Here is a 239,552-nt window from a genome sequence, read left to right as displayed (position 1 = left end):
AGCTATCTGATCACGGCAGTAACAAAAGTGTGAAGGATGACGAAAATATCTGAGCTTTGCAAAGTGCTTCATTGTTTATTTACTTATTGATGTATTGCAAAGGGCTATTTATTTATTTATTTATTTATTGCAGTAGCCTCAGTTTTTTTTTAATAACCTTGCTTATAAAAGAACAAACTATAAAACCCTAGCATTTCATGAGTCAAATGGCAATGATTTGAAACGCTGGCTAAATGGTCACATAAAAAAACTAAGAAATACTGAATGCTTATGTTTTTCTATTAGGTTAAAGAACACTGTCATGGCTGCTTCCAGCAGGCCTCACATGATAAAGGATTGCTTGGTACGATCTTTACTACAGGTCAATTGTACGGCTTTTTAGCGGGAGAAGACGAGTCATGTCACATAAATCATGATGGCGGAGAGAGTGGCGACTTTCTAAGCTCCGTGGAAACCTCGCCATTGGCATCCCTATCCCAAAATCAAAAATATACGAATCATTTTTGCACTTCCAGAGGTTTTGTACAGAGACAATTCCCCTCCTGGAGTCTTGTTAAGCAAACAGATCTGCAAATGACATATAAATGACATCACCTGTATATACTGGAAGTCCCTATGCCTGAGAATTCAGCAAGCTACTTATCTTTTACAATGTCATCCATCTCTGCAATTATGTTTGCTAGTGTAATTTCCTATTAAAACACAATCATCCTAACCTACAGAAGCTGTTTTTTGTGGCATATGGATATACAGTAGTTAACTTGAAACCTGAATTAATCAATTACCAATGGGACTGAACATTTGTAACTGGATAAGAGAGTTAGCTACTTATTATATTTACTCTGTTATTCACATACTAATAACAAGGGCAGAAACAATGACACAAGCTATTGGTAGGGCATTACCACAGTGGAACCATATTTTGTTATAATTCAATGTTTATCAATTGCAGTACCATATCAGGACATGTGTGCTATTGTAAAAAATACATTGGGTTGTGATGTTTGGTAATGATGTGGTCGCTAATCATTCTGAGTTCCTTCAGGGTAATACAATATATTGCTGGTATACCAAAAGTTTTTTTTTTTTTTTTACAGTACTTGCCATCATCCTTCCTAAAAAATATATATAAACAATCTTGTAAAAATAGCTGATTAAAAGAGAACAGATATAGCACCACTTTTGCATAGTAATTTTGCAGTTTTTACCAGACTTTTATGATAAATGTATCACACTGTCACAAAGACGGCCGGAGTGGTGGACGTCAAACCAGAAACAGGAACCAGGAAATAAACGACAGAGGGGTGGTGGAGCTGAGTGAATGACTTCGCTCAGCATTTAATGAATGAACAGAACAGACAGAAAATAAACGGTAGTAACAAACAAAAAACACAGGACACGGCACAGGTAGCCAAAATAAACAGACAAACAAAACGGACTAACACTAAACAAAACACGGTGAGCTTCTATTTTACTTAATACTATTACAATTACCTCTGTCTCCTATCCCGTTCTCCACTCACCGAACACACAATCCCGAGTGGGTGAAAACATGCAGCTTTTATGCAGCTGTACTGAGACTCGATTGCTAATCAATGTGCAATTCCTCATGCTCACATGTTATTAGTTTTACTTGCACATGAAGTGCTGTGCAATCCTCGTACCTAAATACAAATATACATTTTAAACACTTGTGTTACACAGACCCGTTTATATCCCGTGTACCAATGACTATACACCAGCATTAACACACAACACAAAATGCACACAGGGGCAGGCACTTTAACGCATGTTAAGACACTTAACATGGTTTGCCATGTTCTTTAACCATATCCCTCTGTGCTTTACGATTCTTACTTATGTTTTGCCGTGTAACTGTATTAAGCTTTAATATACTTTGCTTTGCTTTTAATATGGTACAATTATATAAGGGACTCTCCCTTAAAACTATGCAAAGGCACTCTAGCTTTCCAAGTTGAATAATTTTTTGGGGAAATTACTTTATCTTTGTTTTTACAGATGGCTGTGCAAAAAACAGATGTCCAGAGTTGCAATTCCAGGTTAGTTTGTTGGTTCTCATAGAGCTATCAAAAGTATGGGCTGCTTGCTAGTGATGTAGTCAAGGGTTAGCTTAGAACAGGTAGTACAGTATGCCTATATTGTACTTGATAATGCAGCCAATGCTTACACTTCTCCCTAACATGAACAATTAAAAAAAAAAAAATATTTAATTCAATATACAGTCTTTGCTGCAAGTATATTACATGACTCACCACTGGAGCATTTTGCTGACGCAACTCTATTGTCTGTCTTTGGACAATTGAAGAGCACTCTATGGGTTGGTTAACAGGGATTCATGGCTCTTAAGAGGTTCTCAGTATATTTTGCTCAAGGATTGTAACAAAAAACAAATATGGGCTTATACAACAGAACTTGAAAGTGCTTTTCAGTTAAAAACAGATTTCAGCACTTGATACTTTACAGAAACGTCTGCTGATTTTTGCTTTATTTTAGGTTTACACACAGCTAATACAGTTTCAAATGAATGTACACCAGAATACAGTTACATTACAACAGATGTACTCAGTAGAAACGGTGCTCGTTTGCAGCATTTTTTTTTGTTTTTATCAATCAGCAGCAGGACTTGCAAGTACAAAAATACGCATTAATTTCTTACAGCTTATACAACTACAGCCCAGCTTACTGCAGCATTTCATACACAGATGTATACCATTTTAAATTCTTAAAAAACAAAAAAATTATAATTAAATTATATTAAACTGCAAACATCACAACATACTCATTGAAAAGCATCCAAAGTTAACATAGATTTACCATTTTAAAACTGTTCTCCTAGATTTACATTGTAAAAGGGCAGTTCATTTGTGTCAGTTACTTACAGTACATTTACAATATAGTTATTCCTTCATTTCATTTAGACATAAGACTCTTCAGCGAAAAACATTTGGTCAAAGTCTTCAAATTTTGGGTCACTGCATTGATTATTTTGCCACTTTTTTTTGCTTTGAATCACTCCATTAGTAACTTCCTGTGTTTTCTGCAAGCAGTTCTCAACATCTGTTTGGAGGAAATATTCCCTGACTGCCTTGGTGGCAGTTTGAGATAAGCAAAATTTAGGCTCCACTTTGCAACTCACAGACTCCATATCATTACAATGAGGGTCTGTATTGGATATTTTGCATTTAACATCCTGAGAGCTCTCTGCTGTTATGCTGTTGCTTTCCTGGCCCGCCAATCTCTGACGGTTCTCCAGAGAGGAGGTCCAATCACCTGCAGCAAAATAGACTTCCGGCTCTGAGCAACGGTGTGCAGCCAGGCTCTTCGGACGATCCTCTGCTAAAATAAAGGACTGCTGACCCCTCATGGGATAAACACCCAAGCAAGCGCTCTGTCCATAAAACACTGTTTGTGGGATGTGACTATTACCTGCAGGTAACCTCTTGTCAAGTTTCAGTGTTGCAGGACTTGAACTGTGCACCTGCTTCTTGCCAGCCTTGCTGCCCTCGCTCTCATGCAGCAACCTAAGTGTCTTTACAGTCAGTCCCTCTTCTTTTGGCACATCTTGATAAAAGGGATTCTGCTGCATTTGATGGATAGCTTCCTGGTAGGAGGGTGGGCAGTGCTGTTTTATATTTGTTTCATTTGCTGTTTTTTTAGGCACAGAGGCCAAACGGGCTTGTCTTTTACTTTCCTGACAAACTGTTCCTGCTGGAGGTTTTGGCTTGTCAGAAACCGGGGACCTGGCAGGGCTTTCGTTTTTTTCTCCATTTTTGCTCCTACTTTCCTTTTTACGGAAAGACCAACTTCTCATGGAAGGTGTAGTTCTCTTCATCCATCTATTAGAGTGCAGAGTGAGGGGGCTCCTCTGAGACACCAATTCGTGGCTTTCCTTTAGCGAGCCAGCTAGCTTGCTCTGTTCTGGCTTAGGAGAGGAACACATGGTCAAATCAGAATGTTGACTGGGGGACAGCTGGTGTGATAACTGTTTAATGGTAAGCGAACGAGGAGAGCAGTCCCCTTGACTCTTCAGTGTTAAAGATTCACTGCAGACACAGGGCTCTGTGGGAGCGAACACTGTGTAGTCAAGAGTATTGGGAGAAGGCGCTGTCCAAGGAACTCATGGAGGACCTAGATAGGGAGGTGCCTGGAGAAGACAAACTGGAGCTGCAGGTGGTCGAGCAGAGGTTAAGTCTCAATGGAGGAGGCTGTTTAAGATTAAGCCTAGAAGTTTTTTGCAAGTCTTTCCCATCATCACTAGGACTGGAAGGACTTGGATTCCCCAATTCGATGACCATGTTCAGGCTGCGTTTGATGAGTTCCTGGCCCTTCAGCTGTAAGGTGCGAAGCTGTTTGATATAGTCCTCTTCATTGTTTGTAAGTACTGCATCGTAGCTGGCTTTGCGTGTTATAACCTCATGTTGCTCAAAGTGCTGATCGAAGTTAGAAGGTTGGAGACCTATTGTTGGTTCAGAGCAGCGTCTGTGTCGCCTTAATCCCACTGGGCAGAGCAAGTCCATCTCCAAATATTCTCCGTGGGGCCTGTTTTGATGCGCCTCAGGAGAAAACTTCCTTGTTCTTGACAAAGGGGGCAGCTGTAGATGAATGTTTTCATTCTCTGGCTGGTCTAAGTCACAGTCGCTTAAGGTAATGACAGAGTCCCTGCTTCGGTTATCTTGCCCACGTTTATGCTGCAGATCCGAAAAAGGAGAATCTACATCATAATTCAGCTCATTTTCTAAACTATCGTATGAAGAGCCATTCATCTGGGATGACGAAACATCTAGAACAAAGATAAAATGCATTGTCATTGACAGATTTTCTTTATTGCTGACATCATATTTCCCAAATCTTTCTCATTGTGCATGTAATACCATGCAGCCTCCTTGAAGCCACTTCCCATGACCAACACTGGCAAAATACAAGAGCAATATGTTTAACTTCTGAATTTAGATCTGGTATAATACTGACCAATACTTTTACAGTACAATTATACCTAAAATAAGCAGGCTTGGCACAGCTCTACCAATATAGCACCTTATGATTCCAGTAAGACATTTATGTTTTAACAACAAATATGTTTATCCACTTGAGTATTTAAGAAGCGAATTTATAGTATTAAAAAAAAACACATCTCAGCTTCCTGTTTATAGTTGAAATTGTTAGTTACACCCAGGCAGATTTCCTTTATATGTCAAAGTTGTAATCTGTAGTTATTTAACTCATTGCACTAAGCACCCAGTTAAATAAGCTTCTTAATACAACTTTAAAATATGTCATTTTTGAAGGTTAACCTCTTGAGCTATAACAAAGCTTGAAGATTACATATATACCAAGCTTCAGCTTGGAGTAACTTTGACAAAGTTATACATTTTTTTAGAACTCATAAGTTGATAAAGTGGAAAGTACATTTTCAGGTTGGAGGAAGAGGGTGTTCCCACAAAAGCAAACTACTCACTGGAATGTTAGTGAGTGAACAGCAAATCCAATTTAATGTGCATTGTAAAAACAAAGCAAAAAGACACCTGCCCGCTGTAGTTTTTTGTGTTAGAATTGTGGTCCCTATTCACAAAACTGATCAAATAAATAAATGATGAGTGTTTACATTCTCATAGGTTAAATAGTTAAAAAGGTTTTACAAACTTTGTAAACTTTATTATAACAACCCTTACAATTTTGTAATTAGGGTTAGGGTTTGGGTTAAACATAAAAATAAATAAAATAAACATCAACATATACTTCTCATCGTGGCATCAACTGCAGAGTATACATCTCATTTAAAATGTAGAGATGGATCTGGTCCCAGCTAATTTGAATGAACCTTGACGGAAACCTCTGTCAGCTTCTTAATACAACTTAATTAATGATGCCAACAGTTCTGAAACAGAACATTTGTTTTACCTGAGCCATGATCACCGCTGATGCTTTTCCTTGGCATGCTTGCAAACACTGAATCAATGTCTTCTCTGAAAATCTTGCTGCAGTTTTCTATTATAAACTGTACAAGCATGGAAATCTGAAATCACAAAATAGTCTATTAGTTAACTTACAACATGATATTATTATTATTATTATTATTATTATTATTATTATTATTATTATTATTATTATTATTATTATTATTATTTGTTTATTTAGCAGATGCCTTTATCCAAGGCGACTTACAGAGACCGATATTAATAGCAGTTTGCTCACCTTACGGCTACTTGACAATAAACACGTTATGCTTTGCATCTGCTTCTAAGCTTATTCGTTTTTATGGCATGTTTCTGCCAGCGTCTCAATCTGGACAGTACATCCTCTTTTTTATAAGTTCCAACAAATCTTTTTTACTGATACTAACAATGGACCAGCTCGAGGATGGCTACCTTTTGATTTTGCTTAAGTATAACTGAACTGTGCACCTGCAGACCAACAGTGTTTGTACCAAAAATATAAAACTGCCACGACTCTGTCAATAGGGCCAACATGGAGAGCCAGTAACTCACATGTACTTCATTTGTTTATTATTCATTTATTCATTTTGTATTAGTTACTGTTGTCATGACTACCACTTAGTAACTACAAGGTGTTTCCGTTTACAAAACCTCTGCCACTCTATATGTAACATGTAAAGAAACATTCATATATACACAATAAATAATTTCACCCCGACCTTGTGTTGATTCTTGTCAAGTTGCCTTAATAAAGTGTTGCAGTGGAAAGGTTACGTTGCATTGTACTATACATTGGAAAACCTAAAATCAAGTGTTTTCAGCTTTTTCTTTTTAATTACTTTTATGTCCGGATACCAAATAAATTCTAAAAAACAAAAGATATATACAGTTCTGGCGTTGTTTGTGGTTGATGAATGGGAAAGTGCGGTGTTTTCTCTGCTGTATAAAAAACAAATGAAGCAATGAATGGCCTGGCTCACTGCGTGACATGCAACCCATGCCCAATGGTATATGAATATAGTTTAATCTCTATTGGTTCTGTTTACAAATTATTTACCTTCTTTGTGACTTCACTTTCAGTCTCTGGACTTGAAGTAGAAGGAGGCCAGAGCATGCTGGGAGCAATGCAAACTGCCAGGTTGAATGCGTTCATCCGGTTCTCCTCGGACTGCTGCTCAATACAGTGCAGGACTCCAAAGAGATACCGCAGCAGGAGCACGTTTGTTTTAGGGAGTTGTTCCATAAGCCTGTAAGAGAAGCACACAGAATATACTAAGATCTTCGGTTACTAAAAGTTTTTCATCCTTTTTCGGTTGTATTAAGCCGGGGTTTTTACATCAGTATTATTCATTAATAGCATTCAAACTACTATTCAATGTGGAAAATTACAGTATCTATTATACAAGTGGAAACAGAAATTGTATAGTAGGCATTAGCACTATTCAGCAGTCAGTAGTTATGATAGGGATACGCACTCTTTAGGTTAAGTAAACTTTTCATTCAGCGTTATTTGTTGCATTGTGCAATCTTGAAATGTTTGCAATATTCACCAATCCGTTGCTTTCACGAACGTTAATATTACGCATAGTGAACAATGGCTTTAAAAATGTCTTAAATTATGGATGACATATTGCGGAACCATGGGCAGGATTTTCAAAAGTTAGTAAATGATAACTCCAGTGTTAAACTCTCTTGGTGTTTGAAAATCCTGCCCCATGTCTTGTGTGACTAAAAATTACCTTTGTACGACTTGGATCTTCTCTTCATGACTCTCTTTGTCTATCACGTTGACCCACTTCTCATAGAAGTCTACACAAAGGATGCTGCCAGGAATGTTCCGGAGAAAGTCCTGTTTGACAAGGAAAACTAGAATGTGAAATGTACATTTTAAACCCATCAAATATCGACAGGTCATCAAATTAAAGCTTGATTTAAGAACACAAGACACTTAAAATAACTATTTGAAATGCGGGCAAATGTCAATTTTTCTGATGCAGATTAAACACAATTTAAAAAAAAAAAAAACTAAGCAAAACTAGAACAGACATTAAACTTTCTGCATAAAAAGTTAAAGAAGTGTGCAAAATAAATCAGAATTGGTTGACTTTTTTTCCTTTAGGGTGTTCTGGTTTACCTTGCCACACCTAAGTGGCTGATGACAGACTACTGAAATTACTCTATTATTTGTATATGTTCTAGAAGCAAAAATTACATGTATTTTCTTTACACCCTTATAAGTAGGCAGAACTAAAAACAAATGCGATTCTGAATGCAGTAACCGAATACCCTGAGTGTTTAGATCAAAGCACAAATGCTTTGCCAAGCTCTTTACAAACGTAACGTGAATTATTTTATTCCCTCATTAGCCTATTAACTTATCATTCAGCCATTCCCCCCTCCAGTACTTTCAGGTCTCTGCCACCCACAGCATGGCATTTACACAGGGGATGGTTTAAGAAAAGCTCAGTGCTAAGGCAGACCAAATGATAGATGATCAAAGAATAAGGAGTCTGCAGCCTGTCAGGAGCAAGCTTAACAAAACATCCCAGGAACACTAATGGTATTTCTATCATTAATATGTAACACTGGATGTTATTAAACTTCACTGATGTGAGCAGATGTGGAAATAATAAATACCATGGGTGTGAATGCCCTTTAATTATTTCTGATTGAGCTGCCAAAAGCCTTTGAAATACCTTGAGCACAGCAGCCGTCACGAAGACAGATTCACAGGCAACAAGCACTTCAGCTCCCAAATTCAGCTTGTCCCTTAATTCTCGGCAGGCTTTTGCGTTAGCAGACCGTCTGAAAATGCCCCTGGTAAACGGACCCTCTTGAAAAAGAAAGCCCAGCATGTCCTTAAAATCAGAGAGGGGTAAAAAAAAAAAAAAAAAAATATTTTAACCTTCACCAGTTTTAGACTAGCTATTATTTCCTCTTATTAGCAACCTTTGATATTGGCATGTAACCCAGTTCTGATAACTAAAAAAAAAATAAAGCTACAACTAGCAATTTAATCTACTGCTGCAAGGAGGTACTGTAATAATCGTTTTTGTTACAATAGCTACAGGTAAAGGGTTAACTCATCATAATTCAAAGACTTTCAATAATTTACCCTTACATTGTCTCATCCTCAGAGCTACTGCTCCACACAGGAGATTTACATATGAATTGTGCACAATATAAATGTATCAGTCAGGCTATGGGGGTCTTTGTGTATGTACACTGTCATGAACTAGAGACCACTGCTTTAGCTTGTTTTAATTAGTAGTATTATTAAAAAATAAAATACATCATTGTCTAATTACAGCTTATGTTTAAGGCATGTTTAAAGTTATGCCATAATGTATAGAATAGGTATATATTCAAGTATAAAATTACCTTGAGAAGTATTTTATTGGTTTACTGTACAAACCAGAGTATGTGAAACCTTACACTCTGTCTGCACTGTTACCTGGAAGTATGACACTAGCACAATGAGCTTCTTATTGTGACTGAACAATAACCCATGTCCAATCAGTGCTAACGCCTCTTAATATCACTGAATACAAATTATACATTTCGGTCCCTGACAACATGAACTACTGTAGAAACAGTGTGGAAAATGTGAGTCTCTTGGCTTTTGAAATGTACCTGTTATACCAGAAGCTTAACAGAGTTGGGCCCAATCAGTACTTGGTTGGTTAGATGGTTCAGATCTTCAGTGAGTATCAAGTGCGGCAACAGTGGTGCTGATGGTCCAGTAAGAGCCACTTTTCCCATTATGCCAGTAACATTAGCGGTATTAAACTGTGGTTATGTTAACCAAGGTGAATCTTGCCTTGGCTAAATCCCGCCACCCAACATGTGCAAATTCTATCCTGTTCTAATACTTTCGATTTTAAACTGATAGACAGAATTTTACATTAAGTGACATGACCTCTACTTCATAAGACATAGATGGTTATGTGCGATTACAAAATTTTAATTTTAGACATGACACGTGTAGTTGTTACACCACATCAATTATAGCGTAAATAAATCACACTAAGAGTAAATTGTCAAACGTAACTCAGTGTCACGGGGTTAGGACTAAAAGCACTGTGAAGAATTTGATAAACATCTGGCATTTCAGTGAAGTGAGGAGTCACTCTACACTCAGTGGGTTCTCCTTACCATGACTGGCTTGGGCAGCTTGTCACCCTCGCAGATGGATTGCAGTGGCAGCCCAAAGAGTCTGCCCGGCGTGGGAGGATTTGGAGAAAGAGGCATGCTGTCAAGCTGAGTCCCAGAGCCACGCCAGAAGGCCCAGTTGATAATCGACCTTTTCCTCTTAGAGGATTTTTGGCTGGGCCCTAAGGGAGATGATGGGGGGTAGTTGGGGCAATCATTTCCATTAAGACTTAAACAAACCACGATTTCAGTATTTGTTTGCCAGCAGTTGCTATGGTAGAATAAGATAAGCTCTACCTGCTTGTGGGCTACTTGTTTTGTCAAGCCACTTTATAAATGGAGAACCATGCAGACATGGCTCAGCAAGTAAATATAATAAAAGTTGTACTCTATTTTTTTTTTTTTTACGTAATGGGTACTATTGCTGGTTTATAATAAAAAAAAAGACAAATGTAAATTGACTAAACTAAACTAAGTCTGTAGGAATTTGAGAAAACAGATTGCGTTATCTTGAAATAGTTTTCTCTCCCCTGAGGTCCAGTTTAGAAATCCCAGCTTCTTAACTTCTCCTTAAAAACACAGAAATGTTTTTGAGTAACTCCCAAACGTGCCTCATGTGATTTGAATTATTTGCTGGGCCCCGCCTCCCGAACAGGCATACAATTTTCAGTGTTCTGAGTGAATGGGTCCTCTGTGAGGTACAGTAGGGCTTACCTGTTAATTGCTGGGATGCGGCCAAGCATCTGGGCTTAAGTATGAACTGGCACTGTGTCTCCAGGGGTAGCTGCTGCAGAAGGAGGGTCCTCTTGAGGTCCTGAGGGAAGGCTGTGTCCTTGATCCCTACTGGCAGCTGTGCATGCGGCCCACGCATGTGACTCATTTTGATACTGAAGGGATATTCGTGCCCTGGAAGTACAGAGGGAGGGATACAGGCCTGATTATCCTTGGCAAGTCATTCAGACAGCACAAAATCATCTTCATTTTAAGACCTGTATTGGCCCAAAAGTATTTTTCCATTGCAGCAGCATTTGTTCTGACCTGTGGAAGTTTATGGTTCCAACTTCCAACCCTTATTTAGAGTTGTTTTGTTCACCCTTAATTGGATAAGATGTTATAAGGCTAAAGAAAGAGGTTTGCTAACCATTATATATATAAGGTTTGCCTGCTCTTATCTCAAGCACTTTTAGTGGCTAAGATTATCTTTGGGTTTATTTAAAGTGTACTTACCAATAAGGGGATATGGAGCATCTTCTTTGCCTGAGCTGACCCAAAGCTGGTAGTCTTTTACACAACCCTGCAGTAGGAAATCATATATACACTACCGGTCAAAAGTTTTAGAACACCCCAGTTTTTATAGAAAGTTAAGCAGTTCAAGTCCAGTGAATAACCTGAAATGGTACAAAGGTAAGTGGTAAACTGCCAGAGGTTAAAAAAAAAAAGTTAAGGTTACCAAAAACTGAAAAATAATGTACATTTCAGAGTTATACAAAAAGGCCTTTTTCAGGGAACAAGTAATGGGTTAACAACTTACAGCTGTTCTGCAGCAATGGAAGTAAATTAAGCCTTGAAAGTTGATGCTAACAATTCCTACAGGTGTCCCAACTTTTGCTGATTACTTACAAACCTTCTGTCTGTATAAAAGCAGTGTTGGAACAGACTGTGTTACTACACCCTCTTAAGCATTATTTGGACAGTATTGTACTGCAGGAAGTAGTATATTGCTATCATAATGGTGATAAAAAGGCAATTAACAAAGGAAGACAAACAGACCATTATAACTGGTCGAAGTAAGCAAGTCTCAGTTTCAACTGTGAAGAGAAGACTTCGAGCTGCAGGTTTGACAGGTCGAGTGGCAGTAAGAAAGCCATTGCTAAGATGGCAAAATAAGAAAAAGAGGCTTGCCTGGGCCATGAAGCACCGCCAGTGGACTACTGAAGACTGGAAGAATGTCTTATGGACCGATGAATCAAAATTTGAAATCTTCGGTTCATCACGCAGGGTTTTTGTACGCCGTCGAGTAGGCGAAAGGATGGTTCTTCGGTGTGTGACACCAACTGTCAAACATGGAGGAGGAAGCGTGATGGTCTGGGGCTCTTTTTCTGGATCCAGAGTCAGCGACTTGCACAGAGTGAGTGGCACCCTGAACCAAAACGGCTACCACAGCATTTTGCAGCGCCATGCAATACCCTCTGGTATACGCCTAGTTGGTCAGGGGTTCATCCTATAGCAAGATAATGACCTAAAACATACCTCCAGGCTATGTCAGAACTACCTTAGAAGAAAAGAACAAGACGGTAGGCTTCAAATCATGGAATGGCAAGCACAGTCTCCAGACTTAAACCCCATCGAGCTGGTTTGGGATGAACTGGATAGAAGGGTGAAAGCAAAGCAACCTACAAGTGCAACACATCTGTGGGAACTTCTGCAACAGTGTTGGGAAGAACTTTTCGAACAATATTTGATTTCCATAGTAGAAAGAATGCCACGAGTGTGTTCGGCTGTTATATCTGCAAAAGGTGGCTACTTTGATGAGTCAAAAATTTAGATTAACTTTTGTTGAACAAAACGATTCCACGATTTCTTTTTTATCTCCAATTATTTATTTGTTCTATGCTTTAATTTCAGAGTACACTTGCTGGAAACTAGGTTTTTTTCATAATTGACAATGTTTTACGTCGTATATGTTTCTTTAAATACAAAACATAAGGAGTATCAAAGCAATGTTCAAGAAAATTGAAAATTGTCTCTAAATCTTGGATTCCTCAAAATAGCCACCCTTTGCCTTAATAACAGCCTCACAAACACGAGGCATTCGTCTCAGCAGGAAATCACCCGACATGTCTTCCCAGCTCTTCTGCAGCAATTCCCAGAGATGTAGGGCACTTGTGGGTAGCATTGCTTTGACTCTTCTGTCCAGTTCGTCTCATACAAGTTCTACGGGATTGAGGTCTGGAGACTGGACCGGCCAGTTCATTAGATTGAGTTGTCCTTCATTTTCCTTCTTCGCCAGATAGTTCTTGCACAACTTTGAGGTGTGTTTCAGGTCATTATCTTGCTGAAGAATGAAGGACTGCTCAACTAGCCGTAATCCTGATGGAATGGCATGCTTCTGAAGTATGCTATGATAGCCATGCTGGTTGAGCTTGCCATGAACTTGGTAAAGATCACCAACTCTGTCACCAGCAAAGCAACCCGAGACCATGACACTGCCTCCTCCATGCTTGACATTGGAAACCACACATGCAGAACTCATGTGCTCACCCTCTCTGTGTCTTACAAATACTCGGCAGTTGGACCCAAATATTTCAAATTTTGACTCATAGGTCCATAAGACCGACTTCCACTCCTCAAATGTCCAGTTTCTGTGTTTTTTGGCCCAGGCAAGTCTCTTCCTCTTATTCCGCACTCTTAACAATGGTTTCTTTGCAACAATTCTTCTAGTTAGGCCAGCTTCACGCAATCTCCTCTGAACAGTTGATGTTGAAAGATCTGTACTTCTAGTAGCATTTAGCTGAGCTTGTATTTCAGGGGCAGGTAATCGCCGGTTTCGCAGACTTGTGACTCAAATGAACTTGTTCTCTGATTCTGAGGTCATCCTTGGCCTGTCTGACCTTGTTCGGTCCTCATGAGTGCCAGTTTCTTCAAATCTTTTGATGGTCTTGGCCACAGCAGTTACAGACACTTGCAAAGTTAAAGATTGACCTTCATTTCTTAAAGTAATTTTCTTTGCTTAACTGAGCGTATTTTGCCATTTTTTGCTCCCTTACATTCAGGAATGACAAACTTGTGCCTATGCTACCTATATTTATAGTAATCATGGACCCTCACCTGTTAACAATAATTGGTGACAAAAGGTTAATTAGGTAACATGCTAGTTAACTCAGAGAACATCTAACAAAGACACTTTTATACTTAGGCCAGTGTTCTAACACCGTGTTATACACATTTCAGACTTTTAACTGACTTGGGCTTCAGCCTGAAATTCCCTTGCTTTGGGTGACCATTTCATTGAAATTGACAAGATTTACATTTTCATTTAAAAATTAAATTTTTGAATGCAATTCACTTATGATTATCAGCTTATATAAGTACACATATCATATAATGAAATATTAAGTGTTTATAGACAAGTTTATACAGTTAAAAGCATAGATAATCATGAAAAACCTGGTTTCAAGCAGGTGTACTCAAAATTTGACTGGTACTGTATAAAAACCATAGTCATTTCACACATGGTTGATTGGATTATTAATACAGCTGACAACTACGCACATGCACCTTCATATTAACAACAAATGTTTTACACTTTATTTATGTGTCTACTGAAACTGAACATGATTTATTTTATAAATATGCCCAGTATGTTTGTTTTTTGCAGGAAATTCCTTTGATAAACTAATCAAATGACAACCAGGTCAATACATTCTCAAGCTGTTAGCTAGCAGAGCAGGATTAAACTTACCAAAAAAAACCCTAAGGAAGTCCTAAAAATTAATATAGCAAAAAAGAGCACACTCCAGTGATGACCTCTGCATGAGAAAGAGCTGGCTGTGCATGTAACTTTCTGTGCTATATGAGTCATTAGGATTGAGAATTTTACAGTAACTTACAGTAATGCCAAACTGCTGCAGTGCCATCTTGATAGCATCAGCTGCTGTGTCTGTGTTCCCAACCGACAGAGTCTTAGACGAAACAGGAACAAAAAAAACTCAACATGAAAACAGTTCATAAAATGTGCTCCACTGCCTAATGTTAACAACAACAAGCAATGCTGTGTTTGACATGAACACTGCACAAGAAGGCCACACTGGGTTTCATCCCGCAGGTTTTTCGTATTAGACAGAAAGTTGAAATATTTCTTAAATAAAATACATTTCTGTAACATGTAAAACCCCAGAATTTTTTTTTTTCAATACACATAAATGACACTTTGAATAGACAACCATCTGTGTCTTAAGCCTGTAAAGGTCCTGGTCTGGTAGTATTGGAGAAGAAGGAGTAGCATATAGTGCTGTCTATATGAGGGAGAAGAGTGTACAGAATGATACAACAAAACCTGTGCGGATGCTATGGGGCTCAGAACAGATTAAGAAATTACCAAAAGATGTTCTACATGGGATCTGTTATGCCTGCACTTAAAACAAATGAGAGCTAAAGGCTGACTGGATCCCTAGTTATTGATCAGCCAAGCCACTGCATGATACAGCCATAGTCTGAATCAGCATGTAACACACAGAGACAGTTTAACGTGTAGTCACTTGCAAACACATCAAATAAAACCTATCACTCTAATACCTACCTACTGTCAATTATTTCTGCCCACATAGAGGGCTTGGAAAAAATGTTTTTCAACACCTGCTATATGTAACATACACAGGGGGGCTGCCCCTCTTGAGATTGATTAAAGGAAGTAGGATTTGTCTTCAGTGGCCAGCAAACTTTGTTCTACATGGAAGAGTTTAGAGGAATAGTCAAGTTCTCTCCAGGGCACTCTAATAACTAGTCATCTGAATCATGGTTGCCATGGGTCTACACAGCGGTGAAATTCTGGGACTTCATTTAATGCCAGTACTGGGTACTTGGACTTATTGTATCTGCTTTTCATCCAGCACACATGCATTCTGTCCACTCTTACACAATGCCACCAGCTGCTGAGCAGTGCGGTATAGTATGGGAGATGTTTCTAATTTTGTGTTAAACCTCTGTAAATGTAATTTATCGCACCTTTCCCCCCTATATGAAGGGCTTCACCTACAAACAACCACAGGTTACAATGACTAAATACCATGGCGCCCATGCTAAGATAGCTTTGTGAATGGCTTGAGAGAGCTGTGTGTTTTTGAACATTTTTAAAAAGGTTGTAAGGAATTTAAACACTGCAGTGTCTAACGATCAATAAAGTGCTATTGAATAAGTGTATAAAGTGAATGAGTGTACATACAAATGCATGTATCATCAAACTGTCTCATTTACATCTAATATCTACATTTATTGTTATTTCACTAAATACAAACACACTGTGTTTGAGAAATGCAAAGCTATGTTTGAATTCAGTATTGTTTGTTTGTATCAGTAACAGAACAGAATCTAACGGGTTGGAACTAGGCCTCAGTAAGGATTGCTGTCTGGCCAGTATCGGTCTCTCTAATGCTGACAGGTAGTGCTTGTGGAAAACTCAATCCCTGAGGTGGGATCTGACATTAACATTTCTTTGGGCTCTGTCAAATCACAGGATTAATTTAGCTACAGAAAATAGAAGAATTATCTTCATAAAGTACTTACATATGCACCATGTCCAACATCTCTTGCCAACAATTTTAAAGGAATGCTTTTAGGGTCATCTTTTTCTTTTTCTTCTGTGATTCGGCTATGCAAAAATTAACAAATAAATAATTTACAAATTACACTTTATAACAATCCTAACACTGAAAATGTCATAAGAACTGTTGGAAAGATAAAGCCTTGAATGGAGCAGCACCTAGCTATTTGCAGGAGCTAATGACCGCGTCTCTCCCAAATCACACTCTTAGATCACAGGAAGCGGGGCTGCTCGTTGTTCCCAGGGTCAATAAAATCAATACGGGAGGGAGGGCTTTTTCTTTTAGAGCCCTAAACTATGGAATGCACTACCTCCACGTGTTAGGGAAGCAGGGTCTGTGGATATTTTTAAGTCTAAACTTAAAACACATTTTTATAAAATGGCATTTTTATCTTAGTGGTATTAATCCAACATCATTTCTAGCTTTTAATGATTATTATTATTATTATTATTATTATTAGTAGTAGTAGTAGTAGTACTAGTAGTAGTAGTGGTAGTATATTTTGTATTTTATTGTATTTTTATGTATTTATGTACAGTGCCTTGTGATATTTCGGTATGAAAGTCACTATATAAATGAAATAAATAAATAAAATAAAATAAAACACATTCAAAAAGCAGGTCTAATGTTACACATATTAAAATGTCATTACCTCTTAATAAATGACAGCCATTTTTCTTTCTGTTCCACCGAACTGAAAACAACAACATTCACAGTCTATTATACACTCAAGTAATACAAGAAATCTAAAGAAATATAGCATGCATATACAGCGCAGTACAGTATACAGAATTACTGCTGAACTGCTGTCACTTGCCATTGGACAGGGTAAGCGGTCAGCAATATTCACTGAATGCCTACCTGAAGGTAGCAACACAGTTGGTGGTAGGCCAGCCCATGACAAAGGACTGGTTGTGGTTAGTGCTGCCCTCACACACCTCGTCTGTGCAGGACGCGGTCCACATCTCACAAATCCGGACATGGTTCTTTAGTTTGAATTGTGAAGTTGATCTGAAAACAATAACAATGCTGCTAGTTAATCTTTGGTCACATACGAAAGGGCCACCCTGACTGCAAGGTGTTGCCTGGTGGATAACTGCTAGCAGCTGAGACACTCAGAAGGTGGATTGAGTTTCAGAACTGAGGTGGTGAGTTCCAGCTGGCTGCTGGGAGTGAAACCCCTTAACAAATATGAATGATTAGTTCCCAGTAGAGGAAGTCGGGCAGGGGGGTTATTATAGTGTTCAAAAGAGCAACACTATAAGTAAAAGCAATACAAGTTTTGTAGACTGCAAAGCATCATGGTTTCAAATTTTATGTATACCAGAGGTAAGTAGTTGCCATTTGTATATTTCACTGTTGCCAATGATTCTTATGTCTGGATTCATAACACTGAAGACTCAAATAGACAGAGCCGAGTCAAGAGCAGTGCTGATCTTGTCATGACTTAGGCTGCATTCACACTGGGTCAGTTTCAAATGGCCTGGTTAATTTGGTATGAAGCAATGTATCAATTTGCTTGCTGTTCACACTTAACTGTGAGCAAAAGGACCAACTTTGTTTGGATGCAAGCTAAAAGTTAATTACATTTAAAATACATGGAGCACTATAAATGTATGTGTGTGTGATTTTATTGTATTTTTTTAAACCCAACACCTCCTTATGCTGGACAAACATGTCCGGTTTAGCGAGGGGCTACAGTATGATTATGAAAAGCTTTTTGGTAGAAACACATTTTTTATTTGGGGGTGAAGGTGGGGGCCCAAAAAATGTAGGCCAAACCGTAACCCTAGAGCAGCCCCCCCTCCCCCCAGGGTTACCAGGTTATATATATATATAAATGAAAGGGTGACTAACAGACACTTCGCAGGGCATGGAATACAAGTATGGAATACAAATTGAGGCTTTTAATCATTGTTTGACTGTAAACAGAATCTGTATTGGTTGTGATACATTAATTGTGCTGTGATTTTGAACCAAGACACAATTTGTATTATATACTGCACTCCAAAAAATACTGGGACAGATGGATAAATAATAAAACTGGGAGAAACATTTGTTCTTCCAAAAAATTGATTTCTGCAGCGGTAACTGTCAAGACAGGTCTAACATGCATGGCTAGTTTAAAGGTTTAGTTTTTTTATAGTCTTCTTTAGAATTTAAGATTCAATTTATGGATTTAAAACCTGTCCTAACATGTAAGGTTTCGCCAGTTTACAGACAGCTATCTACTGGATTTCTAGTGTACGTTCTAATCTATTCTATCAATTTTTTGTTAGAATAAAGACGAATGAAGTTTGACAATATAAGAGTTCTTTTGAGCTTACTTGGATTTGGCGATGACCAGAATGTCGCTGAACAGGAAAAGGTGTCGCTCTTGCGTCTGCAGGCCTGTCTTGAGCTGGACATGGCCATGCATCACGAACACTCGGTTCAGACAGATAAAAGACTGGACAAGTGGACATGCCTCCGGGTTGACTGGAGACAGACAACTTTCTCTGAAAAAATAAAAACACCCAATTAAAAGACATGCTTTTAAAAGGAAAGTTATCACAAAAATCTAAAGCTGGGTAAAAGTCACATTTTGGTATTTAATGACACACACTGACTTATCAGAGTGACTTTGAGATGGGAGGGTAATTGTCTGGCTACCATTCAAGATGAAATGTATCTATTTTTCTAAGATGGAGATCATAACATTTTAAAGAGTTCATGTTATACTCCTTAATCTTTTGAAACACAGACAAGCAGTGCTTCTCAAAACAAAGAAAACAGTTCAAGGGTTTAGGCCTTTCCTGTTTATAGCTTTGATAAAGTTGATTCACTATAGGGATAACCTTCTGCACAGTTTTTTGAGACATGCCTACCCTCTGGAGACTGGGTGGCATGGTTCAGCTGTTAGGGTATTCATCTGACACTAGTGCACTACAGGAATGTGAAATCGGATTCCATAAAGTGTCAGTAAATCTGATGGGAGGGGGACTGGGATCACATTTTCTTTGAGAAAGGTAATGTATTTTCATTGTGTGTAATATTCTCCAATTGCGTAAAAAACTTTCTCAAGTAGCCTTTCCCTCTCCCATTGGTCCAGAAACAAACCATTATCTCCATATTTTTTTAATATTTCTGACTTAATAAAAGTCAGAAATATTAAAACAAGCAGTCATGGAAACACCCAGCAGAGAAAGAGATAATTTACTGCTAGAATGCTAAATCTCTAACCCCTGGCTTATAACAGGATGACACAATATTTGTCAGCATGCATAAATAAATTTTTATATATATATATATATATATATAAAACAACACCTCATCCAGCCCTTCCATGTAACCTGTCAAATGTCTCTGTTTTCTTTCAGAATATTTATATTAAGTCACCTTTTTTTTTTACCAGATGCACATTCTTCACCACTTTGGTCCAGCTTACAGATTTCTGGACAAAGAAACCGCTTTGGAAATTTAAAGGGTGTGAGGATCGTCATGGAAAAAGCATGAAAGAAGGATGAAGTTGAGGATAAAGTCATGGGCTTCATACCTGACACACCCTGAAAATCCCTTCTATCCAGCTCAGCCTTGTCTTCTACAGATGACAGAGATATTTCTAGAATATTCACTGGTTCGTATCTATTGCAGTTTATTTTCAGTATATTCGGTTGTATTAGCTTCATCTTATTTTATTTTTGTTACTGCTATTTTATTTTAACTTTTGCATTCCTTACTATCAAACCATACCTTGTCTTCCTCACTCAGTTGATGTCTACACACAAATCAACATGCATACAGCTTGGAAACAATGGGGGACCCCTATTAAATCTTTTCACCCATAGTTTTCACCCAGTGGGAGGAGCAAATATCACACAAAAAGCTTAAAATTACACTTCAGTTTTTTAAACAAAATTACTGAAGACATTGTCGAGACATTTGTATACTTGACTTACTGTAGTTTCTCATAGTTTGAACAGGCCAGGAGCATGCAAGCCACTAACTAAGTGCTTTTCTGCCTACAGTCATGCAGCTGGTGCAGCCTCATATCATGGAAATAGCTGTCAACATTAGAATCTACACGATATACACTATAAGTTGATTATCAAAGTCTAGATTGAGAAGTGTTAACAGTGTTTCTGAACAGTGTTTAACCCTTATTTAACCCCCTGTTGTTGCCACAGTTCATCAGCATTTGACCTCACAAAAGTCAAGCAGACTAAAGGATTCCTGGCTCTTTGAAAGCCATGCTTTGCTTTCTGCATCATTATGCTGCTTATATTTTGGTTCACTGAACATTTCCTTCTCCCGTGACAGTTTCTTCTGCTACAGGGCCTATACAGCCACCTGAGTCAGACACAGACGTAACAAACCTGGAATGAATACATGCCACTGTTATTGATATCAGCACATTAAGCAGGTCAAGAATGTGGGTGCAATTACCTAGGACTATCTAGAATCCCTACCTGACTCAATACATGGAAAATGACTATTGGACTAGAATACTCACAGTGTACAAACCTAAAACCAAGGTAAAAGGGCAAGGATCCATGTAATGTTGTAGTTGTTTTTCACATTTAGTTCATTTATGTTTGAAGTCATAGATGGACTACTGTACAATTTTGCCGAATTCTCAAAACACTACTGCAAACGAAACAGACAGTTACTCCTAAATTCAACACAAAAGTGTCTCTAGATTTTATATCATACCACCGTCATTGACTTTTCTTCAAAAGATTTGTCTTATTTTTTCGAATGGACAGTTTCAAGACAAGTTATAGCTTGTTGTGCTATTTGCTCTCGAGTAACACTTTCACTTTGTTGCCATACCAATGGGAAGGCAGGGATACCTAGGGCAGCCGAAGCCCGAAATAGTTCAAAAAGGCAAACAGTGGTTGTGCCAGCGAGCATTTGTCCATTCTCTTTAGATTATTTACAGCTAAGAACAACCTGTTGAAAAGACACTTCAGTCTAATTCAAGTTGGGCCGTCAATGAGAGACAAAACCTTCAACAAACCTCCAAACCTGCTGTTTGTGCCCAGAAGGATTTCTCACAGTGCTGCAGACTGGGCATTTCAAATTCTATTTTAATCTCAGTTCTCGGTACATCTGGGTAGATTCAGTACACATGTTAAAACAAACATAAGTTAGGATTTGTATGCACTAAAAGATATATTCTGTATGGATGAAGACTATATTTGCATCCTGAGCCATTCGAAAAAAAGTGATCATTCCTCTAGAGAAAATATACTTGACTCCTCAAGACCTTCACTTTCAATTCAAACACAAAATGTCTCCTTTTCAATCACTAGACAACACCCACAGTACAGAAATGTTCATTAATGATCAACAAAATGAGAATATGTTAAAAAAATGATGTAAAGCTGGTACATTCGTATCTCAGAGAAACTGGAGAGGATCGAGAAATTAAAACAAGGTAAAGGCTATCATCCAAATAAAGCTGAAGCAGTAACGGATAACGACACAGAACGTCTGCACAGCACTGAAACCCTACGTTTAAAAAAACCCAACTGTACTTCTGAACCTCATCTTCTTTAATATTAGCATCACAAGAGTATCCATGTGTTATAAACAATAACAGATGGGTCTCTTCAGTGAGTTACAGGAAAACAATTTCATCTCGGGTTTCTGTGACAGTTTATAACTTACTTGACTTTCAGTCTCGTAATTTATGACGTCACAGAAACCCTAAATGGAATTATTTCCTTTAACTCACTGAAGCCCATCTATTATTCTCTCTCCCTCACACACATATACTGTATTTTATTATTACGTATTCCCATAGAGAACTGAAGCATAGATTTGGTTTACAAATGTGCCCCCTATCATGACTGGTTTATTTGTTAAGCAAATGGAAATCCAGACATTTACTCTGTAATTTAAAATGACTCAAAGTCAGCTTCATGAGGGCAAGACAACAGACCTGCTATAGATCGATAAGGGAAGGGGTTAGCAGCCGCTTCATTATCAGAAGTGAAGCCATTCTGGAGATCAGACCTCAAAGCACATTTTCACTGTCAATTTCCCTGAAAGAATCAGTGGTGGTAATATTGATGAACTTTCATGTATCCCTCCAGAATAATTCAAACAACTTGCAGACTAGTCACACTGAATTAGTGCTAGTCATGTTGTACATCCAATTGATAGTCTTGTTAGCACATTTTCCTGTCATTTTGCAGTATTTGACAGTAAAAGTTCTTTTTTCTGACTTGGAAAACCAGGTCAAAACCTACAAAAGAAGGTCTGATAAAGTAACTGAAATTTCTCACTGGGCTTGATTCACTGCAGCTGTGAGGAACCAGGTAGTCTGAGAGAGCAAATCTAATACAATACAGAAAAAGTCTGATCTTCCAAACTACTCCCTGCACTGTTATAAAGTCTTTTCGAAGCTTTGCTGGCTGTCCTCCTAACAATAGAGAGTTGTGTTGGAGTGTAAATTGGAGTGTGAAGGGGTTATTATTATTATTATTATTATTATTATTATTATTATTATTATTATTATTATTATTATTATTATTATTATATGTGTTCGTTAAAAGAACAATGTTTTTGTACCATTAGTAATGTGGGTTCTGTATTGGCAGGGAAGCAGACAATTATTTTCCCTGCCAAAAATAACACATGCAGAATGTGGCCATCTTCAAACTGGTTGCAATTTGAGGATGGCCACATGTATAAAAAGTGTAGCAGCAGAGTGCTGCCGGGGTTTGAGATAAAAGGAATGAGAGAGAGTGAAAGAAAGATCAATCCAAGGTAAAACAACTTTAATCCGACCGGCCGCACTCCATCGCTGTGTACTACTATTCATTATTATTTACAGTTGTCAAGTGACTTTTTGGATTATAAATAAACACCACTGCACCTGGATTATCGTTTTCTGTCTGTTATTGGTCACCGCATCACCCCTGCACCTCCACACTGCAAACCACTTTGCCACACATATGTATTGCTAATTCGTATTCTACACTATGCTGTACAGTGGCTTGCGAAAGTATTGACCCCCCTTGGCATTTTTCCTATTTTGTTGCCTTACAACCTGGAATTAAAATTGATTTTTTTGGGGGTTTGTATCATTTGATTTACACAACACGTCTACCACTTTGAAGATGCAAAATATTTTTTATTGTAAAAGAAACAAGAAATAAGACAAAAAAACAGAAAACTTGAGCGTGCAGAACTATTCACCCTCCCAAAGTCAATACTTTGTACAGCCACCTTTTGCAGCAATTACAGCTGCAAGTCTCTTGGGGTATGTATCTATAAGCTTGGCACATCTAGCCACTGGGATTTTTGCCCATTCTTCAAGGCAAAACTGCTCCAGCTCCTTCAAGTTGGATGGGTTCCGCTAGTGTACAGCAATCTTTAAGTCATACCACAGATTCTCAATTGGATTGAGGTCTGGGCTTTGACTAGGCCATTCCAAGACATTTAAATGTTTCCCCTTAAACCACTCGAGTGTTGCTTTAGCAGTATGCTTAGGGTCACTGTCCTGCTGGAAGGTGAACCTCCGTCCCAGTCTCAAATCTCTGGAAGACTGAAACAGGTTTCCCTCAAGAATTTCCCTGTATTTAGCGCCATCCATCATTCCTTCAATTCTGACCAGTTTCCCAGTCCCTGCTGATGAAAAACATCCCCACAGCATGATGCTGGGGATGGTGTTCTCGGGGTGATGAGAGGTGTTGGGTTTGCACCAGACATAGCGTTTTCCTTGATGGCCAAAAAGCTCAATTCCAGAGTACCTTCTTCCATATGTTTGGGGAGTCTCCCACATGCCTTTTGGCGAACACCAAACGTGTTTGCTTATTTTTTTCTTTAAGCAATGGCTTTTTTTCTGGCCACTCTTCCGTAAAGCCCAGCTCTGTGGAGTGTACGGCTTAAAGTGGTCTGTTGTGGTGCCATATTCTTTCCATTTTTTAATAATGGCTTTAATGGTGCTCCGTGGGATGTTCAAAGTTTCGGATATTTTTTTATAACCCAACCCTGATCTGTACTTAAGAACATAAGAACATAAGAAAGTTTACAAACGAGAGGAGGCCATTCGGCCCATCTTGCTCGTTTGGTTGTTAGTAGCTTATTGATCCCAAAATCTCATCAAGCAGCTTCTTGAAGGATCCCAGGGTGTCAGCTTCAACAACATTACAATACTTCTCCACAACTTTGTCCCTGACCTGTTTGGAGAGCTCCTTGGTCTTCATGGTGCCGCTTGCTTGGTGGTGCCCCTTGCTTAGTGGTGTTGCAGACCCTGGGGCCTTTCAGAACAGGTATATATATACTGAGATCATGTGACAGATCATGTGACACTTAGATTGCACACAGGTGGACTTTATTTAACTACTTATGTGACTTCTGAAGGTAACTGGTTGCACCAGATCTTATTTAGAGGCTTAATAGCAAAGGGGGTGAATACATATGCACGCACCACTTTTCCGTTATTTATTTTTTAGAATTTTTTTTCATTTCACTTCACCAATTTGGACTATTTTGTGTATGTCCATTACATGAAATCCAAATAAAAATCCATTTTAATTCCAGGCTGTAAGGCAACAAAACAGGAAAAATGCCAAGGGGGGTCAAAACTTTTGCAAGCCACTGTACATACTGTTGTTACGGTCATCAACTTTATCATCATATGGATAGCTCGAATTGTGAATTCCGGCATGGCAGGGGATGTGTGTTTCTGATATACTTGGTGATTGAGGCAGTACTGACATTTTCAGTTCATTATTATGGAAAAATAAAAACACTTTTAGGTACATACCACAACCAGGAGATGGTGTCAACTATTTAAAAAAAATACTATTTGCAAAACAGTACAGGCAACCAGGCCCGGATTAGGTACACTTGCAATAGGCCACCATCTTAAAAGGGGCCCCTGACCACCAATGATTAAAAAAACAAACAACAACAATAAATGACCTAAAAGTGATGAGAAATGTGTGTATATGAGAAAGTAGAACTGGCTTAAATTAACAGTACTCATAAACGTCATATTAACTTATATTATATTAAAAACACAATAATGCAAAGAGCTTCTCAGCAAAGTGCCTGAACTAAGGATCAAGTGGTAACGACACTGACCCTGCAATTTCAGGCTGTGCTGTTGAAGATGGCCATGCAGTCTGCACCAGAACAAGCTGATGTGACTTGTAATGCGAATAAAAACTATAAAGAATATATTACAGGGAGACAGTAATTGAAAGCACCACAACAAAACCAGAAGAAACTGATTCTTTCCTTACCTGGAAATTGTTCTGGATTTAAGCGCGGTGCTAATGACCAGTGAAGGTGCAGACTGTCGCCTCTGTGCCAGAGTCTTCCATTTCTACATGAAAGAAAAAAAGCATTGTCTTTATCTCAACTTACATCACCAAAATAAATACATCTAAATGTAATACAAATTAAATATATATTTTTTAATACAAACTCCAGTGCCTAACACCTCATCTCACAAAAGTAGAATTTTATAATTCAGTTCAATATTTTACCTATGTCAAGTAAAATATTAGACATTTTTATCATTCTAGCTAACTCACATTGCCTTTTTTAAATGAAAGTTTCATAAAACTCCATTATCTCCATATTTTGCTCCAGGGTGGAGCTGTAATGTGCTAAGCGTCCTGTAGGTGGCCTAGGGGTATATGTGGTATCACTATCCCAAGAGGCCACTTCAAGGTTTTTTTATTACCTCCAAATTGTTGGAAGGTTGTGAAGAAGTTGTCTAACTACCCTTTCAACAGTTACCCTTTCATAGATCCCATTTAAGAAATATTGTATTATTGTATATTCAAGTTTTAAAAAGAATCCAGAGAAATCTTTGAAATTGCTGGGTAATTTCCAGTGGTATTTGATCATTTAAGCAGTTATAGGGCAGCAGGCTCACTGTAGGTAACAGCATGTGAAATATTCAGCAGAGGATGCAGCGTTTTGTTTTCTGTGCATAAAACAATAAACAACAAACTACATTTTGACTAAAAAATATCTAAATTAGGACAAAGAAATGGTTTCAGTTTTAAGGACCCATGTCATTATAGTCAATACCAAGTAGCCTATAGTCGCGGTACTCGTAGTGTATCAGCACTAGTAATCCTTGTCGTGGTAGGGTAGCCTTAACTTAACTAAACAATAGGGAAAACACATGATTAATATACAGCTGTATCAATTACTTACTGTAGGCCATGGTATCAATCAAGTCAAATTCAAAAACATCTGCAGCTGAATAACAAATACTTGAATCAAAGTTGTAGCCTAGAGGTTATTAATACTAATGGAAACGTTGATACTATGTATAAAGAATTTCAGGAAAGCACAGTGCCCAGTGGCAAAAAAGCAAATCTAAAAAAATCAATATTCGTATAGACACAAATGAAAACCATGGCAAGCTGATACAGTCTGTTTCATTAAAGCTATATTTCAATTCCTCCTGGTACATCCAATAAACATATTTGAATTATACACCATTTAATAAATATGCATAGACAAATAATTATAACAATAATAATAATAATAATAATAATAATAATAATAATAATAATAATAATAATAATAATAATAATAAGTAACGCCAAAACAGAAAATGCCTCAGGTCAACAAAAATGTATCTCACCAACATACAAGTGCACACAAGGTTTGTGTGGAAACCAAACATACCTTTGTGTATTACAGTATATATCCTACAAGGATTGGTTTTAAAACTATTTCAATCCATTACAACAACAACAACAACAACAACAAAAAAAACATTATTTCAGAACACCATCTAAACTACTATAGTACAAATAGAATGATAATTTTGCAATAACTGTAATACTGTCCACACAAAACTGTCAAGAATGTCAAGTGACTTGCCCAATGTCATGCAGTTGGACATGCCTCGGTCAGTTTGAACCTATTAGTCCTCTTAAGTACCAGACATACAAGTTAGCTGCATGAGAAATCAACAGCAACTAGTAAAGAACAAACCCATACTAAACATAGAACTCAAATATACTTTGAATGGAGTCATTACTTATGTATTTATTTTATAAATTGATCTAGGTGCCAAGTCAGAGTGAAGGCTGAGAACTATGTTGATGACAACTGTAAATAACTTTTCTTTCTGAAGGAATTGTCCATAAATTTGCAAGAAGCAAGAATACCCAGAAGTTAAAACTATTAGCATTACTAATATTAATAGGCAGTGCACGTGTTAAATTAATGCAACAGTCTCGTCTATAATATCATACCATTTAGAATTTAAATAAACATTGTTTAATTGCGTTTTAACAAACAGTCAACTGGCAGCTAGCAAATTATACTTTACAAACTACCTTTTTTGCCTCTGCTGGTAAACCAGAGATTTTGGATTCCCCCGTTAAAGATGATGAACGATTCTGTCCAATGCTATCCTGTTGAGGTGACATTTCCATTAAGCCTGGTTGAGCGTTTAACAAATATCAATGTAATCTTAATCCCAGACCCATTCACATTTCAAAATCAAAGCAACAGAAAAGACAGTCCTGCAAATCTCAGATTCACGAAATCAGGTGGTCTTCATGATCCAAAACAACAGCACTTGAAGTTTTTGCAAAACGTGAACGCCACTTTCCTCTACAGTATGTACTTCCTAGTCATGACAGCCACAGCGAGTGTTTCATGTTTAATGTTGAGATAGCTATATTCTACTGATCAAGCTGTCTATCCCTGTTGCTAAATAAACCATAACGCCACAGCGTCACTGCTTATATTGGACCTTCCTTCAGAGACAGAGTCGCCCGCACCCAAGGTCCTAGTACCGCCTGCCACTGGTTGCGCTGAATAAGCATGCCGCTGTGTAAGCAGAACTACACTGCAGTGAATGGCCAGTTCAACTAATGCGCCAAATATCCCAAGTCAAAGTTACAACCGTGAGGGATTTTCTTTTTGTTACAGTAGGCTACTGTATCTATCCTATGTGCAATGACAATACAACAGGTTAGATACAGCGTCGTAACCAGAGGTGACGTTCTCCCGAGATTAAATTTAGCTTGCAAGCTATAGCTGGCAGTATTTACACGACTGCAGAGCAAATGGAGTTTCGGACGCGCATTTATCTTTTGACATATACTTTGTCATTTGACCAAATGACTTTAGATTTTTTGTCTGATCTGATGAAAGGTGTTTAGTCAATCTGTCACATTTTGACCATCAAAATGTAGTCGCTTGTGCAAAAGCCCGAACATTACTATATTACTGTTGTCCTTCATATCATTAATATATTTTGTGTAGGCAGCTGATTGGTCGAGTGCAGTGATGTAACATTGTCCAGTCGTCGAACGGCGGCAACTGTGGAAGGAGAGACGACGGGAACATCAGGTGTACGAGATGAGATGCCTTCTGAAGAATTAGTTATTAGTTTACATTAACGATTACTTGAATAATGACATTACAATTGAGCATTTCATGTGAATCAAAATATAAAACAAAAACACCGTGGTGTACGTGTTGGCTGCTCAAGAAACAACACGAAACTCCTACTTAATTTAAAATATATACATTATAAATGAGCCCACAGGAAATTGATTATATACATTTAATGTATTACAGTACACAAGCTACTATGTGATCTTAAATTCCGTATGACTGTTTTCTGAGGAAATAAAATCGAAATATTAAATACAGTGATATTAACACCTGTCAGTGATGTTTCTACCGCCTTCTCACTAGGAGGTGGAACGTGTTGTAGGCATATGCCCAAATATTTACAGGGAAATGAACTAATCGTTTGAAGAAAAAGAAAAACATCAATAATGTTACATTATACATATCCAGTTGCACACAAACTTGAGTGCTGCAAAGATCCAGTGGATCTGGGACGGGCTCATTCTGAGTGCTGCAAAGATCCAGTGGATCTGGGACGGGCTCATTCTGAGTGCTGCAAAGATCCAGTGGATCTGGGACGGGCTCATTCTGAGTGCTGCAAAGATCCAGTGGATCTGGGACGGGCTCATTCTGAGTGCTGTGCAGAAACACCAGCCATTGTTCACACAGCTCTGATGAGGGGTCAGCTTGCTTTACTAATCAGTGTTTTGTTGCACAGCTGGAGTCTGCCTGGGATCAAACACACAGATCAGATCAAACACAGGGATCAGATCAAACACAGGGATCAGATCAAACACTCAGATCAGATCAAACACATGAATTAGATCAAACACAGGGATCAGATCAAACACAGGGATCAGATCAACACACAGATCAGATCAAACACAGGGATCAGATCAAACACACAGATCAGATCAAACACACGAATTAGATCAAACACACGAATCAGATCAAACACAGGGATCAGATCAACACACAGATCAGATCAAACACAGGGATCAGATCAAACATACAGATCAGATCAAACACACAAATTAGATCAAACACACGAATCAGATCAAACACAGGGATCAGATCAACACACAGATCAGATCAAACACAGGGATCAGATCAAACACACAGATCAGATCAAACACACGAATTAGATCAAACACACGAATCAGATCAAACACAGGGATCAGATCAACACACAGATCAGATCAAACACAGGGATCAGATCAAACATACAGATCAGATCAAATACACGGATCAGATCAAACACAGGGATCAGATCAAACACACAGATCAGATCAAACACACGGATCAGATCAAACATGCCCAGATCAAACACACAGATCAGATCAAACACACGGATCAGATCAAACACACAGATCAGATCAAACACACAGATCAGATCAAACACGCGGATGAGATCAAACACACAAATTAGATCAAACACACGGATCACTTCAAACAGTGGGATCAGTCGATACACCAGGAAGCTCTCTGAAGATTATAAGGCATGATCTACGACCAGTGATGGGTCTTGTGATAAAGGTAGTGAACAGTATCTGTGCCAAGCATTAAACCACAGACAGTTTCAAGAACTACTGCAAGAAATTGATCATCAATATGGCGATCTGTTACTCCACAATGATGTGAGATACTGGTGACAGATCAAGATTTTTCACATGGCTGACAGCTATGCCACTGACTGACCTAGACTTAAGGGCTATGCACACTGGGAGTGAAGCAAACGCTTTTTGTGGAGACAAATAAAACAAAGAAATAGTCTGTGTACACCACACACTAAAAAAATGACATTAACAGTGAATGTTTATATGTGATCTGGTTTAACATGTAAATTATTCAAAAAGAACATATCTACACATTTCTTTGTAAATACTGAGCAAATTAGTGCAATATACTTTTTCTAAAATTGATTTTCAGTTTTAATAAAATCTTCAGTTACTGTGTGAATTTATTATTATTATTATTATTATTATTATTATTATTATTATTGGTCAACATTATTAAAACAAAGGAGTCATTTTACAGAAATACGAAAGCTGTGTGTGGCGCTCCCCGTCACTTTGACTAAAATTAAGGTGAAATAAAGAGAGCTAGACATGCCATCAATTTCCAATTGTTCTGTTATTTCTTACCATATGGCATCTTTCTTTTTATTGTCTTGCATCATAAAGAACATTATATTTTTCAACTTTAATAATTAAATTCCCATTGACGTCCATTTCTCTTTTATTTCTGTGGTAATTTGTGCATGAACGAGACAGTGACAGTCTGACAGCCTTTCCTTCGACTATCTGAGTAATGACGTGTTGTGTACAGAAACATAGAAGGCTTGCAGACAAACCGTCAGTTTGAGACAGCAAGGCAATTCTGTCTTTGGAGAAAGGGGGGAGTTTGCATAAGCTACAGGAATATAGAATGGTAATGTAGACCTCTTCATGGAGACCCTCACTACCCCAAATGAAATGATATGCTTGGGCAGTTGTATTGGTTTTACTGCTGTATCATGTATAAAGGGTTTTGCAGCCTCACAAACAATAGCAAACTTATGCACAAACATGAGAATCCATTGCGCAGCCGTGACTCTCAAAAGTGTTTCACAGATAAACCTTGAGACTTGACTTCCATGTTTGCATTTGAAGAAATTTGAGTGGCTGAGGTTTGATGACCTTGAAATGCAACTGACTGTTTCAGGAAAACCCAACTTGGACAGAAAAATGTGTAGGCTTGAATCCACGAACTTGAAAATTTGTAGAGAGAAGGCAGCTCTTTCAGAATCTGGTCAAGAGTCTTCACTAAAAAAAAAAAAAATCCAGTGCCTGATCAGTTGATTCTCCAATGCTGGAATGCCTTGTCTGCATCATTCAGTAAAATGTAACTGCTGGCTGCCGCTCTCCTTTCTTCATTTGGTTCAACATATTTCTGTGAACAAATGAATCTGATATTGTATGATAAAAGACACAGCCTCACTAATGAAAACAGTGCATCATATATCTGCATCAAGAGTAACCAGCTTCAACCCAGACTTCACAAAGCTTTCCTCATCCAAGCAACAGCAGAAGTCTCACTAAAGTTCCTGGTGGGGGCTGGCACTCGAGACACCTTAACACTCTGGTACAGTTTTGGTGCTTCAGTAATAAAAAGGTTTGCAACCCCTTGTCTAATATCTTTTTTTTTTTATTGGTTGTGACATGAATTGGTAGCTATCCAACAGCACTGGTTACATATAGTATTGTACTTAGCTTGATTTGATGGGTTTGCAGCGATCCTGAATTTCTAAGAGAGTACTCTGTCGAAACTGCCGGGTTTCATTTTCTTCTTGTATTGTTGTCTGTAGCAGAAAAACTACTAGAAAGTGTATTTTAAGAAGTGAAAGCATGTTTAGCAATCTTGCCATCTGTAAATAAATCCTGATGTTCCGTTCATGTGTCAAAACATGACACATTTTTTCCATATTAGACTCCTTCCTACGTCATCAGCTTCTCCAGTGTGCAGTGCCTGCCTGTGCTGCTTGATGTCAGCAGCCACCATATTCATCACCAAGTACAAGCACTGTAAAGTGGAGAACACTTTGAAAAAAAAACAGGTTCACACCAATAGCAGAAGAAATTAAACAAACATTTTTAAAAGAAGAAAAACATGACATAAACCTCACAAAGTCATACTTGTATTCAGTGGTAGAAGGGAGAGAAATCACCGGATACCTGGAAAAGACCTGGACAAACACCTTTTCGAATTTCATCTCGTCAGTAAAAATAAATAAATGGGGACAACTATGAACCAAGTTCTCTCCAAAGCATTCTTAGCAGTTGTGACCGTTTCCTGCACAGACGTAACTGTGAATGCAGCATTTTCCAGAGCAGCCCGTCACATTTTACACAAACAAAAGAAACAGACTCAGCCAAACAAAAACAGCGGAAGAAAGAAGGTAAAGACAACCAGGTTTAAGAAACATAGAATATATAAAATAATATTAAGGGTCAGAATATATTGCCACTCGTGCAACATGCATTGGCTCAGAAAATAATGCGACACCCTACTGGTTTATGATGCTTTTTATCCTACTCGGATTGCCTGCTTACTGAATATCTTGGTACCCCTAAATAGATAAGAATCATTTCTAATGGCAGGCTTTTCAGGAACTTATTTTTGGAGCTAAATTGAAGAATGAATATCCCAGCTGGTTATTTCCCAAAAATGAACTGCCAAGTATTTCAAGTAGACACAGAATGATCCAATACTGATACACACTATGTAACTGTTTTCACTGTTGCTGACTGTGCACTTAATCTTTTCCAGGAGCACCTTGTCTCGCCAAGTACAGTGATGGAAAGTATTACAGAGCAAAGCTGGCTAGATTTGAAAATCTTAACCCAGTTAAGCTCCTCATAATACAAGTTGACTTTGGTTCTATGGATGCTTTGACCACTGACAGGCACATTTAAATATTTCTCTTTCTTTGCATATCTATTAGTTGTGCCGTTAATCTTAAAAGTAAACCTATCTCCATGTTATCCGGAATTGTCCCCAACAGTAAATAGAATTAACTTTCAAACCATGTTATGATAGTTAAGTATAATTACAAAAGATGTAAAAGAATGAGGTTTTCCTTTTGTCAAATCTACACTGAATTGTGTGATGCAAATGTAATTAGGAGGAATGTTTAAAAGTGAAAGAATTCTGAAGCAAAAATAATACAATGTCATCAATCTGTAAACCCTATTTTTGTTCAGACAAATTGATGTCTGTCACAGTTACTCTATCGAAATTAAAAGTATTTTAAAAAAAGACCAGCTTGTGGATAAAGCAGTTTTTACACTATTAAATACGATTTTAAATCCATAGCAAGTGGGCCATAAAGTGCTTATAGTAAGTATTCACCCCCATTAGATGTTTTTAGTTTGTTGTGTAACAACCTAAAATCTTGATGCATTTAAATGGGATTTACACAACCTACTCAACACTTTGAAGAGGCAAGAGAATTTTTATTGTGAAACATCAGTTAATGAAAAATAAAAAAATGCCTCTGATCATACGCTATGGGTACAAATTGAAGTAACTTGTTTTCTGTTGTATATTGTGGTACACATCATTTGTAACAGGAATAGTAGGTTTGTAACACTTGGAAAGCAGTATCATGTTTTGTGGTTATAAATACATAACCAGATAAAAAAAAGAACTGAAAATAGAACTTCAGTTTCTGTTATACAGTGGTAGCCATGGCCAGGTATAAAAATGGCAAAGTATGGCTTGTTATGCTGCACTACAAAATTGAGATTGGTGAGTATCTAGAATCATCAGTGCTTGAAAAATTGCATGAAATTCAGTGTCTCATGTACAGTAAGATCCGGAGGCAAAACAGAATTTGCAGCTTGTCACCATTGGTACCATTTTCAGGAGACAACCCATTTTAAAGGTTCTCTCTTCATTAAGCAAAGTTAAGCTAAGTTCCAAAGAATGTGAGAGCCTTTGTTTTTGCTTTTTTAAGTCAGAGGATCCAGAGCCCATTGTATACTTATATGAAGGCAGAACACTAGTTCACGTGCCCTTTGTGGAAAGTGGTTTTGCAGAGTACTATTAGGAAAACAGGTACAGTAACTCTTATTCCTGCTAAACCTACTCAATTTGATTTATGCAGGTGAAACACACATTATTTTGAAATTATGTTTTTATCTTTCAGCAAATGAGCAGAGCGAAAAAGCAGGAAGTTGCTGTGCTGTCCAGTATATTTGCCTTTAGATTCAAATGTGAATGTTTTTTGTTTTATTATGGTTTTCTGGATGCAGAAGCAGCTACCTCCTTTGTTATGTCTGTGTTATCTCTATAGTGCATTGGGCTATGAGTTATACCCTTTTTTTTTTTTTTTTTTTTTCAGTCTCACTCTGCCATTGAAAGGTTTTCTCTGCTTTTTCAGGAGAAAAAAACCACTAGAAACCTGTGCTTTACGACTTTTTGATGATGTAGGACGGAGTCCGACATTGGACTGATAAGGGAAAATTGTAATGCCGTCCCTGATCCGACATAGGACCGCAGAGGGTTAAAACGATTAATCTATGAACTCTGCTTGAATGAAAATCCTCTGCTTAATGACCACTTCAATGTTTATTTGTGAAATTAAAGTTTTTGCATTATGCTTTGGATCTACATGTTATTTTATCTCTTAGAAGTCAATTTACTTCTGGCCACAGAAATGAGGTTGGTCACCTGTTAATTCCTTTGCTTGGTGTTTGTGTTTTACAATGTACATACAGTTGACTTGCTAATCCAAACTACCTCTAAATCAAATTTCAGCAATGGTTAACAGAATGCTTGGTTATATAATAGAGAATTGTGCAGTATAAATCAGGGGGTATGACAGAGCTGTAAAATGCCATGGTGAGACCACACTGCTTACTTCAATTTTGGTCTCCAGAATACAAAAGAGACATTGCAGCTTTGGAGACAAATTGGGGTCCTTGATGAGCCATATCGGTGTGATTCTAGGAACAATTCATGGTTAGGAACGAGACAAGCATTGGTCTCTCATTTTAATTTATTTTCTTGTCAGAAACTTTTCTCTACATTTTCCAAAAATAATAGACACTATATCAGCTAGAAGCAACATGTGTGGTTGTAGCCCAAGTCTTGGCTCATAGAACAAACTGTGCTAATGTGAAATACCATCTGTACACTGAAAATCAAGTTAATAAAAATTAACACATTTTAATATAGAATTTATGTTTCATGTAATATATATATATATATATATATATATATATATATATAATATACACACACAATGTTTCCACTCGCATTTATTGCACAAAAAACATAAAACCGTAGAAAGAAAATAAATAATTGTAAGTCAAAACCTAAGGCATCACCTAAGGCTACTGTTTTTGTTAAATATTTTTACTAGAAACTGGCGAGCACCTTGAAATTCAGATTTAAGCTCTGAACAAACTTCAGAAGGCCAGGTTGCTATGGTTTAGTGTCCATTATGATATTTCCATCTTTGTCTTTGCTCCTTACTCTGCCAGTAGGGTATTTAGTTTCTTGTTGACCATTGGAATACACAGTCTTCACAGTTCCATCCGGGTACTCTCTTCTCTTGTACTCTGGGGTATGCAGTTCTCTTTGCCCATTGTTGAATTCAATAACTTTGCTCCCATCTCTGCATTAAATACAAATATAATGATTTCATACATGACTTCTGCAATCACAAGGCAATACCAAGTTCACTGTAGACAAATATAATTATGACCAAAAACAATTTACATACTAGGGCTGTATTTTTAGCTGGGCCTAAAATCAAAAGGAATCAAAATAAATTCTTACCTGTTACAGGCAATAGCAATATTATCACTGCCTCACCCCCTCTGTTCTGTTGAAGATCTGTCATGTTTAAGCTATAGCATTGTACCAAAGATCAATTTTTTTTGTGAAATACTCACAGCTTTACTCTTATAATCGTGCCATCAGGGAATATGCTTTCTTCCTGCCCATCAGGATACAAATTCTTTATGGTCTGATCAGGAAAAGTGATTTCTTTCCTGCCATCTGGAAAATGTTTTTCTGCAATAAAAAAAATGTTGATTAAGTTGGGCAACTCAGATGCACACGGTAACTTAAAGCAGCATTATGTAATGTGTATATAAAAAGAGGGAGTAAGAAAAGTCTACTTTAAGTTGGTAAACAGGTTGGGACAATGCTTTTTTTTTTTTTTAAAACATCAATAGCCTTTAAAAAAGCATTACATTTAGAGCTACCAAGAACAGTAATGAATAGCTATGAAAACATGTTGCTTAATTAAATGACATTAGATTATACATAACTCCCGTAATAAAGTGTCCGAACTTATTTTCATCAAATAATCCACTGAATAATTAAACCAGTACATTCAAGTAACAGATGGTCATTTTCAACAACTTATTTACAAAAAACAGTCCAGTATCTTAGTGTCCATTTCTTATACTTTGTTCTCCCACAGATGGCCCAAGACTCCTCTATGCCTTTTCACTGTTGCCACTGCTTACACTGTGCTTACAGAAAATCAGGCCAGACTGGGCTCAGGTGCCTTTAGTAGCCCAGAAGGACCTGGTTCTCAGTACTGGCACAGCTCCTATGCAGTCAGCTGTGGGAGTTGCCGTCCCATAGCGACCTGCGGAGTCAGGCGCGGGGCACTCTGTGGCATAGAGATGTGCCAACAGTTCTGCAGCTCTGGGTCTGGCCTCTAAGTGGAGACATTTGAGTCACCTCTGGTTATCTGACAGGGTCATTGTCACCCTTCAGAACGCTAGGGCAGCTTCTACTCCAGGGGTTCCCAAAGTGTGGCCTGCGGGCCAAATGCGGCTTGCGATATCACTGTCTGCGGCCTCGTCAAACATTTCAAACAAGATTTTTCTATATTTTCTTGGAGTGAAAAGACTTGGGGAATTACAAGTTCATGTTCTGCTCAATATCGGTACAACAGCGCACATTGCAGTACAGCGCTACTGTAAGAACATGAAAACAGGATACATGCAGCCGTGGTGATTACTGTCCCAAATGATCGCCGAAAAAGGTCAGCTGCATAAACCCCACTCAAGCAGAAACTACGTAAATTCCTTGAAATCTAACAATACTAATTAGTCTTGGGTTTCATTAACATACACACTATAATAATTATGTTACGCCCTAAAAATAACCTGCTTAACATGCTGAAATACAAAATAAATGCTTACAAACTAGGGCTCCTGAGTGGCGCATCCGGTAAAGGCACTTTTATTTTTATTATTATTTTTAATAATATTTTTATTTTATTTATTTATTTATTTTTAAATATTCCTCCCAATAGATATCTAATTAGTATTTAAACATAATGAATAACTTCAATTTGCACATTACGAGCAGGTCACATTAAGCAGGTTAACTTTAGTGCTTAACGTTATTGCAATGAAATTAAAGGAACAAAAGCCTGACATGAGCAGCCTCTTTGTTACCTGCTAAGTTTAGTTTACAATGACAACTGAGACTTTCAAATCAAATTTTACTTTAGGCTGAAACAAGACATAAGAAATCCGATGTCTTGTTTCCGTTTTTACATATACTCCGTTTGTTACCTGACTTTGCTTGAACATTATTAATCTGTTGTTTTTTTTTTTTTTTTTTTTTTTTTTTTTTTTTTTTATAAAAGTACAGGCCTTGACCATCGATGGTGATCAAATAATACAGTGTATCAGTGATACATCACCCCAAATTAAATAATGCAAATTTTACACCAAGACTGCCTTACCGATTTGATTATTGGGGAACTGCAAGACCTCCAAACCATCTGGATAAGTAGTGTGGGTTGTCTGGGCATCAGCATAATAATAAATCTGAAAAAAGGACAGAACCTTCAGTAAACAGTATTTATAACAAAAAATGGATATATTGCCACATATTTAATTATACTTAAATTAACTTAAATTCTTACCACTCTCTGATCTGCCATCATTTGTTTAACATCGCCATTGAAGAATGTGACTTTCACAGTCTTTCCATCAGCCCACACCTCTTTACGGGTTCCATTGGGGAAAATAATGATGCGGCTGCCGCTTCTTAACACTTGTTCAATCTGCAACACACATTAGCAGCATTTCCGTTAACCGGTAGAGATGCTTTCAAAAGCTTGTTGACGGGCAGAGACTGAAGCAGCAAAAGGTCTGCGATGAGCAGCTAGAAACATTGACTATCACTAACAAGCGGGATAGAGTGTGCCTCTAGACTACGCTCCTTAACTCCTTAAGGATCATACCGTAGTGTCATTGTGGGCCCAGGATTGGGTAAACATGACAAAGGCACTTCGTTTCTTTGACATGCTGGTTCACCATACTTTGCAGTATAGTCTCTCGTACTGTATGCTTATTTTTTCCTATTTGGTCAAAGAAGCTTGCCATTAAAGGACTGCTTGGCACGGCCTTCAGTTTAGTAGAACACTGCACAGGGTTACATCACAAACTGGATTTTCACAGCTGAAGTTTTGGAACCATAAAGTACGACTAACATGCAAAAAAAACTGTACGGCTTTTTAACATGAGGTGATTTAACCACCCATTAAAGTTGTGCAATGATTTAGACGCTCACTTCCTAGAGTGTGCGTGCTAGGTGCTACTACGTCACATAAACAATGACTGTAGAGAGTTTCTAACATGCATGGAAACCCAGCCAATGGCGTTTTAAATGCCATGATAGTTCCATTCTTGTCAGCTCAGGTTACAGTATGCAAAACATTTTTTAAATTCCTTCATTTCTAACCCCGGTTACTGAGAAATACTTAAGTTCTATACTCACCATCATTAGATAAATCCAATCTAGCTAGAAATTAATTTCAGCTTCAATTCTGATACCCTTCAGCTGCACAAGAATGTCAACCACATTACATTTCAATATCAAAATTGGGGAGTCAGTGGATAAAAATGCATGAGATCAGCCCAGTCACTTATGCAGAACAAATCACATTACCAGGTTTGGGCCTCGCTCCCATCCGAGATGTGAAAAACTGGGCTTATGCAGGACCAACACATTTTTTAATAAAAAAAAAAGATTAGAGAATTCTAACCTTTCCATCTAAGTGATGTATTTCCTCTAGAAAATCTTCATCTTCCTTCACTTTTTGTTGTTTACCCACCAGTACAGTGCTCTGTTGAAAAAGGGCAAAGACACAACCTTTTTTTTATTTTTAAAGTTATGTAAACTTATCTATAGAAAATATAAATATACACATTTTAAATGAGAAAAAAAATTCTAATACGACAACCCCTGGTAACCCACTTTACACATCAAATGTACAGCAAAGCCACTCAAAATTGATTTGAATCTGAGAAATCACTCACTTTGGCCACAGCTTCCCCATAAAAAGCACTGTTTCTGGGTTCTGCCGTTGCTGCATCTTCTGCATTCCACATTTCTGCGGGTGTTGGAGTAGATCTTGTATTTTTAACTTAAAAAGGCAAACAATTACTGTAATTTAGTTAGACATAATATAAGTAGTTACAAAATGTACCGTATTCATTTGAATTCAAGACGCACTATTTAAACCAATTCTCAGAAATGGCTCGCATCTTAAATTTGGTATAGTGATGCCTGTATTTAAAAAAAAAAAAAAGGAAAACTGCAACAAAAGACGTGATTACCCCAGTACACAAACAGCAACGTGACTGGCTGCAGAGAAAAGACAAACATAGATTTTACTGTCCAGTCCCGAATCCTCCATGACATACACGCAGCCACTTTCAAAGAAGCATCATTAGCTTCTTGAGGACTTCGAAGAGAAGCTTTTACAATTTCAGTGTTTTGCTATTAGGCTTGGTTCTAGCAAACAGTACCAGCTTGGACAGATCGGAAATGCTGAGCAGAACCCTGTATTTTTCTACTTGCCAAGCAGTACCACAGTTCACAAAAAGGGAGACAAACATGTGTGAGTAATCACAACTGGAAATGAGAAGCTGAGCATAACTGTAATGCTCTGCGTGAGAGCAGATGGCTGCAAACTGTCTCCATACGTTGTTTTCTTATATGCGTAATTGAGGTTGTGTCTTTGTAAATGCATCTTCATTTGATGTTTTATTATTTCCTCCAATTGAGGGGGAAATTTTGGCTGCATCTTAAATTTGAGGGCATCTTAAATTCAGTGGGTAGAATCTAAGTCACCCCTACGAGTGCATTTTCACTGAGTAAAAGCAGGAGATCTCACTGTCCGTTGAAGTCACCTTACAACTTCAGTTATGCGGGAGTCCGTATAGTTGTGTGACTAGTCGAGTGTACTGTGATGGATACCGTACCAATTTTTCGTTCCTCGTGTATGTTGTCACATTCTTTTGAACCACCCTAGATGTTATAACTTGATTAGAAGTAACAAGTCATTATTTTGATTACAACGGCTTCTCGAACTAATACCGCCCATTTACCAGTCCCAGTCCCACCTATGTTGCCCACCTATACGCTGACTAATGACAATATATTGCATACTTAATGACTCATTATTCGTTCCTGGACAATTGAAACTTTTTTTCTGAAGAAACTAATTTTTGCTAATAAGTAACATTGCCTACTGAAATTAATACACAGTAAGCTGTACAATTCCGAGCAAACTACTGAGTTTAAATAGCAATTACAAATTAAGTAAAAATGAATGGCACACATGAGAGGGGTGAAAGTATTCACAATAACAGTGGACATTTGTTCAGTTACATATTGATTTCTACCTCATATAAACAGGATGACAGTACAGTCATTTTGGTACTACATTACCTTTTACTGGAGAGCGGTTTTCTTTATGGCTTTCTGTTGTCACGGAGGAAGCCGACAGGCTATTGCTGATTTTTACTAACTCGGGAGGACTCTGAAAGAACAGCATTTCTAGTTAGATTAACTGCAGCTGCAATTCAATCATGTATCATTGTACTGTGCCCTATAACTAGGTTCTTTTGTTACAGGGAAACTTACAATGGGCTTCGGTCTCCTGACATTAACTGCTGGGTTTTCTGCTTGCTTCTTGTTTTCAGATCCTGTTTCAATTTTCTTCCATGCCTCTACCCGCAGTCGTTCCATCACTGTGATTTCCTCGCGCAGCTCAGCGTTCTCCTTGGTCAGAGATTCCACCTGCTTTTTGAGACGGTTATGTGTATTCGACCACCTGGTTTCCTTCCTCTTAAGCTCCTCCTGCAGCTCTGCTACTTTCTGTGTCAAAACCTACAAAAGAAGGATAAAGGAGATAGGTTAGGATTGTGCTCTCTTTAGGGTTCCAGAGGTAGGTTTCTCCACAGCCATCAATGCAAGTTCATAAAATGTTAACCAAACAATCAAGATAAAACTAAATAGGTATGATGTACACTTACAGATAGGGAAGTAAATATCAAGGAACTCTTCATGGTGTGAATAATAACCAGACCCAGAAATTAAAGACCACAAGAACTAAAGATGAAGATGAGACCAGGCCTACTGGACAAATGTATAGGGTTTCCATTATTTTTCACCGGTTTAACAATATCTCTACAAAGCAACCCACTGTAAAATAGCTTCTAGCAATTATTGCCACTGCAAGTTGGCATTTCTAAGGATAGTCTCTTTGTTGTAGCACCTTTACACTGGCAAAGGGCTAAAAACATAGAGAACCTCACCTGCATTTCCTCTCGTTCCTTTTTGTCAGGGATTGCTCGAGCTGCAGCAGCATGCTTCTCAAATATTTTGCGTTCCTTTTGCAGTTTTCTCATTTCCTCTTTTTTGTATTGCTCCAGTCGTGCCAACTCTTCTGCCTTTTTCTTTTCAAAGTCAGCTATCTCCTTCCTGTAATGACAATATTTTGTTTTTGATTAGCCATGAGACAAAAATGCATGCAAAAAAATAACATCTCCTCCAAACAACTGTCAAATATACTTTGACATATAAAACTAAATTTAACACCAAAAAGTATTGATGTAAAAACAACGAACAACTTAATTTAGAATTTTAAAAAATATAATGGCATATTACTTCCTTCGGTCATGTCTAATTATCTATTATTGTAGAGATAAATGACCCTAACCACAAAGCTTGAACTATTTTAAAGAAACAACTGAAATTTGATAGTCTAGAAATGTTTCATTTATACATACAACCCATTAAACAAACCTATATATTCAAATAATGGGGTACAAGCTTTGTGAATTGGGCCCTATGTTGCGTACCTCAGGCTTTCTAAGTCTTTCTCCCTCTCTTGGCGTAGATTTGCTAGAGCTGCATTCTGCGTTCTAAATCTCTCAATTTCTATTTCCATCTCCACCAACCTTTCCCTCAGCTGTGTGGATTGTGGATTGGAGCCTGGTCCTGGAAAAGGGAAACATATGGAACTTTATTAAAATATCAGTATCTTCCTTTCAAAACAGAATTGATTTGTTCAAGCTGGTGGCTCACAGCGCTAACCTCCTGAAACACATTCTGATGCTGTCAGGATTTTTAATTAAGAACTTCACCAGAAAACATATGCTTCATGACATCCCTATATTGTTGAAAGTTACTGGTCCTGTCTTCTGGACCAATGACTAGAAATCATTTCTTGAAACCTTATAAGGTAAAGCTGATGAAGGTCTGATGAAGGTCTGGAATCAACTCCCCAGTAATGTTGTTGAAGCTGACACCATGGGATCCTTCAAGAAGCTGCTTGATGAGATTTTGGGATCAATAAGCTACTAACAACCAAACGAGAAAGATGGGCCGAATGGCCTCCTCTCGTTTGTAAACTTTCTTATGTTCTTATGTTCTTAAGACATGACAATCTTTTTCTGCTTGACTTTGTTTCGATAAAACTTGAAACTAACTCACATTGCAATGCTACAAACCTAACTGGTACTGCCATTAAGCATATTAGTCATCAGTCTGACACTCAAAGAACAGGGAATGACCTACTCTTTCACTTCATATATCATTTTATGTTTCCGTTATCACACTCTGTAGCCTCAATACACCTCTCAAACATGTTTTCTCTCTAACTTCAGCAAATGCATAAAAAGATACATTAGTAAGAAATATCACACAGAACCCACATGGTATTTCTTTCATCCACTGGGGACAGGTTAATGGTTACTCTCTGGTACACCAGCTGAACTTAGAGGGAAGATATGTTTGAGATCTAGGCACAGGGGTGTATTTTAAAAAGTCATCAGGATATCATGAATGAAGCAGAAAATGAGACTGGTTTTGTATCTGCGATACAACGAATTCTACAAAACATGATGAAACCAACTTCAGCTGTAAGGTAGGGATCTACAGTAGTTCCCTCTACTAACCTGCCAGCATAGTCTGCAAATTAAATAGCACATTTCTTGGCTAACCTGAAGTTTGTTCCGGTGCCCCATTGACGTTTTCAGTCCCTCGGGCAGAGACAGGTTTCTGTTTGGGCTTCAGTGATGGAAACAGTTTGGCCATTAGATCTGATGTCGGTGGAAGATCTGCTCTGCTATCATTTAGGCTACACCCGGATTTGGTCTCCTCTGTCTTTGCAAAGGCCACCTTCCTTTTGATTGCTTGATCCGGCAGTGAGCCGCCTTTTAACAACGAGCTATCGGTTTCCTCACTACAATAACCAGTCCTTTCTGGAATGCCATCACTATCCACACTTCCAGCCTCCTCAAAATCATGCCAGGTATCATCATCGTCAAAAGCAAAGTGATCCTGATTGATTTGCCGTTTATTATAGCCCTTCTGTTCAATAACAGTCAATTCATCACTCATGTACCCGTCCTCTAGAGTAGTGCTCTCTTTGGCACCATCTTGATAAGGTGTTTTGTCATATTGGCAATTGGAGCCATACTGACAGCCACTGGGCCCAGCTGCCTGTTGATCTTGTTTCTTCTCATCTTGCAAGGTTGCATGAAGTTCCTTGGAATCTGAATCACTTTGGCATGAATCGCTACTATTCTTATCATTTTGGTCACATTTATTATTTCTAACGGCTTGATCTTTAGTACACACAGTATCCTTCAATCCCTTTATTTCCAAGGTCATTGATTGTTTATCCATTTCCTTTACTTCTTGTCTAGCGGATTCTAAAGTATCCTGTATTGTGTGGGAGACTGTTAGGCTTTTGCCATCTCTGGTATGGGAATCACTTTGGGCTGTTGGCCGTGCTGCTGATTTGATAGGGGTAGAGGACAACCTGTGTCCTTTGAGACCCTGCTGATCCAAATGTAGGACTTTTAATACAAAAGAGGAGTTACTGGAGAAGGAGATCTCATCTGCAGCCTGTTCCAGGAGCTCAAACTCGTCTAGCTCAATGTTCTCTTCCTCTTTTTCTTTATCCCAGGTTTCCAGCTTTCTCTGAAATGAGATATCAAAAGAGTACTCCGTTGCTTTACTAGGGATATTGGTTGACAGTTTTGAAAGTACTCGTTGGCCATTCTCATCAGAGCATGCCTGCTTTGCAGTCACAGGATTTGCGACAACTGTATGGGCAGCATCAACTGTTTTGGCAGTCTCCATCTTGTTCACTTGAATACCTAATGCTGGTTCATTGGTATCTTGAGATTTTCCTACAGACCCTGGTGGTTTCGTCCCGGAAGCTTTGGAAATGTTCTGTCCGTGATGGTTGCCAAGAATCATAGTCTTCTGTACATGACTCATCTTGATTTTTGAGACAGAATCTGGTTTGGTTCGTGGCGCTGGTAATCTTTCAATGCAGTTCTCTTTGTTTAGCATGGCAGTTTTGCGTTGTACTTGGTGCTTGCTTGTCTTTGGTGCATTCTTAGGCTCTACCACGCTTTGGAACCGAGTAGGTTGTGTAATAATATCAGATTTAATGGTTTGTGTGGATGGCACAACAGGTCTTGCTTTAGTATATCTAGACAGACCTTCTCCGCGTTTAAGAAATTTTCTTTTAGGATTGGCTTTCACTCCTGTTCCAGTCTGCAATGGAAATATTTCAATTACACAATCTGCAAGTGTTCTTTAAAAGATATTTACAGTTTTTGGTTTAGCTAATTTTCTTTCAATACAAGTATTGTATTTGGCTCTTCACAGTTTGTTAAAAAACAGAATAGATAAAACAAACATTTAAGGCTGGTTCATACTGTTCGCATGTGTCTGTGACCTGAAATTTTACTGGGGTCGGATGATGTTGAACGTTGGTAACCATCATGGAGCGAGACTTCGAGGAACTTTTAATAGTTTGTAAACATCCACACTTATATAACAGCGTTGGTATGTATTATTCAGAAAAAAATTGAAAATGACTGGAGAGAATGTAAAGCCTGATGGAGAAAACTGTGATAGATTTGTGAAGAGCAAGAAAACTAAAAAAGTCAGAAGCTTGTGGACACACTTTGCTGGGAATTGCCAGTTGCCATGTGCAGTGTCTGCAAGTCTTTCTGCAGGTGTCAATGCATCGCTGTCTAGTTTTGCATTGAAGCACTGGTCCCAATCTGTTTAACAGATCATCAAATCTTTCACCTCTCGTTCTAAAGAAATGTTCTGTGTCACAAAAAAACAGTACTGTAAATGGAATGATTGTGATTGGAATAGCTGTGCATTGCGCAATACTAACTTGTTGCCGTTTCAGTCTTTGTTCTTCCAACCTCAGCTGCTCCTCCAGGAGCTCCTCAAAAGTCAGCTTTCTACTACCAGTTCCAGGATTGATAGGCCTAGGTTAATAAAACCAACAAAATGTATTAGAAACAATTTCTAAATACTAAAAAAGACATTACCACCAGACCCAGCAATGTGTTGTCATTTAAGTTACAAATTAATGGTACATGTATACTGCCCCTATTGCTCACAGATTATTTTAGTAATTACTCCCTATAAGACATTAAAAATCTAATCTTTCCAAATGTATTTAATTAATGCTTGCACTACAGTTGGAAATGGTTATAATTTTGAAGTAACCATTTAGAATTTGGAGAAGCTGAGGCAGTGTATAGAGAAAATAAATCACAACATATTGCACATTTCTATGACCAATACTTTCAGAGAAAAAGGTCATTGTCAAAAACACAACCAGTTGATAACCTTGAACTCAATAAGAACATCTGTGCTGACTGAACAAGAATAATTATTTCAAAACTCATTAAAAACCTTAAAAAATCATTAACAAAAGGTAGAAGTCTTTCTGCACTACAGTGGCCATTTTGAAAAGAGCTTTAAAAAAACGTTACACTTATAACTTCGAAGACTATTAGGATGCTAACAATGGCTAGGTTTACATGCACAAGAAAATCCACTCTAAAGTCATGACTCTGTGACGTCACGTGAATACATCATGAAACAGCAAAAGAACATCCTTTGGTCAGCGCAACTTTAAGGGCAGAGTCAATCGCTTTGTCACGATAAAAATAGCTTTAAAAACCCATGTAAACCGGAGCAGGAATCGTGCTTGTGTCTCACGAGATTTCAGCAGTCAAGATCCTGTTTAACTAGAGGAATCTCACGTTATTCCTCAGCAAAGTCGTACCAAACCACACACACACACACACACACACACAAAAGAAAGAACAAGAAAGATGCTGCAAATGTAAACCTCTCGTATAGCCTATTATTAATGTTCAAATGCATGTTGTTAAGCACAACTAACCAAACTTTTAGCCTCATATTATTATTATTAGTAGTCTTTCTATAATTATTTGAAGATGTCAGAGGAACAACAGAGCTCCACCTCTTCTTCCACTGCACGAAACTGGAATAAATTGTTAGCATCAATTGGCATATTGTGCAATAAAGTAATGGATAGGTATAGTTAACAAACAACATAAATGTACCGTATCGCTTTAAATAAAGACTTTTGTTTAAATGTATTACAAGACATTCACGTTTCATTATAATGTGTGTGTTAAGTGGATTCTGCGCCTGGCATTTCTACCACAGCTGCAGACCAGCAGTCTCTGGCTTCTCGGAGCAGAGGCAGGGTATAGGGACTGGCAGATGTGTACAGAAACATTAGGATGCTCAGCTGGTACTCCGCCTATAGAACTGCCACTGCATGAAGCTGCTCAGGAACCTTGTATGTATTTTTACATATCCCCCTGTTCTCAATCTTATATTCATATAGACCTTAATGATCATACTGCTTTTTATTGTATTGTAGTGTAGCCCCTTCCGTGTTCCCACATTTTCCACATACATTTATACTAAAAGTTTTGTTTAATTAAAGTAGATGTTATGTAGATCTATTTTTTAAGTAGTAAAACTTGTACTTAGTAGAACATTTATTTTATATGCTTTTATGTGCATGTGTGTGTGTGTTGGAAAAGTAACGAGCCACAAACAAGTAATGCGTGATAATTCAGAATGTGCGTGACAACAAGTTAATTCTTTTCTCTTGTTAATTTGTTTTAAATCTTCATGACAATACATGAAGCTCATCACGATATTCAGAGTCTTTCTTTTCCTAATTACTTGGCATCGTGAATGCTGTATTTTTTTGGAACCCGCTACTTATTCTTCAAAACACCTTAAGTTTTAGATGCAGGTAACCAATGCTAAGCTTTGGTGGGCAGGAGCATAATGTGAACTACATTAGGATTTAAAATTAACAAATAAATAGAAATTAAAAAGGACAAATTTGGGGTAACCAGAAAGGTAACTGGGGTCATCATATGACATGGAAGTGAAAATGTTTTGAGTGGTATCATTGGAAAGAGCTTCAGCATAACAAGCACGAATGTGTGCTTTAGCCCAAAACTCAGGAATTACTCTCAACACTATCTGCCCACATTTATTGTAATGATTTAAATTAGGGATTTAAAAAAAAAACATAAATAATATCGTTTTAGTTATGAGGTCTGTTAAACACAAACTTTCCAGACATTTATTTTTCTATGTTCCAATTCTGTGTAATTATACAGTATCTCATCCATTGGTTTTTTTAAACTACAATACTTAATGTCCCCTATTCTTCTGACTGGCTGTTGCAATGATGCATTAAAAGCTACACCTAGTGGCTTATTTCACAAAGGTTAATCTTGTATTATTGGTTTGGTATACTAAGCATATACTGTACATTCTGTGACTATACTTGTTAAAAAAAAAGAACTAAATAAATAAAGAAATTCACATACCTCTCCTCTAAATCGTCCTTGTGTGAAATGTCTGTTCTTTCAGGGCTCTGATGTGAAAATTCACTGACGTCTCTGTTGGTATGAGCTACATCGTGATCTTTGCCTCGATGCAGATAATCCTGATTTTGCTCTTCATACAAATTGCTTTGTTCTGTTTAGTTAATAAAAAAAGCTTCATATTATATACATATCCTAGGAAACAATATGTATACAGTTCTATCCAAAAAAGACCAGAGGACTTCCACATTTTAAAAGGCCAGCACCAAACCCAGTGTATGTACCCATTATTTTTATTTATGTATACGACTAAAAGGTTTGGTTAAGGACAATAATAAAATATTCCACAGATCTTTATAGCAAGTGTCTAGCAGCTGAACAATGTGTGTAGTTTGAGCGCAAGGTGCTGTACTCATTAGTGTGAACTGGGAGGATGCTGTAGGATAAACTGCCTAGGAGTCATTGAGCCCAGTAAGAATAGGCTGTTAGCAACTCTCACCTAATGTTTTGTCAGAATCCTCCTCTTCACCCATTTCATGCTCAACTTCAGCTGGATATGGTACATTAGGACCACCCCACAGACTGCCTCTTACTGATTGAAGGGCATTCTCTCTGTCTGGTTTCTGTAATGGGTAATTCGGCACAACACCTCGTGCCACAGAGTTACTGAATTCAGAAATCCTGGTTGAATTTTGCAGTTCTGGGTGTGGTAAATGTCCATGTGCAACTGCAAGAGCCGAAAGCTGTGGACCTTCGGCAAGCGATGATATTGCTGGACTGCCTCTATGAACTTAAAACAAGATACAAATAAGTCAATCAATTAATCAATCTTAACTGGCTACAAAGTTATTTTAATATTAATGTCGTGTGGTCGAAAGTTTGTTTACATTTAAGGGGGTTTTATTAGTTCATATTCAAACAAATACCTTAAAATAAACATTCCAAACAATACAAAACAATTCCCTAACATTCCACACAATCACTGCTGTCATTTTTGATGTAAAGTTGAACATAAGGGACAATGGAAAGGGAACGAAAATGTATTTGAGTATCTTCATTTACAATACAATGGTATTTATGGGCTATACTTTTTACAATTCTCTTACCAGGGGCTGGGAGTGTCTGCTCTGCATTAACCATCTGTAAAAGTTTCTGTTGTTCCTCCAGCAATTTATGAAGCTGATACATTTGCTGTAGCTTTAACTGTTCCTGCTTTTGGTGTTGCCATTCCTTCAGCTGTAAAAAAATACACATGTAACACAGTACAAGTAAGCACTGGGATGCAAAACAAAGTGTACCGTCAGCCCGGTGCAGTAAGCCTTACTGCTACCACATTTCGGAATGTCATGTACTAAGTATTGCCGAACACATACACATTATATATAAAATCTCTGGTAAGAAGCATCTTTGCTTTTCCAAGTTATTTGGTGATGTACATAGGGCCTTTTATTTTACTACCAACTTTATAACTAACATTCATCTGAATTTAAAAAAATATATATACAGAAATTAGAAAAATCCAGAGATACTCAGGTGTGGCTATGATAATATCCACATATACTATTTATCTGTTATCACTTATGCTTAAATTTAAATAAGCTAATACCAGTGTATGAGGGGAAACCTGAATTAAGCTAAACCTTGCAGCTGCTTGAAGGTGCTTAGAAGTTTCTAATGACCCAATACTACTGAAATGACTAAAGTTGCATTTATATCGCCTGTGAATTTCAGAAATGGTTACCTGTTCTAACTTTTGCATTAGGGGACCTGTGCTCTGCTGATTAGGACTGCCCCCTTGTTGAAAATGATGCTCCATGCTATCCTCCTTATGAACACCACCTTCCTCAGCTCCTTGTACATGATGCAGTGCAGTGGACTGGAAAGCTGTAATTGCACTACTTATGTCAAAACTAGATGGCTCCAATTCTTCATTTGTTTTTGCAAGAGACACAACCTCACCATGGAGGGAATCCACACTAATGCAGCTGCTGTTAGAGGATGAGAGAGGGGCAAACTGTGCAGAAAAAGAGTCATTTCCTTCCTGTTCTGCCCATGTAGATTTTTGGGGGTTGCCAAAGTCAAGTGGAGGATGTAGTATTACTCCAGCACGGGACGTATTTGACATCCACTGAGCCATAAAGTTCTGTTCATTTTGCAATCCAGTAGACGCAGACATTTTAGAATTTTCCTTCAATGTATATTTTCTATTCAGGCATTAACGGCATACTGTAGTTCAAGTTGCTTCAGAAGTAGGACATCGAACAACTGAAAGTATAGGGAAAAGGTGTTTCAAGTTACATTTTATAGACAACGGGGGAAATACACTAGTAGTATGATTATTTTCAAATTACAAGAAGTTAATATTTTTAAACTAATGCGACATATTTGGTCAATTGCAATGAATTTGAGAATTCAGTCCTTATTTCTGCATTAAGGTGAGCACTAGCTAGTACAGTACAATCTGTGAATTGTCCCTAGCTCCGTATTCTCTCAATACCAAATGCAAAGAAAATACAGGGAACAAAGTTGGGGATCGGTTGATTCCAAACCTTTGGTACAGACCTCAGGGTTAAACTGATAATTTCTACTTCATGTATGGGAAATTGCAGTGAGCGCGGCTGGGGCAGTATAGTGCTGCATTCTTGCACTGCATATTTCAACTATAATTTTTAATCTTTATTTTAGGCGTTTTCTTACATTTTTCTTCATTCCATCTTTGTGTATAATTATAATAGTCAGAACTCCAGATAAGCTGCTTAATGGGTGTTCTAGTGTCTTAGCAAGTTGTTGTATTTTAGCAGTTGAGCATGATAGCATTCAGAGGACAGCGTGTGCTGGTTTTCGCTGCTCCCGAGTCAGCGCCGGGGTGGTAGCGGTGAGCTGAGCCTAAAAATAATTGGATATGCCAAATTGGGAGAAAATAATACATTAATTGGCGATTACTAAATCTTGAGATGAAAAGGTTGAAAAGCACTGTCCTATAGGTTACATTTCTTACTTGGAAAAGATAAACGTTACACCTTTGGGTATTTTGTACGTTGTAATAAGTTTATCATTGTTAGTTATTGTAGTTTTTTCTTGAGGTTAATGGTTTGGATGTAAAAAAAATTAAATGGCACCCAATTATGCCGAAATGGGAAGCAACTGGCAACGTGGTAAACATTTACAGTACAGACTATTCTGGATTATTTATAATAGAAAGCGAATACGTGTGCTTCCGAAGACATGTTCAATAGGCCTACTGTACTGTCTTTTGATTCTGTGTATCCAAGGACTTGTAATTAAAAATGATCCATTACGGTTTGGTTTTCTATAATGTGCGTATTAAAATAAACATGGAGATTGAATTTGTTAATCAGATTATTCTGCATTTTATTGCAGCTGTGGTACCATTCCCATTCGAGCGTAAATTGTAAATAGGTACTTGACTTGAAAACTTCATACACAAGAGCTACAGTTTTAAAAAAAACGTTCGATTTGTTGCAATTGAAACTGTCCTGCAGACCATCAGTATCCTCTATCCTCCGTAATAACCAGCAGGGCCATCCTCAGCTGACACTACTTGTACTTTCAGTTCAATTACCCACACACTGCTATTTCTACTGGACACTGGACAGCAGTCAGTGGCGACACCAGCTTTGGCTTAATTTTCCACTGGCTATTGTACACTCTTTCAAGACGCAGCAACACTTACATTATGTATTATACATTCTTTAGGGCATTAACTACAGTCGAAAATAAAGTACAAAATAGTTTGTCACTAACTTTGCTACAGTACCTAGCTCGAGTCGGTATTCTGCAAAGTACGTTTTGTTAGTTCCTTATCCTGACAGTAACGTATACTGTACGTACGGTATTTGTTGTTATGGTCTTAAAAACATTTGATTACATTCTAATTTGGAATATATATATATTTGTGAACTCATTATTTTTAATAAATTGGACCACATTACCTACCTTTACTACAACTGACGGCAACCAATCCTTCAGAAACGTACCAAAAAAAATGAAAATCAAATCACTTTCTAAATCTACCGCCATCAAACACAATACAATAACCGCGAGAGATGGACAGTTTGTAAGGCTGGTTGTGGGATGTGTAGTCCTGTTGGAAACTGTCCTCGTTGCGTAAAAGATGCGGGCTGGGGTCTTTTAACTCAGTTTCCCATCATACACTGCGCGTGTAGTACGTTAAAGAGCCTCGCCGATGATGTCATGCAATGTTTTCTCAAGATTATCTTTGTTTGCTGTAGAAGTCAATTACATAGCCAAGGCGGCAGTGGGGCGGCAAAAAAAGTAGAAGTGCATGTGCTATAAAGTAAATGTAGCTATTGTGATACTTAACATTGTATTAAACACGGTTTAATAAACTTCCACGTGTTAATCTTGCGTTCTGTTTAGGCAGTTTAATTAAAATATTTGTTGGCGTTGCAGTTAGATTTTACAGTGTTTGTAGGGTCAGAAAGTATCTGGGTCAAAAACGGGTGCTGTTAGTACACGTTTCAAATAAATGACTACGTGTAGTAAAGCGATATACTATGCCTTCTATTTTGTTAACTACACGTACTGTTTTTACAACACGTACAAATGTGGGCCAATCAGTTCTTTACAAGTTAAATAAAAGCCAAGTAATTTAAAGGAAATAGTACGTGTACTAAATTATCCAATGAAAAGTCGCCTCGGAATCTGAGCCTTTGAATATTTTCAGAAGCCGTCTTAAAACATACTTTTTTTTTTAAATTGCCTTTTGCAATTGTTTAACTTCTGTTTGGATAGTCTTTTTTTATGGATTTTTCTGTAGTATGTTTTTTTTTTACTGGTTTTTTTTTTTTTTTTATTTCTGTAAAACTTCCAATAATCGTCGGGGCTTTTGTAAACGGCGAGTTGCGAATAATAATACAATGTGCGTTACACTGGATGTGATATTTTCAGTGGATTTTATTGTTTTTATTATTATTATTATTATTAACAGCGGTAGATGCAATTCAGTTTTTCAATGCTGATTCGTTCTTCTGCTTGTTCCTTGTCTAATGTTTTGTATATCCTTGTCTACTTTTGCTTTATACTTTGGGGCTGTACAATACAGTGACGTTGTGTTATAAAATAAAACTGTTACTTAATACCCACTAACATTACCTTTTAACAATATTACTGGAATGTTGCAGTTACGTTAATGCTATAAGGTTGTATGTTAATGACTTCTTCCATACTTGCAATATTCCTTATTTTAAATTGATGTGTCCTTGTCTAAATGATACACCTAAGGTTATTGGCCACTGTGCCAATTACGTTGCGCATAAGAAGCGATAAGAAGTGAACACGTAGTCATGTCTGTACTGTGATTGGTCCAAATAAGTAGCGAATATCTGGAACGTGTACTGTCTCCACAATACATTTTTGACCCAGATGGCCTTCCATACTGTCGAGAAGGGTATAACAAATGATGCTTGTGTGCCGCGCCTGCTCAGAACTCAGCTGGTCCGGAAAATACAAGTTTTGTAAAAACGTCAACAAAGATGGCGGCGTCGATGGCAGTAGCAGGGGGTTTAGCTGAAGCAGAGATGGGGGCTGCAGGAACCGAGAGATCAGAGCCCGGGGACAGCGAGCAGGACGAAGCAGAGGATGTGTTCGAGGTGGAACATATCATCGACATGAAAACAGAAAAGGTGAGAGAGACATAGCGGGGCGGAGTGCTGTCAAATGGATGCTGTTTATTGTGCCAGGAATACAAGACGCGTCAATGATGAAGGCCTGGAGTACTGCCGGCGGTATGTGTATAATTTAAACCCACAAAAGCTGGCCAGCACACTTTTCCTTTGGGGAAGAGGGGAGAGGGGAGAGACTGCATAACAAACGAATTGCAACAAGGGTTTTGCTGTTTTATTTGTGTCAATAAACACCCAACCAATTCAAACAACACTGAGTATTGATCGATTTAGGAAAACACACATTTTCAATTCTATATGGTACCATTACTTCCTTAAAAACCATACAACAACTTGTATCTGTTTTTTAAAATGAGACTGCCCACAAGCAGCCAAAAACGTAAACAAGGGTGTAGTCAAGTAACTAGCTTTATTGATTTGACCAATTATTTTACAGTAATGATTTGATTGACCCGCATACAGCACTTTTGTAAATGGTCAGGAAATCTGACTATCCAATCACACTTTATGTACAGTAACAGAACGTTGCGACGTTAGCGCCTCGCACAGGAGTAGCTTGGTACCTGCAATCAGCACTCTAGTCACTGGTAAGCTGCAAGCGACCCTCTGTAGCATTTACCTTGCAAGTTTGGCCGGTGTCTGGAAAGTGTGAAGCATTTTCGAGTGATGTGCACGACCTGCACCTGTAGCCTCTGATTCGAACTCGCTTGATCTTGTTTTTTATGTTAATCCCACACATCACTTGCCATTTTAAACACAGACGTTGGATCTTTGCCCTCGAATTAATGTGCAACAGTGTTTGTAAAAATATTCAGATATAATTTCTCCGCATAAAGAAAATAATATTACTCCATATAGCTGTTTTCATATCGTACTACTAAAGCCTTCTCTCATTGCTCAACCAGTGAGGCACTAACACAAAGCTAAGTGGGCGGTGATTTGTGACGCATTCCAAAATCTAATCGAATGAAAGCTCGGCTAGATAGCGGAGACCTTACAATCTTGGGTATCAGCAATTTCAGCTTTTGTAATGAAGGACCGCTGACGCTCGATGGGCCAAAAGACAGGCTCCCCCAATCCAGTCCGTGGGCTGCCAGTTGAAGAACACTGGTCTGGAAACAGTCGGAGGATCCAGTTGGTGCAGATCAATAAAACTATTGTTTGTATTTGCTGTATGGGCTGTTTTGTATTTTTTTTTTTTTTTGTGTGAAACTGAATGTGATTGCTTTAACAGCTGGTGTTTGAACATCAGCAGTGTTTGACCATAACTGCACCATTTCAAACTTGTCTTTTAAAAACTAATATTTAAAAAAAAAAAGTTCAAATGCTTTACAAATTAAAATATAGTATGAAAAATCACCTAGGTCTGATAAGCTGTAAATGACAGGATTTTCTTATTGGCTTCCTGTGCCAATATTATTTGAAAGGTTCATTACATCATTATCTCCCAATTCCAGACCAGTTAAATATTAAATATTATTCTGTATACTTTCATTCAAATTGTAAAAGGATCTTGGATGCACTAGCACTCTATAGTGTTGTGCTGTTATTTGAAGTCCCAGATATTATTCATGTCTATGCAAGCCTCTAGTCCTTGAGATTGTCTTGGACTGCCCTAGTTGGCATGACATAACTTTTTTATATATTTAAATCAAATAAAATGGTAAAGCTAAATTCAAATTGTTTGTCAAATTTAATGCTAACTGTATTGATTTGTGAAATGATGCTGAGATGGATCTCTACTGGTTTTATATTCCCACCACAAGCTTTAGAGTTGCCAGTGAATTGTACAGGCAGTTAAACCATTGGAAAATACATTTTAAAAATCCTGAAACTGTCTTCAAAGGTCAGTGTCATGTAAATGTTGGTGATCTCTGGTGGCCCTGCTCACAATATGAACAGGAACCCTAATGCATGTTTAACACAACAGTATTGTTTGGTTGCAGGGGGAAATCACATACAGAGTCCGGTGGAAGGGATACACATCGGAAGATGATACCTGGGAACCAGAGGCTCATCTGGAGAGCTGTAAGGAGGTGCTGCTTGCATACCAGCGGAAACTAGCAGAAAACAAAACGAAGGTTGCAAAGAGGGACAATCAGGTAAGCAATGACTTTTCTTGTAAACAAACTCTTCCCCCCAGTCTGCCTAATCCATCCAATCCCATTAGGAACAGAACTGAAGTGTCATATGTCAAGGAATAAAACCCTTCTAAGCTGTGTTTGTGGCCAACTCACTCTCTTTAATTCACTGAAGCTGCTTTCAGGAGACCTAACAGCTGTTCATCACTGTGAGACAGAGCACTCTCCACTGCTTTTGCCACTGCCTGACGTGAAGTTTTTGCTGCAGCAGAATAAAAAGGTGCTTTTCTTTTTAACCAGCGCTCCATTTCTTTAACTCTTTACACTCAGCTCTATTTCCACCTGTTTTTCACTGTTTTCATTTATGTATGTTTAACTACTGTATAGTTTGTACTGCATGCATGGAATATATCAAATGAAAGGCCACAATTTATTTTCATATTATGTAAGTTGCAACAGGATCAGGCATACTGTATGTGGTAGAGATAAGAAAATATGGGAAAAAAACAAGTTTTTCCAAAAAAATGTTTTGTCACTGTATATATATATATATATATATTGTATATATTTGTAATCATAGATGGCTAAAAAAAAAAAAAAAAAAAAAAAAAAAAAAAAAAAACACTGCACCATTGAACTTCAATATAAAATGAACATGGGGAGTGAGGGGGAGCTGAGCTTCTAAGCGTTCCAATGATACGCCTCTTTCAGTGTAGCTGCTTCAGTGACAGAGCAGTAGACTCAAAACGAAGCTTAAGCTGTGAACTCTGTCACATGATGAGAGGCTTAACTTCAGGCGATCGTAGTTCCGGCTAGGAGTACCGCATACACACACTGAATACGTCTTTGAAAAGCCCAGTCTGTCCTTTTAAACAAGCCATGGTAGGTGGCTATTCCAGTGCCTGAGTAATATGTGTGTAACCTTCGGTGCGCTGGCGCCCCAAAATGAATGGGGCTGAGTTTTGAGTTAAAGCGAAAGTCACCGCTTGCAAAACCACACCTAGATACTCTTAGTATCGTATTTTTTTTCAAAACTGTTTACTTATACTGCAGTGTACTGAGTTTCTATATTGCTTAAATGTAGTGGCTGAGAATCACATACGAGAGAATAAAGTCTCGTGCCACTTAAAATATCCAGCACTACTACTTTTTAATTTATTTATTTTAACTAGAGCTACTCAGAATGCGTCTCACAGTGCTTTCATCACTGACAACACTTCCTCAGAGATTGTAGCATTTCAGGCATTCTAAATTTGGTAAAAAATAAAGTAGCTTGGTTTCTATATATTTTTTAAATTTATTTATTCATTCCAGAAGCTGCCAGGAAAAAGCGATTCAGACAGCGACAGCCCAACAGATGAAAAAGAAGAACGAAGAAAGAAGAAAAAGAACAAAACAACCAAGGGGGTTGATCCTTTACCAGAGAGCCAGAAGAAGAAGAAAAACAAGAAGTCTAAGCCTGAGAAAGTAAATGATCCAGAGAGGGCCCAATCGGAGGATGCAGACAGTGCGCCCTCGACTCCTGTCTCTGTCAATGAGAAGACTTCAAAAACCAAAAAAAGAGTGTTGGAATCAGAGGAGGAACCAAAGGTAACAAAGAGGCAGAAGAAAGATGATCCAAAAGAAAGCGGAAAGCTTAAAAAGTACCCAAATCAGGGGAAAAAAAAGCAGAGGGCCTCGAAAGAGCAGGAAACCAGCCAAACAACAAAGTCACAGCTGGTCACAGATCTGTACTCTGCGGAGTCCTCTCAAGATGAGCAAGGAGAGGTTTCTACTGAGATGACTGACATGTTGGCAGATGAACCAGTCACTGATGCCTCTGTACCGGAGCTTGGTTCTCCTGAGAAAGCAGCAACAGCAGCGCTCAAGCGTGGGGATACTTTTTCTTGCTCAGGAGGGAGCCCTGCAAAGCTCAAGGCAAAACAAAAAAAAAGTAAAACCCAGCAGGCTGGTGAGCACAGACTCAAACTACAAGGTATAAAGAATCTCATTCAGGAAAAGAAAGGAGTACGGGATGAAAGCAGCCAGGGCAAGAGCATGCAGGAGAAACTCAATTTCCTAATGGAGACTAAATCGGCCGATGCAGCTGCAAAGACGCATAAGGTTTCCAAAAGTGGTACAGACGATGAGCCAGGCTTTCTGTCCTCTGACTCGAACGAGGGCGGAAGTGTGGTCAAGAGAAAAATAAAAACCAAAGCGCTTGAATCTACCCCAAAGATCAGTGCATCAAAGGGCAAGGAGGATAACCCTGCAGTAGATAAAGTCTCTTTAGTGCTAGCCAGGCATGAGGACCCTGAAAAGGAAGAAACATTTGCGGCAAGTCTATTTGAGAAATTTTTATTGAACTGTGAAGAAAATGATAGAGCCCCGAAGAGACAAAGTGTATGTCCACCATTAGCGACTGTGGAGGAGAAAGTGGAACAATCTAAAGCAACACCAAAGGTATTTTTTATTTGCTTGTATTTATTTATTTAGTTTTAGCAGTGTAGTGTCCTTGTAACAGCATGTGTGTGGTGACTCAGGGCTCATCAGTCACACTTATGTTCTTGAAAATATTGACATTCAACGCTACTAGATCTGACAGGACTAAACAGCCCTTGTATACCTGTTTTAAAATGGCCTAAGCGTGCCTCTTTTACTATGCAATTTATAAAATCATGATGCATGTTGAAAAAGTTATTGCAATACGTTACACAAGACAGTAATGTGGTGTTGAGCGAGTCTAAACAGCAGAGAAAAAAACCTGTAAGCTGTTTAAAAAGCAGTGAATCTTTGGTAATGGTCTTAAAAAAATATTTATTTTTCTTTTTTTCATTCATTGTCCAAATTTACAACCATTCTGTACGATTCCAATAGCGTGAGGCATGTCCTTCATTATTAAAATTCTACATATTGCTGGAACAATATACCTCATTTTGTTTTGTACAGACTCAAGTCAGGCCTGAGAAGATTAAAACCACAAAGGAAGTAGTACCAGTTCAGAGGCCAGAACCCGAGAGGGTGGATAAAAGCAGAAGAGAGCCTAGAACACCAGACAGTAAGTATTGTACGACCTCCTGGCAGCTGCAAAAACAAAGCACTAAGATTGCTGAATAACTTATTAACAAAAATCATATATATATAAAAAAAAGAGAATTAGAATCACATTATAAAACACTGTACTTGCTCACACAGGTTTCTTACTAAATAGTTTTTATTGCTGATGCTGCTGCTGCTGCTTTACAAATTGATTGTTCTCAAACTTGCATGCTTCGATTTGATAGGCTACGTACAATTATAAACTTAGTGGACTTGATATAAGCGACCCTTATATCGTGACTATAGTCAGCATGACTATTGTACATAAACATAAGTGGATTTCTAGCGTAATATGAAACTGAAAGTGCAATGATTTTCAATTTTTTATTTTTTGTAATCCTAATTGAAGGATTCTCCCCAGGCCTTTTCAGCCGGACTTGCCGCTCGGCGAAGTGGCTTTTGCCACCTGGCTGAAAAAACCTGATCCGCCCGTCTTGCAGATACTACTGTGCCTTTAACAACAAGGATTGATTACGCTTCTAGCAGACTAGATCACTTGCGCGTTGCTGGGTGAAAAAAATAAAAACTAAAATCTTAGAACCACATGACAGCTGTGTTACGTCTTGACGCAACATTTAACCAATCAGAGAATTCAAGGGATGGATGTTCTGTGTTAAGCACTTCAAGAGGCTAAAATGTGTGTGTGTGTGTCTATATATATATATATATATATATATATATATATATATATATATATATATATATATATATATATATCACTCCCATTGTATAGCATTGTGTGTGTATATGGTGTATATTGCCCAAATGAAAGTGCCGTTTATACTCCCAGAGTATTGAATGACAGCACATACAGACGTTCTGGCATCTGAGAACCCATCTATGGCTAATTTCTTGATCTAATAAATCATACAGATTAGTTATCTCCCTTCTTGACAATCAGTACTTGGATATTAATTTTGAGTCTGTGTACGCATCAAGGACTTTCCCTTCTGATTTCTTTGCGATATATCTATGGCGAGCTAGTAGGATAAGTGGCATGGCGTGTCCTAAAACAGGATCTGCCATGAAAATGACGACTTGTGGTTGCGGTGTGGCTGTCGCAAGTTTCAGTGAAAGTCGATGTTGATTTTTAATCTGCAAGGTGCCTATTGGGTGCCGTTCAGCGCAGATCGCTTTTATGAAACGGGCCACTGTGCCTTGGACAGAAAAGCATCCCCAGATATGAACAGTTTCCGGACACTCTGTCGTGGAACTGTACTCTGGCTTGTGTCTTTCTCCTTGGCGCCTTCAAACTCTTAATCCACCTCGGTTTCCAAAACAGCTGAAGGGGGACTCGTCAGAGAAAATGATTTTGGCCCAGTCATCTTTGGTCCAGTTGTCATGTGTGCAACAAAATTGTAGGAAATTTCAGATTTTCTTGCTCGGAAGGGACTTCTTAGCAGGCCTCGCTGACACCAGATAATTCTCTGCCTCCTAACAGCGCGTGCAGACTCATTCACTCCAGCTTCTTTCTATTGCCGCTGTAAGTGGACACTACTGGCCATCCTATCTCTCAAATTTGAATGGAGTTGGTGGCACACGTGGTGAGCAGTGCGGACCTTTGGGTGTCCAGACCTAGGGGCAGGTTTTCAGCTTCCAGTCGTCTTATATTTCTGGATGATCTTAGATACAACACTTCGGCTGACATAACCTCTGTTGGCTATTTGACGGCTGCTAAAACCTTCCTTATGAAGTGCAGTGATGGCTGAGCGTGTTTGAGAGGAGATTTCTCCCTTCCCCATGGCTTGCTCTGAAGTTACAAAATCTATGTAAAAATCATGTTGATCAAGCTTAAATCTACTCGTTGCCACTTCTAATTGTCACTTTTTGATTACTTCAAATTGAGTAACACGTGTTATGATTTCTGACGTCTTTTCGGAAATTGTTAGATTTTGAAATGTCACATTTTTGTATGGAAAACTACAAAGCTGAATGTAATTTAATATGTTAACGTAATATTATTCAACAGGTTTCTTTGTTTGAAGCAAAATTGGATCATTCTAGGGTGATGCAAAACTTTTGGCTGAAGCTGCATATGACCTAGCTAGAGTACGTTAAATTATTGGGTTACAGGAATCTATAGAGGTATATCTACAGATGTGACCGGTTTCTAAAGGAAATCTTTCTATGACAATTATTTTTCCAGATGCCAAGCCTGTGAAAGGGTGTTTTGACGTTGTGAGTCCTCCTCAGGAGGTGGATGATGTCAGAGAAAGGCGCGAGAATGCTGCTGTGATGTCTCCAGGCTCTGAACCCGCCGAGGAGCCCCTGTTCAAGTGGAGTGGAAGTGCCCAGAGAGAGAGGAGGAGGAGGAAGAGAGAAGATAGTGAACCTCGGCTCTACATTGCATATGAAGATGATCATGATACTGCCCAGGATACTGTCTGTCAGTCTGAAAAGACTTCGGGTATATTAACCTTCAGTGTTAGAAAACACCCAGCAATGTTGACACATTTTATATTTTTGAGGTTTCATATGCTGCCTGTATCACAGCTGAAATTTTTAAATATAATCCTGATTGTTTTGATATTTGTATAACCATGTTTTAAATAAGATGGATATAAATTTCCCAAACTTTTACTAGGGAGTGTTTGCTAGGAGAAAGAGATGATTTGTCTGATGAACATCATAGTGTGTCCAGTTCATGCTCCCTTCAGCAACAGTGCTGGTGCTTTGATTGAAATTAGTGGTATTGTGGGAACAGGAAATGGCGAGCAGCGTTTCAAGAGGTGATAAAGATACGGTATGAGGGTTAAGACAAATTCTCTTTCTCCTCTTGAATAGTGAGAAACCCGAGATGTGTTCCTGTAACTCAATGAAGAGGCCCATCTGTTATTGTTTATGATACATGGATACTCTTGTGGTGCTAATATTAAAGAATACGAGGTTCAGCAGTACACAGTTTTTTTTTTTTTTTAAACGTAGTGTTTGTGCTGTACAGACGTTCTATGTCGTTATCTGTTTCTCTGAGATACGATTGTACGAAAACAAGACATTTTGTGTTTGAATTGAAAGTGGTGGTCTCTGAGTCAAATGAGTCAAAGTTCAAGTATATTTTCCTCTAGAGGAATTATCACTTTTTGACGTCACTACTTATGCCTTTATTTTTTTTAGAATGGCTCAGGATGTAAATATAGCCTTAATCCATGTATTATATATTAATTACAAAATTTTGCGTTTTATCTATTGTAGATAGCAAAAAGCAAGTTCTAAGCCTGGGTGTTGATCTAAAGCTAGACTGGATGACCTTGGAGGACTTTCAGAAACATCTTAACGGAGAAGATGAAATTCTTTCTACCACAACTATATCTACCAGTAAGTAAGAAACTATTTTGGTGTAACGTAATAATGACCTTATAAAACCCATGTGTACACTGAATGCCCTTAGTAGCGGTCTACAAAGAAAGCCTATTATGAACAGGAGGACTCTGTGAAATATTGGTGGTGGCAGAGCAGTTTCTAAAGGCAGGAGCACATAGTTGTGTATTCTCTGTTTGCATTTTTTTAATGCATTTAGCTTGTGTTATTGTGTTTTTTTATTCCAAGGTGTACTTCGAGACTCTGTGAAAAATGGAGACTACTTGACTGTGAAACTTGCACTAAACTCCAAGGAGGATTATAATTTAGATCAAGAGGTATTCTTTATTTTTCTCTCTTGGATATTTCCATAGACTTTTGTTACTGCCTGTTGATAGGTAATCAGATTGCTACTTTTTATATGTAATAACTTGTGTGTTCATGTTAACTTATGTTCGTGTGCTGGCTGAGGACCTGTACGATCTGGATTAAGCCTTGTAGAGTTGAAGCTTCTTTACATATGCTGTCTGTTGATGTTATATAGAAATGTTGTCTGAATGCACTGGTACTAGTTGATTTGAATACCTAATTAGACTTAATTAGACACTTATTTGCTAAAGAATTGAATCAAAATTATTTTAGTATAGGAACAGATTGTTTAACTGCTTAATAATTAAAATTTTCACCACCCTTGCCCTTATCTGTGAGTCAGATTTTGAACTGGAGATGGGCTAGGTGATTTGATTCTTATAAGCGGTTGATTCTTAAAAGCGAACCGATATGATTACTGTGGTGAAGTGCTGCTGAATCAGTGTTTTAGTTTGAGAATCAAATCTTTGTTCCCTGCAGTGTAATGGGTTGACCACTAAATGTCATGTTAAGCATCTGTAGCTTACTTATTTTCTGTTGTGATGCAAATCTCAGTTTTTCATTAAGCGGAGGTGCAAAGCTCACCTTCACCCCCCTCCCCTCCTACTCCTCCTCACCACGCCTCGACACAATCCCACTCCCTCTACATGCATATCACACAATAACAGCACTGTACTCGGTATGTATTCAATGAACGTGTATTCACTTTATTGAAACACATTTTTACAGAGAATACAAAAAACACCTGGACTATGCAGTGGCACCCTCACTGTCTGATGATAAACAATGCAGTGTTTCCTGCATCATTGCACGATCCACGCTGCGTACGTACGTAATCACGAGATGTGATCAAATTTAAAACCTGCTTTATTGGCTGTTATCGTCATTGCACTTGATCAAGTACCATATTACATGCATGCATTTGATTTTTTATCCGTGGTTGATTCTTATATCGGTGATTCTTGTAAACGGAGTGCACTGTATCAAAGAAGAACCTTGATGTGTTAGTAGCGTATAGTTATTTGTTTTGCAGGACTCCAGTGGAATGTCTTTAGCAATGCTGGCAGCTGCAGGAGGACATGATGATGTACTGAGACTGCTGCTAAAGAAAGGGGTGACTGTTAATGCTCAGCAGAAGGCTGGCACCACCGCACTCATGCATGCTGCTGAAAAGGTATCATGATTTTTTTTCTTGAAGATTTGCTTACACTCGCTTGTTACTGTTTCCTACATGGAAAGCTGTTTTGCTAAGTATTCATTGTTAACAGTTGTGTAAATTAATAATGTGTGTTGGCTTTTTTTTTTTTTTTTATAGAATTTTTTGACTACTGTGGTTATTCTTCTTGAAGCTGGTGCTCTTGTAAATGTACAACAGATCAATGGAGAAACAGCTTTAATGAAGGTAATCAACTTCTTGTCTTTAGAAAATGTCTCCATTTACATGTTGTGTTTTTTTTTTTTTTTTTTTTTTTTTTTTTTTTTGAGGACCTTGTTTAAAATTTTGACCTTTTCGCATTGAATTTTACAAAAATTTGATAAACTGATTTCATACAAATGCATCAAATTTAATGTAGTGTTTGAGATTCTGAGGGCCCTGTAAATGTGTACATTGGTTTCAATCAATGCTGGTTATGTCTCTAACAAAACAGAGGGATAGTAATGTTTGTTTGAACATTGCTCTGTTTAGTAAATGATCCCTGTACATTAATTATATAGGAAACTGTGGTTCGTGGGGTTAGGATCAGCAATCGCTGGTAATTCTCTTGGTTTTTTCCCTTTAAAAATGACAGGTAATGTTAAACATTCCCTTTCAAGTATGAAATGTAACCATTACCTTATGGGTATTAATCCTTTAATACCGTCTAACCTGAATAGATATTCCAAAGCTGCACATAGTGCCAGCGACGCAGTCGTGCCCACCCCTGAGGGCATAAGAGAGACTGTTGACACTCAAAATGTATTCATTTTTCCTTTCACTACGAACAGATAGGTGACGTATAGTGTTATATCTGATTGTTCACTTGTGTTTATCACTTATTACGATTAGTACAAATTACTTCACGTATTGTGTACTCAGCCGTGGATGTTCGCTAATCCCTCAGTCGCCTTGTACTCTGCTGCGCCTTCCCCGGCATCGTTAAGCCAGCTACTGGTGCTTTCGTAAGCCGCTAGCTGAAGTGTAAAATAAAAAATTAGTTTTTTATTATAAAAAAATATATTAAAATAACGGTAACAGAAATACTAACACGGTTGCTGGGCTCAGCTGTCCTGCTTGAAGGAGACACGTGCGCTGGCTTAGTCTTCTTGCAGCTTTTCTCAGTGTCTCTGTACTACATTAAGATCTGCTTGCAGAGTTGGTGTGAAGACTGTCAGGGCTCTAGCAGTGGGCTTTCCTTGAGTTTCGATCTGTGGTTGGCCAAAAAGCGTTATAGGTGGGCATCCCTATATCACTCCTGTGGTAACTGTCCCAGACCTGCTCTCTTTCCTGCAGGTACTTTGTACAACGAACGAGGTTACCCTTCTGATTCGTTAGCAGTTTCTGGATTCGGCTTTGCTTCAAGTCTGATTGCTTGCAGTCCTTCCTACAGTGTTTTGTTGCCGCTCTGGTCTCTGCTTGCAGTACCATTGCGAAGGCTGACATGGCTTGACAGCAGGCTTCCTCCGTTCTTAGAGATGCGTTGTGTTAAGCCAGAAGCTATAAAGGTGGACATCCTTGTATAATGTTTTTTTGGTTACTATAAGTCAGTGATCTACCACCATCCTTGAACAAGGTTACCGAAACGGTAGTGGACTGTGTACCATATACTGTACCATGCACCTTGCCGTACCAGGGGTACTGCACACTATATACTGACTGTATATACCGTACATTGGGCATTGTACTTTATCATTAGCACCATACTGTACTACACTGTGCATACCGTGCACCGTGCACTGTACCATACTGTTGCACAGTACTGTGTTTACTGTGATTTGTGCACTGTAGACACGTTCTGTGTGTACCATACATTGTGCTATAGTAAACAGTGTAGGTGTTAAGCGTTTGATACAAGATAGTACCATCATTGATCTGATCAGCTCTGGTTAGAGTCGTTGACCACTGTTGTTGCACTGCCAGCTGCATAGTAACTTGCTGTATGTGTTGTTCAACAGTCTCCTTTGGGTATTAGTAATATATGCTATACTGTTGTAGCAATTACAGTTAAAGATCATTTGCATTGCACACTACTATAGCTATATTATGCTGGGGTTTCATTCTTGCGACATATGCAAGACGGGTCTCCGCACGGAGGACAGGCATGGCAGATGTGCTGCCTGTTTGGGTCTGGAGCGTGCTAAAGAAGCAGCACAATAGCACCAAAACTATTGTTTGAGTTTTTTGTGTCCTTGGCTAAGTGTACATTAGAGAAATGCGTGTCGTGCCGCTCTGTAGAGTGCTTGCTGTCCATTCCACCTGGACAAGGCTCCCCTCCTTCTTCAGCCCAGAAAGAGAGAGCTGTATCCCCTCATGAGAGCTCTGTGTCTAGGGAAAGTAGGAGAACATCACACAGGAGACCAGCTTCACGGTCCTCCTCATCTTTTCCTTCCCCGTCTCCTCCTCTGGTTTTCCCTGCTAAGAGGAGGAGAAAGAGCCACCGGTCTCATAGATCGGAGAGCTCTGAGCAGCTGGATAAGCTCTAGGAGGCGGTCTCCTAACAGGGAAACATTTTAGCAGAGTTGTTGCGCAACAGCACAGCTACACCTGCTCCCTCTGCACCATTACATTCACAGGTACACGTAGAATGGCAGCAAGAAGATCTGCTGTCTATCGCTGCTTCTGAGGAGGTAGTTGATCAAGAGTTTCCCTCTGAGGAGAGTGACTCCGAAGACACAACACCAGTAGTGCATGTGTTGTTATCAGCAGAGCTTTTGCCACGGATTTAAGTGGGCCACGGACATTTTGAATGTTCCATGGCCTGTAAATAACAAGCGGAAACACTTTTTTGAGGATGATCCTGCTCCCTCTCAGGTGTCTCTTCCGGTACACCTGGATTTCCTCTTTGAAGTGCATTCATCAAGTGCTATCGCATCATTGGTGCAAGCCCCTATGCTAGCACTTTTAAACAAGGACGCTACCTGCCTGAAAATAAGCAGTGCTGGGTTTCTGTGATTATACTTTAAAAGGCTTACTCAGCTGGTGCTTAATCTGCTGGGTAATTATAACAGCATCTTGGTGGCTTACCACAGCTGTTTGTTTGAAGCTTCTTTCACAGACCCACACCACAGCAGCTCAAGGAATTGTAGCTGGTGAATAAGAACTTGCTCCGTGTATCAGAATTCATGGGTTCCTCATGGTAGTGCGCAAGGTGCCCTTGGCCGAGCATTGTAGCTTTTCACTAGGTCTGCAATTTTCCTTGCAACCAGCACTGGTATGTCTACCCATGAGGTAATGGTTGCGTTTCGTACTTGAAAGGGAACGTTCGGTTGTTATCATAACCCTGGTTCCCTGAAATAGAAAAGTAACCATTAACCTTCAAGGTCGCTGCATCTTATTGCAGAAGTCTTGAGGGAAAAATTATGACGTTTGAGTGTCAGCAGTCTCAAACGTCATAAGCAGAGTACAAGGCCACTGAGGGACTAGCGAACATTCACGGCTGAGTACACAATACGTGAAGTAATTTGTACTAATCGTAATAAGTGATAAACACAAGTGAACGATCAGATATAACACTATACGTCACCTATCTGTTCGTAGATGTGTGTCTCTCTCTCTCTCTCTGGCAGTGAAAGGAAAAATGAATACATTTTGAGTGTCAACAGTCTCTCTTATGCCCTCGGGGGCGGGCACGACTGTGTCGCTGCCACTATGTGCAGCTTTGGAATATCTATTCAGGTTAGACGGTATCAAAGGGTTAATACTCATGGGGTACTGGTTACATTTCTATTTCAGGGAAGCAGGGTTATGATAATAACCTCACGTTTTTAAACCTAAAAGGGCTTTACTGGCTTGATAATGACAGGACCTGCTTGGTTGAGGCTGTCTGTGAATTTTGAAAAATAGTTTAAACTCATTTGATTGTATTTAAAATCTTCTGATCTACCGTTACAGGCATGTAAAAGAGGGAATGCTGACATTGTGAGACTCCTGTTGGAGTATGGAGCCGACTGCAACATCCTTTCCAAACACCAGAACAGTGCATTGCATTTTGCAAAGCAGAGTAACAAAGTCATTGTGGAAGATTTGATCACGTCCCACATGGAAACGTAAGTTTGTCTAATTCTATAAGCAAAAAACGTAATAATACAGACCAGCCTGCTGTGTCGGTGTACATGAGCTGGAATTCCTCTTAGGAGTGTAGTAGTTTTCACAGGGACACACAATAACTCTTAATGCGAACATCCTTCTTTTTGATTAGATATGTTGTATCCCACAGCAGCACTGCAAGGAGAGCAAGTTCCCCAATTATGCATCCCAGTGAGGGGATAGAATAATCCTATTTCAACTGTTAATATGTTACCAACCATTTCAGGTGCTGTCTTCATATTTTCAGTGTTCTGGAAACAAAATTTAATGTTGACCGTTCACTTTGACCTGTTTGTTTTGCAGATGTTAAAGGTGTTTTTAAGATATTTCATTCTCTGATTCTCTAGGTGAAATTAGATTGTTGGTGTCTAACAAGAAACGTTAACAATTGTAGATACTGTGATAGTAATTTTACAAAGCTCTGTATGAATCATGATATTTACCACATGCTTTGAGTAGGGATGGGTATTTCCATGTATTTTAATAATCAAATACGACTACACTATTATGCTTTACGTCATTGTGCCACTGGCTAAAAATAAAGCTTACATTATACCAAAATTGAAATGTGTCCAAAAAAATAACAATTAAATCTGGTGCAAAACCCCTCCATCCTGGTGTGCGTTCTGCTACATAAAGCCTTATAAGTAAGGTAGTGCAGAGTAGATATTCAGTGATTTAACGTCATGAACTAAGTCAAGCTAAAACTACGAAACCGGTTTTATTGATTTCTGTTTGTTCAACCTTGTCCTTTAACAGTGCTGATAGTCAGTGTATCGTTAGTGATCATTTTAACTGTTGGGTTCGTCACTGTAATTCTGCTGCTTGTGCAAGGCATACTCTATCTCGCAGTCAGCAGAGCCCGAGGCTTGCAGCCCAGCCTCTCTGCAGATTGGTGGATAAATGCTTCTTTATTAATGTTGTTTAATTATCTAGCAGAGGCTTTTATCCAAGGCGACCTTACAGCAAAATAGAAAAAATACTAAATAAAAAATGTAAATGTTTCTTATAAGAAGGAAAAAGAGTGGAAAAGTAAGGATACGGAGAGAAATGACAGATGAAAAGACACAGCAGACATATAAAATCAAGTGAAGATTTCTAAACATTTAAAATAGCCAATTAACTAACTAACTAATAAAATAACTCAAAACATAACACACAAACACTCCCGGAACATTATGCTTGTATAGTAGGTGGTTATTATTGTGCCTATGCTGTTCATAAAGTCTTTTTTATTGTAAAAGTGTAAATTTTACTGGTAAAATGTCCCAAACAAAACTATATATTTTATAAAATTAGCCTGGAGTTTGTGCAAAGTGTATTGGCTGCAGTCTAATTCATGTTTTGTTTGGTATCGGCTTGCTTATTCATGCTAACCACAGCTCTTTAAGTGTCAATAATGAAACCATGACCACCGACAATGCTACATTGTAGGATATTTATTTATTTATTTATTTTTGTAAAATACCTCTCTTTTGTAGTCTCTTGAATTAATTCAATATAGTTAATACATGTAACGGCAGGTTTAGCGTGGTTAATGGTCTGAACAGACGCATTTCTATTTGCTGCAATACAAGATAATTATACGATTTTAACAATTTTCTAATCGATTACTTGAATAAACGATTACATATGCCAGTCCCCTAGCTTTGAGCTTGACGTTTGGTTCTTAGGTCTTTTACTATGATTACTGATCATTGTTCTCCCATTAAAAAAAACAACAAAGTATTGTAACCACTGACAAAACAACTACCGGCTAAACTTTCTTTCCTTTAACCAGGCTGCAGAAGGTGGCAAAGCACACAATTAAGGATTACTTTGAGTCTCGTTTAGCTTTGCTGGAACCTGTGTTTCCATTAGCTTGCCACATACTCTGCGAGGGACCAGATTTTTCATTAGAATTCAACTATAAACCACCAAACAAAACAACAGAAGGTAAGAGCACAAAATGCTGCTGTCAACAATGTGCTGTCTACTGAAAATGTCTGCAACTGTTAGTCACTTTATATAAATACCTAATATTAATGTATTATTTGATGTTGGCTATCCTTCAGCTGCACTGTGTTACTTTTCAGATCAGATAAAATATCTGTTATGACTGAACTACATTCTTAAAGTCCAGCATTAGTAAACCCGGTGATGTAGTGTTCAGAGTGATTTTAGGATTTCTAGTATCTGTACATTTTTTTTTCTTAGATTTTATAGTCCCCACTGTAGAAGTGGTCTAGGCTGACATTTATCTGAAAGTTTTTTGTTTGTTCTTGCATTGTTTTCTATCCTTATAGCGTCCTTTACACCCAGCAAAATGAAACAGATACTGCATCAGCTAAACGGGGAAAGTCCACATGCTCAATTTTAATATAATTGGACTGTGTGGTCCAGTGGTTAAAGAAATGGGTTTGTAACCAGGAAGTCCCGGGTTCAAATCCCAGCTCAGCCACTGACTCGCTGTGTGACCCTGAACAAGTCACTTCACCTCCTTGTGCTCCGTCTTTCTAGTAAAACATTGTTGTAAGCTGCAGCTGATGCATAGTTCACACACCCTAGCCTCGTATCTTGTAAAGCGCTTTGTGATGGTGATCAACTATGAAAGGCGCGATATAAAAATGATATTAATATTATTAATCCAGCTCATTCTAGTCTACTAGGAGAATATTTTTTCCTTCAAAATATTGCAAAATTATTGATGGTAGCAGGACTGTGACATGAAACAGACCTCTTTCTCTAATTGATACATGTAAAAATGGACTTAATAAATGATTTAATCGATAATCAAATTTTCCCTTGTGTTTCTTATCTATTGTAGAGATAAAGAATGGCACATTAGCTTTAAAGTACCCTTTCACTATCTGAAATATTGTATCTATTACATACTGTTTTTGTTCACTCATGGACAGCATCTACAGTTATTATTTCTTTGTCAGATGCAGATGATAAAATACTGTTTCTGCGTGTGATTGTTAGTTGTTCGATCTGTTTAGAAGCGTATATAAGTAATGGTTTTCCAACATTCCTTAATGTACCAAAATAATTACCATTCAAAGCGCATTGATAGCAGTTACAAATCAAGGTGTTCGTTAAAGAAAAGGGCTTGTAACCAGGAGGTCTCCGGTTCAAATCCCAGCTCAGCCACTGACTCACTTAACCTCCTTGTACTCTCTTTCGGGTGATACGTTGTTGTAAGTGACTGCAGCTGATGCATAGTTCACACCCTCTAGTCTCTGTAAGTCGCCTTGGATAAAGGCACCTGCTAAATAAACAAATAATAATAGTTTGTAACAGATGGTTTATCCCACTTGCTGCAGGATCGGGAATTCTCCTTTTTATCTTCCATGCCAACTTTTTTGGAGGCAATGAGATCGCCGCTCGTCTCTGTGGACCCTGCAGTGTACAGGCTGTAGTTCTCAATGACAAGTTTCAGCTGCCTGTATTTTTGGTGAGTGTACATTTATTTCATATTCTCATACCTGAACATTTCTTACCCCTACCACCTACTGTATTTCTTGAATCTGCCTGCATGCTAGAAAGAGATATTTATTACATTTTTACTGTAGGTTCTGACAGATTCCTATACTGACTCAATCCCCTCTTGCTGTGACTTAGGTTGGGTTAGGTTGAATTTTCTGTATACGGCACAGTATTTAAATCATATTTGTATAAAATGGAAATGTTTGGTATACCTTGCATTAAAATAAGCACAGAGTTCTAAAAACGACAATTTTTCTAATTCAGCATCATTCACTGAAATATATATATATTCTTTTGAACTTCTATTCTATACTGCTGCCATTAATACAACCATTGTTTTCTTTTAAATACTCTAAAAGAAATCATATCAGTTCACGATCCAGATAATTTATTGTGGTCATGTCAGCATTTTCTGTTCAGCTTGTATCGGGATGTGAAAAATCTTGTATTGCTGCAACCCTAATTTTATATTTAATTAGGACAGCAAACAAGTTGTAGTCGTGTTGTTTTTAGTGAGGGAGGAAATTTATGGGTCACATTTAAATTTGCAGAAGAGGTTGAGGAGCTCAGACTGACCGACAGTGGTGGGTGAAACACAAAGTCTATAAAATCTTATTTTTAAGGCTAAGAGAAATGTGGTCAGTGCATTGTGTAGTTTTTTTCCTCCTTTCCAAACAAAAGCTTTGTAAGAAACCCATATCACTGCTCTTTCTCCCAGTGGGTAGTAGACTGAATTAAAGTAATCCCTTTCCCAAGTTAACACCGTCTGAGTCTGTTTATGGACCAAGCTAGACAAGTAGGTAGGAAAAGGGAAACAAAACTTGTTAGCCGTGGTGCTTATCCTTTTTTAGCTTCAAATCACTGTCAAAAACATTACCAGTATTTCTTTTCAATACTATAATGAAGACACCTGGCCCTTTCCCACATTGCCATGCCAGATACCCTAATGTTACCACAAAGAAATAACAGTAAAAAAAAAAAAACTTTCAAATGTAAACAACGTCAGTCTACCTAGCTATTTCTACCATGCTTCCGGAAGACGACGAAATACTGTAGCTAATTTATTAAAATAGCGATTTATTTCTGACATTGACTGAACAAAATAAACATTTTGCGATTTGAACATGACCAAATTTGAAAGGATGGAAATGAAATGTTTTTTGGTGTTTGAGTAAATTATTTTGCTCAAATTGCGCAGTGTAAAATAGACAATCGAAGCAGAAGACAAAAACATCTGCATCATTCTTTATGTACATTGATTAAACAAATTGTGAAGCGGAAAATGACACAACAACAAAGAGAATTGGAGGGGGGGGATGGATGAAAGCCGCTCTGGTCCTTTTGCCAAGCTGTTTTCACAACATAAAAGCAAAGACAGTTTCTTCAGTCTTTGTGTAGTATTGTTAATATTTGTTTATTAGGAGACTCCTTACCTTTGGATACTGAACAGTGTCAGCTGTGTTATAACAAACAGATGCTTTTTTAATCTAGTGGTTTATAAATGACAATGTTATCTTTTTTGTCTTTTAGGATACTCATTTTATTTATTCATTCAGCCCAGTACCAGGTGCAAATAAACTTTTCATAAGACTGACTGAAGCACCTACAGCCAAGGTACGTCCATCATTTCTGTGTTCTAGGTGTATTCTTTATTATGTCAGAGCTGTAACTTAGTCAGTGCCATAGCATTTTTCTGAAATAGTATTAAAAATGCACTTTCAATAATGTTATGCTAATGAGGGTTGATACCATTTCACTTTGTCTCCTGAATCCTGCCACAACACATTAAGTTTGAGGTTCTTGGTTTCTGTTTCGCCAATCATTAGGACCCTACTTTTCAGCCTTATGTTTTAAGCAAAAAAGGTTGTAATTTCAGAATAAGCTGACACATTTTTTAAAAGAAGCTTCTTTACTGAGCCCGTCCTTGCTTTTCCAGGTAAAGCTGTTGATTTCTGCATATAGAGTACAGCTGAAGTGAAGGGAACAACGTCGTTTTTAATTTCCACGGAGTACCAGAATGACACTTGCTCTTGACTTGGATGCAGTTGAGGAATCACAGATGTTCTTAAAGTCCCGAGCCAAGCGTACATCACCAAGGGATTCCCCTTAATGTTTTTGGACAGCTTCTGTTTTTAATAAAGATACATTTACCCTGTTATTCAAGGGTAAAATAAGTGCAGTCAGTAGATGTTTTTGATTCAAACATGGAACCTTTGCTTTCCATTAAGTTTAATGCTTGTACACTAGGTGTATTTAGAGCGCAGCTGTTTAGTTTTAATAGTGTTTATATTGTTAAGCGACTGTGAACCTTGGTGACGTGTAATACAGTGTGTACTGCTCTTTGCATTGAAGGTTGCTGCTACTGCACTGCAATTATTTCATGGTTTTTAATAGCCACACAGTGTAGTGTGATCTTTAACATCTCTACTGTTATCTAAAATGCTCAGTATTTTTGAACTGATTCTCTTGTCAAATTGTATTCATGTTGTTGTTTTTGAGATGGTACATTTCTTTAATCCCCTCTTTCAATGTTTGGCGTCATAACAAAGGCTTACAAATATTTATTTAATCAGTTTATGATTTTTGTGGCCATATTCAAAAAGCATGGTATGGTAAATGGTATGGTACTTTTCATGGTAAATTTTTTTTAAAGCTTTAACATCCGTATTGAATTTTCTTTTTAAAAACACAGATAACGCAGTACAGTGGTAAATGCTTTGTCAATAAGCCCCTCGGTATCCAATTTTTACACACCCCTGTTGGCTGCAACCTTAGATAATGATACTTTAAGAGAGTCCAAGATTAGAGTTTACCATTGGTGGGGCTAAACATGTTTGTTATATACATATATTAGTGTGGTGGTTAAATCAGCCTATACCAAATTAGTAAAAACATAAAAAAGCAAAGAATAAAATGATCTACTCAAAGCAAGTGATAATTCTGTTGATGCCAATATCTTGCTCCTTTTATATAAAAAATCCATTGGTTATACATTTTGATAATAGACCTTGTGATGATTTCATTCCCAGAGATGCAGATGTTTAGTAGACTTTATTATTGGACGGCTTATGCCTGATCCTGGTTGTGTGTAACTTGCCACAGTGTGTCTATACTGCAGTTTAGCAACCAAAAATGTATGAGGAGAAATTGGTACCTATTGTTCCGTTTATCTTCATGACGCCGAAAAGGAACTTGATATCTGGCATACTGTGATTTGTGACACTTTTGTAAAAGTACTTCTGTAAAAGTTTCATATTTATGAAATATAAAGCTTGAATTCTTTCACCTCCTGATGTACATGCTATAATCTTGTCTTTTTTTTTTATTCGATATCCAGAACTCTTCACCATGCAAGGTTGCCCATATCAACACTGATAGCTGAGATAAAAACAGAAACATAAGTTGGTTAATAGATTTAATTCATTGTTCTGATTATTTCAGAATTGTTACAGATTGTGGCCAGGTTTACAGTAAATTGAATTACACTTGGCTGCATAAGGTACCTTGGTTATTTTAGTTTGCAATATTGCAATTTTATGTGCGATTCAGATATCGAACACTCTTATTTGCAACTACTGCAAGCATTTAATGAGACACAGACACATTGTGGTTTCAGATTTAATCAAATAATTGAATTTACAGGATAGTACAAAATTTAAAGCAGAATTCAAAGAAATAAGGCATAATGCTAATCTATATATTGTCAAATTATTATAGTGTGTTTCAATATGTAAGTGAATAGTCAATATGTGGTACATTGTGGCAAACAAGATATATACTTGAGCTGTATAATGACATTAAGTTCAGAATATATTTTTTTATAATAAATTGTCATAAGTATTTATATTTTCACTGACACTAAAAAGCTTCTGTATTTTAACGCATTCTCCTGAAAACAATATAATACATACCATTAATCTGTTTTAAGCCTCTGACAAATGGAAATAGTATTACTTACCTGTTTCGTGTCATACTTTCAGTGGAAGATAGGTGTGGGGTGGTACAGTGAGATTAGGGCTAGCCAACTTACTCTAATGATAGATAATGTAAGCCCTTTTGTTTTTTTCAAACTGGAAACCAGTTCTCAGGAAATCCTGCCCCTTATGAAAAGAACAGAATATTACACAATTCTACATTGTAGTATGCACAGTAAAAGATTTACAGGTGTCTGTATTTTTATGACTGATTTTTAGTGATTTCAGGGTGTTCTTGCTCCTAGTTCTCAGTTCAAGATATCTTGCTACACTTCTGCCACCTGCAGACACATGTCAAGTACTACAGTTTAAATAAATGTAATGGCAGTGTGTGGTGTTATAATATGTGCAATAATGAGTAGTGCCGGGACAAAACTCTCACTAACTCAACTAGTATTTATTTATTTATTTATTTTTGTATTCAAAAAAGACAAAAATACCTTGCACTGTGTTTCTTTCTCACAGAAAGGTCAGTATAGCAACCCCAGCAGCTACTGTGGGCGTGCCTACTTTAGCAGCTCGGCGCAGTTTTAGTGCAACTATCCAAGTTCCACTATTACAAAGGCTTGTTCACAAGCAGGCTACTTCTAGTCTCATGTTTGTACTGACTAAGAAATTAGCCAGTGGCTTGTGCAGGTGGGCAGCCCTGCTACTCGCTATATAACAGTAACTAGCAACCTGTCGCCCATGATCCTAAGGGACCGAGGTTACTGTTCTGGTGCAGGCTGCTGCTAGTCTCGTGTTTGTACTGACTAGTGGTTTGGCCAGTGGCTGACTTGCAGGTGGACATCCCTGCTAACGTGCCACTAGCAGTAACTGCATTTACCACCCCTGTTCTCGCTTGCGAGTTCAAGGTTACTGCTTCTGTACCAAGGGTCAGTTCCGAGGACCCGTGTCGGTGCCGATTGCTCTGTGTCCGTTCCGATCGTTGGTACACAGGCTCTGTGCAGTTTTTATACACTGTTGTTAACACAGCACTATTAAAATGTCTAACTTCCATACATGTGTCTCTTGCAAAGTAAAACTGCCTGCAGTCTGTCTGGGCCCTGAGCATGTGCATAGCGTCTTCACTGACGTCACTTTTTGTGATTTGTGTGCTCCATTCTCCAAGCTTACGCTAGAGAACTGGGTAGCACGTCACTCATAGGAGCCGTTCCTCCACGCCTCCCCGGTATTCAGCCTCACCGATTAGTGAAGCTAGACCCTCCCCCCAAGGTTATGTGCCTGGGGGGGGGGTAGCGCTAGGAAGAGTAGAGCCGAGCTATCTACCTCGTCTTCTTCCTCTTCATCTTCATCTTCATCTCGGCAGGGCACTACCAGTAGTGGTCTTCCAGAGGCTTCTGGGCTTGAAGGCAGCACAATCAAACACCTTCCCACTGGGTCTTGCATATGCGCCCCTGCGGGTTTGGTTCAACAGTACAGCTTGTCAGCCAGTGTTGAACTACAATCTCCTATTCTCCTAGAGGCACTCTCTTAGTGGAAACTTCAGGCAGTTTTGGAGTAGGTGTGGGGGAGACCCATGCTTGTCCGTACAGACAACATGTCTGTGGCGTCCTACGTAAACCACCCACAGTCGCCCAGTCTCCATCGTGTGGCCCACAAGCGAACCTCATCTCACTTCAGGAAGTCCACCTGTCAGGAGTGACCATCTGCGCTGTGGACCTCCTTTCGAGAGGGATCACCAGCGACGCAGAGTGGAGACTCCATCCTAAGGTCATGAGCCCTATCTGGGGGAAGATTTGGGCGGGCAGAGATAGACCTCATTGCCTCTCAGGAGTCAAATGTGGTTTTCCATAGAAGGAGAAGGGGGACCTCTAGGAATACACGCACTGGCACACCCGTGGCAAGCGCATCTACTCTATGCGTTTCTGCTGCTGGCGCTACGGGTCACGGTGCTCTTAATAGCCCCATACTGGCCCAGGAGAGTTTGGTTCTCTCCTTTGGTACAGCTCCTAAAGCAGTCAGCAGTGGGAGCTGCCGATGCGCCACGACTTGCTCAGTCAGGCTCATGGTACCCTGTGGCACACAGCTCTGGGTCTGGCCCCTGAATGGCTCCATTTGAACCGTCTGGGTTATCAAAACAGGGTGATCAACACCTTACAAAATGCCAGGGCAGCCTCTACTCATTCCCAGTATGGTTACAAGTGGGGCGTGTTCAAGATGTGGTGTCTGGCTCGTGGGTTTGAACCCATGACATGTCCTATAGCAGTTAGACTGCAATTTTTACAGGGCCTTTTTGATGAGGGGAAATCTCCCTCTACATAGTTTACAGTACCGATCTAGGTCTGCCATAGAGCGCAGCAGTAGCATTGCAAAACACTTGCATTCTAGTGCCAGGGTACAATCTTGGGAATACACGAAAAGGACTTAATTTTAAAGCCCTGAATCTCCTCTTTCAAACTGTAAGCAGGGCTGTTTTTTATAGTGCCTTTTTAAAAGATTTAAGTGCCAAGTCATCGGCATGATTTTTAACATTGGGCAGACCCTACAGAGTTTATTTATTTATTTATTTATTTATTTGATTAATTCATTAATTCAAGGCATACCTCCAATATTGAAGCAGTTCTTCCAGGATGGATGCAGCAGCTTGTATCTCGTTCATCTTCAAGTGAGCAGTTTCCTATAAACACAAAAAATTTGAGGTACATTTTAATTTAAATATATACATTTTTTAAATTTAGTAGTAGCCAATTATTATTATTTTTTTTATCATTTTCTCCCCAATTTGGAATAGCCAAATATTTTTAGGCTCAGCTCATTGCTGCCACCCCCGTGCTGACTTGAATCGGCAATGTCCAGGCTATAAGGCGCATCCTGCACTCCAAGCAGAGCGCCTTTACTGGATGCGCTACTTGGGAGCTCCTGGATGGATGCTGCTGTGGCATTTTGCAAGGTGTCAAAAACCTTATTGAACAGACCCAGATGGCTCAATGCAGCTATTCAGGGGCCAGACCCAGAGCTACAGGCTCAATGGGTCAGAATGCCATAGGTCCCCCGCGCCTGACTGAGCAGGTCACGATACTTGAGCAGTCTCCACAGCTGGCCGCTCAGGAGCTGCATCAGGGTTTAAACTTCCTGGGCCAATAAGAGGCTACTAGAAGCACCTTGGCCATTCTACGTGATCGTGGTGACACTGCCCAAGGCAGTCGTGGTTCAATGCGGGCTGAAAAAGCCTTGTTGTTGAACCAGGCTTGCAGAGGGCGCATACACAGGAAACCCTAAGGTAGGGCCTGAGAAGCTGCTGCCCTCAAGCCCAGCAGTTCTGGAATGTCATTACCATGAGCGCTCTGTTGAGCTAAACAGCTCTACACAGGGGGCTATTCTGATACCTTTGAGTTTGAACAGGGCCAGTATAGCTTCCCTGCCCTTTGAAAAGGGCATGGGAAGCTAGAGGCCAAACCTCAAGACCCTGAACTCATACGCTGTTCCCCTGAAAGGCGAAGGCTGAGGTCAAGGATTGGTCTGAGGCCACCATCCTGTTTGAGCATGGAGTAGAACCCGTCCTCCAACTGGAGGGGGTGTACCATAGGAAGAGCCCATTGTTGCAGCAGAGATGCTACCTCCCAAGACACCCCAGCGGCATCCTGAAGGTCTATGACTGATGCTGCAATCATAACGATTTGATACCGATCTTGTACCTCACATAGTGATATCTGTTATTTAATAAAGACTGAATAAGCAAAACACAGCACATAAAAATAAAATAATCAGTCATATCCATTAATTCCACAATGCGAATATCATTTCCTTAATAGTGTATGTTTCAGATCGATCTTCTATGTCAATGCATGAGTAATAAAGACAATCTTACATGGAAAATATAGGTTGTTTGTTTTGTTTTTTTTAAATAAATATACAATGTCATAACTCTGCTGTATGGTTACTGACTTGGGTATATGATTGTACAGTTCGGCCTTCATCACCAACATCACTCGTAAGCTCAAAACTGATTGGTTAGTTCATGGTGTCCATGGAAACACAAGCCCAGAAACGAAATACCCTCAGAGAAGGAATGTTTTACCCGGCTTATACAAGTAATGAATTTTGGAAATTGCCGCTATTTTACTGGAACAAAATAACTATTTTTAGGGGGCTCATCTGGCAAAGTAGACGGCAATTTAGCTGGCCGCCAGCTGGAAATGAGAAGGCTGAGACAGGATGCAGTGAAACTGTATATTTTCTGGACACTACCTGTAATGGTACTTTATTGAGATCATATGTAAAACATATTAAAGATCATTCAAAAAGTGTTATGACTATGCCCTAGAAGCTTTGCCACTCATTACCTCCATGGCAGCCAAATGATGACAAAGCGTGTGTCCATGTAACCCTGCAAATATTTCAGTACAGCAGTGCCAGCTTCATAAACATTCTGCCTCAAAAGCAGCGATTTATCTTTTCTAATCTGTAAACCAAGAAATCACATGACACAGGTCACAGATAACTTTTGAAGGGAAGGGTGCTATTACATTTTGCCCATGGAGGTCCCCAACAATGAAAATACTAAAGTTGTTACCATATAACCTAAGAAAATAAACTTTGCAGTTCCAGCTCTACTTAGCTAAACATGGCTCATTGAAACACACAGGTACTTGGGTTGATTACTACAGACACAGGATGGGTGACAGCAGTCACTGCTTTAAGTCCCTGTCTACGTTAAATTCCTTCATCTTGTTGTGAGTTAATCCTGCTCCTACTGGCTGCTGATTAATACTGTGCAGCACTCTTACCAGCAAACAGAACGTTGGTTGCAGACAAGTGTGCTTCGTGATCCATAGACAGAGGCTCCTCACTGGAAATCCTAAGACTGTTACACCGTTTCATATTTTTGTGTGAATGACAAAGTACAAGTGGTCACACAGTTGTTCTGAACTTACTGTTTCAGCCTCTCCTTCCATATACCAAGACCCATCCATAAGCAGCAGAACAATGTCACTACTACCAGTTTAAGAGAGTTCTTTCTACTTAAACCCATATTGTTAAAATGAGCATGTATCATCTGTATAGTCAAGTTCCAAAGTCAGTGACTGGTATACAGAACTATGGCCATTGCAGCAATGAATGAATGAATTAAATTAATTAATTTATTAACCATCATTACATAGAAAATGCAAACATTCCTCCATATAACAATATCATAAATAAATAAATACAAAATCTTACATCAAATAAAAAACCTTTTAAATATGTAATAGTGTGACTGCAATTCTTTCTGCAGGTGTCGCTGGTATGGCGTTGACGCAACGGTCTCAATCTGTTTACCAGACTGTGTAAGCTTTCACCTGTCATTCTAAAAAATGTACTTACTGTCACATGTCTGCATCTCTCCAATTAATGTATAATATTATCCCTCTCGGATTCTCTGTTGGTTGAGATGATTGATTTCTCTCGATGCAGTATGTATATAAAGTATGAATGACAGCTATGCTGTCAAAAGGGACGTGTCCTTCGTACAGCAAATAGTGAAGCTGCACAGCTTTCCTAGCTCTGTGCCTGATGTATCGCATTCATCTGCAACACAAGTACCAACCAGCCTCACATTTAGTCCCTAAAATCCTAATGTTTGATGCAAGACTTTTTCATTATACAGTCACATTCGTCACAGGGTTGACAACCTGGCAATTTTGTTTTTACTGACCCACTATCTGAAACAATAAAATACATTATAAAATAGGCTTGTTTTGGGTACTTACTTTTCTTTAGGTCTTATTTACTTCTTATGGTCATACATGGATACATTTGTATTGCAGATTGGATCATTTGCTTAGTTTGTCTGAAGCCGGTGCCATTTAATCCAGAATGTCTGTATACAGTTGATTTCTTAAGCCTGAGAAACAAACTTGTTATAATTCTGCAGTACTGTGTGGCAAGGCCAACATATTCAAGGCAAACTTGGCAGGTGTAGGAAAACGTAGCTCTCTGTTAGGTGTAGACAAAAGCGCAATGTTGTGCCAGTTTTCATCAGCCGACAGATCCCGCTAAGTCAGTCACTTGGTATCAATACATTTCTAGACTATCCTGCATATTTCCAAGAACAATCTGTGAGAAAAGCATTGCAAGCTGGACGATGTCTCTCACGCTCGCTGTGCTTTGGCTACTTGGTTGAAGAACGCAAACTAATTTCAGCACAGTATTGTTAATTGGCACTCTTCCTTTGATACTTTTCACTGCCATCATATAAGGTGAAGGCATGTCATTTCGAGCTGATTGGGAAAGCCGCAAAGCAATATAAAAAAAATAAAATACCATCCTTTATTTCAATCCAAAATCACTGCCATTTTTTAATATGTAAAAATATTCTCTCAGAGGGAGTCGTTATGCTACCTAGTAGTTGCTTTATTAACGGTCTGGGGAGTTATAAATTAACAGTCAGGTACATCTGTGTGTTTAAAACACCACAGTACGGTACTGCACCTATACTATGCAAAGAAAACCAGAGCAAATTATTGCAAAACAAAGCACTGGAATACAGTATTTGGCAATTTACAAAATAGCATTCCAAAAATCACTCCAACAGGTTTTTTGCTATGTGTATGTTAACCTGAGTAAGTGCGCACACAAACTCCAGCTCCGTGAAAAAATCTTGTTTCAGTAATTTTATTAATTAGTTGCTCTATAGTTTTCTTTTGTTTATCTTGTTTAACTCTAAGCTTTAAACTGGGCAGTTAAGTGACATCATGTAAAAAGTGAAACAATTTCCAAATGTATCACCTTTTTTTTTTTATCTGCAACTTAATCTATTCTGTCCTGCTAAGAGCTGAATTTACTATTTTAAACCCATAATAAAACGTGCATTGATCAGTTTTCATATACCGTTAAGTTGATAACAGCATGGGCAAATCACACATTCCACAGATTCATCAGTTAAGGGTCTCTTATTTTACTGGGATGGATCTACTGGATACCCTAATCAGAGATGTAACTCACACGATGGGCATATGTCCCGCTCACTCTTTCAATGACACGGAAATGCCCCCTCAAATTGTAGTAGTACTAAAACTAGTACTTCTCAGTAATTTATTCATATAAAATCGGTATGGTCCCCCCCATCATTTACATGCATATTTTGATTAAATCTTCTTTTTAAATGTTGCCTTCACTTATCTGTACACTACTCTTTTGGAAACTATATACATTTCACATAGAGACATTTAAATACAACTCCTGCAGTTTACAGGTACAGTAATGTTCTGTTTACTAGAAACCAACACAGTGACTTTCTAATCTGTCTTATTATCACCTTATTGTAAAATTGCATGTTTGTCTCACTATAATAAATTAGACTATTCTAAACAAATTCCAAATATGCTGTACGGTACATGTGTAAATTACATTATTATCTACGGGTGCGTCAATTAGAGTTGTTAAACTTATTTTAGCAAGGTTGCTAGCTGTGTTTTTTTGCTTTTTTTAAATCCCTTTGATTAAGTTAAAGTGTAAAGTCTAGGATGAAGCCCACATGTAAGCGGCTAAAGCAGTTGAATTTCAGGAGAAGATTCGCACTGGTGGGGAAGGGAATGCTTGCTTTGAAGTAGTTGACACAGAATGAATGGAAGATCCACATCTGTTCAGTGCTGTTCTTTGATGTAGAAAACATGACGATTTAGTGGGAGAGAGGGGTTAAACAAATGTGTCTTCACTTTTCAGTGCATCAATAAGGCAAACATTTGCTGTACTTAGATTTTTGTGATAAATACAGTTCAGTTCCATTGCCCAGGTGAGGCCAACAACACGTGCATTAAATAAATGTGCAGGTTGACAGCAACTGCAGCGCACATCAGAGGTGGTGGTGGGCGCAAAACGCAAATGATCCTGTGCAGGGCCCCATGGAAAATTCCCCTCCCCACCCTCTCGATAGGCCTGTGCATTTTTAAGAAACCCATTCATTATTTCTGTTTTAATGTCCACACAGCTGCATGGTAAGTGATAAATAATGAACATGGGTTACGTGTAACTACTGTAGTTGCATTAATACACACAAATGAAACATCAGATGAGAGCAGGACATTTATTTATTTGTTCTGCTTCCTGCTGGTGTGCATACACATTTTACATTGTATCTCTGTAGTAATCTGTGACAAATCAGTTTCTAGTCAGATACCGCCCTCTGGTGTGCACAAGATGCAGGACAGGTTTACACAACTGCATTTCGCATTGACTTCAGTTTTATTGCAGAGGAGCACCACACCATATTTAGCTGTTTTTATGTCTGGTTTTGGCTACCAGTGTAGGAAGTATCTTCCAGTACTACAACATCAACAAAATAAGATGCAGCAAGTAATCTGGATCATCTCAAGTATAAACCACTTCTTCTGCAATACTCCCTGTATTAAATCAAGCACAGTATGTCAGTGACATAACCCCAGTCACAGCTGCTATGATACAACACTAGTGTATGCACATAATGAGAGTCCTCAATCTTAGTCAAATTTGTATATGAAAAAACTAATTAAACCAAAAGTGTATAAAAGTTTGAAGTGTTTCTCTTGTAAATTGAAGTGACAGAAAGACCAGTGGACAGGTTGCTGGAATTTCAGCAAGGCACACAGGACTGGGAGCAGTACTGGATTTCCATCATTCTATACTAGGATTACAGGGTTCCTACAAGTTGTTCACATACTACTGGCTTTATGGAAATAAATTTGGCCAACTCTCCAATTTTCTTGATTAGTATATCAGGTAGGGGATCTGATTTTCAGGTTTTATTTATTACCAAATGCAGTGCCTGTTGCAAAATAAACAGGTTTCATGACATTTCAATGAAATACCCAATTGAGAAAAAAAAAATAAAAAAAAAATAATAATAATAATAATAATAATAATAATAATAATAATAATCAGAATCTCAATCATAAGTGGCTAAGAAAGGAGAGATTTCATATTCTGGCCTGATTTTGATGAACACACACAGGTAAAGGGCACAGTGCTTGGAAGGAGTTTGAGCTGGGTGCTGGGGGTGTTCCATTAGCGCTGCCCAGTGACAAGAAAATAAGAGGCTAAAGTGGCTAGCAAATCAGGAGCAAGAAAAAAATAGTTCTAGCTTTTGCCTTTGCTGTAATATTGATGAAAAAATATGTTTATTGCCATAGCACTATGTTTCATTATATCATAAAACATAAATCATTTTTCTAGTACATACTCCCAGCATTTGCAGTTTAGAGTTTACTTAGGATTTATATGGGAATTGTGATTTGGAATGTGGTTTCATTAACTTTAGTGCTGCTCTGAAAAATATACATTTATATGAAAAAAAGTTAAATACATAGGCTTACAACTCATAGGTATGTATTTTTGGAAGTAATTTAGTCCAGTGTTCCAAATTTGAATATGCACCTACCTGTTGGTCTTCACAGTATGTGCATACACATCTCACACTTAACACAAAGAAAAAGTGCACTTAAAATATGAAACGATCTGGAATAAATTACTTCACAAAGGTATGACAGGATGGGCTTTATATTATTTAAGAAAACAGTTTTGTTTGTCAGAAACCAACAAGAGATCAGGGCAAGAGTTTATGAAGCCGGTAGCCATGTCACACTGCAGAGCAGGGTCTAAATCTGTATACGCTAATGGAGTCCAATCAGTCATTTAACTCATTTTACTTGTTTGGAAGAATACTCACAACATTAAAACAATGCAATTAATAGGCCTTTAAAAAGGGTACCTATGCAAAAAAATAATAATAAAGAAAACAACTTGTTGTATTTGACATAGCATGTCGGCATGTAAGTTAGGCTATACACTAGTTGATCAAATGTACAGATGAACATGTGGGGAGAAGAAATTTGCATAACTTCAAACCATTGCTATCATTTCAATTTAATGCTAACCAATTCAATTCATTTGAAAAGCTGACAATTTTTAGAAATCAACTACGTGGATATTATTTGTATGCGATAGTTTCACAAAATGACAGTAACATCTAAGCATGGTCCTTCTATTTGCCTAACTTTATAGGACTTCACACAAGGCAGTCTGTAGACAGACTGGGGGGGCAATGAATGTGTAACTTAGTAAAAAAAATAGGAAGAAAACTACAATTTTATGTCATCTTAAAGACAAAATTACACTAGAGACTCACATGTATTCTTAGAGATAGTGTGTTTTCAGTCCTCCTCTTAATTATTCAAAATGATGGCAGTAAATAAATCTGCCACTGCTCAGTTCAAATGACACTCCCATATGCTTAACTGTATGAAAGTACAATGTCACAGTGACCCATTCATGGGAATAGGTTTTGTTAATGTGTTTGACTGTTGCATTTAAGTTAACTAAAAGCAACCAGCAACAAATGTTGTCTTCATTTAGAAGGTATAATTTATGATGGTTTCTCACTGCACTTCACGGAGAATGATACGTTAAAACTTGACATGAAAGCAGAACTAGAGATACTGTAGAAATCCTGTACAATGCAATACTTCTAACATGGTGAAACTATGTATGCACAAAGAAATATATTAGTCCAAAGTTTTTATCAACCACTACTACATACTTCTATAGAAACTTAAATCACACACATTTTTCCAGTTACCTTTTATATAACTTGTTTATTTCCATTTCTTAGTTCAGGAAGTGTCCTCATGTTTATGTTTAAAGTGAGATTATTGTAATGCATTTCTAAAATATACTTTGAGGATTTCATGAGTCTATTCCAGTTTGAATTCCTAAACTGAAGATATCTATAAAATAACATGTGGTATCACAAATGTTCTATACATTTTATCAAGGGGTGGTTTCTTGATCTCAATTAAGATTAAATCTTGGACTATCTCACCTAAGGTAACAGAAGAAACCTTTATACTAGCGAGGGAGACAGCTGTGACCACGTAAACACAAAGTGTATGCGTTATAGCTATGCTATGAAAAGTACTTTGTGCTTTCTTCCCTGATTTAAATGTCAGGTTTATGCAGCTTCTGCTCCAAGTCAGTCAAATCAGTAATTCAGCTTTGCCTAGTTATCACAGGACAACACTGTTTGAAATCCAAATGACAGGAATTCCACTTCTCATGTAATAACCTGTATCAATGTTCTCTTGCTCTTACTAATAAGGTTTTTTTCCTCCCCAAATACATGTGAACAGAAGCACCATATTTCACAGGGCAGGAGCCAGGGCTGCGAGAGTTTTTAGCAATTTAGGATTGGAAGCTTGGCCTTTAGACAACATAGAAAGGACGAGCCGGACTCCAACCGAGAAATCCTTCCCTATGGAGTCAAGGCGAGACCTAACGGCCTCCGGGCCCCTGAAAAGACAGAGTCCTCTGACTTCTCGGAGAGTCGTTATAGGCTCGGCCTCGCGACTGGGTCCCAGTTAGTGACCAAGTTCGACCCTCAGAGGACGGAACGGCTCATACAAAGCCTTGACGTAAGGAAGAAAAGAGCATCTGAAAGAACACAAATAATTGTTAGTTACGGGGCTCGAGCTCGAGGGCCATGTCCCAGGAAGAAGTAAGACAGAGCCTTCATTCTTGAGGCATGATGTAGTGCATGAGCTGCGAAAGAACAGTGTGGCAGAGGGGACCGACACAGAGGCAAGCAGCATATGAAAGACGAGGAACAGGAGGAGGAGGAGGAGGGAAAAAGCACAATGCAAGAGAAAGAGCTGAGCTATGACTGGGTTTAAATAGGGAGTCAATGATGATCGACAGGTGAAATTAGTCAATAATGATAGGCAGGTGAAAGTAGGAAGGGGCGAAGCCCTGGTTCACGCCCTCTGAGCTCCATTAAAATGAACATATATCCAGCTTGGTGACCTGATTAATCCAGGTTTCAAATACTGGAAAAGGCAAAAAAACGTAATTTGGATATTATCAACTGTGACACCACTTACTGACAACTTTATTATTATTCTTTGTTTAATTTAGCAGATGCCCTTATCAAAGGTAATTTACAGAGACTAGGGAGTGTGAACTATGAATCAGCTGCAGAGTCACATACAACAACCTCTCACCCGAAAGACAGAGCACAAGAAGGTTAAGTGACTTGCTCAGGGTCACACAGCGAGTCAGTGCGTGAGCCGGGATTTGAACAGGGGACCTCCTGGTTACAAACCCTTTTCTTTAACCACTGGACCACACAGCCTCCTGTTAGTTTCCAGGGCCACAGCACGCACATGCTTGGTTGCTGTCAATGCAGCTTTTATAACACACTGAATGTCCGATGGTTGACTCTTGCATGGTCATGGCTTCCAGACTTGTGGACCAGTTTCTCTCTGATGAAGTTCAGGCTCTGGAGACCCTAAGTGAGTCATGTACTAAGCAAGTACAAGTAGCAGAAAAGTTTGGCACCTGAATCTGTTGTTTCACGCATTCTAATGAATAGCGATGACATTTTGAAGCACAAGCTGCTCGCAAATTTGAGAGGGATTTACAGCTGGAGGTGGTGAATTGTAAGAAACAGACAACATTGGACAAAAATTATGTGCTTCAACACTGATTGTACGTCTGTACTTGAACATTCTTTATTTGCTTTACTCATTGTAAGAACAATTGCAGTACATCGTACTGTATGTATATACCAGCTGAATTTTTTGTAAGTTTGGGTATTTTATGTTTTTCATGTATTTTAACACGATCAAACAAATTTAAAACAGGTGTATTTCAGTGCTATATTTCTATAACTACAGTATATATTGTTGTTCAATATACAAACACTTAAACAGGGTCTTTTTGCTTATGGGCAACTGGATAATGACAACTTATTACTGGGAACAAATAGGTTGCTACTGTATTAATATTTGTATATATATTTATTTACTATTAAATGTGCCACCCTTGATTTTTGTATATAATTATGGACTGAGCACTGATATAGATCACAATAGTTTACAGTATGAAGTGCAGGCTATAACAGTTACAATTAAAACTACACCGTATTTTTAATGTTTTACTTATTTATTAACACTTGTGTTTTAACTGCCTGCATCAGCAAGTGGGGATTAATGCAGATCCATGGTTATATCCAGATACAAACAGGGCCATTATAATATCACTAACCAGTTATACTGACCTTTTCCCAAACTGACGACAAATCACCTACGAAAACTGCTTGGATTATAAAATGTAAAGTGCCAAACATAGCATAAAAATAAATAGTAATTGTTTAAACAAATGGTTTTCTAGCTAAAAAAAAATTTTTTTTTACAGAAGAATAAAAAATTAGGAACAAATCTGGAATTTTACTTATTTTAAAAGACAAAACTACACAAGAGACATCTACTCAAAGGTTGTATATAAGAAAATAAGAAGAATATGGCATTTCACATTAAGGTAACCCGGGATCATGCATTTAATTCTAACTAGTAAGTTGAATTAATTGTATACATTGTAGAATTAAACAATTTTGGTCTGATTAAATGTTTAAGACTCTGAACAGTAGCCCCAATCTTGAACACTAAGAATATGTATTGTATCTACAGCAACACAAAAGGGTAGCAACCACTGCTTGTTTGCCATTCCTGGTGGATAGGACAGTTGTAGCCCATTTTATCCCACTGCTTGCTTATTAGAGATCTTAATGTACAAAATGGCTTGGATAAATTAAGTGCTGTGGATTGGTTGAACAAGATCACACGACTGTGCAGTAATTGTCTTACCACACGACTATGACATCATAATAACATGCTTACCGGGACTAGTATTGAATGTGTCTTTGCTTCCATTCAAATCCAGTGGTGTGCTGCTGGAATTCAGGACAGAGCTGTGTTTCGGTACTTCAAACAATACTGCCAAGCTACGTGTTTTATAACAACTTTAAACTGTCTGAAATAACTTCACATTTCTATTGTTTTTATTTGGACTCCCTATTTCCTTAAGAACGAGTTCAGTCAGAAATGCCAGTTACCGACCTGCCTGAGTCTGACTTGCTGTAGCCCCTTCATTAGCGCTGGTGACAGCAGGAAACAGATTGACAGACTGAGCGCAATGTTCTACCTAAAAAGACGTTTGCAAAGGAAATAAACAGGTTTCGAAATGAATCTGCGTCAATTGAAAATTAAAAGTAAAAATCCAGCAGGTAAAATAATCCCTAAATTAACTGATTTAATATAAATAATGTACACATTTTATTGTTAATTATTGAAATTATTGTTAATTGAATGCTGAATTACCACTCCTCAGGGCTCATAGTTTACAGGGACATCCTCCAGCGGCGAAAAAACTGTACACCACGAACGATCATTCAGTATCCCCTACACCTGAATAGATAATGGCTCTCTAGTCCAATAAATGCAAATGATTTTAATAAGCATATCTTCTCAGCGCTGTCCCAAAATGGCAACCATTCTCTGTGGGGCAGACATGCCCCACCTAAGACCCATTGTTAACTAAATATCTTGGTATTCTCTGAACAGATACCTATTCCCTCTTCTTAAACATGCAAAATGTAAAAAAAATAACAGCCCAAATGTTGCTCATCTACTAGACTATCGAAGACTAGACTATTGAACACGTCAGTCTTAAAAAGAGAGACTATGCTTTTGTGTATATGATAAAATCAGTCTCAAACTATACATTAAACCATATTAGAATGTGAAAATTATGCCCAACATGGTGTAGCATCCCCACGAGTAGGCAAAGTGTTTCAGGGCCCATTGACACACCCTTTGCTGACTAGCAAACCTGCAAAACACACAAATTCAGTTCCAAGTGACCCTTTAGCTCTGAATTGTGATGTGAAATCAAAAGAAACCAAGTTCTATTCATTCTTTTTTTTTTCTGGATACTAAATTGTTCTGGAGGGATGTGTGACAATTCCTCAACGATTGCTGCTTTCCTTCCGGTGGAAATCTGCAAAGCCTGCTTCTCCAGAATGGCCTTGCACATGGGAGATTCAGATTGTACATATTACATTCATGTCATGGCAGGAACTATTTTCATAAGAAAAATCAACCAGACTAGGGACTTTCAAAAAGGAATGATTTGCTGCTGAAATTCACAATTAATTTCCCACACAAAAGAGAGACAGCTAAAACACAATTAAATCTAAAATATTAATTCATTAAGAAGCTTACCTTGATAAACGTTCATGAAGGGTACCAGAAATTCACAAAATAAAAGTATAATGCAAACAGAAATCCACACCGATACCCATACAAATAATAGTAAGGTAGCCTGCTCACTGAATGGGTCCAATATTAAAGTCTTAAAATGTAATCTTCTTGTACAGGTATAACTGAAGCAATAGATTTGTCAGATGTGTATTGTTTGTTGTTTTTTTAATGTATTTTTAAATGGGAAAGCTTTGTATAATTGTTAACAATAAAAGTATTGTTAAATTCAGATCATTCTCATCTGGATTACGATTTCTGAATAAAAGACCCTGGTGTTTGGAGGTTGATTTAGTTTTTCTTACATTGCGTAACCTGAAGTCAATGGTAACTTAGTTCACTTTGTTGTTTTTGAATAGGTGTAACATGCAGTAACAGGGCGAGCAGCCCTGTACAGTATTTATTTTTAGAACAGGGTTTCCCCTCCGCCCCTGTGCAGTTTATTTTGTATTAGGATTTATTTATTGTTTATATATATATATATATATATATATATATATATATATATATATATATATATATATATATATATATATATATATGAGACGGCGAAGAGCCGTATGTTTTGTTTTTTAAAACCTCGTAGCAATGTGTGGCTGTCGGCTAGTGCGTTGTTAAACTAGCTTGCACTCGCACATAATTATTAAACTTGTGTAGTTATGTACAGTGTATAAGCCACAAGCATCTTTTTGAACTGCAGTACCTGTGTGTTGTTGTTCCTGCATCTGGCCTGACGTCACCACAACGCCAGCCTATCACACATGTACATTGTCTATTTACTATCACTACCCATCAACAGTAAATGCCACGAACACAAATAAAACTACAAAAATAATGACATTGTACTTGCAAACTCGCTGCCCAAGGGTTAATGGACATAACAAAAATGCCTTTTTATAACTTTTTAAACCTACTGGATTACTGTAATTGTTTTAGGTTCTGTGGACAATGTGGGGCACCACCACCAGTTTCCTCAAGAAATACCCCAAGGTGCCAAGCATGTAGCAATTATTAGATTTTTTAAAAATTTGCTTTTGGAATACAGTGGGGTTCTTATTAAAAACAGACAACAGATATTGATTCCAATTTGGTACAACATTTAGACCACAAGAAATATAATACTTTAGCAGACCGACTGAACGTACATGGTTTTCAATGTCATAAAACTATAACCAGGCAAGTTCAAACTATACCACTGCTCATAAAATGAACTAACACAAGCAGATTTAACAGCAAACAGAAACTGCCTTCATGAGGATTACTCTATACAGATTACTTTATAGCTAAACACCTTATCATAAAAAACACAACAGAAACATTTACATATTGCTATGAAAGAGCCCCTTACCTTTTCCCCCCTTGTATAAAAAGCTTTGGATAATCCAAAAAGTTCAGAACAAAATGTTACATGTCAAGTCATGCTTTAGGTATGTTATTTACTTGACTTTCACTATTTTGCCAAAAGGTAATATAAAAAAAAGTCATGATATGTAACACTTTTTATAATAGAAAAATATCCCAGGAGTAAGAATACGTTCTGTAGGCCTTACGTTATCCCCCTAAATGAATTACAAAACAAAGGATTACATACAGCAGTTCAAGTAAAAACATTTTTTATTCACAAAAAATATAGTACATAAAAGTAGATTCTTTTTTTTTACTTTTTAAAATTTGTATTCCTTGTCATTGCTGTTTTTTCATAATAAACAGTGGCCATAGACACATTTTCATAAAGTAATAACATCACTACTGATGTTTATTTATGCCTTTTTGTAACAAACAGACAAAACGTGGAACTCATCGTTTTGGTTCTCGTTTATTACATTCCACATAACAGAAAATCGCATCAATAATATTTCCAGTAAGTTGGGGCAGTTTTGGAAAGTGCGAGGCATTTCTGAGTGACGTACCTGCATTTGTAATCCCTGATTCTGCACTACTATTTTCTTTACATTTTATGCTTGATGGAATTTTCTGTCAATACTACTTTTGCTATGCCTACGTCAAACACCTAAAACAAACTATACAGAGTGAACCCTCATTAATCCTAACTTAAAAGGGACCAGCAAAAAATGGGTATTATCTGTAATTCATATTCTCAGGAGTCTAAGACAAATGCATAACGTCAGTTGTTATTGAAGTTACAATAACTGAAATACACTTAAATTACAGTACAATTAAAAGTATTATACATTTAAATGTACTGTTTTATTGAAAATACAGTTGTAAGTGTATTGAAAATTAACTGTGTATTGAAACCCGCATGCCCCATTCTGATCACGGGCAATTTTAAAACCACAAAAGCAAGCAGTCTTCAAAATCGGCCAGGGCACTGAGCAAATCGAAAACGCTGACGACTTGAATCCAGTTTGCTGTTCATAAGCTTGTATTACTGTTACCCTAGTTTTTCAAAATGGTTGTTTTCAAAAGTCTTGTTTCTGCAGCAATATCTTTCTTTTTCTTGTATAGCGGTGCATTATCCACTGCTTTCAGCACCTCCACTTTTGCTGCAAGGATAGTGCATGTTTTTGTGCTGCTTCATGGAAATGGCACTGATGCACAAGCATTTCCCACTCAGCTGTTCAAACTAGTGCAATTCACTTTATTCTTCCCTTAAATTAATTTGTATTATAAGAAGCAATTTGCAACAAGCGACTGCTAAATTTAGACAGGACCATGTAGAAAATTCAGGAAATTCGTCAATATGACTGTGTTAACGAGAATTGACTGTATATTCTTTGTTAATTTAATAAACAATAAATCCCCAAGTAAAAGTGAGAACTATTATCAAAGATTATGTGTTATGGACAGTACTCAAATGTATAGGTCCCTAATCAGTCTGTTTTGGTTAATAAATGGATGGTTGGTTTTATTAAGTAATGAACTCATTTTGCTCCATAAAGTCAAATGAAACCTGCTGAATAACATTAACATATTTAATTACATGCCTCTTTGTAGTTTTCCCATATACATAATGAAAAACTGTCAAATTGAAAAATTTGACATTTTGAAATTTAACATGAAATACTGTACTGCTATTATGGCTTCCGGTAGACTTTTGCAATATAATTTAGTAGTTTATATGATTACATGATATTAAATAAAATATCATTATAATAATAAAATAAATTATGTTCATATGGTTTCTTTTTATTTTGTCTCAATCCTAAAATTCTACAAAAATGTAATATAAAAAAATGTAAGTTTGTGGTTTCCTTCCAGAATAACTGCCAATGTTTTCACTTGCTAACTGCTGTTCACAGGCCTTACAACTTAACCCTTTGGATCTCAGTACACTGGTCATGCAGATTGCTAGAGTAGAAGTGGTCCGTGAGGCAAGTGTCAAACATAAATTTGTTTGCAAAATTCTTAATTTGCATTGTAGTGTAACAAAATAATCACCCTTACATATATTTCAATTGTACAAACAAAAAAAATGTAAGAAACTGTTGACATATCAACTTACATGAAACATTTATGCAACCAATATAATATTGTTTTCAAAGCACCTTCATCATGTATATTGTTAGGCTTTAAAAATTGTTGGTTTTCAAAAATGATTCCGATAACCAGGATTACCACTTAAGAGAATTTTACAAGCAACCACCTAGAACACAAAGGGCAACAAAAGCACTCAAACTACCTTCCATGCTGTGAAAATCAGAAACAAAAAATGACAGGGTAGTATGGTTTGAATACCAACCACATCCTAAGATGTTCCCATAATGAACAGAACCATTCTAAAATGGTTTGGAAAGTCTGATGCACCACTACAGTGAAAACATTCACAATTAAAACACATGTCATTGCGTATTGCAACAACACAAGATGTTATCTGGTTCACGAATGGGAAGCAGGTCAACAGACAATAACACCACAAAATGAAGTGCTAAAAAAAAAAAAAATACCTTTTTTCAGTATTACCATTGTAAAACTGTCAAGAGATGCAAGCATTTGGCATCAACAGCCCCTCTCTGCTGAAATACTGGCAGATGTGAAACCAGGAAATACCTGCCTTTGCACGTCTGAGGACATACCAGCTTGATAATTTTACTGGTAAATAAAAACCAATGGGAGGCAGTTACAAGAAAACACGACTACATATGTGCTAAAAATGAAGGAATCTTGAATAGTTAATGTCTGTGGCGATACATTATACAGCATCTATCTGCAACATCATAAAACGCAAGGGAATTAAGGACATTTCATTTTTGGCCAATGACTGAATGGGTACAATGACTAATTCAATTGCAGTTGTATTTTCCAGTATCAGACATGACTGTGATTAGGGATGGGTCGGTATACTGCGGTTTAGGTACGTTACTGTATTGAACTGTTCCTTTAATTCTACACAGCACTTATTACTTTATACAGTTAACGCATTCTGAACTGCAAACATACTTCTAATCAAGTGATGGTACTTGCAGCCTTAGTAAAATGTCTGATGAAGATCTTTTTGTGAACCGATATTGTATTTTGGTTTTGAAGGAAACTGTCAACATAGAGTTTGCTGCGCCAGCTGCTTTTGACTTGTGTCTTTCTGACATCACACGCAGCTTCTAGAGAAATGCCTTCTCCAAACCTTGCAGTGCAGCACACATTTTCAATGTCCTTTATTTACATTTGTCTGGATTATCAACCTATTGATAATCCAGGGCTGGCAATGGAATGTGAAACAAGCAATGTCATTGGTCGAGCAAGGTTCCAGCTGTCTGTAGACTGGACGGATACGGAGAGTTGGAGCCTTGTCACATATTCTAAATCACTGTGCTGCTCCACAGAATTGAAAGTATCAGGCGGTAGCCATCTTGCTTTTACAGTTACAGATGTACAGCTGTAACTATGAAACTGAGTGACCAATTACCTGCAAAAAAATTTCCAAAAGTAGTAAGTAGACATGCCGATTTGGATGAAGAACAATTAAATGCACTGGATGATTGCAAAAAATTACACACACACACACACACACACACACACCATATACATATATATATATATATATATATATATATATATATATATATATATATATATATGACACACACAGGAGATTCTGTAGCCATGTGGCAAAAAGTTTTGTGGTCTGAAACTAAAATGAAAACTTTTGGTCTAAATGCAGAGTTATGTTTGGTGCAAACCCAACACGGTGCAACACCCAAAGAACACCATCCCTACTATGACGCATGGTGGTGGCAGCATCTTGTTATCGGGGTGTTTCTCATCGGCAGTGGCTGGGGCACTTGTCGGGATAGAAGGGAAAATTACTGGAGCAAAGTACAGAGACGTCCTTGAGGGAAAACCTGCTGCCCTCTGCAAGAAAGCTGAAACTGGGACTGAAGTTCACCTTTCAGCATGACAACAACCCAAAGCACACAGCCAAAGCTACACTAGAGTGGCTAAGGTACAAAAAGGTAAATGTCCTTGAGTGGCCCAGTCAGTGCCCCGACCTAAATCCAATCAAAAATTTGGGGCATGACTTGAAGATTGCTGTCCATCAACACTCCCCAAGGAACTTGACAGAGCTTGAACAGTTTTGTAAAGAAGAATGGTCCAATATTGCCAAATCTAGGTGTGCAAAGTTGGTAGAGACCTATCCCAACAGACTCACAGCTGTATTTGCTGCCAAAGGTGCTTCCATCAAGGATTAACTCAGGGGGGTGGAGACTTATCCAATTATGAGCTTTCAGTTTTGTATTTATTATATACATTTTTCTCAATAACAACAGTTTTCCCCTTAACAGTGTGGAGTATGGTGTCTAGATAAGTGGAAAAAAAATCCTCATTTAAAAAGCATGGAACTCTGAAGCACTAACACAACAAAATGTGAAAAAAGTTGAAGGGGGTGTATACTTTCTATAGGCACTGTATGCTCAGAACAATTGTAGGGAAATGTACCTTTTTTCAACAGTAGTAGTATTTGGATCCCTTTGAAGAGATATTACCCAAAGTAGCTGTTGTTTTGAGGCATATGATTTAAGATAAACCAGGGTCTTATTCAGCGAACACCAGTAGACAAAGCATTTGAGCAATCTGCAGGGCTCGCTTGCTCAGCCCCAACCCCCCCCCAAAAATACAAAAATTCTTGCATGCAAAAATGACCAGCTAGATTTCCTTATACAACTGCATCACCCACTAAGAACTTCAAAACTTGACAGCAGAAATGTATGCCTTACATGGCAAGAATCAAATCTGCAGCACTTGCTCAGGTTTGATGGAGCAGAAAGCTATAGGACGGAAATTCAGGTCATCCTCTCTCCATCAACGACTTACAGCATACGGCTTGGATATCCGTTAATGGAACCGTACAGTGCTGGTGTTTTATTGAATAAGCATTGTCAAACAATTTCTTAAAACACTTCTAGAAAGTTCTTTAAAAAGTACTTATAGGAATTGTTTTTACCTTTAAGTTTTCATGCTGCCAACCCAATACTCAAAGCATAGTTTCCATTGCTTTGTTTGTTGCTATATACAACTGCACACAGCTGATATTTAAAGAGTAATTTATTACAAAACTTAAGCTTAGCCAGACATTTTTAGTAATTGTGAAAATTAATTACCATCCAAAGTTCAATGACAATTTAAACATTCTAATCTAAAACATTAACATGCATTTGCTATATTGTATATGGCAAATATAACCATTAAAATCATGAACTGCCTGGCCAGTGTTAAACTGTACTGAAGCAGGAGTGGCATCATTGTGTAATTGTACATGTAATTTCCACATAAAATAATGTTAATTTTATATAGTAAATTAATTTTTTGCAACATACTCGCACTCAATATATTTAGCTAAGCATTTCTTACGTAACTCAGTCAATGTCTTGGGTTATTGCATTTGTACATATGAATAAGAACTTCTGAACAAAATGTGTATATTTATTTAAAAAATAATATAAAATAAATAAATAATTACCCATTTTGGGTTCCCAGGCAGTAGTAATAAACCTAGCACAAGGAAGGACTGCTACACTACTGGAGTGTTTACACTTTGAAAACAAATCCATCCCCAAGTTTCCCTTATTCATATGTGGAAATGCAAGACTGAGCCAAGAACATTAATTAAGTTAAAAGGTCATGAAATATATCAGCTAGGAATACAGTTTCAAGCACACACTTTATTGACTTAAAGCAAACAAAATAGGACAGCATACTGTAAAAAAAAAAAAAAAAAAAAAAAAAAAAACATGAGAATGTATAAGGGGTTTAAAAAGTGTGTAGCTAAAGGCATGCCAGATATTACACGGCATTACAGGGAACAAGAATTTTTCAATGTCGCTTCTAGCTGACCCAGACTTAACCCTTTCAATATTGAGATTTACATTTCACACAGTTGCTACAAAAGCATTTTTTCTTAGTCTGCAGCCAATTTTATAATTCAATGAATATGTAATTAAGTAATAAATCTAAATAAACTTTCATGGTTCAGGCATACAGCAGAGACAAACTAACAGTAACTAGCAGGCTACTACTAACTTCAATAGAAATACAGAAGTCCTCAAAAAAAAAAAAAACCTTGGAAGGAATAATCAGCTATATGAAATGGACATAACAATTATACTTTGTTTTACTGTACACACAGACCACCTTGATGAAATTTTCAGCAAAGAAAGGGTTAAAGCTCAGTCAAACTTGTAGCCATCAACTTCTAAACAAAATACTGTTTTTTGTTAAATTGAGTGATATTGAACAGGATTTGTGTGTGTGTATATATTTTAGATAGATAGATAGATACACACACACACACACAATCTAACTTCACTAGAACGAACCCCCTTTAACGATCCAAGAAGCAAGAACTGCATTTTCCTTGTCAGGGTATGATTACTTTTGAATTTGCATTTTTGGGAGTTTTGCAAAAAACATTGCTGAAAAGTAATTGTAGACATCTATTTTTTGTAACTTTTTTCCTCATCCACAAAGCGAAAGTTTTGCTACAAAAGCTTTTTCCAAAATGTTTTTGTTTTTGAGAAATCTCTAAAAATTACATATTTCCATTGGGGTATGTAAACTTTTGACTAATATACACACACACAAGCATGTACCAGTCTTTTTATTATTATTATTTCAGATTCAAGACTGCACAAGTTACAGCAAAAATCAACACTTACTGACAATGCGGCTACATAACACTACTAAGCCTTCAGGAGAGTAAGCTGCAAATTATGGTCACAACAAAAGTTTAATCTAGTTGCACATATTAATGAAACAAATAAAGGAAACAGCAGGTAAAATGTAAGAAAGGGTGTCTGCATTTTTGATCTAAAAAGGAATACTCAAAAGACAGATTGAAATGCTCAGTATCTACGACGCTTATTAGGTCCTTCAAAGTTCCCCCCTTGGTTTCCTCTCCCAAAACCACCAGGTCCACCACCCACAGCCCCTGCACTAGCCATTGGTGTTTGTGGAGCTTCAACACCAGGCCTGCCAACCAAAGGGGAGCCCATCTGTGGTGGACCAGCTTGCGGGAATCTATCATTGTGCTATAAGTTTATTCAATAAAGTACAAATTTGCAGTCCGGTGATTGAGGCCACAACACCCATTAAATTATTGGATTGGAAATATTCCAAGTGTTGTTCATGGAGGTCAGCAGACAGTCCAGCGGTACCAGGATCAATTGAGGAAGAGGAAAAAAGGAGTTATTTTATTAGTTATTGTAAAAATGGATGATACTTATGTCACACTTGGTTAACTTTTCTACTGTTCCCTTTACTTTTAATTGATTGAGCAGATACTGTAAGGACAATAAAAAAAAACTTCAAAAATGCACTGCTGATTATAGATGTCTTTCTGCACATTAAATAATATTTTATCCAGATACAATCAGAATTATAAAAACAAAGCCCTGTCAAATATAGTGTTAAGTGCCCTTTTAAGAAAAAGCTAATATGTACATGTTAACCCTGTTTGATCAGGGCTGAATATCTTCTTGGCTACAAACAGGAGTTGTAACATCAGCTACACCTGCAGACGCATCCCAGATAAAAAGATAAAAAGTTTAACCTTTGATAATCCATACATTTTTGACTTTGTCAATCAGTACAACCAGTACAAGTACTTCTGTTTTATATAGTTTAAATATTATGTGTTGAAACAGGGCAGGTACATTGACTGGTCAAACACACGGAGAATGCAAAAATCTTCAGTGTTTGCAAATATATGTGATCACACATTATGCCACCAATATAAGCAGTTTGCAAGTTGTGTGCATGCTTTTGAGAAAACGATGGGAAAGCAGAAGGATCTCAGTGACTTCACAAGGGGGATGACAGTGAGTCCCCATGCAATCAGCTCACCCCTTAACACTGTGGCAGCTGCACTGAACAAGAAGGTATTCTGAGTGTTCCTTGAAACACCACCGCAAACCTGAACTCTGCTTGAAATGACTGTTTGAGCCAGCAGGTGTATGTTAGGTATTGCGACAGCAAAAGAGGTGCTACCAAAAAAAAATATCACACAAACCAGGAAAAGTGGACAAGACACCTGTTAACCATTTGAACAATGCACTAGCAGCTATAGATTGTGGATTAAGGTAATTATAACATGTTTTGGCCAGTCAATGTATAACACTACAACACAGTCATCAATATTTGTTGATCATCCAGGAATTCTGATCAATGCACTTTCACTATTTCTTTGGCAGAGATACCATCAGATTTCTTACTCTTTGACACAGCCCTAAGGGACTGTCCAAAATGATCTCCAAATACAATAAGTATAGATAGCATGTTCTTTAAGTTCAGCCCCTCAAAAGCATACAGAAAAATGCTAACATCCGAAAGCCCTATATTTTCAAAATGTAAGTACTCACCATAAGGAAAGTGAAAATAGACATTTGACTTGCTTACTGTATCCTATATTTAAGGCTTCTGTTTGTCAGGTTTTATTAATTGTATTTTTCGGTGCTAATTTTTAGCTATTTTAGAGTTATGTAAATCTTTTTTCGGGACTTTCATTTTTGATATACTGTATGAAATGAGTGTTTTTTTTCTGTCAAAATATGTATAGTAGTAACTCTACAGTACTTGCACACTTAAATTGTACCTTCTTTCATTTGCAGTCTTCCACAAAGAAATCCCTATGGTCACCGACACATTCTTCTGGGGTTTTTGTGTGTAGACATTTTTGTACATTTCGACAATCCTGTTTTAAATCCTCCATATCTTAACTGAAATACAGCTTTAAATCCTGCTAACAAGCCTCCATCCTGATTGTAATCTTGTTTTAAATCTCGCAAGCGGAGTCTCCAATAGAAATGTAGGAATGTGCTGCCACTCAGTCCTTGGGGCGGGTTTGAAGCATTCAGAACGAATCAAGTCAGGAAGGCGGGACATTGCCCAGCAGCACTGGGAAATGGATTTATTATTATTTTTGTAGGTTTTATTTTTTAATAGAAAAAGGGTAAAGTCAACGTGAATTGATTAACCATTTCCACAGTTTTTCAGGTTTTTTCCGGTGTTTATTGGCTATCCACCGATTTCATTTATTTTGTATCTGGGGTGTTTTTATTGGGTTATTTCGATTAAACCCATGAATCAGAAGCCCTATCTATATTGTACACAAACACACATAGGCATTGCAGAATTTGAGCACCGATTCAATATTTGATGGCTTTTCTCTCTATGGCTCACAAGAGGATCATAATCTGCAACTTACATGGCTCATGGATCTCCAAAATGTAAAACATTTTTCTGTGTGCATAAAATTGATATTTTTGGACAGCCCCTAATAAAAGGTCCCACATAAGATAAATCCTTAGAAAAAATCCATAAAGGCAGAATACTGAAAGAGATCATCAGTACTAATGCATGAAATTAAAACAATTATATGCCGAGACTGGTAAACATTAGTGCTATGTACAGTTCTTCATCAGCTATTTGCAGTGCACTTGTGTGCATGATCAAAAATAAAAGCTCCCATATCAATTTGTATTACACGAGTCAGAATTTACAAGTATTATTGGTTCAGCAGTCCATTATTATAATAGGTATTTAATTTGTGTCTCCTTATAAAATACCAATAGGTAATTATCAATGCTTATTAAAAAAAAAAAAAAGTCCCTTTATAAACCTGTTAGATTACATAGGAGGTTAACATATCATTATGTTCAGTATCAGCCATAAAAGCAGTCTTCAGGAGACTTTAAAGAAATATTTTATTATAATTAGATATTTCAATTGACTTAAACAAAATTAGTTTCCTACTGCAAAGTTAGAATTCTGTGGAAACTTGAAGGTTTTCATAAAAAGCTGAACATGTTTAACTACTCAATGCATGTCTAAAAAAATAGTTCACAAAATCTTTGCTACATAAAGTGACAAATGATAGGGTTTGCAATTAAGTAGCATGTCAATTTATACTTAATATGGGAAAAGTTGAAAATATCATGTTATTTATTTAGAATTAGTTTTTTTCTACTATGATCTGACCAGCTCAGATTGTTATACAAAGTATAGGTAAAATAAAAATAAGCATGTCTTATTTATAAATCAGGTAACTATGATTTTTTTTATTAAAAAAATACAATACTAAAATTTCAAATGACTTCAGGTGAACTAAGCATGCCACAGGCAACTGTCTTAGTATACAAAAATAAATAAAGCAATAACACATCCCAGTGTGAACATACCTTCAATGCAAATGTGCCTCAAATAGCAGCAAAAGAAAGATCATAGAAATGAAATGATCCTAGCAATACATTACCATTGTTCCGTTATCTGGCATCATTGGTGCTCCCATGTTTGGTGCTCCTTCTGGCCCCATGGCAGGACCAGGTCCCACAGCAGTGCCAGACATTGCTCCTCTGTTGTTCATATTCATACCCATCATTTGAGGAGGGCCTTGGTTACCAGCAGCTACTGGGCTATACGTATCTATGCAAAACAATTTTTCTTTTACTCACAGGTATCAGTCATAGAGCAAAGCAGTTTAAAATGGTGCAAAAGTCTAAAGCGTAAAAGCAGGCTGTGTGAAGCTCCTGTTACTTCCGAACACAATGAATCAGTGTTTATTCTTTGGGACTGTACATTTGCCCCAAATAAAACACAGCACCACAACCACAACCCAAAAATTACCTACAACACCACATTAACAGTTACCATATTTTCCGTTATGTATTTAGAACTACAAATTCATAATAGAAGAAAATAACTGCAATGCCACTGTAAACAAATGTGTTTTCTATGGTATATTTGCTGTGTAGTTTAGGCCTCCTACTACAACAGGGAATTTAAGACTTGATACAAGTATTTCCCCCAGAACAATGATACACTTTAATACTATTTTGATCAACCCAAATATTAGTATTTTGTGAATCAAACTTAAAGCTGTCTTTTTGACCTGGTTTAAAATGTATTTCTCAAAATAAGGTTGTTTAGTTCAACCTGGAATGCGAGTATCGAATTATAGCAACTTTAGAGCAAATCAAAAAATGCAACAGTTATCACATAGTGTGGCTATCAAATTAAGACACCATCAACCTGTCCTCAAGACAATGCACTTATATAACTGAAGTGCAGAAAATAAACATACCAAAATATTAATTGTAAACAATAAAAAGGGTTCAGGAAAACACACGTCACTCAGCTCCTAAATTAAATCTGAAAAGTTCACAAATGCTCATATACATCCAGGAAGTTCTACATTCATACTATTTCATAAAAAAAAAAAAGTATTCAGAAAATGCATAACATTTAAAAAAATTGGCACATATTACTTCATCTAAACAGGATGGTTATGTACTACATTATGTTGCCAAGGGACATTACAAGTGTGGGCACTTGCTTGAGACCTGTTTCAAACCAGAATGTCACTCAGGTACAGTTTAAACCAGAATGTCACTCAGGTACAGTTTAAACTGTGTCTGTTCCTGCAGTAATAAAATCACTTCCTGTCATTCATCTCACTCTTTAGCATATATAGTTATGGCCAAAAGTTTTGCATCACCCAATAGAAATAACACATTTTGCTTCATAAAGGTAGATGAAACCTGCTGTAATGTTACGTTACTATATTGAATTACATATCTCTTTTCCATATACATAAAAACTTACACATTTTGAAATCTGACATGAAATACTGTATTACTATTAAGGGTTCCAGAAGACACTTGCAATATAATTTTGCAGTTTCTTTGACTACATTATGTTCAAAAAAATATCTAAATTAAGTTTGTTTATATACACACACACACACACACACACACACACACACACATATATAAATGAATCTCTCAATCCTAAAATTCTTGGTGATACAAAACTTTTGGCCACAGCTCTATGTCAAACTTCTACTCATATCCAGTAGATGATGACCAGAGGTGTGGAATTAACAACAAGACTTGTCTGGGGGGCAACAAGTTTCATCATTGTACTTTGCCTGTTGGACAAATGGTTTCATTTTTATTTTTATTTACTTTTTTCTCTCTCACTATATTTATTCTGTTGCTAGAAAAACCCACTCTTGGTAGATTTCTAGGAGACAAGCAAGTTTCTGAAAACTCAGAATTGCGGAAGTCTAGCACATGCACACAAATATAAAAAAAAAAAATGTGTACCTTTAAACCTTAAACCAAACCTGTATACTTGCACATACATATGCCTTTGATTCACAAACCCTCAGTCACACATACACTAACATACGCACTGAATGCAACGACATTATTACTGATTTGCATTCCTTTTATCTACACTAGGAGCCCAGTAAAGTTTGACTGCCAGCTCTAGGAACAACAGATAACATAAAAATATTACAAAAAGCTTATAATACTTCTGATTTATCCATTTTGCACTATAAAAAAAAAACAAAGGCAGCTTGAGGATTTTCTTTTCTTCTGCGTGAGGTAAGTGTGCTGTATAAAACAGATCACTTAAATAATTCGGAAAAACTGTAGTTTTAATTACGTCTCACCGTCTTTTCAACTTTGGATTCAGAAAATAGGATAAAAGAAAAAAAAAAGCCAGGAGACAGCCATGTAAACCTAGTGCCAGTGATAATGATGCCACTGCCACTTTACATCTTAAATTTCATGAAGCAAAAATAGTTATTAATCACCATTTGATTGATTGATTGTGTTCACTGTTAAATAAAAGTAAAATTTGACAAGTTAGGTATATTCTATTTTTTTGTGTATTTTGTGGGATGTGGAGGGGGCAAGTAGATTTATTTATTTTTTTAAGGACGACAAATAGATATTTTTCAATAATTCCACACCTCTGTCGATACAAAAATGCTGGATAAATAAACACATGCAAGCACAGAAGTTCTTAAAAATTCATTACTTTGAAATAAAAAGCACAATATTTAAGAAAGTCAACAGATGTTATTCAACAATTTTAAACTTTAATGTAAATGTACTGTGTGTATATATATATATATATATATATATATATATATATATATATATATATATATATATATATATATATATATATATATATATACATATATATACACACACACACACACAGTAGATTCCGGTTATTAGCAACCCTGATAAAGGCAACTTTCGGAGAATACAACATTTTCCCAGAAACCAATCCCGTCCCGCAGACACTAATGTTAATGGAATTCTGATTTTAGCAACTGCACGCCGCTTATTGACAACTTTATTACCAGCTCTCAGTGCTACAGAGTGCACTTGCATGACTTATGAGCATACTTCATGCAGCTTTTGTTACACACAGACTTCACAACTGCATATTTCTGGTGGACTGAGGCAGAATTGTGGCTTTGAAACTGGCTACGAAGCTGCACGCAAAAGTGAGATGGGTATACAGCGGGAGGTGGTACATTGTAAAAACCTTTCTTGACTGGTGTATTGAAGCTTCACTGCTACATGCCGCCGCTGACTGACACACGCACATAGCCTGCCTCTCTTAAAAGGGGAATGCACCAAAGGCTGATTGCTATAACGCTTTCTTTTTGTTTCCATAGCGGAAGCTGCATTTCCTGCCAATGCCATTACTCTCATAGCCTACTTTTAATATTTATTTGTTTATTTAGTGAGTCGGATATGCGACGTTCCACTGTGTGTGTGTGTGTGTGTATATATATATATATATTAGTGGCAAAATACTGCCTGTAAATACTGTTGGTCAATGTGTTGGTGACAGTTGGCAGGGATGGGGTTAATTTCTATCCCTGCCAAATGAATGTGAAAATGTGGGTTTGGTGGCTGTGTTTGCACAGTCACAGGTTTAATTAATAAACTGTTTAATTCATTTAACTAGTGTCACCTGCCTGTGATAAGCAGGCAGATATAAAAACAGAATCAAAAAGGTTTGTACAGAATCAAAAGGTTTGTCTGTGTGAAGCCAAGGTATATGTGTGAAGGCCAAAATCCTGTGTGTGTTATTCAACTGGTGAACTGTGTGTAAAAGGGTTTTTGAAGCCGGTAAACTGCTTAGCCGTCCAGTTTATAGTTTATAATAAAAATGCACGAAAATGCTTAAAAAAAAAAAAAAAAAGTATCATTCTGTGTCTCCTACTTTGAAGGGCACAAATAAACACTAGCTGAAGGCTTTGTTGCTGGCTTGTTTGTTGTGAATTATTATTATTATTATTATTACACTGTGTAACAATTTTTTTTTTTTTTTTTTTTGTTCCTGGGTAGTAAGTGTTATTTCCTAATTGCTTATGCCTCAAAAGTATAGAAAATGGCTATTCCCCACAAACTTTGCTTTTGTGACCAGGACAGGTAAATTTCAAAATATCACTATTTCCAATGAGAAAACGGGTGCTTTTGTGTCTTCGTTCACATAAAGTCAGAAAAAAACAACATATGAATCCAAATTAACATGTATTTATATTAAAGTAACACAAAAATGACTACAAAAGATTTAGAAGCGAGTAGTTTTTCGAGATTTACGATTATACTGTAAATTTACAGCATAATCGTAAATCTCGAAAAACTACTCACTTCTAAATCTTTTGTAGTCATTTTTGTATTACTTTAGTATAAACACATGTGATGGGCTTCTATTGACGTCAGAAAGCATTGCAAATGTTGGTTAATGACACAGAAAACACAGAAATTGCTAAGTAGAAATCTGTCATAAATCCTGATCATAAATATCCACAGATTTCAGATAGTTACAAGATGAAGATGACATTCACTTTAAATGTCCAGCTAAAAGTGTTCTAGAAGTAATACACCATAGTAATAACAATTGTAAAGTAAATACAAATTCAATAATGTACAGTCCCAAAAAAAAAAAAAAAAAAGACAATAACAGAACGTAAGAGAAGCATACACAGCTGCTTGTGTATGTGATTAGGACCCTACCTCCCATATTAATTGTTCCTCGGGGACCCATATCACCCATTCTCATTTCCTGTTCTCTCTGGAAGTAAAAACAGTTTGCAACCTATTGTTAAAATACTTTGCCATTGATCTTGTGTTACAGAGGTTTGAGTAACATGACCATAATATAGCATCTACATAATCAACACTACTTTTTGATCTGATTGTTAAACCTGTATTTTGAAATAAGACACACATACACAACATTTTTGCAAAAAAAATGTCCAAGATTGTCATCATTCTCCACAACCGTACAATGGGGACTGTTTTTTTGCTTTGGAGGAAAGGGTTACATTACTGGTCACATAATATAAACTTGGCTTCCTGTTTATTAGTTCTTCTCTCTCCACTAAATCAAGCAAAAGGAAAATGTCATTCTTTACCCACAATTATGGCGATCTAACACAAGATGTAATGTTATGAGATATGACGAGTGCATGGCTGTTTAAAATTATAAACGTCCATTTATTGCAAGGTTAACCAGGGTCCTTATCTAATCAAAAAGACTGATACAATTACTTTACTTGGTACTGCTGTTTGTAAGTGTATAGGCTAAACTAAGAACTTCTATAGAGAAATAACATCGGAGAACTACTTTTGTTCAGAGTGCTGTGTTTTTTTTTGTTGTTTTTTTTTTTTTTTTTTTTTTTTTTTTTTAAATGGAGTCGTCGCCAATTTTTTTTCTCCCCAATGTTGTATGCCCAATTATTATCTGTATCCTCGGCTCACGGTTGCAAGCAACTCTCCTGCCGACTTGGGAAACGGTGGCTAGAACACACGTCCTCCGAAACTTGCTCCTGCCAATCTATCATTTTTTGCACTGCAGATCCATAGAGAGGCCACCAGACCTATAGTGCCAGAGGACAACACCGATCTGGCTGCTCCAGTGCAGAACCACAGGCACCCTATTGGCCACATGGGTCGCTAGTGCACAGTGAACCATGGATTCGCCTGCAAAGCTAAGCCCTCCTTACCGGGGAGACGCTCAGCCAATTGTGCGCCGCCTCCTAAGAACCCCCAGTCACGGGCAGCTGTGACACAGCCTGGATCCCAACCTGCGATCTCCAGGCTACAGGGCGCATCCTGAACTCAACATGGAGCGTTTTACTGGATGCGGAACTCGGGAGCACCCTGTGTTTCTGACATTCTAAAATTAATTCAAGTGTCTTACGTTTCTATAAAGAGGGGAAAAAACAGTATAGTTGTTTATTATAATGTCAATCTACCCCCCATCCCACAAATAACTTAAATAAATCTAGATATCCTTAAGTATTTTGTATAGGGCTCCTCCTCCTCCTCCATAACAATGTAGCAAAGAGCCACAGGGGAGACCACGCAACCAGTGTTCTGCTTACAAGGGAAAACTGTACCACTACTTGGAACAAAAATAACATACAAAACATACAACAGAAATGTATTCAGATTTAGGACACTACAAAATATCTTAGTAGGTTCTCAAAACGGTCCCCCATAATAAAGATGGATTATTCATGCATTAGTCTGAGACACTACATTCATATTTTTCGTCTACTAGTCTTTTTATTTCCATGCACACACCTTTCCGGGATGTTACCATGATGTCGTTGTATAGAAACAGAAACATTTAAGCTTTCTGGTATTACCGAATATTACTTTCTAACAGAACGGACAATAGGCCCCATAAAGTATAGAATTATAAAAGCAATAGCAACCAACATTACTGAACTCAATGCCACAAAGGACAAACCAGAGTGCTTTCCTGATCAGCAGCCAAAGCTGCACCAGAAGGCTGATCTGAAAGGATAAATAAATGAATCCAACTACTGGTGTTAAAAAAAAAAAAGGGGGGGGGGGGCTTAAGGAAACATTTCATTTTAATTTTACATTTTAAATAAAACAGTAATTTAAAAAATTGTAATCAAATGTGTAAATTTAAAGTAAAGGTATAATTGGATTGTTTTACCTGTATGGATTTTTTTGTACTGAAAATAATCCAGGACTGATGCCGTATCACACTGCAGACTTAAAAAGACAGTGAATCTCGAGCACATTCAATTATTTGCCTCTTAGACACTTTTGATTTAATAATTTACTGCTTATCCAGTACCTATGACACTGGAAATTATGTGATGCGTTTATTTTGGAATAGATTGTACACAATTTTTAAAAATCAAAGTCCTGAAAGCTCTAAATGACTGTGTGTGGTGTGGGGTGAGCAGGTCTGAAGTCTCCCATTTCCAGTTGTGTGTCCCGTCTTACATTAGTGCTAGTATGGTAGGTAGCCAACGACTGTGCGTTGCTAGGATATAAGCTTTCGGCCTCTGGATTCGTGTTGACAAGTCACATCAGTTAATTTTTATTTTCCTGATTTGAGAATTAAAGCTCAACCCTTAAATGGAAAAATCCGACACGAAGATTGTCAAGTTATCGGGTAAAGGAAAGGGAGGACGGAAATGCGATGTTTGGCAAATTACTGGATTTCGTGTAGACGGTAAATGTTGTGACATGATGGTAACAGTAATGTTAATGAACAAGTAGATTTCAGATCGAAATTACTTAAATTAAATTAATTTATTATTAATAACATCTTAGAGACACATGGTGAGGATTCAGTCACATTCAGTTGTTACCTGAACACAAGTACTATTTTTTTTTTTTTTTTTATCTAAAGTGTTCTCATTGGAATTTACTTTGTGCTTTGCTGTTTAACTTCTGTACAGCAGCGTTTTTAGTTATTGGAGCGTCTAATAAAAATCCTAATGTTTGTTCTTGATATTGAAAAATAAAAAGCTGTTGATGCATTGAGTACTGTTGATAAATGCCTATGTGATAATCAATTAAGAAATTAGGTTGCTGATTGCACCACTATACTACATACACTAAGACCACTTAAGTTTTCACTGCTTAACTGTTAAAATTGTAATTTTATGGGTACCTAACAGGTGATGAGACAGCAGATGTTCTTGTCTATATAAGTGCTGGGTCTTTGCTATTCAGCACATTTATATTACTAAATGACATATCACATATTGCCCATTTAAATTGAGAATTTCATGTGTGGAGACATTACAGGTAGGTCATGAACCTTACCTTTCAAATGCACACTCTCTTCATATTTGCCTCGCCACACAATAAAACATGCCCCCCCCCCCCCCCCCCCCCCCCCCAAAAAAAAAAAAGATTAAAATTACACTTAAAAATATTAAATCTCCTTACCCTGCAGAACCCTTACAAATTCAAATATTTTGATTAATCCTGACTGAGAAAACAAAATATAAATTTCACCTTCCTGCTGCATCCTCCAATTTACTGCAGGAACATTCCCAACAGGTTACATATATCACACTACACCTACAAACCCCATTAGGATTGAAAACATGGGTGCTTTTGTTACATAATGGCCTTTTCAGCCAAGTGGGTCACCCCACCCCCAAAACACTGTCGCCGCCCAGCTGAAAAACTCAGGGCCACCGGTCTTGCAGATGCTACTGTGCCTTTAACACAAGTGAATGATTGCACTGCCAGCAGGTTTAATCCCTCACTCCTGGCCTTCACATTAACATGAAATTTGTGCCACATTAGGCAAGTGTGCTAGATTAGAGTTACTGTAAAAAATCTAACACCAACTAAAAGGGGTAAAATGACAAAACTATTTAAACAATTTAAATACAATTATATAAATAATGTACATACCCATTAAGAAAACTTTAAAAACACAACAATGCCTAAACAAAATTACCTGTTATATGTTTAAACCACTCATAGAAAGATATTCATACAGTCAATACTCAATACTCCATTACCCAGATACACGTCAGTTGCGTTTTACAGTCCTTGTATTTAGAATAAAATCAATCCCCATATATATATATATATATATAACAAATTATTGCACTTACCTGTCATAAGTGATTTCCGATCTGTCACCAGTTTTCTGATACAAAGCCCCTCTCAATATTACAATGTACTTGTTTATCTGTCACAGACCACTTTTTTTTTCTTTTTTTAATGTGCACTTGCACAGCGCTTCCTCCAGTGTCACAACAAAAATGCAGCAAAAACAAAGTGAATGAGACAAACTATGGTAATGTAAAAGTTAATCATTAAACAGTTTTAGATACTGCTTTTTAAAAAATTTAATCTGTGCTCTTTAGTTGCTTTTGTGCGTTTTCATTTGCAAGTGGACTGTGACATTAGGGTCTTATCGAGCACTATATTCTGCAATTTTGAATAGGGACTTTGGACTTAATTCTGGAAACTTTTTTTCTTTTCATATTTTGCTAAATTGCATTGCCTTTTACGTTTTAAGCAGTTCTGTGCATGGGTAATATTTTGATTTCATTTTGCTGTTGAGTCGGTAATGGGGAATCTCACGTACTGCTACAATATGCATCGGATTTAAAAGTACATACTACATTGTCCATTGTCCACGTGTCCATAGTCACCTTTTGGCAAATTATATTTTCAGAATCATATCGTTCTGAATTAAAACATTTCTGTTGAAAATACAGTACTGTACCAACAAAACCAACTACAGTACATCTAAACAGAAGCCTACTTATTTTAAAATTCACTTCAGCTATGTATTTTTGACATTGTATCTTTTTTGTGTTCCCTGTAAAAAATGGATAAGGGTTGGAACTGGCCAAAATGAAATAATCGGATATGAGTCACACTCGTTTATCCATCACTGAAGTCAAAGTGACTGTACTGTATATGCATGCCGGATTCAGGTGCTTTCTGCTGCCGTTCAGCTTTTCTCTGTGTTACTTTTAAAGACATCTTTTCTTTTCTCAAACGGTTTGCCTTGTGATCATTCATTTTTCACTTTGCGCTTTGTGATGGTTTTGGGAAACTTTTAATAAGTGCAAATTTTATTTTGTTGTGTGGATGTTTAGTCATTTTTATTAGCTGTAACATCTTGCTTTTGTTTTGGTTTTTATGCTACGTTTCATCTTAGAAAAGAAGAATCACATGCCACAGAGTTCCATTGATTTTAGGCATCAGAGACTTAAAAATCATGCCAGATTCCAGAATAGACAGGTTCCAGATTGTACAGAATATCACACTACTCAATATGGTTCTGGTCAGGACACAAACATCATACCGAACTATAGAGAATGTTGGTATGTAGAAGGGATGGATTAGACAGATTTTAATGTATAGAAAGTGACTTTTTAAAAAAAAAAAATAGAACAACCTGAGAAATGCAAAAGCCTGTGGGACTATTTAACAATATTATATTATACATATATATATATATATATATATATATATATATATATATATATATATATATATATATATATATATATATATATATATATATATATATATTATATATATATACACACACACACACACACTTCACCAACATCGAGCTGTTCTTCAGTTCTGGTACCTCATACACAAAAGCTAATACGGTTTGTGAACAATTTGTAAAAGTACTGCTATTTTTTTATTTATTTATTTTTAATATTTGATCGCAGGTTCGTGTATTTGTGTTAGTTTCAGTATTTAAGTTATTGTTAGGTACATAAAACGTATTGGCAAAATTATTTTTATATCTATTTATGAATAAAAGATTGTCATTAAAAAGATTTGCTGATTAGATGACCGTGTATTTGGAAGTGGTTTTATACAGAACTGTAAACCCACTGAGATATACATCATGACAGGACAGACACACAGCAAAAACATTTTTTTTTTTTTTTTTTTTTTTTTTTTTTTTTTTAAAAGCTGCCCGCATTATCATTAAGGTGAAATACACCACTGCTAACCATACAACCACCCAGTTTGTTGTCTTGGAACCCAGAGTAACAACTGACCAGTTCCTTTGCAATATTTAGAGCTGTGTCGCATAAGGACAAACAAGCTCACTAACATTTTCACGTGAAATGTGGATTTCCATGTGAAAATGGGCGTAGTTTTCCTGTGTTTTTGTCTTTTCATCGGCGGCTGTGTGGTCCAGTGGTTAACGAAACCGGCTTATAACCAGGAGGACCCCCCCCGATTCAAATCCCAGCTCAGCCACTGGCTCACTGTGTGACCCTGAGCAAGTCACTTAACCTCCTTGTGCTCCGCCTTTCGGGTGAGACATTGTTGTAAGTGACTCTGCAGCCGACGCATAGTTCACACACCCTAGTCTCGTATCTTGTAAAGAGCTCTGTGATGGTGGTCCACTATGAAAGGCGCTATATAAAAATAAAAATTATTATTTACACAAGTAAATGAGCTTTACCCTATCCCTCTCTTTGGCCATTTTTTTTCCAGCAACAAACCCAATGCACGTGAGTAATTCACCCAAAAGTGCTCGCACATTGCCACTTCACATGTAAATAACCCCGCATGGAAACTGGCCCACTGACAAACAACATTCAGAGGCATGTACTACGAAAGATTTTCTTTCATCAAGCAGAAAAAAAGGTTAAATACATCGATACTGTATTTATGCATTTTCCAGTGGACTGACTTGGAACAGTGATTAAACATACATTTGAAAGATAACATTTGACCGGTTAAGGACCTCATATTGACCAATCAAGTTAAAGGAACTCTCTAACCCATTTTCTAATCTAATTATTTTAAGGTAACACCTGGTACTGTAAAACAGGAGGGCAAACAAATTTCTTTCCCCGTTGTGTTCCTGGCTACAATGCTCTGTCACCCACCTATAGAAAATTCCTGTGAAGAACCCTGAAAATGTAAATGCTTTTTAAAGAACAGGCATGGCAGTATTTAGACAAACAAACAAAAAACACAAATTATTCTGTATTTTAGAAAGATTCTGTATCAAGATGTCATAATATTTCAGAGCTCTGGACCGCCGTTTCTCAAATGCAGACACAGCAGCCCAACTCCTCTTAAATCAACCTTTACCTTACACTGGCATCGCTATCCACCTTTCATTCAGAAAGCTTGACTTGACAAAGTACTGAAATTACTAATATACTGAAAATGTAAACAGACTTGGCCTAAAATGTAAAAAAAGTGTGATCTGTTTCATTGATATGGATAGAGTTTAACGACAATGAAAGAGTTCATTTTTACTGGATAACATTTTAATGAATCTTAGTTAAGAGAATCATTGCATATAGCTGTGCACCAAATTTAAAGACATTGGTGTTTATTAATTTGATCTAAACAGTGGCAGACTGTACATCAAGGTTTTTTTTTTTTTTTTTTTTAAATCAAACAGCTCTGAAGTTAATTTCTGTTTATAAAAATATGTAAAATGACTGGAAAGGTCCTGTGATTGAAGTGATTTTAAAGTTATTTGGCTCCTCCAATTGAATATTTCCAAATGTAGCTGTGAAAACGTACATTTTTACTGCAAAATAAATTGAGACAATCATAGAATACAGCTGTGTACCAAATGTTAAAACAAGAACTAAAAAGTGCACTTTCTCTGTTCAGAAACCTTAACCCTTTAAGAACCAAGTCTTTTTTAGGGGGATGATCCCCCAGGACCTGGAGTTTTTGGCTGTATTTGACTCTCTTCCTATAAAAATCTTTAAATGTTTTACATAAAAATGTCATGGTAGACCTTAACCAAAGGAAAAAAAGTATTATAAGACCCCTTGTAATTCAAAAAAAAAAAATTATATATATATATATATATATATATATATATATATATATATATATATATATATATATATATATATATATATATATATTTTTTTTTTTTCAGCACTGTATTTAGTATATCTTACTGTTTCTGTATTCTGCTTCGTGTTTTCAAAAAGAAACTTGAGGGACCTTACAATACTTCCTGAAAGTTTTGTTGAAAAACAATGATGTTTTGGGCAAATTACAAGACATTGTTTCACCTCAGTGATTTTTTTTTTTTTTTTTTTTTTTGCTATTTTCCATTTTATCTTTTAAATTCATCAAAAAATGATATATATATATATAAAACTGTCCCTTTCCACAGCAGGACAGGTCAAATCACTACATTAAAATACAACATTTACAGTATGTACAGTACAGAAGGTTTCTACAAGAAGAGAAAGGACAAGCACCTTGCACAATAGAACACTTTGGCTTTGTCATCACATGGTTGAAAATGGGGAAAAAAATCTATTGCTGGTATTTGCTTAGAAGGAGAGTTGTACTTTTGGAATACATACTATGATTGAATTTGGCTGGTCATTCATTCAAAAGTATAACATACCTATTCAATTAGGTCAAGCATGAGAATGGTGTTGAGTAATAAAACACGTGTGCCAATGCACACAGAACGCAGTGTGAATGAAACAAGTGAAACCTATATACAGACTTAAGATTTTTGCATTATTTGCTTCGCCTGCCTTGTGCATTAATTATTTGTTTTTTCCACTCCGCTGAGGCAAGCAAGCTAACTTCACTCCAGTGAAACTAAGCAGGGAAGGTGCAAAGACTTGGGTTTATGTTGATCTTAATCATTCTGTCCTTTAGAATGATATTTTATGAAACCGTTTTCCAAACAGGTCCTCTGTCTTTATGACCTTTCGGTTATAGAATGAAAAGATAAAAAAAAAAAGGTTATGCAAAGCATTATAAATATTAGTAATAATTCAATACAATTCCTGATGTTGAACAGAACCACCCCAGTATCAACATGACTACTGTACAAACCACTGTAACTGTAGTCAGTACAGTATTTGCAGTAGTCTTTACAGCTCAGTGGTTTGTAGGTCTGATACATTCAACTGTAGAACAGTAATGCATGTACTACTGTAATAACCAAGCACTGCAGCTTTCACAGATTTAATTTGTTGTCCTGAAGGAGTAGATATTTAGTATTTATATCACAAATCACCTGAAGGTTTCCTCAAACATTGTGCCTTGTATTTTGACCATGCGGCCAGTTCATTCTACTAGACAAACAACCCTATAAAAAACAATTTAACATTAATGCGTAGGGCCGTTTAAAAAGTTTGTTGCCAACTTTTGAAAAATATTTTGCTAATGGGTTAAAGGATGCCATCCATCAAGAGGTGCTGTGTGTCCCTGTAAAAATGCAACAATTACATTTATTACTAGTACTTTGACGCAAATGATTCCCTGTTAATGCTATAACACCAATAGGCATCAACCTTTATGGCCAATGGTTCCTTCCTTACATTGCAGTAATATAGATGATGCCCCAGTTAAAATTTTTTATGCTTTGGCTTGTCGATGATAAAAGTATTTCCTAAATCACAAAACAAATACATGCATTAATCATCTGAAATTGAATCATCTGAGAGTGTCATATACTGTTTGAACAATTTAATACAGGTAGAGAATGTAAAACTACTATAAATACATTGATGTATTAGAAGTTAAGCCTTGCTGATTTACTAATACTGCTAATTTTATGTTTACAAAACAAGAGCTTCAAGTACTGTATTTGTCACAGATGATTGAGTAAGAATGAGTTTGTGAAGTGCTAGCTTTCCACAAATACATTACACACATTTACAAAAGCACACAATCTTGGAACACTAGCTTTTAAAAGCTAGTTTCAAGTTGTAAAGATGTAACTGTACAATTCACATCCTAAATGTAAAATAAAGGTTTACACAGATAATATAAATTAAAATTTGATTTTACATATACAGTTCTGTTAGTTGGAGAACATACTGATTTGAAAAAACAAGTAGAAACTTCTATAAATCACCAACTACACTACAGTGGTAGCCAAAACCAGCTATTAGCGTTGCGATACTGTATATAACGTAAAAATGTTGCAGCTTTGCCATTGTTTTTTCCGACTACAGCAGCACTACATTCGTCCTGCCACCACGTGGCAAAAGAGAGCAAAGAATGCATAAACAAAAGGACTTACGAACACTACACACCAGATGTGATGTAATTTTTTATTAGGCATAAAGATACTTTTGCAGTGACATGACCTTACACAAGAAGCGACACAAAGGCAATGCGAAAGGTTTGAAAACTGCCAGAACTATAAAAAATACAAAAGTATTTACACTTGTCATGACATACGTGCATCAACATATGAAATGAACAGAATAAGTAAGAGAAAAGCAATAGGTAAGCGTATGTAAATAAAACTATAAAGAAACTGACAAACTAAATTAACAAAGCAACCCCACATATGGTAATAAATGCAGCAGTGGCTCTAACAGTGATTATGAATACGAGAGTACTATTCAAGTTAAACATGAATTTTAACAATAGTTCTAAACACAGCACCCCTACACATGTTAAATGCAACTTTTTAATATAGATTATAGCGACTGGATAATTGAATAAACACCCATATAAAAGCACAGAAACAGGACATTCACCGGGAACTAAACATTACACGGCAATGGGTAGATTTCACGGAAATCATGAAATCCATGATAACCAGGAAAAATACAGCCTAAGCCATACTTTCTCTTTTCCTTGCTATCCTGAGCTGTTAATTTATTCTGTACCTTTTAGTGCTGTGGTTCCACTGTGAATCATCTGTGGAAAGTTCTTCTGGTTTCTAGTTGTGCCTATGGAGCCAGTGTAACTGTATTGTTGGTCCACTCCTGATACCACTCAGTTTAATGAGCAGGACTACATTTACTAAAACTCTCTCAAATCAGGAGCATAAGTTGTGATGTCACAATCACCTGTTTCTACAGCCAAAGATGTTCCTCCCCATTGTAAACAAATAGCAACTACACTATTTGCAATTGTACTTAGGTTTGCCACCCCCCTGACTTTCTTCTTCTTTAATTGACCCCTGTTAAGCCATTTGTGTATCTTATGTACAACTGAAAAACTTGTTAGTAAATTGGTTTAAATTTACGTGCAGAACCCAAAAGCGGCATGCAAAACGAGGGTGCAACATTAATAATTGACTAATGTTCATTCAAGTTTCAATTAAAAAATATTTTTTATGCTAGACACACTATTACAATCGCTATTCGTAATGTACTATTAACATTAATAAAGACTAATCACTTATTAAAAATGTTAGACGATTTAAAAGCCCGTGTACTTGTTTCACATCAAAAGCATATAAATTAAACTGTTTTTACTATTATAACTATTGTTATTACGCGATCTGGCCTCATGTATTGATAGGGCGATCAAACAGCTCCATGTTCACCTGGAAAGTGAGACATTTCTGATTTTGCAGACTCCCATCACCCCAATGTGTTTAAAAACATAGGTTAGTTACCTCAACATAGTGTGATGATGGGAGTGTAAAACCTGAACTTTCTCAGCCTGTCTGAGTGAACATGGAGCCACCTGGTCACCCTATTATTGAAACAATTAAATTGAATATCGTACTTGTAATTAGGCCAATGTATTTAATTTGTTAAGCACGGACATATACTTTTAAAAACTAGATTTGAATTTTATGAGTATCGTGGTTGGTATCCTATGGTATGGGCAATGTTTTTTCTTTTTTTTTTTGTAACCATTGTAAGCTACAGAACCAATAAGGTTCAGAAAAATCCAGCACCTATGCTTTTTACAAATGTTTCCCATATTTCCTGAAACAATTTAAATGAGGAAACCAGATGTTTTTGTGCCACCTGGATCAGTACGCTACATAAATAATTCTAGGAACAATACATTTCATACTTTAATATGGGGCAGGGTCAATGCTAGTTCTGTGTAACCAGCAAATTAATTTCATACAATAGTTAAACTAGATAAACAAAACAATACATAACAATTAATTACTGTACTCACTAGTCCTTCTAAATTAATTACTGTACATTGTCAACTTATCACCCTTGGGAAATGCATTGCTGACAAGAAACCCATTCATTTCTTCTCGGTCTTAAATGTGCACACAGCTGGCATAGTAAGTGAAAATAAATGACTGCCGTGTATTTACAAATAAATGCACACAGCCATATCAGAGGAGAGGCAGTGTATTTATTTATTTACTCTGCTTACTGTTGGTGTATGTACCACTTGTAACAACACATTTTTTCACTATTAGGCATCTCTTTAGCAAAAGCACTGCTTAACTTCTTGATCTACCGTAGACATCAGCATATTTGAGCTGTTACCGCAATCGTACAGCACGAAACTTACTTTAACTCAATGCAAGTTATGCACTTTTGGAATTCATGAGCTTCAGCGTGTGACATCCACTGGTAACACTATTTCAGTCATAATCAAGTCAGATAGTGTGCAGAAGATATAGGGCAGATCATAGTGACTTCAGTTTTATCACAGAGAGTACCGTGTCATATTTCAATATTTTTATAGCTGGTTTTGGCTACCACTGTAGATACTTATTTAGAGATAGGTAAATCAAATGGCTTACTGTATTTAATATATATATATCTCCCTAGTCATTGTAACCGCTGACACAACCAGAAACAGAAATCAGAAAACTCAATATGTATGTCTTTTGAACCACTAAGACTTTAGGAAAAACAGCTAAAAGAAAGCCAACGAGACTGTGACTGCACAACATATTACAGTAACGTACTAAGCAATCCTGTCCTAGTGTATTGCCCGCTGCAAACACAAACACCTTCAACGTGTAACGCTGAGAGAAAATTGGTCTTTTACTCACGTTCTCCATAAAATTGGACTTGAAGCCATCTCTCTGCCGCATCATTTCTTCTTCACGTCGTCTTCGTTCTTCCTCATGTCTAACAATGCAACAGACAATATTTTGCCTTTTGCAACCAAAAATGATGCACCAATTTGTCCAAATTGGACCACAACATTCTTTCAACACTGCAGACCTCTAAATTACATTGGGGCATTCCCCAGATCTGTCTGTTTTAGATGTATGTTTTTGTAAAGTTACAAAAGTTTTGTAAAAATCAACTATATTGTTATTATCATAATCCTGGTTCCCTGAAATATAAATGTAACCATTACCGTATGGGTATTTACCTCCTAAAGACCCAAAAACCTGAATAAGATATATCAAAGCTGCTCACAGCATAAAGTGACTGTGCTCACAGATCTCAGCATCATGTTTCATTCAAGCTTGCTGCAATCATGGACGCATCAACCTTAATGGTTACAATTCTAATTTCAGAGAACGAGGATATATATAAAAGCCTGTATATGTCTGAATTCTTGAAAATGGAAAGCCTGCCAATCGGCTTGTTGGACAACAGATGCTACTGCATTCTCATGCAAAAGGTAAGTAAATTATTCTCTTTATCATGTTTTATTTCTATAAAGTAAAAAGCACATTACAACTGTGACTGTAGCAATGTTCTAAAATCACGCTGCTAGGTTTGGATTAGTGTTTTGCACTAATTTAGCAAAAATAGATATAACTGTGCGGATACTTCGAAAACATCATTTTGTATTTTTCACCATTATACATGTACATGTTCTGCTATAATTTTAATTCCATATTATATATATATATATATATATATATATATATATATATATATATATATATATATATATGTTATATATATATTATTATTTACTTTTAATTGAACCTTTTTTCAAGTTCATTGCACTTATTTTGTTGATGTTTAATTGTATAAAACTATCAAAACTGTGTAAGTGCTATTAAAAAAAGATTTAACATACAAATTATTAGAATAGTCTTTGATCAAATCTGTATTTAATTTTTATTTTTATTTTTTTTAATTTAGGAGTGACCAATTATTATCCAATTATGTTTTTTCTCCTCACTGCAGCTAGTCCCCACAGTGCAGATGTTCTGAGGGCATTACGTATTTGAGGGGGAACCAACTCCTCTTAACTCTGCATACCTCATTTCAATCTGCTTGCGCTTCTGAAGTTCTTGGTTTCGCAGTTCTTCCAAACGCCTTAGCTCTTCCTGACGCCTCATAAGATCTATCAAAGACAATCAATAATATACAAACATTTCTATTTACAATATTTACTTTGTACAAAATAGCAAAACATGTAAAATCGATCTATTCCAAACAGTAAGACTGCAAATTAAAATGTTTGGGGTTTTTTTGGAAAAAATTATGCAATTTCTTGACCACCAAAAAACAAAAAGGTTGATGCTAATTTTATAAAAAAACTAATTAGCTTTGGAAAGCAGAAATAAAATATGAAAATATAGTTCCTAAAAGTGATTACTGATAGGTACGAAAATGTACTAATGTTTTGCTTATCCTTTGTTTTGTGTATGTTAACTTTTCTCAGATGTATTGTTTAGTTTCTTTTTGGCCGTTTGAACATTAAAACAATTAGACAACTCCCGAGTAAAATTTCAAAGCGGTATGTAATTTAGTATGTTAAAGTAACATTATTCAGCAAGTTGAATTAGACTTAAGCAAAATTTGTTAATTCTATAGGGTGATGCAAAACTTTTTGCCACAGCTCTTTCTCTATATATTCTTTTCTTTACTTTCATTGTCAACAGATAATGCTTCGACACAGATTAACGTCAAACTCTGTTTATGTCCATTTCTCATTAAAAAAAATGCACAAACAAAACATTAGTAAACTTTCATACCTCTCAATATTCAATTTAAATATTAATATTTGTTTACCAATTTAGCTAGTTAAACAGCCCTATCTACACTATATTTATGATATTTTAACAATTACATTTTGTAGTAAAGGACACAGCAAGTCACATCCTTACCTTGTCTCATTAGCATGAGCTGATGTTCATGACGAGCAGCTTCCATTTCAGCTTCAAGTTTCTCTTTCGCTTCTCGGATATTTCTGTCAACCTGATCACGCTGTTGCTTTTCCATGTCATCAAGGGCCTTCCATCGAGACGAATATTCAAACTCAAATGTACCAGGCTGAGCAAAACGTGGGGGCTGCTCTCTTTCCCTAAAATAAATTGTATTTATTAAAAGAAAGTAGTTTAAATGTAGTTCAGGTCCAATCAGTTTGAACAAAGCAGATGCTTCAAGTAGTAGTGGTACATGTGACTACTAACCAATTACTAGTCACATGTACTAGTAATTGGTTCTGAATATTTGATTGAAAAAATTTAAAAAATGTCCACGTTAGAAAACACACTTAATTCCATTCTGGAGCCCGCAGAAACTTTGACCATTAAGTGCTGTTTAACAACATGAAAAAAATGTATTTTTCAAATACAAGGAACTATAACATTGTGTTAAAACACTACATTTTGAAAACAATAAATCCAAAGCATTTTTGATAAGCCGGCAAGTGAGACCTATGGTGTCCATGTAGGTAAGATCAGACTCAGAAGGCAAAGCTGAACCTATACAGGAACACTAAACCACTCACTTCTCATCCAGCAATCCTAAGCAGCAGATTTTGTCAAGCTACTAAATCCAGGAAATCTTAGCCTTTCTATTTTTTCTGCCTGGTCTCACTGGATGCCTGATCAATAGGGATCATTGAAGGTGAACCAAGCCCAGCAAAACGTGAGTGCACAAAGAAAAAAATGTTGTTTGCATCATTTAGCAATAATTGCGTTATTAATTTATCATTTTCACCAGCGAATAAAGATGTCATAGTGCAGCAGGAGTGAAGACGTATACGGTCCTCTGAAAGGCGAACTATGGGTACTTCTGGTGTGCTGGTCTTCTAGGGATGTGGAAATAGGCGTCCTTCAGGTCCACCGTAGCTGAACCAATCGTCTGGTCCGATGGATTACAAAAGCAATTCCATAGTCAGCATTTTGAACTGGCTCTGACTCAGGTACAGGTTTAATTGTCTGAGGTCAAGGATTGGTCTTAGGCCTCCATCCCACTTTGGCACCAGAAAGTACTTTGAGTAGAATCCGCTGTTGGCGCCTGACAGGTCTACAATGCGATTCGCCCGCTTCTAACAGAGACGCTACCGCCTGAGCCACCACAGCAGCGGCTTGTGGGTTTGTGACAGAAGTCCTTATCACAGGCCGGAAGGGAGGAGGGGAATGTTGGAATTGAAGGGCATAGCCCTGTTTAACAGTGTTGAGCAACTAGGTGCCGTGGTGCTTGTATTCAAGTGTACCAGATGGTTCCTTGAAAAAGGGCCCTGGGCCTGAGGACGGGCCAGACCCCGTGGAGCCTGGAGCCTGGAATATGGGATGCCACTGGTGCCCAGACTGCCATTGCTGCTGTCCTTCCTTGCACACCAGAGGTGGGCATTTGGGGAGAAGACGCACCAACTCCCTGGTGGTCTCTCTTGCGCGAGGGGAGCGCTGTAGAATGTCATCCACCGCAGGACCGAACGTGTGCCCCGGGGTGACACGAGCGTCTAGCAGCGCGACAACCTCCACAACTACCTGTGTAGCTACCAGTGCCGCCAGGTTTCTGCCTACCACCTGCCTACTGAGCTCAGAAAGCCATTGGAGAGTCCTGGATATGCTCATCCAGTTATTTAATGGAGGGACCTAGGTCGGTAAAGGACTTAACCAGGTGCGCCTGGTATGCCACTAGGACACTGATGTAGTTACCCAGTCGTGCTGAAAAGGCACTAGCAGCACACGCCTTCTTTAGAATCACCTCAGTGTCCTGGCATTGCTTGTTTGGGCATACAGCATCTTTTGGACAGCAGGGACAGGTTGGCATTCTGTACCAACAAGGCAATAGAGGCCTCCACTGGTGGAAAGTGGTTCAGCCCCAGTTTCTCTGCATCAAAAACCTTATAAAGTGCATCCTCTACATGTGGGACAGCTGCGGATGTCGCTGAGTGGTCTCAGGACTGCAGCTCAAAACAGGAAGTCTGGACGAGCCACGAGGAGTGGAAGGCTGCTCATCATAGGTAAAGTGCCTCTCAGTGCTGCCAGCCATGGGACCTGCAGGGCTGCCGTCGCTCTCCGCATCAGAGGTATGAGCTCGGCTGACAGCAACGGTTGCTGCAGCGGCGCTATATCAGATTCCCCTTCCTCTTGATATGAGACTCGATCTCCTATCACTTCGGAGGCATCAATGCGTCCAGCACCTCTGGTGATGGGACAGGGGGCACTTGGAACAGAGGGACTGACTGCACTTGGGATGGCAAACGCCCTTGCATCAGCTGCATCAGGATCTCCTGGCGACGCCTTGACAAGTAGCACACTTGTCATAAAAATCTGCGTTAGGCAGCTTAGCCTTGCAAATTCTCTGCACCGACGTATTTTTCTTTTAGGTTTTGTTTAGTTCTATAAAGTTTCCCACCGACACGCACATCCAACTCTCATTACTCCCAACAGCAAACACGCCTCAGACCGGTCTCTTTATAACTCACACATGCTAGTCAATTATCACATTACTGTCTAAGTAATGATTAGGGTCCAACCTAAATTGTGAGAGGCAAGATCGAAAGGGATCGCTTTGCTGTCTGTAAACTGTGGATACCACTGTAGAACTAAAGGTGATCTATGCTTCATGGCTACAAGCAGAACACAACTCGAAAGATTTGATCGTTTTCATCAATGGTTTGGCATTCTGAACAATTAACTCAATTTCAAGTGGCAAGTACGTGTAGCTTAAAGCAAGACTGAAGTGCCCAGTAGTGTGTCAGCTGAAATCCTCATTTCACTTTCAATGAACTCGCTGTATACATTAACATGCTCAGCATGGTATAGAACTGCTTGAAACCATGAATTCCATCGCGTTGGCACTGCTTCTGGACACAGAAGCACTTGATCAGGACTTGTCTACTGTTTTTCTGCAAGAAAAGCTTTAAAAAACACAGTTTGCGAGCTGGGCAGTGTTTTTTTTATTTTTATTGCAGCAACGAATTTGTCAACTTTAGAAAAATGTTATGCCACCGATTGCTAGCTACACTTACAATGTGTGCATTGCATGTTCTAGGCACCGAATTAGGAAGTATACCACGTAGTACTTCATTATATGCCAGAGTACAGCATGTGGCATTGTCGTCACAATCCCTGACACTTTTAAACTCAATAGCAGCGCGAGATCTGACGTGTACCTTACTACTCTAGTTACGGAGGGAAGTCGGGAGTATAAAATCAGTCTATGTTGCAAATTCGCACAGATGATTGTGCATGCCATGAAGTAAAAATCAAGTCCTTAGATTTTGTAACATGCAGATATACCGGTTCTGTGTTTTGCAACGCTGCCCCGGTACACTGCTAGACATTGCAGTAGAAACCTAATATTGCATAATCCGCAATATAGCTAATCAAGTAGGGCCCTAGTAATGATGTAATTCTAATTTGCAACAGGTGTATCTGATGAGAGCTAGGATTCACTGCGCACCATCTTGCTGGAACTGCAGGCTAGCCCCCAGAAAGTTCTGTTTAAGCAAAGACTAAAGTATCTGCTGTTATCTTACCACACAACTTTCATCTTTAAAACAGACTCAGGGGAAATCTAATGTAAATATGACATTGCATAAAATAACATTTATAAAGTTTGAAATGAAGGGGAGAAGTATAAACAGGAGTCTACCTTGCTAGCTTTATTATGGAGAAAAGGTTAAGTGCAAAAAAAACAATGATAATGTATTAAATAGCTGATTTAACTGTGCTACTGAGTTAGTATATGTTTTTTTGGTTTTGTATACATCGTTTAACCAAACTAAAACAATTTTGCTCTTTTCAATAATTAGGAGTAATAATGAAAATGGGGGAATATTAGACCACAGTATTTTGGAAATGGGTACACACAAACAAACAGACATTACCAGAAGTGAGGTTGAGGATGGAGTTGCACTGTTTTAAATGCAACTAAATTATTCAAATGTGTTCTGGATTTCTTGAAAAGGTCAGTGAAAGGATCATTTACACAGGAAAGATATATATTTTTTGTGGTGCTTGTGTATTTTGCAAGTGTTTGTGAAACAGCAATACCAGCATTTTGAGTGTAGGGTTATTGAAATTACAATTGGTCTCTACTAGTATTAAGCTTGCTCAATTTTACATTGGTGATTTTTATTTTGACTAAAACAACTGGGATTTTTGTCCTAAGTATTACATGAGGTGAAAGTTTACGGTGTGCTTTGTAGGAAATATTTGCGATTTATCATTGTTTAGGAAACTAAATACTGCCCAGTTATTGAACCAACGCATATTTGATACATTTTATTGATTTACCGAAATAACGACCTTGTCCTAAGAAAGTTATAGTAAACATGACTTAATTGAGTTATACCCATTTGTATTTACTCAAAAAGAAAACTGTTTATAATGGTACTACCTAGTGCTGCATGTAACGATTATTAATGTAAATCGATTAATCTCTCTATTCTTGCTTCGATTAAATCGATTTGGATAAATACCAACACATCACTCAATAGTTGAGCAAGATGAACCATTAACAGATTTTTTTTGTATCCAGTACAATATATGTCCGAGATGATTGCAATTGCTTTGCTTTTCTATTTCAGCAACAAAAAAATCCAATTGCTAAAGCACCTAAAATAAAAGAATGCTCAGCATAGTATCCTTCTGCAAAAAACTGCCAAGGGCAAATGATGGCATCTAAACAATTCATTGAGCCCATTAAACATAACACAAATGAACTTTAGAAATTTTACAAGCAGAAACTATTTTTAAAGTTGACCACTTCAGAAGACAAAAAACAACTATGCATGTTAATTATTGCTTTGACAATGGAATGACAGAAAAAAAAAATTCTTAGCAGGATGTACTTTAAACAAATAACCAGTTTTGTTTTCAAATCTTAATAGCCCTTTTAAATAATTATTTGTTGAGGAAACTAAAGACATGAATTATATTTTGCGCCTAAGTCAGTCACATGGCAATACAAAGTTGCATTTTTGCTAGTCCACAGTATTTGAGCACAAGAACACCAGCCTATCAACATGTTCTGGGCTAGGCGTGCCCTCTTGAGACTATAGAGCCCGATACTCAAAAGAAACGCTTGAGGACAAAGATCTCGCGTCCGCCATTTCAATAGTTTAGCCGAAGTACTGTACAAAGACTTAGCTGTTGGGGCAGTGCTCCACAGCGGCCAATGTCTGCCAACACTCAAATTTCACACTGCTTTCACAGACCATTCCTGGCACCCACGGCACTCACTCTACATTAAAAGCAGGAATCCTGAGTGAATCCTGTTGCCTTAACGCTGCAAGTAATGTAGCAAAAAAAGAGTGAGAAAAGCCATATACATTGTACTGATTTTGACTTCTGTTTGGATATTGGACTCGAAGTTTTCCATAATTGTCCTGTTGTTGGTGGAATAAAAGGCTTACTCAAAGAAGAGCTAGGTTTTTGTTTTAAATTTATTTGTGTTATTGTTTGAAGAACAACAGTGTGTTCAAAAAGCAGACTAAGTCATCACATTGTTTTCTCAAGTGGACTTCCATCCTGACCTGAGAGTCCACTACCGCGCAATACCAAGTACGGCACATTCTTTGAGGGTGTACGGATGTAAGATATTAACAGAATCATCTAAACAGTTTTTTTAGGCATGTACAGTAAACTGTCAGTAACTAATACTGGAATTACTTACTTATGATACTGTTGTGTTTTCTGCATTAATTTTTCTGGAAGTCCATCTTCATCATCAAATTGCTCCATTGGCTCAACAACTGCAGGACGGGGCGATCTGGAACAATAACATTCAGTCGTACTTAAAGGTAATGTGAAACATTGTTACTGCTATAAATCTAGCACACACTTATAATTAGCAAAGAAACAAGATCACAAAGCATCTCTAGAGGGGTGTCCATCCCACAACACTAGTATTTTTATACAAAGGGTAAACAGCTTTAAATTGTTCAAACTTTTCTTGGCCATATTTTCCTCCACTCTGGTTGAAATACCCTGGGGTTATACTGTAGAGGAGTTCGGTCAAAAGTATGTCACAAGCCACATCCATTTGTCACGAAGCTTGGCATTAACATTTAGTTTAGGTGTTTGAAAATATCGGATTATAGAGATAATGCTGGGGGTGAGGCTCTCTTTCTGTATATCTATCCACCTGTGAACTTCTTATCCAATTGTCATGAAACTTGATAGTAAAATAACAACGATTTTGCTTAAGTTAAAAATATCTGATTCTGGGGAAACATGGATGTGTCCACACAGTACTTCTGTTAATTCAACCCTCTTGTATGTCACTTACATTTTTGCATAAAGCTGGAGAACTGCTTATGAAATTATTAAACTTTTCATTGCTAATTCTACTCTATTTAGCACATACTGGTAATATATCTCATGGTCATACATTTTTTCATCATACCGTTAGCTCTTATTTTGAATTTATAACCGTGGCAGGTGATATATGTTACTGACAACAGATATGTGTTTGTGTGACAACCTGCTTGTGTCTTTCCAGAAAAATTGGACTCTTACAACCTATACTTTGCCAGGACAAGCTAGTTTGTCCACAGCTTACAGCACTCAAGAAATCGCCATGGTTTGCACCAAACAAATATCTACAATTATTCATGGTTTACCCCCAAAAACGTGTGGTTGATGAAATACAGTGCGATTCCCTAGTACTGTAAAATGCCCCAAAAGAAATTCAGCTGTGTCCCAAAGAGTATAGGTTGATTAAATCAACCCTTAGCTGTAGTGCAATTTCCCAGTAAACAAACAAAAAAAAGTATTTATTTTTGTTGTGCACTTATTTGCATGCATGTTTCAATAAAATACAACAGTTCATTACAGAACAATATGGGAATGGGAATTACTCACGTTGTAAGCAAGTATGCTCCCTCTGCACATCTATCCATGGCTTTTCGAGCTGCAGGTTTAGATGCAAATTCTACAAACCCTTTCCCAGTTGGCCTTCCACGGTCATCTACCACGACAATTGCTCGCTCCACAGGACCAAACTGAGAAAAGGCCTGTTCAAGCAGCTCATTGGAAACGACTGGCGACAGATTCCGGACAGTCAAAGCAGCACCATGGGTAGCGAATCGAATACGGAGCGGTCTGTTTTTTACTACAGTTCCATCTAGTGCTGCTTTTGCAATTTCAGCCAAAGTCCTCGTTTCCTGGAAATACAAATGATAAAATGTTCTATTCCAATCCATTTTTGTAAGTAACATTTTGTGAATAGCTTAAAAAAATATTTTGTAAAGAGCATGGTAGTAAACCGTCTAAAGGTGGTAAAAATGCCAATTTTGATGACCAACGTGGCACGTGACCATCCTAGACAAATACCATTATTTTAACGCTCGTTTAAAGTGCTAACCAACAACAATATAAACATAAACATATACACACCACAACAATTTGAATATATTAGGAAAAAAGTTACAAGATCAACAGTATAATATATTCTCTCAAAACGTGATCATGACAATGTACAATAAATTTGCTATGTCTACTTTAAATAACATTCAAAATACATTACCACAGACATCAAATGCCATTATTAACACGGTTACCAAAATCATTCCCACCTTCAGTATTAATTAAAATTATTAAATCAGAGCGGCTTTTGGGATAGAGGCTACAATAGTATTATAATTAGAATTTTCTGCATTTAATTATTCTGCGTTATGTCTCTCATTTTGATATGAATAGATTTTAATTAATTGATTGTAACTGAATTAGTAACTGCTAATTGGTTAACAGTACATAAGTAAATGACCCAGTGTCATTAACATTTACGAAGTCTGTAACCTGATGAAGACACTATAGTGTCAAAATGTGTTGCTTGTTTTACGCTAAAAAATATATGGATATAAACAAAGATTCATTTTAATGGGATACCGAGTATTTCCCCTTTATTGAAAACCGGTCTAACTGTTTATTCCTTTGTGGTAAGCACCTTATCACGATAAACTTTGATTTTATATACAATAGATGGCTTCAACGAGTTAAAGGAAAATAATTCCATCTTGGGTTCCTGCGATACCTTCGGTCTCGTAATTTATAAACTTGCCATTCAAAAAGTCGCGATTTTAATTAACATTAACGTAAGAACAGCGAAAGATATGACCATGCCCAGCTTGAGTAATGAAGATTGCCTGGCTGCTATCGGCATGACTGAAGGCGGCCTGTCTGTGAGCTAAGTTGCCCCGAGAATGAGTTGTCCTGCTTCAGCAATCAGCAGACTAGTCCAGAAAAAACAGGAAACCAGCTCTGTGAGGGACAGGCCACGTCATGGATGGCAGAGAGTCAGCGCACAGGCCCAGGACCGTTATGCTGACTGTTGCGTTGTTAAACTTCTTTAACACAAGAACACCTTTGGTGCAGATTCAGGGCAATGTTAATGCTCATCGATACATTGACGAGGTCTGTGAGGCAACAGTTTTTCCGTTCCTGCAAGCCAATCCGGAAATATTGATTTTCCACAGAGTGCTACGATTACAATTGCACGACTTCAAGAGAACAACATCGAGGTCTTCCCGTGGCCATCCACAGGAGACAACCGCGACCAGTCAACGTTTGCCAGCTGGCTGCAGCTGCACAGGAAGAGTGGCGGAACATCCCACAGCAGTCTATCCACAGGCTGATCAGGTTTATGCGTCAACGCTGCCAGGACTGTGTTAAATCTCAGGGAGGTCATACCAATACTAACTTTGAAATGTTTTAATTTTGATGGTGTGTCACATTTCATACTGAAAACTTATGATTCTTTGATCTGTATTCTTGCACACATTTTCTGTGATTGTTTGATATCTATGCTTAAAATATTTGACTAAATCCATCAGACCCAAGTGTTACGTTTTTTTCTGCATCTACACTTTTTTTTTTTTTTTTATATAAAAAAAAACAGAAGGAAAATAAAAATCGTTATAATTAACAATCCATTAACCTTTACGTGGTTATAGCACACTGCCTTTTGATAGGTGGACGGCTGCACCTCTATTCCACTGCCGACCGTGGACAGGAGCTCCCAGGGGGTGGCGCACAATTCGCCGAGCACCGCTCGGGTGGGGGAGGGCTTAGGTCTGCCAGGATGTCCTCAGCTCACCTCGGCGCAACAGCGACCCCTGTAGTCTGGCCAGGCGTCTGCGGGCTTGCCTGTAAGCTGCCCAGAACTACATTGTCCTCCGACACTGTAGCTCTGAGGTGGCTGCATGGTGAGTCAGCAGTGTGAAAAGAAGAGGGGGGCTGACAGCACACGCTTCGGAGGACAGCATGTGTTCCTCTTCACCGCTCCTGAGTCAGCGTAGGGGTGGTAGCAGTGAGCTGAGCCTAAAAAATAATTAGATCATCTAAATTTGGGAGAAACTACAAAAATTGGCGACTACTAAATTAACAAAAAAGAAAGAAAAAATGGAGATTGATATTATAAAACAAATTAAATGCTTATATACAAGAACCTGTACAATAGTTTATTATTTTAAAATGAAATAGACTGTAAATCTCATGGCAATGTGTTAATATATTAATGTATGTATATGTATTTATTTTTCAGTGAGAGTAGCACACAGAAAGAATATTTCACCCTGCTGCAGCAATGCTCCAGTTAGCCATCATGGGACAATGTTAGATGAGGAAAAATAGCTCTAAAAGATTTTACTGTTTAAATAAAGTATATAATAGAAATAAACAAAAGAAAAAAATAACTAGTTTGTCTTTGCAGAATTTGATGGCGCCTACGGTAAATACTGCCTACATTGGTAAAAAATGCAGAGAAACTTGACAGGATATACAAAAAAATCCTTTAAAAATCTGGAATTCAACAAAAAACTGAAAACTTCAAGAAAAATCAGAATTCCACAAAGCAGCAGTAATAGTTGTCAATAATTAGGATTCAGCTTATATAGAAAGAGTAAAAAAAAAAAGTAAAATAAGAAACATTAGAATTAAAACTACATTTGAGAGTAAGCGATTACAGCCTCCGTCACAAAAGCAAACTGATAAATCAAATTTTGCTACAATGTATCCAGCAAACTCTGATAAAATAACCGTTACACGCACAGGGTAATTTGAGGCATAAAACCCCGGGGAAACAGGGAAAGTTGTTGGAAAATGTGGTACATGCATTATACACCGCTCAAGTACCGTACTTGAAGTGTGTATGCAATACATTTGATAGGCGCTGCGTCAACAAAGAAAAAGACAATGTCAAAAAATATAATATTACAGAAAGGTAGAATGTGCTAAATGTGTTTGAACTACAGTACTAAAAAGCGTAACATTGTGAATTTTACCAAGCTAAAGCAAAGGAACACATTATTTAACAATGCTTTTCTGAGTAACAGTAAGATGAGCTTCAAAATAGGGGGAGGGGTGGGTGTGTGTGTGTTTTTTTTTTTTTTTTTTTTTTTTTTTTTTTACATAATTACACCAATTCCTACTTTGCATAACCAAACTGGAAATGTAAATATATTTTATCTGGAGAATTAAAAAAAAACTGTGCTCACCAGCCGAATGAAGCCAAAGCCACGGTCACGATTGATAAACACCTCGTTTGCTTCACCGTATTTTGCGAATAACTTCTTGAAATCGTCCTCAGTCAGGTCATTTGGTAGGTTACCGACGTAGAGCCGGCAGCGCTGGGTGAATGTCTTCTCGCCGGGCCTCTTGAAGTTCTTCAGGTCCAGGGTTAACCCTACCTCCACGGGGTCGCCGGCGCCCGGCTCTCCCCTCGAAGCCGCGGGCATTGCCTGGTCCTGCTCATCTGGCGAATCGGACTCGCGCTTCTGACTCTTAATTCCTGGAGGCGAGGAGCTGTTGTGGATTTTGACCTGTTTGAGATTTCGGCTAGCCATTTTTTTTCAAGTTTGGAATATTATTCCCCTTTAAAACCCCAATTGGTAAACAGGAATATAATGACGGACAAGCACTACTGCTCTCAGACTGATTGTTCTTCTGGAAAGGATTTTCAAGATGGCGTAAAACAAATTCTCACTGCGGCAGCTAGTGACGTCATCACCAAGCTACACAGCTCCGTGCGATGCTTTTAGTCAACAACAATACAGTAATTTAGTAGAAATTTGGGGATCCAAAATATAATAAAATCCAATTTTTTTTTTTTTTTAGGAAAAAAAAAGCAAATGCCTATGATATGAAACAAACACTGCCAGGTTGTCCCTTGCATAGATTTGTATTCTGTATATCAAATTTGCATCTCCGTGTTATTTATTTTCATCATAAGAACATAAGAACATTTAGGGATAAGGCTGCAGTGACAGTAGGTATGTGATGCAATGTTAATACAGGTAGTATTTCAGCTCTGTCACTTCTTCCGCAAACCATCCTGGCTCTGTTTTATGGTGGTTAACAAGCTGGGATGGGGTGGTTTAGGTAAGTAGCGTGCACACTCCCTCTGTGCATTTGCTTCCTTTGTCATGTGATCCCTCTGTCATCTGACTGAACACAGGTGCCAGTTGCAATGCTTCATGTACTTGCTTCTTCATTAAAGGGAAAAATATAACCAAATACAATACAATAGGTCGTTTTATACCGCCTCTCATAACAGAGTTATCACAACGCGCCAAATCAAAAATGTATGATTTTAACCTACTTTTACAAAATCGAAAGTGCGTCAGCCGAGCGAATAGTCTCAGGGAGCGAATTCCAGTCTAGGATCATGGTTATAAAAAGCTATTCCACTTATAGAGACAAAGCGTAAAGAAGGAACAGAGAGTAGACAAGTTAGAGGAACGACGGGAACTACCCAGAGTGTACGGCTTCACCAGCTCACATATTTAATTAGGGTCAGGTTCCCTACAAGCCTTATAGGTAAGAAGTAGGGCTAAAAAAACAAATTTAAAAAATTTACTAACAGGTAGCCAATGTAAGGAAGCCAAGACAGGGTTCATGTGCTGTCTTTGTTTAATTTGTGTTAGCATACGCGCAGCAGAGTTCTGGAGAAGCTTAAATCCTGAAATGGTAAAACCAGAAAGACCTATAAAGAGAGAATTACAATGATCAATCCTGGAAGAGACAGAAGCGTGAATCAAGATCGCTGCATCTTTTTAAGACAGCATGGGTCTAATTCTATAAATAGTCCTAAACTGAAAATAGATTTTGGCAAACACATGGATGTGAGAGTCAAAAGACAGCTCAGAATCAAAGATAACTCCAAGATTCCTTGCTGCAGATATAAGTTTAAGAAAACAATGAAAGAGAAGAGGGTTTCTGAGCTGGTGTCTGGATTCAGTCAGCATAGCTTCAGTTCTGCTTGAATTTAGCTGGAGAAAGTGGTTGAGACACCGTGAGAAAGCAGAAGAGGCGTGTTTGTCAGCAGGATTAAGAGAAATTAAATCTGAGTGCCGTCAGCTTAGAAATGAAACCCCATGTTATGTTTCCTGATTATGTTTGCTGCCCAAGCAGGTAACTACTAAGAAGAAGGGGACCCAGGACCGAACCCTGAGGGACGTTACCAGTCTGTCTGCTGCAGAAGGTTGTTAGTAACCTTTAGGAGCCCTGTTTCAGCACTGTGAAAATATCAGAATCCAGATTGAAACTTTTTAAAAGATTGTTATGTTTGAGATGTTGGAGAGCCACCACTTGTTCCAGAACTTTAGCCATAAATGACAGGCTGGAGGTGAGCCTATAGTTATGAAGGATCTGAGGGTTCCTGGGGCAAGCATGACGGGACCAGAATTACATGCAGGGTGTAGTATATTATTAATTGTCTTAAACAGGAAAGCTGCATTTCTTTTGTTTCAGGTGATCAGGATAGATAAGCAGATAGTTTTGGCATGGGAGAGAGAAGCCTGTCAAGAGATTGGTGTTTCTTAATTGAGATGTATTGGCTTGGAGTCTAGACTCTCCACATTCGCTCAAGTCTCCTGCATTGAGCTTTTTGTTCTCAGAGAGCAGTCGTTTACCAAGAGTGAGCCAAGGAAAGCTGTTTCTTTCTAACCAGAGCTAAGAAGTTAGCGATGCTAGTCAAGGTGGCATTGTATACATTAACCACAGCTGCAGGGCAAGTAGATGGGATCTAGTCATGAAGGTGACAGGTGGCAATAATAAAACTAGAACGTGTTGCCTAAATATATCACACGCTATTTAAGTTCCCATTTCCATTCAGAGTTGCTGACTGGCTTACTTTGTTGTATAAGTCAAGAAGGTTGTAAAATTTACAATATTTACAATAAATTTACTTGGCAGGGTGTGAGGTGCACTCACAGTTGTGTGCCAAATGTGAAGACAACATCTCAAAGTGCGCTCCAGCAGGAAACAAATCATATGCTGTATACTCAATATATATGTAAGTCATACTGGGTCACTGTTAAGGCCACTAACACATTTTGGCTATGTCCACACTACATAACTGATCTCTACATTAGTGGACTCCATGTGACACAACCTTGGCTTTGCAACACACTCAGCTCAGTGCTAACACAAACAGCGACTTGTTTCTTCCGCTCTTGAATAGTCTACTCAAAACTGCCCCTACTGCACAGAAATGGGTACTGCACCTCACAGTCATAAAATAGAAAGCACCTAATTTAACAATGTGGTACAACATTATACATGTATACTGTATATTTAATGAAAAAATGAAGCATACACTGTTTGTATTTTTTAAATGTATTTCATATTATATTAATGTGTTTTTAAAAATTAAGTCAAAAGAATGATAAGTAAATTATCTCCTGTCCGGCAGTGTGATACATCAGAAATGTTAATCATTTAAATACAATGCTACAAAGTCTGCAATCCTGACAGTTGTCAGCGATATTTCAGTAGGTTTTGCATTCTATGGGCAACAACAAGCATGCGCGTGAGCGTGCGCATAGATTGAGAAATAATACGGGGAACAAAAACAGAACTGGTTGTCACCACCCACGCGCAAAGAACGCGGTGACGTCTTAGCGCATGCGCGAGGAGGTTTATGGCAGGGGACAAAAGTGGCGCTACATCGTTCCCAGCTCGAATCGGGTAAGAAATTTAGCGGCACATCACATTTTATGCTTAATTCGTTAAAGTTATAGCAACTGCGGATGGGGGTTGCCAGGAGCACTGTAAGGCTCTGAAGTCTGGCCGCCAGGGCCCAGAGTCCAGTTTAATCGGGGTTCTGCTGTTCGTTTTACCCCGCCTGTGATTTTTCCTCCCCCTCTCTGTTGTGGCAGGGTGCTATTGCCTGCACACACTCGCGTATTGTTTCGCTCGCTCTCTAATGGCGGACGAGAGGCAGTGCTACTGACTGACTGCAAGGGGCAAATAGAAGCCCCGGGAGCAAACAGAAGCGGGGAGGGGAAGCTGCATAAAGCATAGGGGACTGGATAAGAAAATAGTTTTTGTTTCTGCGTGGGAAATAATGTGCTTATGTTTCAAAATAATTCCCGTTTAAACGTATTCTTACATTTAAAAGCAACAGTAGCTGAATTGAATGTAAGTGGCCTGCTCCTTCTACCTCATTTCTGCGTGCAGAGAGGTTAGGGGTGGGCTAAACGCGCTTTGCGTAGTACTATAGTAAACAGAGTCCTTGCTGTAATGTAGACTGCCGAGGAACAGCAACCGGCACTGGCTGTATAATTAAGGGTGTTTTTTTTTTTAAATAAATAGAGATAACATGTAAGAGAAGTTTATTATTTTAGTTTTTTTTTAAATAAATGTGTTATACATACTTTTATTTACTGTTTCCATAGGTTTTTTTTTTTTTTTTTTTTTTTTTTTGTATAAGGTTGTGTCCGACACTACAAAGGTGTGTGTCTTCCTTGTTAAGGGTGTAGTTTGTAGTTGCTACATTCTGCTGTACAAGTGTGTGTACCTCACTTATTTAAATGTGTATTGTTCCTCTGACCGAGCGTTGGTGTATGTTTTGCTTTAAATTTGACTTTTGTCATTTCTAGCTTTCCTGGAAAGCTCACATCTGTAAGTCAAAGTGGCAATAAATAATTTGACCAATGTTGTTTGCTTTAGTAAGAATTTTATGCTGCTATTTATTCACAAATGCTCTGTATTGCTCACTAAGACTGTCCACATGCTGGGAAGACCTTGCTGCCAGATTGTAGATGGGTTCAATTGTATTTTCTTTTAAAAGGATAGGCAACAGATTACAGAATTATTAACCACCTACTATTATTAAACACAAAACATCTCCTATTCATCACATGTAAATGTATAATTATAATTGTGTTTGCAAGGCATGTTTCTGCTATAAAACCTTGTTGCCAAGAAGTCAGATTAATAACCAATGCAGGGACCTAGAACTAGATTGCAGTTCTTTATGCCCCACCCTTTTAGACATCTTTTTATCCCAGATGATGTGGATAATCTGTAGGCGCATGCCATACTTTATAGTTTTACACAAAGAATCATGTGCAGTTAAACTTGGTTTGGACATTATGACCTGGTTTCAGAATCTGGGGTTGGAGGTGTCTATAGCCCTGTTCACACTGGCATGCTCTACCCGGGTCGCGACCTGGTGTCATGCGGGTCGGTTACATGATTTCACAATGCTTTTTGAAGAAGTACAGTCAACCTGGGTGACAGAAAGAAGTGCAGTGTCACAGAAGCAGCAACAGTCACATGACCACCCTTTCATCTGTACAGCTTCTTATATTGAATCGTCAGCCCAGATGTTAGAGTACATTTTTCTTAATCCCTGCTGCAATCTGGCTCATGGTGTGTCTCTAATCAACAGAAATATGGCTAAAGAGAATAAACAGGAATGTTCCTTGCAGAATTGAACCCTTCATGCAGGGGTGGCTCTTTGTTACTTTGTCTGCTTACAAACATCCATCATGAATTTTGTCTCGCTCGACCCGGGTCAAAGCTTGTTGACCCGCATCCCGTGGTGGGTTACTGTTGACCCGGGTACGTGTTTTTACGCTATGTGGGATTGTGACCCGGATAGCCAGAGCCCCGATCGGGACCTGGGTGGGAGAGCTAGTGTGAAGAGGCTTATTTGGTTTTCTTTACATACGGATTGTATGTCGCATTATATGAATGTATGTTATTCCATGAGAATTTGATACAGGGAGGAAATGCCACCTCTTCAGAATTTCACAAAAGTCAGTGTACATGTTTATGATATTTATAAACTCCTCCATACCAAATGAGTTCCTATTGTAGAGGTCATACTTTTTTCACCAAAAATGCAACCATGAACAACATTAACATGAGCCCTCAGATCAACTGGACCTTTTTGAAGCTCATAGTTTGCCGCACAGCTATATTCTAGGATTGTCTCAAGTTCCTTTACAGGTGGTGTCCAGTAAAAATTAACTGTTTCACTGCCACATTGTTTTAATCTCTGGCCATGTGTGTCTGTGATGCAGACCAAACATGTTGATAGTGTCGTTATGTTTGTTTTTTATTAGTATTGATGTTGTACAATAAAAAGGACTGTTTTGTGGACAAATTTGTTTGATCCTCCCATAAACTGGCATAAGTCAGGAACAGTTAATGATACATAATTATTATACTTTCTCTTTACAGACATGTTTTTTCACATTATTTTATACTTGCAAACTGTTATCAGGGAAGTCTTGGATGCTTTGGAATGTGGAATTACTTTTTTAGTAGAATTGGACAAGTAAGCTCAAGTTATTATGGCTTGACAGCAGCAAGTTATGTGAATTGTGTTTGCATAATGATAAGTGTCACCTGAAGGGATACGTATTCCTAATAATTAACTACAGTGCACTCCGTTTATAAGAATTACTGATATAGGAATCAACTGCATATAGTGATCAAAACCACTGGGACAGAATCATTCCTATACTAACCCTGCTTAGGGCTCCTGATTTTCCATTCTGGGAATGGCAAATTCAGTTTTTCAAAATGACCAATTCTGTTTTTACCAATTAAGAATTAACAACATCATTTGAACATAAATAACATTTTTACATAAAAAATCTATTGAATTAATTTAAGTCCCTTAGATACTGTAATTTTCAGGAAAAAGCAGTCCACTGGTAACAATGCATTGTAGGTCAGTCAACTAATAAGTGTTTTGAAAATTGCTGGCATTACAATATACAGACTAGTCAAAAATGAGGAACATTATTACAAAAATATTTAATTTTCATAAAATTACAAATTAAAAGCAATATTCAGGACACTTCTCTCCCATCTGTAGTTTCATCTGCAACAACGCAGACTGATTTATGCTGTACTTGCTGTAAAACTGCTTGCATGTGTTTCTTGGATACTTTATACCCTGCTCCATACGCTGCAGCGGCGCCATGTGGAGATGCGACGTAACGATTTGGTAGTGGATTTTACCTTATGGCTGCAGCATAGGGGGGAAATCCCCCAGCACCCAAAAATGAAATTCAAAGCATCACTATCTCATGCTTTAAGGTAGTGACTTCATACTTGCTATATACCCTGCATGCTAAATGTGACCATGACATTGACTTCTGCTCTGTGGTTGTAGTGCTTCAGTAAAATATGTACTGAATACCTAGTGTACTAGACTGTGTAAGAGAAGTGCTATGGTAGAATATTATTGAAACATACTAAATATACGCTAAAACTAATCATTTTAATTTTAGAAAACTGAGCACTGTCCGCCCCTCCCTGCTCCAGCTCGTGTTATCCAGGGGCAAACCTTTAATTTCCTCATTTGCCATCTCGACAGCAAAGAGTTGTATAGCGTAAGCTGTATTGAAAGAACTATCTTGCAACCCTTCAGCTGTTAGTGTTTTTTTTCGTTAAATGGCCAGATGACCAAAAAAAAAAAGTTGAATGCAAACTGTGCAAGCAACGGGATCTTCACTGCTGAAGACATGTGAACACTGCTGAAGAAATGGTACAGCTTTAAAACTTGTTGCCATGAAAATAAACATTTTCGTCCATTTGAGGGACTTTTTATTGTGGAAAGACGATTTACCCACCTTTTAGCTGTACCATTTTTTTTGGCCGTGAACTTCCTATACTTAGGGGTTTACTTAACTTGTGGTAAATTTCATTGTTTTTCACGGGTAGGTTATGGAATAAAATTAGGATTTCGATGACATTTTGTGGACCTGTTTAAACATTAAATAAACATAAGTAGACAATATTTCAGAGCAGTATAAAAGCCTAAAAATAATGGTACTTGCTTCCTTCTAAAACAGAGTGCTGTCATTTGTTAAAGGCAAACATGCAACATCCCCCATCAGTTGCTGCCGATATTCTCTGTCTGGTGCGGACTTGCCCATACTTTGAGACGGCACGTTCTGCATCTACTGAATTGGAGCGTTGCCGAGTTATACAGATGTAGAAATCGATTAGAAACGGTCTCAAAACTCGGTTACCCAAGGGCATCTGGCATACTTTAATAAAGGCAATATATGCAGCACATTCGTTGTCATGTTATTTGTCCCATCCAATCATTTGTTTTATTAGTACCGAGTGAAAACAAAGAAAACGAGGTGGCTGTGCAAAATCATACCTGTAGTGCTGATTTAACTTGGTTACAGCCGACAGGAATGCTTTTTGTCTGCGCTGACTTTCCAGTTTGTTTTCTGAAAGCTGTTTTTATTTGACGTTCTGTTCAGCAGCCTCTGTCATAGTCTTTCATTTTAATGTGTGATTCTGAAGCTAAACAGTAAACGTATTTTAACTAGACACATTACAAGAGGTGCAAAACAATTGCCTCCATCTGCATGTACAGTTTCTTTGGGGAATATTTTGACACAACCATCAGCCAAAATATACTTTGCTTTGTGGTCCATTTCAGGTACTTTACTTCCAATGCTGAAAACTAGATTTTAGCAAACTAAATCAAAACAATGCAGCACTGACTTTATCCCATCCCCCTACTGTACAGTACAGATCACAAAAAAAGCCAGTACAGACGCACTGATAGGCTGATTAAAACATTGTTGCCGTTTGAACAGTAAACAAGAACATTAACTGCTTTGGAGTATTTTTATTTTTTGCCTAAGTGCAGTGCACACAGGACGGCGAAGGAATAAAAAAAAGCCTATCTGCAGAAAGAAGATACATAGTTTGTGTCGCTTGCATTGTGCAATAGTTCATTTAAACAAGGTTTCCTTGTTTTTCTCTCCGTACTTGTCCAGTATGCATTGGCCCCTAAAAGAGGTGAATTTCGCAATGACCCCTCGATTTCCTGATTTCTGCTAAATCGTGATTTAGGTAGACCGATACCTATAGTGTGAGTGTGATACGTCACATTCTCACGTTAATGGAAAGAACATTTGAAGTTCATAAAGGCATGTAAATCAAGCCAATGTTCTGTCATTATAGTAAGATTGGAATAGTGGTTTCCTGTTCCAATTAAAGACCCAAGTAAGTAGGCAGCACTTGGGTGGTTATCCAAAGACAAGGCATCTTGTTTCCAGAAGTTATTTTGGAAGCGTGTGTTACTGCAGTGTCATATTCTAAGGAAATAGACAAAACTGTTGTAGGGGATTAATTTAAAAAAAAGTATGGCTGAACATTTTGTTTACTTTTAGAAAATAATGAAGGCAAGTGTTCTTAATAGAGTTCATATTTTAACCCTCTTAACTTTTTGTGCTCTAGGTGGTTTCTTAAGTAATGGACAGAGGTTTTGTTGAGAGTTTGGAGTCAAGGTCTATATCGGAAGGCAACAGAACTACAGGAGCAGGATCTATCATGGCTACAGGCCTTTCTGGTGTGGGTAGTGCTTTTGAAGGGGAGAGTCTTAAGCTGGTTACAAACGAGTTCCCGCACACTTCTGCGGCCACTACAGATGACGACGACGATGTTGTGTTTGTTGAACTCTCTCCCTCTGCACAAAACTCCACTCCCACCCCACTTCCAACCAGCACTGCTCCCCCAGCACCCCCTGCTCCCCAAGCTCCACTTGAGGTTTTTCCTAGCGTGGAGACAACAAAAATACTTTCTCATCCAAAGGAAGCCGTGACACCTTCTGTGGACAGTCTCGCTGAGCCCATCGTAATTGATGATGAGGAGGATGCAGACTTGGAACAATCTGTCACCCATGTGTCGAGCAAAGGGACTTTCCCAGAACCTAATGGAACTTCCAAGACGGACATAGTGGGTTCTTCCTGCAACAAATTGGGGTCTCCGCAGACCCACACTGTCATGAGCACTGAGCCTGACTCAGAAATCAAGATTGCCAACGTCACAACGCTTGACATGGCTTCCATGCTTACCAGTAGTGTCCAGGGTCCTCTTGCTCCATCTGTTACCACTGAAGGACCGCTGGACATGAACTTGATGATAACCAGTGTAACCTCACTGCAAAATGCCAGCCTGCGAGAGGTGGGGAATGGTCCACAGATTGGTAGCACGTTCAGTTTAAACCCAGAAGTCCAAAATGCACCTGCCACGACCCATACTGATGTCAACAGGCCTGGGGTTCACTCTGGTGCTGGAACTTTTAACCCAGGGAGAATAGGTACAACTGGAGAGGCAGTCCAGAATGGAGAATCTGGGACCCATCAAAGGCCTGGTAAGTCCTTAACAATCTTGTACTTTTGCTTAGAAAAGTCAGTTTCTCATTAATGTACATGCAAGGTAAAGTACATACAACTTAAAAGTAGCATTTGCTCATGCCACCACCATGCAACTTTCCTGCAGCTTTCATTTGATCTTCACTGTACTTCCAAGCTAGTCTCCTGCACACCCCCCCCCCCCCCCCCCCTTCCTTGAACGCTTGTGGTCAACTAAATCAGCTGCAGCAGTACAGCACTTTTATGACTGCAACAGATACACGTTAACAAAAAATTGTTTTTAGATGTAAAATTACATGTTTACAAATTACAAATTTATATTAATCCCGAATAGGCTGTCAGGGACTTCTAGTGTACAAATGCCAAGCAGCGTTTTAAACTAGGCTAAAGCAATATGAAAAAAAAGCATTTTATATGAAAAATATTGTTCATTAAATCTATTGGACAAAGCATATAGTAACTTGTTTTATGGTACGAAAATGGACAATCAATAGTGAAATAATTGTATACCAATGTCCAAAATCTTCAGGGCACAGACTACAAACCTTCTGTACACTGGGGCGGAGAGGGCTGGGGGAGGGGTGTCTCAGAGAGAGAGCCTGTACGAGCATTATTGTGGGTTGTAAAGAGGATATCAGCACTGTGTTTAAATAAAAAAAAAAACTGTTCGTTTATTGAAAAAATGTAAAATTTGTATTTATTAATTGTTTCATTAAATATTTTTTACTAATTTAGGGAAAGTGTATTAATAAAATGTAATAATTGTATGCATTTATTTGTTTTAAATCCGCATTTGTAATGTAATTTACCAAAAAAAAAAAGATACAAACACACACACACACACACTGTTGAATTGGATACTGTAGCACATGCGTACAGAAGTGTTGGCAGGACTTGAGGTTCTGTAAAAGATGGTTCATATTTATCAAATTATTTTTGTATTTGTTTATTTAGTTACTTAAAAATGAAAAAGGTTATGCATCAAACCATAATTTCCAGACTTTCTGAAAGTAACCTATTATTTATGTAAAATTGAATCACACATGTCCGGACACAGAAATCAGCTTGAGAACATGAGCTCTCTAACAAATATTTCCACTCCACTGGATACGTTTTTAGAACACAATTCATTCTATGACGCTGACCAGTCAAGATAAGTGTATCCACTGGTTTGGTTTTCTAAATGTTGCAGGTAACCCAACCAGAATGAGATATGTCGACTCAATCTGACAAACTGTTAAAGAAAAGGGCAATGAAATCTACAGGTTTAAAACATAGAACAGAAACAAAAAGTATAGGCATTCATAAAAAGTACTTAAGTTATGTTAATTAAAAGTATATATTTCTAGCCCAACAGTTTGGGTACAAAAAAGTAGAATATAACTTGTAGGATTTTGGTTTTATTTAACAGTGAACACACATGGATCTGGCCTTGTAACTTGACAGATTCACAAAATTCTTCAAGATACACAAAAGGTTCCCTGTGACCACCTTCTCACCTCAACACATTTATAGCATACTTTAATGTGAAGTCTGGAACACATTTGCTAGTAAGTTTAAGTAAAGAGGACAACTATAATAAGCAATACTTGGGAGATATTCAGATATAAAAATAGCTTCTGCCTTTTCTTTTCCCCCACTCTTTCTCTAAGCTGAATCCAATTACTGATATACAGGTGTTTTAGTTTGTTGCTTCACAGATACAAAATCATTGCCAACTATTACTGCTGCTTTGTGGAATTTTTCTTGACTCACTTTGTTTTGTAACTGCTGAACCCCATGTTTTAAAAGGATTTGTATAACCTGTCAAGTGTCTCTGCGTTTTCTACTGTTTTTCTACCAAAGTGCGCGCAATATTTAAAAAGTAGGCGCCATCAAATTCTGCAAAGGCAATGTTTTTTCTTTTATTTTTCTATTCTATATGTATTCAAACCCTTATTTAATTTTTTGCTTTCAATCTTCAGTGTACTGCATATCTTGAGTGTGTATACATGGGTGTAGTGGGCCTTTTGTTCGCCGCTCCTCCACTTAAATATTTCTACACTTCTATTAAAATGAACGTCCTACAATCCAACACAGTAAAGTGCCGGTACCCTTCTCTTTAGTAGACACGTGAGAGAAGTAAACGCTCGTCTCGTCTGTTTTATATTTAAGGCGTGAATATTTTACTGTACACACATAAGAAAATAAAAAGCAAACCAAAGAGGGGGATATATTTATTACCGAAAGATTATGAAAAACAACCCACATATCCTTGTTGTTTTTTTTACAATACAACAATATGATACTGATATGAAGAATTGTTTTTTGTTTATCACAACTGATGGTATTGTATCCCAAAATTGTTTGTTACCCGAAACTTTCATAAATACAGGCATAATTTATTGAAAGAAAACGAAAGCCATGTTCAGGGCTGCAGAATATTCACACACACAATTTGCGGTGAAGGATTTGGTCAGGAGCCGAAGATTATCCCCCCTCTGAATTTGAGTTTGCTGAAATGTATCTGAGGGTGCCCCTACAGGTCCATAAACATGTTAAAAATGTGCATACAAAATGCAAATGTGTGTACTGTCTAACATACACATTACATGGTTAAGGGAGGCAGAATATAACTTTTATTTATTTATTTATTTTTTAATATTTAAGGAGAAAGATATTAATGTGAACTATGAGATTTTACTATCATGCCTGCTTTTGAAAAAGGTGGGGTTTTTTTGTTTTGTCTTTTTAACAGATTCATGGATATCCCAGTCAGCCTCTTTCCCACGAAATCCAAAACAGCCAGGTGACGATTCCATGTCTCCAGCGGCTTCCTTGCCCAAATCAGTCTTCCAAACACCTGCATCCCAACAACCAGCTAAACCTGTGAAAGTTACCTGCGCTAACTGTAAAAAACCGTTAAGGAAAGGGCAAACAGCCTATCAGAGGAAAGGGTCTGCCCATCTGTTCTGTTCTACTACCTGCCTGTCAGCATTTTCCCATAAGCCTGCCCCCAAGAAAAACTGCACCATGTGCAAAAAGTAAGATTTATTTTAAAGATTCGCTATTTTTATTTCTGCAGTCTGTTAAAGGTATATCAATATATAATATACAGCTAAAAAGTATAATCCAAAATTGAGCACTTCCTCCCAGAGGACAAATGGGTGTCATTTCATTTTTAGAAAGTTATTTTCATTAAGTATTAAGACGCATGAGAGGCAGTTTCGTAACTGCAGTAGGGATTGATAGCAGTGGTGTCTGATTTATGATTCTCCATTTCCTGCTTTTTAAATATTTTTTTCGTTTTTAGGGATATTACAAGCATGAAAGGAACAATTGTTGCTCAGGTAGATTCAAGTGAGTCCTTTCAGGAGTTCTGCAGTCCCACCTGTTTGTCATCATATGAAAATAAGCAGAATCCTGCCAAACCCCCTATCAAGACAAGATGCACCGTCTGTGGAAAGTTAACCGAGGTATAATATTTAGCCCTTAAACCAGTGCACAAACAAAGATGCTTTCATTTTGAAGAAGCAATACTACCAAGGACAGAGGGTTCTGATATTCCTGATGTGAAGGATAGTATTGCATTTCTATGCCATACTTAAAATAAAAAAAATAAAAAATTGTATCAATTACGTATAATAGAAGTAGTTTTTTCCATTTCCTTGTGCTTTGTCTGTCTATCTTTGGTATGAAACATGTTAAGTTACAGTCCAATTTTTAGCCAATTGGATTGAAAGTTTTCAGGTCATTAAAACATGAGACCTATGAAATTTAAAACAATTCTAATTTCACAAAACAGCACAATATGCTGGAATTATGCTATCATGTTTCATTATTTGTCAGTTTTAAGGGCAATGCAACAATGTAATATGATGACTGATCTTTAGGGGGAAAGTATGCAATATCAGCAAACTGTCTGCTTTTTTCAGGTACAAAAAAACAATAAATCAGCAAGAAGTTTTTCCCCTTTTAATTCTGGGGAAGTGTATTTATTTCTTCTCTCCATCAGACACTCTATTGCTGTTGTAGTGAAAGGATCTTGATGTTTTCTTGCTTTCCAGAAAATACACCTGAGCACAACAATACATTTTTAAATTCATGCCAATTCATATCCACCCTTTCTTTTCTGGCCTGTGTGTAGTATGTGTTTCAGTCTCTGCCCTGGATACAAGATCAAAATAAAACCAAAAATACTTTAATGTTAAGCCACAATGCAGGTATTTAATTTTATTTTTTTTAGGCGAGTAGAAATTTTATGTGATTCTAATTAAAGATACATTTAGAATCAAACATGTAAATCTTAAATATCTTGAATATCACCACTAGCATATTTTAGATATGTTTATTTTTGTTACTTGATTTGATTTATTGCTGTATCTTTCCTTTTTAAGATTCGCCATGAAGTTAGCTTCAAAAATGTGACACATAAGATCTGCAGCGATCACTGCTTTAACAGATACCGGATGGCAAATGGCCTTGTTATGAATTGCTGTGAGCAATGTGGGGAGCACCTGCAGACAAAGTCAGCAGCTAACCATTTCCTTATAATTGATGGGCAGCAGAAAAGATTTTGTTGCCAAAACTGTGTCAAAGATTATAAACAGGTAAGAACTTTTTTTTTTTTTTTTTTTTTTGTATAGCAAATTCTAGTGTCAAATTCTACATCTGATTATATGGATGATTGTGAAGTTCCTTAAAGACCTTCAGGCAGTACAGTCAAGTGGTTACTGTTGGTGAGGTTGCTCTAAACTCACTGTGACCTTGTTCAAGTCCACTGAGCCTCAGTCCCACTGGAGAAAACTATGCATTCAGTCTTCATTGGAAATAATTTTTAAATTTAATTAATTGTAAAATGTATTTCTTTTATGCACAATTTTTAGGCACATGGCAAAATAACATGCTGTACTGGATGCAGAACTCCATGTAGATTGTTTGACATTACTCATTGCATAGGACCCAATGGCAACATGGAGCCATACTGTTCAACAGCATGCATGAACTCGAACAAGTCAAAGAACTCCAGACCTGCAGGTATTGGTAATTCGAATGCAGTAGTTGCTTTGGGTGCTTTCTTTCAATGATTACATTTAGTATATTTTAACCAGTACTGCTTTCTGTTTTATATAAGATGTGCTTAATGAAATTAATATATTGTAACCAACCACCTGTGAAAGGCTGTGAATACAAACATTCCAAGGTTCTTTCTGATGAGAATACTGGCTCAGGTATAAATACATTTGTGATTTTATATGTAAAATAGCCTTTGTAAAAAATTAAAAAATAAACAAGGAAAGGCTGCTTTTGTGATTTAGTATTAATTGGGTGTACTAACAAATCTTATATTCCAGGTAGTAGTGTCCTCAGCAGCTTACAGTGTCTTTGTCTTAGGTACAGCACCGACTTGCCATTTTTGTAAAAGAAGTGCATTACCTCAATTTCAAGCCACAATGCCCGATGGGAAGCTGTATAACTTCTGCAGCTCTGAATGTGTGGCTAAATTTCAGGTAATCTGGTTTTATTTAAATGTGTTCAGATGCTTCAGTCTAAAGTGTTTGTTTGTCCAATTAAATAAAATTGCTATGACGGCTTCAGAAGGTTTGAAATGTATAAATATACATAGGGTGATTAGAAAGTAAGTTTACCACACGAGAGATGGTGCGTTGATGTGGGATATATAGAGAGCTAGATCTAGATAGAATAATAGATGGGCTTCAGAGAATTACAGGAAAATAATTCCATCTAGGGTTTCTGTGATGTCATAAACTACGAGAGGGTCAGGATCGAGGCATTTTGTGTATGAGTGGTCAAGTATAATCTTAGAATTTGCCATTTTGACGTCACTATTGCACAATGATGCCTTTTTCTTCTAATGGCTCAGGATGCAAATATAGCCTTCATCCGTGTATGTCTGTATGTGTGTGTGTGTGTGCGCGTGTGTGTGTCTATATATATATATATATATATATATATATATATATATATTATATATATAAGGCGTATATATAATATAATATATATATATATATATATATACTATATATAATATATAGATATATATATATAGACATATATATATATATATATATATATATATTATATATATATATATATATATACCCATATGTACATCATTTATTGTGTTACATCAAATTTTGTACTAAATAACACCATTTAAGGTTTTGTTTTTGTGACTAAAAAGGCAGTAGCAAAACATTTCAAAAGAGGATGTGAGCTCTATTTATTTATTTATTTATTTATTAGCAGACGCCCTTATCCAGGGCGACTGACAGTTGTCAGTTTCCTCCTTTATTCGATAATCCTTTTCCCATTGTGTTTTTTTTATGCAATTTCTTTTTCCAGTAAACCCACATTTAAATACTGATTTTATTTGATAGGCAATTGGTGTCCAGTCTTCAACAAATGGACAGACTACACCTCCCCAGAATGATATCCATTTAAAATGTAATTATTGTAAAGGATCATTCAGTATTAAACCGGAAACATTGGAATGGGAGGTAAGTTACAAAATAATTAAAATAAATGGGAAGTTAAGGTCAGAAATATATGAAGTTCTAATAAATCCTGTCCTTTTGTGTGTTTGCCTTTGGAGACCTTTCATACCATGGTTTTTTCAGGTCAAAGAATGGCCTAAGTCATGTTAATGGGGTCTAATCTGGATAGTTTTGAAAGAATAGCCGTGGTCATTTGAAATTGTTGTGTCACTCTTTTAGAATAAAGTGTACCAGTTTTGCAGTAAAACCTGTTGTGAGGACTACAAAAAGCTGCACTGTATTGTTACATACTGTGAATACTGTCAAGAAGAGAAGACTCTTCATGAAACCGTGAAATTCTCAGGAGTTAAGAAACCTTTCTGCAGTGAGGGTAAGTCGGGAAAGACCGTATGCATTGCTTTTTGCATCGGGTGCTAGCTCTGTATTTTCACAACATTTTAGTTTTATTTAAAAATATCTTGTGTTTGAACAAAAATACAGAGTGTGTGTGTGTGTGTGTGTGTGTGTGTGTATATATATATATATATATATATATATATATATATATATATATATATATATATATATATATATATATAAAAAACTCTTAAATGTATGCATACAATAAGCCTATGCCTATTTGTCTGTGTCTGTAGTATATTTGCTAGATGGAATGCTATCATCAGTGCGTGATTTATTCTGCCTGTCCTCCTAGCTTTAAAATAGAATTGCTGTTCATCAACTCTGCCAGCCCTGTGCTGTACTTTTAACTTTAACTTCCACATTTGTTTTGACCACCTTGTGTTCAGTGTGTTCAATAATTTTGCAGGGTGCAAGCTGCTCTTTAAGCAGGAATTTGCAAGACGTCTAGGCCTGAAATGTGTAAGTTGCAACTACTGCTCCCAGATGTGCAAGAGGGCTGCAACAAAAGAACTTGGGGGTGTTATAAGAGACTTTTGCAGTGAAGTCTGCTCCAAGAAGTTTACAGATTGGTATAATAAGGTTAGTATGTTTTTGTAATGTGTGCCTAAGAAATCTTGAGAACTATGTGCACCAATAAATATCTAACATTAGTTTGGGTGTTTATTTAAGCTATACCTACACAGGGCTCGAAATTAACGGCAGGCAGTAATGTATTGTATGGTATCATAATATGTCAGTGCTGAACCATGAACTATTTTGTGTTAATTGTGTAATAAGTAGGCTACGGTAAAAAATAATCATTTCAGTTTAAAATCTTATTTTCACATTGCACAGTAATGTGTACAATGCAGCAGCATGAATTATTTTATGTGTTGATAGCGTATAGGCTAAAAAAAAAAAGTGCATTAGGTATTCATTTGATGTTATTGTATAGGCCTACTGTACATATTTATGTTTTTACATAATGTAATATGCACTGATTTATCGACATCGCCAATAAGTGTTTTTGGTAATGGTTGCGCAATACTGTGATTTTAAAATGTAAAACAAAATATTGCCTTATAAAAAAAAAAAAAAAGCTGGAATCCTCAGTATTACAGTTTTTTTTTTTGCTTCCTTCACAATATAGTAATTGAAGCTTTATGAAAATCTGATGAATATCAGACATGCTCTGCAGAGTTACAGGAGGAAGAGTAATGAGTTATATAACAGGAAGAGGGATGCTGTATTGGTTAGCTCTAATGCTGGTTTAATTAATGTGTTGATAATAAATGTATATGTTGTGAGTTGTTAATTTATGCTGCTGGTCTTGCTTTCAGGCTGCTCGGTGTGACTGTTGCAAAGTCCAAGGGAACCTTACGGAGTCGGTGCAGTGGCGAGCAGAAATGAAACGCTTCTGTGATCAGCTGTGCTTGTTGCGCTTTTATTGTCAACAAAATGTACCCAACATGTCCACCCAGAGAGGCCCTGAAAACATGTGCTTTGGTATGCTTTCAGTGCTTTTTAATAGTCCTAATTTTCAGAAAGATAGCCATGTAGTGCACAGTGGTTTTCTATTTCCACAAATGTCTAACACAGTTTATGGTGTTATAAAATATACACAGTAACATTTAGGAAATGTGGATTGAGGCCCGCCTTGTGCTGTTAAATGTCCCGAGTCAAAGGGAAGGGCATTTAACATAACGAGAAGGGTCTTACCAGACAGTAAAGCCCTCTTATGAGGGTCTATTGCTATTAGAAAACTGATTTGTTAAAAAGAAAAAAAGTTTTTCTGTTTTTGTTTTTGTCGGGATTTTATGCAGCACTAGTTTTTGTTGCTACTGAATATAAATGTTTTCTTGTTATACCAGGAGTAATGCGATTTGCTTAGAATTCATGTGTGATCGCTAGCCTTCAGACTTCAATGTCCCAGCAGTGAACTATGTCACATTATGGGTATTTCCAATAGCCTAAATAATACCTCAGTGCCAAAGAATAAATCTTCTATTTAAATGGAGTTCTTCAGTTCCATTTTCTAATTTGATTTATTTTGCAGGTCAGGGAAATCAAAGCGGATCAAAGGCTACAGTAAGTATTTTGGAGTTCATGTTGACAATAATTTATCAGACTTTACAGAGAGTCAAGACTAACACTAATGGTGATCAGCTAAATTGCTATAACATTAAAAGCAGAATGTAGTTTTTAGACTGGGACATTCTACACTCCTTGAAGGATGGTTTCTTTATTGCAGGCACACCAAGTAGCAGAGTGACTTTCTGTGACTCATATTTGACAACTTTTAACTGTAAAGGGCATAATCAGAACAAAGGAAAACAATGATCGTGTTTTGAGATTAAGTAAAAGTTACAAAATGCCTCTCACAGTATGCTAAAGAAACAAATTCTGTACTGTGTTCAGTAGTAGGGTTTTATTTATTATCTCTTGCTGGGAATGAAATTCCCGACAAAGCGCATATAGTGCAGGTGATCGTAGGTCTGTGCATATGTCACACTTGGTGCTCCAGATCAGGTTTTTGGGTCATTCAGTAATTTACCCTCCAATTTAGACACTGAGTAATGTGTTTTTGGGTGAGTAAAATGCAACATTACCTTGAAGTCATAAGATCTGTCTATCAATACTGCACGTACATCAATGCTAACCTATGGGGTATGCATTAACTACAACCCTTACATTTTACTGTTACTTTGAACTATTGTACAAAAAATGACTGCTGTAAACACAAACAATTCTTTTTTGCATTATTCACTGCAAGCAATATGGTTGTTAAGCAAATAAACACAGTAACAGAATTATTCTTCAATTTTGTTCATATGTCACGCTAGATTTTTTTATATCACACGTTATTCATAATTTTGAAATGTGTAAAACACTTTATATACAGCGCACTAGTTGCACGCCATCTTTTTAAGTATATAGCGTGAAACTTGGTCTTAATGTTATTTAGCATAAGTTATTGAAATATCAGATTTTGAGGATCTATAGTATGTGGGTGCCTGTCTGTCCATCCATATGTCTGCATGTCACACTTGCATTCTAGAATATATCTGGAGTTTCGCTTATCAAATTGTAGTTTACCATTTCACTGCTAATTTGTATTCAATTTTATTCAATACATGCTGCTTTTATGTCATGGCCATAATAATGGCTCTAATGTTTGAATTTACAGCCATAACACCCCATGTGTTACTGACACTTGTTTATTTTGTATTAGATATCGCATCATACCTCGTCTGTGTCCTCTCATTCTACATCTCCTTTAAAGGATATGAAGAATAAGTCTATACTCTGCAAACCTTTGACAATGACAAAAGCCACATACTGTAAACCACACATGCAGACAAAGTCATGTCAGACAGGTAAGTTGTTTAAGCTGAGAATATTTCCATTCTTAACATTTTCCATTTTACAGTTTTATTAAAATTTGCTTTATTTCCAAATGTTTATGTTGAGGTTGTTGTATTTTGTTACAGAAGAAGAGGTAAAGACTAAATATATTCCAGTTCCCATTCCAGTACCAGTGTATATCCCAGTACCTGTTCATTTGTATAGCCAGAATACACCTGTTCCACTGACTTTACCTGTTCCGGTAAGTATTTTTAATTATTATTTTTTTGGTTAAGAAAATGTTTTAGGGTTGCAACATATAATACACTTGTTCTAATTTTTGTATTAGAACAACTAGTATGTATGTGACTAATTTCACTAAGAGATGAACGCGACAAAAAATACAGTAAATAAGTCAGTTACACAAAGTAGAAAAACTCTTCAGTAGCCTGGTAAAGCCCTAAAAAGAAATGGAGGCAGGCACGACTGTGTCACAGGCTCTAAGTTGCAGCTTTGATAGATCTTATTCAGCTTATTGGGGTCTTTAGGATAAATATCCATTTGGTAATGGTTGCATTTCACACTTGATAGGGAACTATCAACTGGTCAACTACTTGACCAGCAAAATCCACTAATTGTTGCATCCCTACTGTATTTTTATTGTACACAGGAATCCATTCCTATTGTTTTCACTACCTAAAAAGCCATTTTACCATTAATGCTTTCATTTAACAGGTTCCTGTTCCAGTGTTTCTACCGACAACACTGGATAGTGCAGAAAAGATTGTGCAGACCATAGACGAGTTAAGGGCAAAGATTCCTTCAGATCCCCTGGAAGCTGATATTTTGGCAATGGCAGAAATGATAGCTGAGGCTGATGAGAAAGAAGACTGTGCAGGTATTAGTTATCCCACAACCTTGTCTGCAGGTATGTGTGTGAACTGTTAAGAGTGGGTCATTCCAAGACAAACAAGATGTCTGAGAGTCATTTCAATACAGCGCTGACTCAGAGTGCCAAAACATATTTTCATTGTTTAATAAAACAGATCCTACAGGTCACTATAGTTTCCTTAGATGTTCATTATTGAGGGGTTAGAGATACTGGCTTTCTGATTTCACAATGTGGTGATGCCATGTTGCTTCCACATCTGCTCCAGTGTCTGCATTATATCAAATGCCTATTCTTTAGCTGATTAACCTAGTCTGTTGCAGCCCACTGTACTGAACTTCATCTTGCAGGTCAAGGAGTTAGGTAAGAATGTTATTTGCACTTTTCCTGGGCAGTTTTTGCAATACCTGATGATGCGCTGTTACGAACTGTTTTCTTGTATGATAGAAAGCAATGCTGAGTAAACCTGTAAACAATTCTGATGGTATGTTTACCCTCAACTAAATTGGTCCCATTTGGGTCCTTCCAGAAAGCCCCATGGAGGATGGAAGCAAAGAAGCCAACTGACAGATAAAAGTTTGTCATAATAAATCTGCCCACGGGTTTAACAGTTTGGGCATCTGTCAACGAGTCTTAACAAGGCTTTACCATGCTTCCATTGTACTATTTTTATGCTGCTACCACAGTCAATTGGAACTTCAGTTAATGTGAATATGATGAATTTTGCACTGATGTTTATTCAAGGTGGGGAGTGTTTTTCAGGGTCAGTGTTAAATGTCATCAATGTGGAAACTTAATTTAATATTAATATTTTCAAGAAACCTACGCCAAATCAAGTTGCAAGCTTCATTTCTGAGCCAACAATCCATTGAGCTGTATTTTGAAAATTGTATTTCTCCAATACAAAGCTCTCTCTAGGTTTTGTTAATTCCTACAGTGCTGTGTTCAGAGTGACATGAATTGTTATGGAATGGCCTAGTAAGATTCAAATGGGAAGCATGGCCTCATTAACTTAATGATGTTTATTGGGTACACATCTTGCATCTTTTAGTAAATCATTCTTAACAATAAGTTACTATGGATGCAAATCTGGAAGTAATTTGTGGTACCAAATCAAAGAACTGTAACTTCTCTTTCAATTTATAATTATTCTTTAAATGCTTCATTGATTTTTACCTCAAGACCATAACAATGGAGTGTCATTCCAAAATATCCCCCAAAAAGCTTAAATTTTGGTTTGAAGGAAAGGTGCAAAGGAAACAAAAACTGGAAAGTACCATACTAGCCTGGAGTATGTATAATTAATTCACTTTGCACTTTTTCATTTTATTTTTATAAAGATGTGAAGAGTGAAGTGGATGGCATTGGGGAGAAAGTGAAGTCAACTTCAACAGATAATTTATATGAACCTGAGTTGGACTTGGAAACTGATTTTCCAAAAGGTATTATTTTCATAGCTAAGTATCACATGTAATTTGTTTAAATCTGAGAGGTTTACTTTCAGAAATGTGGTAGATTTTTGTGTTTCTTTATAAGTTATAGTTATTATGTATAAATGCTTTGTTTCACTCAACAGATTTTCTCCGAATGACAATTTGCATATGTTCTAAAACTATTGTCCCTTTTTTCTTTGTTCTTTGATATCTTTGCTGTAGGCTAAAAAAACCCGATATCAGCAGGTGTTTTTAACTTTTGACCTCCAGTATGTAATATCTGTCACCCTTAATGCCATAGTTTTCCACCAAGAATGGGCCTCAACTCCAGTCTATTTGTATAATATATAAAAAATAAAATTGCGCAAGATTAAATACAGCTGTATTATGTTCCAATACACCTTGCATGTCTGCTCAAAGTTAAGAACAGCAGGATTCAAATTTAACATTTTAGGAAGTTAGTTCCACCATGCTTTTACCCATAAATGTTTATCACATGTAAACCATCCTGACTGGTGGTAAAATGTGTGAAATGCCAAAACAAACAGAGACAATGTGTTGAAACTAGTTGCATTAATGTTCAACTGTCTTTCTGGATGAAAACCATTGCTTTATAGTCTGTGTAATTTGACATATTTTAATAAGTCAAGGGAATACTTGTCTTTTTGCTAAATTTGTGTTTTGCATTTTATTGTTCATTCAGTTGCAGAAGAGCTTAAAACTGAAATTGCATTCATGTTGCCTCAAGTTTTGGGAGAAGAGAACGAAGAAAAGGAAGAGAAGCCTCGACCTCAAGTAAAGAAGAAGGTATCGGGGAAAACTGTTTTCTGCTATTCATTGTGATTGACCAGATTGAACAAAAAAAAAAAAATGAAATCGCTATAATATGTAGGACACACTTTTTGTCAGCTGACTGTTGAAATTTGTTTTGGAAATGTTATCCCTGACCTGTTTTGTTGCCTTGCAGGGAAGTAAAAGAGGAGCAATTTTATGTAGCAATTCCCAAGTTGGAAAACCAGACACACCAGAAAGTGGATTTGCCTTGAAGTCTACCTATGGGATTAATGCATGGAAGCGATGGATTTTAACTCAAAATGAAGCCGACGAGGACAAAAAACAAAAAGATGAAGTTAAACATAGTAAGTATGTTTGTGTGAAAGTATTACTTTGTCTTCATATTCATCAAACTGTAAAAAAATATTAACATTAATGTTAAGACATAGATACAGTGCTCACACTATAGTGGGGAGCCATAGTTACAAGACTGTGTTATTTGTGTTCTGCCTTATAACGAGTATAAATGGGCTGCTGTAATGGCATTATGGAGCAAATGGGAGCCACGGCCCTACTGTGTTATCACTGATTCCGCACTGTATCAACATCACATACCGTAATTGTCTTTGCAACTAGAACAAGTTAACACTTTCACTACCTCACAGAAATGCCCGCATTCATGTAAATTTAGCTGTCCTCCAGAAAAAAAAAAACCTGAAACAAATGTGTATTTATACTAATGTTTGAGACCTCACTTTTTCTGTTTGTTCTTACAGCAAAGCCAGTAAGGTTAAAAATGGATCTGCTCTCACATACAGCAGCCGAGTTAAACTACGGGTTATCTCACTTTGTCCGTGAGGTTCGGAGGCCGAATGGGGAGTGCTATTCACCAGATAGCATTTATTATCTTTGTCTTGGCATCCAACAGGTTGGTGACTGAAAAGGAAACTGTACTTGAACATTTGCGTGTACTTGAACATTTGCTGATTAGCCAAGTGTGTAATCATTTTTTATTTTTTTTCCATTGGTTCATGATGTCTTCTCTGCACAGCCACTCTTCAGATGTGACTGTTATCTATGATAGTCGTTCATGAATGGCTTTATGTATTTGATAGTGTGGATGAAGTTGAAATTACATTTTCCCTAATGCAAATGTGAAATGTTTTCTTACTCCTGATGGAAATTTCAAACATTGTAATTTAGATGCTATAACCCAATGATTGGTATCTATTTGTATTTTTTTTACTCAACCTTTGAGTGATAAGTGATGCCTATTTAAATTGGCTAAGGTGTGGTGGACTTTAATCTTTTGCATTGCATCGTCACACATTTCCATTTTTAACTTTAGCAAAACTTGCGTCACCCCCATTTTACCCTCTCTGATATGAAGAATGTGCCATCATTTGACAGTACACATTTTCAAATTGTTTACCTAACTCCCAATATTTTTGTAATTTTTATAATTTTTTTTTTTTTTGCAAGGAGAACATTTTTAACAAGACAATTGATTAATATAATTCAGGATCTCCTTAAACACAAGTTGTGTGTTTCTGTTTTGTAACATTAGAATTTTCGGTAGCACTTAGATTACAGTGTACAAACACCTATGTAATTGCTGTGTAATTTTATGATAATCCAGTTTTACTGGGTAAGTTCTAGTTTTCTGTTCTTTTATTGTAACTACTGTTGCAATAAGTAGGTAGTTAAATGGAAATTGTCTTGTTTCCTGCTATAGTTACAGTTTTAACAATTTGCTGTTACCTGTCATCTTAAAGTGGTATTCTCATTAATGCAGTTACTGATTGCAATGAGAAACCGGCAGTAAATAAATGAACAGTTATTCAGTTACAGTATTCCGGTCTATTCCAGCAGTAGTTACAATGAAAGAACAGAAGACAATTGGCCTTTAACAGTTCCAACACATTTGTGAAAAATGCTTGATCTGAACATGTAATGTTACTTAAGTCTTAAATAATAAGCATGATGTTACTTTAAGCAGGGGTCCCTGTCTCATCCTGTACATAAATAGCTTACTTTCTAGCACAGGGAGCTTATATTACTGGCTTTTATCACTATTATATTCTCTGGCAGCATCCTTGTTTTCCCCAAGATAATACTGAAGTGGAATTTTTAGGAAACCAATACTCCATTTCTTGGAAGAATCTCTGGAGAGGATACAATGTCAGAGAACAGTAATGGTGTCTGAATGATCTTGGTAAAGAGAATCCACTTTTCTTTGGCAGGTCAAGAGGTTTTACATGTTTCTCCTTTGTAATTAAGTTATGTTCGTATTTGTCTTAAACATACAGTTAAAGTGTCAGATGATTAAAACTTCACTGTTGTTCACATCATGATTTGCCATGATTACTGATTTTGTATTATGAGAACACAGCATGCAAATGTGGCTTTAAATAATTATAGAAATATTTCAGACCTGAAATTTGTTGAAAAAGTCACACACAATCATGTCAATCTGTATTCTATTTTTTTCACAGACAAATCTACTAACCAAGGCTTTTAAACAATGTATTGTTTGTGTGGCAGGGCTAGTATACCTCTTTGTTTTATGAAAGCTCAGTGACTGCTTCTTGGGGATATTATCACTGATTGTGGTGAATGTCTCCGTGGTCTTTGTAACTCTGTAGGGGGGGGGGGGGGTACATTTTAGAAGTAAAATAAGTTTTGTTTTGCCATACTATTTTTTTTTGTTCTGTAGCACCTGTATGTAAATGGGAGAGCTGACAACATATTCAGTGATCCTTGTTACCAGATGTTTGGACAGGAATTAAACAGAATCTTCAAGGACTGGCATCCAAGTGTGCTTCCGGATGGTATGTACTGATACAACACTTCATTCATTAAATTAATTCGGTTATTTTATATTAGTGAAATGGACTTCGAAATGGTTGTATTTAATGTGCTGTGGCTACATTTAATGTGGCAACACAACGTTATTTATGGGATACATGTGGCGTATACAAGAAGTAAAAACGTTGCATGTCACCACTGTACAACTTCTTATATTAAAAAATGTCAGTTACACTCCACACTGATTTATTGAGTTACTACAGAAAAAGAGAAGTACAGTTAAAACAGGATGAAGACATTCTATTGGTATTGAGCCATTATCATAAAATCCTTAACGGGAGATAAATTTGACACAGAGGTGAACTGTACTGTTTCCAGTACCAAATAAAAATCCTAATGCATCTTTGTTTATGCATTTTTAATTATTGCCTTTTTTTTTTTTTTTTTTTTTTTTTTTTTTTTTTAAGGTTCAATTTTCAGTAGAATTGAGGAGGAATATCTGTGGAGCTGTAAACAGTTTGGAGAACACTCCCCTATGGTTTTGCTTAGTACTCTAGTATACTTTAACACTAAGTATTTTGGTTTGAGAACAGTGGATCAGCACTTAAGACTTTCGTTTGGGAATGTGTTTCGGCAATGGAGGAAGAATCCTCATACAAAAGAGAGTACAGTGTGCATTCGAGTACACTCTGTTTCTGAAGAGCTAGGTAAGATCCATTGTCCTTATCTACAGTATAACATGTTTTTAAATCAGTTGTTTTGCATAGATTCAAAACAGTGGTGATTTGCATATTAATTGGATTTTTACTAAATGTATATGTAAATAATTTACCAGATAAAACTGCAACAAGAAAGAGAAAACATAAAGATGATGAAGATCCTGATTACGAGCCTGAAGGAAACTCTGCAAGTCTATCTTGGTGTCCTGCCAAAAAGCGTGAAAGCCACTTGTATGAGCTGTACCTCTCTAAGTGGTAAGAAACATTACCTTGCTGTGAAAAATACTGCTTATTTTTTGGTAACACAAATCTGCAGATAAGTGAAGAGTCATTATAAGTTGTATAGATAAAAAAAGATATGATCTATAACTCAACAGTTGGTTTACTAATATGCCCACATTAATTGCTACAATTACAGCATTGCAGTGAGTACTGTGTGCTAAGGAAGATGCACCACCAAGTGGCATTGTATACATTTTATTTTATATCTGCTTTCGAAAGGTTTTTATTTTAATTTTATAACTAATGCTTGGTGTTTTACTGGGTTTCATATTTACACAGAAGCTGAGCTTTATTTAATTAATTTTTTAATTTTGTTTGTATGCAGTCCTGAAAGTCTTAAGCCGAGAATGGATTTGTTTTATATGAAGCCAGAAAGCTCCAGCTCACCGGATAGTCCATTATGGTACACCACCACATCCCTGGACAGGAACACTTTGGAAAGCCTGCTTACACGCATTCTTTTAATAAGGGACATTTACGATGAAAGAGACACTTCATTAGATGAAGAAGATTAATCTTCAAGACTCTTTCAGTCATACTGGAATATACAGCATTAAATGAAATGCTGCGAACTAGGAAAAAAATGTACACAAATTGAAATGATCCTCCGCTCATACATCTGTAGCATTATGCCCAGATTGGGCTCTGTTCTGTAAATTAAATTTTTTGAGTGAAGGAGAAGGTTGATGTTATCTACGTAGTGATTTTAGCAAACTAAATACTCGCTCATGAAAGCCTTTTTTTAAAATTATTTATTGATTTATTACAGAATCTGTATGGGACTGTGCCATGTCTAATCCACCAACCCCCCTGCCCCCCATTAAGAACATTTAAATGTTGCGGCAGCTGCATTGTTTAAAAGTTTCTCTCTTGCAGGAAAATGTGGCGCTTGTTTTTCTTTTCTTTTTTTTGCTGGGTCCTTTATATCAGAAGGATAATGTAATACAGACTTTACTTTAGCACTATTAAAGAAATTTAGAACACTTTCTGTTCATGTTGTGTTCTTATGAGATAACATGTTCCTTGAGGGTGTTTTTTGGAAACATAGGGGTCAATTATTAAATCGTTTAACTGCTGTTTTTGTGTAATTTAATCATGCCCATAAGGACAGTCTGTGTGGTTTTGTAAATTCAGTGACAACTTTAACAGCTGATCTCTTAAACCATTAAAGATAAATAACTAATACTTTGTTATGGAAACACAATTGTATTCTGTATGTCAATTTTTTTACACAGATTTGGTCCACTCAAGCTAGTGAAAATACTGATCTATACTACACCAAGAAATGTGACTCTTGTACGTACTGTTGAAATGCCTTTCCTGCCTGATTCGCAGTCAGCAAATAGCAAGTGAGCAGCTTGTTATGTAAATCTGTATTCAGCTATTTCATTATACACTACCTATAGAAAGTCTACACCCCCTTTAACTTTTTTCACATTTTGTTGTGCTGGTGCCTCATCGTTGTCATGCTGAAAGGTGAACTTCCATCCCAGTTTCAGCTTTCTTGCAGAGGGCAGCAGGTTTTCCTCAAGGACTTCTCTGTACTTTGCTCCATTCATTTTCCCTTCTATCCTGACAAGTGCCCCAATCCCTGCCGATTATCTCGGAGACCATTTTGAAGCAGTGACTTCATATGTACCTAGCCAACAACGTTTTGAGTGAAATGCAAAGTAAAGCACAATATCTTTGTGTAGCTCTTTTTTTCTTCATTGGCATTGTATATTTTTAATTTAGCCAGCAAAATATTTTCTAGACAATTAAAACAAACTAGGCTTTATTGTAGTAAACAAAATAAAAAATAATACATAACATTTCACGGATCACGGACTAAGTAATTTAGTGTGGTAAATAGTTCAATTCATACAACTGCTCCCTCACTGAGTCACAGTGACCACGCTACTGTTATAATGCTGAGTACTCAATTTAGTTTATAAATTTAATAAATATTAAATTAACTTATAATATATATATATATAATATATATATATATATATATATATAATATAATATATAATATATATATATATATATTATATTAATATATCTGTATTATCATTTCACCTTGATTCTTTTTTTAAATTTTTATAAAGAACATAAAGTTGACAGACACAGAACCAACCAAGGATATTGCTGCTCTAGAAAGAGCGCAAAGAAGAGCAACCAGAATTATTTACGGGTTTAAAAGGCATGTCATAAGCAGACAGGCTAAAAGAGCTGAATCTATTCAGCCTTGAACAAAGAAGACTAAGCGGCAATCTGAGTCAAGCATTCAAAATTCTAAAAGGTATTGACAATGTTGACTCAAGGGACCTTTTCGACCTGAAAAAAGAAACAAGGACCAGGGGTCATAAATGGAGATTAGATAAAGGGGCATTCAGAACAGAAAATAGGAGGCACTTTTTTTACACAGAGTATTGTGGGAGTCTGGAACCAACTCCCCAGTAATGTTGTTGAAGCTGACACCCTGGGATCCTTCAAGAAGCAGCTTGATTAAGAGATTCTAGGACCAATAAGCTGCAACCAAATGAGCAAGATGGGCTGAATGGCCTCCTCTCATTTGTAAACTTTCTTATTTATGACAGAATAAGCATTTACATACATTGGTGCACATCGTTTTCAGTGTGGCATTATAACAGGTGTAAAAAGGGATGACTATTATTCATTCCTGTAACATGATCAGTTGTTTTTCTTCCTGTATTAAACTCTTTGAAAAAAGTGGTCCACCATTTCTACCAGCCTGCTCTCCTGGCTTTCTAAAAACTGTAGACCATGGATTTATAGAACCCCAAGCATCAATCAATCAATCAATCATGCAATAAAGTATCATATATTTCTGCAGCATGATACCATTAATAGTAGAGTAGACGTTGTTATATAAAAGACCTCCTTGAGCCTAGCTAAACAGACTTTTTTTTTAATGTGTAGTATCCTTTAATGGACAATGTCAACTCTTCCACTAGGGCTTCTAGACTGATCCATTCCAGTGCCTTAATGCTAATCAAGTTCAACTCCTAGGACACCTGATCTCCTTTCTGCTTTTTCAGCCTTTTAGGTAAAGGTACTGGGATTGCAGAAATAATTTATTTAAAGGTGTATGATGATTTTCCCTTCAACTATAAAAAAATAAAATAAAGCAATAACAATATTCGGCCACTAGGTGTTAGCTATGCTCTGTGTAAAAAACAACATTATAATTAAATGTAAACAGTAGCTCCTTAAAGGTCTGTTCAATTTAAAAGTGTGAGGTTCAAGAATTCTAAGGTAGTTTCTTAACCATTGCTTTGACATCTATTGCTTGTCTCTTATTAAATAGCAATATTATCACGAGTCCAGTTTTGCCAAATATATGTTGGTTCACTGCATTTTTTTTTTTTTTGTTTAACTTTCAAATGCTAATCTATTTTTTGCTTCCTGGTTCCAATCACTTCCTGTGCTGGACCACATAGCCTGATTGCAGGGCAACCATTGAATCAATTATTTAAATAATTAATAATATGTATTTAAAATTCTTAACTTGAAAGAAACACATTGAGATTGAGTCTCTCATTTATAATAATAACCAGAATAGAACATTCATACCCCCTTTGATTTCCCTGAAAGGATCAATAATGAGTGCTGGTGTGTACCTCAGTATTATTGCTGATTGAGTGCACTCACAGTGCCTACCCTGACAACATTTTTCAAGATGATAATGCATCCCTCCACCATGCTGATTTTGTGTCATTGGATAGAGGTGCAAGACAGACAAAAGTCCTGTCAGCCTGCACAATCATCTCAATCCATATGAGCATCTGTGGCTACTTTATTGACCCAATTGCGGGCTAAGTGAATCGAATTGGCCACAATCCTTCAAGACTTCAAGCAACTTCTGGGGTCAATGCCACTCCAATTCCAGGCCATTGTCATGTCCATGCCTGGATTAACCGATGCATAGTCGATGCACTTGCACAGGGCCTGCAGCTCAAACGGGGCCCCGGACCACCAATGAATACAAAATAATTTAATAAGAATAAGAAACAAAAAATGACCTCAGCGTGATGAGAAGTAGTTGTATATGACAGTCAGAACCAGCCCAAATTAACAGAACACATAAACATCACATTAACTTGTATTTATATTAAAAACACAACACCGCATTCTGCTCAATTCATTGCAGTCACAAAGCAATCAAGCACCTTTCCATTTGTCCCTGTCACGGCTTTGCTTTAACATAGAGGTAAGTAGCTCAAAAGAAACGTAAGCCGCTCAATCACATTAGTTACATCCATCGACTGGTTTTATTTAAAAATGTCAAGTCAATAATATATAAGCAGTTCTGACAAAAGCAAAGTAATTAAAGAAAAGTACTGGCGGAGCAAAGAGCCTCAGCAAAGAGCCTGAAAATCAAGCAGTCGTTGTGTGTTCAAAGACATTGTCAGTCAAAAGTTAATCAATGATGAAACAGTTCAGTCAAAATACCCATCTGATCTTGAAGCAACCTTTTCAGACAAGCAGAACAGTTTTATTACCTAACAATAAAAAAAATGAAAAGTGTAAATCTCCAATTAACCTTTAAAGCAACTGAAGGCTCACCACCTGGAGTCCACTTTTCCAAACGTCGATATTGCTCTTCTACCTCACTTTGCTGGTTACAAATGCTGAAGCAGAACGGTCATTCTCCGGGATGAGCAGGATTACAAATGCTGAAGCAGAACGGTCATTCTCCAGGATGAGCAGGATTACAAATACTGAAGCAGAACGGTCATTCTCTGGGATGAGCAGGATTACAAATGCTGAAGCAGAACGGTCATTCTCTGGGATGAGCAGGATTACAAATGCTGAAGCAGAACGGTCATTCTCTGGGATGAGCAGGATTACAAATGACGAAGCAGAACGGTCATTCTCCGGGATGAGCAGGATTACAAATGCTGAAGCAGAACGGTCATTCTCCGGGATGAGCAGGATTACAAATGCTGAAGCAGAACGGTCATTCTCTGGGATGAGCAGGATTACAAATGCTGAAGCAGAACGGTCATTCTCCGGGAGGAGCAGGATTACAAATGCTGAAGCAGAACGGTCATTCTCTGGGATGAGCAGGATTACAAATGCTGAAGCAGAACGGTCATTCTCTGGGATGAGCAGGAGTAAAATCTTTGACCTCTCAGCGATGGGACAGGCCAGAATGAACGCTCTCACCTTAATGTCCATTGACAGTGACTTGATAAGAAAGCTTCAGTGATATATTAGAAGACTTTGCAAGCATCATAGGGGTGGAAATTTGGCACTATGGCTCTAGATTCTAGCACCTCGGTAACCCATATAGCTCCAGCAATATAAAATTCTCTCGCCAGAGTAGATATACTTAATTTTATTTATTCCTTATCAACCATAGATGATGACAGTTTCTCATTGGGTCTGGAGTACTGACATGACCTGCCCACACTGATAAGTTAGCACCAGTATGCTCTTTGGTGCTAAACTTTCAAAACAGTTTATCATCAATTTTATTGTTATAATATTTTTTTTCCAATTGTTTGTTACAAAAAATACAACATCTATTAAACCTGCAGTAAAATCATCTAAATCCGAAAATGCACAGCCCAAATTATTTGGTTTGTAGAAAAAAAAATATGTAAAAAACTAGAACATATGCTGTAACATTTACAAAAAAAAAGTTCAAATCGTTTTCTCTATATGGTGCTTGAGTGTTTGCTGCTGAGGAAGATCTTACTAGTTGTTGTTTTTTATTATTATTATTATTATTATTACTGGGGGGCAGTTAATCCAACACTGGTCATGGCAGCAAAAAACAAGGGTGTGGGATCCTAAAAAATTAGCCAGTGTGTATATCAACAAATGTATCTCTGTTGGAACATGGGCAATCCATATAGATGTGATTACAGCAAGAACACGCGGTCTCCAATACCCACAAGGGATAAATGAGGGACAAACATCTGTCTGTGTTTTAGGGCTACTTTTTAACTCAATGAGTCCAATATGAAGTTTTTGTTTTGTGTGTGATCATGTTTTTTCTTACAGTTAAGCCTGTGAAAAAGCAACGTGTTTTTGTAAGGTTTGTGCAGGTAAACTATTTTTTTTTTATTAGTGGCAGTGTTCTATCAAGTCGTATTGGCCAATCTCCAAAAACTCCATTCATCTAAAGCTATAACAGTACTGAACACATGGCTGAGTGTGAAAACAATATTCACCCCTGCATTTTTTTGTTTCTGTTCAATCCCTTTCCTTTTCAGTCAGTATAATAAAAGTGCTGAGTAAGCAGGGTCAAGTAGGATATGCCAGTGTGAAACATGAAAACGAGACTATAGGCTGTGATTAGGGCCTCTAATGTGTGATGAATCCTTTTAAATCACATGATATGAACTAATGTCGCCATTTAATTATAAAACAACAAAGTGTCGCGCTGCAGGAAGATCAGAATGGATGACAACTGCATTTTTTTTGGTTTAAACACTTGCATTGTGACCTCAAAACAAAACAAAAAAAGAAACAAAGTTAAACCATATCAAGTTTGAATTCTTATTTTTATATTTTGGTTCTAACTTTAAATTGTGTTTTTTTTTTTTTTTTTTTTTTTAAATGCATTTAAAATGTGTCCTGCCCCTTTGCCACCAAGGAAGCCCAAATATCTGGCAACTAGGATTGTTTTAGCAGGGTCAGTGGTCACATCTCCTTATTGTGGAGTCCATTAACATTGGGAACCTGCTTTTAAAGCCAACCCTTGCTTCAGAGATAGTGAAAGGGATTAAACTAAATTTAGGACAACCTGTCCCAGTCCGTGATATAGACAGACTAATAGAACAGCGCATTGGTGGGTGTAACCAGTCTGGGTTACAGTTGCAGCTAAAGCTGATGCAAAAAATGACAGGGGTAGCATAGTACATGTACAGCAGAAAATAAAATGGATGCACTATCTTTCAGTACCCCTTGCAGTAAATTTCATAAACCTATATTACTGAGTTACACAGCTGTTAAATTTTCTTCAAGCCTGACAACATTTTATGCTTATTTTCTGGTAATAAATGATTGATAAGAATACTACAGAATCTACAGGTTCTAGAGTGTGGAATGCTTTGTAGAACCTTAATTCTGTAGCCTGGCACAAAGGTTGTCAACTTGTCAAGCTCTAAACAGAAAGCTGGTGTCCCAGGATTTCCAGGATGCTTGGAGCATGTCAGCGTGATCTGCCAACAGATTCACACTGCAAAAAAATAGAAAGACCTCCATGCAACATTCCTGAATTTAGCTCATGCATAGGGTTCAGTGACACAAGCTCCTTTGGGCTTCATTGGAGTTTTTCAGCATATCCAGCACCACAACAGAGTTAGTGAAAGCCTACTTCGGGAACTTGCTGTTCTGTTTTTAAACTCCAGAATTCACCACTGCTTGGCAGTTTCTTAAAGTAGGAATCTTGGCAGGTTGCACCATTTCTCCACTGGCCTTTACAATGGCAATGGAAGTCATTATTAGGGTCTCGAAATGGGTAGTGGGAGGGGAAGGCTGGCTTCTGGCATGCGGCTACTACCACTTAGAGCATGCATGGATGACACCAGTTGGGTACTTGGCAAACTACTAGATAACATCAGATGGGCACATACGCAGTTCAAGCCCATCAAGTCGGAAACACAGAGGCTAATAGAGTGAAATAGCTCTCAGATAGAGATGTCTGTGTGTAATTGAACTCATTCAATATTTAAATAGTAATATTCAATGCTAGAATGTGCCAAGACAGATTGTTGGTTTGACATTCACCTCTGCAGCTTCATAAAAACACTCCCCTAATGAAAAGGTGAAACAAACATAGCCCAGCGCAAGTTGATATAAAGTTGAGCATTAAGGCACCATAAACTTAGACAAACATTACGAGTCTTTGTCAGTGTCTTCCACGTCAATATGTTAACTGAATATATTACGTTATAGGTATGGGTGTACTATCTACAGCAGTGTTCTAGACCAGCGAGAGCCATTCAAGTCCGGGACTTTGTTCCAACCAAGTCTTTAATTAATTAATTGAATCTTAAAATGAGGTGAATTTAATACTTAGCGACCTGATTGGAAAAAAAAAGGAATGGCCCTCGTAGGCCATTAATGAAGACAAATGAGCCACAATAAGTGTAATATAATTCCACAGAGATTAGAAAGCAAAAGGAAACATTAATGTTAAACACACTGATACAGACTCGTTGACATGTTTGTTTAATTGTATAGTTACTAATGTTTTTACTTTTACTACTGTTTGTTATGATTGAATGCAGCTCTGGGTGAAGTGAGAAGCTTTTGTCTACCAGAATCAAATCCTAACATGCAATGTAACTCTAAAGCTCTTACACTAGCACCTTGTGTAACAGTAGAGACAATGCAGTTATCTTTCATCTTTCATCAGCAGGAAGTACTGAAACCATTTTGTGCTTCCAAAACATGTTAAGATGTCGATCATATCAGAGAAGAGAGGGAAATACTGGCTTGTATTCTTGTTACATAAAAGTAAACCTGGATTCCTCTTTACATGTGACAAAGCATGTGGATTAATGTTTAAAGCATGTCTAAAACTGATGCAGTGGATACATCATGGATGGGGAGCTGCAACAGGGAATGCAAACCAGATTGTCAGTATACTTTCCCCACTAAGTAAAATTCATTTGAAAATAACAATCATAATATGGTACAAAAAGTTTATTTAGTAACACTTTCTGTAAACATTTGAGGTAAATGAACATTTACGTCAGCTTGTTCTTACAAACTGTAACACACAAGGCACTTTTGTTAAGACAGCACTTTAAATAATTTACTGCTTTTAGCATATTGATGGTTCAAAGCTGCTGACTGCTGAGAGAATTCTTCACTTTACTTGTGAGGGTAGAAAGGAATGAAGCAATATCACTCCCCTCAATTTGTTATGAGTAACAGAGAAACTTGCAAAATGGACCTTTCTTTCTTCTAAACAATCCATCTCTGCCATTTCGATTTGAGTAGTTAAGATTCATAAAACATGAACAATTTTAAACATTTGGTATATTCTCTACATGTTTAAAAAATTCACATTTTATGTCATTTTTGTCTTTCATCTGAGGAACCGCTGTGTTTAATTAAGACTGTCTGGATGATAGAACATTGGCAGGGTTAGGTTTGTTTCAACTTCAAGAACAGCCTGTTTTGTCTAAATGTACAATTCTTCATCTGAATCCTAAAATGTAAACTTTAAGAACCAAGAATGAAAGATAGAACATTTTTTTTTTTTTTTTTTTACAATGAAACAGGTGCAAATTATACAATACATACATTTGGAAGAACTGCTTTCTCATTCGCAGTAGTAAGAGTTTTAATAAATAATATAAGCATCCGAAAAATACAAACTTCAGGCTTCAATTTGTATGAAGGAATTTTGATACAATGGTCTTGAGTAATCCCATTCAATTGTAGCCTAATTGATACAGTTGCCAATTTTCATTGTTAACATCCTGACAACTTTTTACTCAGGTAGTATTGAGGGTTATTGCTCACATTGTCACACAGCATTAATGATCCTTGATCTGGTACGGAACAGAAAAGCCAGAGCACTTTTTGTTATCACTCTTCCTGCAGTGATTTAGAGGACAGATCGCTAACACCAGTGCACTAGAGCGGACATTTTAAATACATAGAGTTTTGAAACAAACTTTAAAGCTACCAGTGTAAAAAGTTGTCAGGATGTTAACAATGAAAATTCCAGGTACTTTATTTAAACAGTTGTAGAAACACGTGGGGATGTATAATGCTATATTTAAACAGTTGTACAAACTTGTGGGGTTGTATAATGCTATATTTAATTCCTGTGTACTATGAGGTGCTCAAATTCAACGCGACACAGGATGTGACCAGAAACCACTGCAGGTAAAACATAACAAACATTGGCATAACACAAAGTAAATTTACTTTTGGTTTTGTCCTCTATTGTCAGTTATGAAATAGAACACCTGTTATGGACAGGCTTTTAAATTTCACGAAACTGCGGCAAAATTATTAAATGAAGTGTTTGCCTACTTTTAAGATATTTCATTGGTATTTAAGAACGTATTGTTCCCTACTCTCCATGTCTTTCACTATCCCTACCTTCCAACCTAAACAACATGTTTTAAAAAAAAAAAGATTATTACAAAAATGCATAATTCAGTCTCTCGTAATTCAATAAAGTGTTACTCTCAAATAAGGAGTCGTGCTTGCTTTTAAGTGATTTGTATGGACTCATTTCATAAGGATTAATATGAAATAATGAAACTTGATAAAACCAAGACGCACAAATAGGTCTGCTGTCCTGTTTGTGATTGAACTAATGTTATTTGCAATCAATGAGTTGTAGTTAAAATTGTTACCTACATTAAGTTACAAATCAACATGGTTTTCCCAGTACTAAGACATAAAATCTGTTAGTCTGAAATAAATCAAACATACGAAATGCAAAGAATGGTGCAGGGATCGAATTGGTAAAATGTTGTATGTACTGTACTGGTATATTTTTCACTAAGAGTGTGTACATATAGGCAGGAAATTAAAATATATAATAGATTTTACAAATTAAAACAACAGTCCTAACTGCTGGTGACATGATTAGCCTAATTTGATAACAAACTTTTTGTCAAGGATTTAGAAACTCTGCTATACATGTCTGTCCTATTAGTTATTTACTAGGTACTATTAGCAAAAATGAGGTAAGACCAAGTTTAATGTTAGAATTTGTTTTCTAAAAATATACCTGCAACTCTTGAATTTTCAAAAATAAAAATATAATTAAAAAACAGGCTAATTCAAATATTTGAATAAACAACTGGGGGCTATACATTTATTAGCAAATATTTTTTCTACAAGTACAATAACAAACAAGGTTATTCTTTTTTTTTTTCTTCATTTTTTTTGTAACAAGACTTCAGACAAAAACACTTTTTGTACCGCTATAAAGGCAGTTATAGAACTGTTGTTTTAAAATGTCAACCAATTTGATTTACATGTGCATTTCAAAACCTGCTTAAACCTAAGGAACAATTTTAAATTGTATTAGAAAAATCTGAACATTCACTAAAAAATGTATCTATTTAGTAAACTTTATTTTGTGTTTTGTACCTGAATTGTAGTACTGTATTTATTATTTACAAATATACATCTTTTCCAATTTTAACATTATTTTCTTTAAAGTCTCTGGTGATGCGTCAGCTCGGTTACTGATTTATATTGGCTTGTATGTATTGTTCTCAAGTACCGTAGATCAGGAACTTCAGCCAGCAAACAATGTTTAATGTAAACATATGTGCATTACCAGATATACATTATAATGCCATTTACCTGAAGCTTCTGTTGACCCATACTAGGTAATTGTACAATCATAGTTAATCCTGCTTCTTCACTGGCTTTGGAAAAGTCTACAGCAATGCTAGACATAATACTACAACTCACAGATATATTTTATCACAAACATCACAGTTCCAGTGCCCTGCCTTACATTGTTTTAATTTTTATAAAAATGTGATAACTCGAATGAAACAGCTAGATCGCTAGGTCATCCGATCTTGCTCTACCGCTGCTAAACTTACTTACTCTGCTCAATCGTCGCGTATCAGTGACAGCAAGGGGCTCATGCATTTCTACTATAGTGGTCACATGCCCCTCTTCCTGCTCTCTTTTCCCAGCGCTCAAGCTCCTGCTGCTGGCCAGTGTGTCCTCGCTGCTGAGCCCATTGCGGACGCTGCTAGTGGTGGAGGCAGAAGAGGAGGTGGGTTTCCTCTCATGAGTCTGCTGCTCTGTGACGAGGTTTGCCCAGTTCTGCTCAGTGTTCAGGTTATGGTTGCTGTTGATGTAAAAGGGAGTGGATAGGTGCTGATCCTTAGAAAGAGGTGACATCTTGAACTCTTCCAGGGGAGCTGCGGGGCAAGCATGGTGACCCCCCGCAGTGGTGTCTGTGTAATAAAGTGGGTAGCTAAGACTGGGTGGGGCAGTTCTAGGGGTGGGGATCATGGGTTCAGGCTCTGTTTTGTTGCATGGCGGTACATGACTAGGGGAGTACTCCTTGATCATTCCCTGTTTGAGCTTCTTCCATCCTAGGTGATAAATCTCAAACAAATTCAGCAAAAGAGATATGCAGGCAACCACAAGCATAAATATGATGAAAATGGTCTTTTCTGTGGGTCGAGAGATATAGCAGTCCACTGTGTTTGGGCACGGCCACCTGTCACACTTGTATAGGGGCTTCAGGTGAAAACCATAAAGAAAATATTGACCTACAATAAATCCAACTTCAAACAAGGTCTTGAAAATGATGTTGAAAACGTAGGTGCGCAGGAGAGTTCCCCTGATTCGGACTTTGCCATGTTCATCTCTGATAGGTGGTTTCTCCTTTTCCCCCCCGTCGCTGTTCTTGAAGAGCTCCTTCTCCTCTTCATGTCTGCTAGACTTCCGCAGCTCTTCCTCCTTCTCTTTCCTCTTCTCCTCCATCCGCACGATGTGCACGACGTGCCCCAGGTAGATGAGAGTGGGCGTCGACACAAAGATGATCTGAAGCACCCAGAAGCGGATGTGGGAGATTGGGAAGGTCTTGTCATAGCAGACGTTTTCACAACCAGGCTGCTGGGTGTTGCATGTGAAATCAGACTGTTCGTCTCCCCAGACTTCTTCGGCGGCTGCTCCCAGCACTAAGATCCTGAAGACAAAGAGCACTGTCAGCCAGACCTTGCCTATCACCGTGGAATGTTCTTGTGCATTTTCCAAAAGTCTCCCCAAGAAGCTCCAATCACCCATTGTTTAAGAGTTTCTAGCCTAAGGAGAGAGTACAGTCTAGAATAAATATTTAGAAGAAATATTTAAAAAAACATAACATAAAAAATGTTTAGTAAAAAGAATACAAGCAAGCTTCTGTACACATGCTGTTTATTTAGCTAACATGTAAACAAATGTACAGAACAAGCCCTGTGGATGCAGGGCCACAGTGCAGAGGACATTGTAGCTGTGTGCCCTCTATATCTGTTCAGTCAGGCTCTCTGTGTGACAATAGAGCTGCTTCTCAGTATTGAATCAATCAGGCCACCTAAACAGGTGAACACAGACAAAATGAGTACTCAGCACATGCAAGCTCACAGCTGCTTTTCTGGTCGCTGAGCTGCTGAGTTCTACTTGTTAACCTGCTTGTTTTAAAAACGTAATTTAGTCAAATTGATTAGGCACCCAAAACCAACAAAAGTTTATTTGTGGACTAGGACATTTGTTCATTTTTTGTTAGATAGTTTTACTAAAATGTTTTTGTTTGGGGTGGGGGGAATATTTGTATAACAAAAAATGAACATCACGAGAAAAGAGCTTCTCTTGGAAGAAGGCTGAGGAAGCCAGAAAATGTAAAAACACAAGAAATAAAACACACAATGCACACCTAATAAAAGACAAAAATACAAGTAAGGTTTTTATATACTCAATAAAAATACTGTTTATGAATGAATTGGTTGTCACAGATGTTTGTTTATTATTTTGTAGGACTGAATATGCTGTATTACCTTTTGAAATAAAGGCAATTAGATACTTAAACATCTGTTCACAAACAGGAAATTAAAAACGTCACCAAAGTGAAACTTACTAAAATATGAATAAATCCATCCACTAGGACTCAAAATAAATATCTGACCTGCAAATAGAAAGGCTTTACTTTAATAACAAAGTCATACTGACACTGGTGCTATAGTTTATATTGCGATAGTAATACAAAACCTTGGCACTGACACGCTTCACAGGCACGCGTGTAATAAATATATGTGCCATGTGCATTTGGGCTCCAATACGTGCTACAACATTTTTATGTCTGAAAAGATTTTAAAGAAATATTTTACATTTTTTAGGAACCTACTCATAATGATCCTGCAAAACTCTAGATTGACCATGTGTTTTAGTGTGTTTTCAAGACAATCAACGGATATTTATTTCAATTGGGGGTACTTCTGTTTTAATAACACGAAAAACAGTACACCAAACATAATCAACATATTGTAAATATGAAGTGTTTTTATTAATAGCATGTTACTTTACATGTACTTTTGTATGTATTTAATACAGTAGGAGTGTATAACACAAAATAATACAACTGCATATATGACATTTATTTCAGAAAGTAGACAGCTTTTTTAAAATGTTTAACGCATATAATAGTATATAGTAAACTCGAGCATCACTTTTAAATCAACCAGGCTTGCTACTAACAAGTTACATATTTAATAAGTCTACTGTCAACATGTTGTTCAAATACTTTATTGTACAATTAGTTGTTTTAGCTTGTCCTCTAAATTAGACTTCTATGGTATAAATATATAAATAAATAAATGCTCATAATGATTAGTATTGAGCTACGATACAATGTAATATTTATGCTCTGAATATGTAAATTTGTCCTGAATCGCACCGCCCATAACGAATGACTGTCTCGTCAAAATCCGAACTGCTGAATAAGGAACATTATTTGTCAAGTCGACTGATGCTCTGTGAACAAATCAATGACATTAATAAATAACACTGTGTAACATTTTTTTTTTTTTGTTCCTGGGTAGTAAGTGTTATTTCCTAATTGCTTATGTCTCAAAAGTTTGGAAAATGGTTATTATTCCCCACAAACTTTGCTTTTGTGACCAGGACAGTGATATTTCAAAATATCACTATTTCCAATGGGAAAACGGGCAAATGTGTGTCTTTTCGTTCACATAAAGTCAGAAAAAAACAACATATGAATCCAAATTAACATGTATTTATACTAAAGTAATACAAAAATGACTACAAAAGATTTAGAAGTGAGTAGTTTTTCGAGATTGTGTTACATAGTGTAATTAAAAGCCGCTGTAGTTTACTTTTCATACTTAATTATTAAAAAAAAAAAAAACAAAAAAAAAAAACAAAAAAAATTAAGTACCTGTAAATCATAAACTTTAATACAAATACAATAAACAAGACCTTTGCGGGTAGGTTATATTACTGTCCCATCGTTTGTGTTTTATCGTGTTGCACTCTTTATTAGAATTATTTGTTTTAACCTAAATATTTTAGTTAATCAATTAACAATATTTAACTTGAAATACCTGTTGCAAAGACATACCTTTGATTTAGTTACATCAGTAACCTTTTGAGTTTAATGAACACGAATATATTTTTCTTTCGACAATGTATTTTTTGTTACTTTTACCACATGACAATCTCCTCATGTTATAGATTTCAGACAATAGCTAACTAAACAGTATTCTTTCAAGTTATAACAAATTGAAATAATGCAAGTGTATTATAAACCCACACCATCAGGATCTGGAAAATAAAGCGAAACAGGGAAATCACAGTAAAAGGTAAAGTGTTACATATAGTGTATAAGTTACCAAACACAATTAGATATCACGTGTTGGTTGATTCTGACTGGCTGACAACATACATCAGGAGCCAGTTCTCTTTACGCATGCTGCAACAATCTATTGAAGCATGCTTACTGATGTCTGAAATGTATTGTTTAAACAATTGATTATGATGAAGTATTAACTGCATTCATATTCTATAAAACAATTGTTGGGGCTAGTGTTTAAAGTTATGAAAGAATCGCTTCTATTTAAAAAAAAAAAAGCAGCTAAATGCACAATACTGCTCTAGCTATTGGTGCCAATAAAACTATTGCAATGTACCAACTTTTAATCATACCTCAGTCTGGGGATGCCAAACAGTTAGCTATAGCAAACAGTATCCGGGTGCCATCCATGCCATATTTTGAGTGCGTTGGACAGACTTGCCTAGGTAGTAGCCCTCCCCCTTCCCCCAATCCCAATCATAGTAGCTTTGCCAGCTTACCAAACTTTTCTGAAAGCAGCCAGCCAACTTATTCAAGCACAATCTTCTTCACACAATGGATTTGAGACCAGTCTTGCGCAAAAAAGCTAGTTTTTAGAAGCGAATTTAACTTGGAGCTGGGATTCCACAAAGCTCTGCTTCTCATTCCCAGCCATCCCTGCTGTCACATTGTGTGACCGTGCATGGCTGAGTCCATCCAGTCATCAAACTACATAGGGCAACGACACGCCCCAGTCACTTCTAAAACTCATCACTGAAATCCTCACTTACTCTATCGACGCTGTTAGAACATTGGCAAAGAAAGGGCTTACTCATTTTCCAAGACACAAAGCCTATGTTTTTTTGTTTAAATACAGTACTTATGGAGACGTTTGAAGTTACATCCTCCATTACTGTATAGCACCTTTGATAATAAGTCATGTAATATGTTATGTCTTGCTTAAGTTGAACCGTCAATGGTATTTTGGCCCTGCGTAGAAGTATGGCTCACTATAACAAGCTGACTTTGTGATGCCACTCTATAGAAAAAATATTTAGCCTGAAAGCAAAACTGTTCACTTTCTAGAGCAAGTTATTTTTATTTTTTTTAAAGGCTTCAGTGTTAATTATCACGAAACGCCTTGAAGAATAAATGTTTGAACAATGCGCCACCCTCTGGTAGGGTTATGTTTTACATGATGAACACAAGAGAATAACTAACCAATTTTCCTTGCAGCATTTTGTCAAAAAGATTAAAAACGAAACATAACACAGTTAAAACACACAATACAATTGTTAGATGATGTATAACATATAAACATTTGTTCGTTAGAAATATTGGCACCGTCATTTATAACAAATTTGTTTGTCTATCAAATGTATTCTATTTACACATAATATTCATAAGTCATCAAGTAATTGATTAATTATTAATAATTACCAACAGTTATATATATATATATATATATATATATATATATATATATATATATATAATATATATATATATTTAGTATAATTCATTAAATAGAATATTATCATTAAAATATCATATTTTCATCATTTTACTGTAATGTACTTCTGCCAGTAATAACTATGTCATTACAAAGTAAATAGTTTGTAAAATAACAATTTTTGAAGAAATTTGGGGCCCCTGTTCACAAGATGTTTTAACATTTTTTTTTAAGGGAATGTTGTTGAAGACAACTTACAAACATTCTCAAAGTGCAGTGAAATATGAACAGTGTACTGGCAAATTAGAAAAACGAACACACCCTCTCTAAAGCAGTTCAACTACAAACTTGATTAAGTGATAAAAAAACAGACCTTATTTTTGTGATCGTGCCCAGATGAACTGTTTTAAGAAATGTATAGTTAAATACAGCCCATATTAATTCATTCAAGTTTGAAATTCAAAAAATCCCTTTCGACTGTTTTAAAGAAGGTCAGAATGTGTTTCTTAGTTTTCAAAGAATTGTTTTGCCAAAAAGAATGTTTTTAATCACTCATCTAAAAAGAGTCCCTGGCATTACACAGATGAAGTAGGTCATAGCTGTATGCATTGGAAATAGTAAAAATGTCACATAAAACCCAGCTAACGGAATAAGAAAAGAAGACACCTCCTCTTACCTGTCTCTGGTAAAACAGGACGCCATCCGTGTTTTAGTGAAATACAGCAAGTAACAAAGGTGCATACAGTATCACTCCTAACCTGCACCCCTGTAATTCTGTCTTTTACAAGCAAAGACTGACAAGTGTACCAATGTGGGTGGTGGTTTTGTGATATACAACAGAATAATGTCTGCTGGGGGCTAGTTTGAGATCACAAAGTAATTTCATTTACGACTCAAGCTGGATTCCAACCCAGGCCGGAAGTGAAATGGATGACGGCTGCTGTCATTGCTCAACTTCATCCACTTATTTGGTAATTGTACCATAAAAAGTTAATCTTTATCCAGTGTCTTTAAGCATAATTTTTACATACATGTCTTTAAAGTGCAAGGAACATAACTGTTGTGAAATATCTATTTTCTTTTTATCCTGCTTAAAATGAAACAGTGGTGGGTCACCCTGAAGCCCTTACTAGCATGAACAGTTTCCTTTCTTTTCTGTAGTAGCCCAACAGTTTCATGAAGCAGTGTGACACTTAAATCAAGGGACTTGCAGACTAAACCAGACAGAATTTGTTTCTAATGCACATGTCAAGTTTAAAAAAAAAAAACTATAATTCCAACTCAGTTACATTGTTTGTGTAATACTGTCTGATAACTTCATTTTAAACACAGTATGGTCACAATGGTTTGACCTCTGAGCTGTACAAATATTAAGGGTGTGCAATAAATTTATACTGGACTTTCCCTTTAGATCTTTGCCGCAATACAACATATGGCCACTGGAGGACACTGTGTGCTATGTAAAAATCATATAAGAAATAAAAGGAAAATAAAATGAATGTTAAAAGGGAAATGCCATAATTTTCTCAGCCATAATATTCAGATTTGTTCAACTTGCTTAAAAAAACACATCTCATTACATTTTGCTGCAGACTCTCAGTATCAGTCATAATTAACAAACATATCAGGAACTATAATCTACATTCATTACAGGTTGTCTGGGACACTGGACTTTTCTTGGCCTTGTCTGGCACCTCTACAATCTTAGTCTTACAGTAAATCTATTTGACACTTGCAGCTGACATGTACATCATTGTGCCAAACAGGGTGAATAACACTGTTCTATCATCCCAGTATACTACTGATAATGCAGTTCTGTGTTTAATTTACTATTCTTATTTGTAATGCATTAACAGCATTCTGTTAATGTCTGTGGAAACTCATTAATAAAACAATTATTACTAATTATGAATGAATTAAAAAAAAACAGTCATATTCTGTATGCTAATATGTGCTTGCTATAATAACTGTCATAAGGTAAAGAGGACAGCATTGCAAACACAACCTGGACACACGTTAAAGGTCTATTTTCTAAAGAACAAAACAAAACATGAGAGCCTCTGGTTACTCTAGTATCTGGCAGCATGTACGTTGAACATATGTTGAAGTGAAACACTGTAAATGTCCATTAAGGTGTTAGGCTTATTTCTATGGAGCACTAGCCTTGCTGGATTCCAGTAGCAGGATTTCATTCCTTTTATTTTGGTGGCGTTCCTTACTTTTGGAAACGTGACTAGAGTGATAGTTTTGTTTTCTGCAACACCCCAGCAAAGCCTTAATGATCAGGTAGGACAGCTCAGCCACATTGAGTACCATGCACAGGGACGAGGCAGCAATCATGAAAATGGTGAACACGGTCTTCTCGGTGGGTCGAGAAATAAAACAATCAACTGTGTTTGGGCAGGGCCAGGCGTCACATTTCACCAGGCGTGGCATATGGAAGCCATTGTAAAGATAATAAAAAACGTACATGAAGGCAGCTTCAAATAGCAACCTGAAAAACAGACTAATGGCGTAGGTCCACCACAGCGGCCCCACAATATGGAACTTCCTCTTCTTAAGCATTTCTATGTCCACATCTGCTTTGTCACCCATAGTTCTAATGAGATCCTTCTTTTCCTCTTTTATGCTGTGAGCCACGTGCATGGCTACCAGGAGAGCAGGAGTGGAAACGAAAATGAGCTGCAGGCTCCAGAGCCTGATGTGGGAGATAGGGAAGTAGTGATCGTAGCAGACATTCTTGCAGCCGGGCTGCAGGGTGTTGCAGGTGAAGTCTGATTGCTCGTCTCCCCAGACGCTCTCGACTGCCACGATGAGGATCATAATGCGGAAAATGAAGATGACGGACAGCCAGACCTTCCCAAGGCTGGTGGAGTGCTTGTTCACGCCTCCTAACAGAGAATACAGCTGGCCCCAGTTCATCTTCTTTAGTTACTGAAAACTGGAAACATGAAAATAAATAGAGATCAATGAACATACTACTACATAGGGTTACTACAATCACAACTATTTCAACATTCACACAAGGTTTGTCCAGCAACTGTGTTTAAAAAAAATGATAAAACCACTGTTAGTATTTCAGAGCTTCATTTTATGTTTCTATTTTTTGTTTTTATTTCTATACTTTTATCTATAGTTTTTTTTTTTGTTACTATAATTCCATAGCATAAAGTATTTATAAGATATGTGATCCATAAATGAGCTAGACTAGATACATGGTGAGTGAAGTTTGGGGCGTTATCTCTTCAATGGAAAACCAAATTATTTGGGGAGTTCATTACTAAAGGAAGTTCTAAAGGAAGCTATTATTCTTGAGAACCATTCTAAAAAAGGGTTGTTTAATTGTGCTTTGATATATTATATTGATGCCATATTTTTTATACTTCTTGTACATTTTAAAGTCAATTAGAAATATGTTTTTCATAGATAGATCATCTTTTGAAAGGTCCTAAGCAAAGTTCCAATCTAACAAAATATTCTAAATAATCATAGCATCATTATACAATTTAAATTGTGTTCTAGGAGTGTGTGCTTGTGGATTACTGAAAATGAACAAGCATTGAGGCGTGCCCTTTACTCAAATGAATTTGCTCAAAAGCAATTACTGACCCTGACCTTGAGGTGGAATATGAAGCCACAAGCAGCAGTGCTATTATACACAGCACAAGTAGTATTTTCACAAATTAAACAAATCATACACTGGACTGTATTGTATGCCTATATGTTGACAGATGAGATATAGACCTACTTGAATATGTTTTAACTTCTTAAACATTGGTGATGCGTTCACAATGCAATCACTGAAATTTAAACACACTTGTATAATCTACAGTACAAACATGATTTCTAGATAAGACTCCAATCACTGCCGTCTTAGACTTTCTGTCTTAGACATCGGCGTTTGTGAACTTTTTTTAATTTTTTTTTAACTCTCATTAAGCTAAGTTGTGGAGTAACGAATTAAAGCCGGAATGCTCTCTGTTATACAATGGGCAGTATTTTCCACCGATATTTTTTTTTAGAAGAACATATTTGGAGGAGTATGTTTTGTTTTTTGTTTTTTTTTTAGCACTAGGGGGCGCCAGAATACAGTATGCCTATTAGGGTTTATCTTAAGGAATAAAGTTGCAGATTTCCATCTCTGACGGACTCAGCTCTATTTCACCGTGGTATACTGAAGTTTTATAATGTTATTCTTGTGTGCCACTGGAAGCCAACCACAATTACAAGTTTCTACTCGTTTATAAATACCGATAACAAGTCGGAAAAGTTGTCTGTGTCATTAAGCTGACTTTGTTGTCGATAATTACTATTGTATCAAAAAAAAAAAAGTTTAGTAAAAATTACGATCATTAGTGTTCGTGGAGTCACCTGCTATTACAAAAGTATCTTGTTGAAAACAATTTTTGAACGCGCTCACTGCCTTTGTTAATAACACTTTGTTAATGCAGACAAGCTCTTTCTAAAGTTTCCAAGGCATTTTTTCCGTCAGCAGTTTAACACGGTTTTTTAGATCAGAAACCCGCAGATACAAATTGTACAATTTTACGTTTGTAAAAATGCAGTATCTGTCTCACAAGAACACACATTCTAGATTGTTGTTATTGATGAAAGGAGTAATGTGCATTGACTGTTATGCCTGACAATTAAACTTTAAAGAAAACAATCTTACTTCACACACACACACACGATAGTGCCTAAAATTTTCAAAGCAATAGAATATCAAAAAAGTAAAGACACAATTATATTTAATCAACTTTTTTGTATAAAAAAAAGACTACAAGCTATGCCTATGTGTGCTGTATTATTATAATGTCAACCCGATGATTGAACTACAGCATGTTATGGAATAATGGAGGTTTCAGTGTATTTTAAAGTGGAAATACGGTGTTAGGCAAGAAGGTTTTGAATGAGAACAGACACGGGCGGAATGGATTATACACATGGTCTGCACATTAATGTAGCCCACATAGCTAAATTACATCCCCTGTCAGGTGTACTGCAAAAATAATAATAATAATAATAATAATAATAATAATAATAATAATAATAAACTACACCGAAGTGTACATATTAAGCCTGTAATCGTATCGAGGGCCTCTGGTGGCAAGGTACATTTCCATGTCACCGCAGCCCGAGATAGGATTCCAGGTTTTTATTACACACTATGGAATAGTGTACTTCGTATAATTGTAGCCGTTGACAATAGCTTGAAAACGTAGCACATACAAGACGATTTCCTTCCTTTGTTTTTTTTTTAATGCTTCTGTTTTGCCATTAAACTTTATTTTGTTTTTTTTGTGAAGTCCGTTTGGGTACCGTTGTAGATTTAACATATTTGTGTCGCTTTATATACCTGTCTATGCTTCCCAATATACTAGTAGTGTGTGCGGCTCAGATTCGTCTCCGTTTGACGCCTCACTGACAGTCGAGTTCCTGTGCTGGTATTTAATTACAGTACGATTATAATACATGCATATCACTCAACGGGTTTTTTTGTTTTGTTTTGTGTTGTTTTTTTGTGGCAGCATATTCATGATTTTCAACGAACACGCATTTCTGTCTTCAACAGTAATATTTTGAAATGTGGTCGTCTTTTTTTAATGAAACTGCCAGTTTGTGTGCAGCGGTAAAGTCAGTGAAGACAATGCTCATGCGACCTGTACATAATACATTTCATAATCTTACACTACTGTGCTCTTCTAGAATGTATAGGGCTACTACTGATAATAATAATAATAATAATAATAATAATAAATAATAATAATAATAATAATAATAATACATTAAACACTGTTAAATGCACACAAAATGTAATTTAATTTTAAATAAAAAAAAAGTGCTTATCAAGATTTATAAGAGGGAGTTACAGCTCAAACAAGAAAAGACTAAACAGAACCGAACTGGCGGATCTCACAGGGGAATGACCCAAGAGCGAATCACAGCGCGCCACACCAAATCGTCCCTTCCATTCCTTACCTTGTACTTCTCTTTCATAAGACTTCCATCAGAGTTTTAATTCACTCAGTCCAATAGGTATGTGTTGTATGCAGTGGACAAAGCCCTTTTTTCTTTTACTGGCTAACGCGGAGAATGAACGGGTTATGTTTTGCTGCGAAGGATCTCCAGCTTTACTCTAGTTTGTGCAGGTCGTGCTTGACTTACTGTCCCTGGACACCTGCTCGACAATTTAGGGTCCACCTGCTTGACGTCCAGTGGAGGGAGGAGCCAAGGAGCTAGCCAATGAGATCTTTCCACTGTATATAACTATCCAGCCAAAGTGGACGGACAGGGAAGCGGGGTTACGCATTTGTTGTTTAGTTTAACCCACAACAGTTTGCTGCCAGATATGTCTCACCATCAAATCCTGAAATATAATCCGACTTTCTATTAAAGCATGCTGCACGTGTAACTTTTAGCAAAAGCAAGAGGACACATCTAGGTTTAGCCATTTAAAAAGCTGAACTTACCTGCTGGCAAGAAATCCTGACCAACTGGTGTATCAACAAGATCATACGCTACACTTTAATTTCTTATTTTATCCTAGCCGTCAGTTAACGTTTACATGAATTCACCGCTATCTTAAATAAAACGCGCTCTAGACTACAGAAGAGGATACATTTAGGATGCTTGAATGAATTGAATGAATATACTAAATTAATCTTTTACATCTTATTACCAGCCTATAGTTATTATTTAAAATGTGATATATAATGAATGAACAAAACAAAGTTAACTGTAGATAGAAATGTAACCTGCATAAAAAAAAAAAAAACCTTTTTGAATTATGTCAAACATCAACCAATCAGATTCATGCTGTCTAATAGCTTATGAACTCAAAAGAAACGCCCGCTCAGTTAAAGACCAATAGTTGTATTCACTACACATCTATTTGCTGAAGAACTAAATGTAAGTCGTTTTCAACAGATTATAGTATTTTTATACTTTAATTTTGTAACACGTGTTTTTGGCAAAACAACTTAAATAAACCCTGAAACGTGTTTACAATTTGTCCCATAAAATGTATGTTTAATTCTTAAACATTTAGTTTTACAGTACACAGTTTGATTGAAATGCATCACCCCAGATAGCATGACATTGTTTTTTTTCTTAAAAAAAAAAAAAAAACGTATTTTTTGTGTTTTGATTATTTGAATCATTTAATCAAATAACATTGCATTAATAATGCTTTAAATCTAAATTACATTCAGATAATGGATTTTCCCCACACACTACTAATTCTTAAACGTGAATAAACCGTGAAGCTATTAAACGCGGCTGTCTAGCTTTCACGTTGAAATATTTTGGATATTTAAGTTAAAACGTGGTGAAAAAGGCCTTACAGAAATGCATTTTCAAAGTTCAATTTGAGTTGAGAAACTGACAGAGAAATCACTGTTGTTTATTTAAATGTAAACCTGCACCACATATGTCATCGATATTTTAGCCACACAGGATAGTTTTGTGAATTGGGGTCGTTATTTCTTACGACATCATTCACGTGTCAATGCAGATATTTACTGCTTTATACATATTGTCTACTTTTGATACACGATTACGTCTAATATTTTATATTTAATAATACAGTATAGTAATAAAATACTGTATTATACACACTTAAAAGTATAGTTTTTTCTACTATTCAGAAAAGTATCTGAAAGAAAAACTGTAGCACAGCATCAAATATGGCTTAAATTATAATCGTTGTTTCTGTGATGATTAACACACTGCAAAGAAACAGTTCTGTTCAGGTTTTGCAATTGATAGGGTAGCTCCTTTTAAAAAATATGTTGCAGCATAAAGAAATATTGCTGTGTGTTATACCGTATTTCATTAATGGTTACCGGAGTATTACTTACCATTAATTAATCCTCAGATTCGTCTTGTGTTTATTGGCAAACTCAAGATTACTTCTGTATAAGTTTATCATGTGTATCAAAGAGTGTAAAAAGTGAACTCACCCCAATTCAAGTTGGAATGCTCCTCTTCTTTGAAAGCACTGCATGTATCACCACGTTTACATAATCAGTGACTCATTACCTCTCCTTCAGTGATTGGCTGCTGCTGCAATACTGTGTCAGTAAATCAGTGCCTCTAAAAACAGGTGCAATATATTGTTTTAATGCAAGGTAAAATATATCAAAAATAATTTTACAAATATCAATTTATTGCAGTTGTGTGCGGGTGCAAAATAACTGAGGTGTCCCTAACTCCAGATTATCATAAATCTGATATTATTACTTTTTTACAATGTTAATACCAAATTTCATGACAATTGGATAAGCAATTTTCCCAATATATGGAGAAATATGTGAAGTGTGACATACTGTAAGTACCACCAACACCTATATATTTTCATTCCGTAGCAGGGGAAAATTAGTGCCTGGGATGTAACAGTAAGCCTGGTTTGACACACACGAATTTCTACCTTGTGAAGACTTTTAAACAAAGGGAAATCAGGAACTGTAGGAATCTTTCACAGCACTCTTTAAATCTCTGAGTTCTATGAAGTATTACATTATTTTACATATTAATACATCAACTGGAGCCATCAATGACCTGAAACAGAAACTATAATAACATATTCTTTATTTCAACTATAATATCAAATGAAAACAAATATATGTGTTTACAAATATCCTTTTTGGCATACATTTACAGTTCCTTCCTCAACCTATTGGTTAAACTAATCAACGCATCATCCTCAAAACAGTTTTCCATTCAGAGTACGTTTCTAATTACCATCTTGAGCTATATGGAGATAGTGCAAATTTAGCAAATTCCTTCTTTAAAAAATGGGTCAAAATAATATCATACTGTCCTATTGAAAATCTGTGCTAAAATCTGGTTTCTGGAGGTGTGTGGTGGTTCAGTAACAGACAAATAAATAGTGTTCTCCCTTGGGGCACAAAGAAACTATAAACGTTTGTTCTGCCCAGTGAAATGAAAGCCATTCCCTACCTAGAACACACTCGGATTAATATAATATACTGACATAATAAGGATTTTGTTGTTGCTATTGGTTTTGTAGATGTTTTTATGCACAAGCATAAACAGTAATGTTGTTTTAATTAGACTGTACATTTTATTGTATTTCACTGCTGTACAGTTTCAGTTATTTAAATCTTAATTTGTAACTTCATGTATGTTATGTATGAACATGTAATTGGTTCTGTTGTAAGAGAGCTTTTAATTTTAAAGGTAGCGCCAGGAAGAATAAATCAAAGTCGTAGAAAATTGGGTGGCGTTGGAGAATGAAGTTGCTGCAAGACTGTCCTGAAATTGCATGCCTCCAGGGGCAGGGCTCTGATGATCAATTAGCTTATTGTGCCAATGCCTTGAGTTTGTTGCCAGGGTCCAGATGAAGATGATGGACGACTTCTGGGCTGGAAAGCACTGAGTCTCTGTCAGTGTTCTGTGCCTCCTGCTGAATGAGGGAGGGCAAGGCCTGGTGCACACCTTCCACCTCCAGACCCTGAGTGTGTACTGGCCTCCCTCCTGTTACACCAGTTGCACAACTTGGGCTACAACCAGCAGGTCTTTAGCAGTTCCTGGAAGAAGACTGGCAGCTCTAAGATCGATGCTGATGCTCCGAGCTGCCAGTCTTCTACCAGGAACTAGAGCATGCTTTCCGTTAGCCGAGGTGGAGGCACTCTTTCTGGAGCCCATGCTGCACAACCCCCATTTTAGTGAGCAGGTGCTGGAATCTCCTGCAGTGCAGAAACAGATGGTCTTGGCCAAAGCTACCAGTCTAAGATCTCCCGGATTACAAGTGCTTGGAATGATTAACTCCTGAGATGCTCACTGCCAGAATGTCTCAGAGAACCACCCGAGCACCCCTCTGTGTGATTCAGGAATGCAAAGCAGCCTTGACAGGCAGAATCTGACAGGCATCTTAAGGGAATTCTTAGGACTAGCGAACCAACCTCAGCTCTCTGGTTCTGCTGATCAAAACCAAAGGCACGGGATCCCCTCTCAATAATAACCTGGACAGAATCTCAGAATTCTCCTCAACCCCTTTACCATTCCACGTTGAGTAGATCTCTAGATGCGGTGATGCTCCATATTCTCCCTTTCTCAGTGTGGAGCCCATACTCCTCTTTAGTCCCAAGGGGGCCTGGGGACCTAGAATGGAGAGTGGTGTACAGAGCCATCATGCCAGAGGAGTTCCTGCATCACTTCAAAGATGCCAACTGCTCATTCTACAGTTACTTCAAATCAGTGTTCCACATTTATTTTCTGTGCCAGACTGCAGCCCTTGTTCCTTCTCACGAAAAAATTCCTTGCTGAAGTAGCATTTTCCCTCACCCCTCCTAGTGAATCTGCTCCTGGATCTTTGTAGACTGGCCATTTAAAAGACCAGGAAGCGTATGTCTGCTGGGGAGGGTCTCTTTGACTGCGGAGCCATGTCCAGGGCTCCTGTCTCGGGTCCTTACAGTCCTTTTTTTAACTGTTTATCATTTAAAATCAGTTAAATATCCATCCTTGTCTTTTTGAGGGTGTTAAATAGAATTTTTCTCTAGCTGCCACTTTGTTAAACTGGAGGTAACTTAAAGAAACAAACTGTTTTGTACAAGTGAATGGAATATTGTACCACACCATATTCCAGCAGTCAACTGGAGTGTGCACTTTAAGAGTTTAAAGGAATAATAAACTGAACATCAGAGTTGATTTTATTATTGTCGATAAAGGATATCATGTCTGGAAACACTGAACCCAGAAATTTTGTAAATGTGGTCACGTGTTTACATGCACGTTAGTTGTGTTGTATGCTGTTAATGTGTAACCTGTGTTGCAACCTTGCTTAATACCAAAGAATACATTAGCCAAAACCTTTGTTTTCTTGAGATTTGTACATGGTGTCACAAGCCATAATGCCTTCACCAGTGTATTCTGCGTTAAAAACAACAAGAAACTTCAAAAGAATGTGGTTTAGTTTCTCACTGAGCCAACTGATCCTCTTCTCCCTGGTGTAATGATGAAATCTGGCAAGATGCATTGATCTATGATGTGCACATGTGTTGGTCAGATAACTTTTTAACTGCTTTGTACTTGATTATTCTACTTTTGTCACTTAATATAATCACCAGAGATCACTTGAGTCTCCAGTGCTGCCAACCAAGTAACAAACACAGCTTATTAGAAAGAGAAACCCTGAAAGCAGAATGCAAAGTGACACTGAATGCCAGAAAGTATCTGTTCTAAGTACCCTTTTCCTTTAGAAATCTGGTTTCTGTTTTTCTTTCACCGAGTACTATCCACCTACCCTTCAGGGCACATATACAAACACTCACTTAAAGGGGGAAATGAAAAGACAGAAAAATATACAACCTTATAAAAACAAATAGCCTTTTTATTTATTGAATGCCAGCTGAACTGCAAAACACTTTAAAAGGAATATCACAAGTTAAACAGTGTTGCAGGTCTGGTCCTTCTGACGGGGCAGGCACATGTTTGGACTGCTGATAGTGGTTAAACAGGCTTTGTTTGCTTTACTTGGATTCCTGGTCCTTCAGCTTTGCCAGGCTGAGGATGAAGTGATCCCTCCATTCCCTTCTTGCAGCCAAATGCTGGGGATCATTGGGAATTAGCACACACATTTCCTGCAACATTACAATCCAATTTAAACCTACAGATAATACTTACCATGGTAAAAACAATTAACTAAATTAAATTGTGCATATTAGGCATCTGCATTACACATGCTTTTCCATTACTATCTGTGACATCTGGTCCCTGGTTTCTGAAATGTGTTATTATGTGCAGATCACATGAATTTAACGTGCTGCCATACAGTAGTCAGTGTGCAAGTACATATTTACTGAATAAAGGCAACATTGATTGTGTTGTCCTATGACCTGAACATGAAGTGGTCAGTAAGTGAGGAATGCATTACAGTTTACAGAGTAAAATGTAATTAGATAGTGTACATGTTGATCCAGTGAGGACTGGACTAGATCCAGGAGAACCTTGGCTCAGCTCCTGACTCATTCACTTTGAGACCAAGAGAACAGTCACTTGACTTCCTTTGTCTCTGTTCCACTCAAATGTGCAACTGGATAGAAACCACCCCACCCCCACCCAGCATCGAAGAGTAGAAATCCTGGTCATTTCCAAATCACATAAAATACAAATAAACTAAACAATAGGGGTTTTGTGAAAAATACAAAGCATCCCCATGGACATAATCTAATGGTTTGTTGAAAAATGAAGTAAAAATGTGATCTTTATAAGTGCTATGATCAGAGATTAACAAGAGGGCGATATTTTTACTGGACAAAATTGGTAATGGAACTTGACTGGGAAAAATCGTAGAATACAGCTGGGTACAAAAAATGTAAGGTCACAACACCTCAGTATTGGTGCCATTGGTCAAATATGAATATCCATATCTCATTTACATTTAGCATGCAGAGTTATATAAACTGCAAAGTCAGTATCTCAAATGGTTTCTGGGGCTTTTACATTGTGGCAACAGCAGATTGGTAACCCTTCTAAATAGCTGTGACAGAGTGAAGGCTAATAGAAGGAGTGGAGTGTGGAATCCCGAAAGATGGAGATGCTGTTAAGGCTAACTTCTTTGTCCTTATCGAGATGGAAGTGGCACAAGTCAGGGTCCGATCTTGATAAGGGCAGCTACACAGGTGCTCCTGGTTCCAATCCATTAACACCAGGTTTAAGCAATAGACCAATCTGCTAGAGACTGTCTGTTGCTGGATTGATGGGGTGGAATAGTATAGGGAGCTGTGTTAGCTGTGAAGGTCAGTTCCTTGTATGCAATAGAGCCCGGCTGGTAGCTTGGGAACCCTCTGACCAGGGCTGAAAAGGACAAATCTGACCATAACGTCAACAGAGCCAGATCACGACTCATCTGACTCCAGGACTGAACACCCCTTAGGACCCTGCCCTCTCTATCTCTGCAAAACCTGTCTTGCAATTGTAAGTATTGTAATTACAAACTTTGACTCTGGCTGTTTATTACTCACCACTTACAGGTACTGTTCACCCCTACCGCCTACAATAGTGTATTATTTTTCATCAACTTTAGAGATTACTGTACCCTGTTAAAAAGCAAGAACTATATTTTATATTCTCCAATTACCACAAAATTCAACAGCACATTTTTGTTGTAGATATGGAGCATATTTTTGCACTGCAATATCGCCAATAAAGTAAAAAAACTACTGAAGCAGCAGCAACCTTGGACGGTGCCTTAATATTTGGAAATTGCTGGCAAATATGGCCTAGTGTAAAAAGACATAAAAAGGAAAGCAATTTTGACTAAAAAGCTGCTTGATGTAATATAACTAACCTTATTAATCTTCTTCACATCTTCTCCTGAGAAGTCGGGTACTGGCCCAAAAGATGATAAGACTCTCTTCATTCCTTCCCCATACCGTTGCATGTACTGCTCAAGACCTGGCAGGGAACAGAAATGTAATGGGACACATATATTTAATAAAATCTTCAAAAAACTGAAGTAAAAACAAGCTAACAACTTATAATGTGTCATTTGTGATGGCAGTCAGGAACCTGTGAAATGATGATGCATTTGTATTGATCGTTTATTCAGAAAGTATTAGTATTCCAGTAAATGCATAGAACTGCAGCCCATTTACTGGCACACATATATCTTTTGAAAAGAGCACCAATTAAAATATAGATTTTTCTAAAACAAATTATACAAATTCATGTTTTATTTGTACATTGAACATTTAATCAGTAATGCATGTGACTCGCATGTGACTTAGGCTGCTTCCCCAGTCAGTGAGGCCACATTGGTGGTTTTCCAGCCAAATTTGGCTTGTTTTGAAAGCATCTAGCAGGTAAATGTTGTTTTTGGTAGTTTGGTTATTTTTTGACTATTTTTATCATGCATGTTTTTTTTCTATTCTACATAAAAATGAATCTCTAACATAAGAACTTGAGAAAATGTATGAACGAGAGGAGGCTTTCTGGCCCATCTATGCTTGCCCAGGTCCTAGTACCTAATTTATCTGAGAACTAAAGGATCTGTGCGATTCAGCCTTAACAACATGACTAGGTAACCCATTCCATAGCCTCACCACTTCTGCATGTAACACTTTACATTTGTTGACATTTAATTTGCCATTCTATCTAAAACTAAACAGTAGCGGTTTATGGCTTTAATTTATTATTCAAGTTTTCATTAACATGGCTATCCCTAACTTAACAAGTATGTCAGGGACAATCATCCCCACCACAGATATACATTCAAAAAAGTGTGCAACAGTGGACTACCAGGATTTACAAACACAGTATGCACATTTGTCGAAGAGACAGATGGAAAATTGCAAGGAATTAGCCATAAAACTTAAAAAACTAATTGTCAACCTCTGTTTTTTCTCTGTAGTCTCAGTGTGTAACATTATAACCCTGCCTGGACTTCTCCTCCAATAATCCCCAAAATGTACTGGTGTCTACAACATCGAAACCTGTATCTTACACGCAAAAGTGTTTTACGATTCTAAATGAAGGAAATGCGAGGCACAGAAGTAGGCTTACAAACAACATGGTAAACAGGAAAATGAAGTGTAGTCACAGTATGCACACCCTCCCTATACACAGATCACACTAGTTACTGGTTAACAGGATGATTCTGCTCTTTGCAGTGCAAGGTACCACCCAACTACTGGCACCACTGAGCACAAATCTAACCTGAAATACAAACATGTATCCATTGTGTGTAAACCCTTATTTTTTATCAAGAACTGCGTGTCATTGAACAACACCTTAGTACAACTGCACTGATGTCATTAAAATAGTTTTCGGAACTGTCAAGAGTTTAATTAGCAGTTAAAATGACTTTATAAGGCAGTGACCAACTTCTCACACACAAACAATAGTAGCTATGAATACAGTACAAAAAATATTATATAAGTACTCTGAGAAAGGGTGAGTAGCTTAATTTATGTGTGGTCTTTACCTTAATTTTCCAGTGAAAGTAGTTTAAATGTAAACTTGAGAAGCGGAACTTACATTTAAGTAAGGACTTGCTGCTTTACCATTAAACCATTGAAATAACAATAGCCAGTTAATAACGTTTCCAATACAATTATTCTTTGCCATAAGCCAATCAAAGTCCCACTCTAGCGGTCTTCTAACAGCAGGTAGACACCAGTGCGACTTCAGCAGATCACCTGTGATTCAAACCCATCTGTGCAAATATCATCGTTTTCAATTTTTCCCTTTCCAGCTTTTGACTGACCTCTGGTTTGTAAATCCTGGCGAAGGTGCACGGCACCGAAACGTTGATTTGACTTGTTCTTTTTTTTATCTTGCACAAATAAAAGTTAAAAATATCCTGGACAGATCTGAGCGGGTCTATTATAATGATCTAACTAGTAGTGGGATTATTTTGTTTTAACATGCCTTTTCTCAAAATTCAACATGCACTTTTCCAGGCAATGCAACTCTGTGGCCTTGCCTACTTTACAAGCTCTGACATCTGCCAGATATAACAACTCACTATAAAGATCCTGGGAATGGTTGCTTATTCCACTTAGCTTATATATATGAATGACACCAAAGGCAGCTCTGCTTGTGTTTATTTAATTCTCGACATGGAGATTCTGTTCTCGTCGGTACTTGGTTCCTGTACTCACGATTTTCCTCCTATGGGATAACAAAAAATTGCATTCCTATCCCAATATAACCAAATGTGCTACAGTTTTCAATCATCAACTTAAAAGATAGTTTTCACTGACAAATGGTCTCATATCCTTTAACAACTATAGCACCTTGCAGACTGCTGTGTAATTCATTTATAGAAATACTGGTATTCTGAACTCAAAACTCTTATTAATCATTTATCAGAGTTTACATTACACAGAGTATATAATATAATATAACAGCCAGTTTCCGCAGTGTTATATTTATAGGCTTTCTATCATTTAGGTGTTTATCTGTTTATAATCTGGAAGGAAAAGCAGGAGGTCTATTCTAAAGGCTAATATATTTTAAATGACACTCATTTGACTGAATTTTATGTCATAAAATATCATTGTGAAATACTCAGATACGCTAAGCATATTGCATATCAATTAAAACAAACTACAAACTTTTCTATTCACAAAATACCAGAAATGTTAAGATTTACAGTTTGATTTAAATTGACTTCTCTACATCCACCTCACCCAGAATTATGAGACACTCAATAGTGCTGAAATAAGAAATACTGAAATTAAATTACAAGCATTCAGACTAGAAGTCATTTCCAATGTTTTATGGTCGAAACGTGGCATTTCATGTTCTTTCTTTTAGTACTAAATCCACCTATCTGTACTGCATACTTGGTACTGCCTTGTGAAAAGTAGATTACAATAATAGATTACAATAAAGCTCAAGGGATTGTTTACAGACCAGTCCCGCCCATGAGATTGTGTGAAGGGCCTCTTACTGTTGTAAGAGGCGTCATCAGTGATTTCTGTTATAATAGAGACACTTTACACACGTCATACGCTTATTGAGAATCACAAAAACAAAAGATTGTACTATTGTTAAACATAATAAAGTGTTCTGTGCACTGGATGACATCTATACACAGGATAAGATGCGATTTCTCACAGATGTGTAATAGTTCATTTCTCATAAGTGGTTGATAATTGTTACTGCTACTACTGTTCTGCATTTCAAATGTAGTTTTGTCTGTGTTATTTCTATTTTTCTCTATGTTTTTATGGGATTTTTATCTATAAAATACCATACAACAAAGCGTCAAGACTGAACGATGCAACAGGAGAGAAGGGCCTTATGTGCACAGTCTGATTCGTAGGTTCCAAAGCACTAGCAAATCAACTTCTAGAGCAACACAGACATTTCAGAATGTGCTCTGTTAGAACACATCCATACAAGCAGCATATGAGCAGCCATGACGGTTTCAACAAATATAGCAGTCCTCGTGATTCAAAATGATATTGTACTGGAATAAAGGACAGGCGATGCTGAAAGTCCATTTTTTCTCAATACAACATATACTCTGCTCAAATAGTATTTCTTACACAAAACACTATACCTTCTGCATTGAGATGAACTGTCTCCATGGGTCCAATGAAGGCATACCGCATTCCCAGTCCTTCTGACATCACAAGATCAACATCTGCAACTGACAGAACTCCATCCTGCAGGGAACAATAATGTGCATATGCAGGGTTTTATTTTGCACTATATCATGTATGATGATATATAAATATATTCATGTGACACTACTATCTAACAAATACTGTGCCAGTACTGGGACATTTGGTATTGCATTATGGGAAAATGTGCATGCCTGTGAAAATTGACTGTTACCCCTTTTTAAAATTGGTTTACTTTTGAAAAGTCATGGTTCTTGTCTTTACCATGGTTAAGAAATTATGATTTACATGAAAACATAACTAACAGTAGTATAGGTATCTGATATTTAGTTTAGAGAAAGGGCTGAGAGGTCAGTCACAGTATTTTATTTGTCCTAGTTTTTTAGTTTACAGTAAGGGCTGCAAGAGGCAGGTTGTGCTCTCTGTCCTGCACTGACAAAGCTCTTGGTTGGGTGTGGATTTATTTTTTATTTTTTGTCAAGAAGTTTTATATAAAGAACCTGCTAACTTCTGCATCTGCTACTCCCACCGTTAGCCAGCTTTGACCACACGGCTACACTTCCACAGTATAAGTAACTATTTTACTTTAATGGATATTTATAAGGGCATGTTTATTAGATTGTCATGGGTAGTACTTACAAAGAAACAAATTAACTATTTGAATAAAACAACTACTTGAAAATTACTAATAATACATGTAATTCATGGAAATAATCTTTATTAACTTGATAATTTATAACTTTTATGAATCGATATTAATTAAATAAATTAACAAACTCTATAAAGTGTGTGTGTATATATTAGAAATCCTTCAGAATTACTAAATAATTACTGCAAAACACTCGAATAAATTAAAGAGAACGACCAATTGAAGAGAAAGAAACAAAGTCCAAATCTACTGCAGTTACTGAGTTTTCAAGGCTGACTGTTACCATGCTATTGTATAGCAATGCATATTTTCAACAGCCTGGCCCCCGTGTCTTGCATTTGCATTTCTTTGTAACCCTGGGTGCTACTTACACTTGACACATAGACTAATACATGCAAACAAGGAATGAGGTCCTTCTTTTACAGAAAACACTGTGCAGCCCATATTGTGGTAAGCATCCTATCAACATGTTTGTACACAGGAAGGATATTTCAAATTTCTATCAATAACGGTTACACAAGCTTTTTTCTGACAGACCAGGCACAGTATTTCATTAGTCCTGCAACATTTTTGTTTTTAAATGGATGTTCAGCTTTAAGTAATTTTACAGTTTTAGGTGTTTATGTTATTTATTACAAAAGTAACTTTTGAGCTTGATTGTCAATGGTGCCAAATGATGTGGCGATTCTGGAAATGAAAGCAGAGACCAGTCATTTCGAAAGCTGGAACCAACCCCAGACTCTGGCTTTTTTAACAGTTAAATGAAGAAACACAGTATAAGGCTCTTCCTTTCAGGCAGTTTTCATTGACATTTTCAGTAAGTCCCAAGGTGTTGGATTACCTAAATCGTGCAATTATACATCAACAAAATAATAGGAAGTCAGTATTCATTAGACTGCAAGAGTAATTTCCTCTCAAATTACTACAAGTTCAAATTACTCGATGGCTGTGTGGGTGAAATCAAAGCAAGCTAAATACAAATCAAGAAACAATGTTTCCTTTGTTGTTTATTTCAGGAACAACAGTCCAGTTATCTCTGGCCAGGTTTAACAGAATGACTAGGGTACACATCAAAAGGCGCTTTTCCACAGCATGGCATTCAAAAGGGAGACTGGGTCTGTTCTCAGCTGCTCTGCTTTCCAGAACTGGCCCTGATTCAAGGGCTCAAAAGACTGAAGCTGCTTCATGATCTGTGTAACAATGATCACAACTCCTGCTTCCACACACAATTCATAATTCTCTACCTCACTGTACCTTACCTGCACACTGGCTTTTCACTGATTAGAGCTAATGTTAAAGGGAAAAAAACTTCAAAATAACAAAAAATCGTGAATGTTCAATTACTGAAAATAATTAACAGTAATAATGATTACCTGGGTAATCTAAGACGGGATCCAATTATCTAAGTCCCTTATGCTAGGGTCATCACAAAGTGCTCAACCATAAGAAACAAACATTTTAAAATCTTAATCATAAGGTTTATATCCACCTCAGGTTACAGATGAGATGAGTTTGGTTTTCTTAACCTAGCACCCAGCGGTCATTAGTCCTTATTACAAAAGCATCTCACAATTCACTACAAGCGCCTGTCTTTGCTTGAGAGAGGCCCATGCCTGACTGGGATGTGCAGGTCATAACTGAAATGAGCTTGCAGAGCTATGAGAAGAAGATCTCATGCTGTCAAATGTAAGAGATTTTGTGGCAGGGACAGCAGTACAATATTTCACCTTACCGAAAGATCCTCAATGAGAAAGCAGTCGCAATACAATGCTTTAGTTGTGTAGTAAGAGTTAAAGGGCAGCTTTAGTGGTAGGAGCCATTTGTGGAAGTGTGGTTTCTACAGTGATAACAACAGTATGAACCACTGGACAGATGTAATCCATTCCAGTGCAAAAGTGACATATCAGATTTAGGTAAAGTAATATTTATTCCAAATTCAAATGACCATTGCTAGAAATGATTGAAAATGGTTCTACATTTTTCAATCAGGGTAATATAATACTTTTATAATGCTATTTCAATTATATTTCATGCCAACTTTTGGAGGGGCACCGTTTCAAGGATTAAAGGTTGCTACGTTCATTTTACTTCCGATTTATAAAGCACTTAATGGTGTGGCACCAGATTATACCAAGGGGCTCCATATGATTTAAGATCAGCTGCTGTGCCCCCCACAGGTATATGCAAAAAGGGAGAGAGAGATTTCAGTTACTGTGAAGTGCACTGCTACCTCATATTAGAAGTGCTAAGTCAGTTAATGGTATTCAGTCAAAAGCAAAAACATAACTTTATAGGCTGGCTATTTTAAATTTACTTTTAAATTGTTTTAAAATGTGTCACTTTTTTTTTTCTTTTCTATTACAGTATACCACCACACTGTCTTTATTTTTGATCTTGCTTTCTCTTCACTCTGTTTCTGTATACACATGTATTTTACTGTGAACTAAAATTGTACTTTGCTGCTATCTCTCATTAATTACCGTGAAATAGTATAGAAAGTTCATCTTAGTGTTACTATGAACTGATTAGAGTATTTCATAGCTTTATGTCACTATCATATTTAACCACAAAATACCAAACCATTTCCAGCAGCACGTGTGACCTCAAACACACAAAAACAAATTAAGAAGTACTATCAATTTTCCCCTCCTCTGGTCATTATACTTATTGCTATTACGGTATTCATTCAATTAGAAGACAAATCAATTTGCTGATTGTTTATGACTTTCCACATCAATAGGCTGCAGGACAGTAATGCAAGCCCAGCTGACATAGGACTAGATTCTCAAAGCGCATTACTCTAGGTGGTCATTATTTTGTTGAGTTCAGGAAGGAAAAACACACCCATGAGTGTTAACCAAACTAAATCACAAGCCACACACTGAAAAAAAGAAAGCGCTCCCAACGCCAAAGTCGAGTGAAGACCAACAGGTCACTTTTATTTACAAAACAGGCTAAGACAGATGACAAACTGTGCAGAATGAAATCAACTAAGGCATTCAAGGACTTTTCAGTAGTTTTAAGTTGTTTCTTGTTTGTTTTATAATTGTAATTAATTGATTATGCCCCAATTGGAGTAAATAGCTTTGAGAATTTAGCGTATTAAGATCTCCCTGCTTTGTCCTAAAAACTATCCTCACAAGACTTTTCTTTAATATAATTTGTTAACTAGTCATTTTCTTCTCTAGATCATTATGTGTATTTCAGTCATGTTTAAGAAGCATTGGCTTGCACACATACTCCGTTTGTAGATAGAAAGAGACTACATTGTTTTTATAGAACCCGTTTCTTCATTTAGGAGGAATGCCCAAATGATTAAAAAAGAATTTAGGCTTTGCAAACAGCTCTTGGCGTATCCTTGAACACAAGGATCATGCTGAATATAACTGTTTTTACCTTTAACTGTGTCTCTTGTTTTTTAACCTTTGTATTGTAACATTCCGTCAGGGATTTGTCTTTAGTTGGCTTCCTGGTGCTGTTGGTGTTATACTGAAAAGCTGATTGGAACTTTGCTGTCTGGACAAACAGGTTTGTTGATGGAATGTATTTTTGACACACGGATGGAGGCTGGGTGTGGTGGCTCCCTCATTGTCCCCAAGCAATACTTTGAGAATTAGTATTGTTATTTTTTTTGTTTGTTTATATCCCAATATGTCTTCTCAACCACAAGGGTCATAATTATCTGTACCAGCAGTGCATCACACTTACCACTGACTTTTGTGGCATAGTTTTGGCTTCCTCTTAATCGTTACAATAACACATCTTCCACTGAGCAAGCTTGTTAGTTTAATGTTACATACCATGGGATGTCACATATGTGCAAAAGGTTGCAAGTATGTCAGAAAATAAGTCATCCAGAAAGTCATCCGTCTTTTGGATGAGACGTAAAACCGAGGTCCTATTGTGAGTCTCTGTAAGTTGCTGTGGATATAAGCGTCTGCTGAATGAATGAATGAATTAATGAATGAATGAATGTGCGGCTGTATTGGTGGGAATACACAGTTCTATTGCTGTTTATTCTAAACAAGTAGGTCAAACTTATTATTTGTGTTCTACAAGGGTTTTGAACTTTCAAATGAATGGGTATTGGGTCCAGATGGAATAATTTAGGTAATTCCTAATTTTACAGTGTTTAAGAACTATGTTCAACAGAAGGTGATTTAGGGCTGGACCAAATCAATCCCCGATCGCTCTTGCATTTGGGCTTCATAATGTTTCTGTGTAGGCCAACATGTTGAAGTGCTTTACGAGAGTAACCAAATGTTAAAAACTAAAAGTTAATATCTTTAAAGTGGTTAAAACATTCATACGTTCTTTATTAGTATTCTAGTTTGTTTACATTTGCAAGTCTTGAGTTTGATCGAAGTTCAGTGTAGTGGAGCCCTGTATCTTTAAGAAATTAATAATGTGAACAGAAGCAGGTGACGTTACAGATGATGCGCGAGTATGTCCATGGACTTAAAAATAAAAATGCACTGTAGTCGTAGCTTACTACAAAGATAAGAAATAAAAGGAAATATAGCTAAAAAGCTTTACCATCACTGAAAGAGACACTGCTCCACGGCCAGCTCTCCAAGAGCAGAAAACAGTTTATTGTTTGTACGTATTAATGAAATAATACGTATTGCTTTATTAAAAAAAAAAGTAGTAGGCTAAAGAAGAGAACAGTCTTGTGCGTGTTTCGTTTAACGGTGCAACAAACACAACATATATTATGATAATATTTGATACTGTAAATTATTCATTCTAAATTATTCAGTGTTGTGTGCAAGGGTTCAATATATAAGGCATGTACTGGTTTTTGCAAATATCAGGATGTTTAGTGTTATTTTTTTTTACTATTTGCTTAATACGAGATCACTTTAGACATCGAAGTTGACTATAAAATCCAGTAATGTGAAAGTCTTGCAATGTGATTTATAACTAGAATTGAGTAGATTTTGTCAGGCGATAGCAAACCACTCCCCCTTCTCAACCCACTTGTAGTCACCAAGCGATAGCTGCTTTTTGAAGGGTGAAAGGGCTTGTTTTGGTTCCGTGAGATTTCGCTGCTAAGTGCTAACTTTGATTTGGTCCGGACCTTAGTCTGTAGATGTATAGTAGTACAGATCTTCATATTATGAGGATTTTTATTTTTTTTATATATATATATATATATATATATATATATCTATATATATATATATATATCTATATATATATATATATATATATATATATATATATATATATATATATATATATATATATATATATATATATATATATAATATAGATATATATATATAGTCACACTGTGGTTACTTGTTTAAAACTGTGTTCTCATAACACATGAAAATCTGCTTTTAGTCATTTGGGACATAATTGAAAAACAGGGTGCTAACATTACAAAAACCTATAATCTTCATTTCCTCAGCCAATAAGGTTAGTAAGTAACATGTAAAGTGTTTAATTAAGACAATTGAAGTGATCTACAAGGACAGTGGTCAAATGTAGACAGTTCCAGTGAAATCTCCTACATTAGCAATAAATGATGGTTAATGAGATTATGAGGACATCATATGGTAAAGAATCAGTACCCGAGGTTTCACCACAAGAGGATCACAAGAAAAAAAATGGTTTGTGCATACTTCAGGTTGTTTGTATAACTGAGAACCTCCACATTGAGCACACATTTAGAACTTCAAAAACTACAGCCTGAAGACACTCGAGGGAATCTAGCTACAGTCAAATTAACTCTTGATATTTCTATTTTAAAAAGGAGGAGTGCCTGCTGAGCTCAGGAATGATCTGCACTTGGCCAGAGCAAACAGTGTACCACCCTGAACAAAAATGTTCACGACTGAAAGACAAACTACTGAAGGCAAACCTACAATCAGGAACACAATTCATTTAAATGTAATTCAACCTTGGGTTGGCACTACACGTTTAATATTTAACTTTTAAACACTCATAAGAAGTTCAGTAGTAGCAAAAAGAAACATTATTTTAAACTAAAATGATATTCCCTCACCACAACAATTTCTCACAATAGCTCAGGATAACTAAAAGTCAGTGGACGCCTTCTGATCCCATAAGCAAGCCTTTTTATACCAAGGATGTCAACAAGCCTCTGGAGGACAAACGCCAGCATTGCAGGTGACTGCTTGAGCTCCCCAAGAGCGACAAGAGGAAAAACAATCCCTGCCCGTTTTGCCTACCTAACCCGCAGAAGCACCAGAGCCAATGAGATGCTCCCTTTGGAATCCCCAATGAAGACCTGCAGGTTCACTTTACATTCACCCCAAAAACACACAGGACTTACTGAACAAATAAAAATATTACAGTTTAGGCAAAGTAGATATGTGTTTTCAATCAAAGGCTTGGCTTTTCGCTAATGCACTTTTTTTTTTTTTTTTTAAATTTGAGTCGAACTCCCCAATTTCTTTTTAGTACTTTTTTTTGTTTATTTTATTATTTCTTAATGTAGCACTATTGAGTTTATAGTTTAATGTTTAATAGTTATGGATGATTCTAGTACTTCTGAAGTTATAATATTTTTAATTTTCTCTACTGTATTTTATACCTTGCTATTCTCTGTTTTGAATAGTTTTAATCACATATGTTCTGGTAAACCCATTGTCAGGCTGATGTAACAAATGCTTTAAAAGGTTTTAAAGATCAGGGTTCACATAAGCTGAACTCAAAAACATCACGTACCATTTTGAAACTTACACTCATGAGTCTTTCTTGCAAGATCAAAGTCTATCAGTGCTTAATTATTACACATATTGGAATTTAAAGAACATTTAAAGAACACCAAAACTTTTGCATTACCCTACAGAATTAACATATTTTGCTTCATAAAGTCGATTGAAACCTGCTGAATAATGCTACGTTAACATATTGAATTACACACAGTTTTGTAGTTTTCCATACACTTAACTAAAAACTGGCAAAAACTGAATATATATATATTATATAGTATATACTATATATACACAGCTCTGAAAAAAATTAAGAGACCACTGCAAAATTATCAGTTTCTCTGGTTTTACTATTTATAGGTATGTGTTTGGGTAAAATGAACATTTTTGTTTTATTCTATAAACTACTGACAACATTTCTCCAAAATTCCAAATTAAAATATTGTCATTTAGAGCATTTATTTGCAGAAAATGACATCTGGTCAAAACAACAAAAAAGATGCAGTGTTGTCAGACCTCAAATAATGCAAAGAAAATAAGTTCAGATTCATTTTTAAACAACACAATACTAAAGTTTTAACTTAGGAAGAGTTCAGAAATCAATATTTGGTGGAATAACCCTGATTTTCAAGCACAGCTTTCATGCGTCTTGGCATGCTCTCCACCAGTCTTTCACATTGATGTTGGGTGACTTTATGCCACTCCTAGCGCAAAAATTAAAGCAGCTCGGCTTTGTTTGATGGCTTGTGACCATCCATCTTCCTCTTGATCACATTCCAGAGGTTTTCAATGGGGTTTAGGTCTGGAGATTGGGCTGGCCATGACAGGGTCTTGATCTGGTGGTCCTCCATCCACACCTTGATTGACCTGGCTGTGTGGCATGGAGCACTGTCCTGCTGGAAAAACCAATCCTCAGAGTTGGGGAACATTGTCAGAGCAGAAGGAAGCAAGTTTTCTTCCAGGACAACCTTGTACTTGGCTTGATTCATGCGCCCTTCACAAAGACAAATCTGCCCGATTCCAGCCTTGCTGAAGCACCCCCAGATGAGTCCAATTTTCAGCTTTGCCCAACACCTGGTCATCTAATGGTTAGACGGAGACCTGGAGAGGCCTACAAGCCACAGTATCTCGCACCCACTGTGAAATGTGGTGGAGGATCGGTGATGATCTGGGGGTGCTTTAGCAAGGCTGGAATCGGGCAGCTTTGGCATGAATCAAGCGAAGTACAAGGTTGTATGTGTGTGTGTGTGTGTGTGTGTGTGTGTGTGTATATATATATATATATATATATATATATATATATATATATTGTAAGGTACCAGGGAGGGGGGTAAAATCCTTCCCTGTTAAAAACCTTGTGAGAATGCACATTTGGGTGTTATGGGGTTTAATTTGTAATTGTTTTAATGATTTAGTTAATCCTCTGCACCTGATCGTAATTATAAATTAGAGACAGGTGCAGGGTATTTAAAAGAGGCAGCCAGACTGATCGGGGCTGCTGAGTGAAGAGCCCGACTGCGTGTGTGTCCAGTCGTATTGAAGAGAGTGCTGAGAGAAGCCCGTTTTGGTGTTTGTCAGGTAAACGGCTTAGCCGTCCTGTGGTTTAGTGAGGAACCAGTCTATGTTTAGTCAGAGCTCCAAGAGGGAGCTAGGCATTTGTTTTGTTTTCATTTCTGTGTTTATTAAAAAGTGCGCGTCAGCGCCGTAAAAGATCAATTTTTGTGTCCTGGGTCTATCTTAAAGGGGCAACGAACTCCGTGAGTGCGAGGATCGTTTTACAATATATATATATATATATATATATAGGCACCTGAGTGTACTCCACGATGCTTTCAAATTAGACTTTACATGTAGAATCTACACAAACTAATCCACGTTGATAAAGTTAAAAAATGCATATAGAATATAAATAAGACTTACAGAGAAAAACAGATTAATCTCAGTTGCATACACCCCTTTGCTACTGCAGCCCTAAATCAGCTCGGGTCCATTTGTTTGAAAGGTCAGAAAATTAAGTTAAATGGTTTCAGCCTGTGTGTACTCAAAGTGGTTTAACTTGTATATAATTTCCCTCAGGTATAGAAAGACTTTCAAGCGGTAACTCACATAGTGATCCAACAAAGCAACCACGAAGACCAAGGAGCTTTTGAAAAACAAGTCAGGGATAAAGTGGTAGAGAGACACAGAGCAGGAGAAGGGTACAAGAAAATTTCAAAGGTGCTGATTATCCCTCTCAGCACAGTGAAGTCCATCATTAAGAAGTGGAAGATGCATTATACCACCCAGACAATACCCAGATCAGGTCGCCCTCCCAAACTGAGCAGCCGGGCAAGCAGGAAACTGTTTTGGGATGTCACTCTGAAGCCATCAATGACCTTGAGAGATCTGCAAAGTTCTGTGTCTCAGATGGGAGTCTGTGTTCACACATCAAGAATAAGCCGGTCCATACACAAAGCTGTCCTGCACGGACAAAAAGCATGTAGATGATACTGCAGACATGTGGAAAAAGGTTGCGTGATCAGACGAGACAGAAACTGAACTTTTCAACCTAAATTCTAAGCATTATGTCTGGAGCAAGCCCAACATCACCCAGTCAACACCATCCCAACTGTCAAGCATGGTGGTGGCAGCATCATGTTATGGGGATTCTGCAGGGACTGGGAAGCTTGTCAGGATAGAGAGGAGAATGGATGGTGCAAAGTACAGCCGAATCCTTGAGGAAAACCTGTCTGAGTCAGCCAAGACTGAAACTGGGAAGGAAATTCACATTTCAGCAGGACAATGACCCGAAGCAGAAAGCCAAAGCCACACTGGAGTGGCTGAACAAGATGACAATTATTATTCTTGAGTGGCCCAGTCAAAGTCCTGACTTGAACCCAATTGAAAATTTATGGCGAGACTTGAAGATTGCAGTCCATCAACAATCCCCAACAAAATTATCAGAACTGGAGCAATTTCCTGTTATACAGTATATATTAACTTAAAACACATCCTTATGCTAACACTTCCAGGCATGTCAAAGTTTGTAGATGGAGCTGTGCATCTGGTGTTTATCAGCTTACCACGTGCTGTGCACGTTAGTATAAGCGTTGGTCACAATTGGTAAATGTTTGAAACCACTGGCTTAGAGCACAAAGTACCTAATCAGGACGCATACATTTCTGAACCCATTTTATAATTCTTTATGAAGCGTTCACCAGCATCCAGTACACAGGTCAACCTTTCTGTTAATTCACCTACCTTGACAAGTCTCCAGGCCTCTGCAATGACTGCGTACTGTATGCGATTCAGGGCAAAGCCACCAATCTCCTGCCTTAACCTCACTGGGGACTGCCCGACCTCCTTCATCAATGAGTAGGTCCCATCCATCACTGCGGCATCAGTCTCTGGATGAGGCACCAGCTCAACTAGCTTCACATAGTAGGGGGGGGGTTCACCTAGGAATGGGGACACAAGCTTGCCATTTAGAAGGAGCACCATTCGAATCTTCTTGGTCTGCTGAAGACATTGAAAAATAAGTTTCTTCAGTTTTACTTAGATTTTATGATTGTGTGTTAATCTTCACCAACAGATTTTTGTTCCACAGCATAAAAAATAGCAAATGTCTGTCTATATTATTGATGAACAGTATTGGGTAAACTAAAAGAGGGTTCCACTAGGTTCCATTCCTTTTGTTTCTGTGCTACCCACTGACATTGTTTCATTCAAGACAACAGCGTGGTCATACCACTAGTCTGAGCTATCTAAATAAATAGGTGTCTGTTTTCAACTGTCAACATTGGCTGAGAAATATTTACAGCTTACAGTCAGTGTGTTTACATGGCCAGTAATATTCCACTAGTATTTGGAATACTGAATAATCCGAATATACAGTGCCTGTAGAAAGTCTACACCCCCTTGAACTTTTTTCACATTTTGTTGTGCCAGTGCCTCAGAATTCATGCATTTAAATGAGGATTGTTTTCCCCCACTTATCTACACACCATACTCCACACTGTTAAGGGGAAAACAGTTTTTATTGAGAAAAAAATTATATATTAAAAATACAAAACTGAAAGATCATAACTGGATAAGTCTCTGGATAAGTCTTCCATACTTGGTGGAAGCACCTTTGGCAGCAATTACAGCTGTGAGTATGTTGGGATTGGTCTCTAACAACCTTGCACACCTAGATTTGGCAATATTTGACCATTCTTCTTTACAAAACTGTTCAAGCTCTGTTAAGTTCCTTGGGGAGTGTTGATGGACAGCATTCTTCAAGTCATGCTACAAATTTTTGATTGGATTTAGGTCAGGGCTCTGACTGGGCCACTCAAGGACATTTACCTTTTTGTTCCTTAGCCACTCCAGTGTAGCTTTGGCTGTGTGCTTTGGGTCGTTGTCATGCTGAAAGGTGAACTTCAGTCCCAGTTTCAGCTTTCTTGCAGAGGGCAGCAGGTTTTCCTTAAGGACTTCTCTGTACTTTGCTCCATTCATTTTCCCTTCTATCCTGGCAAGTGCCCCAGTCCCTGCCGATGAGAAACATCCCCATAACATGCTGCTGCAACTACCATGCTTCACAGTAGGGATGGTGTTCTTTGGGTGATGCACTGTGTTGTGTTTGCGCCAAACATAATGCTTTGCATTTAGGCCAAAACGTTCCATTTTAGTTTCGTCAGGCCACAAAACTTTTTGCCACATGGCTACAAAATCTCCTGGCTGTTTTTTTGGATAGTGCAAATGGGATTCAAGGTGGGCTTTCTTGAGTAATGGCTTGCTTCTTGCCATCCTACCATACAGGCCAGATTTGTGGAGTGCTTGGGATATTGTTGTCATATGCACACTTTGACCAGACTTGGCCATAAAAGCCTGTAGCTCTTGCAAAGTTGCCATTGGGCTCTTGGTAGCCTCTCTGATCAGTCTCCTTCTTGCTTGGTCATCCAGTTTGGAGGGACAGCCTGATCTAAGCAGGGTCTCCACTTCTTAATAATCATCTTGACCGTGCTCCAAGGGAAATTCAAGGCCTTTGATATATTTCTACCCATCCCCTGATATGTGCCTTTCAACAAAGTTCTTTTGAAAGCGCCTTGGTGCTCATGGTTGAGTCTTTGCCTTGAAATACATTACCCAGCAGAGGGAACCTACGGGAATGGCTGAAAACTTTAAAAACAGCATTCTGCTTGTGGTTAAATACAATTTATTAGTCTGACAGCTCCGCACCGTGCTAGTCGTTTAGTAATAACAAACAAGTAGATTTTTAGACACGACAAAACAAACAAAACACTCACGGTAATTTCACAGTACTCCTTTTCGGTTTCAGCTTAACCATAACAAAGAAACAAATTACCTCGCTATGTCCCCTTAAGTCACGCCCACTTGGTTAGCAATCTGAGGTTGCCACATCGCTTCCCTTCCGGGTCGATGACTTGGTGTACCGTAGCTCTGCCCTCTTTCTAGACGGCCGACTTCCACCTAACCCTGGGAATGAATTGTCAGACCATCCAGTCAGGTGCACTCTGCTCCCTTTACACAGCGCCCTCACAGGTCGGGAGGGAGATTCATTATTTCTCTGTCACAAACTGTCTCCTTGTTACATTAATAAAGTGTGCATGACTGTGTGAACACATTGCATTGAATTAAGACCCGCAAGTATCTAAACAATCTCAAATATTAGATTCCATATCTGAAAAAACAAAAACAAATAACAAAAATGTAAACATCCACACCACCAGCTCTTTACAAAAAACAAACTATTCTACTACAATCAGCGCTCTTTTGGTTTGCAGTGGGAAGCAAGGTACGCATGCGTTAATGGCATAAAAGAAATATTCTGTTTACCATGGAAACGCAGAATATAAAGGAATAAGAGAATTCTGCTTACATGTATACAGAGCATTCGGAATAATCTAGTATTCCAAATACCTAACGTTCTGAATACTTGTGCCATGTAAACATATTGAGTGATTAGCTTGTCATAAATAAATAAGGTAGGGTGTCTATTTCCTTATGAAAAGTAGAGTTAGTGGACTGATAATGGATTGTTCCTTCTAACAGGTTTTGAACTCCTTGCATTAAACTCTGCTCCACAAACCTCTTGATCTGTTGATTTGAGAGAACATGAGCCAAAAATAAGAATCCAGCTCACACAGAACTGAGTTTTCCAGTCCATCCACATTTTTGAAAAAAAGTATTTAGTAACTAGTAAGTACTGTACTCTATGGTAAAGTAAGATAGGATTGTATGTGGAAGTGTCTGTTTGAAATGTTTCCATAAAAGTTTTTGAAATGTGTGCATTTTATGCACATGAGGTGAAGGACAATGAAACCACTCTCCAATGCACCTCAATCCTAACCCAAGCCCGTCTCACACACAAATGCCGCTACTGAGTCATCTCAGACGTTTAAAATATTCTTTACAATACCCAGTCACACAGCAGGAAACTGCACATCATAACCCATTCACACAGCACAAAACTGCGCATCATAACCCATTCACACAGCACGAAACTGCACATCATAACCCACACACAGCACGAAACTGCACATCATAACCCATTCACACAGCACGAAACTACACATCATAACCCATTCACACAGCATGAACCTGTGCATCATAACCCATTCACACAGCACGAAAGTGCACATCATAACCCATACACATAGCATGAAACTGCACATCATAACCCATTCACACAGCATGAAACTGCACATCATAACCCATTCACACAGCACGAAACTGCACATCATAACCCATTCACACAGCACGAAACTGCACATCATAACCCATTCACACAGCACGAAACTGCACATCATAACCCATTCATACAGCACGAAACTACACATCATAACCCATTCACATAGCACGAAACTGCACAATCTATGCCGGTATAATACCTTCATAATCCTTTCACAGAGCCAAAGGGATCACGTGACTACAACTTTCAAACCTGTCAGTCAACAGATCGTAAACTAATGTAAAAATCTACAATAGAATAGGTCCATTTAAAATCTTATTAAAATATGTTTTCAGTTTATGTCTAACTATAATCGTTTTCCTACACATTCATTGATGAATAAGCATTTGTAACTAAATTCTGTGTGGGGAAAAATGACTCGAAGTATAATAATCTTAGGCTTAAACAAAAAGTGATGACATAGTAGTGATGCATCATATATACAGTAGCAATAATTACAATGTAATGCAATAACACCTTAGGATCTGCAAATATAAGTACAAAACAGTACTAAAGGTCACAGAAGACCTTTTCTTACAAAGTTGCTTGTCAAGTTCTGAGGAGGAGGAGCCATTCAGGACATTTAAGAAATAATCCTGAGTGGATATTTTCAGCTTTACTGAAGGTTAGCACATTTCCTTTAATTACACAATGTTCACGTGACTGCGTAATGGAAACTTATACTGTTCTTTGTATTTCTTAACGCACCAACATATAAAAATAGGAAGACCTATTTTCAACATGAAATGCATTGTTAAGTAGTATTTAGTGAAGTATTATTGTACAATAAGACCATTCTGACCCCACAGAGGATGCCAGGCACTTCCCATCAGAATGTCACCTTTAAACTCCTATCCTGAAAATACAGTCAAACAAATTAGTCAAACAATCAAACGACTTTTCCTGTAAAATCTAAAGGAGGTTTACTGAGGGACTTCATTCTGAAATGCTAATGGGCAGAGGGAACATAGAAGCAGAATAGAGAGGAATAAGCAACATTTAAACCAAAACTTTAGTCAATATTCTGTGTACAGCTAGATTGGGCTATATTTTCAAAGTGTTTTTTAATATTTCTTGAAAGGAGAAAAATGTGTCTTAACAAAAACACAAGTTTGTAAGAGAACTTGGATTATATTATTTCATTGATTGATGATAGTTCTTAAAAATTAGCAGTCATTTGACCTCTTTCAAAAAATAGTTAATTAAAGACTGGAGTAAATTATTGACAATAAGACTGGAGTAAATGCTTTGAGTCAGATGAGCTTTAAGTAATTTCAATCTCCCTTGACTGTCACTCTCTCTCCATCTCCTTCTGCTAAAAACCTAGGTGTTATTCTTGACCCCACCCTCTCCTACAATCAACACATCTCCTCCTGGTCACGCACCTGCCACTTCTTTCTCAGCAACATCTACCAAATTTGTTTTTCTCACTACCTATTCCACCCCTCCTGGTCCAAGCTCTTGTACTTTCCAAACTGGACTACTGTAACTCTCTCCTTGCTGGTCTCCCTGCCTTGCTATCCACCCCCTTGAGCTCATTCAAAATTCTGCTGCTAGTCTTGTATTCTCCCAACCTCGCTACTCTCATGCTACCCCTCTGCTTCGCACCCTCCACTGGCTGCCTATCTCTGCTCGCATTCAATTCAAGACCCTTGTTCTTGTCTACCGCTCTCTTCACCACGCTGCCCCCTCCTTCCTCCAATAAAGGCATCTGTCAGATACATAAATACAAATAAATAAAAGAACTAAAGGCGGCATCATTTTAGCTTCTTACTAAAACCAGACTTAATATTATAAAAGAGACTGGGAACTGTAATGTGTTCTTATAGTGTCACGTGTCAACTTTAAATAATTATTTTCAGTATAAATTCTCATCGTAAGTATTTTTGTGTTGACACAGAACTAATCTTGGGTATTAGTTCTAAGAAGTCTGCATTTTTTGTGCTTACAAGGTATTTTAGTACACAGCATGCAAGGATAAGTCAAGACCATTGCAAAAAGAAGCAGTGGTTCCTTGTATATATGGTACAGTAAATATACAGAAGGAGACTGTGTCCAGAAGAAGAAAAAGTAACAGAAGACGTTAAGTAGCAACAGTTCACGCTCTCTTTGGAGAGTGAAAGCAAAGAATCCAAGGGTTCTATAAAAAAGAAGGAGAGCACTTTGATTCTGGTAATGTGGATAGACAAAAATAAGAGAGTTCATTAAAATAATTTTTAGCTCCAAAACGTAGTTGTCATACTGGGCTGTCTGCTGAGTCCACATACATATATCTCACTGGTTTGTGGTGCCTGAAATAAACATTTCTAGGGATGTTGCTTATAAAATGTGCTGTGGTATTGAGGAAAGTATACAGTATTTCTTCCACAATTGAGATAGTGTAGATTTCAGGGATCTCTATCTCAGTGGTGACCCACGCATGTTACATTTCCCCTGTTACACCTTCCAAAAGACTTCAGGAAACAACTAACCAGGGAGGTAAAGGATGGAAAGGGAATTGCAAAGCAGACATAAATATTAAGGGAGAGTAGAAAGGGTAGGGGGTTGATCCACAGGCTGGACATACACAGTTTCTGAAAATCTGGATATGGAAGGTAGGGAGCCCTTAGCAAACCTTTCAAAAAATAGATGAAGGAAAGAGATGACATGCCTAATATGCAAGGGGCCCAAAACAGTTCTCATAATCAGAACTGGTCTACACAGGAAATAAAAAAGGAAACACAAACATTCACGCATCCTGGCCTTCAAGTTAACAAAATGTAACCAGCAACATAAACCACCACGTTCTTCACACAGAGAATTTAAAGATAGGGATGTACTATACACAAAAGAAAGCAAAACAGTCAGAATACCAGTGTGTAAAGAAACACACGACACACACCTGTCTACACTACCAATACAGATTTTGGCCATGCGCTTTTAAAGATTTCAACCCAATAAGATTACTTTCATAGGGTTATTATGGTCACCGATAAGCAAATCTATTCATTATGACAGTACAGGATAGTAGCATGTTGAGACAATTTTTACTTTGTCATTGGTAGAAGACCTGGAAAGGTTACAGTTGGGAATGAAAAAGCAAAAATTCTCTGCATATCTGAGAAATCTAAAAAATTCTCTGCATATCTGATAGAAACAGACTTACAGAAGAATAAAAAAAAAAAAAAAAAAACAGTTTGTCCTAAATTTGTTCTACAAGTTTAACAGGAAACATTTTCTTCATAGTAAAGAACAGAATGAACAGTTGCGTAAGTTGTGTTTAGAATTTCAGGATCTTTTTTCAAGATTCTTACAATTGTTGTGGGGGGAGGGGGAGGGATACAAATGGAAAAATGTGGGGAATTTCTTGTATTGTTCTATTGTTGTTTGTTCCCCAAATAAAAGATTTGATGAAAAAAATGCCTCTTTTCCACTGTACAACCAAGCCCTCATGGTGCAGTTAAGGGGAGCCTGGGTTGTTTTTCCAGTGCACAGCCAAGCCATGCTACTGACGTTATAAGCAACGAAAGACAATTGTTACTAACTAACTCAGTTTGCCAAAATATGGTGTTAAAAAATTAATAGATCAACGGTACATCTGCATCTTGTATCGTGACATTTTGTAAATATATTTAGAAATGTCTTTATAATCCATACATTTTATTGAAGGTTATATGTTAGTGCTTGTTCTGATTTGTCCCGAGATCCACCAAAAATCGTGATCCATGTATTCGCCACCATTGCCCTTGATTAAAATGACCTCTAACAAAAGGAAAGAGATTTGTAGAATAAGTGATTTACCTAGGATATCAGGTTGAACCTGATGGAACAATCGAGACAAATCAATTAAACTGTTATGCCATCTATCATACTAACAGAGTTAGTGGGTTGCAATTATTCTCAACATTGTACGCAGAAATATCACAGACACGTACAATGTTGATTAAGAAAGATACACCCTGATAAGGCTATGCAGGAATTAACTGATAGGCTAAGCAAAGCCCAATGCCTTGTTTTTCACACACTGGATATGCTTCTCCCTAGACACAGGCTATATACAGACCATAGCTTTAGCGCAGTATTCTGCCAGAAATATGATGCTGATAACCAGATGGTTGCTTATGTCAGTGAGAGAATGAATTAGAAAAAAATATATTTTCACTGTGATAAAGCAGGCTAAAACTGAAATTTGTATTTAGTCCACTGAATTTTGCAGTCAGAAAATCAAAGCTGGCAATATATCTAGCAGCTGTAATAATAGTACTGTAGATACATGTACTTCAAGGGATATCAGGTCTTCTGGTAGCATATTGACTGTAGCTACAGTATACAGGTCACAGGTCAGCACAAGTCACCAAGATCTTACTGTCACTGTTACTAATGGGGTTGAACAAGAGCACAAACTGCAATGCAGCTTAACAGACCTGTATTGCTGGTCATTTTACTGTAACTGCCTCCCTACAAACATAGATCAATTTAGAGTGGACTATAAAGCTTTACTTCCGCCCAATTTCTATTTTACACTGTAGCTCCTTTTCATATTGTCTTCAAAAAAAGAGAAAAACCAAAACAATCAAACAAAATCCTCCCTTAAAACCCACCCACTCCGCAGGGAACCATACTAAAGAGTATTCAAGGTGAAGTGATATTATAGTTATTTTTATTATTTAAACAAGCTGTGTAAAAATGAGAAAAAGGAAGAACACACATACACGTGTGTGTGTGTGTGTATATACACACACACACACACACACACACACACACACACACACACACACACACACACACACACACACACACACACACACACATATACTGTGTTACTTCAAATTAAGGCCGCCCTCGAATTAAGGCCACTCAGATATCAGCTTTTTAATAGACGCCACCCTTGAATAAATGCCACTCTCAATAAACAAACTTAAATGTATTTTTTTTCTACCCCTGCTCAAAAAATAAGTTGCTTATCCTGTAAATGCCACGTGGAGCGCAAACAAGACCAAATGTGTCACTCCCATGAGAATAGCGTGCAGGAGCTTATAAGTGCATCTGCAAGGGTTAACACATTATTTTAATATGCTTCAGTTAATAAATAAGTTGACAATACAGTAGAGTTGTCTCTGTTTGCAGTTTTCATTTTCACTGGCAATGGCAGCAGTCAAAAATGGATGCCTGAGTATGTGAGGAGAATAAAACAAGGAGTTTCTAATGTTTTTTATTTGTTGGTGTTACAAGTTGTAAGGAAGTCTTATCAGGATTGGTATTAGTCAAAACTATCTATTTATTTATTGTACCTACACTTCTCAGATAATAATTCATATAACAGCGCTACACACCCGTGCTTGAAACTGGGGAAGATACTGTATATGATGTGATTTTAAATTTGCAGTGCAAGTTTTCCGATGTATATATGCTAGCTAGAGACGTTAGCATTGATGAGGGTTTGAAATGCTTCTGCTTTGATAATTTCACACAAAAAATAATTTCTAAAAAGTGATATGCCTGCACAAGTATTATGTTATTATAATGCTGCCACTGAAAAAAAAAAGTTATGAAAAAAAAATATTATGTTATGTTGTGGTCTATATTATAACGCTACAATTGTAAACACATTGTTGTTATTTTGTTATTTAATTTCTATTGAGATAATATATTTCGATTTTTCATAATAACAATACAAAAGAGTGTATTTTAAAAAATAAGGCAGAAATTGTTTTGAAAACTGTCCAAATTGCTTGTTTGAGGGCTAAGAATGAAAAAAAAAAGGATACATAACTGTCTATCTCTTCTCTGGAAAAGTACTGGCATGTTTGGGTGTTTGAAAGTAGGCGTTTTTATGAAGGCCAAATCTTTTCTGCAGCCTCTCAAAAAGGTGGCTTAGATAGGAAACAGCCTTTTCCATCCAGGAAATAAACTCAAAGAGGAGAGAGTTTACATGGGTGCAGGCCGAGCTATGTAATTTTATGAGCTCTGATTTTATTCTCTAATTGTAACAGAGATGCATCGATGAATGAAACGAGAACGTTTTTGAATCTTGCAAGTTAAATAAGCTAGGTCACTAACATGTGGTGAACCATATTCTGAATCTTCCAAATCTACTCAAGCTGTGGGAACTCTATCTTGCGGAAAAGACAAGAAGTGCTTATAAGATTCCACTGGATATTCATGCTGGCCAGGGGGTACTCCTTGAGGCATGCCAAACACAGCTTTTTTATATAGACTTGAATAAAAGGACTTGAATGTTTCATTGATTTTTGTTTGTGATCTGTAATAATGTTTTAGAGTTATGTTTTAGCTGATTAGCTAGTAAATGCTTGATTTTTCTCCAAATTCAAATAGTTTTTTTTCAAATACTCAAGCAAATAAATATCAGTTTTCAATGACACCAAGTTGTTAAGTTCAAACTTGTAAACGCCTGTGAATATCATTGGTAGAAGAGGGAAAGAGATACTGTCTAAATACTTGATATTATTTTCTAAGATTTCTCTCTTTTTCTAGCTATAATCTTTCCCCTGAGTACTACTTTGGCAGACTCCCATAGCAGAGAATGTGAGTAACCAGGGGTGTCATTAAACTCCAAAAAGCAGACCACTCCTTTGAAAAGAAAGTATTGAATTCTGATTCAAACAAAAGGGAGGTATTGCATGCATTTATGGTCTAAAGAAAAATATGAATAATCCCCTTTCATTAGGATAACATAACCGCCATGTATCTCCCAAAAAAGTTCAAATTATTACACCACAGCTTACCCAACAGACTTACACACACACACACACACACACACAGGCAGTACAGGACATGCCACACAAATGTACGAGTCAGTCAAAAACACAACTATATTCCTATGACTCGTTTGTATAAAAGCATTAACACACGGACTGATAGATACACTCCCTTATACTGTAAATATCCATTCTGGAATAGCTTTAAATTCCTTTTTTTTGTTGTTTTTGTTTGTTTAACTAGGGCAGTTTTAAACTATTGGGTAAGCTTGAAATTCAGTAGGTCAGAATCCTAAAAAATGCTATCCCTACTTACAGTAAAATGATGACTAAAGCACAATTAGTCTAACTAATTGGGTTCTAACCACACAAATGTGAAGCTCAATGACCGTTCTGTAAGACTACTGGTACCACACAAGTATGTCGTTTTACAGTTTAACAGTACAAAAAGCAAGGTCTTCTCGTGACTTTTTTGAAATGTGACAAATAAATAGCCACATAAAAGCAGCCCCATTTCCCCCCCCCAATCCTCTCATTTATACAAATGTATGCACTGTAGGGTGTTACAGCAATAATTGAGACACATTTTGGTTACATACAGTAAACAACTTATTTTAAATGTACAACTTATTTTTGTTGGCTCTTCGAGGGACATGACCTTTGGCCCCATGCTCAGGCACAACCAGATTACATAAATCCTCAGGGTTTGGGGAAACAGAGTACAGTTTACCACTTTTTTCTTTATTTTATTACACATGTATGCATTAATACCCTGTCTGTATTGTGTCTGTTCTAACCATTGTTACGACATATAAATATTCCTTGAATACAGTTCAACTTCAAAATGAAACAGTAAAGATTGATAAATTGGTCTCAGTGTTCTTAATAATTCAATTTGATGTACAATGCAGCCCTAACAGAAAAGCCCTTATCTTTGAATGGCATTGCTTAAACAGAGGTCCTAATGTCTTCCTAACAACCAGATGATATACTTATTGTTAAGTTATTCTGTGCTCTGTGGTCTCAGTTTCAGGCTTCATGGTTACAGAGGATCTGAATACTCATTTCATGACTGCTGGCCATTCTCCAGACACACACATACTGTACTGCAAATCCATTTCAATCCCTGCTAGTAACAAGCCACAGCCACATCCTTTTTACCAGCCAGGCAGTAAGTTACACTAGGTCAGTCCTAAGCAATGGCAGCAGGATTTCCTTTACACAGTATCTGCCTCCATGCGAATCAATATTTACATATTATACTATGAGAATGACGGGCTGAAGCATTCAATCAAAGTGCATATTCAGAACAATAAGCAAACACAAAACAAGGTGTGGTAATGGTTCAGGCCTCTAGCACTATTTCGTCATTTGATGTGCAAAATTGGTTTGATTCACATTGTAGGCAGAAAGCTAAATCATATAACAAAGAAGTTTCAGAAGTTGTTTTCAGGTTTTATGCTCAGGTATTTTTAAAGCAGTGTGTGTTACCAACTGACTGGTTTGAAAAAAGAGGCCTTAGATAGGAAGCATTCTGTTTGGATGCTTTCTATATTGATTCAAACTACCGTTAATCTCTTCCAGGGCTTACCTGTATGAAAGTAACTGTTCTAGCCAACCGGATCCAAAAAGTGACAGAAGAGCCTGTATTCTACTCTTCCCACATTATTATGACAATACTATTCCTTGACAGGAGCTTTAAGAACTTACACTGAGTACAAACTCCTGTTGGCAACTTCACTCAATGAAAGATAGAAGTCCAAGGGCAACAAATAGGGCGACAACAGCAGGCTTTGAAGATGATGTAGCAGATTACTTTAAATGTTGTTGCATTAACTCATTAATACAGATACCATTCCTTCATAGACAAATGTGGAGATACAGTAGCAGTTTTCAGTGGGATGCATTACACCTCTTGATGAAAGGCATTCTTTAATTTTATTTTAGAAATCGCAAGAGCAGCATAAAGTGTCCATCTATCTTTATATCCCCTTGTACTGTAGTGTTTTTAAAAGTGCTGAATGAAGAACACTCACAGGATGTGACACAATGCAACGCTTCTTGCGAGTCACTTGTAAGAACACATCTGTGGGTAGGAGACAGGAGGTTGAGCTGCTGAGGATGACATCTTCACCAACATGACTCTCCAAATTGTGGAAAATACCTTGCTTGGCAGTCAGGTCTTCATAAACACACTCCTGCAAACGACAAGACAAAAGTGTATATCATCAAAATAATAGCAAACATGTGCATATGTATGGCAGTGGTGCTTATACTGTATATATATATATATATATATATATATATATATATATATATATATATATATATATATATATATATATATATATATATAACATATTTAAACCACATATCTTATACCTACTGTATAAGTGTTTACTTAAAGTACCCCCGAAAGACTACAGAAGTTATCATGAGCTAGAGTAGAAGGGCAATTTATTCATGTGATCCTTAGGGGACAGAAGTAAAAAATATCAAAGCGAGTCAATCTGGGTAGAGCTGTTAGGTAAAAGCACTGAAGTTACAGACCCCCAGGTCAAAATAGAAATGATAGCAAATTATTATACAAAACAATTAGAAAAGCATGTAGGGGCAGGAATACTGTAATCAGGGGTAAGGCTACGATTTCGGCACAGTGATTTTTAGTACATTTCACGGGTGAGTTGCGGAAAAAACACAAAAATTCACAGAAAGGTCATCAAATAATCCAGCTTTACCTAAATCAACATACATACACAAGAGCTTTTAAATAGTACAACAAAACCAATAATATAAAGACTATTGTTTTTGACTGCTGACAAGTTTAAATGTTACTTTAGAGTACAAAACTTAGTTAACGCTAGAACCGCCACGGCAGTCATTTTGACTGTATATGACTAACAGGGGAGAATATGGCAGTCTGCTAAAACAGGTAAAAATTGATGTTAGGCACCCAAAGACTGGAATATTGCAAATGTTGTGCCATTATTATACAGACCCAGGTAATTACAGACCTATTAGTTTAACTTCCGTAACATGCAAAATGATGGAAACAATATTAAGAGGCAAGCTTGAAGACTATTTATACAGCAGCACTATTATAGGGGATAGCCAGCATGGATTCAGAAGAAGGAGGCCATGCTTGACTAACCTACCTGATTTTTTTGAGGATTTTACAACTCATGTAGATCATGACAACACGGGAGGACATGTAATTGGATACAGAACTAGTTAAAAAACAGAAAGCAGAGAGTAATTGTGAGAGGTGTACAACTGGATTGGGGGGGGGGGGGGGGGGGGGTGTATTTAGTAGTGTACCACAATGGTCTGTACTTGGACCCTTACTCATTTATATAAATAGCATCACTCCAAAGATAACTGTAAAAAAAATGTTGCAGTACACCCTGCAAATCAATGGATCGTCACATCCCTACTGATGAGTACTACTTAGTATGGTGTGATCACCACTTCTCATGAGCATCTTTGCACGCCTTCTAGCATCTTGTGAGCACTCTTGAAAAGCCCTGCAACTTTCAATTTTTTCTTGCTCTTCTGTCCTTTCAACCCTCAGTAACTTTGTTCTAAAAATCCAAAACAATTGTATTCTGACAGTTATTATCATATCCGATATAACATGTAGGCTATAATGAGGACTGTACAGTAAATTACTTGTATAAAGTGTTATGACAGTTCTTCCAGCGACAGCGTGTGAGAAGTGCAGAGCAGTTAAAGTTCTTTGAAAGCTGATTGACTGCTGAAGAAACTAAACTTACAAAAAAAAAAATAATAATAATAACATGGCCTTCAAGCGAGTAGTCTGTGACACCTGCATGATGTGGGAAATCCGAGAAAACCCAGCAGAGCTAAACCAAGTGTGTGTAAAGTGCCGCACGATCCAGGACTTGCTTAAACTAGTAAGTGTGCTAGAAATGGAGCTGGAAGAAATGAGATGGCAACAGGATCTTGAGAAGCGGGCACACCCACAATTCATGGAAGTCTGCACCCCTAACAGACTGAAAGCCACCAGGGAGATAGACGACGAGGGTCAAAACAGCTGGGTTCAGGTAGGCAGAAGCAGGGAAAAAAAAAGAAACTTAGTCAAACACAACCACCAGAAATCAAAACATCCAACAAATATGAGCCACTTCAAGATCAAGAGAACAAAAGGAACAACATCCAGGACCCTATTAACAGTGATGGCCAGACAGCAAAAATTAGGGAGGTCATGACTATTGGGGACTCCATACTGAGAAACACAGCAAGTTCAGTGTGCAGTTTGGACCCCCTTACTACAACAGTGTGCTGCCTTCCAGAAGCCTCTGTCAAGCACATCACTGAGAACTTGGACAGGCTCCTAGAACGAACAGGAGACGACCCGGTAGTAGTCATCCACATCGGTACAAACAACACTGGAAGAGACAAAGCAAAATCCCTGCAAAACAAATTCAGAGAGCTAGGAAGGAAATTAAAAGACAAGACCAAAACTGTGGTATTTGCTGGGATACTGCTGGTACCTTGCAAAGAACCATACGTACAGCTGGAAATAAATAATCTAAATGCATGGCTGAAAACGTGGTGCACGCAGGAAGGCTTCACCTACCTTGAACATTGGACCACATTCTACAACAAGGACTATCTATATAGGCAGGATGGACTGCACTTCTGTGTGTCCCAGCCTTTAGGATTGCAAAATGCTGCTATACACTGTGAACATTTTAAAAAATAATGATGACGATATTTCAGTTCTATAGCCATTCAGTTTAAAATTGAACATTCTGAAGTGTTTCACAAAAATGTAATAAATGATTTATAGGCTATTATTTTTTATTATCCATAATTCCATGATACAGACCTCACTGTATATAATTATAGGTAAATACAGTATAATGTTTGTTTTTTTCCTTATTTAACTTCTTTTCTTGAAATGGGATGGAAATTACAGGAAAAATTTAATAAAACCAAAATGAGTATATAATGTTATAGAAAATGGAAGTTTTTATTTATTTATTTATTTTTAACAAAACCAGGCCTTTCGACTTCCTTCACATTGAGGGAACTGCAATAGAGATACTTAACAGATTTTTTTTCTTTTTTTTTTTTTTTTTTTTACTGCAGCCCTCAACATAGCACAGTTGCTTCTGTTCTGCTATTCTGAGGCTGATAAGTGTGCAGACATGGATGGTTATAGCCTTGTGCTGCTCACTGCGACTGGGAACCTACAGTTTTTATGCATTTATTGACCAGAAACATTTGTTATGATTTTTACTTTTAACATAAGTGACCAGGAACAAGAAAAGCCCTAAATATGTGCTGTAAGCGACAAAGGAAAATTGTAAGCTATTGCCTGCATGGGCAAGTCCAATTCCACTAGTTTTAAGCGGAACTGGCAACCCTGATGTGAGCACAAAAAAAAAAAAGTAAGAGCAAGGATCAGACAGGATCCTAATACATGCTGTAAAATAAACAGCAAAATAATAAGGGACTTGTAGAAATGTTTTTAAAGTCATGGTTATTACTACTTTTAAAATGTTAAACAATACACAATTGGGGCTACAGTGCCGAGAAAAAGTTTGTGAACGCCTTAGGATTTTCACATACTTCACATATTTCAAACCTAAAATGTTATTAGATCTTAATCTAAGTCTTAATAATAGATAAAGATAACCTGATTAAACAAATGACACAAAAACATACTGATACTTTTTCAACATTAATTTATCCACAAATGATTCAACATTCAACATCCATGTGTGAAAAAATATGTGAACTTTTAGATTCAGTAACTGGTGACTTCCTTGCATGGACAGCTTGCTTCAGGTCCTGCCACAACATTTCGATGGTGTTTAGGTCTGGACTTTGACTAGGCCATTCTAAAACACGGAATTTCTTCTTCTGCAGCCATTCTTTTGTAGATCTGCTTGTATGTTTAGGATCATTATCTTGCTGCATGATTCAGCTCATGGACGGTTGCCCTGACATTCTCCTCTAGAATCTTCTGATACAATGCAGAAATCATGGTTGTGTCAATGATGGCAAGCAGTCCAGATCCTGAAGCAACAAAGCAGCCCCAAACCATCACACTCCCACCACCATGCTTGACCGCTGGAATGAGGTTCTTCTGTCGAACGCAGCGTTTGGTTTTCGCCAAACATAACGTTTCTCATTGAGGCAAAAAAGTTCTACCTTTGACTCATCTGTCCAGAGAACATTGTTCCAGAAGTCTTGTGGATCATCTATGTGTTCTTTGGCAAACTTCAGATGGACAGAGAGCAGTGGTTGCCTCCTGGCTATCCTTCCATGAACACCATTCTTGTTCAGTCTTTTTCTGATAGTTGAGTCATGAACACTCACATTAGCCAAGATGAGAGTGGCCTGCAGATCTTTGGATGTTACTCTGGGGTTCTTTGTGACTTCCTTGATGATTTTCCGATTTGTTCTTGGAGAGATTTTGGTAGGACAACCGCTGGGTAGAGTGACTGTGGTCTTAAACTTTCTCCATTTGTAGACTATCTGTCTGACAATGGATTGGTGGAGCCCCAAATCCTTAGAAATGGTTTTGTAACCCTTTCTAGACGGATATGCATCAATAACTGTTTTCCTGAGGTCCTCTGAAATTTATTTTGATCGTGGTATGACCTGTTTCCATACACCTGTATAGTGAAGACCAAACTTACAAAGTTTCTGATCTTTATATAGGGTGGGGCCTCCCAAACTCACTCCGGTAGATCAACCTAATTATTTAAACACCTGATTCTAATTATCCCCTTGAGTTGATAAAACCAGGGGTTCACTCACTTTTTCACAATACCTGAATCTTAATAATTCATTGTTTGTCTAATTTTGTTTCAAAAGACATGGTATTGGTTAATATAAACCCTATTGAATATTTAAGAAAATAGTTTTGATTCAAAAAGGCTATCATGGTAAAACTATGGAATTTCCAAAATTATCACTGGGGTTCACAAACTTTCTTGGCACTGTAACTTGCCTCCCAACCCCTTTTCCATTCTAAACCTACATTTGGCATCATTTTGACACAAGTATGTGAGCACATCTTCACTGAGAGCAAAAAGTTGATATATTTGTTCATTTCGACAGAACACAGAATTGTGACAAATGCATGCAGCAATGACATTCTACACCCCTGCATGAGTCAGCTTCTCTCTTAACTCTTCCCTCTTTCTCTGCAACCTCTGGCACTGCCTGGCAGCGACCTACAGTGTGCTCACTTGTGACAGTCCTCGAGTGATCATATGTCTACACATCCGGTCTGCCCTACAAAGGCTCTTTGCTATTATGTGGCTGTAAACAGCTGTCATTCCTTTTGTTGGAAGCAAATTCTAAACAGAGAATGATTTAGATACTGAACAACAGCATCAAGTTATTTAAGAGAATGATATTGTATGTCCTTTGACCTGTTTAAATATTAAAGGCACACTACTTTACCAACCTTAAAGAACATGTGTAATGCACATACATTAGTATGCTGTGGTTATGCAACAGTAACCGAAACAATGTATCCGAAGCAAGGCATCCTCTTCCATGCTGTGCTTGCCCCATGATATCACTGATATGAAGGGCAGCCTTTGCATCTTCCACAGCTTCTTTTGCCTCCCACTTTCTTCCACTTTTCAACACAGGTGCTGCCTCCCTCACACATTCGTCATGCGACTCTACCAATGTAATTTCCAATCGAACCTTGGCACACTTAAACTCCTTGGTTAAATCTGAGACTGGAGGCTGCAGTATCCCTTTACCATACAGTCCCAGTCTGCTGAGGCTGTGTGGAACTCCTAACCATTTACTGAAGTATGAACTGATTAACGCTTCCAGCTTCTCTACTGTTGTCAAGGAAACCTCATATACTGTGAGTGGCCACAGAAGTCTTGGCAGTAGACCAAACTGAAAGCACCAGAGTTTACGTTTGCCCGGTAAAGCGCTGTTGTCTGTGCTCTTCAACCCTTGCAATGCTTGCTGTCTCACTTCTCCCACACAAACTGTGTCCTTTAGGTCCCCATCATACTATCTCCCAAGACTTTTCACAGGATTCTTAGACACGGTTGGTATTGCCTCACAATTAATGTAGAACCTCTAATCCACTACTTTACTTTTAATTGTCTGAAGGAATCGACATAGGCGCCTGCCTTTTTCAATCTGTATGCGTTTCCTGAAGATATCTCTCCAGCTTAGACTTAGTTGCTTTTAGTGTGCCATTTTTCTCCCTGGTGAATAACTTCTTTGAACATTTTAATGGGTATTCATAAAACTTAGTTCTCGGACACTCCTTTTTGCTGCGTTTCCGTTGGCGCTCTGTTGTAAGCTTTTTAACCCTTTGTAATAGATTCAGTGCCTCCTTCTTACTTCATTCTACTCCTCCATTGCTTCCTCAGCTGCCTCCTTTCGCTCAATCTCCTGCTGCCGTATAGGAATAGTTTGTATTTTCTCCTTTGTTTTTTCAACTCCAAACCTCTCGCTTCCATATGCGCAGATGGTATCCCCAAATTTATCCACCTTTTTTTTTACTATTCCACCTAACTTTTCCAACGCAAAACAGAGACCAGTGTTTACCGAGTCCCATGCTGTTTTCTCAGACTCTCTTGCCCACTTAACTCCAGACTTGTGCCCGTTGAGGTTCTTTTCTCTCTTATGCTGGCTCACCTGACCGGGTTCACGAGGATCATTAGGCTCATCACTAATTGTGTTTATGCAAGTCCTCCTCTCATCTATGACAGGGGTGCTGATATCCTGCAAAATGTGGTTTGCTTCCTGTCGCTGGATTTCATTCGACTGACTTGACTGACTTTGTAAGAAGTACTGATCAATACAAGGCTCTTGTCCCTTCTCCCTCAAGCATTTCATTCTCCCTTGGTGAATCTTCAAACCCCTAACCATTGTCACTTTGCTCCAGCCACAGACACAAACCTGGAGCTCCATGTCTTTGCTAACTGCAGATCTTGAGTTAGTCCTTTGCAAAGTACTCTCTGTTCTCATATCCATTTCCTTTCTTAAGTCGTTAGCTGTTTTAATGATGTATTTTGAAAATCATAATAAAATGAAATTGTTTGATGATGTTGTTTGATGTACCTTCACCAGATCCTCAGGTGACCACTACCACCCACTCCTGTCACCAGAGCCATACCATTTATTCAGACTCTATTTTAAGGTTCTGAAAAGTTCCAACTCAAACCTAATTGATGAAACACAGTAGTTAACACATTTGAAGACAAGACAACACAAGACAATGTTACAAGACAATGCTTTTTTAAAATGATTGAGATCTACACAGCATACTGGTCAGTAATAAAGTGACATGCTTTGGAAAGAGAGAGGTGCCCCTGCTGCCTTCGCAGCCAGAAGGGGAGGACCCCCTACCGCCTTCACAGCCAGAAGGGGAGGAGCCCCTGCCGCCTTCACAGCCAGAAGGGGAGGAGCCCCTACCGCCTTCACAGCCAGAAGGGGAGGAGCCCCTGCCGCCTTCACAGCCAGAAGGGGAGGAGCCCCTGCCGCCTTCACAGCCAGAAGGGGAGGAGCCCCTGCCGCCTTCACAGCCAGAAGGGGAGGAGCCCCTGCCGCCTTCACAGCCAGAAGGGGAGGAGCCCCTGCCACCTTCGCAGCCAGAAGGGGAAGAGCCCCTGCTGCCTTCGTCATCAGGAGCAGAGCAACAGGAGCTGCCTCTGTCTCCACCACCGCCAGAAGGAGAGAAGCAGGAGCTGCCTCTTTCTTCATCACTGCCAGAGGGAAAGAAGCAGAAGCTGCCTCTATCTCCACCCATAGAAGGACCAGGACAGGATGCTGCTGCTCCACATCGCCTGGGGTTGCCTGCTGTGCCGCTTCGCCTGGGAGAGCTGTGTCTTTTATATCTCCTAGGGTTGCTGACGGTCTTGTTTCGCCTGGGGTCACTACCAGCTCTGCTTCGTCTGGGGTCGCTGAGAGCTCTGCTTTGCCTGGGGTCGCTGCCGGCTCTGCATAGCAGCAAGAAATACTGTGGCTGGAGCCCCACAGAGGGGAGCTGCTGGCCTTGAAGAAGGGGGGAGGTCAGGAGACCAGCTCCCCCTGCAGCACTTTCACTGCAGGAGATTGTTTGGCTGAAGCCGCCACCATGGACACCTTGCTTCCCCTCTTCTGGGACTTTGAGATTGAGGGGGAGGTGGCTGTTAGGGCTATGTGTGCTTTGCACAAGGGGGGGATATGTAACAGGACGAGCAGCCCTGTACATATATTTGTTTATTTTTAGAACGGGATACCCCTTCGCCCTAACCATTTATTGTTTTGTATTTGTTTGTTTATTATGACTTACTGTGTATTTAAATGATGGTGAAAGCCATTTATTTGTAATTATTTATTGTATTTAAATATGACGGCTTAGCACCGTTGTTTTGTTATTGTTTGGGAGTGTTCTGGCAGAGGCAATGTCGGCAGCTCGTCCTCTGCCAGTGGTAATTAAAAACCTTGTGCAGAATGGTTATCTGCATATAAACCTGCAGCTCTCTGTACTCTGGGGGGGGGGGGGGGGGGGGAACAAGAGAGAGAGGAGGGTAAAAATCAAAGTTTATAAGTAGATCAGTGAAGGCTACTGCCCAGCCTAATCGATTTATTTTGTGTTTGTGATTTTGTTTTGTTTACATCTTTAATTTTGTTCTGTGCTTAAATATTTTATTTATTCACACAACCGGTAACCCAACATATACGAATTTATAAATAACGGGTAAAACAACGAAGCTACTTTGCAGCCTAAGCAGCCCATGGGAAGGCGACTCGTTTTGTTCCAAAATCTTTTATCAGGGTTTCTACAGTATTTCCCATGTTGTGTGGATTAATGACTTTTATTTTATGAATTATTTGTTTATTTAAAAAAATGAACAGTCTCGACGACGTCAATCTTTGTCACGGTACCCTATAGATGTCACGGTAAACAAGTATCATCCGATTTATGGAAAATAGTCCCAAAGATGTTCATAAAGGGTAACACACATAATTAGAAATAAAATACTTTAATAAACAAATAATTTTTTTACTTGTCAGAGCTGCTTATAGTTTATCTACAGTGCCAGGTATCAGAATGGAGTAATATTACTGAACTGTCCTTGTCTCGGTTTGTTGTTGTTGAAAGATGCCATCTTACCTCCAGTCGAGCTGACAGGCTGTGAATGGCTGACTCGGCAGTTGCTGGTATGGGAATGGTTTCTTTCATCGGTGCAAAACATTGATGGGCTGGTTTTGGTAGATAATAAAATAAATGTGGACCAATTGTTCCACTGTTTAGTATGTACTGTCCAATATCCAACAGATGTGAACTAAGCTTAAAAATACAGCTGGTACTTACGTGGATTGATTTTAAATTTGATTCACAGGTCACAGGTGATGTTCCAGCGGTCATCTAATATGTATTAATGCACGCTATAGCTGGAAGCTGACTGGTTGCTGATACTGAATCATTTTCTAATGCATGGTAGTTAACCACATTGGAATTGCACGAGTTTGTTGCTTAAATACAAGGTCATCTACCAAGGTACTGCAGATAATTAAAGGGTTATGCAGACAAAGCATAAAGAGAAGGTGAACTGCAGGTTCTTCTGAAGTAAAGTCTGGGTTGCCTGCATTTCCTCATATGTGCAGTGTTACTCACTTGCTTCAGCTGGGTCAAAAACTAGCCAAAACATTAATCAGCTTAACTAACAAAACCCTGGGAATATTAATATCAATGGAATTTGGTACTTGGGGTTCATTGTAAAATCAGTATCTTTCTGTAAAATATGTGAGTAAAGTTTCTTTTAAATTATGCATGTTAGATTTTGGCTCATTCTGTTCCTATTAAAATGGTGTGTATTGTTTCTTAAAATAATTCTGCATTGTAAGCCAATAAAGAACAATGGAACTAATGTTAGATGTTTCAACCAGAAGTAGTAAAGGCAATGTAACATCTTTGTGTTGTGTAGCATGTGATAGTCAACCAGGTCAGGGTAAGTGTTCTCTATCCTACACAATTTACATATTTGAAATTTATGGAAACCTACTTCTAGCACTGACCGGGTCACCAAGCAATGAGCGCTAGTTAATGGGTGTTTTGTTATATGAAGCCTGGCTTGGTCTCACAGTCCCACCTGGGAATAGTTTGTGGAACCAAGTGAAATGGTTTCATCAATTAGGATTGAGACATTTATATTTCACAATCTTGTGATTACCTTATAATTTAGGGTTTTATTAAGGAAAGTTGCATTTTAAGCTCAGTTTCCTTAGAGGCTCTTTTACCCTTGTGCACATACACCATTTAGTTGTTTTTGCTTATTTAAGATAGTGGCTATCGTATAACCCAAGCATAATTCTTACCAATGTATTGTATTCAATAACCTATACTCATTGTGCTTTCTTACAGATTATTCTGACAACTTTACTTGTTTTCCTGTAACAGTACTTCCTGTACAAGGCTTGAAAATCCTTGAATTTTTCTTGCACTGAGGGAAGAACCAATCTGTCAATACAATACAACATAAATAAAATGTTGTATAATGCCCTTCATGCCATGGCATCGAAGAGCACTATACAAAGTTTTCAATTTAGGCTTAAAAGAATCCAATGTTTCAACCTGCCTAATGTTAACCGGAATAGAGTTCCACAACTGAGGTGCACAACAGCAGAAAGCTCTGGCTCCAGTTGATTTAGAATGACTTTTGGGAACAACTAAAAGTACTTCATTTTCCGATCTCAAAGAACAAGTAGGAATATACAGAGTTAGCAGTTCTTGGAGATAGGGTGGCCCTAATCCACACAGGACCTTTGTAAGTTATTACAGCAACTTCAAAATCAATTTGGTAGCTCACTGGTAACCAATGTAATGACCTAAGCACTGTAGTAATGTGTTGAGAACGACGAGTATAACAAAGCAGTCTGGCAGCTGTGTTCTGAACAAGCTGAAGCCTTCTTTTAGTGGCATGTATAACAGCAAACAAAGAATTGCAGTAATCAAGACGCAAAGTTATAAATGCATATATCAACATCCCTGCATCCCTCATATCTAACCCAGACTTTAATTTGGCAACACTTCTCAAATAATAAAAAGCTATTCATATAACAGAATTAATACGGAAATCAAAAGAGAGCTCAGGTTCCAAGATAACACCCAGATTCTTCACTCTAGTGAAAGGTAAAACGGAATTGCCTTCAAAAATAATATTAATTGGATTACATTTCATTAAACCCAGTTTAGAGACAATTAACAAAACCTCAGTTTTATCTGGGTTTATTTTCAACCAGTCTGTAGCCATCCATGATCAGATCTCAATTAAACACTCTAAGTGTACTTATTACCATATCTGCCTGTTCCCAAAACAGAGCCCTGAGGAATGGCAAACTATACAGCACCTATTTCAGAAGTGCTGCGGCCAGTGAGATAAACTGGCGATGGTGAGAGAAATAGTAAACAAACCCATCTAAAACTTTACCAGAAAGACCAACATGAGACTGTACACATTTTTACAGAATCTCATGATCAACGATATCAAATGCTACAGAGAGCTGTAGCCATATGAAGATCATTGCAAACTCTCAATAAAGCAGTCTTAGTAATAGTACCAGAACAAAAAACAAGTTTGAATTTCTCCACCAAATCATTACTGCTGCGATGGTCATAAAGTTGGTGAGCAACACCTGTTTCAATTATTTTGGCTAAAAATGGTATGTTGGAAATACGACGGTAATATCCTAACACCTCAGGAGAGAGATCTTGTTTTTTTAAGAGGTCTCAAATCTGCGGGAACCACACCTCAAATTAAAGAGGAATTCAATATGTTAGTTAACACGGGACCAAGGAGTTGGGGCAGCAATGTGTTGTGTTGTGTAAGCTCTTAGTAACAGTATTACAGCAATTATCCATATGAATGTTAAAGTCCCCCAGAACCAAAAGCCTGGAACAGGTGAAAACAAAAATAGACAAAAGTTCAGACACCTCCCCAGTAAACAAGACACTTGATACCAGAGCGTGTCGCCACGAGAGTCACGCATACCGATGAGCCAACTATACAGTTGCTGAGTGCGTAGGAATATAACGTTACAAAGTGAAAGCAAATGCAAAGCGAACCCATTCATTAATGCCTACATTTTTATACTGTGTATCTGTGTTTGCACCGTGCCTTTTAGAACCCTAAAGGGCCTGGACACACCTGGGATTCAATTCGGTGAAGCAGGCAGGAACCCAGGGAACAGACACCACAGATATTCTGTCTCTTTATTCACCAAAACCCTTTCTTTTTTTTCTGACTCTTAAAAAGAGGTACTGATGAGACGTACCTGGAGCTGAGTCATCCTTTGAATACTGTAACATTTCCTTGTTGTGTGTATTACTGGGAATGGTCACCTAATCACTGCTCTTCAAGATAACACCACTTACATCTATTAGCAAACACTTCCTGACAAGGTCATTTACTTTATATTCACTGTTATTTACACTACCAGGCTTAATAACTAATGCCCTTTTTCAACCAGGGGTCTGCTTCTTAATAATTGCTGAAATTAGGTAGTTTGAAAAGTTACCACTAGGATTGTGCAGCAAAAATGTTCCCCTTTGAAACTGATTTTCCATTTACTAACTCCCAGTTATCACAGTTGCACTGGGGGGAGAAATTACAGTTGCACACTACTAGTGATCATTTTTCAAACTGTCTCGCTTCAGAAAATCAGCTTCTAGAAGCAGACACAGTAGTTGAAAAATGTAATTAGTATGCCTGGTAAATAATGATCTAAACAAAAACAGCATCAGAGAGAAATCTAGCTCAAGCATACAAACCTTGTAATATCTCAGCAATGGAAACAGATTCCACTTCTTCACGTGCTGCAATACCACTACTTATTGATGTAAAACTTATAGTGATATAACCCCCTAGGGCTACAACCCTCAAAACTTGATCCAGGTGTTACAGAACCAAACCCACATTCAACTGGGCATTTAATTTCATCATCTCATGAACGCGTTCTCGTGTGTCAAAAAAGTGTAAGATGGAGAAGGCCGACATGGACAGACAAATACAAAATATCTATAATATGTTTTGTTGGAGGATGAAACGTGTCTAGACTGGTGTTAAAGAAACCAACAACAGACAAGAACAGTTTCATCATTTAACCTGTCCAATAGACTAATAATAACAACAAGATAAAGCTTTGTGAATTCACAATGGAAATTCAAAGTAATCAGAGAAGCAGCAGTTACTTTTACTGGAAACCACAGACAACAGTGCTGAAGTAATAGAAGTATACGGACTGTATCGGCATTATTCCAAGCAGTGGAATGCAGACATCATTTCCTCTGTATGCTTCCTAGAAGGCTTCAGGCATGCTCTTTAAATTAGTTTGTTATTGATTCCGGTCCTATAATTAAAACACATTCATAGATAAACCAGGTAACTGTTGTTGTGTGAAAAAATATCAAGGAAAGAAAAAAAAACAAGTAATTAGAAACATCCTAAAACTACTTACAAGCCTGTTAACCAGTTATTTATGCCTGGGTTATATAAACCAGAGTTGTTTATGCCTTGAGTGAATTTGTACCCTTCTGAAAAAGTGCTATTAAAATTCAGAAGCAAATACTGTACTTTTAAAAATGTAGCTGCATTTTTCTACTGTACTGAGTGTGTGGTTTTATTTACAAATACATCAGCCAGTCAAAAAATGTGTACTGCATTGTACAATTTTACAGAGCTAGAAGAAGCAAACTGTCTGTCAATATCAAAATCCAACCTGAACGAAGAACGCTCCCTCTAGTGTCAGTCCGAGGTCCTCCTGGGAGCTGATGAGTGACGTCTGCTCTTGAGCACTCAAGGAACCTCACAGCATTCCAGCCTCTTGCAGCTCCTTCAGCTGTTTGCTAAACAATACATACAGAAACATCATATATCCAACTGTATTTTTTAAATTATTTGAGACTGGTTCCCAAAGAGCAAGGTATTGCAAGACACAACATCACAGGGATGCAGAAAAGTAACTCTTACAAACTGACAGGCCTAATTTAAATGCTTATTTACTGATTTAAGTCAGCATGCTTTCTGATGGCAACATTATAGGCTTTCTTTATCACTTTCAAATATCACTAAAACCATTTATTAAAAAGGAGTATATTTTTAGGCCATAAATCTTCCACTTCGAATAAAGAGACCGGTTTCAGCTACTCACAACAAAGGATCGGATAGTGGGCTCAGTTCACACAGTTTTGTTTTGTATATGTCTGTTTTAATTAACTGAATGAGGTTTGTGAAACTTTCTAGAATTATGGTTTCTTCTTCGCCACGATGTGCTGACCTATAATTTAATCATACTTGAAATGCTCCCTTGTTAGTTGATTAAAAAAAAAAGCTAAGTCACTATTTTAATCCATGTACATGTGTTTCCTTGAATCCCAACTGCGTTCAGTTTGAGAATTAATCTTTTGTGCGGGACTTTGTCAAAAGCTTTCTGGAAATCTAAATAAACCATGTCATATGCTTTGCAATTATCCATTATCGATGTTGCATCCTCAAAAAAATCAAGCAAGTTAGTTAGGCACGATCTCCCTTTCCTAAAACCATGTTGACTGTCTCCCAGTACCCTGTTACCATATAGGTAATTTTCCATTTTGGATCTTATTATAGTTTCCATAAGTTTGCATATAATAGAAGTCAGGCTTACTGGTCTGTAGTTACCTGGTTCAGTTTTGTTTCCCTTTTTGTGGATCGGTATTACGTTTGCAATTTTCCAGTCTGTCGGTACCACCCCTGTGTCAAGAGACTGCTGCATGATCTTGGTTAGCGGTTTGTAAATTACTTCTTTCATTTCTTTGAGTACTACTGGGAGGATCTCATCCGGCCCAGGGGATTTGTTTATTTTAAGAGCTCCTAGTCCCTTTAACACTTCTGCCTCAGTTATGCTAAAGTTATTTAAAACTGGATAGGAACTGGATGACATGTGGGGCATGTTGTCAGTATCTTCCTTTGTAAAAACTTGTGAAAAGTAATCATTTAACATATTTGCTATTTTTTTTTCTTCCTCTACGATTTTGCCATTTATATCTCTTAAACATTTAATCTCCTCTTTGAATGTTCTCTTGCTGTTGTAATATTGGAAAAACATTTTGGAATTGGTTTTAGCTCCCTTAGCAATGTTCATTTCTATTTCTCTCTTGGCCTTTCTAACTTCCTTTTTGACTTGCATTTGCAGTTCTGTGTACTCTTTCTGTGTACTTTCTTTTTGGTCCTTTTTTAATGCTCTGTAAAGTGCCTTTTTTCGCTGAATATTTTTTTTAATTGATCTATTAAACCATTTTGGCAATTTAGTTTTACATTTAGATTTGTCTACTTTAGGGATATAATTGTTTTGCGCCTCTAGTACTACGTTTTTGAAGAACAACCATCCTTCTTCTGTGGGTGTTTTCTCTATTTTACTCCAATCTACTTCTGTTAGTCTCTGTTTCATGCCTTCATAGTTTGCTTTTCTAAAATTGTAAACCTTAGCTTTAGTCTTTACTTTTGAGGATTTAAAAAACACTTCAAATGAGACCATGTTGTGGTCTGAGTTTGCCAGTGGTTCTCTGACCTCTGTTTTAGTTATTCTATCTTCGTTATTTGAAAAGACTAAATCAAGGCATGCCTCCCCTCTAGTGGGTGCCTTCACAAATTGTGTTAGGAAGCAGTCATTTGTCATTTCCACCATTTCTATTTCATCCTTCGCGCTACCCACCGGGTTTTCCCATTTTATTTGGGGGAAGTTGAAATCCCCCATTAGTATGGCTTCTCCTTTGCTACACACATTTCTAATGTCATTGTATAACAGATTATTGTGCTCACCGTCTGAATCTGGCGGTCTATAGCATGCTCCTATTATTATGCCTTTTGAATTTTTGTCTGTTATTCTGACCCATATTGATTCAGTTTTATTTTCTTTGTCCAGGTTTAACACCTGGGCTTCAAGACTGTTTCTTATGTATAGCGCTACCCCTCCTCCTCTTCTGTCCTGCCTGTCTTTCCTATACAGTGTATACCCACAAATATTATATTCGTCCCCATCACTCTCAGACAACCACGTTTCTGTAACACCTATCACATCATAGTTACCTGTTAGTGCAGTAGCTTCAAGTTCTAGAATTTTGTTTCTGATACTTCTAGCATTTAGATAAATACATTTAATGGTTGTCTTACCTGAGTTGTTGTTCTTGTTTTGATGCGGTCTCCCTTCTGTTTTTTTGTTGATTTCTCCCCCCTTCCTTTCTAGTTTAAATGCTTCTGAACCTGCTCGAGGATCTTTTCTCCAAGTAGACTGGTTCCCTTTTTATTTAAATGCAGTCCATCCCGTCTATACAGATAGTCCTCGTTGTAGAAAGTGGTCCAATGATCAAGATAGGTGAAGCCTTCCCGTGTGCACCACGTCTTCAGCCATGCGTTTTGATTAATTATTTCCAGCTGTCCATATGGTCCTTTGCAAGGTGCGGGTAGTATACCAGAAAATACCACAGTTTTGGTTTTCTCTTTTAATTTCCTTCCTAGCTCTCTGAATTTGTTTTGCAGGGATTTTGGTCTGTCTCTTCCAATGTTGTTTGTACCGATGTGGACGACTACTACCGGGTCGTCTCCTGTTCGTTCTAGGAGCCTGTCCACGTTCTCAGTGATGTGCTTGACCGAGGCTCCCGGAAGGCAGCACACTGTTGTAGTAAGGGGGTCCAAACTGCGAACTGAACTTGCTGTGTTTCTCAATATGGAGTCCCCAACAATCATGACCTCCCTTCTTTTTACTGTCTTGTCACCACTGTCAATAGGGTCCTGGATGTTGTTCCTTTCATTCTCTTGTTGTTGGTTCTGCTCATCAAAATTCTGAAGTGACTCAAATCTGTTGGTTGTTTTGATTTCTGGTGGTTGTGTTTGACGAAGTTTCTTTTTTTCCCTGCTTCTGCCTACCTGAACCCAGCTGTTCTGACCTTCTATCTCCCTGGTGGCTTTCAGTCTGTTAGGGGTGATGCAGACTTCCATGAATTGTGGGTGTGCCAGTTCCTCAAGATCTTGTTGCTGTCTCACTTCTTCCAGCTCCATTTCTAGCATACTTACTAGTTTATGCAAATCCTGGATCGCGCGGCACTTTACGCACACTTGGTTTAGCTCTGCTGGGTTTTCTCGGATTTCCCACATCAAGCAGGTGTCACAGATTACTGGCTTGAAGACCATGTTGAGGGTTTTTTTTTTTTTGAAGTTTAGTTTCTTCTGCAGCTGTCAACCTGCTTTCAAACTGCTTCGAAACTGCTCTGTACTTTTCCACGCCTGTACTTCTCCCACTCGCTGTCGCTTCCACTCGCTGTCGCTGGGAAGACTGCCTCGTTTAACTGCGTTGTTCTGCTGTGCTGTCGGCTCCTCCCCTCGCCCGTGTCTCAAAACGGCGCTGAATTTGAATCAGCTGCTCCGAGTTTCAGCTTGTTTGTTATCAGAAAAACACACGCGGCTGTGTTTCCCCAATGTCCTCTGTTTTCTGATTAAAGCAATTCAAGATGCAATTTCTCCTTTCTGCTTCGAAACTGCTCTGTACTTTTCCACGCTGTTTCTACCACGTGAAGGTGGTCGCTTCCACTCCTGTCCCGCTGGGAAGGCTGCACGTTTACTGGCCTATGTATGCAGGGGTGCACATTTCTTCCTGACTGCCTATTTTATTGGGCTTTGAGGAGTATTCATATCCATGGGCAGGTATTAGCCAGTATCCAAATAGGCACTGAAATGCATCACTAGTGTAAATTGTTGAGCATAAATGCTAGCAACCCTGTCGAAAGCATCAGAGAGGATCTGTCTCGCTGGCAATTTTTCTAGAGCTCTGTGATGTAACTGATGTAGTTTTTTGCATCATTCTAAGATGGCATTGTCCTCTGACAGACTTCTTTTTTTAAGGTGAACAGATAATCTAAATAACTTGTGCTTATGGATTGTCCTTTTCGAGTTTCATCCTAAATGGCAAATTAGTATGACATACAGACAGATGGTCATATAGGCAAAAAGACTGCTTCCATGCACCCCAAGATCATCAAACTAATAGCTTCTGCTAAAGAATGCATTAGCTAGCTTCATTATAATTGGACAAACGAATAGAAATGCAGTCGAACAGACAGACAAAAAGCCTCCATATACAGAAGATCTAGATAGTCAAGCAGTTCTCTACATATATGCAAAAGCGTGATATGTTTGTAAGTGTTACTCCAGTGTGCACCCGCTTCAACTATCAATCCCTGCTGGGGGATCACAAAACAAACAGCCTCTCACCTCTCAGGTGGAGTGATGTAAGCCACTGGTGTTTTTCCATTTATTGAGCAACACAAATTCCTAGTTAAACACCACTGAGAACTAACTTTCACCCCTTGAAGAGCTGATTAAGATAAAGCCATATTTCTAAAAGTGCCATTGTTGTTAGTAGCTGGTGACAAAAAAAACAAGCCTCCCCATAACAAAAGCAGACATTAGCCAGCATCTGATGCGTGCTCCCACCAGCATAGTATGTGTGAAATAACTCAGCTGCATCAAAAGGTCAGGGCACTATGAGAACAGCACAGTAGTCATGTTCACTGAAGCACTACTAGTAGAATGACCTCAGGGAGCTACTTTACCAGTCGTTCTGCATTCTAACGGGGAATGAGAATGAGAGAATGGGGACAGTGCAGTACATTAGGAGATGTGTTTTTTTTTTTTAAATATTGTTTACAGCAGTCTTGTTTTCACACTTTACAGTACTTAAAAAGGCAAGTAACCTGTTAATGAGAAACCTGGTCCCTACCAGGATAGTATATCGTCACTATGTCCAGTGATACAGTAAGACACATACAGTTGAAACATTTGTAGAAGTAACATTGTATGACATTACATGGTCTCCGAGCCTGGTTTCGACCAATACCATGTTTAGTACAAATCAGTCTTTACAGAATGTCGGGACGAACAGCCCTATAAAGGAACACCACATACAGCCACCCCTAACTACCCCTGGTTTAACTCCCTCCATGTGCCCTTGCAGTTAATTATAGGCATCAAAACAGCCACTGATTAATCTTTAGACACAGCTCCTTAGACCAAAGTTTGGCCTTAGGTGACTGCAGAACAAATCATTTTCTAAAAAAGTTTTAGTAACATCCAGCCTACCAGGAGCATCCAGCAAAAAGGTTAATTTCACAGGTAGACAATCAAATAATAATCACATCAAAATGTAAGATTCCAGCATTCCATGGTAGGATTTTAAAAAGCTGTTGAATGGCAATAATTTACAACCCCGATAATTTTGTGATCATTGTGGAGAAGTATAACTAATAATTTATTTTAGAAGAAAGTCTCTGTATAGTCTTACACTGAATATAAAAGTGCATTTTCAGTAGGATTTAATTAATAGTGAGCAGTGAATTGTATACCTAGCATCAAAATAAGCTTATCACTATTATAACACACTTTTATAACACATTTATTTTCGAAAAAAATCTAAGGTATATAAAATGATGGACATTCGTTCTTGACTGTGACACACTTGAGTGACTATGACTGAAGCATATGCACTTAATTACCTAATTAGTGAGACAGTTGATTGGACACTGGATATGGAGTGATTTCAGCTGTTGAATTGCAAGCTTGAATAAAAGCAATTAAAGAAATCACAGGAAAAAAAAAACAATATGCCAAGAGAGAATATTTCAAGAGAGCAGTGCCTTCATGCAACTGGAGGCTGGACTAGGGCAGTGCACTGTGGCTCGCTGTCTTGTGTGCTCACAGCCAGCAATTTCAAACCTGGTGAGACTGTATAACCACACACACTCTGTCAATGACAGGCCACGAACTGGGAGACCAAGAGTATCATCACCTGACCAAGATCGGCAGATCATTTTGCAGCATCTTCATGATGTCAATTGTTAATCAGCACAATAAAAAGTCACTGCACCTGCTCTAAAACAGAGTTTGTCATTTTTTGATCAGATCTAGTGAATTTTATCCAAATATAAGTGATAAGTTTCTTTTGATGCTCAGTATAGGATTGCTTAAGTACAATGCTTAAAACCCTTGTCTTAAATTCATAATGCAAGGGGAAATATGAAGTAGAAGTTTCTACAAACCTTATTTCTTCAATTGCATGTGCGGCTTGACCAGTCTGTACATCATAAATCTTAACTCTGTATCCTGCACTGATAAACACCATGGTCCAGCTTCGACCGATGAGGCCACTATATGGGAGGAGAGAAATTCAAATGTTTTGTTTATTTTGTAACAAAAAAGACATTACACCAGGAAATATGGTTGAGTTTTAGAATTACACGTTATCAGTAAAGCAAAAATACAAAATGTATTTCATTTGAAATGTTGTGTTAGGTCAAGGATATAAAACATGTCCAAAGACTAGACAGATGATACATCTTACGATTTGCAGTAGTGTTAAGTGGAGCTGACAATTTAAACAATAACATTAAGTTTAGACTTTTTCATTTTATTATGTAAATTCATTCAAATTAATTCATAATTGCAGTGACCAATCACTAGTGCTCACAATACTAATGTGTCTGAAGGCTGACTTGAAGTTGCAGGGGTTGTATCTGACAGGCTAACCTCACAAGGTGCCTTTAACGATGAGGATTCAAGGTACAGAGGAAGGAAAATGCTCCTTTTTATGTTATTCTTACACCATCAGCATGGAGAAAGCAAAGATTCCTAAGATTTCCCAAATAGACTGGCACATGTTCTAACAGTACTATGATTATATAAAACCAGTTTTACAAAGATGAACCCCAGACTAATAAGAAGAAAACATGAAAAACACTGGGCACAACTGTAAATGCTTCAAGTATCATTAACTACAGCAATTTCTATGCAGGTGATTTCGAAAGCATCAAGTCACAAAATTAAAGCAGTGAAAAGTATTAAGCTTGTAAAACATGTAAAAGTGAATACACAGGTGTGGCAAAGGCATAGTGACATGCAATACAGTAAGATACTGCAGTGAGCATGTACTTTTTTGAAGGCAGCTATACTGTATTTGTAGCATACGTTTGTCCCCAGATTAGAGCCAAGCAGATTTCTCTTTGTACAGTAGTAAGCCTTATAAAGTACATGGCAGAAATGGTCCTTGCCACATTCAATGGACTCATTTTGACTAGCTATTGAAATAACAGCTTACAGAATGTGTTTTTATAGTGATGTGTAAACAGTTGAATACAGGGCAGGGATTGGTTACAGGCAGAGTGACAGGGAAAGTAGAGGGTCAGAGGTCAGTGGAGTGAATATAGGGACTAAGCTGCTTTTACAAATACAAGTATGTCAGTAGCATGCACCCTGTGCTATGGCTGTAAATTCAGAATTGATGAAAAAACTGACGAGAATGAGATATATCTCAACAGTGTGTACAGAATAGTACAGAGCAGGGGTGTCAACCATACGGCTCCCGGAGCGATGTCATCCAGCCCATGGAATATTGCGCAATATTGTATTTTTTTTTTTTTTTATTCAATTGGACATAAATTCCATTTTTTATTGCTACTGCTGCTTCCTGACACCTGGGACCTTTGTTTGAACCAGCGCATCAACATCTGGAGGAAATGACTGGGCTGAGGATGTCTTGAGTATCGAGTTAAGGTGTGTGTCAGTTAGTAGAGAATGACATTTTGATTTGTTGATATTCATGATGGAGAAAGCTTTCCGCTTCTCAGGATACACTATTTCAGAAGCATTTCTTCAAAAACTCTCCATCAGAAACTGGTTTTGAAGAAACAGCCATTTACATAGATCGCCTTAACAGCAGCATCACTTCTGCTACAAGCATTAGTAAACATGAATTGCTGCTTTTTCAATGACGCTAACACAGAGTAATTATCTTCACATAACTTTCCTATATATTTGCCATGGTTTGCTTCATAGTGTCTTTTAATGTTGTATTCTTTCACAACAGTCACATGTTGCTTACAAATTAAGCATGTTGGCTTTCCATTCATGTTCACAAAGAAATACAAAATTCCCCATTTCTCTTGAAACACACAGCACTCTTGTTCCACCTTTCTCTTCATGGATATAGACATGATGACACCTGTCACAACAGAACTTACAAATCAGAACTGAAAACCTTTCTCTGCTATCACTGACGCACTGCCCTCTCACCCACGTGGTCTGTGACTGACAGCAATCACAGCAACATGACAGTGTGTGTTGCTCATGTGAAGGAACTCGCTGGAGGCATAGTTGCACACGTGTTCTAAGAGGTGACAGTGAGTGAAATAATCAAAATATGTGCTATTTAGGGGAATGTAAATATGCTATGTATGATCATTTTTGTTAAATACAATAACTTTGAGGTTTTGGGTTCGTCTTCGTATTTTTTTAACTGTCACTCTGCCCGTGCCAAGTGCCAGTGTATGAAGCAAGTTAGACACCCCTGGTATATTTATTTATTATTATTGTTATTTGTTTATTTAGCAGACACCTTTATTCAAAGTGAGTTAGAGACTAGGTGGTCCACTATGAAAGGTGCTACATAAAATAAAGATTAATTGATTGATGGAACTATACATCACTTACAACAACATCTCACCCGAATGAAGGAGCACAAGGAGGTTAAGTGACTTGCTCAGGGTCACACAGTGAGTCAGTGAGTGAGCCGGGATTTGAACCGGGCACCTCTTGGTTAAAAAGACATTTTCTTTAACCACTGGACCACAGTGAAATATTTAATCACACCCTGATAAGCAATTTTCCAGGTATAAGCAATAAGGTACAGTAATTATGACATACAAATGAACAGATGTACATACAGACAGAAACCCCCCTATATCTCCAGAATCTAACACGGTCAATAAATTAAACTAACCTTTGGCCCCATGCTCAGGCACAACCAGATTACATAAATCCTCAGGGTTTGGGGAAACAGAGTACAGTTTACCACTTTTTTCTTTATTTTATTACACATGTATGCATTAATACCCTGTCTGTATTGTGTCTGTTCTAACCATTGTTACGACATATAAATATTCCTTGAATACAGTTCAACTTCAAAATGAAACAGTAAAGATTGATAAATTGGTCTCAGTGTTCTTAATAATTCAATTTGATGTACAATGCAGCCCTAACAGAAAAGCCCTTATCTTTGAATGGCATTGCTTAAACAGAGGTCCTAATGTCTTCCTAACAACCAGATGATATACTTATTGTTAAGTTATTCTGTGCTCTGTGGTCTCAGTTTCAGGCTTCATGGTTACAGAGGATCTGAATACTCATTTCATGACTGCTGGCCATTCTCCAGACACACACATACTGTACTGCAAATCCATTTCAATCCCTGCTAGTAACAAGCCACAGCCACATCCTTTTTACCAGCCAGGCAGTAAGTTACACTAGGTCAGTCCTAAGCAATGGCAGCAGGATTTCCTTTACACAGTATCTGCCTCCATGCGAATCAATATTTACATATTATACTATGAGAATGACGGGCTGAAGCATTCAATCAAAGTGCATATTCAGAACAATAAGCAAACACAAAACAAGGTGTGGTAATGGTTCAGGCCTCTAGCACTATTTCGTCATTTGATGTGCAAAATTGGTTTGATTCACATTGTAGGCAGAAAGCTAAATCATATAACAAAGAAGTTTCAGAAGTTGTTTTCAGGTTTTATGCTCAGGTATTTTTAAAGCAGTGTGTGTTACCAACTGACTGGTTTGAAAAAAGAGGCCTTAGATAGGAAGCATTCTGTTTGGATGCTTTCTATATTGATTCAAACTACCGTTAATCTCTTCCAGGGCTTACCTGTATGAAAGTAACTGTTCTAGCCAACCGGATCCAAAAAGTGACAGAAGAGCCTGTATTCTACTCTTCCCACATTATTATGACAATACTATTCCTTGACAGGAGCTTTAAGAACTTACACTGAGTACAAACTCCTGTTGGCAACTTCACTCAATGAAAGATAGAAGTCCAAGGGCAACAAATAGGGCGACAACAGCAGGCTTTG

General features: G+C 37.4%; 8 protein-coding genes across 24 annotated transcripts; 2 read left to right on the top strand and 6 right to left on the bottom strand.

Moving 5' to 3' along the window:
* Positions 1–1,724: 1,724 nt before the first annotated feature.
* Positions 1,725–28,029, bottom strand: LOC121327627 (rho GTPase-activating protein 20-like). The gene is given in 16 exon segments (XM_041271741.1): positions 1,725–4,105; positions 4,107–4,801; positions 5,920–6,034; positions 7,012–7,201; positions 7,694–7,803; positions 8,651–8,812; positions 10,110–10,288; positions 10,821–11,012; positions 11,334–11,400; positions 14,717–14,788; positions 16,389–16,473; positions 17,079–17,120; positions 17,288–17,437; positions 18,754–18,924; positions 25,669–25,751; positions 27,736–28,029. Coding segments are annotated over 16 exon segments (3,582 nt in total). The 5' UTR covers positions 27,835–28,029; the 3' UTR covers positions 1,725–2,935.
* Positions 28,030–35,562: 7,533 nt separating this feature from the next.
* cenpj (centromere protein J) lies at positions 35,563–52,332 on the bottom strand. Its single transcript, XM_041271791.1, has 17 exons — positions 52,255–52,332; positions 50,039–50,562; positions 49,404–49,533; positions 48,797–49,087; positions 48,301–48,451; positions 45,792–45,888; positions 43,585–45,154; positions 42,442–42,580; positions 41,896–42,061; positions 41,222–41,467; positions 41,027–41,117; positions 39,610–39,716; positions 39,336–39,416; positions 38,211–38,351; positions 38,028–38,112; positions 36,208–36,328; positions 35,563–35,927 (listed from the first exon to the last, which is right to left on the bottom strand). Exons 2-17 carry the CDS (start codon positions 50,471–50,473, stop codon positions 35,735–35,737), a joined length of 4,044 nt encoding a protein of 1,347 aa, XP_041127725.1. The 5' UTR covers positions 50,474–50,562; positions 52,255–52,332; the 3' UTR covers positions 35,563–35,734.
* Positions 52,333–53,678: 1,346 nt separating this feature from the next.
* Positions 53,679–81,178, top strand: LOC121327774 (M-phase phosphoprotein 8-like). Of its 5 annotated transcripts, none has more exons than XM_041271969.1 (15): positions 53,679–53,963; positions 55,910–56,065; positions 56,220–56,324; positions 57,359–58,486; positions 58,973–59,081; positions 61,269–61,529; positions 62,315–62,437; positions 62,669–62,757; positions 63,822–63,962; positions 64,104–64,190; positions 67,878–68,032; positions 69,853–70,007; positions 71,378–71,508; positions 73,071–73,154; positions 80,733–81,178. In XM_041271969.1, the coding sequence occupies exons 1-15, from the start codon at positions 53,814–53,816 to the stop codon at positions 80,751–80,753; spliced, it is 2,895 nt and encodes a 964-aa protein (XP_041127903.1). In that variant the 5' UTR covers positions 53,679–53,813; the 3' UTR covers positions 80,754–81,178. The 5 variants fall into 5 exon arrangements, with proteins under 5 accessions (XP_041127903.1, XP_041127902.1, XP_041127901.1 ...); XM_041271968.1 differs by lacking the exon at positions 80,733–81,178 and adding an exon at positions 73,477–74,833 and having other exon boundaries at positions 57,362–58,486; XM_041271967.1 differs by lacking the exon at positions 80,733–81,178 and adding an exon at positions 73,477–74,833 and having other exon boundaries at positions 53,680–53,963.
* On the bottom strand, positions 74,837–132,495 carry LOC121327775 (paraspeckle component 1-like). 6 transcript variants are annotated; one of them, XM_041271975.1, is made up of 11 exons: positions 131,958–132,495; positions 128,326–128,627; positions 127,136–127,231; positions 121,384–121,580; positions 120,533–120,617; positions 119,356–119,434; positions 106,848–106,905; positions 102,266–102,435; positions 78,061–78,134; positions 76,784–76,911; positions 74,837–74,918 (listed from the first exon to the last, which is right to left on the bottom strand). In XM_041271975.1, exons 1-10 carry the CDS (start codon positions 132,303–132,305, stop codon positions 76,812–76,814), a joined length of 1,509 nt encoding a protein of 502 aa, XP_041127909.1. In that variant the 5' UTR covers positions 132,306–132,495; the 3' UTR covers positions 74,837–74,918; positions 76,784–76,811. The 6 variants fall into 6 exon arrangements, with proteins under 6 accessions (XP_041127909.1, XP_041127908.1, XP_041127910.1 ...); XM_041271974.1 differs by lacking the exon at positions 74,837–74,918 and having other exon boundaries at positions 75,145–76,911; positions 131,958–132,494; XM_041271973.1 differs by lacking the exons at positions 74,837–74,918; positions 76,784–76,911; positions 78,061–78,134 and adding an exon at positions 98,565–99,044 and having other exon boundaries at positions 131,958–132,491.
* Positions 132,496–135,313: 2,818 nt separating this feature from the next.
* LOC121327859 (zinc finger MYM-type protein 2-like) lies at positions 135,314–160,200 on the top strand. Of its 6 annotated transcripts, none has more exons than XM_041272135.1 (23): positions 135,318–135,429; positions 140,971–141,886; positions 144,625–144,910; positions 145,180–145,342; positions 146,264–146,476; positions 146,753–146,909; positions 147,261–147,376; positions 148,268–148,387; positions 148,604–148,754; positions 149,193–149,365; positions 150,106–150,271; positions 150,822–150,853; positions 151,998–152,142; positions 152,260–152,372; positions 152,846–153,038; positions 154,340–154,441; positions 155,136–155,239; positions 155,400–155,571; positions 155,983–156,134; positions 157,923–158,037; positions 158,482–158,721; positions 158,850–158,988; positions 159,341–160,200. In XM_041272135.1, exons 2-23 carry the CDS (start codon positions 140,986–140,988, stop codon positions 159,528–159,530), a joined length of 4,143 nt encoding a protein of 1,380 aa, XP_041128069.1. In that variant the 5' UTR covers positions 135,318–135,429; positions 140,971–140,985; the 3' UTR covers positions 159,531–160,200. The 6 variants fall into 6 exon arrangements, with proteins under 6 accessions (XP_041128073.1, XP_041128072.1, XP_041128069.1 ...); XM_041272134.1 differs by having other exon boundaries at positions 135,319–135,429; positions 152,257–152,372; XM_041272136.1 differs by having other exon boundaries at positions 135,320–135,429; positions 146,753–146,903; positions 152,257–152,372.
* A 10,326-nt stretch (positions 160,201–170,526) lies between these two features.
* On the bottom strand, positions 170,527–171,774 carry LOC121328000 (gap junction alpha-3 protein-like). The gene has a single exon (XM_041272416.1). The coding sequence runs from the start codon at positions 171,772–171,774 to the stop codon at positions 170,527–170,529; it is 1,248 nt and encodes a 415-aa protein (XP_041128350.1).
* A 4,099-nt stretch (positions 171,775–175,873) lies between these two features.
* LOC121328106 (gap junction beta-2 protein-like) lies at positions 175,874–183,779 on the bottom strand. 3 transcript variants are annotated; one of them, XM_041272600.1, is made up of 2 exons: positions 183,725–183,779; positions 175,874–178,704 (listed from the first exon to the last, which is right to left on the bottom strand). In XM_041272600.1, the coding sequence occupies exon 2, from the start codon at positions 178,683–178,685 to the stop codon at positions 177,912–177,914; it is 774 nt and encodes a 257-aa protein (XP_041128534.1). In that variant the 5' UTR covers positions 178,686–178,704; positions 183,725–183,779; the 3' UTR covers positions 175,874–177,911. The 3 variants fall into 3 exon arrangements, with proteins under 3 accessions (XP_041128534.1, XP_041128533.1, XP_041128532.1); XM_041272599.1 differs by lacking the exon at positions 183,725–183,779 and adding an exon at positions 183,623–183,718; XM_041272598.1 differs by lacking the exon at positions 183,725–183,779 and adding an exon at positions 181,743–181,928.
* Positions 183,780–187,098: 3,319 nt separating this feature from the next.
* LOC121327669 (lambda-crystallin homolog) lies at positions 187,099–235,801 on the bottom strand (the record flags this gene model as incomplete). The annotated part of the gene is given in 7 exon segments (XM_041271807.1): positions 187,099–187,366; positions 189,076–189,182; positions 192,799–192,904; positions 203,438–203,634; positions 215,640–215,805; positions 229,334–229,460; positions 235,680–235,801. Coding segments are annotated over 7 exon segments (936 nt in total), but the record flags the coding sequence as incomplete, so codon positions are not given.
* Between the last annotated feature and the right edge of the window lie 3,751 nt (positions 235,802–239,552).

The sequence above is a fragment of the Polyodon spathula genome, chromosome 15 (genome assembly GCF_017654505.1).
Source record: "Polyodon spathula isolate WHYD16114869_AA chromosome 15, ASM1765450v1, whole genome shotgun sequence".
In the NCBI taxonomy this organism is placed as follows: domain Eukaryota; kingdom Metazoa; phylum Chordata; class Actinopteri; order Acipenseriformes; family Polyodontidae; genus Polyodon; species Polyodon spathula.
Note: the sequence above shows the minus strand (reverse complement) of the source record. Positions and strands in the feature narration are given on the sequence as shown.

What these genes read in the sequence shown, in the direction of transcription:
- cenpj (XM_041271791.1), bottom strand. Translation starts at nt 50,473, where the DNA reads ATGTCTGCGTCTACTGGATTGCAAAATGAACAGAACTTTATGGCTCAG. An exon ending in AAAGACTTAGAAAGCCTGAG is followed by an intron (nt 42,062 to 42,441) that starts GTACGCAACATA and finishes TTGTCATTACAG; the next exon opens with GAAGGAGATAGCTGACTTTG. An exon ending in TGATGGCAGATCAGAGAGTG is followed by an intron (nt 38,113 to 38,210) that starts GTAAGAATTTAA and finishes TCCTTTTTTCAG; the next exon opens with ATTTATTATTATGCTGATGC.
- LOC121327774 (XM_041271967.1), top strand. Translation starts at nt 53,814, where the DNA reads ATGGCGGCGTCGATGGCAGTAGCAGGGGGTTTAGCTGAAGCAGAGATG. An exon ending in TCAGTCTGAAAAGACTTCGG is followed by an intron (nt 61,530 to 62,314) that starts GTATATTAACCT and finishes TATCTATTGTAG; the next exon opens with ATAGCAAAAAGCAAGTTCTA. An exon ending in ATTATAATTTAGATCAAGAG is followed by an intron (nt 62,758 to 63,821) that starts GTATTCTTTATT and finishes TTTGTTTTGCAG; the next exon opens with GACTCCAGTGGAATGTCTTT.
- LOC121327775 (XM_041271973.1), bottom strand. Translation starts at nt 132,305, where the DNA reads ATGGCTAGCCGAAATCTCAAACAGGTCAAAATCCACAACAGCTCCTCG. An exon ending in AGGAACAATTAATATGGGAG is followed by an intron (nt 102,436 to 106,847) that starts GTAGGGTCCTAA and finishes TGTTTTGCATAG; the next exon opens with ATACGTATAGCCCAGTAGCT. An exon ending in TGCCAGATAACGGAACAATG is followed by an intron (nt 99,045 to 102,265) that starts GTAATGTATTGC and finishes ATAAACTTATAG; the next exon opens with CACAATGATAGATTCCCGCA.
- LOC121327859 (XM_041272134.1), top strand. Translation starts at nt 140,986, where the DNA reads ATGGACAGAGGTTTTGTTGAGAGTTTGGAGTCAAGGTCTATATCGGAA. An exon ending in GAAACCTTTCTGCAGTGAGG is followed by an intron (nt 148,755 to 149,192) that starts GTAAGTCGGGAA and finishes ATAATTTTGCAG; the next exon opens with GGTGCAAGCTGCTCTTTAAG. An exon ending in CTCTGTTTCTGAAGAGCTAG is followed by an intron (nt 158,722 to 158,849) that starts GTAAGATCCATT and finishes ATAATTTACCAG; the next exon opens with ATAAAACTGCAACAAGAAAG.
- LOC121328000 (XM_041272416.1), bottom strand. Translation starts at nt 171,774, where the DNA reads ATGGGTGATTGGAGCTTCTTGGGGAGACTTTTGGAAAATGCACAAGAA.
- LOC121328106 (XM_041272600.1), bottom strand. Translation starts at nt 178,685, where the DNA reads ATGAACTGGGGCCAGCTGTATTCTCTGTTAGGAGGCGTGAACAAGCAC.